The sequence below is a fragment of the Brienomyrus brachyistius genome, chromosome 8 (assembly GCF_023856365.1).
Source record: "Brienomyrus brachyistius isolate T26 chromosome 8, BBRACH_0.4, whole genome shotgun sequence".
Lineage (NCBI taxonomy): Eukaryota > Metazoa > Chordata > Actinopteri > Osteoglossiformes > Mormyridae > Brienomyrus > Brienomyrus brachyistius.
The window spans coordinates 18557377-18844020 of NC_064540.1; the positions used below are offsets into that span (position 1 = coordinate 18557377).

General features: G+C 44.7%; 11 protein-coding genes and 1 long non-coding RNA gene across 21 annotated transcripts in view; 8 read left to right on the forward strand and 4 right to left on the reverse strand.

Annotated features, from left to right (window-relative positions):
• The window catches only part of LOC125748159 (msx2-interacting protein-like), a 31160-nt gene extending 30215 nt beyond the window's left edge, over window positions 1-945 (forward strand). For both annotated transcript variants that reach the window (XM_049024033.1, XM_049024034.1), the window contains exon 15: window positions 1-945. This exon is cut by the window's left edge and continues 708 nt beyond it. The gene's annotated coding sequence lies outside the window, so the exon portion shown is untranslated.
• Window positions 946-28542: 27597 nt separating this feature from the next.
• Window positions 28543-48635, forward strand: LOC125747639 (ephrin type-A receptor 2-like). The gene is made up of 17 exons (XM_049023048.1): window positions 28543-28703; window positions 30498-30565; window positions 32701-33352; window positions 41763-41918; window positions 42032-42367; window positions 42466-42593; window positions 42714-42891; window positions 42974-43073; window positions 43694-43749; window positions 43839-43964; window positions 44248-44433; window positions 44628-44689; window positions 44796-45005; window positions 45121-45270; window positions 45475-45668; window positions 45844-45999; window positions 47416-48635. Exons 1-17 carry the CDS (start codon window positions 28622-28624, stop codon window positions 47522-47524), a joined length of 2949 nt encoding a protein of 982 aa, XP_048879005.1. The 5' UTR covers window positions 28543-28621; the 3' UTR covers window positions 47525-48635.
• A 30192-nt stretch (window positions 48636-78827) lies between these two features.
• Window positions 78828-82271, forward strand: LOC125747716 (heat shock protein beta-7-like). The gene is made up of 3 exons (XM_049023164.1): window positions 78828-79276; window positions 80804-80928; window positions 81703-82271. Exons 1-3 carry the CDS (start codon window positions 79129-79131, stop codon window positions 81880-81882), a joined length of 453 nt encoding a protein of 150 aa, XP_048879121.1. The 5' UTR covers window positions 78828-79128; the 3' UTR covers window positions 81883-82271.
• Window positions 82272-87950: 5679 nt separating this feature from the next.
• On the forward strand, window positions 87951-92974 carry ddost (dolichyl-diphosphooligosaccharide--protein glycosyltransferase subunit (non-catalytic)). The gene is made up of 11 exons (XM_049023163.1): window positions 87951-88209; window positions 88587-88697; window positions 88864-88950; window positions 89049-89152; window positions 89285-89379; window positions 89558-89651; window positions 89962-90110; window positions 91039-91186; window positions 91303-91423; window positions 92068-92174; window positions 92532-92974. Exons 1-11 carry the CDS (start codon window positions 87960-87962, stop codon window positions 92679-92681), a joined length of 1416 nt encoding a protein of 471 aa, XP_048879120.1. The 5' UTR covers window positions 87951-87959; the 3' UTR covers window positions 92682-92974.
• A 1958-nt stretch (window positions 92975-94932) lies between these two features.
• Window positions 94933-103847, forward strand: ddi2 (DNA-damage inducible protein 2). Of its 3 annotated transcripts, none has more exons than XM_049023217.1 (10): window positions 94933-95388; window positions 96079-96205; window positions 96534-96806; window positions 96904-97030; window positions 97527-97654; window positions 98145-98273; window positions 98509-98612; window positions 98684-98864; window positions 100002-100054; window positions 100522-100620. In XM_049023217.1, exons 1-9 carry the CDS (start codon window positions 95251-95253, stop codon window positions 100013-100015), a joined length of 1221 nt encoding a protein of 406 aa, XP_048879174.1. In that variant the 5' UTR covers window positions 94933-95250; the 3' UTR covers window positions 100016-100054; window positions 100522-100620. The 3 variants fall into 3 exon arrangements, with proteins under 3 accessions (XP_048879174.1, XP_048879175.1, XP_048879173.1); XM_049023218.1 differs by having other exon boundaries at window positions 100005-100054; XM_049023216.1 differs by lacking the exon at window positions 100002-100054 and having other exon boundaries at window positions 100522-103847.
• A 1013-nt stretch (window positions 103848-104860) lies between these two features.
• On the forward strand, window positions 104861-127346 carry LOC125747913 (pleckstrin homology domain-containing family M member 2-like). 3 transcript variants are annotated; one of them, XM_049023519.1, is made up of 20 exons: window positions 104861-105248; window positions 105523-105805; window positions 106540-106646; window positions 108261-108370; window positions 108820-108919; window positions 112904-112991; window positions 114476-114641; window positions 117170-117440; window positions 117848-118642; window positions 118725-118794; window positions 119928-120018; window positions 120250-120314; window positions 120474-120562; window positions 120653-120785; window positions 121601-121791; window positions 123690-123755; window positions 125095-125254; window positions 125372-125551; window positions 125726-125842; window positions 125923-127346. In XM_049023519.1, the coding sequence occupies exons 2-20, from the start codon at window positions 105602-105604 to the stop codon at window positions 126058-126060; spliced, it is 3141 nt and encodes a 1046-aa protein (XP_048879476.1). In that variant the 5' UTR covers window positions 104861-105248; window positions 105523-105601; the 3' UTR covers window positions 126061-127346. The 3 variants fall into 3 exon arrangements, with proteins under 3 accessions (XP_048879476.1, XP_048879477.1, XP_048879478.1); XM_049023520.1 differs by lacking the exon at window positions 123690-123755; XM_049023521.1 differs by lacking the exon at window positions 104861-105248 and having other exon boundaries at window positions 105771-105805; window positions 106540-106695.
• Window positions 127347-133883: 6537 nt separating this feature from the next.
• Window positions 133884-216024, forward strand: LOC125747271 (synaptotagmin-2-like). 4 transcript variants are annotated; one of them, XM_049022275.1, is made up of 10 exons: window positions 133884-134160; window positions 180516-180548; window positions 204162-204416; window positions 205178-205338; window positions 207513-207644; window positions 208394-208561; window positions 210308-210475; window positions 210973-211090; window positions 211585-211718; window positions 212719-216024. In XM_049022275.1, the coding sequence occupies exons 3-10, from the start codon at window positions 204215-204217 to the stop codon at window positions 212932-212934; spliced, it is 1299 nt and encodes a 432-aa protein (XP_048878232.1). In that variant the 5' UTR covers window positions 133884-134160; window positions 180516-180548; window positions 204162-204214; the 3' UTR covers window positions 212935-216024. The 4 variants fall into 4 exon arrangements, with proteins under 4 accessions (XP_048878232.1, XP_048878233.1, XP_048878231.1 ...); XM_049022276.1 differs by lacking the exon at window positions 180516-180548; XM_049022274.1 differs by lacking the exons at window positions 133884-134160; window positions 180516-180548 and adding an exon at window positions 189854-190020.
• LOC125747291 (uncharacterized) lies at window positions 195578-196869 on the reverse strand. The gene is made up of 3 exons (XR_007399282.1): window positions 196815-196869; window positions 196548-196711; window positions 195578-195718 (listed from the first exon to the last, which is right to left on the reverse strand). It is a non-coding gene; the product is annotated as an uncharacterized LOC125747291 (long non-coding RNA).
• A 2780-nt stretch (window positions 216025-218804) lies between the features above and the next one.
• On the reverse strand, window positions 218805-234889 carry LOC125747284 (protein phosphatase 1 regulatory subunit 12B-like). 2 transcript variants are annotated; one of them, XM_049022293.1, is made up of 8 exons: window positions 234639-234889; window positions 234222-234485; window positions 227752-227768; window positions 227084-227231; window positions 226201-226305; window positions 225461-225505; window positions 224744-224794; window positions 218805-219544 (listed from the first exon to the last, which is right to left on the reverse strand). In XM_049022293.1, exons 2-8 carry the CDS (start codon window positions 234321-234323, stop codon window positions 219458-219460), a joined length of 555 nt encoding a protein of 184 aa, XP_048878250.1. In that variant the 5' UTR covers window positions 234324-234485; window positions 234639-234889; the 3' UTR covers window positions 218805-219457. The 2 variants fall into 2 exon arrangements, with proteins under 2 accessions (XP_048878250.1, XP_048878249.1); XM_049022292.1 differs by having other exon boundaries at window positions 234222-234889.
• Window positions 234890-250783: 15894 nt separating this feature from the next.
• Window positions 250784-258586, reverse strand: LOC125747276 (pepsin A-like). Its single transcript, XM_049022282.1, has 9 exons — window positions 258528-258586; window positions 258135-258282; window positions 257570-257687; window positions 257063-257181; window positions 252535-252731; window positions 252344-252460; window positions 251528-251672; window positions 251348-251446; window positions 250784-250921 (listed from the first exon to the last, which is right to left on the reverse strand). Exons 1-9 carry the CDS (start codon window positions 258584-258586, stop codon window positions 250784-250786), a joined length of 1140 nt encoding a protein of 379 aa, XP_048878239.1.
• Window positions 258587-264830: 6244 nt separating this feature from the next.
• LOC125747278 (pepsin A-like) lies at window positions 264831-270661 on the reverse strand. The gene is made up of 9 exons (XM_049022284.1): window positions 270603-270661; window positions 270210-270357; window positions 269213-269330; window positions 268699-268817; window positions 266497-266693; window positions 266306-266422; window positions 265579-265723; window positions 265398-265496; window positions 264831-264968 (listed from the first exon to the last, which is right to left on the reverse strand). The coding sequence occupies exons 1-9, from the start codon at window positions 270659-270661 to the stop codon at window positions 264831-264833; spliced, it is 1140 nt and encodes a 379-aa protein (XP_048878241.1).
• A 4154-nt stretch (window positions 270662-274815) lies between these two features.
• LOC125747279 (pepsin A-like) lies at window positions 274816-280544 on the forward strand. Its single transcript, XM_049022286.1, has 9 exons — window positions 274816-274874; window positions 275121-275268; window positions 276155-276272; window positions 276667-276785; window positions 278787-278983; window positions 279058-279174; window positions 279663-279807; window positions 279889-279987; window positions 280407-280544. Exons 1-9 carry the CDS (start codon window positions 274816-274818, stop codon window positions 280542-280544), a joined length of 1140 nt encoding a protein of 379 aa, XP_048878243.1.
• The last annotated feature ends 6100 nt before the right edge of the window (window positions 280545-286644 follow it).

Here is a 286644-nt window from a genome sequence, read left to right on the forward strand (position 1 = left end):
ACTTCTGTTGCTCGACAAGAGAATGTTCAGCACCTGCTGTGTAATTGCAGGTGCTTCTGGTGATCATTTTCCCTGTTTATGCCTGGTGGGTGGGGGTGGTGGCAGGGGGGGGGAGTAAGTGTATGCTCCAATTCCCCACTACACCCCTGCAAGCCCTGAACAGTGAAGTATCATGTGGAATCTTGTAAATACTAAAAAAATGTTTAAAGCAACACATGGAACAGAGGACTTCGCAGGAGAAGCTCCCATCGCCTGTGAGACGACAGCGGTGTTCCTAAAACGGCAGGTGTTTATAAAAAGAAAAGTGCCAAATTTTCTGTGGCGAAAAGGAGAAAAACTAGTTGAACACAACAAGAAGGGTGAACCATTCCCATTCTCTAGTTCGTAAGTGCTTAACTTTGGACTTAACTTGTGGCTCCACTCATTTCTGTACCTTCCTGTGACTTTTAATTCCATCCATCTGGAGCAAACGTACGAGAAGCAAGGCCCTGGAAAGTGGACGTCGTCAGGGGCAGACTTTGAAACGAAGACGGAAACGTTGGGGCTTCGAAAGCTGAAGTGAAATACTGAATGTGCAAATGCTGCAGGTTCGTTTCCTCTCCTCTGATCTCCCTGATCATTTTGTACAATAATTCCTGATTTAAGCCCCGCCCCCCTCACCCAGCTTCTAAGGAGACAGACTAAAGGCAGCCGTATACAAATGGGAGAGTACCTTGGGACATTGTAGATATTTTGTGCATCTGTAGGCTGATACCTCTCATGGTAATATTGACGGCACTTAATTTTGATACACAAACAAAATGCTACAAAAAAATATTAACCCTCCTGCCACCCCTTTAATTTGGAGCGGTCTTTCATCTTGATGTATAATTTTTTTAATGTGTTTGTACTGTGCCTCTATGAGGTATCTTTAAAATGTGTGTAAAATAAATTCATCTTGATGTACATTTTCCTCCATGGACTATTGTATTGTCCTTTGGTTTGTTTAATTTCATGATGTGCAGTTTTTTTTTTGTTTTTTAAACAATGGAAAAGCATTGATCTGACACGTGTTTTTAAGATTAAGCTGGTTGATTGTCTATACCATAATGGTGAGTTTGGAATCTGACCGATAACCACTGTTTCCCCTGTTAGCAGTGAACTTTGTAAGAGGTTGGAGGCTGGTGCAGATTAATGCATTGGCCAGTGTATATCAGCCCAGTCCTCGGGGACACCCCAGCTCTCCATGTTCTTGCTTCCTTTTTGAGCTAGGAGAGAGCAGAAACGTTGACCGTCTGGGAGTCCCTGTGGACCCAGTTGAGAAATGCTATCCTAGACCATAGTCTGGGGCCCCCATACACCTTGGGAAATTAGCAACACTTGAGTGTCCATACTGATGTCAAAAGAGGACCCTCCATATAAATTAGTCTGCCCAGGGTTGTAGGTACAGCACTGGGGGTATACTGGGGGGGCCTAGGCTGTACACGGCACAAGACTGGGACAACACTTGGGTAACTGCCAGATAGGCACACATACTTTACATGGTTTGTAAAGTTTTGGGTCAGGGTGGGGGGGGGGGCTGTGTGAACATTTCTGGATAATTTACAAAATGGTCAGCAGTCGGGAAATGTTACCCCTGTCGTCCTCATTGAATATATGAACGGCTGTGATCAGTGGGCAGAGATGCTGAGATCCGATTCTGTCACCTGCAGTGCAGCTTAAGGGCAAGCGGCCAGGTGCAGGCTTAAGGTCATCACTCCTTCCTGGCACGTCATGTCATGTGCACTGCAGCAGGAGGAACCCAAGTGTATAAACAGTGTTTTGTAGCAGAACTGCAAAATGTACCTTAGGAAAAAAAGGCTAGTTTGTCTTTTTCTGGTCCGTGCAGTGACCTCCTGCATTTTGGGCTTGATTCCTGCCCCCAGCTGTCTCTCTCTCAGCCTTTTCTTGCCGTAATAGTCTCATTTCTCACTGTAGCCCAATACAAAATAAGCAGTAATGAAACATAAATGAATGGAACTTTTAGAGTTATATAATTACACTTTTATGAATCCTCCTTACAAATGTAAGAAAATGACACAAATGTAAATATTTGCTGCTGATATGAATGACACTGACAAAAAAACAAAAACAAACTAATTACGTCTGTTAAGTGCAGGTGCAGTCCCCCCCCCCCCCCCCCCTCCAAAAACACACTGAGGCTTATTGGAGTTACCAGATTGCCCATATTATGCATGTGTGAGTGAATGGTGTGTGAGTGTGCCCTGCGGTGGGTTGGCACCCCATCCTGGGCTGTTCCCTGCCTTGTGCCAATAACTTCCAGGATAGGCTCTGGACCACTTTGTCCATGAATAGGACAAGCAGTTTCAGAGGATGGATGGATGGAAGCGTCCCATGGTAACTCCTGGTCGACCTCACGTCTGAGAAATCGGGGTTTCTAAGTCATGCCCTGTCGCTTTAGTACTGTAACTGTCAAAACTCGTTACGTCTTTTTACTTTCTAGCGTACTATTTAGTGTTTTACCACACACGTTCGCAAGAAATTGTTATTGGTTAAGGACATGGAAATAGCCTTTCGCATCGTTTTTCGTGGGTAATCTTTCTTGAACTGTTTCCGTCTGCAGTTCACAAAGAATCCGACGATGCCAGAGTCTTTCTACTTGACTAATTACTTAACTAAAACAATTAAGGACTGAGGTTGAGTAAGTGGCGCCCACCTTGTGGATGATGAATCGTGACGTGCACCTCATCAAAAGGCGTCTTTCCAGCACTGGCAGCTTTAACACACTGCTTAGGTTAAACACCTACGGGGCTCAGAGACCGTCCCGGGATTTGGGGGCAGCATTTCCCAATCGCGATTAGGGCGGTTCCTCTCTGTGCTGCTTTTTGTTCCGACTGAGCTCTTAATTGTCCTTGACGTGGGAGTTAATGAGATCAAGCCAATCGCTTTAAAACAGGCGTGGCGAACCTGATCCACGGAGAGCCGTTGTGGGTGCGGATTTGTAGAAGAAAGTGGTTCTCAGCTTTAGTCCTGGGGGCCCACAGTACTGGCTGATTGAGAGGTCATCCCAAAAACCCGCATCCACACCCACCCTCCATGCACACATATTGTCCTTGGTTTTTTCCTTCGCAGAAAACGTCAGAAAGTACATTTCATACATTATTTTACATAAAATTTCTAATTACGTAATCATTAAGTAAAAAATGACAAATACAATGAAACGCTTCCTTATGTTTGCATTAACTGCAGGGTTGGCAACTCATACTGGAGTGAGATTTTCAATTCGAGACAAGTCTGCAGGCACATGCATGTAACAGTTTAATCACCTTGTAAATAGTCTGTAGGGTTTGTAAACTACCCAGCGCTTTTGATGTAGCTAATTTTAGGTTCATAATGGAATATTACAGATTTGCCAAAAGATTTCTTGCCAGTACGTGTAAGTTTGAAAACGTGTGTCACGCCAGATGCGTCGGACTTGGCAGCCTTCATACCACTCAATCTTTTATTTGCCAAATTATTCAATATAAGGTCTGTAAAATAACTAAAAACCATGACGAAGAACCAGAACGCGTTCTGTGTGAACTGACCCGGATAATTCCTTGTTCCAGCACAGCGGAATTAAGAGATCAAGTAGAGCGGAAGCTCATGGGTGCAGGGTCATTGTGCTTCTTACGCCCACGTATGCTGGAGCTTGGTTATGCGACTAGTGAAATCTAAGCAAATATTAAAGTATGACGTTCAGTTCATGTTGCAAGACCTTTTGTATGTTTACTTAATTTCCGTTTTGGACGGGTAGGTCTCATTAGATTAAATTAAATACAGGTAACTCATATAGTGTTAATGCTATAGTTGAAATAAGTACCTAAGGGAAATTCCATGTTTTATCCCAAATGTATTGGTTCCTGTGCCGATGTTATACACAACGATACTCAACCCAACCACACGATGGCAGTATGTGCAAACATGACCTTGATGGCAGAGGGATCTGTGAAGTTTGTGCTGTACCAGTTCTTAGTGTTCGGTTCCGGGGACCGATCAACTGCAATGTTTTAGTTAAGATTTTTAGTTTAGAGAGAGTCACGATTTAATATTTTAATTAAATTTTAGATTAAATTATTAATGTTTGATGACTGATGGTTTTCTGTGGTTTTAGCGAAAAATATCCAACTTTTTATATAGTTTGTGTGGGTAGAAGTTTTCTTGATCCTTTAATAGTTTTATTACCCATTATCCATGTATTTCAATATATAAACATGATTGAAATGCACGTCGGAGTGGGTGGGTCTGTGTCATTTTTCATTTGTAGGAGCGACCGATTTAGCTGAATCACATAGGCACCTAGGGTCCATTAGACTTACCCAGAGTTCTTAAAGCGGTTTAACAGGCAAAAACACACGATGATAACTTGTTACTATACTGTAAAATAAATCGGCTTGTGAATTTCTGCACCCTTACGCGCAACCACATTCACTGGACTACTCATCAATCAAAAACGCTCCAATTAAAATGAAATGAAAAGATCTGAGCTTAAGAAGTAATTTTGGTGCGAAAAGTAACTATTCACATCAAATAACTTTAAAGACCAGAACAAACCTCAGCCATTCGCCTTCAGAGTCAATGGGGCTGTCGGAGGGCTGGGGTGGGGGGTAGTGGGGTGGGGTCGGAAATCAAAATATTGCAGCATTGCGATCTGAAGTTTGCTTCCAATGTACTGTGTGAGAAGCTGTTACTAAGAGATGTTACTGTCTGTTCAGGAATTCCCCCCACGCTCCTCGATTACTTTGTATATTTGTAGCCCAATATTTGTTGAGCTTCGTTCATCTTCTCTCTGAATGTTCACTACACAACATACACTTTTAGGCCACTTTATGTGATGCATCTAGCTGGGATACTATTCTGATAAACCAAACAGAACCTCTGATGTACTGAACTACTGTTTCTCCTTCCTGCGGACTTTAACAAGCTCGTGCATCATCCTCTCATCTCGCTAATTAATGAGGTCTTTCACTGGATGCTTCTGGTTCATTGCACCGGCTCTAGATCTGCTGATGTTTCTGAGATGCTGGGACAACCAGGTTCGACACAAACAGTCGCACAACGTTGAAGAGGCGTCTTAGGTGGTCTAATGCCTAACCGAACAGTAACTGAACTTCTCGATTCTGTGTGTTATCTGCCTATTTGGCTGCAGACACACTATTTGCTGTTTGGAAGAGCAGGTTGTTTGCATTAGCAAGCAGGTACATCTAATAGCCTGGCTACTGAGTACATCCAACACTGGATCACCGTCATCCTGAAGCCTACCCAAAGAAAGGTGCATAATATCTGGGACAATATGGAGGGGATGTCAGGCACATTATGGACAATGTGGAACCACCATTTAAGTACGACGGGCGTGTTTGTAGTGCAGAAGGGCACAGACTATTCACAAAGAACTGGGGACATAACCGAAGCATCTTAAATATATTAAATAAGCTTCAGGCACAGGACATAGTGCTTAATGTCGTGTAGTTCGCTCTGTAGTGAAAAACTTTCCAGCCTCACAAGTCTGAGAAGTGTCCTTCAGTGGCAAATCCTGCTCCGTATTCGATGCATCAAAAGGGTTCGCGGATAAGATGAGTTTGCATGAACATGTGACAGATGTTTCTACCCTTAGTCATCGGATGTGACTTCATAAAAATAAAACTAAATTAAAAATGACGTACGTTTTAAAATGAAGTATAATAAAATAGAATTAAAAATGTCATAACATTTAGCAATGTAAACAGGTGGAAACATATAGAGTTGGCACCCAGTGCGGTAGCATAACATAAGCAGCCTTTTTGGAAACTGGCCATTCGGATGGTGCAGCGTGACCAAGGCGGAGAAATGGGGGCACGGGGGAGCGGGAACTGAAGCTGCAGCGGCCGGGAATTGGAGACGGAGGGCAGGCGTCCAGTGGCAAAGCCACCCGGGACCTTGGTCCAAAAGGGCGGATGGAGGGAAGAGAACTGAGGGTTACATCGCTTTCCTTTGGTCACAGCAGGGGGGGGGGAGTTCTCACATGGGAGGGGGGGGGTGCAAGAAGTGAAGATTTATAGTGCCATGAGGAGGCATGAGCTGGAATGTTAATTGATGCTCCACGCCCAGCGAGAGATCAACGTGGCGAGAGGGATGAAGGGAGACAGGCAAGTTGTGTTGCGTGGGTGGGGGGGCATAGAGAACTGTATGGACTCGGCACGCTTTCCCTGACAATCTGCTTTATTTTTCTGCTAAAATTGACCCTTGCCCCTTTAAAAATCCTTTTGATTAAAGGGTAGGTCTAGGAGATGTAGGGCCAAGTAAAGATAGAGATATACAGAGATGGACAGTGACGGCTATCTGCTGTTTACTTTGACCTTTGATGCTGTAATACTTTGAAGTATCAATTTTTGCTGTTTTACACAACTTACTCTATAAATTCAAAAAAGGACATATTACATATAATTCTCGTTAATTTAGGCACAAGGGACTGAATTTGTGTTGCTGCAAAGTTAGGTTGAATGGCTTCAGATGCGAGCGATGATAGTGTTTGAGACCCGTGTTTGTGAATGATCTCTGTGGAACCTCCTTTGTTTGGAAGGGGATTTCAGGCCAGAGGTAGCTTTCAAAGCAAATAAACGGCTGGTGGGCGTGTGATTATTTAAAGTCGTATACCAATCTGACCATTTACAGACATTTGCCCTCAATCACCGAGTGACTATACTGTTAAAAAAAAGTGCAAATTTGTACTTTTGAGGGTACAATTACTTTTAAGTCAGGCTGTACCCTCAAGGGTCTCCCATTTGTAGCCTAGCTGTAGGTAAATCCATCTTTTAATCTAATTTGAGGTACAGAAATTGACTCTGAGGAACATTTTTGTACCAATGGGGGTTTGTTAATGTTGTTTGTACCTTGGGGAACAAAACAGAATCCATCATTAGAAATGAATGAAAATGATTGAAAAGTAACCAACTATCTGTTGACCTGTTCCACTGAAATGGTGTTTTTGATGTGAGGTTCTAAGCAATGTTTGTCTAGCTCTGTTCATCAAATTTGCATTTGTTACTGGTGACTTGTTGCACGCTTAGTCTAACAGCACTTGTGTCAAAGTTGGCTGCTTGACAGCTGTATCCTAGTGATGGTCTATCCTCTTCATTTGTATGCATCTGCCTAATACATAAATGCAAATATGAAATGTGCATGAATATGCAATGGCCAGCACCCTTGCAGAAATGCCCACCTGAAAGGCCACTCACTGCAGAGAAACACTCAACTGATTCTGCAGAAATGTGCCAGAAATATATTGTGGTCAGATGAAACCAAATGAGAGCTTTCAGATGCAAATGTCAAGCAGTGTGACGCGGAGCAAAAATGGTCCATCAGCCAGTCATCGGTGTTTGTGGAGTCAAGCAGGATGGTGATGCCGTTAAGGAATGTTGGACTTTCTCCTAGACAAGGACCGGAAGGCCGGTCAGAGCGGTAGGGAAGCTGGACAGAATGAGAAACCCTCAAACACAGGAGGAAGAACTTCTCCAGTCCCTTGAAGACTTTAGTGAGGAAAGATTCACCTTTCGGGAGGACAGTAAGCCACAGTGAAGTGGAATGAGAACGAGAGGGTCACTGAAACCAAGGATGGCTGGGAAGACAATGTCTGAAAGTTGGGGGTAGACTGATTTCTCTGGGGGGCCCAGGCTAACATGGGTGGGGGGGGGGTAGAGAAACAAGACGGAATTAATAATGATGGAACATCAATAGCAAGCTAATGAAAATGCGGGCTGCTGGTGGTAAAACTCACTAATCAGGGTGGGGTGAGGAGTTAGAATTAAATTTGATGATGGGGGAGGAGGGTATCACACCAGTAGATCTATTGGCTAAATTTCAGAAGTTTAATCGTGCCTTCTTATGCCATGACCCTAAGATAGCTTACGCCTTATTCCACCCTGAGGCTAAGGTTAGTCTTGAGTTTTTTTGCATATGTTCGTTTAATTGTGTTCTCTCCACATCTGTTCACCATTTGTCTACCACTCTAGCAAGATAGTATCAAAGACACAGGATATGTGATATTAATCTCTGCACTGTTTTCATCTTGTTAGGCTATTTTGTGGCATTTGCCTGGCAGTGAAACAACTGGTACCATTAGACTCCAGTGTGAAAAGAAAGCTGGTAGCATTGTCTCAAAGTAGAATAGTCCATTATGGGGGAGGGGGGAACTTTGTCTAGCCTGAAAACTGTCACTAAAAATGCTAATAACAGACACTTCCTATAATTTAAATGGTTATATTATGTTATATACTTAAATGTAACTTCTGGAAATTCTGTCTTCATGGGGCCCCTTGGGGGGCTGACGGCTGCCTACCCTCACCTTATGGAAAGTCCATCCCCAAGCTGAAGGAGCAAATCTGCCCAAAAATCATTCACTTTGGGAAGGTGGGTGAGGTTCATCTAGTTCAAGCAGTCACAAGGCTTTTGTTTAGATGTCTAAATGCATACTTAACAAGGCCGTCTGAAAAGTTATTACAGAAGTCTACAAAAGAAATTTGAGTCTTTCTTGAAAAGAGGCTCGAGTCTCACCGTTCAAAAAACAGATCCATCAAATAGTAAAGAGCGTTGGCAGGTTGTAGGAAAGGGTCTGAATACCGACACATTGCTCTGTACGTATGTGTGCCCAATCAAAGGCAAGATCCTCAAAGTTTACATCACTCACTGGGGGCTCTCTTTGATCATGTGGCACACCCTGAGGGAGGGGTTTTTAGAAGCAGGTCAGGATAAGTGTCTTATGTAGTATAATGACTATTCCACTTCTCCTCTGTAACCCTGCACTGCAGGACGGATGGATGCTTGCTCCTTTTCTGGGATTTGAACTCGTGAACCTTTCCGGTGGCAGTTATTTTCCTCCCAGATGAAATGGCACCTCAGAGTGCTAATGTTTGGAAGGTTAATGGCTTGGGGGGGGGGTACCTTGAACAGGTGCTACCTCCCCTTCTCCTTTCTCCTTTTCTGCCCCCCTCCCTCCCACGAGGCAGCACAGGCTGGGACACAGAGACGGCAGCCTGCATTCTCATTGTCTTTTCAGCTTCTGCCAGGGCACTTATCTGGCCTGGTCACATGACCACATTGTTCTCAGGTGGGGGGGGGGGTGACCCAGACCATCACTGTCACTGCACATATGGAAGCAATGTGGTGGCGCAAAAGCTATATTTTTTACTCCCCCCTCCCTGTTTATTATGTCTGGGCCAGTGGCAAGTGGAGGAATGTCGGTTGTAGACGCTGTCTTCTTCCCCTGCATCCATTCATCCTTCTCTATAATTTTCTCCACACTGTCTGATGGCAACATATTTTTACGGAATGCCGAATTAAGAAAAAACAAAAAAAAAATAGGCTAGAAATGCTTTTTGGTTGCGTGTCGCCGTGCTGCTGCTCGGTCCACCTGCTGGTGTCCGACTGACTGGTTATGGGGTATCAAAGTCCAGGCACAGAGAGACGCCACTGATAAGCTGCAGGGGGGGCAGGGGGTTTGCCGGGGAAGAGAAAACTGTGGGAGATGTAACGACCTGAACGTCATTTGGAGCGTGGGAGGGCTAGCTGAGAGGACGAGTGATCTGTGCATCCGATCAAAGACTGGAAATATTAACTGGGACGGGAGGTGGGCAGGGTCATGGATGGAGGATCGTCTCATGGCGGAGCGTGGGGGCGGAGATTCTGAATGCTGACATGCTCAACCTGCTTCCCGGCTCCTTCAGATCATCCATCAGGGGGTCTTCTGGGTCAGCTAAACGCACCCTTTCATATTTCATCACCGAGATCTAGGCGCCTCTACAGGACATTCTTTTCGGAAGAGTGTCTGGACTGCAAGCGTATGACTAATGTGTTTGCTGTGGAGTTTGCACCTCAGTGGCCAGAGGAGAGTCACGAGTGCCTGAGGTACATCTTTGGGCAGGAGTCTGGTCTGCCTGTGAGCAGCAATTTGTCCCCTTCCTGATGGATTCGGGTTTCCCTCATGGATTCCTCTCCCTCTCCCCGTGTTCCCTCAGGTGGGCCGGTGGCGTGCGTGAGCCGCTGTGCTTATGGTTGCCGCCCCCAGGGACCTTCGTGCGTGTGCCCTGGGGGGTGACGCCATCGCTTCCATGGGACACCGCGAGCAGATGTGCTTGCGATGAGTCAGGAAGGTGCCGGCGTTCCAGGGATGAGCCCCCTCCTTCCCCCACAAAAGGCACGATGAAAGAGGCGACCATCCGTTGTCTAATGGCTTTCCAACAGACACACACATGTTTATATTCATATCTTTGTGGGGACTGTTCATTCCCAAACCCTAATCCCAACAATGACAGCCTTAACCCCCACCCAGCCCTAACCTAAACCAACATAAACACAAGGCTTTTTTAGTTTTTCGATTGCAGTCATAGATTTACATAAAATTGCATTTCTCCTTGTAGGAACCAAAAAATGGTCCCCACAATGTCAAAACAACAGGTTTTTATCACATTTCTGGGGACCAAAACCACAATGTGATAAAAACCTGTCATTTTCTCCTTGTGGGGACATCTTTTCCACACACAGACACACACATACAGACACACAAATGTGAGTCTCCCACTGACACCCACATCACATGACAAAAAAAAACTTGGCACAAAAAATGAAGAAAGTTTAAAGATGGCCAACTTCGAAGCCCCTGCAAAGGCATTTTCCCTAAAAATAGGGGGAAACTGTAAAGAACCCCTCCCTCCTGCACACGCAAAGATTGCAGCCATAAATCATAAGAGCCCTAGATGAATTTAACCTGGATATAAAAACTGGGAATGTGTATGTACCTGAAATTCTTCACAGCTGTGAAAGTGACCTTTGAAACTGGAGATCTTTCCGTGTGTAATTCGTAGGCGCAGCCCTGAGTCCTGGTGGACCGACACGTCACAGACTGTAACTGCTTGTAATCTGACCGCAGCCGTGCTGCTCCTACCAGGTCAGACCCTACTGTACACCGGGTCGTAAATCTCAATTCAAAGTCTGGCTGTTTAACGAGCCAGCAGGTAATCGGGTCGGGAAAGGCCTAGGGCTGAGGATCTCGTCTCTGTGAGAGCAGCTGTCCTTCTTCTTCAGTGCCGTCCCAGGTGCCTGTCGGTCGTTGCACTGTGGTACCTCCACGCCGGACCTCCTCACCAGCGGGGGCGCCGGAGCGTGAGCACAGTGGTGAGCACAGTCGCCTGCAGCCAGGCTGGCATTTTTCCTGCAGGAAGAGCCTTGAGGCGTCTGCATTCTCGGTGAAGTTTCTGGAAGCCACGCAGGTCTTACTCCCCCCCCCCCTCCCCGCTTGTGCCAGCCCTATAATGATAGAGATGCCTGTATCGAGTGGGCAGATTTCCATGTGACCATGTCTGAGGAATGTTTCAGGGAGCGTCCTATCTTGGCTGGTTGTGGTTTGCGGCCGTCGGGCAGGTCCCTGTCTGCGATTTTGGGTAAAGGGGGGGCTTATTCCTGATGCTGGGGGAGTGTTAAGTGTAGGGGAGATGACCTAAGGCTAAACATTCATGTGAAATCCGTGCCCACGTCTATTTCTCTTGTGTGGACTCGGGGGGTGACCCAGACCCTGACGCAGATAGCAGGTGCCTGTTTTCTGGCTTTTGCGGGAAAATGCCCGTTAAGGCGATACCAAAAGAACTGAGAAAGACAAACGTTAATTAAACGAGGAAGTACTGGCACGGAGACGCCCTCGTGGTCCGTATAGTTACATGCGTGAGGTCAGCAGTTAAGGAAGCAGAAAGAATTCGAGGCTGCGTGCATGAGTAATGAAATGAAAGGATTCCTTGGCGGTGAAGTAAGGCGGGTGTTAGGGCAGCGAGGAGGGGGGGTGTAATCCCAACGGGGGGGAGACAGAGCAGCACAAAGAAAAAAGGGGTGGAGGAGAAGGGGGGGCAGTGTAATGGCATGTGCAGCATGTGGTGAACCAACGGCCCCGCCCATAAAGGGCCTACGCCATTGAAACAGGTGTCATGGCAACTAGCCCGGGTTCCCCCCCATTGAGTGGCGGCTGTCAATCACTCCTGCAGGGGAGCTGGTCGTGTTCCAGCCTGAATGCCCCACATGCCAGGCCCAGGTGGACAAAGCACGGCTCCAACCAATGAGAGGCTTGGTATGGCGGGGGGAGGGGGCGTGGTGGAGCCAGAGGGAGTCGGTAGCGGCGGGTGCTTTTTTGCTGCCCCTGGGGGGCGCCTCGCCTGTGGGATTAAGTCCCCAGCAGGACTCAGCTGGCCGTGTGTCACCGCTGCTGCTGGTCTGTCATAGTCACCCGCAGAGTTTTGCAGGGGGGGTGGGCCAGGGATTTGCATCTAAAACATGTTCTGTTGCCTGTTACTGCAACAGGTGCCCCCCCCCACCAATCATGTGTCATGTGGGCCCCTCCCACCCCCAGCAGTTGTATCTGAGCCCTGCAGTGATCAGTCTCTCCATTATGCGCCATGCGGGCATCTGCGCACACACGTGTCACCCTCTGCGTCTCGTTCATGCAGGACTGCGCCCTGCCCCCGCATGCCATCCGGAGGCCCCAGTAAGTTCTGCGGCATATGTAAGGCGTGCCGCGTCTGTCCCCGTGAGATAAAGACAGCCACACACTTCTTAAATGTCACCGATGCCGGCCTGCTTATTTAGAGTGGTGCTGTAACCTCACTCCAGCAGGTTGTGGGTTTGATTCCCACTCCCCCCCACTGTGTGAGTGCGCCCTTATGTTTTTCCTGTTTGTGCCCCAGGACTGGATGCTCCAGTTTCCTCAGCAGTCTAAGAATTGCAGTCCGGTGGATGTACCTGTGTGTATGTCAGTTTTTACCTTACCAAGGCCTCACATCCCATCCAGGTTGGATACTGGCCTTGTACCCTAGACCAAATTCCTTGGATTTTGATACTCGCATTTGTGTGTAATGCTCTGAAAGTCTATTTATTTGTGTTTTCTTGTAGAATAAGCAGTAATATTGTTGTAAGTGAAGAGCTCTTTTGTTAAAAGTGCCCTTTATTACATGCAACCATATCATGTTTACAACCGTTTGCAAAGTACGGATAATGTAATTCTGTCGTCCCGCCCCGTGCCCTGTGCTTTTCTGGGGTTGGCTCCAGGCACCACAACCCTGTGCCAAATACCCAGTCATGGAAGGTTATGGATTGTTATATAGGTGCCGGTCACGCTCGTTTTTATGACATTTTCTAGGCGAGGCACCATGTTTCAGACATGAATGTAAATGTAGTAATCAGTGTGAAGTGGAATCTAATGATTTTATTGTCCTCTTATGCGTGACAGAGCAGCATGGAGTCATACAATAAGCACTCGGCGTGTTTAATGGTAACGTTTCGCAGGATGGCCGTGTCTGGTGGTCACACAGAGCAGGATTGGCGCCGCAGTACGGACTGGGGGGGCCACGCCGCCCCACCCTGCCTCTCTCACTCTCAGAAGCTCCTCATCATGTGAGGCCTCTCCCAAGTACTGCCAGCTGTGTGGAGAGTGAGCTTGGACAATTGGCACCTCCATGTCCCCCCCCCAAAATCACCTAGGGATCCTCAGGACTCTCTTACTAATTTCCTCCTATACCCCTCTCCTAAGTCCCCCCTCCCTGTTTTCGGGGGGCAGTTCTGTTGCCTTTCATCCCTAGCTCCTTTGAAGCCCCCTCCTCCCCCAACACCTGCCCAGTAGAACAGTAGCAAACAGAGCAAACAGCCTTCCCCGGAGGAGGAGTCGAGGGGGGTGGTCTTTATTTCCCGGCTGTGTCCATTTTCACGCCTCTCTTAATGGCCTCCCTTGATGGGATGGCGATGAGGTTGTAAGTACACTTGCTCTGGGGGTGGGGAGGGGAGGCGTCACAGTCACATTTTTGCGTATCCAGCACTAACTTGTCACGCCTGTCATGAGTCTGGCGCTCCTGTTCCTATGGAGAGGGACAAACAGAGGCTAATGAGGTAACCAATCAGGATGTGTATGTGGGGGCGTGGCGGAATGAGAGGCCAATCATAAGTCTCATTCGTGATGACACGCACCAGCTATGGACGTAATATCCATGTGTGTGAAAACCACATGCACGCATGACCGTATGCATCATGGCCTCGTCTCGCAGTCTGCGATTGTCCCTCTGAGCAACCCTGCCGTCCTCCCCCGCTTCTCTGGGTACGCTGTAGATCTAATCCCCAGCTGGATCCATCCTCCAATCACAGGACCCCCTGCTGTTTCCGGGCGACCTTTGTGAGAAAATGTCTTTCCCCCTGTACACACCTGTCACCCCCCCACTCCCTGTGAGTACAGCTGTGAATGTCGTTCCCCTCATACAGTCTACGGGGGGGGGGGGGTCAGCATCGCTCTCATAGGCCGGAGCCCCCACTACAGCTTGCTTCCTGCTCTGCTGTGTTCCGCCCATGCGGCGTCGGTCTGCTGCGTCCTGAGATGACAGGGAACACTGCAGCAGCTGTCGTGCTCGGCCACCTGTGGGGAAGGAAGGAAACCCTTTGAACACCTATGCACCGGTTCCCGACAGAGACGCACGCATGCCATGCTCTCATCTGATGGAACGTGTGACTGACTTTGGTGAATAACAGGCGGGTCACTGGGCCTGAGCAGGCAGCCGGGGGCCAGCCGGACCTGCTCCGGCTTCTGGGGGGGGGGGGCGAGGGGGACAGGAAGGCTGCGAATCAGTCTCAGGTAGCGTCTTCAGTTTTCATCATTTACATTTTTTAATACTTTAATTATTGATTTTATCGAAAGTGACGGCAGAGTCTAACTGATCCTGTAGCAGTTGGAGGTTAAGGGCCTCAATCAGGGACCGAACGGTGACTTCACTCTGCTGGCCCTGGGATTGGAACCGCTGGCCTTCCGGTCAGCGAGCCACACGCTGAACCCCATGATGGATGAATCAAGCCTGATCGCCCAACCTCCTTCCAGTCAGAGGCCAGAATTCCCCTCTGAGGTGCGGCTCTTCCGGCTGGCATTTGGGAAGATGCGATGGAGAGCCTGAGCATCGCGTGACGGCCCCTTTGTCCTGCGGTCTTTTCTGGAAGCTGGTGGGTGCTTTACGTCTCTGATGTGTCAGTCCATTGGAATGCCGAGATAACCACCGAGCGAACAGAGCCGCTGTGTTTCGGACGCAGGTGATGCCTGGGAGGGGGCGGAGTCGCTGAGATAAACACAGGATGTACGGGAGTCACACACACACGCAAGTACAGGTCGCGTACTCACACCTCAGACGTGACACTTACCCCTCTGCCAAAGCCTGTGGGGGCTTAATCTATGAACAAATATAGCGAATGTAACGAATTACGTTACATAACAGCACGGCCATAGGGAGCTGCACTGGAGACAGAGCTGGGCATTGCATGGCAGCCCCAAGTCCCCTGAGTGCTTATCAAGCCCCCAAGATGGAGCCCCTCCCCAGCCATGAGGGACCATGAGGACTGGGGAGAACAGGAGCTGCGAACTGGGCTGCCTATTGGACGCAGAGCCTTTGAGGGGGCCGGGGCCCCATCCGGGGACGCTAACGCTCTGCCTTCTCCCCTGTTTCCTTCTGTCATTAACAACACCTCTCACCTCGCACCCGAGGCCACTGCCCTGTCAGAGCGCCGTCACATGCGGCAACATCGAGACCAAGGCACTACTGAATTTTTCGCATAGCTGTATGTTACTGTATGTACGTCACACACACTAAATATTATTATACTGTTAAGTTGGATATTTGATAGTACACAAGAGATTGCGAGGTAAATGATTGCAGAACAAGCACAATAGTTTCCTTTGTTTTTTTTTTGTTATTTTTGGTTACTGTATTGTAAATTTGTAATAAAATGTGGTTATTATTAGTTATTATTAGGAATTTTTAATTTTCATGTTGATATTTTAGAATTGTTCTTGTCACTTGAGCATGTTGGTTTCCTGAATGCTAGGTGTGAGAGTTTCTACTCTACATAAACAAGGAAAACTAAAGTTGTTTTTTGAGTGCAAGTGTCCTTAGTAATCGGATTATTTATACAAAACAGGAAATGTTCAGAAGGTAAAGGAAATAGATATGCTGCCCCTTTTCTGCCTTTACAAAGATAAATGTGACCCCTTTGAAGTCTGCACATGCCCCCCCCCCCCTGTTCACAAAACATGTCCAATTGTTTGATTTTCCTTAGCCGGGGGGTGGGGGTGTCCTCCGTTCAGTGTGCGGCTGCCCACACATGTAGATGAATTATGGGAATACCTGAGCACAGCCCTGCCCACCCGCCCACGTGACCCCACCCCCTCAGCTGACCCCTCCACGTGAAATACAAACAGTAAACAGGGGGGGGCCTTTCCTGTTTGTGTGGGAGGGCCCTTCGTCGCCCCAGCTGCGGCCCGGTAACTCAAGACGCTGGGCGGGCGGCCCTGCGACGGACACACTGACGCCCATTGTGTCCCTCAAATGCACCCCCCCCGTCCCCTATCCAGTTGCTCCCCAGGGAGCCATTTAACTTCCTTCCTTCCCTTTCACCTCAGGCTGCAGTCAAGCTGTGTTCACAAACACACACACGCACGCACACACACACACACACGCGAACGCACACGCACACACACGCGCACGCACGTGTGTGCGTGAGGCAGGGCCGCCATTTTTTCTTGTCGTCACTGTATTTCCATCTCAATAATGGCCACTAACTGCACGTGCCCCCCCTTGTCCACCAGTGCAGTAAAGGACATCTGGGCTAATTACAGCAGTCAAACTCAATGTCCCCCTCCTCCCACCCAAAGAACAAGGCAGCCTGGCTTTAAGTGTGACTTTATATCTTCCTCCCCCCAGGATCGCCAACTGTTAGCATAGCTTTGCTGCATTATGGCCCATGAACACACTTCCCCGATCAGTACAATCCCTTATGACATTTTGTTAACTCCCTTGCTATTGAAACACTCTCATCTTGTTGTTTTGGATTCTTCTGCTCAAGCCACCTTCCCCCTGCCCCTTTGAGGATCCTGGGTGGCTCGATCGAGATCATTTGCATGCCATGCTTTCTTCTGTCATTGTTCTCGGCCAAAACTGCGTTTACCTCATCAGATGCCCAGCAAGTTTTTTCTTGCATGCGTGTTTTTTTTTGGTGGAAAATAAAACACTACCCCCCCCTCCCCCCCCAGCATATTGTAAAATGAGGTCGCGTTGACAGGGGATAAATATTTTCAAATCACCAGAGTTATAATTCCTTATCTTCACGTTCGTGTTCCTCTGTTCCTGTGTGTTCACATTCATATGCTCAATAAAAGCCCAGATGTTATCACTGAATGCTGCGTGAAAGAATCACTCCTATCTGCCCTGTCATTGGTGGAGCCTGACTCCATCGAAACTGCGTTTATTACGCAATCTGGGTAAAGGTTGGGTTATAGTAGCTGAATCTCATGATCATTTGAGCATATGGCAAGCAGCACATTTTGAAGTGACTTCTATAAAAAAAGTATAAGCAGAAATAGATACATAATTATGCTTCTGATACATTAGCTTACGGCTAGTCGCTAAACTGGTTCCCCAAATCTTGGCTTTGAGCAAAATCAAAGTGCGATAATTATGCAATAAATATGTACCATTAGAAAAGTAAAATATGTTCACTGAAGCTGACTCATTTTCTTTGTCCCTCTGCACGAAACATCATATTAATGAATGTTGATTCATTTTTTGATCTTGCTCATCGCAGGACATGCTTACTGATCCTGGCTCAGTCGACCTCTGATCTCTCATATTGCTTAAGGGTTTTGCTGTAACCTGGGCCAGGTCAGGCTCCAGTTGGGTGATGAAGGATCATGCCCTACGTCTTCCTCCTCATCCATTTGTGAGACCTCCACAGTCACAGCCTTGTGTTCTCCTGCCTCTCTGGAAACATTTCTCCATGAGCAGATTGATGGATGCTTCAGGTCCCGAAAGTACAAATCCAAACCAAGATTTTGTTTCAGCCAACCAGTTGAGGACTCTGTGACTCTTTATATTCAATTGGGTAGTTGAAACAAAATCTTGGCTTGAATTTGTACTTTCTGGACCTGAATTATCCACCATTAGCAGTTTCAGCTTTTCAAGCCATACAGCATGTAAAGAGTATAAACGGCCAGTAAGTCAGACCTCAGAATATTTTACTGGTTGTGGTTTGGTGCAAAATCAAGAACTTTGGACATAAACATTATGTAGATATTATACAATACAGACATTATATAACAAGGTGCAAGAGTAATTGATGGACAGTAATTCAGCAGGCAGCACAGCAGTGCTACGTAATGTAGTGCAGTCAACAGGAAGTACAACACGCCTGTATGATTTGCAAACAAGAAGTACAACACATCATTAAGCACAATCAACAACAATGTGCAAGAAAATTGCCAAATCCACAACAAATTAGATCATTTTCTTTCACCATTAATTACATATTGTACCATCTAACCTCCAACTGAAAAATCAATGCACGGATTTTCTGAATATAAAAATAGCACAAAACTCAAAAATATAGATTGGATATGTGTCAAATGCCGCAGGTAGGCTGTTAGTGGAAAAACCTATTGTTATTTTTTTATTTTGTTCTTAAAATATAATTATTTTTGGCTCGATATCTATTATTAGTACCCATTGTTTCTTATTAAACTGTCGGAAGTCTGTGAATTTTCAAGTGCCTGGCTGATGCATTTCCAACTTCATGCGTTTTTATTTGAACTGAAATCAGGGCCACCATAAAATGTTTATTTTTTTCCCATAAAAGTGAAATTCTCATTCAGTTCTATTTTCTTCCAGTGGGCAGAAGGTTTACTTAAATTATTCTGTCACCATCCAGCTTCCATATCATCCCCTCCAGTGCTGCAGTTCCTGTTGATGGAGGGAAACATCCCAGTGACGACACTGCCACTGCACTGAGCAGTGGCGGAGATGTTCTTGGAGAGATGCATCGAGCTCGGTGTTTGCCAGACAAATCCCCAGAGGGTTCTCATACTTTCAACAGCCCTCAAAACACATTTCCATTTGGCTCTAGAAGGTATAGAATGTTCTTGCATACCTTGAGCTTCACTGGCAAAACGACAGTGCGTTTAAATTGTCCTAACATGCACAAGTTTCACATTTTTTGACAAATGACCCTTCAGCTACTTGGACGCATCCTTTGGAGTCTCTCACAACAATCTCTTCATGTTTCTCCCGCACAGTTTGGTTGGTGACCTGATCTAGGCGAGGTCTTTATGGTGCCACATATTTTTATGTATTATTGATGATCTTGATGATTTTACAGGGGATCTTCTCCACCTACCAATCAATGCTTTCCCATCAATTTATTCCAAATATCCTCAGAAAGTTCCAGGTGGCCGATTGGTGAGTTGTTACTTGGAGATGCACCAAAAGAGAATGCAGAAGTATTCTACTCTATACTGGACAAACTTTGACAGGACAAAATTGGATTATTAGCTTATCACAGTAATCACTTAACTATTGGTCATATTTTATTCCTATTTGATTATTTATCTAAGGTATCTTATTATTCATTTTTAACATTCATTGGCTTTCATATACATGTTACCAATTAGTATGTCAGTTCTATGTGTTCTATTTCTATGTTAGATAGCCATAAAAATTACTAGAATAGTAAGAATAATTTGATGTATTTTTATATCAGTCTTAGCAGATGCAAAAGTTATTCTATTTTAGAGTGTTTATATGTATATCACATACGCATTGACATATTTGTCTGACTAGTTCCAATGTTAATTTACTTAAAAGGTATATGTTTAGCAGACATCTTCATTCAAAGCAAAGTACCCCTGAGACACCATGATCCCACAGTCCCTGGGGAACTGGGGGGGGGAGGGGTTGAGGACTTTGCTCAAGGGCTCAGCAGGTCCTTCAACACCACAGCACAAATGCCAACCAGCTGAGCTATCCTGCTCCTTTGACATGTAGAAACAGAATTAGCTTTATCACTGCATTTTTTCATTAAAAAAAAGTAATAGCTGCCAGGATATAAAATATCAGATCTGGAACCGGATAAAAGGCACCACACTTCTGCTGTCTTCTGGGACTGCGTGTTCGTCCTCCCCAAAGCCACGTTTCCTTTACTCTTATTTATTTAAATGCTTTTGTCCAAAGTGACATATAAGTGAGGCCAATAGCACACCAAAGGCAAACAGCAATACAGGAGCCAATCAGGCATACGAACAACGAGACTGAGCTTCCAGACAGAAGTCTAAGTGGTTAGACAGCAAAGGCTATACAGTGTATTTCAAACCTAGCAAGAGGCTCTTGTGGCTATTTTGTCTATTCAAGGCAAAGTGTGACGGTCAGAGTGTTTCGGGGACACAGCAGACCAGCAAGGAGACGTAGATGGCAAAACTAATCCTGGAACAGATGGGTTTTGAGGTGATTCTTCAAGGCTGAGATGGATTCTGATGATGGATGTGGTGTGAGGGCTTATTCTACCATGGGAAACCACATCACTTATAGAGTCACATCGCTAATACAATCACATCGCTTATACAGTCACATCGTTTATGCAAACTGGGAATAAAGTTTTGTGTGTATCAGGTTTGCTATACTCGTGAGGCCCAAAGGGCCGAAAGCAGCAAATTCAGACATAAAACAGCTTGTGAGAACCAAACCGATCACAATATCTCATATCGGGCTCCCTTTCAGTTTAAATCTCATCAAACTCTAAAATAGTTCTCAGATTGTCTCAGCCTTTGCATCTCATCATCACGCGATACATGTCGGGGAAATTTGAGGACACTTGTTCTGAACTCAAACTATCCTTTCCCAGCCGTTGCCTTTATGAAGTTGGTGCCCATTTGATCAGAAAATAATAAAATTACTTTTATTTGTTTGTGTTCGTTTGTGCATTAAAAATAAACAGTCATACATTACTGTAATATAGATTTTAATTACTCATTTAGCCCCTCTGAGTGCTGTTTCAGCTACTATACCTACTGCTGCATCTGCGTTCAGTAGTAAAGTTTATTCTTTTTTACTTAGTCTATTTTATCTTCAAAATTGAAGACCATGTTTGGCCATAGATGCAGGAGTGCCTGGACCCCGTGCATCGTGCTAAACCATGGGCCCAAATTCAGGCCTCAATGTCTGGAGACCAGTGTCTGAGTCTCTGCCCCAGTTCTATGCGTTTTGGCTCCAGTGCCGCTCATTAATGAGACCGAGTCAAGTTTGGCAAGATTTCTTATTCGTCTCGAACACGATTCCTGTCCTCTGGCTCACCTACTTTATTTCTGCTATTTTACGAGAAACATATCAGACAAAATAGAAACTAAAATGAAGCTTAAATGAGAATCACATTGTTGTCTCCCCAAGCCACAGAAAATCTGTGAGCAGTAACATCGTCCTGTTTGCTGGCTCCCGGTCCCTGTGACAAAATGGCAACTTCATGCCCACAAAGGTTATCAACAAGCAATGGTACATAACTGTGTTCAGATGTTGGTTTTTATCCAGAAACCAATTGCACATTTTTTTTCCCCATTTACACACTTCCACACCTACCTGGTACTGGGATTCACTTTTGAGTCATTTTTCCACAAATGCGTCACAGGCCGATGATTTGTGTGTTAAGCCATTAGAGAAGCGTTTGTTTTTGCACTTGTGAACTTCCCATTAGCTTTAACAAGTTCTGCCATTCTCCTCAATCTCCCTTTTAACGATATATTTTTGCCCATGGAAATGGGCGCTGACAGGATGTGATTTTGTTTATTGCGCCATTGTCTGTAAACCCTGCATGTGTGTGAAAATCCCAGGAGGGCGGCAGTTTCTGACATGTCGAGACCCTCCACCTCTGGCTGCAGCAATCACACCACATTCACAATCGCTTAGATCACGCTTCTCAGCCGTTATAATTCTTAGCCAAACAGTAACTGAATCCCTTGACCCTGACTGCGTTCTCTAAGTATTGAGTTGCAGCCACGTGATTTTCAGTTTGCAGGAGCAGGATGTTTGCATTAACAGGCAGATGTACCTAATATACTGGCCATTGAGTGTACAGTGCGCTATTTTAAATGGACTTTGCAGAATAATTGCCTTGCTGAATAATACTGCAATAGAAAAGGGTCTCAAACCAACAATAGGTGTCTGGTTTTTCACGACACTCACTACAGAGTCCCAGAGACAGCATGGGGCCCGATTTAAACCTGCCGTGTCCTGGTGTTTCAGCAGAAGTGGGCGGTTACCACAGACATAGACAATTTCCTGGTTTTTGAGGCAATTAGTCTGTATTGTGACAAAGACCCACCTGTTAGTATGGTGTTCCTTCTTCCGCACCTGACAGGGAATCAGAAGGACTGTCCTTCTAGTTTGATTTCATAGAAATTGCTTAACTGTGGGAAGTTTCCTGTTATAGAATCATGTTCCAGGTACCTTGAGTTAGGGCTTCGTTTTACCTGATAGCTGCAGTGAAACCACTGCGTTTATGTTCCCTTTTTTTAAAAAAAGCACCTTGCTTGAGAGCCCACAGGTGTGACTATTCTGCTGCAGCCAGACGCAAACCAGTGACCTTCTGATCGTGGGCACGGAGGCTTAGCCTGCTGAGCCAGATGCTGCTCCTGCTCCTGTGTTTGTGATGTTCTACATGGTGAAGTACTTCACAAGCTGCTGGATCACTGCATCTGTCGGTCAACTGGTCAGTTCTGCATGTAGAAAGGGAGGCTCACATTCAATCGTATTACCTCTAATAATTATAAATAATAAGACTGGGTGTGTTTTGTTGAGTGCTGCTGCCTCCTACCTGCAGGGTTGATGGTTCGAATCCCTTCTCTGCATGTAAGTTTTGCTTGTCATCCCTCCAGCAGCCCAAAGGTGTTTTAGAAACTGCTTGTAGCGTGTTTGCTGAGAGCTGGGCAGGACTCTCGTCCAGGGCATGCTGCGATCTTAAACGGTCGCCCTATTTTATTTATTGTTTGTCTGGACAAGCAGGTGCATTGTTGTTAGTGCAGAACGCTTTTGTTAATGTTCGTTCTACTTGCCATGTAGTACAACGATATTCACAATACAGATAAACACAGGAATGCTGGCAATCGCGTTCCTTGCCTTCCCAGTGCATCCTGGGATTGACTCATTGAAGAGCAACAGCAGTTAAGCAGGATGTGTGGTGAGTTTAATGACCTGCATTCCAGACTCTGTGTCAAACACATATGCGATTTCTGTTTACGCTGGTCTTGGGGGTCGAACATATTCACCCCGCTGGCCACAAACCGGGCCCCCTAAACCTGTCAGAATAGTGGTACACCAAGCAGGTGGATCTTCGCTCCACACTGCACTTTGAAACAGACCCTGACTTTGGTCATGTGCCTTCTCTTTCAAACACCCTCACCCCACCCTGCCCAACTAACAATACACAGCCACCTATTATTTGCCTGTGAGAAACTTCTTTGTTTGGAGAGAATTAAAGATTTACAGCTTTATACGCCTGAAATAATTGACTTTTCCTGAGGATGCAGTGAAAGGCCCCCTTTTCTCTCCCTGGGAGGAGAAGTTACTACGTTCCTACATACCGTGCCACCTGTCTGTCCCCCCAGGAGTGCTGGAATATGGTGACTTGTGCATTTAACTCCATCTTAAGAAACAGAACATTGTTATGCCAATTTACCCTTAACGCTAAATTTCTTCAAAGATTCTATGTATTCCATTACGTAATTCAATCTTTGCTATAATACTTTCATCATATGATCCTTTGTCAGATTAACATTGCTTATGTGGCAATATAATAAAATTTAATAAAGATCGCATGTCCTTTCAATGCCTTTTATTTAATTCCAATAAATACTGAAGGGTCGATTTATGTAGTCAGTGACAGATTTTTGAGCGAGAAAGGAAAGATTAGTAGTGTTATTAATATTTGGCAAATATTTAAACTAGAAATACTTAAGAATACTTAACCTAGGTCATTCTCCTGTCACAATAATATCAATGCCAGCGGAGTGTGAGAAGGTGATTTCTCAGCTAACATTTCATCAGACCTTGGCAAACCAGGGTCACTTCTACAGTCCTCACATAACTGCACTGAACACGACACCAGAGATGGTGACTTTTATTATAACTTGATAATAAGAAAACTGAGGTCTGTGCTACAGCTATTAAACCCCTTTCAGGTCCACTATCCATCCATCCATCCATCCACTTCCAAGCCCTGGGCCTATCCCACACAAGGGAGGGGTCAGTCCGTCACAGGGCATTAATACCCACTGACACAAATTCTGTCCATTCATTGGTTGTAGTTAACTCAAGTATCTAACTCATCTGCTTATGGACATCGGGGTAATTCCCATTGTGTGAAGAAAGGCCATGAATCTGAGCGAGTGAGCAATAGTAATTAAGAAAACCTAAAACAAAAATGGCAGAGATCTGGGGGGTGGGGAAGTGTGAGTGGGGCTAGAGGGGAGTGTATTCAGTACCCCCCCCCCCCCCCCACCCCCAGAGGAACTCGGGTGTGAAGCGTTGGGAGGGTAATGCTACAGTGGGAACATAAGGAGCCTGATTAGCATGGCCGCTGTCCTTTCTGAAGCATCACCCCCCCACCCCCCCAGCACCGGCAATGCAGGTGAGGGTCTCCTCAGCCCACACAAATGGACCATTGTGCTGCATCGTTTGGTCCAGCCCAGGTCAGCCGCTGATGGACCCCAGCACCACTGAGAGGCTCAGATTTCTGGTGAGAAGCAGAGCAGAGGGTAACGTATCTACAAGTGCCGCATTCCAAAAGGGACTTAATGGGTTAATTTATTCTCAGAGCCGACAAACACAGAATACTTACTATTTTTACAGGCAAAATGTTATATCCCAAATAATCTATACATCTATTCAGTAGTAACACTGCAGTTTGGAAACTAAGCATCCCCTAGACTTCACGTTTGTTTATGTTGTAAAACAACATCAAATGCACAAATATAAAATGTTTTGGGTGAGATTCTGAATCTTTGCTAATGCACTTGCAGATTGGATTCTTCTAAACAGGACAAACTGCAATAGGACATTTAGAGACACTGGAGAAGGGGGACCGCATGTGCTATGGACCCTGGGAGATCCTGCAGACTTATACCGAGAGATACGCTCTTTACCTCATCCACCATCCAGCAGGTGTGTAGCTTCCGTGCCGCCCAAATGACCGCGAGAAAATATATAAATGATGTGCTGGGATAAAAGAATCTATATTCCTGAATATATGACATATTATTATAGGAGCAACTATTAGGAGCCAGTATTAAAAAGCAATTTAAACGTTTTTGAATGTATGCATATACAGCTAATTTATGCAAAAGATTCCTTTCCTAGAAACACAACTGCAGAATCCAAAGAAGGACTGGGAATATAGGCCTTAAATGTGGGGAAGTTACCATTGGGAATGTCAACTTCGGAAAATGAAGCACTGACACAGACAGGCGCGACGGCGAGATTCACCGTTTCCTAAACGCTGAGCTGGTGGCTTTCAGATCCTCTGTGTTTCTTTCTCGATGTCCCCCTCCCCCACATTTAGCCCCCTCCCAACTCCACAACTGTTTGTTCTCACCAGGATTTAAAGGGAAAAGGGGGAAATTAATCTGATTGGTGAACTTTAGTGCTCGCTTTTTCATTCTGGACTGAATGTGATGAGGTGCTGGGAGTTGAATCAGTGACACGTCGCTTTCTTAGGGGGCCGGACTCTGACCCTCTCTGCACTCTGTAAACAGCCAGGATTCATGGAAAGACTTTTGAGCCGGAGTGCATGTGTGTGTGTGTCTGTGTGTGTGTCTGTGTGTGTGTGTGTCTGTGTGTGTGTGTGTGTGTCTGTGTGTGTGTGTGTCTGTGTGTGTGTGTGTGTGTGTGTGTGTCTGTGTGTGTGTGTGTCTGTGTGTGTGTGTGTGTCTGTGTGTGTCTGTGTGTGTGTGTGTGTGTGTGTGTGTGTGTGTGTGTGTGTGTGTGTGTGTCTGTGTGTGTGTGTGTGTGTGTGTGTCTGTGTGTGTGTGTGTGTGTGTGTGTGTCTGTGTGTCTGTGTGTGTGTGTGTCTGTGTGTGTGTGTGTGTCTGTGTGTGTCTGTGTGTGTGTGTGTGTGTGTGTGTGTCTGTGTGTGTGTGTGTGTGTGTGTGTGTGTGTGTGTCTGTGTGTGTGTGTGTGTGTGTGTCTGTGTGTCTGTGTGTGTGTGTGTGTGTGTGTGTCTGTGTGTGTGTGTGTGTGTGTGTGTGTCTGTGTGTGTGTGACTATAAAATGGCCCCTGAAGCTCCATATTTTAGGCGTCACTTTTCTGGGAAGAAACTTTTCCAAAATAACACCTTTATATCCTGAAAGCATATTAATGTTTAGAAGCATTAAGGTTTATAAAGACATTGAAATAAATTATATGCACTACATGTATAAAAGTTGGTGAATTGCTAAGATAATTGGTACGGTTAGTTAGCCAATCAGATAGCTGATTACTGTGACATGGCCTGATGGTAATTAATTCACTTAGTTAGCCAATCAGACAGCTGATTACTGGGATGTGGCCTTATGGCTCTGTCTTATACACCACAAAGTGTAGGGGTCTCTGTATCGCAGGGCATATATGTTCTTCCTATAGAAGTTAACATAATAAACCACAATGTGACCCGAGGAAACCCCACGGCATCTCTGGAAGAACTCAGCAGTGAGTTCTTGATGTGCTGGGATAAAAAAGCATTTTGCAAACTGTCAGTCAACAGTAGAAAAAAATCAGAGAATTTAAGTATGTGCTGACTCTGGCTGGCATAGAATATAATACTACAAAAATCATACTGGATTTTATAAAGAATATGAGGACTGCATCCTGAGATATACTGGTCTTGCTTGCTGGAGCTGATATCAATATTTGTAACTCAATGACGCAACACAAGGCAAATCGAAAGGAACAACCTTCGGCTTTCAGGGAAGAACCATTCTACTCTTTTTAACATTGCAGAAGACCTCCTGACTTGATAGATGGGCATAAATGTGACTGTTTTGGCCAGTACCACATATACTACTCTGGTGTAGATGTGACTGATAACTTATGCCAGCTGTCAAGCAGGGGGGCGAGAGTTTCATGATTTCTGGCAGTTTTTCTGCCAGTGGATTTAGATGCCTGAGCATCGCTAAGAGAACCATTATTTTAAAATATATTATAAATTTTCCAGGGGAGAATGTCAGAGACCTTGAAGGTATCTCAGCATGGAAACAATCATAACTATTACAGCAAAACTATCCTATAACGGTTTAAGGGGATTTTCTGTGTCAAGGTCTGGGCCTTAAACTAATAGATATGTTAGTAAGAGCTGAAGAGAACAGCTCATGCAGAACAGCTCGACAAATCTGAGTTCGATGAAACAGCTCTGCAGGCAAGAATGGATACAACTTTTACTGAGATAACAAAATACTTCAGGCACATGCTTTTCATAGCAAGTTTTATATTGAAATAAAATCCATTATTTTCTGTGTCTCTTCAGGTTGTAATCATGCAACACTGGGGCTTCAATGGCATTCAAGTGGGATATTACTGAAATGGACATTGTACAAAAATATGGGACAAGTTTGACAAGACAAAAAAAAAAACTCCTGCATTTAAGAATGACTTGGTGTTTGGTCTTTAAATGAAGAGACTCAGAGACTCGAGTGGTGAAACAAAGAGCACTTGACTGTAAAATTCCTCCAGGCTCGAGTTGCTAAGCAATGGGCAGTGCTGTTGTTTGGCTTTATTCCCCATCCATAAATTTATACCCAGACTCTAGCCCCCCCCCCTTTAAACCCCTCTCATTTGTAGTCCCGCATTCATTCCAATGCACCCCCTCCACTTGACCCCCTCCAACTACCCATGGGAATCACTACCGGCTACTTGGCTCGGAACAGACTTTATGAGTTAAGCTTTGATATCTATTTAGCATAATATTATGCAATGGTATGAAAACGACAATCTCTCGGGCTAAATATTGTTCTTAAAAAACAAGTATGCAGATATAATTTCCCTGACCATTTGGATATTTTAATGAGTCGGGGAAATAACATTAACAAATTAAATAAATTTTATAGATTTATAATGACACTACTACTACTAATAATAATAATGAAAATGAAATTTGTATCAATCTGTCTTAATGATGTTGTGATGTATCACAACACACCTGTGTAAAGCACCTTTCGGAGACTCTGTTGTCAAAGGCATAATATATAAATAAACTGAATTAAGTTTTTGTTGTTATTATTATTATTATAGGTTATAAACTAATTTACATTAAAAGATTAATAAAACTAAACAATATTTAAACATTTATAACCTTAGTCGAATAATCATGTTTCAGATGCTCTTTTAAAACAATGTTTTAGCTGTTAATGTGGTTTTTCATAGGCTTGTCTGTGGTGTAAATGAAAGAAACGTGCCGTGGTTATAGTCAAAAGAAAATCGCGCAATTTTTGTCCGTGTTAAAGAAAAAAAAGACTTTTTTTAGAATTCCTAAGGTAACAAATGCTCATGAAATATCAGCATTAGAGGTAAGGGCCAATAGACCCTCAGCTACAGGTAGTTTCAGTGTCATTTACCGCGAGCCGACCCCGCCCTCGTTACATATATGGAATTTCTCCACATTCCAATGGGCGTGGCTAATGACGCATTTATTCCTGAATGAGACTTCGCCTTTAGAAGTTGGGCTCCTGGGTTAGAGCTGGACGGGGAGCACGGTCCAAAAAGACAGTCATTTATAATTGTTTCCATCATGGTTTCCCTCTGGATTAAACGTTGTTTGTTTACATGTGTATTTATTAGTCGCGTATTTATAAGTTTGCAAACCAGGGAAGGTAAGCGCAAATTCTTAATTTTATAATTATTTGAAAGGTAGCTCCATGCCGGAAAACTCATACTGGGTTACCGCATGGAATGGTTTTGATGTTTTAAAGGTTGACTTTTCTTGTGATGTTACAACGACTTTATTTTTCGAAATTTGGTTGTGAATTTAATGTAAAATTCTAACTACAACACAAATATTTATCATTATTGTAACCACTGTAAACTTGTTGAAAATGTTGCATGCAGCTAGTATCGATAGTTTCAAGAACGAGTTCTATATATTTTGGGTAGATTTTTTTTTATTTACATGTTGATCTACAAGAAAAGACGGAATTTCAACGTTAATTTTTTAAAGTTCTGTCAAAGTTCTGACGCGTTAGCTGAAACCGCTGTGGCGAAATCGAAATATCCGTCAGAGTTGAAGAATTTCATTTTTAAAATGAAAATATAACAGATGATACTTTCTGATCGAAGTGCGCAATAATTTTGCACATAAAACTGTACTGCAACTCTTGACTGTAACTATGTTTACTGTGTCGGTCGAATTATATTAAACTTTTTTTCGAGCAGGTGAAATGTTCACTCCGACATGCATTAAATTATCTGTGAGTTAATACTTTTCTAATACTTAGACCGTTTTAGAGAAGTGTGGCTTGATGTTTCGCTTAAAAATAGGAAATAGAAAACGTATTAATTAAAAGTCTAATTGCGCTGGTTGCGCAAAAGGTGCTTTTTTGGTTTATGGCAGGAATAAAATGACGGAGTGAAAAATGGTTCGTGTGAGATTTTGTATCCGAAAATTGCTTCATAATGCAGGAGGCATGGGGGTGAGGCTTATCAGTTCATTAGTCTTTACATTATTTGCTTTGAGAGGGCAGTGGCCACCGGATGTCCATTTTTGCTATCAGTGATTTTAAGGGACGATACGCAGCCTCGGCTTTTGCATGTCACCGAAATAACCGGGACTCCCATAACTACCGTCACTCCTTCGCTGTCTTGCAGTTTAACATATTGGTATGACATTTGCACATTATTTTAAATGTAAAAAATGTGTAACTCGATGTAAAAAGAGTTTTATAAAAATACTCCCCCCAGTTTAATAAACAAATGAATAGGGAGAAATATTGTAACAACTGGGAACCTTGCAAATAGTTTAAATAAATATTCCGTTTTCTGTACATTCCAGTCGCGGGCCTCCGACTCCACGTGTTGCGCAGTAATAATAAATCTCCACAGTCTTCTGTATTTATAAGTTTATTGGATCCTTATCTGCTGCTTCAAAGTCTTTGTGTAAAAGACAACCCTACCCCTTCCCATGACCAAGACGCCACTGCCTGCTGGCCCATGTTAACAGAGTATTCACTTGTTTTTTTTTTAATAATACTCCTTTCCTTGTAACAGCTCTTTATAACGTGTATGCAATGGATTCATCTTTCTGGAGTGAGTTCTAGTCCCAACAATGGGGAACCTTTGTTTACGTTCCAGCTGAACACGGTCTGGTCTTAATAACCACAAACGTAAAGGGCGTTTTTGGCCAGACGCATTTTAAGGACAGGGATCTGGGTACAGGCCTCGTGCGACCATGCTTTGGACAGTGTTGAATGCGAACCCTTTCCCCTTCCTAGCGGTGTGGCACAGGTGATCGGATTTCATGTCGTTATTTCAAGTCACTGATGGACAGGTTAATTATCCGGAAAATGGTGGCATGTGACAAAGAATCTGAGCTGTTGGGAAGGGTTTTTAGCAGCGTCCTTGTTCGTATAGGCATACTTTATTATAACCCTTGCATGGATTTTCTTTTACAGAAGTGCTGCTGGACATGAAGGCTCTCGGGGGAGAGCTGGGATGGCTGACCTCGCCCAGCGAGCAGGGGGTGAGCCCACATCAGTCGCCGTTCATGTTTTTGCTGCTTTTGTGGTGCCCTGTGTGCAGTCACAGGGTGAACAAGGGCTCTGTCCATTACCCTCCAACACCTTCTTCATGCGCTCTTACCCGGTTGGTCATGGTTGCGCTCTTACCCGGTTGGTCATGGTATCGCAGCATGTCCTACTCCTCGGGCTTTTATTATCAGAGGATGTGGAGTGTAGAGTCACGTGTAGCTGGAAGGAAGCACTTTTAATGCTGCTGGTGTAATTTATGTTATAAAATATGCTTACCCACGCCAGTCTGCTGGCCTTATCTAAGCGGGTTAAAGCTTGTTTGTCATTGTAAAAGTTTGGACAAAAGGTCCAGGGAGTCACAGAGGAGCAAGAGGCTGGGAGACGGAGGGAGCTCTGCCGGGGCATGTCTGATGGGGGTGTCTGATACGGGTGTCACAGGGCAGGAGAGCAGGGGCTCATTTCTACTGTGTCTGCGAAGTATGAAGCAGAAAGCTGGTTGGCGTGGACAGGCACAGATATTTTAATCGTTATTTATTATTTTATTATTGCAATTGAAAGTGTAATCCTGTTTAGAAATCCTTAAAAATCGTCTTGCCTTCAAGGACGTAGCTAACAGCACCGCTGGCTTTGCTGTAAATGGTGACTCTTTTGCGTTTTAGCTGAAGCTCTCGGTTAATTGTTCAGGGCCTCGTAGCACGGAGATAAGACCACTTTTGAGTCCAGGCACTGCCTCTTCGTAATCCAGGCGTAATCCTGGTGGACTGTTTCTCTCTGCCACTGCTTGCTGTGGATCAAAGTTTGGGGGGGGGGTGCTTTTGCTACTTGAGACTGAAGGACCCCCCCCCCCCCCCCTTCCCCCCACAGATACACATACACAGTCCCCTGGGGCTGTCAACACCAACTGCCCCTGAGAATGTGTGCTTAAATGTTTAGTAGGAGAGAACACTTTGAGTGTTGCCTCTGTGGTGCTGGGGGGGGGGGGGGGGGCTGGGTATTAGGCGGCAAAAGGGGTAGAGTGGACTCTCTTGTTTTAAAAAAGTGAAGTGTTAGTGTTTCGTGCTCAGCTCTAGGGGGCCCAGTTTCCTTGTGCTTGGGGAATACGTTTATTCTTCAATGAATCTCTCCTTTACTACAGTTCAACGTAGTTAGGATTGTGCCGATTCTTTTCACAATTCTCCTGTGCGAAGTGCTGCAGTCCAGCAGCTGCGGAGTGTTTAACCTTCCTGTGTTATGTTACACGTCTCCTTTGCTGGGGTTCTGCATGCTCCTCTAAGGGGAATCGCTGTGCGGATTTGAAAAAATAAACAGTAGAATGTAAACGATGGAAAAACGGGCCGAAGGGAAGATGAAAGAATGGTGGGTTTCCTTTGCTGTGTGCTGTGGGGTTTTTTGGTTAATGTCACTTGCTTCCAAACATTTGTCCTTCAAATCCGGGCATTCCTGCATCTCCCACGATGAGGTGGCTGCATTATTGTAAATGATCGGACTTGTTGCTGTTTAATTGCGTCTCTTAAACCTGGAAGAAGTTTACTTGTCAGCATGTTTTTATTTATTTTCTCAAAATGCCTGCTCCATTGCGCCCGGTTTTTATTGGTCTTTGCTCTAATGAGCGTATAAAATGCAGTTTAAAAGGCCCAGTGGTTTAATCTTCTCTGTGTTTTATTGTGGCAGTAGCATGCTATGCGTCGAACCCTCCACGCCATCGCGGGGGGGTGGGGGGGGGGGGAGGCTTACAGTCAAACCCCACACGTAGAGCCCGTATTTCTCGAGCCTCCTCATGCGCGTCTAGACCTCCTACCTCTGAGCGAGACACGTGCATCTTCCTTTCTACTCTTTGTGAAGCTTGCCTGTGTCTTTTTATTTCTTCTCCATGTCTTCCGCGCTCTGGGTGGTGTGTAACTGTGTGAGTCAGTGCTGTGCGTCATCGGAAGGTTATTGGTTCGGATCCTGGGTCCGGCATGGTGATGTCTCTTTTGGGTCCCAGAGCAAAACCCTTAAGCCCAATTGCTTTGACTCTGCTCTCTGATCCTGACTTGTACATCACTTTGTACTGTTAAGTAAATAACGTAAATATACCCCCCCCCCCATGTGTCCTGTGAGGTTGACCCTTCTGTTTCTCTCCACTCAGTGGGAGATCGTACAGACGGTAGTGAACAGTTCCCTGTTGTACACCTACTCCGTCTGCAATGTGGAATCCACGGACCAGGACAACTGGCTGCGCACCACCTTCATCCAGCGGCGGGCGGCGGTGGCGGCGCGCGTCCTGGTGGAGCTCCGCTTTGTTGTGCGCGACTGCAGCTCCTTCGGTGGCGCCTCGCTCACCTGCAAGGAGACCTTCAACCTGCATGTGGCCGAGGCCGATGCTGATGTCGGCACCAACTTCCGCAAGAGCCAGTTCCGCAAGGTGGCCACCATCGCGCCCGACGAGATCACGGCCCACGGCGAGCTGCGCGTCAACACGGAGACGCGGGCGCTGGGCCCGCTTTCCCGCAGCGGCTTCTACCTGGCCTTCCAGGACCCGGGCGCCTGCGTGGCCCTGCTCTCCGTCAGGGTCTACTACAAGACATGCACGGCCACCGTGCAGAGCCTGGCCATCTTCCCCGAGACTGTGGCCGGGGGGGACAGCCAGGCCCTGACCGAGGTCACTGGCAAGTGCGTGGACAATGCTGCCAGCCAGGACCCCCCGCGGATCTACTGCACCTCCGAGGGCGGCTGGGTGGTCCCAGTCGGGCAGTGCCAGTGTCTGCCTGGATACGAGGCCGTCGGAGAGTCCTGCCAAGGTAGGAGCCTGAAGGCTCGCAGCAGTTTGTAAATGATGGATTACACGCCACCCTCACCCCCCCCCCCCCACCCTTTGAGGTCACATCTGTTATTTTAGCGACTGGCTCCCCCAGTGGTGGGTCCAGTTTCCATTGTAGGTTGCATCAGGTGGGTTGATGCAAGGTGCTAAAATTACAGACTTTATGAGAAATGTCCAAGATGTGTGTGTTTGTTTGTGTGTTGTGTGTTTATGTGTGTGTTTGTGTGTGTGTCAGTATATGTATGACGTCAGTAGGAATTTTTTAAAATATAATTTTGGTAAGAAATTGAAAAAATAGTCCAGATGAGGTTTTGTAAACTAAAATACCCATGAAATGTATTGAAAGTGAAGAAGACTTGCCACCGTGGTGTTCAGACATTAGTAACGATTATACTAATTATACAGATTATAAATATATTTTGTAACGATCTTGTATAATGAGTGAGAAAAATCAGAGTGCATAGTTTGATGATTAGCAACAGGTAGCTTCACAAGAAGTTTATTGTGCAGAACCTGGTGACATGCATGGGAATTCAGAGGGTGTTGCATTTTCTGAGTTCTCGGATTTCCTTCTCAGATCCAACTCTGCGAGCTTGCGATACTATTCATCTATTTGGCGTCATTGTTGCCACGAAACCATGACAACGGGCACCACATCCTCTGCAGTTGATTGACGCTGAACGAGATAGGAGAGCATTGTTGCGCTATCGTTTGTTTTATCGTAAGGCTGATTCACAGGTGCCTCTTTTCCCTTATGGGTGCGCCTTTAACTTGCCTCTCAATAGCCCCTCCCTCCTTCAGTTACTTTTTGACGGAATCCTGTCTGTCCTCTGAGCCACCAAGCCGGCACCACTCATGGTGTGAAGCGGCACAGTGGTGCACGCGTGTGCGTGTGCGTGTGCGAGGTGCCGGCTTCTCGGGCCATGTTGGGACGTGTTCTCTCCGCGGCCACACCCCTTCTTCACTTCTCGGTGGTCCCTTGGGATGACTTGAGGAACACACCTCAGGTGAGAAGGTGCAGTGTAGCACCGGGCCAGATGATGCCATGGTGCATCAGTTGGGCGGTTGTGGGGGGGAGGGGGGTGTAGTTGAATGGGTACGGAAATGGAGTCAAAAGTGAGCTGGTGAAACTGTGCCAGGCAGGATGGTGTGTCACTCATGCAGGAACATCCCTGATAAGCTCTGAGTTACGAGATATGCGGCACGACATGCCCCGCCCTCCACTGCAAACGTGTCACTGGAGCGGTGAAAGTGTGACAGGATCCTTTCCAAGTGTGAGTGTGGATGGGTGTAGAGTGTCTCATTTTTGCCCACTGGCCACTAGTGGAAGCAGCAGAGGGGTTGGGGGGGGCTGATTCATCGGGGGGGCTGGCGTGCATGTGGTGAGTGGCTCAGACAGTCATTAAGCTGGGTGTGTTAGCCTTCCCCTGCGGTAAGTGCCGCTTTCGTTCTCTGTCATCTCCACCGCCGCTACCACCCGCCCCCTCCGGGTGAGGACAGAGTGGAAGGAGGGAGCCCCCCCCCACCCCCCCACACCCCGTCCTCCATCTCTGTTCCTGGTGCGGGAATGACGACTTTCTAAATGTCTCATCCGATGGCCGCGATGACGGAACTGGGCGTTTAAGGAAAATGGTGAATTTGTGTCTATCAGTCCCAAGTAAGGAAAAACTAACATTGCTCACAATGAGCTTCTTTGGGAGAAAAAATGACCAGGTTAGACAGCTATGCTCCAACTTACGAAATTCCCACTGAGTCATGTGACATTTGTCTTTCGGCCAGTGCTGCACGACTTGGGAGTGATGATTACCATGAACTCCCAGAATTGGGGATTATGGTTGATGACAAATGTTGGCGACTTCCAGAAGCTATTAAGCTGATACGCCATGACCCCCCCCCCCTTCCTTGGTGGTATGGCTTAATGGGAGCATTGTCTTGCAGCGTGGGGGGGTTACTTAGCTGAGGTGAACTCCTCTGCTGGGGGAGGGTGTAGAGCGGATGGTTTAGGGAGGGGTACAGTCAGGAACAGGTCCCAGCACCTTCGTTACTGTCTGTCAGGGCCCTCCCCGGCAGGTGTAATTAATACTACACACGGATTACCTTCACCGTTACTCCGACGGATTAATTAACGTCTGAGAGGATGCATGCTGGGTAAAACAAGATGGCCTCCCTACTCTATTCCAGTGACGATTGTGAGAGAACCGCCCCCCCCCCCCCCCCCCCCCATCCTTGGTCTCAGGGGTGGCCGTCGAATCCTGCCCTCTCTGTAATTAGGAAGTGGCCGTGGGTAAAGCCTGCTGGGATGGGAGGAGAGGGAGAGAGGGAGTGGGTAACCAAGAGCGCTGCCATGCTGGGCGGCTGGGGGCAGCAGAGGCAACCCGAGGGAATGTTGTGGCTCTGAACAGCCGAAAGATGAACCGCCCCCCCTGAGGATTCTCGCCGTGGGTGAGGGTACAGAGGCGAAGGCGTAGATGAGAGCTGGCAGCATGACTGCCTGTCCTCTTAATCTATAACCTTCTTACCTGTAGGCACTTTTTTTAAAGATAACACCCCTCCACACGCAGAGACACACACCTCCATTATTGCTGGGTTTAGGAATGTTGTGGGCGTTTTGGCGGGAGGTATGAGACAAAAAAAGGGAGGGAACAAAGGAGTCAAGCCAGCTAAGGAAAGAGGGAAAAAAAACGAGTAGGATTTTCGGGAAGGCGGCACAAAGGGGACCGAACATAAGTTAAGGATTATTTATGGAGCACTGTCTCACATGGTTTATTATGCAATAGGGAATGTTCATCAGAGTGTGGGGGGGGGATTTGGTAAGTATTAACGATAACCAGGATTACGGTCATGGGGATTTTTACGGGATCGCGGGCCTGGTGACTGGCTGACATCACCTGCCGACACGCTGCCCCGCCTTGTTCGGATTCTTGCCGTGTTACTAACCGGGATTTTTGCGGGTCCCCTCACAGAAGCATGTCTAGCCACAGTCCGCGGGGCTTCCCAGCCGGTCAGCGGCTTTGCTCGGCGACAGAGCGCTAAAGCCTTTGAGTCCCTCTGAGAAGCCGTAGAAATGCAATAAAGTAGAAAATCGCTGCCGTAATTAGTGGCCCAACTGAAATTATACTTATTTGTAAATCATAGTTTCAACTGTATGTCAGGCAGTAATGGGATCTACGACTTGTGCAGAGAAGCAGTTTGTTGTGCCTGGTCTGTAGTAACCGAGGCTGTTTCCCATCTTCTAGAAGATTCCATTCCTCGTTGTGAGAGCTTTGGGTGGCCCTGCGTGGGATCCTGACTGACCCTGGTCTGGGTATATTGGGACTCCCATATTGGTCCGTAGCTTTTTGGGGCTTCTCTGAAATCATGGGCAAGCATCACTTCAGACTCCACACCCCCCCCGAGGTAGCCGCAGGAATGTACCTGTGCGTCAGACTGAGAAGTCGGGATGGAGTAACTGTGCCCGGCTGTGCTGAGGCTCTGTTACTGGACATGTGGTCCGGCTTCGGCATTCTCCCCAGCTTCCGGCAGGATATTCGTTGTCTAATCCCACCCCCCCAATGTTCAGCCAGCCTCTGCTCTGAGACAATAGCACTGGCCTTTCTTGGCATGGATTCACTCTGTTATCTTCTATTTTCATAAATTTGTTTGCCTAGTGGACCCCCCCCCCAGTCCCCGCTGTTCCCTTTGCAGGCATGTGTTTCAGGAACCCTGTGATGATACAGAAGAAAAAGATAAGAGAACCGGAGTTACTTTCCTTCTGTGGGGTTTTCCAGGAACAGCAGAATTATTAGCCAAGCATTTTTACTTTTCATTTTAAAAATCCACTAGAGCTGTGTTTCCCAATCTGGTCCTTGGGCATCCATAGCAGTCCACATTTTTACTCCCTCCCAGCTCACGGTACGGAGCAAAAATGGAGACTTGGGAAACAGTGCACTAGAGAACTGAATTTGGATGTGTGAGATTATCCTCTGAAGCGATTCGCGCTCAGCAGGGTATAATGTTTCTCGATTGATACCCATGGATTACCTGTGGTGTTTGAACTGCAGCTCAAAAGAAGAGGCCCATTATGTGATATCATTTTCGGATATGAGCGGGGACTGTGTAGCATGTGATATGGGATAGAAGACCCCGGTACGTCGGAGAACGAGAGTCTGTACACGTTAACCCGATTAGCTTGTGACCGGGGTGCAGACACATTACTGTAAAGCAGCTGGACTTGTGACATGGTTATGACCTTCCTAACCCCACCACGTCCCCGCTTGTTGTGAATTGTGACAACTCTGTGGCCGGAATATTCTGGAAAGCCGAAGCTGCTTCAGGTGTTTCCCGTGGGTCATGATGACGGAGTCGTGTCGTCGGCATCCAGTGACTGCAGGCAGGGCCTTGTGATTATGGAGCGTCACAATTTGTTGATTTAATGATCTGTCTTATGCCCCCACCCACCATAACTGGCCCGTCTGCCCCTCCGTAGGAGCTGCTGATGAATGCCCCCTCACCCCTTCACTGTTATCTGTCTGTGGGGTAACTGGACTGACCTGAAGATAAAACAGCGAATTGCAAATGGATTACGCGCCTATCGTCCCCCTTTAATCCCCTGTGATTTAACGCTGATGTGGACCTTGTCATTTTCCGCTTTGTTTATTTAGTCTTTCTGTTTCTGGCCGCTCTGGTTAATGTTGACCTCTTGCCCCCCAACTCTGGAGCTGCTGGCGGATGTCCCTACCCCCTCTCTCCCCCGTCTTCTTGACCGTGGGCCCCCAGATCTCCTCGCGCATGGTGGCGGTTTCAGCACCATGAAGTTATGGAACTTCTGTTGAGTGAACCGTCAACCTCCCCCTCTCCTCCCCCCAACTCCCCCCACTGCCCACCCAGGATCCAGTCTTAATTTGGTTGCGCCCAGTTCCTCCCCCTCCGCATACCTCTTAAAAGCTGTCAAATTGGCACCCCAACCCCCAGCGCCCCCTCCCAGTGTGGCCCTCCCGCCCCAGCGGGTCGCAGAAACACAATGGACTCCTCCGGTAAACAGTGTTCAAAACCTGAAGCTCCCAAAGACCTCCTCCCCCTACCCCCACCTGGCCAATGTCTCTGAGAAAGAAAGGATAGGGAGGGGGGGGTGGTGAGGCGTACGAGACCAGGATTTTAAGGTTCTTGCCAAATGTTCTTCAGAATATTTTCTGTTGATTAACAGGTACGAATCATCTATATAACAAGAGATTTTTGTCTATTAGCTGTACAACAAATGGCATGAATTTCAAGTGGGCAGGTTCACATGTTTAGGTGATGTGTTTCTGTTGTTTGTACGCTTTCGCTCGTGATGTGAGTCCTTTTGAAGAACCCACCAGTTGTGTTCCTCCTGCCCTGCTCCCGTGCACCTTCTCCATGAGCTGCAGCGGCATCAGGCGATGACGCAGCTGGCTTTACTTACATGAATGGCGTCCTGGGTCTTTGCAGTTGACCCACCGGTGGAGGTTTAATACCAGATCAAATTGGCCTGGTTGCCTAAACCGCTTAGCCTGTCCCTGACGTGCCTGTGTTGCTGGCAGACTGCCGTGTATTTTTGTTTCTTTGAGCCTTAATTAATTAGCACACGTTATCTGTGAGGCCAGTCTCCCTGGTGCCTCCGTCGCGCGATGCCATGTGGCTCGTGACAGGAAGTGAGGCTCTGCCTGTCCTGGTTGTAGCTTCCTGTTTCCTCGGATGGGCCAAGGACGGGGTGCCACGTGCGAATTCCTCAAATATCTTTTGGTAATAGGACAAGGTTCTATTTTTTTTAATAAGGTTCCGAACGCTCTGGAAACGTCCGGCGCATTCCGCCAGACCACGTGCCACTCGGTGAGGCTGCCAGCTGCTTTCTCCTGTTTCCGGGATGTGTGCCGACGGCCCACTTTTTTTCCGTTTACCCGTGTCGGCTTCAGTTGTCCCGTGTGAGCACAGGTGCCACTGAGTGGGGGTGGGGGGAGGATCGAGGGGGTCGGGGAGGGTGCAGGGGCAGCAGGATACGGGCCAGCAGCTGTTCTTCCGCTCACCCCTCTGGGCTCCTCGATGAATGGGGCAATTCTCTCGCTCCTCTGCCCCGGTCGCCCCCTCCATCCATACTCAGCTCCTCTAAACACATTGTGTTAATGAGCCGCCCCCATTGTAGCCCCCCCCCCTTTAGAAACGCATACTTGCAGGGAAGGGGAACTGAAATAAGGATGCGTTGAAAAGTCTTTGCATATATATAAATATATATATATATATATATTTTTTTTTTGCCTGATGCTTGGTGACAGCCCCTTCGCCCCCCCATCCCACACAGTTTATCCCCCCCTGTGGAGTGAGGGCAGTTTATGTTTCAGAGGAGCCGTCCCAGAGGGTTCTGCGGGCGACTTCCTCTGAGTACGTAGACCCTTGTCTTCCAAGAACGCTGCAGACTGGCAGGATCCTTCCAAAACAAACACAATCGACGGCACGTGTCTCACTTTTACAAGTCTTCCTCTTTGAATTTATGGTATGCTCTGTGCCCCCCCCAGGTTTGCCTCACTGCACTTGGTGTGTCTCTTCCAAGCCTCACCAAGGTGTTCAGACCTGTTTCATTCTTCAGTATCATACCTGACTCGAGGCAAGGGGGGGGGGGGGGGGGGGGGAGAATCTGCTCATGCTTTCGACATGCAGTCTGATGTCAGGAATTCCACACATTTTTAAATTTCATTTACTGCCCCCCCTTCACACACGAACACACACACATTCTCTGCGGTAGCTGCCCTTTTGTCCCACATGCTCTCGATCTTCCGCCTTGTCTCCCGGGCACCGTGATGGACCCCTAAATTGAAACTTTTTTGTGTTTTGTGGGCCTCTCACTGGAGGAGACAGGACCTTCCGGCACCCACCTCCCCTTCCGGCACCAACCCCCCCTTCCGGCACCAACCCCCCCTTCCGGCAGGCCCCACAATGAGCCGTCCCACCCTCGGCCGGCTCCCAATGGCACAGCAGCATTCCTGCCACCGCACTGAGCGGGACGCATCTCTCTGTTTGTTGATTTGTTTGTTTGGATTGTCCCACAGCCTATTGCCTCTTCTTCAGTTTCAAGTGAAACGAAGTAATTGGATGCGGAGAAAGATGAGGCGGGGGTGGGGTGGCTGAGAGAGGAGGGCGGTCCGGTCGGGGGTTGAGGGTGTAAGAGCGGGAGTAGAAAAAGGAGGAATGGGGGGAAGATTGAAGGGGAAGACGGGTCTGTTGTGTCGGGGGTCATGGCGCACAGTGGGACGGAGTGGGGATGGGGTCCGACCCGGCCCGGCAGAGAGGGCTCCACTCAAAGCGCCGCCCAGGGGTTCTTTCAGGCGCCGCGAAGCCGTGTCGTCCCTTCCTCCTTTTCTTCTCGTCGTCTTCTTCTCTCTTTGTGTCATGCTGCATTGTTTACCAAACTCCTAATCCCTGCAGACTTAGACGGGTAATACCAAATCAAATTTACCCCCCCTGCTCCCCAATAAAGGATGTAAGCACTTTCCCACAGTCCCTCTGTCTTCTGGGGTCACCCCGAACCGGCCCCACGGTGATGTTTTATGAGTAGATGTGCCAAGCCGGGGGAATTTAAATTGTAAAACTAACTCTCGTGTTCATAAAAAGAAAGAAAAAAAAATTACGCAGATTTATGCAGCTGGTTTAGTGAGTTTGCGGAGTGCTGTGGGGCTTTGTCTGCTGCCGGAATGTGTTCTCTCTCCAAGATCATAACTGTTGATAAGATTGGGTTTATACATTTTTAACCCCCCTCCCCCTTGGTGGATCTGTGAGTCCTTGGGCTGGCTGACTTGGCGACCCCCCCCCCCCTTTTGATGTGGAAATGGAATCCCTCTCTGTGAGGTGACTTCTCTGGTGTTTTTGTGGAGTGCTGCCTTGTCAGGGGGCTGGGGGTGGGTGGGATACGGCCACATGCTCCCACACTCGCTGGAAACTTTATTAGGTGCACCAATTAGGACAGGTCAGGATGCACTTTGGCCTCCAAGGTAGACGAGTGTGTTCAAAGAAGCCTCTCCACACACCACTGTTGTACTGAGCTGTTATTTTTGCAACTTGCGGCCTTCCTGGTAGCTTTAGCGGGTCTGACCGTTCTCCTCAGACCTCTCGCAGGTATTTTTGGCTGCAGAAATGTCATCGACCGCATGTTTTTGATCATCGGACCAACTCTAGACAACGTAGTGCATGAAAATCCCAGATCGGTGGCTGTTTCTGAGATGTCGAAACCACCGTGTATGAGGCCTACAGTCACAGAGCATTGAAAAGGCATTGTAGCCATTCTAGTGCAGAGCCGGTGACTCGCGTGTTTGGCTACCGCCACTCGGTTTGTGTGAATGAGCAAGTGAACGTGTGGAGGTCGCAGGTCGCATTTAATGCATTGATGTCTGTCTGTACCCCCGCAGCCTGCCAGACCGGCTTCTTCAAGGCATTGCAGTCAGACGACAAGTGTGAGCCTTGCCCCAAGAATACGGCGTCATCTCGGCCAGGCTCCCGCCTTTGCCCCTGCCTGGATGGCTTTTTCCGTGCCCTTCAAGACCTGGATACCCAGCCATGTTCCGGTGAGTTCCACCTCCTGCCTCCTTTGGTCAGGGGGTATTGGGGGGGGGGGGGTCGTTGTCCCAGCCAGCCCATTGACTCACCAACCTCGTGGCGATGCCCTCTTAACCCACAGCCCCCCCCTCGGCACCGCGGCACCTGGAGGCCGTGACCCTGGAGTCAGTGGTGGGAAAGATGGAGCTGTCATGGAGTCCCCCAGCAGAGACAGGTGGCCGAGACGACGTGACCTATACCGTGTCATGCGAGCGCTGCGATGGAGCCGCCTGCCAGCCCTGCGGGGAGCGCGTGCGTTTCGAGCCACCTGCAGCTGCCCTGCGGGATCCCCACGTTACCGTCAGCGAGCTGGAGCCCCACCTCAACTACACCTTCATGGTGGAGGCCCGCAGTGGCGTGTCGCAGTTCAGCCCCCAGAGAGCGACAAGCAGCCTCACCACTGCCCTGCGCTACACAGGTATGTGTCCCTCCCCACCTCACCTCACCCCACCATCTGCATTGCGCGTTGTATGCTGGTCCTCTAACCGAGACCCCCCTTTTTTCTGTTCCTTCCAGACCCCCCCAAGGTGACATCCATGAGGCTGGACGAGCGGGGCAGCACCAGCTTGTCCCTGTCGTGGGCTGTGTCACGGCGAGCCCACCCCCATGCTGCCCACCGCTATGAGCTCATGTTCCGCAAGAAGGTGAGGGGGGGGGCATATCAAGTTAGGCGGGGCATATCGAGATTCGAACAGTAGCATGTTAAAAGCCTCTCGGTGGTTATCCTAGCTGTCAATAAAAATATTTGCCCCCCCCCCAAACAGGAGAACAACAGCGAGAATGATGTTACCACCTACACCGTGCTGGTCCTGGAGAAGAGCTCAGTGCAGATCAGCGACCTGGCCCCAGGCACCGTCTACGTGTTCCGTGTCCAGGCCCTGAGCCCCCTGGGGACCCCGGGCGTCTACAGCATGGAACACGAGTTTGAGACGTTGCCAGAAGGTAGGTGGTGTTGGGGGTGCGGTTCGGTGGATGTGCCTGCAAAGGCCGATATGTGACCCCCGCCTGCCATCATGCCCCGCAGTGAAGGACAAGCCGGATAACAGCGTGACGGCCATCGTGGGAGCCTCGGTGGGAACCACCATTCTCCTCATCACTGTAGCCGTGGTCGTGCTATGTCACCGGTGAGGAACTCCCCCCCCCCCAACCCCCCAGCTCTCATCCTGCCACCATCCTGCCCCTTCTGTACCGTTTCGTCACAATCCCGATTCTTGGGTTAGGGGATTGCACAGATGAAGAGGTAGAGTAGAAAGACCCCCCCCCCTTCTGGCCCAGTTCCCCTGTGCCAGTCCTGCCAAGGCATCCCGTCACACATAGGTGGTGCCGCCAGGTTCACTGCACTGTCCTGTGGCAGCCCTAAGGTTGCTGCTGGTACCCGGCCAAGGCCTACGGGGCTCTGACCCGGGGGAAGCAGAACCTGCCTGCTGCTTGTCCTTTACAATCACCTACAGTGTATTGATAGTTTTCTAGAAAACACTTATCGAAAGCAATAGGCTAGTATATAGTCTTTAAATAGCTGCATAGGGCCTCCCTTTTGAACTGTAGATCCTCTTTTGGGTTTCAGCTGGATCCCAAATGTGTTGCCACTTCTTTGTTCATTATAGTAATTAAAAATTAAGTTGTGCGTGTGCAGTGTCCTGGTCCTTTCCATGTTTGTGTGACTTCCCTTCCTCATTCCAAAGGTCTGCTTTTCAGGCACATTAGCCTCTGTCTGTGTGAACTAATGAACCTTCTCGCTGGATAGGAGGAAGAACCATTCTACCAGACAAGAGCCAGAGGACACATACTTCTCCAGCTCAGGTAGGTCTCCACAGCTGCTTGCACTGTGTCCCCGTTCTGCTTCCTTGTCAGTGATTCCCATCAACAACTCCTCGTCCACCCCTTCTCAGAGCAACTGAAGCCCCTGAAGGCTTACGTGGATCCCCATACCTATGAGGACCCCAACATTGCCATCCACAAATATGCCTGCGAGATCCAAGCGAGCCACATCACCAAGCAGAAGGTCATCGGGGCAGGTGAGAGGCTAGTGCTTGTGGTTACTGTCTTCTGGATGCTGTATTTGCAATCAGATACAAGGCTTGATGGTTAAACGGGAACTCACGAACAAGGACATCATGTATGCCTGACGTGGAAAGTAGGATAAGATGCTTTTGGTTGCACAGTCAACATTTCATATTTGCTACAGGATTGAAACCAAAGCTTTTTGACGATAATGTCATCCGGAGGGGGGGGGAGAAGGAGTGTGGCTCAGTAGTGTTCTGTAATGTAACATCGGTCCATGACCTTCTTGCCCTCTAGGGGAGTTCGGAGAGGTGTACCGTGGGGTGCTGAAGGTGCCGGGCCGCAAGGAGACGCCGGTGGCCATCAAGACCCTGAAGCCGGGCTACACGGAGAAGCAGAGACAGGAGTTCCTGAGCGAGGCCAGCATCATGGGCCAGTTTAGCCATCAGAACATCATCCGCCTGGAGGGAGTCGTCACCAAGTGTACGTGCGCCATTGTGGTCCTCTTACTGAAAAGCCCGTCCCCATGCTGACCTGCAGCCCTCATCACAACCCTCCCTGCAACCCATGTCGCATGTTGCAAACCAGGTTTTGGGTGTGAGGACTTGCTCTTCTGCCTGCTCTCTGCTGCTCAGTCAATTTAACATGCTGAACATCTTCTTCCTTCTTGTTTTTAGTCAAACATGCCATGATCGTGACAGAGTATATGGAAAACGGCGCCCTGGACAGCTACCTGAGGGTAGGCGCTCTTGTGTCTACTTGGTGATGAGTTCGTTTGATACAAAGGAGGGGTTCCTGAGCTCAAGCTCTAACATGAAACTCTTGTGGGCCAATGTTGTTGGCAGGACCATGATGGCGAGATGACGTCTTACCAGTTGGTGGGTATGCTGCGAGGCATTGCGGCTGGCATGAAGTACCTCGCCGAGATGAGCTACGTGCACCGGGACCTGGCCGCCCGCAACATCCTAGTCAACAGCAGCCAGGAATGCAAGGTGTCTGACTTTGGGCTGTCGCGGGTGCTGGAGGACGACGCTGAGGGCACCTACACCACCAGTGTGAGTTGGGGGTTCCAGTGAAGCTGTGTCCAATCTTTGTACTTCATTAGCCTCTTAAAACGGGTTCTGTGTGGCAAATGTGTCTTATAATGGTTCCTATTCCTCGGCACCATAGGGAGGAAAAATCCCCATCCGCTGGACGGCCCCAGAGGCCATTGCCTATAGGAAGTTCACCTCTGCCAGTGACGTCTGGAGCTTTGGAATTGTCATGTGGGAGGTCATGGCCTTCGGAGAACGGCCGTACTGGGATATGAGCAACCAGGAGGTGAGAGGAGCTGCCTGCACTCGCCTGCGAAGGCTTTTGGATGAAGTTGCTTTCTTGGGGGGGGGGGGGGGGGGGGAGTAGAAGCTGTCACGCATTTCTATAATTAACTCCTCCCCACCCATTAACTCCTCTAAAGCGTGTGGTTAGTCTGCAAGGTCAGATCTCCATGCCAGCATTACTACTTCTTCTTCCTTGCCGACTCAGGTAATGAAGGCCATCAACGAGGGATTCCGTCTGCCAGCGCCTATGGACTGCCCCTCGGCCGTCAACCAGCTGATGCTCCAGTGCTGGCTCCAGGACCGCTCCAAGCGGCCACGCTTCGCTGACATCGTCAGCCTGCTGGACAAGTTGCTGAGGTGTCCCGAGTCCCTCAAGACCATCGCTGACTTTGACCCCCGGTAAGACGTCTAACCATAGCATTGATTGACAGGAATTGCAGGGTGGCCAGGGTTGATGTAGGGCAGAAAAAGGTGCTAGCACCTTAACAGGGTGCCATTTCTGTGTAGCAATGCTTGTCTCTTCGGTAAGTAACCAGGAACTTACCATGATTCCCATCTGCTATCCCCCCACCAGTGTATCCATACGGCTACCCAGTACAAGCGGGTGTGATGGCTCCCCCTTCAGGTCGGTGTCGGAGTGGCTGGAGTCTATCAAGATGAGCCAGTACAGTGAAAACTTTACTTGTGCTGGCATCACTACCATGGAGCAGGTCCTGCAGATGAAGAACGAGTGAGTAGACAGAGTCCCTCTGACCAGCCCTACATATATCACATCACAGTCAGGTTCTGCCCACTTAAAAGAAGCCTAAAATTAAACAAGAAGAGCAGAAACACCGAAAACACCAACAAAGGCTTGATAATGGAGCAGATGGAACTTTGTGAAGCCCGTTCCTCCGTAAACTGGCAGTGACAATTTACCTCCGCAGTGTCATTTGCACCAAAAAATGCGACCAAAACGTATTTTTCCCTTATATTCCCAGTTTGTTTTCTGTCACTGAACTCCAGCACAGATAGAGCAGAATTCTATGAAAAGCTACCGTAGGCTGTACCATCCCGTTCCACCGTGCCACGGAATAATCGTTATTTGTCCTTAATATGCGTATTTATTCGCTGGTTGGCTTCCTTGTTTGCTTAAATTCAGGGATTTTATTTTAACGTTTAAAACGCTGCTCGGGTCTCCGTTCAAACATGCAGGCAGAAATAAAATGCAGCGCAGAGGCGGTCAAACGTGCTGGAAACTGCGACCGAGAGCGAGAGTGTCGGCACATTGGGGGCTGTGTGGGGTGGCCTGGCCAGGCTTGCCTGTGGTTAGCCTCCAAGCCCATCCTCTCTCACCCCCCCCCCCAATCCCAGGCCCCCACCACCCCATTGTCTACATAAAAGTGCCTCTTTGGAGTGGGGGAGTGGTGAAGCATGGGGAGTTGTTGCCCTCTGGGTGGAAGAGCCCCAGTGATTTCTTCGGCATAGATTTTCTTTATTTTTTTTATAGTAGTGATGGGAAATTAGGGTGGAGCCGGGAGCCAAGGCCAAAACGAAGGAAAGCAAACAAAAGGGAGGAACATAAAGTCTTTGAAGTGTCATTTTTATAGTTTGTGTGTGTGTGTGAGTGTGTGTGTGTGTGTATATTTTTTTTAATAGATTCCATATTGCCCCCACTGTCATCTGGTAGCACTCTAAGCCCAGAAAGTATTTACAAGCCTTCCTGCCTCTGCTGCTCGCCAGACAACTGAGATTCATTGCTGTACTGGAGCGTGCTCGTTAAGTAATTAAGATCCTAATTAAAGACATAACGAGGGCCTGGCTGGCGTGTGTCGGTACATCTTCATTGGGCCATGTGCTTGCGTGTGGCACAGTTAATGCGCAAATGGGTGGGGGGGGATACTTTTGCCTCCCGCCTTTTATTTGGTAATTACACTCCTCCCACGCTTCCCTCCATTCCCATGTACTGATTTATTTTTTTATCGCCCCTTTATTTCCCCCCTTTTTTGAAACCCCCCCCCCCCCCCGCTCTCGCTCTTGTTCGCCGTTACAAGTCTGTGAGTTAATTCTGCGCTTTGTGGGCGCGAGTTCGATGTGCCACGCCCGGCCCACCATGGCCTGACTCTGCAGGACGAGTGCTGACCACGCGCCCCCCCTCTTTCCACAGGGACATCCGGAACGTCGGGGTGCGGCTCCCCGGTCACCTCAAGAGAATCGCCTACAGTATCTTGGGCCTCAAGGACCAGACCAGCTCCCTTAGCGTCTTCGCGGTGTGACCCTCCTCGGCAAATGGACTGCCCCATCCAACTGGGCTCTGCCAAACTGGGTCCACTGGGTCGACTGACCAAACCGGCCTTGGGCTGGACAGCCCCCACCTCTCAGCCCCCCCCCCCCCCACAAACTGGTGGCTGGGCGGGTGAAACACAAAGTTTGACTGAAGGGCAAACCAGCCACTAAATTCTGTACCCGGGAAGCCAAATTCTAGAAACTTTCCTAGGAATGGAGATTGAGAAATGTGGGAGTGAAAGAAAAGAAGAACAATCTGAACTCCTTTACTGTTTCAGTCGAATTCATTACTGTTCCTACCTTGAATTTCTAAAGCCGATTCCATTATGATTTTTTTATATGTATATACACATATGAGCGAAATGTAGTTACTGAACATTTGCTATGTACGCTTAGCTCTGACTGAGATCCAGAGTCTTATGGTGCCTTGCTCGGCCACCGAGGCGCTGACGGATGACAATCCGCCTGGAGGATTTCACCTCCCCCACTCCCCCCGGGGCATTCTGCGAGGAGCCTCCCGCCTGCCCAAATAAGCTCAGAGCCCTGACCGTGTAGAGACTGAGACGGGCACAGAGAAGATCTGTGGGGAAGACTTAGGGAAAAACCCGGACTCTCCCTGGAGGTCCTCAAAGAGTGCTGTGTGATGCCCTCTGCGTTGCCAAGAGACTGAAGAACTGGACTCTTCCCACAATAACTCTACCCCCCCACCCTTTTTCCCAAGCACTTAAATCCATGGAGATGTTAGCAGTTGGCTACTGGGCTGTTTGGCATGAACTTGTTCTGTTTCTGAGTTATTGTTCAGGTTAATTCTGTTCCCTATTCCACACTGCAATTTCTGCTCATACAAAACTCACAAATTAATGCAAAGCAGCTCTCTGAGGGCCTCTTCATTCCTAACGCTGTTTTCATCATTGAACGTTTCAGAAAACGACTGGGTAGTGTAAGAATTCAGTTTTTCCCTTTCTCCAAATTCTTAAATTGGCTGTTTCTTAAACATTATTTAATATTTATTTTGTTGCTTTTTTAATTTATTTTAAAAATGAGACCTGCTTGTATATGTATGTTTAGTTTCAATAAAATCTTTGTTATAGATACAAATAAGCGGTTGTATAATTTTGGCTTTTGAATGTCATTTATAGGTGTCATTTAGATTTTATGGGATGATTAATTTGAAGAGGGGTAATTTACTGATAATCATTTAACATACGAAATTTGGATATGATGATGCCCTCTTCAGTAAATACAGGAGCCCTAATGATTTAATACTTACTATTCATGTCACAGCTGGTGTTGAGTTTATTCTTAGAGTGTGTGGTGAACCACTTGCCAAACTGAGGATGTACAGGGCACAAGGCAGGGGACACCCTGAATGGGCTGCCAGTCCATCACAGGGCACAAGGCAGGGGACACTCTGGATGGGATGCCAGTCCATCACAGGGCACAAGGCAGGGGACACTCTGGATGGGATGCCAGTCCATCGCAGGGCACAAGGCAGGGGACACTCTGGATGGGATGCCAGTCCATCACAGGGCACAAGGCAGGGGACACTCTGGATGGGGTGCCAGTCCATTGCTGGTTAACCAGGAAGGGCTATATATAGAAATCACTAATTAATTCTCCCTTGTTTCTTTTGAATGTGTGAGAAAACGGGGAGATGGTGCAGACTGGACCTTCACAGAGTGGCCGGTGGGAATAAGGGTCTGTATCCTGGGGATGTAGGACAGCAGAGCTACCCAGAGTCAGCCACCACCGCCTGGAGCGTAAACGTGCTGTAAATGCCATTTGCTGATAGGAATAGCTGACGTGGAAGGAAATGGACTTGGGTAGAAGGCGATGCTGACCCCTGAGCCAGAATCTCACTCTGCTTCAAACTGTCCTGCTATGGGGTAACGCTTTAGTTTAAGGTCAGCTCTATTGACGAACTGTTACTAAACGTTTGATATTATTTTATTAAATAAAATTATTAAATTCAATTTAGAAATGCATTGTAATGATATCTTACCCCTATTTCCCAGAGCGGAGAATCTCAATCTATGGGTTGCGACCCAAGTTTGGGTCGCGGCAAGTTCTAAAAAGGTCGCGAGGCAGAGTTGGAAATTTAAGCATTTTAAAAACAGCAAGCTCCTTTGCTGATACACGATCAGATTTCCCAGCTCCAGTCATAAAAGTAACCTATATAAACAGGTAGTCGGTCCGCAAATGCTTAGTGCACAGAATTATCGATGCTTAATTAAAAATTCACTGGCATATCGAGTCAGATTTGTGCGATAGGTAATGATTGTTGTAGATTGCAGAATGCACTGCGTGCTTGATCACAGTAGCGACTGAGCTGGCGTAGGAAAAATCGGGCCGCGGTGCAAAAAGGTTGAGATCCACTGTCCCAGTGTATTTACTAAAGAGCGTGTAAATGTTCAGTTGTAACTCATTACTCAGTATGTTTACTAACCCATTGTTTTATATGTGCAAGTGATTTACAGGCTGTTTTGTAAATACCAGGTGCAAGATATCACTTTAATATATATGAATTCTGTGAATGATTCTTTCAATCTACTAATATATTATCGAAGTTGCAACCATCACGTGTCCTGCTGAAATCAAATGATTCTATTGGTTTAGGCGCAACTTCTTTGCAGAAGATTGAATTCTACACTTAAAAATATGGTGAGGAACTCGCATGATGGAAATCGTGAATTTCCAATATTATGAGAACAATTTTTTTCTTTGAAAATAGTTGACATGTTCTGATCAATGCTGTCTTCTATGCAAATCTTGTTCCAAAAAATATTTGAATCAGTGGTAGTTAAGGGAGAAAAATCGGTTCCACACCACTCAATTCGCTTTATCCTGCTGTTCTCTGAATCGTCCTTGATCCCTCCGGCCATATACACCGATGCTACGGCGTGTTTCGCGGCCCGAGCGCCCCCGGCCGCGCTGTCCGAGTCTCACATGCCATGCAGCCAGTCCTGTTCGCCCATACCGTCTCCTGTCCGCGCCTTCAAAGGCATGTCCCTTCCTGCCTTCCTCCAAAGGGAAACTTCTGTTGTAAAAGCGGCGGTGGAAAAAATAAATAAATAAACCACTTCTTCCACTGTTTCATTTTTGTTGTTCATATTTTCATATGTGGTATAAAAGCCAGTAACCGTTGGAATTTACATTCAGACTAATTTTAGGCGTGGGTTTCTGACCGAATGCACAACCTCCAATTTCAGGTCTATATTGGTCTCTCTCTTGCTGTACTCCTCCGTCAGACTCCCTTTCTCCAGCTATTTCGAACTCCTTTCTCTAAAATTCTTCTTGTGGGTTTCCACTCCGTGTGTCTAATGATCTCTTAGGAAAAGAAGTTCAAAAAGAGCATCCCTACAGGAGCAAAAACAACCAAATAACTCCCTGGCTGGTTTACAAATCGGCATCGGCATTGTCAAAACCTCTATAAAAATTAACGACTAGACAATTACAGCTAATATCCCAGAGGATCCAGACACCTTAGACACATATATTACTGCCTAATAAACGTAGCACAAATCACTTTCCTAGAGACGTATTTTGGGTTTTTTTATTCATTCACCGATGTATGTATTATTTTCTTTATATCTATCTATCTATCTATCTATCTATCTATCTATCTATCTATCTATCTATCTATCTATCTATCTATCTATCTGTCTGTCTGTCTGTCTGTCTGTCTCCGCTGCAGTCATGCGCATGTGAAAAAAAAGGGGGGGGGGGGTTATATGAGGGACATCAGACATGTACCTTTATTTGCTTATAAATAAATGAATAAATAAATAAAAAACATAAATAATCTAACCGTTTGTTTAAACAGCACTCGGATATAATTAAGGCTTTTATTAATATTTTTCCGATTTGAATTAAATACTTTGTAGGCAATTTTTCGTTATTCTTCATTGCATTCTTATTAAACCCACGTTTATTCCCTAGACGTATTTATACGGTGGAAGATACTGGAGAGCAAATTATTTTACTGCAAGGAAAATTACCAGAGAGAAACGAATTCACCTTCATCCACGGTGAACGTGTTACATACATTTAAACTGCAGTCCATAATGAAAACATCATAAAGGAACCTATACGCCTTTATGTGCCAATTTGTAAATAATAGCTGTGACCGAGAATAAAAGTATGTCAGCGGCGAGTTTCAGATCTTCGGGAGGGGAGTGTCGCTGTGTGGTTATGCGGGTGGGGAAGCGGCTCCCGGAGTGCGTCTGCCTGCGCCGCGGGCATGAACCGCGGAACCGGGCGGGGGGGCACCCAACCCACCCGTGCCCGAGGAAGTGCTGCAGTGTTAACCCTGTTAGCGCGCTTGCGTTTGTCAGGTGTAGCAGCGCGTGAAGAAACGCTTATTCCGAAAGTTTCCTCCATGAAGGAGAAAGCTATTGCTGTCAATTAAAAAAAATGATTTATAAATGTCCGAAACAGCAGCAGACTGCGAGCTAAGGTTCTTGCTGCAATTCATTATGTCAGTCACTTCTGTCGTCTTGAATTTTTTCGACCGAGACCGGATTACTTAATCACCTAGACTGGGGCGCCCAGCAGCAGGGCGTGGGAGGTGTAAATCCTATTAGTGTTGTTCATGTCAGGTTTGTTAGTTTTCCGCGCTGATCTCCTACTTGACATGAACGTGAACTTCGGGTCATGCACTATCGCACCCAAAGCGCCGTCAGTAAGACTGATCTCTGCCAACTGACCCCGGGGGGGGCGCGGTCACCTCCCTTCGGGGGCGCGGTTCCCCAAAACTTCGTATAGTTCGTTATCTAACGCTTGAGCTCAGTCGTTAACTAGCCAGTGTTTCTCCAATCCAGCCTAACTAAAGTACTATTTCGTTCGTAAATTTATGAGCGCCCAGACAAACGCGTTATCTAACTCCTTCTTTATTTGAACTTTTGCCTGACACACAGATCGGTCAAAATAGATTACAAGTCTTTTTTGGACAACGCAATAATGCTGATGATAATAAGGGGACAATATTGCAATATAGAGCTATAATGTCGACTATAAATTAACGCAAAAGGTCACACTTATACGCAATTTAAGTACATGACAGTTTTGCACCATTCATAACTGACTTTAAAATCACCATAAAAATCAAATTCAATTCATGAAATCCGTTGAAAGCACGGTGCAGAATTGCAGTTCAAATTTAAATATACACTTAGCATAAGGTTAGAATCTTTTACTTCATTTAGGCGTAATAGATGCTCTGTCTAAGAGCAGCAACTAGATTGTTTCCCATCGATTTCTCAGGATGTCAAGGAATCTTGATTAATGTCCGCCATAGATTATTTACTGTGTTTCTTTGGCGGTGATGCAACTGCTAATGGTAAAGGTGTAATATACTAATAAAACGAGCCAATTTTTAGTGTTTCACCAGCCTGTTTAGTAGCGCAAGATAAATTCAAATATAACAGAAAATGTCACACGAGGTTTGTACATGTGTCTGTCATTTAATGAATTTATAATGTACTTTTACCTCCATACAAATAAATCATGCATCGATACAGGCTACAGTGTATGCAACTGTTGTATGATGCAGTCATATCGCCATGGGCAAATTAGGGAGGGAGATCATTATACACGTTTGAAATCATCATTTAAAAACATGAACGAATAAAGAAAATTACAAAAGTTACATACAGCTGATCATAATCATCGCAGGCAATATTTCAAGTATGTGTGTGTGTTTGCATAGTATGTGTTAGGTTAATGACTATGTGTATAAGGACAAAAAAAAACTAATTCAAAATGACTAGGTGTGATTTGCGTCAGAGACAGAATAAATAGAGGTAATTATGGTCCAGATAATCACAGGTATATCGTGGCGAAAATAAGGATAAAGCTACAGACGGCAGCTACGTTTTTACGTTAAAAACATTGCTACTATAAGAAGTGAAGTATGGTTTTCTATAGAATAAATACTTAAACGGTTATTTTGTGTACCATGGTGGAAGAGCACTTCATAAAAGTAACGCGGTCACCGTCCTATCCATCTGACAACCCGCCGACACACAAGAAAAGCAACTGCAGACTCCTCACAAATGGTAACACACATAAATAGTTAAATATGCAATGACAATAAATATATCCACCTGGAAAAGGACTTAGAGGGCTGATATAAACCAAAAGCATATTGTTAGAATAGGATCAAAGAATTACACATTTTTTTTATCTTACAATCATGGAAATGCAATGTTCACTCACTAGTGTATATATGGTCAATATATACATCTACCATCTAGGAAGTGAATCTATTATTTAAGTATGTTTTGCTAGATTAAATGACATTCATGTGTTGTATGATTGCATTGCAACCCCTTGGACCATCTCAGTAATGAACAATTCATAGAGACATACAGGCTGGTTCGGGGTTGAAATAATAAGCCTCCCTGGTCTGGTGCAGGATGAACTGGAAAGAGGGACACGCTGGAATTTTGCCCTCAGTGCACGGTACTGCTTCTGACAGCTCTCTGGTTCTACGCCACAGGTGGATTCCGGAGAACCTGCAGATGCACGTGGCCTCAGCAAGGCTCCCGTGTCCTGCAGCTGTGCATTGCTCACATTTTTGTTGCACCGTGCACACGACTACATACAATGTCCAGTAGGAATGGATGCCTTTAATGATGCTATAATTGGTTTTCATGCGAGTACCTGGCATTGCAGGTGCAGCGGACAGAACCCTCAGCCATATTCATATTTGCGGCCCCTTGAATCCCACCTGCACCTGTGGAAACAGGTTCTTGGCACTAGGCCTAAATTTCCAGGTGATATACAGCCATCAAGGACATTTTACAGACATTGCTGCCAAGTGGCCTGGGAGGACACATGATGTGTATATCTGGTCCAGCTTTGGAGTGTCAGATGGTAAAGGATGGTGTGTTTGCTGGTGGCTGGTTACTGGGAGACATCCGGCATCTGCTTAGTGAATACCTGCTGACTGGGAGACCGTGGCTGAGGAGAGCGTGCTTTGGGCTTGTGGAAGATATGATTCTGGTGCCTAAGTTCCTGGGAGCTGTAAGATGTCCCTCTGAACGTTGCTGCCTTGTTCTAATGCCACACAACACTGCAGTAATTATTTTATTAAAATATATTTTGACCACCTCCTCAGAAAGTTGTTTTAAGGCTTCCGTTGAGGTGCTCCGCCTTTTTCCTATTGCTGCTTGCCATTGGTCTTTGATTGCAAGGAACCAACACTACATTTTGAGCCCATTTTTATATGTTCAACAAAAAGGTTCATTTATTTTGGTCTGAATTTTGGTTGCTTTGGTGTGTTTTACTGATTTTCTAGTTAAATGAAATAAGTTTATGATTTTTTTTTTTTACATTTGCGTAAGGTATGAGAAGCACATAACATATTTCACAATTAAAATAGGTGGGATCGATGTTCCTGTTATCGACAGTCCGTGCTTTTCTCACGTGGGGGCTGGGGAGGATCCAACAAAGTACTACTTAAAAGCAAACTTCGTTTCTTAGTTCTGGAATAACAAAGGGTTTTGGGATGGACCGCACTCCTTCTTTACCTACGTCGTAAGTTATTTGCTAGGATCAGTCGCTTTTGGGAAATGCACCCCAGTACAGTCACGGTTTTTTTTAATTTTTATTTCCTCTTGCGTAACTTCTAATTACTTTAGCAATGTAGCCTATTATTTCTATGCTGCCATGACCTCTCCTAAAGTATAGGTAAACTACATTTCTCTTTAAAGGCCAGTTCTTCCAGTCGCAAAACTCTTCTTTTGTTCCGTTGCACAAACCACGTCCTTTAATTATCTGCCCTTAGATACGCAAAGGACGACTGGCTGTTACCCGGCACACACAGCGGTCATATATAACTTTAAATTTAATGGGCCTTACTACGCAATTATCTTACGTAGCCCACGTTTCTTAGCTTGACGGAAAACTGCGGAGAGAAAAATGCTTTCAAGTGAATTTTACAAACGATAGACAGTTCTAATAACTGGGTTCTGTAGGGTTGATACCTCCTTACCCAGTCACTATATATTATAATTAAAAATATTGTAGGAAATGTTAGTTTTTATTGAAGGCAGTCGCAATTGATTCAACGCCCACAACATTTATTTAGTTTAAAATATTTAAGAAAGTGTACAAGTTGATGTTTTGCTTGTACGTTTTATTTATCAACTTTTACTTTGTGATAAATATAATGTTATCTATATTGGGTAATGTAATTTACTTTTTAAGATAAACACTAACGTATACAGATTAATAATAAATAAAAATAAATCTTGCTTTCATTATAATGTCTTGTGCTGGTGCAGGTAATATTGCTTCATTATACACTTGAATGAGTATTACACTGGATAATGATGTGGGTATGTTTGCTTGAATTAAAAAATGGAGCATGTCAGAGCCTTAGTAATGAATCACCGAATCACTGATGCCATGTTGTTTTATGGGGTTGTCTGCAGCCAATGTTTTCACAGAATTTTGGGACTGATTGCATGTATCACACATGTATGTATTATTTGCAGAGAGACGACCTCGTGTTTGGGTTTGGTGGCTATATTTATCCATCTATCCATTTTCCAAACCGCTTATCCTACTGGGTCGCGGGGGGTCCGGAGCCTATCCCGGAAGCAATGGGCACGAGGCAGGGAACAACCCAGGATGGGGGGCCAGCCCATCGCAGGGCACATTCACACACCATTCATGCACACATGCACTCCTATGGGCAATTTAGCAACTCCAGTTAGCCTCTGCATGTTTTTGGACTGTGGAGGGAAACCGGAGTACCCGGAGAAAACCCCACAACGACATGGGGAGAACATGCAAACTGCACACACATGTGACCCAGGCAGAGACTCAAACCCGGGTCCCAGAGGTGTGAGGCCTGGAATCCCCACTGTTCTGTGCCCTGGAATGGGAAAGTGGTTGGAGGGGGGAGAGATCCTTACAGAGATGGCCTTTCAGCTTTCTTCAGAAAACAAGAAGACTGTCACTCCCGTCAGCATTCTGAAAGGAATCTGAAGCTGTCTCAATCTTCAAAATGCCTTCCAGATGTTCCCCATTTCAACTTCAGTTTGAATTTGACTCCAGTCACTCGAACTGGACTAGAGCTGTTTTTCACGATTCATGCTGAACCCTTTGTGACTTTCTACACCTGAGAATCTGAAGAAAGTCCATAAGAAACACCATCCTTGCCTTCAGAAAGGCTGTGAAAACATTTCTACGTGAGATAGAGGTGCATGCAGGGATCCCTCGCCATTGATTTAATAGTGGAGTTGGTTAATTAGATTCAATTTGTTAAAAAGTTAAGAGTGTTTTTATTAATAGTCAGGAGGTATTCCCCCATTTTCCATAGTCACTTATGCAGTACTGGGTCACAGAGTGTCTGGAGTTTATTCCAAGCAGCACATGGCACAGTGCAGGAGATCTTGGAAGGGACACCCTGTATAGGACACCCTGTATGGGACACCCTGTATGGGACACTCTGGATGGGACACCAGTCCATCAGAGGACAGATACTCATACCTTTGAGTGAATTTGAGGCACCAAATGACCTAACTTAATTTTTTTTTTTTTTGCTCTTTGGAAACAAATTCTTAAAAACAGTGAAAGCTTACAGAAGTGCATAATCCCAGTCGCCCCAGGCACTGGCTAACCTTACTTTCTCAACTGCCTCACTTTGGGTAAACTCAACTGCTAAATAAATGAATGTAACGAGTGCTTAATCATCCTGAAATATGTCCAGAATACTGGGAGAGTGAAGCTGCGAACGTGATACTGAATGTTTTGTAATAGTGCTACACAAATAGATAAACAGATGTGCATCTGACAGTTCTGCATACCTGACAGCAGCGTAATGAGATGCAGCATCGTGGTTTATGCTTGTTTGTTGCTGTTTGAGCAGGTCTATGAAATTCTTTACTTTGCTCGTCCTTCACGCAGAAAGCTTCAGCTCTCTGATCTAGGCAGTTTATGACACTGGAATGTTTGCTGTAAGGTTATAGTAACTGTACAGTTAAGGTTAAATGAACCCGAAGTTTATTTGTATTTTAAAACTGGATCCCTTCACTTTGCATGACAGTGTGATCGCCAGCTGTTTGACTGACACTGCGGTTAGCACTTTGGAATTTTTGCTGACAGCCATTCATGTAAATGTGGACAATTATGAATATCTACATACATTCATGCTTTTTGAATTGAATTTTTTTTCCCAGGTTCTGACAATTTATGGATGACTTGTGATCCCTGATTGTCTCCATGGGGGACCAACATAACTTGTCCGGAAAATGCGACAGATATAATTTGAGTTTCAGGCTGCCCAAAAAATGTGCTGTTGGTGTATCTTCAGTTTATTTATTATTATTCTAAGGTTTTTTCTTTGTGTTATCAGTCACTGTCTCACCCAAACTCTGGGCACTAATTTGTTGTCTTTTTTACACGTTGCTATGGTGGGAAATTTCACCTCATCAACTCAATTTAACTCATCTTTCCTTTTCATTCATCCTTCTTCATCCCGTCTTTCCCCTCATCTTTTGGTGTCTTTTACGTCGCCTTGTCTGCCACCTCTCCCGCTCTTCACGCTTCGACTGTCTCCCCTGTTTTGAACTCTTCCAAACCCTTTGGTTACGGCACATATAGCCCAGTGTTCAGTGTTCAGGTGGGTGGCTGAATTGACACCCCCCCCCCCAATCGGCCAGCTATAGAATGGTTCAGCCCTTATTTGAAGGTGAGGTCACAGGTGCTTTGATGTCTATGTCTCTCCTTCACAGCAATGGCTGTACCACGTGTTCTGAGACGAGGGGCGATAAGGCGCGGGGGGGGGCACTGGGATCCTGTCTCCATGCCCTTCCTGCAATAGTCTGCAGGCTCACCGTGACCCTGTGCTGGATAAGTGCTTATGAGAAATGGATGGGGGGGGAGAGTTTCATTAATTTTATTTATTGGACATTTATTGGGCCGCATCCCACGTGCTCTCGCGTTTGAAGCGTCTGTCCGTGTGATACAGCAGATGGATTTATGAGCCACGTAGACGCTGTGTCGGTATCGCTAATGTCGTTAGTGCCGGCAAGTGCTTGCAGAGATACGAGGCCGCGAGTGGCGGCGGCAGACGCAGCCCCGCCCGTCTCGCGCGGGACTCCACGCCGCCAGAATGAGGACGTCAGCCAACTAAGAAAGGAGAAAGACCGTGACAGGCACACCTTTCATTACGTTTAATGCTCCAGGGAAGGAAAGACAGGGGCATTCTGGGAAAAAAAATTTTGATAATCCCCTGATAAAAACAGGCTGTGCAAACAGCTGAGCTCGACCTTGCTGGGTTGCAACCTGGTGGGGACTGACCGATTTGAGGGGGGTGAGGTGCTCTGTGAAGTGTGTGGAGGAACTCCGGAAAGAATTAGAGGAGAAATGGTAATTATAGTCTGTGATGCGGGGGAGGCGTCTCTTGCAGTTACACCTTGTTCCTTCAGATCCTGTTGCATTCTTCCAGGCTGACTCACGGTCTGAAATGAACATGGGTGATATTTCACTGGGTTGGATGTGACATTTTCAATGGGATTCCGCTGTTTTGTTTTCATTATGAGCAGGTGAAGTTTCCACCTGTTAATCATCTGTCCCATTTTTACTAGCATTAAAAATAATGAAACAAAATACATTTGCAAGAAAAGCTTTTGCTTTCTTTTTTCCTTTTATATGTTGGACTTCTTCCCTGTCTCTTTTACACCCCCCACCCCCCACCCCCAACTCTCGGCATGCACATGGATGGCAAATTGAGCAGAGAGGGGGGAAAAAAGGCATTCTTTGTTCCCAATCTTGGCAGCTGAGAGCCAGAGAGGTCGATCGAATCGAGGACTTCCTGAGCCGACGGCTTTGCGCTTCAGTGGTCCTGTGTAACCGGAGCCTGGAGAGGAAAGGGGGGGGGGGGGTGGGTATTTGGGGGGGGGGGAATGTTGGGTTAGGAGTCATGGAGCATTTAATGTGCCCTCAGTAATGACCGGCTAGGGGACTGCTGTATGTGCATCTCCTCCCTCAGGCAGCAGCTGTGTATGGCAGAGTGGGGGGGGCAGGGGGGGGGTTTCTTGTGCACCACTAGAGCTGCTGTGTTTACAGGCAGAAAAACAAACATGCATGTGGGTACTTCAAACACTACTTCGGTCATACTGTCATTTAAATAACGTTGCTCAATTTTTATTTAATTACCACTAAGCATCTGCATTAACTTATAGGGCCAGAACACAGAGGATGATGCTAGAGTCCAAGTTTTTGTTTTAGGTCTTTAAATATTTTTTTTCAAAGAAACCTTCTACCCATCCATCGTCTTAATATTGTCCTCGGCAGATGTTTCCTTCAAACCAAGGAAAAAATGTATACTTTAAATGGGCAACTAATTTTAGTGCCAGTCTTGGGAGACAGATGTGGAATGTTCTGGTAAACGTTTGGGCTCCTTGGCTGGCTACCTATCCCATTCTGAAATTGGGGGTGGGCCTGGAGTGACCGATCAGGACACTCGGGAGAATTCCTGAGTTATTTGACAGGTTTGGAAACTATACAATAATTTTACAACTTTGAAATTCTACAATAACGCTTCAGAATGCTAACCAGTGAATTTTGTCAAGCATGCACACACACACACACACACACACACACACACACACAGACACGCACACATGTAGGATATACATATGCTTATGGGGCCCGCTCATTCACTTCTATGGGAACCTTAACCCCCACTCTGCCCTAACCATAACCATAAGTAACCAAGCAAAATACAAGAGTTTTTGCATTTTTAACTTTTTCATAGCAGTCACTGATTTTTATAAAATAGAGTTTTCCCTTATGGGGACCAGGAAACCCCATAAGGGAAAAAAAACTGATATTTATCACGTTATGGGGACATTGTGTCCCCATAAGGATAGGTATACCCGCTCACACACACACACACACACACACACAGGTGTGTAATTATATCTTTGTGGGGACTCTCCATTTATTTCTTTGGGGAAAACTCTAATGACAACCCTAACCCCAACCCAAACCCCTACTGAGCCCGAACCTTAACCATAAGCTACCAGAAAAAAAAAGAAACGAGACCTTTGGCATTTTTAGCTTTTGATTACATTCACAGATTTTTGTGAAATTGAGGTTATCCAAGGTTTTGTTACACTTTGGGGACATGGAGATGCAAACCCACCCACATGCACACAGACACGTACTAGATCACGACTGCTCTGCACAGAGATACGTGCAAACACACAGCTCACATGTCACTGTGATCGCTCACTATAGCTAATCACTGGAAGTTTGTCAAGCGATGGATGTTAGCCATGGACCAGGCGGGGCCGACAAAGTCAGACTGATTGATCAGTTCAATATGTTGTTTATTAGCTATTTCCTTCTCGAAACGTCAGTAATAACTTTATCGGGATAAAAAAACTTGAACTGGGGCATTATTAAAGTTCCCCCAGAATTAGAACAGAACAGGCTGGTCTTCAGCATACAACTCCTCTGCTGATAATGAGTGCCACTTCGTGTCTGGTCGGTGGCAATGGTTGCTCGGGAAACGGTGTGCTCTTGGCTGGCAGACCGGGTGATGGCAGACAGGGCCTGTGTTGCCCTCTCCATAGCCACCCCAGGCCCTGCCTATGTGACCCAGAGCCCTGGGGAACCGGCTGGAGAGTCTGTCTCTTCCGCACTGGCCAGAAAAGTATGCAGGGCCCTCAGGCTCACTGAAAACCTGCCACGCTTCAGCGCCCAAATCCGCCATACACTGGTATCTCTGGTCCTGGTGCGGAAAGGAAGCCGGTGGTGCCTGAAATTGTGGTAGGATCTGGCTGGGGCTGGTATTCAGCCCTGCGTGTCTGTATCGTTTCCGCTCCCCCAGCGCCAATGACAGCGCAGATCGTTTACTGAGATAACTGCTTCCCTGGCGACGGCTCGCTGGAGCTTAAATGCAACTTTCGCGATCCGTTGTAATTATGGGCTGTAATTATACGGCTTTTAATAGGCCCGGAAGCGAGTATCGGATTTTCCTGATAATTCGATGGAATGATATTTAAATGTAATGGTCGGTAAACAGTGGCCGTGATATTACCTCAAAGTTTTGAGGGGGTGTCGGACAGCTGGAGCTGCATGGGTGAGAATGCTAGCATATCTGCTGTTCAGTGCTTTTAAACTGAGGCCAATGGGGCATTATGGTCCCAGGGCTGGGGGTGGGAGAGGTGTTTGCCCTGTGGAGGGCAGGAGGGGTCGAGCTGGGGTAGCTTGGAAAATGGCAGGCAGGGATCTCCGGTACGAGCTCACAGAAGCAAAGCGTCCTCCTCCGGAGTGAATGACTGTTAGGAGACCTGGTGTAGCCGGTTCCTGTGAGGAGAACAAAGGTCAGCAGAATGAACCAATGAGACGGGAGACCCTGCCCCGCCCGTGACGGGCCCGCCGGGCTTGCGACGTGAAAAACGGCAGTGCGCTCGCGTTACAGGAACCGCTGGGCCGCTCCGCTTCCTCCGCCCGGCGCCTTGGGCGTCATGCCAGGTCAGGACCTGAAGCTCGGTTCTGCTTATTCCCGGTGCCATGTGGGAAACGGGCCGTGCGTTACGCTTCCAGCAGCAGTTCCGGACTGGCTGGTTCTGCTTTACGCTGAGTGACACAGAGGCTGCGTTGTTGGCCTCCCTGCCGGGCTGACGTCTTGCTGCTGGTGGGGGGGGGGGGGGGGAGGCTGGCACTTGAGCTGCAGTGAGCGATGTCAGCGTGTCCCAGCCGAGCCCGCCGAGGGGGTGCGTGGGGGGGGGGGGGGTCTTGTCGGCCGGCCAAGCCTGACTTAGTGGCCCTGAATGTTTCTTTCAGCCGTGAGCCACCGGCTGCAACAGGCTGCTTTAATAAGCAAGCGACTCTCTTGGCACCTCCATCCTATCGCCATTGTTCTCCTTATTTATTTCCTGCGCTGGCAGGTGCTCATAGGGGACTGACAAGGTGGTGAGTGATCCACGGTGGCATTTACTGTTAAAACCAAACTCTTTGCTGGAAAATAACTCCAGGGAAAAGAAGAAAATAATAATAAAGATGAAACAAGATGTGAAAAAGTAAAAGGGAAAAAGACGACAAGAAAAAAAGGCAAGAAAAAAAATTGATAATAGTGACATTCCCTTTAAGTGGGACATGATTAATACTTATTGTTTGGTTTTCCATTACTTTGGATGCTTTTAAAATGTGGTATAACTGTTCTTTTCAGCAGAAGTCAGTACAACATTGTCCTAAAAGGTCATGGTTTAGCTTTAGTGGGTATAAAATAACATTCTAAATGGAATACGGGATTTATTTTCACCAGTAATTTCAAAGAAAATATTTCCATTCATCAGTGTTAGGAGACCTCAGTCAGTGGCCTGTTCTGTCTAGGAGGGGCCCCAGGCCCCTCCGTGACCCTGCTCAGGATCAGCAAGTCAGAAGATGTTTGGATGAATGGATGGGAACAGTTGGAAATGACTTTGTCACTATTTCAGGCGACTAAGATGCGAACTTGTAATTGGTGGAAATTTTTCCTTGAAGTCGTCTCCCGGACCCTTGGCTTTGGTTTTCGTGGTAAAAATGTGGGGGAGGGACACCCGAGATGTAACTGAGGGACAAACATTAGCGGGAGCTGGCTCTCGGAAGAGCGGCCCGGCTCCTTTGACATCTCCCCAGCAATTCTCCATGGCTCAATGGTAGCTGTTGCCGCAGAATTTTTCCCCCACAGCTGCTCTTTGTGTGCTACACCCAAAACCTTTGAATTGTGATGCCTGGATTTTCTACAACAAGCCCGTTCTCAGAACATGGGCCACTTATCCCAGGGACTTAGAAATCACAACTTTAAGTAGCTGATAGTTAACAACGAAAACAGGAGCGACATTATTATTATTGGATGCTTTCACATCATAGGGATGTTTTTCCATGAACCAGAACCTTTTCACAGAACCAGGGACTTTTGTCAGTTCCAGACAGGTCCAGGGGCAGTTCCAGGACCCTTTTTATTACCTACTCCTGATAAGGTACTAGTGGGAAGGCGCTTACAGCAATAGCTTGCTGATTGGTTTACTACAATCACTGGTGCTAACTTGGGAATTATGCAGAAGTGTGGGGAATAGAAATGAAGGTAGTAGAGCAAAAATTGAGCAGATGGAATTATTTTTGTACTTCAGTTACAATCAATGCATTAATGAGTAGGGAACTACAAAAGTCCCTGTTCGAGACAGCCCAGGAACCAGGAAGCAAGTTCCAGAACTTCAGTGTGAAAGCGCCCATTATTATTAAGCGCGTTCACATCAAAGTTCCGGAACCTGGTCCCAGTTTGGAAGTCCCTGGGCTGAGGTGACCCCAAACTCTTGTAGCTTCTGGCCACTTCTGAATGTTGTTTTCACGCCACACAACAAGAACTGGGTCCTTTATGGTATATAAGCACAGAAAATGCAAAAAATTTGCAGCTTAAACTTCACACACAGTTTCAGTTATAGAAACTATATCTCCACTCCAAAACAACAGAAGGTAAGTCGTTTTGTTAGTTATTTGATAGTTATTGGGGAGGGGGGGGGGGGGGGGGTTGACTGAGATCATAACAACACCCAGCCTGTTATATTTTCCTTACGTGACTCACAACATGTTTATAATTCATAATTAATTCTGGCCAGCAGATTGAACTTTTGTTTTCCACAGAACAAAAAATGATGTAACCTTATCTTGCTAATAAGCCCTGGCAAGTTTCACCGCCCGTAACGGTGATATTAGACAAAAGCATTTTAGTTAGCAATTCAATTTTCCAATGCAGGAATATGGAGACACGAGCAAAAAAATTATTGATGCATTAAATGTAATTGGGGTACAAAAATAATTCCATGTGCTAATGTTTGTCCGACGAGACTTCATCTCTTTTTCTACCTGTGGTCAACCAATCAACAAGCCATGGCTGTAAGGCCCTGCTTAGTAAAATAATGCCTCGTGTTTGAAAGAAACATACCTAGTCTGGGATAAGTATTAAAATAGGGTTCTGGAACTGCCTCCAAAGAATTATAATCGGGTCGAGATTCTGTAGTGTGAACACAACAAAAGTCTCTGGTTCTGGAAAAAGGTTCTGGTTCCAGAAAAAAGTTCCGGCAGTGTGAAAGAAAATATGCAGTGGGAAGACACTTATTACACAACAAGCCAATGAAGACACCACAGGTCCTGCAGGAAATGAACTTCAAAACTCAGAAGCAGCTTCTTCCCAAGAGTATTAAGAATGTTAAATATGCTCTGATAGCTCACACTGTAATTCCAGTCACTGAATTATTGTTATCATATGTCATCCTACTCTTATGTTATTGTATATATCGCATGTTGTCACTATTCGGTTGTTCGCTGTTTACTGTTCATCATTATATACGTTAAGTCTGCAGGGAGGTACGTAAGCAAGTATTTGATTGTACTTGTACAAATGACGATAAAGCTTTTGAATAATTTGAATCCCACATTGCCTCGGTGGGCCTGATGACAGGGTCACGGGCCCCTCACTGCTCCCTCTCCCCTCTAAAACCTTCACATCTCCTTGTGACTTTCCCCTCAAAGACACTAGTCCCAAGGTCTCCACCTCTAAACCAAAACTCAGTCTATCAGTCTCTGCTACCCAGGTGTGGAGAAACTGGGCATTCAAGGCCGAGGGAGGCCTGAGGGAATCAGCCAGAGTGTGTTGGAGATATGTGCCCAGCCAGCTCCAGTGTCCTTCAGTACCTGTGCTCTCCCAGAGTCTGAAGAAAGTCCCCCAGTGCTGGAAGGCCATCCTGTGTGGTCCCCCTTCCAAATAAAAGGGGGGTGTCCCAGCTCCCTTAAGGGCCTCAGACCAGTTTCTCTCACTTGATACATCACGAGGCCTTTGAGACGCTGGCACTGACCCCTGATGGCATCCTGCCTGGATCCCCTGCAGTTTGCCTAGTCCTGAATGTCCTGCTCTTTCTGAATCACCAGGATGAAGGCAGCTCCATTGTGATGATGACTTGAGTTCATCCATTTTGTTGGTGCCCATCCTCTTCCTCAGTTATGGTTTCCAGTGCACCTAAGTCCAAAATAAGAACATAAAAAGCTTTACTGGCATTAAGAGGAATTGAGATTAATTGTAATATTAATTGCAATGTCTCCTCAGCACCAATAGAGGTCAGGAGTGACCTCTGGCACTCCTATGTCATTCTGGTGCTGTGATTTGGTATTATTTTACAGATCTGGCGCTGCTGCTCTGAAATCTATATTTTAAATCTCATTTCTGGGATATCATGGGTTTTTCCTTACTGCCGTAGGATAGCAATGGATTCCTCTGGATTCCTCACCTGATGAGCAAAAGAGCGAGGTGGGGGCAGGAGGGGGGATTCCGAAAAAAAATGCGGCAGGGCACTCAACCTGACACTCCTCCCACTCATCCGGAGGAGGATTAGGAAAGAAAAGTGTGGAAAGAGAGCATGGCGTTGCCATGGGAACAGGGTTCCCCCACTGTCGCCGACTCTGATGTGTCCGGGATGATATCCCTGGAATGTATTTTTTTGTCCACCCATTTTTCAGGCCTCAGAGAGGATTAGTTGGTGTTTTTTTTGTGGCAACAATAGTGGCTTTCAGAGACGTATGCGGGCAAAGGCGTCCGTAGCTGCACCCACATCTGTGTAAAAAGCAAAGGGCCGATATTTTGCTATAGACTTTCAAATAGTTGACGTACAAATGAGGGCTAACACATTAAAAAACAGCATTTGTGCAGTTCCAAGCATTTTTATGGCATAGTTTGTTGACTGACAGCAGACATGCCTTTCTGTGGCTTCCCTGTTTGTCACATCGGACACCCTGCATGCAAAGAAGGTTTAAGATGCCCCCCCCCCCCCCCCCCCCGCCCACCATGGACTGTGAAGTGCAGCCCCTCCCGCCATTAGGCTGCCCCTGTCTACAGCCCATCTGTCCTCAGTGCCGCACATGCTGTGTTCTGCGCTACGTGATCTGCAGGCCTGGTGACGACAGCATGGACTTTGCTCTGAGTTACTGTGTGCGACTGAGAGGCTGAGAGTGAAGGCAGCGGCGCCCTGCTCACCCACATGCTCCCTCATTCTCCTTCGCTCTCTTCCTCTTGATCTCCGCCACAATCTCTCCCCATGGGCATCTGCCATTGAGAGCAAAACACAGGTCACTTTCTGTCTGTCCCTCATCACCTGCATCGCTGTCAGAGTATCCTGACTTCACCTCTGCTCTCTGACTCCCGCTTGAAAACACTACATTGGACATGCTGTTTTGTAAACACTCTCCAATGTAATACTAGCTATTTAAACAACAAAAAGTATCACATGTCAGCTTCCTGGTCCATCTCCGGAAGGCACTGAGGTAGAACTACAGCCTACCAAAGGATGGCACATATTAGTTTGAGGTTGGGGGGGGTTGGTGGTGGTGTAGTCTCAGTCAGTAAGAATTAAGCTGGTCTGCATGTGTCAGTGAGGTTTTTACTGTGTTACATAGGATGGAGTATCACGTTGTTTCTACAATGTCAGTATATTTTACTTCACTATGTAAGGATGGAGTATCAATGTATTTGTACAGAGTCAGTATATTCTGCTTCACTATGTATGGATGGAGTATCAGTGTGTTTATATAATGTCAGTATATTCTGCTTCACTATGTAAGGATGGAGTATCAGTGTGTTTATATAATGTCGGTATATTCTGCTTCACTATGTAAGGATGGGGTATCAGTGTGTTTATATAATGTCAGTATATTCTGCTTCACTATGTAAGGATGGAGTATCAGTGTGTTTATATAATGTCGGTATATTCTGCTTCACTATGTAAGGATGGAGTATCAGTGTGTTTATATAATGTCAGTATATTCTGCTTCACTATGTAAGGATGGAGTATCAGTTCAGTGTCGGAGGGTTTGCTTTACACCACTGAGCAAGAATGGGTCAGTCTTGCCTTTGTACTGTGTCAGTGGAGAAGGATGCTGCCATCAACTGTGGAACAATGTCTGCTCCGACATGAGCACGTTGTGAGGGGTGTGGCAGGAAACTGGATCATTATTTGGGGAAACCTGTGCTTTTCAGGGGAAACAAGACTGGGTAGGAGAGGGACAGAGAGAGCGTGGTAAGTAAACATGGTAAGAATACCTGCTTTATTACAGGGGCGGAAAGGAAAGTGCAAAGGCTGGCCAGGCGCAGGAAATGCGTGGGCATGCAGGTGTACGTGGCACAGGTGTGCGGGCCTGCGTCTTTTGTTTCTTCTTTCATGTTACTAGGGGCTGGAGAAAAAAAACACCAATTTATGCAAATTATTGGGATTGAGTAGCAGGAGGAGGTAGCTAACAGCCCAGCCTTGCCCATGTAGCACCCCCCCAGCTCCCCTCACCCAGCTGGGACTCACACCAGGGGTGTGGGGTGAAAGATGATTGCGCAGGGGGTTCTGAAGATGGGGTCGGGATGGTATGCAGGTATCTGCCTGCACCTCAACACGGCTGATGCTGTTTCATATACCCAAAAGTGCTGTATGTCTCCAGGGTTGTGGGTTCGATTCCCGCCTTTAGAGCTCTGTGTGACGAGTTTACATGTTTACATATGTTGTCATGTATGTTTTTCCTCTTCAGTTTCCTTGCATAGTTCAAAGGCATGAATTTAGCCAAACTCTGTCTGTCATTGCCTATGATGCATGATTACGTGCGCATGCGTGTGCATGTGTGTCCTGCGATGGACTGACATCCCATCCAGGGATTTTCTTGCCTCATGCGCCATGCTGCCAGGAACAAACTCCAGGCTCAGTGCAACCCTATACTAAATAAGCAGTTATGGGAGATAGATAGATGGATGGACGGATAATGGATAAAAAGAAGTTGAGGCCTGAGGGAAGAGTAATTATCTGTGTTTACATGTATGCCTTCAGTTGGGTGTGTTATGTGTCTGTGAGTGTGCAGTCACATGATCAGATCCTTGACTGAGAGTGTCTGTGTGTGTCTGGAGTTGTGTGTCTGAAATGAGGCCTGTGCATGTCTGTGGGTGTTCCTATAAGCGTGTGTGAATGTGTGTTTTTTGTGCACCTATATGAGGGCCTTCCTGCTAGCCTCTGCAGGTTACCATGGCAACAGCTTTGGTGAGTCAGATATTTATACCCTGTTAGCTGAGACATGTGATGCTTCCCCTCGTCTTGCCTGAGCATGTTGTGGAAAGAAAGAAAAAAAAAAATATATATAGTGGATGCACTTGTCTTTTCTTCCCCTCTTTGCTGACATTCTGTCACTCTTATTTTCACTATAACCCAGTTAAACTTACATACATTTGTTGCATTTAATGTTATGAATTTATTTTTATAGCAGGCTGATAAAATATTTATTGGCACCAATCTTTCTAAATGTCAATGTCATACATGAAGTGATTATGAGGAACGACGTTGGACGCGGTTCAGCAAAGTAATAAATAGAACTGCGGTTATGAAACATAAAAACAAATAAATCATAATAGGAACATTTTTGGGAGGTGAATTTGCAAATGAGGGTTTCGTGTTAATGGAGTTTCCCTGGGATGGGGCCCTACAAAGGGCAGGGAAGTTAGAATGATTCCAAGTGTCCCTGAGTGACAGGGGCCCTAAAAAATCCACCCATCCATCCATCCATTCATCCATCCATCCATCCATCCAGTTCGGGATTAATACAGTACTGTATACTTCCATGGTGCCCAGGTAGTGCAGTAGCAGCCCTGCTCTGGGACCACAGGGAGTTTCCCTCAGGTTTGCTCGGTGTAATTTCCACTTTGGAAATGCAGCGTAACTGTGAAACTCTCCAAAAACCTAAAGTATTCTGCTGATACCATTAGCCTGTCTCCTGTTCACACAGGGATCTTCTCCCTCACAGATATAACCTTTCTCCTTCCCACACACACCCTTCTTCCTCATTCTCTCGTTCCCCATTTTCTCCTTATGAGTGTCTTATGAGCTGTTTTTTGGCTTTCGACAATAAAATGCAAAAGACTCTCAGTACTGCCCACATTAAGTTAATGAGTGAAAAGCTTCCTTATCTGTGAAGATAAGTTCACATAAAGAGCCCAGAATTACTGACTCTCTCCGGCTACCCCAAAAAGCCACCACTTCACAGACCTGTGCTCTGGCTTTTTGCTGCCTCACTGTGGTCATACCTTGATTTTACACTTGCCCGAAGCTTAATCAACTGGAATTATGAGTATATTCCAATTTTTGACCAATACATAAACGACCCCCCTGTTCAAGAACTGATGACCATGCTCAAGAAGAACCAAACTCCCCCTGGTGGTTAAAGGCGGGAATGAGCACCTCATTGAGTGGAGGAGCAGGGAAGGAGGCCGTGACTGACAGAGAAAACAAATCAATGAGGACCTTCATTCCAGCCAACCAAGGAGGCCAGTTTTCCTACAGGCCATTCACACGGCTTCCTGGAGGGCTCAGCAAGGTCCGTGGGAGGATCCAGGCATGACGAGCCGACCGCCAAGCTCACATTGGTGCAGTGCTATCCAAACACAACCTTAGGAGGAAAAAAAAAACTGTTTTAGGCTGTTTTGAGACATGCGACCCTGTTGCTATGGCTACGCAGTAATGCACAAAGGGAGGGTGATAGATATGACATCCCTGTCATCAGATAAGGAGAATACCAAAAACATTCCAGCCCCTAAAACAATAACCTTGTGTACATATAGCTCAGATAACACTAGAAATACACAGTTATCTTATAAATGCTGTTAGCCATTGAATCATTTGCTTAGATATTAAATGCTGCATTGTTGAAAAATGAAAAATCAGCATAATTAAGAATTTTTACCGTTTCCTTAGCATAATCTACAAAAGTCGTATTCATTGCAATACTAAATATTTAAATGCAGTAATAACACCATTAGTTACTATCATTTACTACTATAATATCATGAACACCGTTGCTTATTTAAATTAGGTTACATGACAATGTCATGATGTACTTGCAGTGTGGCCAATGTGCAAATAAGGTGCAGGCATGCAAACAATTATAAAAATGTTTGTTAATTTCATTCTGTTATATAATATATTTTCAGAAGTAGATCAGCAATTGATTTGGTAAATGCATCTAATAAAGAAAATAGGAAAAGTATGAGCTAGCAGAGATACACAGTCTCCACAAGCCGTTCCTTCATTAGCATATCCCCCAGAATTCTTTTCAGCTATGAGTGAACCCAGCGGATTGAAATTCTTTAGCCAGATCTGGATTTTTTCTATATTCCGACCGAAAAGGACCAAGGCCATGTAGACGTGCTCCCTGATCTACGCAGCCAGGGACAGCAGAGTCAGGGAAACAAGGGCAGGCATGTTCTCGGTAGGTAATCTAGGTCGTCTAGGGTCATGGGGGAGAAGGTGAGTGTGATGCCAGTCCATCACATACCATGAGCATGCAGACACTGACATGCAATATATGGGGGAAAACATAAGAAATTTAGACAAGATAATAAAAATAATAACCTAAATGTCTGCCTCTGGACTGGGGAAAGAAACTGTAGTATAAATAGGAACCTCACACACACACACACACACAGCAGGAGTCAAACCTCCAACCACGGAGGCCTGACGTTTAGGGTTAGGGTTTCTCATTCAGCCAGCGTGTCACCTCTTCGGGAGACCCCAAGTTTCAATCCCCTGGTTTCTATGGTGACAGAGGAATCTCCTTGGGAGTGGGCAGGGTTAATGGCTGCACCTTCTGGTGCTGTTAGTTCTGCTCCTATCTACAGCATTTGCAGAGCTGTACCTTTTCACTTTTACCATTTGAGACACCCTGTCTACAGCGCTGGCTAATCGATGCAAAGCCTGTTTTTAGAGCTGTATTCTGTGCACAATCTTAACTTCTATCTCTGCAATGAGTGAGGCTGCTCCCATAGCATTTCATAAATAAAATGGTCTGTTTTAGCTTGGAACATTTTGTCTATAATTCTGTCTTCCCCCCCCCAGATGTTTTCCCTTTCCTTTTTGTTTTCGTCTCTCTTCCACATTTTCATCTGCTCCATACCATAGGGTATGAGTTATCTCTGCTGGCTTTTACTCACTTTTGGTTCACATGTGATTTTCATAACAGTGGAGCTAATTACTAGGCCTGTGACAGCAGAACTGCTTTTCATGCAGCGTATGCTAGGGAGGACAGCCCTCTATCAAGCCCGGACTAAAACATGTGTTTATGGCTTACGTTTCGATCCAGATCACTTCTGCTAGTGGAACACGTCCCACTGCCTTGTGTAAGCAAATTCAAAAAGGCAATCTTTGGTATCATTTGCAAACTGCGAATGTTGCCAGAGCCCAGCTAGACACATCGACAGCGTCCTCGTTTGTGGGGACTGATCCAAATCGTATGTCTAAGAACAAGGTGCAAGAGCAGACCAAAAACAACAGGGAAGATCCAGGATCTTTCTATATCCTACTAAATCCTCTGTCTATTTGAGTTTGTTTATGTAAGTGTGTCTGTTGACAAGGAGACTTAACTACTTAGCTGCATACTGTTGAAATAAAAAAGACATATAATTTTGAATGATATTTTTATGAGAATTATACAGTCTGTCTAATGAGAATGTATCTGTTCGTTCGGTCTGTATTGACCCGTCTTCCGCAAGGCTTCTGCTTGTAATCTTTCCTCTGGCTGCAGTTTCTCCATATTCATCACACCAAAATTGACATTTAAACCAGAGTATTTTATATCCTCTGCACACAACCACACGAAATGCAATTGCAGTCATCCAACGATTTGTGCACTTTTCTGGAAAGAAATCTTATTTTATAAAGTTGGTTATTTTATCTGTGAGATTGTGATAAAATGTTCAGTGCATGATTCTGACCTGTCTCAGAGTTACATTAACTTGAATTAATGTGGAAAATTCCAAATTGTGTGAAAGACCTTTTAAAGAGTGTTTAACTCTTAAGTGTTTTATTTTTAATAATGTACTGACTTGAAAAAAAGAGAACCACCCTCACTGTAGATACAGGCACAACATCTATCCAGAATGTTCTTAACTATGCTGACTGTGCAAGAAAATTACAGTGGCGACCTCTTTATATAAGAACAGACCGCAGAAACTCCTCTCTGAAGAATGTGCTGGAACAGAGCTCCCTTTATGTAGCTGTTGGGAATGTCGTAGTCTCACACCTGTGGGATTTGAAGTTTATACCACTCTGCTTTGTGCATGAATTAGCATGTTCCTTTTTGTGTATGAGTGCTCTTCAGGCACTGTTTTCTGGCTACTGTACAAAGAAATGTGATTCGGGTGATGTATCAATCTCATTTAGTTTGTAATCTGTCCGTGACTACCCTGCAATGGACTCTACTGGCTAGGGTGTGCCCTGGCTTCCTGAAAAATATTAACAACATTTTGAGATTATTTTTTTAAACCTATTTTAAACCACAGTAAGTTCTTCCCAAGTCTCAGTACACCAAGCCATTTCTGCATCTTTCCTGCAGCATATGTTCTCTTAATTTAAATATATACAGCGCCCCCTGCAGGAACTGAGTAACACCTACCCTGGTGCCTCCTGGTCGCCACACAGTCAACTGGTCACCCTCTGAAGATGCTTTTTTAAATAAACCACCAATAAGTGTTATGCGTTATTTTTCAATAATCCTCTGAATAATTTATCCGGTTGCTCAGTTGATTTATTTCAGTAAAATGTGAAATTTAATTCAGAAAGAAAAAGCTAATAGCACCTTTTTCAGATACAGATCTAGCCAAATATATTTGAAATTACGTGTGGAATTGGATATATTCTTCTGGGGACAGTGGACCCTCTTTTAATTGGTAATATTTTTATATGATTTCAAAGACTACAGGAGTAACCCTGTCCTGTTAGTAAATTAGAATTGTTTTTGTGTTATAAATTAAATATACCGTATAGCCTATTGCTGCTTATATCAAATCAAATTCAAATCAAATTCAAATTTTATTTGTCACATACACAGTCATACACAGTACGATATGCAGTGAAATGCTTACACAATTGACCAAAAGATAAAAGACTGTGAATAGGATAAGAAATAAATATGAAAATTAAAATATAAGGTGCATGGTGTGTGAGTGTGCCCTGCGATGGGCTGGCCCCCCATCCTGGGTTGTTCCCAGCCTCGTGCCCATTGCTTCCAGGATAGGCTCCGGACCTCCCCCGACCCAGTAGGATAAGCGGTTTGGGAAATGGATGGATGGATGAAAATATAAGGTAAATTTAACTAGGAAATAATAAAAATAAAGTATAAAAATTAAAGTTAAAAATATAATAACTACACAATAAAAACACACCATATAGAAAAATATATGAAGAATATATGAAGAAATAGTGCTGTGCAAATATGCTTAAAAAGTGATTTATTAAAGTGACTTTGTGATAGAGTGATTTGATGAAAATCAGTACTGTGTGGTGGTGTGGTATATAATTTCATATAAACAAGAAATACTGTTTTCTTTATTTCTCTGTGAGAGGCTCACACACTGTGACATACACAGACAACACTCTGGCTATACATGCATGTTTAGAGTAAAATGCACACAAAGCATTTTTCTCATAAGCAATTTAACAGTCCCATTTCTCCAAAAGAGAGAGCATGTACGGGAGAAAAACACATAATTCCCAAGCATGAACTCACTCCACACGTACTGTCACACTCCGAATTGCACACACATTGACTCACGCTGAAATATTCACCCACAGATATTATCATACTGGGAAACACACACAAACATAATACATGCTTAATAGGAAGAAGAACACAGTGCAGGCAATAATAAACATAATTATACAGTTTTTACATCCTGTCTAAGATTAATATAATCCTTTTAAACACATTTCGAGAGCCAGGAAAGAGAAACAGTAATATGGAGTTAACAAAGAGGATTGAGTGGTTTCAGGTGTAAACTTTGTTGTGTAAGTCTGGAAGGGAAAAATATGTTGCTACTCCTTTATTTTTTGTATGTATGAAATGAGAATGACCATCTCTCTGCTGAGCACTGTAATACAAGCAAAAAGAGCATCAATTATTGTTTTATTGCAGTAACGTAAGAGAAAGCAGTTTTATTTTAACCGTAAATACCTTCTTCATTGTCAACCCTGATGAAACCCTGATGTTTTTGCATGCTAATCATCATCGAAAACAAAACTCCTTGGCACCACCAACGCCTCATGTTACAAGAAATATATGGTAACAAAAGAGTTACATGGAAGTAGTGAAGACAGCCCTTGGTGTTACACTGAACCGGAAAATTCACATGCAACCATATACCTATTACACGCAATCATGGAACGGAACATTTTTATGATTGGCCAAACAAGAATTTTTCCCTGGGTTTAGCTTTCGATAGACAATCCTGGATACACTTAGACATCTTGAGAAATCAACTTTTTAAACTGTATTTTCAGTGACGAGGTAATTCTTTGAAGAAAATGACAGACCGTGTAGCTATGAGTCAGCACATGGACGTCTTTTGTATTTGCAATCCCTTTTTTCCGCCCCTGTATGTGAGCTTAAGCAATCACGTCTTTCCTTTGAAGTCACATGCAATCTTAGCAACACAAAGGAATGCATCACCAAAAAGCGGCGAGGCACTTGAGGCGTTTTCACCTGTCAGGATGATTTTGTCCTCTTTATGCGAAGACTGGACACCTTAGACACAAGCAGTACACTGTACGTCTATTAAGAAAGACGGGTACAGACTGTGACCATGGGCAATGTTAAGGCTGTTATCCCCTAAGCGAGGAAGAGGAAAAATTATGCAGAATGCTTGCGCTTAAAACCAAGTATGCAGCCTGTAGCCAGAAAAAGAGAAAGTATAATTATAATTATGGTATATAAAAATAATTTGATCTGAATAACATACCATGAGGCACCATGAATGGGGAATGTGTTTAATCGTGTGAGCAGATTCTATCACTTTGCTGGTTTGGGAAGCTTTCTGCATTCATGGTGACTTGCGCCACACAATGAGATGCGTTGAGCTTGCTTTTCACTGAGGCAGCAGCGAGAATGCGGGCCATTATCTAAAGGCCTCGAAGACTGAAGAATGGAAATATAAAGCAGGATGCTGGTGATGAGCTCATCTGCCATCAGGGGGCGCCACAGAGAAGGTCGACGCAGAAAAACCAATGTCCAGCGGCAGTGAGGAAAGGGCAGGGAGCACGTTATATGAAAAAACAGTACCAATTAAAAGACACTCACACAGGCTGCCTTTAACCCATAAAAGTTCTCCTTAAACAGGTGTAACGGCTAACGGCTGCCACATAGTGATTAATCAACAACCCACAACGCAACTACTGTGCTTGTTCTGACAAATTTGACCCTATTAGTCAGCTGCATATTCATGTATTTTATGTGTCTCTGATCACTGGCAGTATCGTAGGGATTTTTGACAATAACCCTGGGGTTAAGAGTGCCGTTGCTGCTGATTGTTACACTATTGGGGGCCTGGATCACGAAGAGAGATCTGTTGGTTAGCTAGATTACTTGTTGGATTTAAGATACTCCAGTTAAATGGACTTTATCTTGGTTCATTCACATTTAGCCAAGACTACTTTAGATCTGACAAATTTTCTTGCCAACCCAAAAATCTTTGTCTCTGGCACCCCATCCACAAAGCTGTCCCTCCCTCACTGTCACTCTTTTCTGATTCTTCTGTCCTTCATCTGATATACTTCTCTGCCTGGGGCTCACTGCCTAAACCTTATCTATCATGGTGGAGTCTTCTCTGTGTACTCACAAGGCTATGCTTCATGTGAGCCTCTCCCCTTGTGTTATATTTATGTTCAGCGGTAAGCCATCCAAAAGGGCAGGAAATGATGGAAAAGTTGTGTAACAAGCAACAGCTGATAGGCCCAGGGAATTATGGGAAGGGCAGATATCTCTGTAAGTGTGGTTACTTTGTAGGGGTATGTTGTTGGGCAGCCAGGACCAGCTGGTACTGCTGTGTCAGTGAAGGATATGCTGGTCACTTTTGCTAAGCAACTCTAATCTAGTCACAGGTTGATCTTTACCATAAAATCATCACTATCTTCAGCACCCACTGCATGCTTTGACTGTGTTGAGCCATAATATCTATCCATTCTTGGTAATCGGGACTCAGGGCTATGGGGTGGTCTGGCATCTATGGGTGCAAGGTAGGGAATAACCCAGGATGGGGTGCCAACCCATCACAGGGCACACATACACACCATTCACACACTTACACACCATTCACACACATACACACCATTCACACACATACACACCATTCATACACATACACACCATTCACACACATACACACCATTCACACACATACACACCATTCACACACATACACACCATTCATACACTCACACACCATTCACACACATACACACCATTCACACACATACACACCATTCACACACATACACACCATTCATACACTTACACACCATTCACACGCATACACACCATTCACACGCATACACACCATTCACACGCATGGCAATTCACACCTTGGCAATTCCAGTCAACCTTAGCATGTATTTGGACTGTGAGGGGAAACTCATTGAGGAAAACAGAGAAGCTTTACTTGCTGCTTTTCTTCAGGATACAGATGCTGTCGCTCCGCCTTTCGTGACGTGACACGTACGTGTTGTTGCATGAATCCTAGCTCGTCCTATTATGGAGTGAATTCTGAACTCTGTAGCCCTTCACCTCTGTAGATGCTGTGAGCCGTGTCGTGACGCCTGTCCACATGGTGAAACACGTACGCCCACACACACAGTCACACAAATAGTGAAACATCGCTGCTCAGACAGTCCATGAGATCGCTAGAAAAGTAAAAACATTTATCTCTCATATTCATTGCTGTTCATGGGAGTTTTACTTACACAATGAATGAAAAATGATTGGTTCCAAGAGATAACCAATCAGATGGTAGAGGAGATGGATCTAAGCAACTAAAGGAGGCGGGACCAACCAATCATATGTATTGGCTTCGCCTGCTGTAGTTGCTTGGACCCACCTCCTCTACAATTTGATTGGTCCTACTACGTCCACTTTCAATCGTCTCTTCATCAGTGTATATACCATGGACTTCGGACATCAATGTGATCTGGCGTAACTCAACGTAAGACTGTATATCAAAATACCATGTTTAAAACAAATGACATAAAACGGGAAAATGAGCCAGCTGTGTGTTTTCTGCTTCATTGGTCACACCCCAAAGGGGTTCACACTCACTCGCATACTCACACCTTTGTTGGTGAGATGCCGTTGAGAATTTAGACTGTGGGGTATTCAGCTATTTAATCTTTACCGTAGGGGAGCTATCTGTGACCGTGTACTGTGACGACATGCCACACTGCATTTGCCATTAAGTGATGCCTCCTACTGCACAGTTATGCAACAGAGTACTAGCTGTTGCTTTGAATAATATTATATAGCCAAAAAACACATATAACATATATCCAAGTGTATATACAGTGTATATAACAATTTGCTCAAAACATTTCAGGAGATAGAACAAAGTATGCTTAAGGTAACAGGGGAAATTGTACACTTCATAAAATCCCATGTGAGGTGAAATTAAAGTGTTCTGTTCCCTGACTGGCTGGTGAGAGACTCAGGGCAGTAATGAGAGACTTTTAAGGGGACTTTTCAAGGCCATGTTTATCGGGGCGGGTCATCTTTCATTGGCCACTTTTATAAGCATGGGCCTTATAAAGGGAGCAAACCACAGACTGAACACACATGGGGGTCCTGAACATGCGTGGGGATTGTGATTTAGAACATGCATGGGGATCATTTTGCTGAACACGCGTGGGCATTGTGATTTAGAACATGTGTGGGGATCGTGGTCCTGAACACGTGTAGGGATTGTGGTTTAGAACATGCGTGGAGATAGTGGTCCTGAATACACATAGGGATCATGGTCCTGAACACACATGGGGATCGTGGTCCTGAACACACATGGGGATCGTGGTCCTGAACACACATGTAAAGAAGTGTTCAGGAAGTAAAGTGTTCAAGAAGTAAAAAGGGAGTAAAGGGAGGGCTGATGGGAGGATGTGTCGTTGTCAGGAGAGAGAGGAATGGGGACAGCGGAGAGAGAGCACACACAGCTAATTCTGGCCTGAGTGAACAGCGCCTGCAATGCCAACTGTTAGTCGCACCCCCCCGTCTGTTTTTCCTCCCCCCACCAGTCTCCATCTCCCTCTTTGTCACAGATCTGCCCTCGACCTTGTGAAGGCTCCCCCCCCCCCCCCACGTCACAAAACTTTTCCATGGACTGATACTGAAGACCCCCCACCCCCCTCCATCCCTCTGGTGACAAATATAGAGCCTGTGGCATCCCATCGTGTCCACCTAAACACACACACACGCACACACACACACACGCACAGTAAAATCCCATTACTCAACCCACAGTATAAAAGCCAGGGGGGCTGGATGTGCACAAAGTTCACCTACAGCCAGAGGGAGAAGACAGGAGGGGCCTGTTGGGATAAGAGAGGATTTTAGAGACCAACTTCAGAAGGAAATAGCAGCCAAATCAGATCGAGAGACAAAGACGGATAGAGGCTGAAGGCAGAGAGACAAAGTGAGGCATAGAGGCCCTGAGCCGAGGCAGCCTACTCCTGATCTCCTTCGACACTCCAGCCTCCCCCTCCCACCATCAATGTCCACCTCGTCCGCCTTTCGCTCGGAGCGCACTTTCCACCAGGCCTCCTCGTCCAGCTACACGGAGAAGAGTCGAGGCGTCTTCGGGGAGGACTTTGGGTCGTTCGTGCACCCCCCGCTGGGGGACGGCTCGGCGACCTTCGAGGGTGAGTTTTCCTGCCAACGCTGTTCCTCTGGTTACCGTGTTTGGAAATGCGATCCGGCGGGATCTCCGGAAGCTGTGGAGCCTCAGATGTCTGGACCTGTGCGGCTGCTTCATACACCTGCTGCCTGTTCTTATGATGGCCGTCCTGATCTCTCAGAGCTCTCTTCATATGTAGCTAAAATCAATCCAACACAACTAGCCAGGGGAGCCGGAGACAGACCGTACTGTTACATTTCAGCCTCTCCAGCAAAGCCCCGGCCATAAGCCCTGGGATGCACGCCGGAGGTTACTGTCAATCTCGGCAGGGCTAGTCAAAACCCCTATGGCGCCCCCTAGGCAATTTAACTTTGTTTCGGATGGTGCGGCCCTGGAGGGGTAGGGGGTGGGTGATGGTTGTGAAACTTGCAAGGTGGGCTCGAGGGGGGTGGGTGGCACAGATGGTTTGCTAAGTTGGTGCCCTCTCAGAAGATGGAGCCCTCAGTGACCACCCACGTCGCCTATAAGAGTGACCTGCCCCGGATCCCTTCGCTGTTTGGTCCTGTCTCTCGCCCATCCTCTCACATCTCGACTCCTCTTTCTCCCGACGTAGCTGGCTGGGCCAGCAAAATCCGACTGAGCAGAAGATACAGTGAGAATAAATGAGTGCATTTGCTCTTGCTCAGCACTAGGGGGAGCACTGAGGAGCACAGGGCACTTTGCAAACATAAACACATGACTTTCCTGTGTTTATGACCAAGGGCGTAAGTTTGGTTCATTAGTAGGGACCCCTAAACACACATGGGCCTCCCCCAATATGTTGGGATCATGTCCCTACTGTCCATACACAAATCTACGCCCTTTATGAGTGAGTGTGTAGGTGTGTGCATGAGTGTATAGACATTTCTCTGAGTAATTTTGTGTGCTTGTATCACTGTCCCTCTGTTTGTTTAAGTGTGCGTATCGGTGCATACGGCCAATCTGTAAGTGTGTGTTTGTAAATGCGAGTGTGACATTAAATATGTGGCTCCCCAGATAGTGTACCCTGGGCCAGCAGTCACTCGAAACAACTGTGCCAGGCCGGGGGTATATTTTAGTCTGTGGGCAAACACACCCTGTGAAGGAGGGGTTGGAGGTTTCGGGGGGGGGGGGGGGGGGGGGGGTCGAAAGTCAGCCAGGGAATGCCTGGTCCAGGGCCAGGACTGTGACTTCACATGCTGGGAATGACGGCATGGTGTCCGAGCTGGCGAGACTGGGCCGAACGTTACGTGGCAGTGAGTATGTCCTTACGCACACGCTGCCTATACAGACATACCAACCTGTGACGTGTGTGTGAGCACATCGACAGCACGGAGCCAGGTGCGGACTTTGAGACATGCTTTGATCTCCTGGTCAAAGGACAGTGGTCATGGACAGGTGACACGAGTAAATAAACCTGCATCATAGGTCGTAGGTCAGAGGTCAGCGTGAGTTGACCTAAATTAGTCTTGTTAAAGCTCTGAAGCCTCTCACCGTTAAGCCTCCTGTATTGCTTCCTTATCGCCCCCACCAGGTCAGTCAGGCAATGTCAGGACGCTGGGAGACACGTACCAGTTCACAGTGGATGTCAGAGGCTTTTCTCCGGAGGACGTGATTGTCACAACCTCAAACAACCAGATCGAGGTTCGGGCAGAGAAGGTGAGCTGTACCAGGGACCTCATGGCTACCTTTGTTACCCCATACAAAAGCCCCGCAAGCAGCCAGTCCTACAGCTCACTTCACTAACCCTCAGCAACCAAGACGGCGTCAGAACATCGCAATGCAAAATCGATTGGCCACTAAAGGCCAAATGATAAAGCAATAAACTCAATGGTGCTGAGTGAACCAAAGCATAGGGAGAGATGAAAGGCATGAAAAAGACACCAAACCACCATGAAACCATAACAGAAAACACTAAACAACTCAAAGCAATAACATACAGAATAAGATGGAAGGACAGGCTGCCAATTGAAAATGGGGAGAACAGCAGGATTAGTATGGGAGCAACACTTTGCTCTTAAATTGTACAAATATAAGGCCTAGAGAGCCAGTGTGCCCCCAGAGCACTGATTTCCTATATATCCCTAAAGAACCTGGGAGTTAGAGGGTAAAAACACGTTTACCTTATTCTTTAATAGCATATTTCTCATTTTGACCATTTTGTAAACTGCTGCTGCACTTTGGAAATAAAAAAAAATATTATGTTATGTCAGTAAAACCAGCTGGACCAGAATTTAAATAGAGAAAAACAGAGCGAAGAGAGAAAACATGAGAGAAACGCACAGAATCGATATATTGTTGCTCAGCTTCTCGATACTTGTACAGTACTTTCTTCTCATGCTTCATGCTTTTATCCTCATAAATACCCCATTCACCTCCAAATTGCCTCCACTGTTCTTGCCCTGTAATTCTTTTTCTCCCTATCTTCGCCAGCTGGCAGCAGATGGCACAGTAACAAACACATTTGCCCACAAGTGCCAGCTGCCAGAAGATGTGGACCCCACCTCAGTGACATCATCTCTCGGGGATGGGGGCACTCTCACCGTAAAGGCACGCAGGCATCCAGCTAAACTGGAGCATGCTCAGACCTTTCGCTCCGAGATAAAGATCTGACACGGTGTGGCTCACTACGGTCCCCCTGCCCCTCCCTACATTCCCTGAATCCTTTGCTGTTTATACTAGATGTCTCTAGTCATTACCCAGAATCCTTTTTTCCATGACATCATGTCATCCCCACATTCCTTTGTCTCTTCCCCCCCCCCCCTGCATGCCATTTTTCCAGCACCTTCTATATAAATGTACTTACGTATATATTGTTCATCTCTGTGACTTTCTGAGCATGTTGATCAGAAAGACATAGATACCCAAATTGTAAACTTTTTGCACAAAGTATTTACTTATATTGGGCACAGTTATAGCGGAATACAAACTCATGCAACATCCTGAAAAGCTGTAATAAATATTTAACACACTGTACTCAATAAAACAACTGAAAAATGAAATGTTTTTTTCAGAATATCTTGATTGCTTTTGAGTGATATTATTAAGGGCTGTGCAACAACAATTTGTCTTATCATAACCCAAACGTCCTGCGAGATTTTTAAAATAATGTAGAAGACGCACATTTCAGAACCTGTGACATACAAAATAGTCATCTTGTTTGCAAATAAGTTATTTTGTTCCACATTTCATGAGTTTATAACACGATAATGTCATGCATTTTGGCAGCTATTAAAAATCTGCACAGTTTGTCATATCTGCACCAGTGATTTAGTAATTAAATTGCACACGAGTGTCTGCAGAAAAAATACAAGAAGGGAAAAGTCATTAATGGCAGAGTTAAACCCTAAATGGAATTAGCATTGACAGACCCAATGACTTGCTGCAGGGTTATTGTCAGAATGTTTTTTCTGTTTTCCTTGGTTGCATAATATTGCCCCTTACTGGAAAATTTGGATACTAAGTTAATTTTACTCTAACCCTACAGAGCGCATCCCGCAGCATTTCCACATCAGACCTGCAGGAAGGTAGCAAAGTAGCTCAAAATTATCTCGCCCCATATTTTAAACAACAAACTTTCCTAAATGGCTGTGAAATTAAGGTACAGGCATCTGAAAGGTTGTGTCTTTAGCAGTAGCCAAGCTGGGTCTCCATAGCAAAACTGAGACAGCAGGTAAACAAGCTTCCAGAATATTCCATGTACTCACGAATAATGTTCCGGACAGGCATGCTGTCATCATCGTCATATTGTTGCTGTGACGGTGGTGGAAATGAACGCCACATGACAACTGTAAGTTATACACAGAACACCAAGCACACTACAACCAATATTAAAAGTCAAAAGAACAGTAAAATAAATAAATCAAAACCATCCAACCGAGCACTATTCTGCAACATGCTTGCTGCAAAGCATGCTGGGATGGATATACTGGAAGTGCACAGCAGCTCTCTGCCAGGGTACATTGCCCCCAAAGGTCCGTGTGTTGAGTTCCCCAGCGCTGACGTCCCTAGGGGTGAGGCCTGGCTGTCACAAAGCGTGTCGTATGCTTGCTTATGATGGGCAAGCAAGCTCATGTACCACCCAGAGCTGCTAACGGAAGTTAATATAGGTACTCCATGCCAACCTCACTCTGCTCCTCAGCCTCTGCTGGGTACCCAAAAAGCGTTCTAGTGAGGCCCACATTTCTTTAGGTCTTTCCTAAGCATGACAGCTGCTGGCATGCCCCTGGAAGACCACACGCAGGTAGCAGACCCTGTCGCACTGGTGTGAACTGATGAGGGTGGCTAGCTGGACAGTCATGATCCAGTGGAAGTACTCAAGGAGGAGAACATTCTGCAATGGAACTAGAGCAGCGGGAGTCTTCCATCAGACCTCACTAAACACCTGCACCTCAAAGTTTCATTTCTGGCCACAGTGCAGCCCCAAAAGTGCACTAGGGAAGACATTTACTATACCATGGTGAGGAATGGGTGCAGGATATTTATGCCTCATGCACTCCATGGAGGCCCACGCCACAGTTTGCTGTATCGAGATCAGAGCGATGGAATGATCCTTTCTGGGCCTTGTAAGCATTGCAACAATGGACATGGAACTCCTAATGGCATCCTGCCTTTTTTAATTATCTTCAGAGATGTTGCAAAATGGCCCACTCCTACCGAGCCATAGCCAGTGCCAGGGGTTGGAGCATGGGGGTGACAGCCAACTATGGAACCCTTGTCTGGTGCCCAACCCAATCTAAACTTAAGGCCTTCCTCTTACATGAATGAGTCCAAGTGTGAGGAATAGGCCCTCCTTTCAGGGTCATTCGCTAACACTATCTTCCACTCTGATGGCCTTCCCATGTGCCACCTCTATACCCTGGCAGAACAAGATAATTTTCCTACCCCTGCTATAGCTGTTAGTTGAGAGTGGGTAGACCGCCATCAGCCGTGGTTCCACCGTGGTAGTCACAAAGCCATACTCTTCTTGCCATTGACGGTACTGGCATTCCACAACTGCAGAAGGGTTTGAGGAGTGCAGGTCGGCGTTACAGGCTGGAAAGTCTGGGGCTGAACATCAAAATTGTAGTCCTGGAGTGCTCCAATCCATCAAGTCAGCTGTTCCATGGGTGCCTTACGAGAAGCCACAGTGGATGCATGATCTGTCTGCAGGAGAAGGCACCTGCCAGACAAGTAGGGACAGAAGTGGTGGATTACTTGGAACAAAGCTACAACCTCTTAGTATGAAACACAGTATTTATGCTCAGGGCAGCTGGAGGCTTTGCTGCTGCAGGTCACCACATGTTCTCCCTCTCTTCCAACCTTGGACTTTACTGATCCCAACTACTGGTTGGGATCATCACAGCTCAGTGATGTCCTGAGGAGCAGGCCAGTCCAGGACAGCCGTCCTCTTTGGTAGCCAGTCACCGCATATACTATGTGGCCCAGTAACGATGCTACATTTCTTGTGGGTGAGGTGGAAGACAGGCCAACAGATGGTTGCAAAGAGTTGCTGCAGGTGGTGTATGGTTCCATCAAAATCTTCTGCGTGCACCAATGTGTCATCAAGGTACCCCACACAGGAGCGTGTCATGGAGGCCGTCATCTTCTCCATAAGGCACATAAATGTTGCAGGGGCTTTGCAGAGTCCAAACAGCATTACCTAAAATTGCCAAAGCCCCTGAACAATGGAAAAGGATGTCCTAGCTAAGGTGACCTGCACTCTGCATCCTGTACTGCACAGATATTGGGGGGGGGGGGAGTAAAATGTTGGTGGTTCCCCTGTCCATTACTGTCACTGACATTGGCTTCCCCAAGGTGGGTTTGTCCCAAATGAGTTGTGGAAGGGGCTGTGCCACAGTAGTGGTCAGCATATTTTGGAAAACATGGTAGGTAGAACACTCTGTCCTCCAATCATGCCAGATGTTCCCTTGCTGGTCTAAATTTCTTCCTCTACCACTCAGTTCTACTCCTGACACCAATGTGGTGAGACATGGTTCCATATTGAGATCATTATTCTACAATCTCATCATCATGCAGTATTGTCACCACAATAGTGGTCTACATAAATACTGTACGAGAACAGCTCAGTGCCCTATGTGTCATGCCACATTGCTCCCGTGATCATCATCAAAATCATCTGCCATTTGTGCCACAGTGGGCCTCCTGTTGGTTCATACCAGATGGGATAGCCTTCATTCACATCCAACATTGATGAGATCCAACACCTTGTCGACGGGTCATGGTTTTTCCATCCTTGGAACCCATACACTACGGCTGACAATGACCACCCCAAAGTCTGGCCGTTTCATAAATGCTCTGACCCAGTTGTCTGGCCGTAATGATTTGGCCTTTATCAAAGTTACTCAGATCTTAACCTCTTGCAAAATTCTTCTGCATACAGCATGTTGACCACAGGAACTGAATGTTAGCTTAACGACTAATATATATCCCAGATGTTCACACATGTAGTTTTTACTAGACAGCCAACAGTACTCACTTTAAGCAGGGGTTGCCAAAATGTTTAGGCTCATCATTGTATACATATGATATCTGTGATATACACATATAGACACATGACTAGATAAGTCTAAGAAATTAATGTTGAATATGACTGCCCTCTGGTGGTATACAGTAATAAGTTCACCCATGCAGTTCTGGACTCCAGTCTGCAGTCCCTCAGTCAATTAGCTACACTGTACTACACTGTACAGATATAGTATATGACACCTAACTGCTCACTCTACAGCTGTACTTCCAAAACAATGCTCTAACAAAACACTAAAAAGTTCAAAATAGCTGTTATGGCGACAGATTCAGTATCGTTACCATTCCACAAAGCATTCGAGTGAGCCAAATGTTCACCAAAGCCAGCCCAGCCTCTACATGTACAGGCACGTATACCTTCTTATTCAGCGGGTAGATATGTTGAGGCGGAATGGCAATTAACAGCTAGTGTCAACTATAAAAGAGATGTGACAATCAGAAATTTGATATGTAGCTTTTTAAAGCCACGTTAGGCAACTTGCAAAATTCAGAAGAAGCCAATAATTGGTGACTGAACTGTAGGTGCATCTCAAAAATCATGACCTTATATGCAGGTATGGACGGACCGCATAGGCAAACAGGTACAGTGGGTACAAAGTTTTGTCCTTGTTGTGCGTGATGGTGGTGAGTTCAAAGCCTGTATTTTATTTCCTTTTTCACTAGAAGTCCCTGTTTTGTATGGAAAATAAACACTGTTTCCAGAAATGGCTGGGAGAGAATTTGATACTGAGGGGGACACAACTTAATCATTTAAATACAAAGATTCATGTATTCGGGTGGGTGGGGGTGAATCTGAATGAAGTATTGTGGGATATATGTCCCCCCCCCACTCCCAAGTTCTTAAGCCACTGAATTCCAGTAGTTTTCAGTTGCCCTCGTTGCTCAGGGCATCCTCCAGGCAGGCAGCTAAATATGATTCTGATGTCTTTTATTCTTGGAAAATACACCCTGCCTAGTTTGGTGAGAGCTGGTGTGTCTGACATTTTTGACAGTTAATTCCGCTGTATTATGAGAACTCATAGCATGTCCCACTCCAGATCTCCTCAGTGTAGCACCGTATTTCACCTATGAATCTGTCATTTTTAGCCTGATGCGTGATTCCTATACTTGAAATCATTTATTTCCAGGTAATGTTACATAACTGCTCTGTGACTGGTTGGCCTCCTCTGCAGAGTGTTCCCTACCCTGTACCATAGGTGCTCTATGCCGTCTTCCAAAGGCTCCAGGTCGCCCTGCAAACCTGATCAGGATAAGCGCTGGATGGATGGAAGGAAAAGAGGAACAAAATCATGCACTGATTCCCATGGTGTCCAGCTCCAGTTTATTCTGCACATTTTGACATTTCAGCACCACCCATTCAGAAAGCGATTCTCTCTTCCCTAATGCATGGATTACCAGACATTAGGAATAGCACTGAATGTAGGTTATGGTAGGAGCGGCCTGAAGGCTCAGACCTCCTGAAGTGTCATTTTCAGAAGTGATTATGGTTACGCATGAATATGCATCATTACCAGGAAGACTGCGGCTTTTATTCCAAGCTCTGTCTATCTGTTGTGGGAGTCATGTGAGTTTCGCTGAGGTACTCAGGACTCGGAAGAGTGGTTACCAGCAAGGCGAACTTCCTAAACATTCTTATCCCAGTAATATAAATTATTACAAACGTAAGTGATATGTGCATAACTTAATAATAGTAAAGTTCCGGTTATTACATCTTTCATATTTGTGATATTCCTAAATCCCTAACCACGCTGCCTTACTAAACGGTATCCACCTACAGGTCTAACAGCTTATATTGCAGTTCCATCGATTTCACTTCACTTGATCTGGGGATTATCGCACGTTGCAGCAAGTCATCCACTTCCGCATGGAGCTGTCGTCATTTGATTGGACGATTTGGAGACGGTCTCAGAGGAGTCATTGCGATAACAAATGTGTGCTTTAAAATGAATTCATATGAGATACTCTACTTATATATAAAGTACTACATGGTATATATTTAACAACTAGTACTGTGCTATGCTTATAGGTATTTTATTGACTGAGCAATTTGGTAACCTTATGTGCGACTTTTATGAGTCGCTTTACGGCTATTTTGGTTGTCTTGGTGACCGCTCCTAGTTTTTGGCGTGTGATTGGAGGAGCGAAACAAGTTGAAAGGTCAACGTATGAGCGCTGACGTCTTTCTCAGTGGAAAGATGGCGGCAGGAACAGTAACTACCAGGAGATGGTCTAGGTTTTTGCCCGCTTTTAGGTGCCGGAATGAATGCAAGACAAGTCTCCAGCTCAGCTTTTTCTTCATTTTCTCTGTGATTTTGGGGACGCTTCATGGAGCGGTGGCTGACGGGAAAACACTAGTTCTTTTGGACAACCTTAACATCAAAGACACTCATTCAATATTCTTCCGCAGTTTAACTGGTATGTGCAAGAATATATGTCGCTTTGAGCGTCTGTGTCATTACACGACAGAAATTACAATATGCTCGTGATTAGGATGTTTCTCAGTTTGTTCGCGTGCACACTCTCAGGTTAGCGAACCTTTACTGTGCCTGTCTGCAGCCTATCAGCTTTGCGATTGCAATGTAATAAGTTCTGGTCACGTCCGAGCATTTATGATTGTTTTGTGCATGCTTAAAAGAGCAAATTTAAATTTCTTTTCAAGCATGTACACATTGCAAGTGTATTTCATTTTAGCTGTGTTTGCGCAAACCTTGTCTTTAACTTAAACTTGATCATAATGTGACCTTAGCTTGTTAAAATATTTTGGCTGCTATTTTTCTATTTTTGACACGCAGATCGCGGATTTGACTTGACTTTTAAGACTGCCGACGACCCTGGCCTCTCTCTTATCAAATATGGCCAGTTCCTTTATGATCATCTCATAATTTTTTCTCCATCTGTGGAAGGTAAGTGTTATAACAGGAGCTCGGTGTCAGGGTTGACTGTAAAAACATCAGGAAACATCTGAATACTGAAGTATCTATATTATTAGGAGATATATAACCCAGCATTGGTATTTTTCTGACAGGATAAGAGTAGTGTGGTGTTCTGATGTTTTGCAAACCTTTGTAGACTTTGGGGGCAACATCAACGTGGAGACCATCACCGCTTTCATCGACGGGGGTGGTAATGTCCTTGTTGCTGCCAGTTCGGACATCGGTAAGGTCTTCTTAAGACTTTTTATTGGCAGGCTGGGACGATAATGGGAAATGAGCAGATTGGCAGTTCTGGATTATTTCATGGAATCGTTGATCTAGGCGACCCCCTGAGAGAGCTGGGCAGTGAGTGTGGGATTGAGTTTGATGAGGAGAAGACCGGCGTCATCGACCACCACAACTATGATGTGTCTGACCCAGGAGAGGTGAGCAAGGCTTACCTGTGACCTCATTAGCTTTTGTTCACATGAGGCTAGGAACCAGTTAAAGAGATTTGAGTGTGGATAGATCCAATGAGACTCCACTCCATTTTCTCCCTGTCCTCCATGTACTTGCAGCACACTCTGATCGTGGCAGATCCGGGGAATCTTCTCAAAGCCCCCACCATCGTTGGCAGGCCCACGGGGAAGCCCATTCTTTTCAAAGGTGTTGGGTAAGTCTCTGTTTTCCTACAAGTCAACAGCCGACTGCAATGAACAACTTATAAAACTTCTAGCACTTAAACTTTTGTTCTATTCACTTAGCAGCGATATTGGTTAATTCGGGGATTGTATCTTTGTGAGCCTATATTTATGGTGGATACTAACTGATCTAACCTCTCTTCCTGCCAGAATGGTGGCTGACCCCGATAACCCACTGGTGCTGGACATCTTGACCGGTTCCTCTACATCCTACTCCTTCTTCCCTGACCGCCCCATCACCCAGGTACCTTCCTCTGTGCCTTGATATCCTACAGAGCTCATGTACAATGGAATAGCTAAATGCACTTCTGTGCTGGTTTAATAGCACAGGCATTTCTTTGGTCATATGTTAAACGTTCTGATATATTGCAGTTCTTTCTCTGAAAAGTTGTTTAAACTTTTTAGCAGCGTTATGTATTTTGATAAGTTACTTTATATATCTTATAACCTTTGCGATCTCAAGCATTTTCATTATGAACATTTCAGCTCTTCTGGAAAAGCACATGCAGCTATGTGAAGATGATGTGTGTTCCTCCTTCCCCCTGTTTCCATAGTACCCCCACGCAGTGGGCAAGAACACCCTGCTGATCGCAGGCCTCCAGGCCAGAAACAACGCTCGGGTAGTCTTCAGCGGGTCTCTGCAGTTCTTCAGCGACGCCTTCTTCAACTCCCCGGTTCAGAAGGCCGTGCCTGGCTCTGAGAGGTAGCTCCGCCCACTTGCCGCCGCCGCTGTTTTCTCAGGCATAACTTACTGTTAAGCCTGTCAATAGAATCTAGGACCTTCTGTATTCAAAAGTCTATACTTTGTGTTTATTTCTAAGAACATTTTAAAAAATACTTTAACGAAAGACTTTTGCACTTCGTGTTGATCTTTTTGCTTTGCTCCTTCACTGTATGTTGGGGCTGTCGCGATCATGTTGCGATATAATCCCATTATATGTCACATGAACATTAATCACCTGGGCTTTAGACGCCGGCTTCTCAGTACTTTGGGGGCATTTACTTATGCACACAATTAGGCGTATCCTTATGTTTAATAAACGTGTTGGACTTGAAATTACCACCACACCACCGACATCTTTGTACTTCACTGCCTTCTACAGCGCCACTCGCACTGTGCTTATCGCTTCCATGATTTACCAAAACGGACGCGTGTGGCGTGCTCCGCTAACCAAACATTCATAAGGATGCCCCAAATTTACGCAGATTACTAACTTGACGCCCATAATGTGCCTCTTGTTAATATTCACACTACTAACCTGCTTACCGAATTGTCGTCCATGTAGTACCAAAAAGCCGGCATCCTGACAGATTTTTCATCTGTCCCTGCTGATTATTGCACATGCCTCGTATAATCATGATTACATCGCAGTGTGATCGTGACAGCCCTGGGCGTATGCAAACGGATTTCCCCCAGGATCAAAAATGATTAATCTTGTTTCTTTTTAGACTTTTTCAATTAACTGTCTGCCTGCTGGCCTGCTTGTGGTTACTTGTATTGGCTATTTCTGTAAGGATGGCCACTGTTCTGCTGCTGAAGTGCCAGTAGTGGAGCTCTTGAGGAATAAGGGTGTTCCGTGTCGGACGGCCGAGGTGCAGTCTGAGACACTAGGCTTTCTTGTCCCTCAAAGGCACGCACAGACGGGGAACATGGAGCTCGCCGTGGCGCTGTCCCGCTGGGTGTTCAAGGAGGAAGGTGTTCTGAGGGTCGGGGCTGTGAGCCACCACCCAGTTGGAGAGAGCAGCCCCCCAGCCGCCTACACCATCACGGACCTCGTGGTGAGCAGCCCGGACATTTTCTTACGCCGTCTGGTTTCTAAGGTTCTCCAACTCCTAATTCCAGTTGTCTGCGAGACTGGGGTCTCATGGTGCCCTGCCCCCTTGCTCTTATTCAGGAGTACAGCATCGTGATCGAAAAGCTGTCCAACGGAAAGTGGGTGCCTTTCGATGGAGACGATATTCAGCTGGAGTTCGTCAGGATCGACCCTTTCGTTAGGACTTACCTGAAGAAGAATGGTGCGTGTTCAGAGTCGTGAAAGGTCTCCCACCCCTTGGGGGAGTGGGCAGCCTTACCCAGAAAGGGCCACTGTGTGTTTTCACTGCAACTACCTAATTAGATTACTAATTAGAGGACTGATTGGCTGAAGAGTCCTCACACCTGGGTTTCAACAGGTGACCTAAAGGTTATCCTAAAAACCTGTGTACACTGGTCCTTTGTGGATAAGACTGCGTGTCCCTGTTGTACAGATGCACAATTTAGATGTTGCTATGTATTTTGTCATTTGTATTGTATTACTTTGGAGTGGTGTGATGACTCGGTGTGTAGGTTTCTTGGGTTCCCTCGCACCTGCAGTGCTGTGTTTGGTCCCCGCTCCAGGCTTTTATGTGTGGGGTTTGCTTACGCTCTAGGAGTTTCTGTTGGTTATTTCCTGGCACCATTTCCCATCACAGTCCAATGTTGCGCTTTGGCTGAATCGTTTGCGCTGAATTTTGCTTCTTTATGTGTGAATGGACCCACCCTGCAATGGACTGGCGTCCCATCGGGGATATATGCTGCCTTGGTCCCTCTGTCTCATGGGGAAAACCCCCACGGTCAGAGTGCCCCTATAATGTATATGTGGCAGACTTCATGGATGAACGACCTTGCTCTGCTCTTGCAGGTGGGAAGTACAGCGTCCAGTTCAAGCTGCCTGATGTGTATGGAGTGTTCCAGTTCAAGGTGGATTACAACCGGCTGGGATACACACACCTGTACTCGTCCACCCAGGTGAGCAGCCCTCTGGATGCAGTCGTGTAATGGTACCTGGGACGCAAAGATTGTACTTGCGGTCTTGTTGACTTGCCCCCCCAAGAACAAACTTGGAGTGCAATGCATCATGGGATTGGTCTCATTTTGGGAAGGATGCAACCCATGTATCCTTGAAATTTCAGACTGGGCAAGAACAACTTCTGGGGATTTTTGCTGTCCTCCGTACTTCTGTTCTTAGTATCGAAACTGGTCTTCGGAAATGGATGATGATGTAAAACGGGGACACAAGACCACAAGTATGGTCAAGTACGCTTATCGAGAAACACCCTAGTGCTAAATGCTGACGTTCCCTCTCCCCCATTGCCTGTTCCCCAGGTGTCAGTGCGCCCTCTCCAGCACACCCAGTACGAGCGCTTCATCCCCTCGGCATACCCTTACTACGCCAGCGTGTTCTCCATGATGGCTGGGCTCTTCATCTTCAGCATTGTCTTCCTCCACATGAAAGAGAAGGAGAAATCTGAGTAGGGGGGGGCAGGGCAAACGGGGGTGCTGGGGAGCCGGGGTGGGTTTACTTAGACGGGCAGTTTTGGGTGTGATCAGAACCTTAATAGGATATTTAATGTATTGTGATTCTTGTCTGGAGGAAGTTTTTAAAAAAAATGCCACTTAAAGAAAATGACAGATTTGTTTTTCAGTCTAAACGGATACAGATTCATTGGAATGGACGTTAACTTTTTTTTGTTGGTTTTATTTTTATGTCAAAGTTCAAATTTTACCAATATCCATTCCCTCAATAAAATGTTGACATCCCACCCTAACATGTCAGTTTGTATTCCGTACTTCTGTCACCCGATATTACCAGTGTTATTACTTACGAAATGCCCCAAAGAGTTATCAATCACTTTGGCCCTATTCACACCTGATATTAACATGCGTCCTGGGTGATCCGATTACAAGTGAGCAGCGACAATTTTGTCTGTTCATTCCTGGTATTAATGAGTGTCTCTGCCTGCATGCATCTCAACCGACCACTTCTGATCGAATCTCACTTTCCCGCAATTTATACAGTTCATAAGCACGTAGCGTAAATCTCTTCCATATGCAGAATCTACCGAACAATCAAAGGCTATTTGCTCACTTCAAGGTAACCAAACGGCCTAAAATGTTTGCATGGAACGTCATAATACTCAACATGAAATCAATAAAAATATAGCGCTCTCCACAATTATTGGCACCCCTTGTAAAGATTTGTAAAAAGGGTTAGAAAAATATCTACCTTTTGGTGAAACAGCTTCATGTCACACTGAAAATTAAGAAAAACCTTCATTCACAAAGTATTTTTTTTCTTGGAATAAACTTCTTGATAAATTCTTTACCAAAAACACATGTGCCACGATTATTGGTAGCCCTAGAAATTATAGTGAACACAATGTAACTGAATGTTTCCCTTGTAAATTGTACAACTGAGTTGAGTGGAGTGAATAGGAACCTTCAAGCTGTAATCCATGACTTCCTGGTTAACAGGGATACAAACATGAGGTGACACAGAGCCCAAATTCCCTTAGTCATCCATCAACATGGGAAAGATAAGAGAACATGCAAACCAAATGAGGGAGAATTGTGTTGACCTTATAAGTCAGGGAATGGGGATTAAAGGGAATTAAAAATAGCAACTCGCCTTAAAATGCCCATTTCTACTGTTATGGAAATAATAAAAACGTGGACAACAACCGGAACTGTTACAAACCTGCCTGGAAGAGGAGCCAAGTTCATTTTCCCCCCACGTATAGTGAGGAAGATGATGAGGGGCAAAAAAAAATCCTCAAGCATGACTGTTGCTGAATTACAAGACCAATTTCAATACATCCTCAGTCCGTGTTGGTTCTGTTGACACCTGTATTAGACGCTCTCCACTTGTGATCAGATCAACCAGGATGCATGGTAATACCAGGTGTGAATAGGTCCTTTGATTATATGCTTGAAAATACTGTAAGTGGATTTAAGAATTATTTAACAAAAGGAAACTGGTACTTTATCAAAGGATCATATTCATGAAATTGGGGTCTAAGTCTTTAGGTACTTCCAGCAGATTTTGCTAGGGGTATCGAACAGGTGTAATGGTGTAATATTTAACATTCTAGTTACACTAGCACACTCATTTATCAATATGAACTGAGTGGCAAGGTGACCTCACACCTCCAGAACTGGGGTGTTGATTCCTTCCTCTGCTCTGTGTATTCTCCCTGTTCTCTCCAGCTACAAACATACAGTAAACTGATGTCTCCAAATTGCCAATTATGCTTGTGTGCACCATTTTTTGAGTGTACCACTACCTAGGAAAGACTCCCTCCGGTGAATCGGAATTAGAAGGTGGATGTGAAAATATATAAGACAAAGTAATGTTCCTGTTGATAACTTCTTGGATAAAAAAATCTATACATAACAAAATATAAATCCATGTTCTTAAATTCAGGTTTGCGTATTGATTACAAAGAATTAAGTTGAATTTGGTATGTCAAATAACATGCTTGCTCAAACAAATATTAATTTACAAAATTGTTTACATGGCCCACAAATAATAAAAAGCAGTGGGCCATCCTTAACTAAAAAAATGCATACACATGCTCCACCACCGCTCTCCTTCTACAAATTTACAATCTGCTAAAGAAAAATAAATAAAATATACAGGTATTACACAATAACCAAATGAACTGGGTCTCTTTAAATTCAATTTGCGGCAGTCACGACATTTACAGCGACAGTCGCCAGTCCTTCTTTACGGCAATGTGGCAACATCACCGAGGAAGTGAGGGAAAGGCAATAAAGAAAGAACTGTTTTCGTTTTCGCTGTTGTCGGCGTGTGAGAGGAATCCCCTCCGTATGCGAAATCGTCTTATCGGCTCGTCTAAGTGCTTCAGCCGAGCCGATTTTACAAGCCACATTTAAACTGGGTTTGGAAATTCCTTTTGACCCCCCCCTCTCCCCCCGGCTTTCTAAGTTAAATTTAAGAAAGCTAGCTAAAAGTAGCCATCAGCCGGGTAAGCGACGCCCGTCCGCCGCGGGTTTTGGTGACAGATTAAAGCCCGACGCTGCGATGCTGGTGACCGTTTTCTGCGCCCCGAGGGACCGCTCGGAGATCACCTTCTCCCTGGACGTGTCTCCCGAGCTGGAACTGCGGGACTTCATAGCTCTGTGCGAGCTGGAGTCGGGGATCCCGGCTGGGGAGATCCAGGTGAAGCGGCGGCGCGGCGCTGCGGGATCGCCCGGTCACTCTGCCCGGCGAATGAGTCTCAGCCGCAGGCTTTTAATGAAGTACTCGCACCCATGTCTGGTAGTACCGGATCGGAGGGGCTGGCCTGCTGGCACTAAGGTTTAATGAGATTATAATCGTGTGTCATTGCTATTAGACGTTTAGTTAATACCTTAAAAACGTCAAATCGAGCTGCTAAGTTAGTGGGGCACTATCTGTTACACGTAAAATGGTGTCCCCAACAAACCACATAATGGATTATAAGAAATCTGCAGAGTTTCATTGTTTAAAAGAAATGTAACAAAAATGCATTAAATGAAGTTTATGGCTGTGCAGTAAATAGGCTGATTAGTTGCTTGCTTGGATTTCCCTTTCATTTTCAGTCATTCACGTTGTGAGGGTAAATTTTAAAGTAACGTCTTGGTTCTTCTGCTAGAGGAACAAACGGACCTACAGTGGTTTTGCTCGGTTTTAAGTGCAACTGGATTGTCAGTAATAATATCGACAAGACATACAGTCACCGTGGAGTCTGTCTATCTAGTCTTTGAACTCAGGCATTTGGGCACTTTCTGTAACCCCTGCTGTACTGTACAAGTAATTGTTTTCTCTCAACTGTGGTGTTGGAGAAAACAGAAACCTTATCAAATGGATCTGCTGTCTGCCCCCCGCCAGATCTCCTACGCGGAGCAGCCCCTCCAGGACCCCACGCGTGCCCTGGGGGCTTATGGCCTGAAGGATGGGGACGTGGTTGTGCTCAGGCAGGCGGAGAGGCGGCCGCCAGCCCAGCCTGCCTTTCCAGGTACCGGCGGGGTGTTCCACACCACAGACCTGTGCTCTCATTATCTGAAGCTGCTGCTGATCTTTAATCTTTCCCCCTTTTCCCGCGGGGGTATTTTCCGGGCCCTCAGCCTCAGTGTGGCATTTTCGTGTGTATAGCTTGCTCTTCTGTTAGCTTTTCCCCTCTTCCCTCCTTCCTTTTAGTGGTCTCTCCATTTCCTGCACTCCTCTGCCTCTTGTCCAGTCTGGGCTCCTCTTTTCTCTTCCCAGATGGCGCCTCCTTCCTTTTGCCTGCCTCCTCACCTCCGTGTTCCTCCTCATGGCTCCCTCTCTCTCCCTTCTTTTCTCAGGGCTCCCCCGCATCGACTTCAGCTCCATCGCCGTGCCGGGCACCTCCTCCGCCCAGCCCCCACCTTCACAGCCGCAGCAGCCAGACCCAAGCCTGCAGCCGCGATCTCCGACCCAGGCCCTAGACCCCACTCTCATGGGTTCCGCCTCCTCGCCACAGGGATTGGACAATCCGTCCCTCCTGCGCGACATGCTATTGGCTAATCCTCATGAACTGTCCCTCCTGAAGGAGAGGAACCCGCCATTGGCCGACGCCCTGCTGAGTGGAGACCTAGGTGGGTGTGGCCTGTTTCGATCGCCTGCTTCTTCCCTGGTGTGACACGCAGGTTGCCCCAAGTCGCCCTGTCCCTCTGGCCTCCCCTTGCTTTGCAGAGCGTTTCTCGAAGGTGCTGGTAGAGCAGCAGCAGGAGCGATCGCGACGCGAGCAAGAGAGGATACGGCTACTCACCTCTGACCCTTTCGACTTGGAGGCACAGGCCAAAATAGAGGAAGATATCAGGTGTGTGAGTATGGATTCTAAAGCCTGGTCTGCAGGACTCTTACATAAACAATACAATGAAGGATTTGAGCCTCCTCAAGCCTCCTTTAGCAGATAGTTACAAAGGAAAATACAAAGTAACATAAAATATGTTCAAACTGACTCTAAGCATTTTAGCACTGCTGTGCTGTGTAATGGCCTGGAATCCTGTCCACCGCACCCCCTGCCTCATACCCTGTGCTTCCTGGGACAGGATCCAGGGGCACCCTGACCTTGCCCTGAATCAGCAGTTATGGAGGATAGATGGTTAGTGTTTCGTTAAAGTTACTGCACAAACTATAGAGCCTCTGACAGCGCCCTGTAGGTCTAGCTGTGCTGGTCTTTAACTGCCACCTTCGCTGTCTGGTTTTTGTGCCTTATGGGGCGTGGTTGGTACTTTCTCTCCTTCCTCCATTTCACAGATTGGGTATGTGCCCTTGTGTAGATGTCTACAAGCTGATGTTTTCTTCCCGTCCAGGCGGCACAACATCGAGGAGAACATGACGATCGCCATGGAGGAAGCTCCCGAGAGCTTTGGCCAGGTGGTCATGCTCTACATCAACTGCAAGGTCAACGGGCACCCGGTCAAAGCCTTTGTGGACTCTGGTGAGAGGCTGCTGACTGAAAAAATGGTCCCCACAACATCAAGATAACAGGTTTTTATCACATTGTGGGGACCTTTGGTAATATATTGTGTGTATATACATAATGCACACGTGCATAGTATCAGTTGAGCGCTTAGGCTTGCAATTTTCCCTCCAAACGCAGCTGCAGATTCTAAATGTTTCCAGGCTCATCTAGCAAGTTCTCCGCAGTGCACAGATTGAGGCTGTAGTACTGAGCAGGATCTCTGGCTTGGAAGCGCGCAGTGGGTGGGATTGCCCCATCCTGTTACTTGCTGCCTGGTTGAACCTGATGGTTAAAACATGGTGGTGTCATCCACCTTTGGAGTGGGTGGTGGGGGGTAAGAGGCTGATTTTCCCTGAGAGTCTCTGATGAAGAGCAGGATGGATTGAGATGAAAGGGCAGTAGAAAGTGAGAGAGGAGGATGATGATGATGATGATGATGATGATGAACCCCCCCCCCTCCCCCCAGGAGCCCAGATGACAATCATGAGCCAGGCCTGCGCTGAGCGCTGTAACATCATGCGGCTGGTGGACCGGCGCTGGGCGGGCATAGCGAAGGGCGTCGGCACGCAGAAGATCATCGGCAGGGTACACCTGGGTACGCCAGTGTCACGTGACCCAAGGGTCACAGGTGTTGGAAAGTATTTTTGCAGGCAGGGCAGCAAAAATAAGTCACGTGGCTTTTAGTGTCCTTTACTGCTAAAAACTGCAGTGTTCCAGCTTTGTTTGAATGTGAGTCCCAGAAGACGGAGTTAGTTCACATTTAATCGGCCAATCAACCGGCTCCTGATGCGCCTCCTGATGGCTCGGGGCGGGGTCTCTGTTGTCCCCAGCCCAGGTGCAGATTGAGGGTGACTTTCTGCCATGTTCCTTCTCCATCCTGGAGGACCAGCCCATGGACATGCTGCTGGGTTTGGACATGCTCAAGAGGCACCAGGTTGGTGTCCCCTCGCGCTTGGGAGGTGGTGTGGGGGGGGCCCCAATGACCATATCCCCCCTCCCTCACAGTGCTCCATTGACCTGAAGAAGAGCGTGCTCCTCATCGGCACCACGGGCTCGGAGACGCGCTTCTTGCCCGAGGCGGAGCTGCCCGAGTGTGCCCGGCTGGCGTATGGCGCCGAGACGCGGCCGGAGGAGATCGCCGACCGCGAGCTGGCGGAGGTGCTGCAGAGATCCGCGCAGGAGAGCGGTGAGGATACCTGGGGAGGAGCAGGAGCAGGAGCAGGAGCTGAAGGGTTACCATGAGTACTGCGAGAGTCGCTCTGCATGTAGCGTGGCGATCAGACAGGCCCGGGGCAAGCGAAAATGGAAGGAGGATGAGAGAAAGCAGGTGTGGGGGCGGGTGCCGGGGGGCACTGCTGCTACCACAGGTCCACCCCCCCAACCCTGCCAACTCCACATGACAGCACTTTGCACAAACGCGTGTGCTATGGGTGACCGGTTCATGGCAGCAGCCTTCGGAGCATTTGGAGACGGGTCTGCAAATGGAACAGGTCACCAGCTACGGCGTCTGTTACCCTTTGGTTCATTTCGATTATTTCTCCGCAAACGCCAAATTCCTCCAGCAGTACGAAGACTGTGTCTGAGTTCAGGGGCTGCAGTCGAAGACCGAATGCGTCACGGCGGCGCAACAAGGCTGTCCTTGAAATGCAAGCCGCAAAGGATCTACCCAGTGGATCTTGCGCAGCCTAACCTATCCCAAAATTCATTGCGAGGACCTTCGAAGCATATCGTCCTTCGAAGGATAAGGCCTCTGAAATCGGGCACAGCCGAAATCCACTGCGTCTGAAAAAATGATTGCAGGCCAGGGGGTCCCCTGACAGTTAAATTAACTGATGGGGGGGGGGGGGGGGGGGATTATACATGGTCTGGATTTAGTTGTATTTCTGTCCAGACACAGACGTGAGCCGGACAGTTGGTGACCAATAGTGTATGTGGTTTCAAGTCGATGCCTACCCCTCTTACTATGCTACAGGGCCTGTTCCAATCTATATGAATGATATCATTAATCATTATTAAACATTAATGATTGTGTTACTACTGTTAATGTTGTAACTAATAATGGGTAGATCATGCATTTTGTTCAGAAGTGGCAGTAAATAGCCAGTTAAAACCGGTTTGTGAGGTCACATGATGCCAGTATGGCTGACCTCCTCTAGATTTGAGCTGTAGGCTCTTTCATTCCCACCTGGAACGTTAGAAGCGTTTGGCTTATGCGGGGATACTGCATGCGTGTGTTTGTGTGTGCTAACTCTCTGCCTTTTGTTGCGTGCTGTTTGTGTGTGCGTGTTTGTGTGTGCGCGTGTGCCCTAACACCCTCCCCCAGCAGAGCGAGACTGATGCATGTGGAGGGACAGCTGGAGAGGGGCCCACCAAGAGGTACATCTGCAGCTCTTTCCAAGCACAGAGATCACCAGGCTTCATGTCTTTCCCAGAGCATTTGCTTCACACCATGTATAAATAATGTAATAAGGGATTGTCACCCACTCCTAATTGCCTTTGGGTGACTCTGTTATGAATGGGCTATTTAAAATTAAATTGAAGTTAATTTGGCAGCTTTAGTACTGCAAATAAAAATCAAGCCTGGTAGTCAGTCAGTAGATTTTCTTTGACTTCAAGTTCTGAAACCGTCAGCTTTTAAATACTCCTGCTTCTTAAATTGAACATCTAATTATTACAAATCAGATGAGCAGAATGGCTCCCTGAAATGTTTCGGCTGATCAGTTAGACGAGAACGTCAGGTTTCTTGCATGTTTTGCCGTTTCCAAGCATGACCACCTGCTTCGCTGTCTGCCATGCGCAGCCAATGCCGTCGTTTGACTGCCGCCATTTCGTACCTTTTGTAGACGTTGAAGATGGACGAACTACCTCACAGCAGTCCTGGCCCTGGTCCTTGCCGAACCAAAATGACGAAATTCCAGTGTCCACCTCTCCCTTGGACCACTCCCGATTCCCTGCCCTGGACCGTTCCAAGTCTGCCCCCGCCCTCCTGCGCCCCCCCCTGTCAGAGGCAGCGCCGATGTCGGTGCCCAGCCCCAGCCTGTCTCAATTTCAGGGTCTCACTGAGCCTGTGCCCACACCTTTGGTGCCAGCACAGGCTACCGTTTCCCCGTGCCACCCCCCTGGCTGCGACTCCCCAGACCCCCCCATGTGTGCCAGTCCTGAGGGCGAGCCCTCGAGTCACTCAAACTCAGGGAATGTCCAGTGTGGAGCACCCACAGCCATGGAGGTCAATGCCACCACCGTTGCTACGGAAGAGGAAGCAGAGTCCATCCCACTCTCCCTTATTGGCTGCCCTAATGTTAGCCCCGCCCCACCGCCAGAACTAGTCCAAGATTGCCTTCCTGATGCTACAAAGACTCAGCCGCTTGTTTCACTGGAATCTCCTCCTGAGCAGGAGGATTCGGAGGCAGTCAGTCCCCAGCATCCACTTCTGCTTTCCCTTGATGCCAAACCGCCTCCTGACACTCCTGCTGGCACCCCCGAGTTGTGTTCCACACCTGGCACCCCAGTGGCGGAAATCGCGGACTTGCACGCGGTTACCGCAAAAGCTTCTCAGCCGGAGAGAGACCAGCCGGAGGGTGAAAGGCAGCCTGGCTCGGACGGCATGCCCTCCCTGGCTGCTGCCTTAATGGAACTGCACGAGCTTCTGGTATCCAACCGCCGTACCCTGTCCCGGGAACATAGTCCTATCCCCTCACCGACCTACAGGGAAGATGCTGATGGGGTAGATGAGGGTAATTTCCCCGGGTCCCTTGAATCGGCCTGGGAACCGACTAATCTCGTCTCTGGTGCTATTGCCATGACCACGATGGAGACCGGTGCAGCCAAATCTGAGAGCCTTCTCAATCCCAACTTATCTTCTCTTACTCCCGTGTCTGTGGACTCTACTGGGCAAGTGGAGAACCTGGGAAAAGAGCTGCCAGAGGAGTGGGAAGGAGAGCAGGAGGTGAGGTGCCTGGACGCGATGGGAGAAAGTGAGGAGGCCTTCAGTGTGGAGGAGGAGATAAGGGAGCCGGAGCCTGGGCCAGGCATGGATCTGCTGCCTCCGCTGAATCTGGAGAGCATGGATGTCCGACAGGCCCCTGAGGGCCTCCAGGGCAGAGGCATTGCAGATGGGAGAGCGGCTGGTCCAGAAGCCTCTGATCTCTCACACTTCGGAATGGAGGTGTCGGCCGTAGACGAGCTCTCTCCTCCCATGTTCTCCCCGTGTCATACCTTCCCTTCCGGCAATGTCTCCGATCCCTCGACCGCAGCTCCTGCTTCTCCTCCTCCTATCTCCCTGGAAGATGCTCCTCCTCAGCCTCCTTTCCCGCTTCCTCTTATTCCTTCCCTATCTCCATCTCCTCCTCCTCTGCTCCTTCCCACCCCCTCAGTTGTTCCCTCTCCCCCACCTCCTGCCATGGAGAGATTCCCAATAGCGCACATCCAAAGGATCCAGGAGGCTGGGTTCTCGGCCGGGGAGGCTGCTGAAGCTCTGGAGCTGGCCCAGGGAATCGTGGAGCTGGCCTTGCTGGTGCTGCTGGCTCGTAAGATCACTGTGCCCACATAGATTCTTGACACCCACCCCCCAAGAAGAACCCTGTGAAACCACACCCCTGCATTAGTCCAGACCTTAAGCCGTGGTTTGGACCAGGCCCAAGCCTTCCCGTCCACTCAACAGTATAAACTAAATACAAGCTCGGAGTTTTTAATGGACAGTGTTATGGATAGAAGAGAAACACGATCTGTGGTTTTTTTATACTATGATGTTTTGAAGATTGCATGTTGAGTTAAATGACGTCATCGAACAGGTAACTTTTTAGGAAGATTTGGTCAGGCGTTTGGATTCTCGTTCTGTCTTTATGCATCTTGCACAGGACAGCTCGCATTTTCCCTTTTCTAATAAAAATTCTGCCCGTTGCAAAGGCGGAGTCGACAATGAGCTGATAGGTCAGCAGATCTTAGAGTGGATGTTTCATAACGCAAAGTGAAAAACCAACATGAAACGATACGGAGGGATTTTTTTAGTAATTCTAACGTTAGCGTATTTAGCGAGATTAAGCGAGGCAGAGCAGTGGTTTACATGTGTCATTCTGCGCTGCGGCACGATGTTTTTTGGTTTTTTTTTGTAATTCCCCCCACTTTGTAAAAGTGCACAGAGAACATTTGCCTGTTCACACGCCGCCCTTCATCCCAACCCTAAGGATCCTCAAAACTACTCAATTCATGTTCCATAAAGAAGTGCATTGTCCTGCTCCACCAAACGCCTTTTCGCTCTCCAGAATGGGCCCTGTATCCCGAGCTGAGAATATGCTAAATCCTCCGAGACGACTGCTGAATACGCCACAGGCTGAAGCGAATGATCACATGCAAACTGGAAATTCGTGTCAAAGCATTCGTCATATTCCAGTCTGTACTGGCATACCCCTCTTCGTGTGTCCCACAGTGGCCGCTGAGAAAGCCCTGTTTGGCAGACATGTCTTTCACTTTTAACGAGTTTAAAAGCTCCCACTCCCTCCCCCGCATGTACCTAATAGGCTCTAATGCATGAGGTGGCGAGAGACACTGAGGAGATGATGGAAGCTGCAGGCTGAGCTGGTGCTGTGGGATCATTTTCCTAATCTTTCCTTCCCTTGCCTATAAATCCTGCGATTATCTGTGATCATTTTGTCGCTCATTATCAGTCAGTCATTCAGGCAGATACTGTCAGTTCTTCACAATCATAGACTGCTTGGGGAATGCTGCAATATTTGATGCAGACAGAATTTTTTTTAAAATCTATTTTGCAAAAAAGAAGAAATGCAGCCTTTCGTTCTAGTTTCTCATTTATACCTTAATTATTACAATTTTACCTTATTTGAATTGAAGTAGGTGTGAGGTATGCAGATAAATTCCTGTTTGTTGGACATTGGACAGTTTTCCTTGGATTGGACTTGTGGGTAGTTAAGCCAATATTTGTTTTTTTTAACCTCGATTTCGGTCTTTTTCAGTTCAGGTTCAATCTCTGTTCACTTTCTTAAGATGCCCAATCCAGCTGTTACTGCATTTTCTCATTCACCATTTTATCCTTAGGATATTCATTTTTTTTTCTTAAATGTATGTACTACAACATTCAGGCTGTATGGGGTTTTTCAGTTTGATCTTGTACACATGATAAAAGAAATTAATAAAATGGGTTCTTTATATTTTACAGGCCTGGTTTTGTTTGTATTGCACAGATATGCTGACTGTGTTAAGCTGCAGGGCTTTGACTCCATGCAGGGCTTTGACTCCATGCAGGGCTTTGACTCCATGCAGGGCTGAATCAGTTCTGCATGATGCTTCCTTTAGGGTTTCTGTGGTATAACATTGTGTGAATGATACTGCTACGCATCGATGGTAATGTTCCCCAATGCAATTCCCCCCCACACACCACGTTCATATGATACTCAGTTTTATGTGTAAAACCCTTCAGCCGTGTGTGGTCATACAGCTGCCTTACATCACAGGTAAGAGATCCAACATTATGCAGGTTGGTGTAGGACAGAGGATAATGAACAGGCATGCAATAGTATTCTCTCTTAGAAGTCACTGGAATAAAAGGTATTCCTCTGAAAATTAACTTACATGCAAGTTAAATGGAATGTTACTTAACTGAAGCCTTTCTATCCCCTAATGGAGTGGGTGCAGAGAGAAAAACGCTGGTATTTTTTTCTACATTTTTGGGTACATGACAGAAAACTGTGTTTTTATATTAAATAGTTTAATAAATCCCAGGGACCATGAATAGGATAAGTGGTTTTGGAAAATGGATGGATGGATGGATATTCAACAAAATATTTATGACCCTAAAATACCTTGAAGATGTTTTTGTTCCTCAGGTCATGGAAAGAACACATTCATTGGTTACAAGCTGAAGATAAAAATGTAATGCAACTTCAGGATACTACAACCAAGCAAATCATTCAGAAATTTGGAAGGAAAGTTCACAGTAATAAAAAATAAATGAATGATCTCTAAGATTTGTTGTTTTACTGTCCGAGTATAATTAACACCCAGGTAGCAAAGACACTGAAGATATATGTAATAGAACTTTATTATATATTACTATTATATACACTATTATTCTATTATATATTTATACACATTTTATACATAATATCAATGTAAGTTTATAGTGGCTCAATAAAGATAGTGGGAAATAAATGTAAATGAGCGCTTCCGGGTATGACATCACTTCCGCCGCAGGTCTATTCTGAAGCGAACCGTGGGAGATGCTGATTCTGAGACCGTGATGCTCGGTCGCGCTATGGCGTAATCTCCGTCGTAGCCCGTGCGGAGCCGAGCGGACTTTGATGACAGCAGTGAGCCGGCGGAGAGGCTGAAAGGCAGTTTACGGTGACTGCGCTCCCGAACAGTCGTGCCCGGCTGCGGCGCTCCGGCATGCGGGGTACCGCTCCACAGCCCGATTCGCTGTTTCTCCGTCCCTCCGTCCGCTCTCTTCCACCCTGAGACGCGGAGACCTGCACCTGTAGCTGGCAAACTGTCCATTTTACCGGCTGCCAAACTGCAAATGTAGAGGGGAGAGCCGAATGGACAATCCCAGGAGCAGGTGCGTGGCACCAGCTGACATTCCCGAAACCTACTTCTTTGTACCATCTAGCATGTTCGATCATAACTGATGTGATCATTGCACCGGTTGTCACTTGTGCACCCAGACGGTGCATTAGGCGCTGAAGCTTCATGCAATATTTTTGTACAATAGTATTTGTATATTTTTGTATTTTTGTGCAATAGTATTTGCACCATTCACTGGACATTCTTGATGTCCCCCCCCCATGTATTTGTATATCATTTCAGAGATGTTTGTTTATGCGTTTAACCAGGTAATTTAAATGCCGGGATCTGCCTTGTAAGAGGGTGATCGAGGCCAGTCGGAGCGGCGCACCTCTTTATCCCGCCCGGATGAAAGCACTCGAAGCACCCTGCACTGGGATTCGCCGGGAAATCGAGCCGACGCCCGGTGGCATTGCGATCGCCACGCCCGTGGAAGAGCTCCGCACCGGCGTGCGGTTGGAGGCCCGGCGGCCTGGGAGAAGCCGGGCGGTGATGGATCCTTTTAAAGTCAAAGACGGCATCCTGGAAAACATTTCTCTCTCCGTGAAGAAGGTCGGTGATACCGCTTCCCAGATGCGGGGACGCTGTTTGGGAGATGGGGGGCATACACACCGCAGGCATCGGTAGGGATGGCGCATGTCTTAATAGTAGCAGAGAAAAAATAGGCGTCTCATGCCGCCTGTATCGTTGTTATGACGCTGCTCTTATTGCACTGATCAATAAAGTAGGATTTTTTTGTAATACGTGGGACGCAGGATTTTGTGCCTGAATTGAGCTGCTCGGACCATGCGAACTAGGTCACAGTGTGCAGTCATGTTGGGGCACTTAAGCTCCCTAAATCCCCCTTTTTCCAGTATGATTTGTTTAGTGCCTCTGCGAGGTTGCTGCCCTCTATGATATGACCCTTGAACCCAGAATTCTGCTGATAAGCTGATTTTTGTTCTTTGTGTACTTGAAGCTCTGGGTGTAGTATCTGTGCAGTTCTAAGGTAGATCCCTGTTGTACTCAGTTTGGATTTTGATCCAAGTTTATTTAAAGCTTCCTTAATATAGGCCTCTACGGGTTAAATCATTGCCTTTTCATGAACGACAGTGACTTGGTTTATGAATTCTGCTTTTCGGCATTCCAGGAAAACAGCATGATTTTCACATTCATTTAAGCATCGTAATGGTCTTGGATTTCATGAAGATTCAGAAATTGCTGTCTTTATCTGGGAGGTTCTCAGAGACTGGTAGCCATGAAGCGACCAGCTGACGGGACAGTATGCCTTTGTGGTCTGTGTCCAGCTGCAGAGCTACTTCGCGGCTTGTGAGGACGAAGCTCCAGCGATCAGGAACCACGACCGCGTGCTGCAGCGCCTTTGCGAGCACCTGGACCACGCCTTGCTTTATGGGTATGAGGCGTGTGCGTGAGTGGGAGAGGAACACACAGGGTGGTGATTGGTCAGTATTTTAATGCACAGTAATGTACATTTATTTATGTAACAGATGCATTCCTCCTAAGCGATGTACAAGTGAGGCAGATGGTACATAACAAGCATAGAGCTGTCAAGAAGTCAGCTAGGTGTAAGATGCAGCTATGCTCACTTTGCAATGACCAGCAATGAGTGCAAGTATTATAATTTCTCAGGTTAACAGAATAGCTACATCCATCGATCCATCCATGCTTGTCCTATTCAGGGTCATTGAGGGTCTTAGCAGCTATGAGAACAAGGCAGGGAACACCCCAGGATGGGATGCCAACCCGCTCACAGGCCAACCCGCTCACAGGCCAACCCGCTCACAGGCCAACCCGCTCACAGGCCAACCCGCTCACAGGCCAACCCGCTCACAGGCCAACCCGCTCACAGGCCAACCCGCTCACAGGCCAACCCGCTCACAGGCCAACCCGCTCACAGGCCAACCCGCTCACAGGCCAACCCGCTCACAGGCCAACCCGCTCACAGGCCATCCGCTCACAGGCCATCCGCTCACAGGCCATCCGCTCACAGGCCATCCGCTCACAGGCCATCCGCTCACAGGCCATTCACACCTATGGGCAGTTTGGTAACTCCACTTAACTTCAGCGTGTTTCTGGACTGTGGGGGGAAACCGGAGTACCTGGAGGAAACCCCAGGATGACACAGGGAGAACATGCAAACTCCACACACATGGAGCCATGGTGGAGACTCACCCTTGTCCCAGAGGTGTGAAGCAGCAGTATTAACCACTGCATTAATGTGCTGCTCCCAGAATAGCTGCATATTACGCTAAAACATTACAATGCAGCTACTGTTAGGTGGTTGACTTGTATTCTGTTAGAACTGATTTATTGGGTATTTAGCTGTTTTACAGGAGATTAATCCCTGAGGAAATTTTGTGGTTACAGTTGCTCCAGGACAGTAAGAAAATAAGAAGTAGAACAAGTTAAAATACAAATATTAAATTATACAATATACAGCAAATTACAAAATATTACAAATAGCTCTGATAGGGTGTAAATAAATGTCAAATTACATGTGAATGGTTTCCCCCATTTGTTTGTGCTGACTGATTTGTCTCAATAGCTATTTCCATAGGTAATATTCAGTATCTCAGGCAAATATTAAACCCCCACTCAAGTGTGTCCTCCATCTTGTTAATATCTTGTTAATCCATTTGTGTTTTCATTCACAGAAGTTACTGATACAGTAACTTCATTCGCAGAAGTTACACAGCAGTAAACCTCTGCAGATATAGGAGAAACATCCACAGCTGGTGGCACTAATTGTACCTAGAACCTTGGAGATGAGGCCACTACTGGGTTCTAGTATTCAAGGCTGATAATCTTCAGTCTAGTACATGCTAACTTTAGCTTAGCGTGCAACATATTGTTGGACCTGGGGCTGGAAATTTAAAATCAGATTTATCAATATGGCCACCGAATCACTACAGTGTTAATTATTTCTTTTGCTCACTTTCCACTGCCCTGTGTATGCTACTCAAAATACTGGCAAAAACTTTCATTTTAACCAACGTAATGTGTCCAGCTTGCAGGACATTTCGCTCGGCTACTGGGTCTTGGTTGTCCATTTCACCCGCAAAGAGGCGGTTCAGCAGATAGAGGAGCTCCAGAACATCGCCACCAACCTCGGACGCAGTGAGTGTCCCTCTTCTGTGACATCTCACTGTGGATAAGCAGAGCTGGGCATAGTGACCTGTACTCATCTCCATCGAGGGGGATGAAGGCTGCTAGGTGATTGTTCATGACGGCGAAGATGGATCTCCACTCTTGGATGCTGTTTTGATATGTTGACATTCACCATTGAAGGCAAATAGTGAAATAAATGGGAAAAGAAGCCAAACTAAATTACACAGCTAAGACCAGATTTGCAGCCTCCTTTGCCAGTCTTGAGATGATTATAAGGCCCGCTTTCTCACTCATGGCATGCTAGATGTTGAAAGCTTTCACTCTTTACATAGCGTGCTTGTGTTTTCATTACTCTGTGTGTGTGTGTGTGTGTGTGTGTGTGTGTGTGTGTGTGTGTGTGTGTGTGTGTGTGTGTGTGTGTGTGTGTGTGTGTTCTGTCCTCATTTGATGCCTTTTAGGTCGTGCCTGGCTGTACCTGGCTCTCAGCGAGAGCTCCCTGGAGAGCTACCTCCGACTCTTCCAGGAGAACCAGGCCCTGCTTCACAAGTACTACTTTAAGTGAGTCCCTCAGAGAAATCCAGTCATATTAACTTTGCATATTCATAAGTGAGTGAGGGGTGAAGGAAAATTTTGCGATTAATTAAGAAATAGCAACCAGATGTACATGCATAAAAATCATATCACATACTGATACAAACCTGAAACCTGGACCTGGATCATTTAGCAATATCCATTATTGCAAAACCCCCCGAATATCATTATTGATAACAAACTTTGTACAGTTAAATGTGTAGCTTCTGTTCCACCTTCTGCCTCATCCTTGAGTTTCTCTGCTACCCAGAAAACCTTTTGTTTAGTAAAAACCAATTGCAGTGGTTTGGTTTGGTTCAGGGTGATTCCAGTATCGAACCTTGGTGTTGTTTAATTTAACTCCATCCATCCATCCATCATCTCCCGCTTGATCCGGGGTCGGGTCGCGGGGGCAGCAGCCTCAGCAGGGAGACCCAGACTTCCCTCTCCCCGGCCACTTCGTCTAGCTCCTCTGGGGGGACCCCGAGGCGTTCCCAGGCCAGCCGAGAGACATAGTCTCTCCAGCGTGTCCTGGGTCTTCCCCGGGGCCTCCTCCCAGTGGGACATGCCCGGAATACCTCCCCAGGGAGGCGTCCCGGAGGCATCCTGATCAGATGCCCGAGCCACCTCATCTGGCTCCTCTCGATGCGGAGGAGCAGCGGCTCTACTCTGAGTCCCTCCCGAATGACTGAGCTCCTCACCCTATCTCTAAGGGAGAGCCCAGCCACCCTGCGGAGGAAACTCATTTCGGCCGCTTGTACCCGCGATCTCGTTCTTTCGGTCACTACCCAAAGCTCATGACCATAGGTGAGGGTAGGAACGTAGATCGACTGGTAAATCGAGAGCTTCGCCTTTTGGCTCAGCTCTCTCTTCACCATGACAGACCGATGCAGCGCCCGCATGACTGCCGACGCCGCACCGATCCGCCTGTCGATCTCCCGCTCCATCGTTCCCCCACTCGTGAACAAGATCCCGAGATACTTAAACTCCTCCACTTGGGGGAGGACCCCATCCCCAACCCGGAGAGAGCACTCTACCCTTTTCCGGCTGAGAACCATGGTCTCGGATTTGGAGGTGCTGATTCTCATCCCAGCCGCTTCGCACTCGGCTGCGAACTGCTCCAGCGAGAGCTGAAGGTCATGGCTCGATGAGGCCAACAGAACCACATCATCTGCAAAAAGCAGAGACCTAATCCTGAGGTCACCAAACCGGACGCCCTCAACGCCCTGGCTGCGCCTAGAAATTCTGTCCATAAAAACTATGAACAGAATCGGTGACAAAGGGCAGCCCTGACGGAGTCCAACCCTCACCGGGAACGAGTCCGACTTATTGCCGCCCATGCGGACCAAACTCTGGCACCGGTCATACAGGGACCGAACCGCCCTTAAAAGGGAGCCCGGTACCCCATACTCCCGGAGCACTCCCCACAGGACCCCACGAGGGACACGGTCGAATGCCTTTTCCAAGTCCACAAAACACATGTAGACTGGTCGGGCAAACTCCCATGAACCCTCCAGAACCCTGCTGAGAGTATAGAGCTGGTCCACTGTTCCACGGCCAGGGCGAAAACCACACTGCTCCTCCTGAATCCGAGGTTCGACAATCCGGCGGACCCTCCTTTCCAGGACCCCCGAATAGACCTTACCAGGGAGGCTGAGGAGTGTGATCCCCCTGTAGTTGGAGCACACCCTCCGGTCCCCCTTCTTAAAGAGGGGGACCACCACCCCGGTCTGCCAGTCCAGAGGTACTGCCCCCGATGTCCACGCGATGCTGCAGATGCGTGTCAACCAGGACAGCCCCGCAGCATCCAGAGCCTTGAGGAACTCTGGGCGAATCTCGTCCACCCCCGGGGCCCGGCCACCGAGGAGCTTTTTGACCACCTCAGCGACCTCCACCCCCGAGATAGGCGAGTCCACCCCCAAGTCCCCACACTCTGCTTCCATATTGGAAGGCGTGTCGGTGGGATTGAGGAGGTCTTCGAAGTACTCCCTCCACCGACCCAAAACGTCCCGAGCTGAGGTCAGCAGCGCACCATCCCCACCATAAATAGTGTTGATGCTGCACCGCTTTCCCGCCCGGAGCCGCCGGATGGTGGACCAGAATCTCCTCGAAGCCGTCCGGAAGTCGTTCTCCATGGCCTCACCAAACTCCTCCCACACCCGAGTTTTTGCCTCAGCGACCGCCAAAGCCGCATTCCGCTTGGCCTGCCGGTAGCCGTCAGCTGCGTCTGGAGTCCCACAGGCCAGAAAGGCCCGATAAGACTCCTTCTTCAGCTTGACGGCATCCCTTACCACCGGTGTCCACCAGCGGGTTCGGGGATTACCGCCGCGACAGGCACCGACCACCTTGCGGCCGCAGCTCCGGTCAGCCGCCTCCACAATGGAGGCACGGAACATGGCCCATTCGGACTCAATGTCCCCCGCCTCCCCCGGGATATGGGAGAAGTTCTGCTGGAGGTAGGAGTTGAAACTCTCCCTGACAGGGGATTCCGCCAGACGTTCCCAGCAGACCCTCACTATACGCTTGGGCCTGCCAGGCCTGGCCGGCTTCCTCCCCCACCAGCGGAGCCAACCCACCACCAGGTAGTGATCGGTTGACAGCTCCGCCCCTCTCTTCACCCGAGTGTCCAAAACATGCGGCCGCAAGTCCGACGACACGACTACAAAGTCGATCATCGAACTGCGGCCTAGGGTGTCCTGGTGCCAAGTGCACATATGGACACCCTTATGCTTGAACATGGTGTTCATTATGGACAGTCCGTGACGAGCACAGAAGTCCAATAACAAAACACCGCTCGGGTTCAGATCGGGGGGGCCGTTCCTCCCAATCACGCCCCTCCAGGTCTCACTGTCGCTGCCCACGTGAGCATTGAAGTCCCCCAGCAGAACAAGGGAGTCCCCAGGAGGAGCGCTCTCAAACACCCCTTCCAAGGACTCCAAAAAGGGTGGGTATTCCGAACTGCTGTTTGGCGCATAAGCGCAAACAACAGTCAGGACCCGTCCCCCCACCCGAAGGCGGAGGGAGGCTACCCTCTCGTCCACCGCGGTAAACCCCAATGTACAGGCGCCCAGCCTGGGGGCAATAAGTATGCCCACGCCCGCTCGGCGCCTCTCCCCGCGGGCAACTCCAGAGTGGAAAAGGGTCCAACCCCCCTCAAGGAGACTGGTTCCAGAGCCCAAGCCGTGCGTCGAGGTGAGTCCGACTATATCTAGCCGGAACTTCACAACCTCGCGCACCAGCTCAGGCTCTTTCCCCATCAGAGAGGTGACATTCCATGTCCCTAGAGCTAGCTTCTGCAGCCGAGGATCGGACCGCCAAGGTCCCCGCCTTTGGCCGCCGCCCAGATCACTTCGCACCCGACCCCTTTGGCCCCTCCCATGGGTGGTGAGCCCATTGGAGGGGGGACCCACGTGCCTTGTTCGGGCTGCGCCCGACCAGGCCTCATGGGTGTAGGCCTGGCCGCCAGGCGCTCGCCATCGAGCCCCACCCCCAGGCCTGGCTCCAGGGGGGGGCCCCGGTGACCCGCGTCCGGGCAAGGGAAACCGTGAATCCAGGATTTTTCTCATCATAAAGGGTTTTTGAGCCGTGCTTCGTCTGGTTCCTCACCCAGGACCTGTTTGCCTTGGGTGACCCTACCAGGGGCATAAAGCCCCAGACAACATAGCTCCTGGGATCATTGTAACACGCAAACCCCTCCACCACGATAAGGTGTCGGCTCCAGGAGGGGGTTTAACTGTCTATGTTATCTTTGAGTTCTGTGCCCGTTTGATCCTTGAACAGCATTGGCCGAAAGTATTAGGAGTTCTTGGAATTGACCGATTTAAAAATAAACTTGCCTTGAGGTCAATTTGTTGTCAGAATTGTGGGATGGCTGACGCTTGGGGGATGACCGTGGCTGTGCCCGCCTGCCAGTGATGTCATCTCCCTGTACCCATGCTCTGTGCTGTGCAAACGGGTCCTCCTGTGTTCCAGGAATGCCTTGGTCTGCAGTCACGACCACCTGACCCTCTTCCTCACACTAGTCTCAGGTCTAGAGTTTATCCGATTTGACCTGGAGCTGGTAAGCATACCTTTATGAAATTAATAAAGCTGGCTGCATTCCGTCAAGATTCATTTGTTCCTATGTTAATTGTTGTGTGTCTGTATGTTATACATTGGGCTGGTACGTTGAGTAGTAGGGGTGTAATGACTATTTCGATAGTCAAATAATCTATTGATTACTTAAACGAATAATTGATTAGTCGATCGAATTGCCCAGTTGCCAAATAACTTTTATTTGGTATCAGCTATCGCCTTTTAAATTTACCTTGGGACTGTTTCATACATTTGTTAACAATCCAGACAATAAAGCTGAAGACTTAATTAAAAATGCAGTCTTTTAATGAACGTTCCTGTTAATACAAAAGAAATTTAAAAAATCCAATATCCAATTGACCCGTTAAAATGTAAAGCCAAGGATAAGCAATGTAGCAGCAATTAAATGTACTAAAACTACATCAGTTTTCCAAAAATCATTCTCTGAATCACCACTTGCACTTTATATTAGCCTATACGGCACACATGACACCAGTATAATAGTTTAATACAAAGCAGATCTCTCTCATTCTGTCACTACGTCTGTCACTTTCCCTCTCTTGCGCATGTGTGCTCGCTCTTAAAAGAAAAAATACTTAATTTCTGGGATATTGTATATCATTTGCGGGAGTCACGGAGCCACTTTGAATATGTGCGAGGTTCCTGGAACTTCCAGGAGAGGTAGGATATCTTGTTGACAATGTCAGTGTCATTACTTGGACGAGCCAAGACTTAAAACTTAGGATAATATTAAACAAGTTTGATTTTATCGGAACATCAAGATGCTAGAAAGATTGACTTGCACATAAAGATGGAGATGATGGGAGCGTGCTAAAACTGCAGCAAAACACTCATTTTTGTCCGACCAATGGAAATTTTTCTGCAACAGTGAAAGTCATTAGTTGTAAGGCCGGCATTATTCAACTCCATTAATTCAACAGAATATGCATTTCAAAACAGAAAATCTTACAGCGTATAACATGAGGTACAATGGCTTTTAATATTGATATTAATATGAATGACATTAACTAGCTGGCTAGCATAACTGACTTACTGAGACGAGTCGTCTTCATCCAATGACCAAACGTCTTTACAAATTGTGCAGCTGACAGTAATTTTTTTGGATTGCTCCCATGATTTTGAGGTTTTTGTTCTTGAAGCTGCCATCGTGCTTTGGTTAACTTCCCTCTAGTGAACGGTAGTATCGAAACATTTCGCGTTAGCGCAGGAAACACACGTGATGATGTGACCAACTATTTGACTATTAAATTAGTCGGCAACTAATTTGGTCATCGGTTTAAATCGACAATTTCGATTAATCGTCGCGCCTCTGTTGAGTAGCACTCAGAGGTATCTACTTGAAATTCATAGCAATGTTTTGCCATTTCTCTTGTGTGTAAATGAAGAGCAGGACGATTCTTCCTGAACGTCTGAGCCCTTTTTCTGTCCTTTCTGGTTCCCTTCGGGCAGGATGCACCCTACCTGGATGTGGCTGCCTACATGCCTGACTACTACAAGCCCCAGAACCTCCTGGACTTTGAGGAGCGCCTGCCCGGCACGGACAGCTTGTCTCTGCACTCCTTCAACTCCACCAATCTGGAATGGGAAGACAGCGCCATTGCCCCTTCTACTGATGGTAGGGAACCGGTGAGATCATCGCAAAATTTTTCAGTGGATGACGGTTGAGAAGGAAGCAGAGAACCAGTTGGAAGAGTGAATAGTGATCATTGCACTGCTTAGCAGTGTCCGGGACTCTGGTTTCTGTTTTGAAAGAACTCCAGGTTAATCAGGCAAACATGGAAATGGGTTACTGACTTAAACAGAGTCATTAAGTGTGGAAATACTTATACTAATTACGTACAGTTTACCTGAAGGACCTAACATGTACACAGAGATTGCAGTCGAATGTTGGTATTGTTAAATTGCTTTTGATCTTTGGGGCTGGTAGGTTAAATTGATCTTTGGGGCTGGTAGGCCGCTTCATCTGTGTCTATGGCTGTTTGAGGGGAGAGAAAAAGACATTATTTCGGTCAGACTACCTTGGGATATTCTGTTCACTTTGAATTGCATGCCTCCCATTATACTGATGTGTCACATTTTTACTGCCCTGTAGTCAGTAATTCCAATGGATTTTGGGAAAGCAGTCGTCATGGCCGTCATGCTCCGCCCCCCTGCATATTGATTGTGGAGTGTGTGGGGGTGGGTGTTTCTGTTGGCATGTGCCATGCGATTGGCTGTGTTAGTGTGTGGGAGTGGCTGTTTCTGTTGGCATGTGCCATGCGATTGGCTGTGTTAGTGTGTGGGAGTGGCTGTTTCTGTTGGCATGTGCCATGCGATTGGCTGTGTTAGTGTGTGGGAGTGGCTGTTTCTGTTGGCATGTGCCATGCGATTGGCTGTGTTAGTGTGTGGGAGTGGCTGTTGCTGTTGGCATGTGCCATGCGATTGGCTATGTTAGCGTGTGGCTGGTGACACGTTTTGCATCACAATGAAATGACATCACTTTGTCTGACTGCTCGTCTGGACTGGCAATGGAGCACAAGTGCAGACGCATCTGTAAAAAAACCAGTGGGGGAATTACTGAACAAATAAGGGAATGCAATAGGCAGGCAGGCAGACGAAAGACAACACCGTTCAAACAACAGGGCAACTCACCGGGAGGGCAAATAAGTCCAAAGCAACCTGTTTAATAAGGGAAATCCAGTGAAATACAAAACGAAAAGTGCACAGTAAAATTCACTCCAGGAGAAATCCACACAGTAATTTATCCACGGAGAATTCAGATATGATGGTGGCGGTGTTTTGTTGGTGCTGACAGGACTGCCTGTTCGATTTCTGTCATACATTTGTGACACACAAAATGTTGTTCAGTAAGTGTTCATCATTTTCTGATGGTAAAAAGTTTAAAATCACAATTAACAATTAGGTTCACTCAGGAGCAAATTTGATATTTAGCTGTTTGATAACTAGTTGACATTTATCGTAATAATGATCAATATTGACTGACATTTTTTCGTTATAACATTTTTGCCATATCGCCCAACCAGATTTAGTTAGCTGTATGAGGTGCTGTTCTCATGCTGTCTCTGTCTCTGAATTGATTTGTCAGTGCGCTTATGAGGTGTATTATTCCTTGATTAAAGTAAGCACACAAGCATGTCAGAAGCCAAATGATCAAAAACATATCATTTTCATTCAGAGTGGGAAGAGGATTTTTTTTTTTCGTCAAATTCGAAGTCCATATGTCTTATATGCACTGCGAGTGTGGCTTTACCGAAGAAGGGCTATGGCTATGGCTGGGTCTGCTGGGTCCAATTTGAATTGGTAGATCTCTGCACACTGGCCCCGCTTCTGCCTGTTGCCACTGATCTCGCTTTGGCTTCCCGCTCCTGCCTGTTGCCGCTGATCTTGCTTTGGCTCCCCGCTCCTGCCTGTTGCCGCTGATCTCGCTTTGGCTTCCCGCTCCTGCCTGTTGCCGCTGATCTCGCTTTGGCTTCCCGCTCCTGCCTGTTGCCGCTGATCTCGCTTTGGCTCCCCGCTCCTGCCTGTTGCCGCTGATCTCGCCTTGGCTCCCCGCTCCTGCCTGTTGCCGCTGATCTCGCCTTGGCTCCCCGCTCCTGCCTGTTGCCACTGATCTCGCCTTGGCTCCCCGCTCCTGCCTGTTGCCGCTGATCTCGCCTTGGCTCCCCGCTCATGCCTGTTGCCGCTGATCTCGCTTTGGCTCCCCGCTCATGCCTGTTGCCGCTGATCTCGCTTTGGCTCCCCGCTCTCGTCTTTTGCCGCTGATCTCGCTTTGGCTCCTCGCTCCTGCCTGTTGCTGCTGATCTCGCTTTGGCTCCCCGCTCCCGTCTTTTGCCGCTGATCTCGCTTTGGCTCCTCGCTCCCGCCTGTTGCCGCTGATCTCGCTTTGGCTCCTCGCTCATGCCTGTTGCCGCTGATCTCGCCTTGGCTCCCCGCTCCCGTCTTTTGCCGCTGATCTCGCCTTGGCTCCCCGCTCATGCCTGTTGCCGCTGATCTCGCTTTGGCTCCCCGCTCATGCCTGTTGCCGCTGATCTTGCTTTGCCTCCTGGTTCCTATGTTCTGATGAAACTTCATCCTGAATGATAATTCTGAGTGACAGAGTGCCAGCTGCTGAAAGCATTCCTCCATGTGCTCTCACCCTGGCAGATGAAGAAGTGGTCGACCCAGTCCTCTGTCCCAGCTCTGTGGCCTCTGACCCCCAGGGCATCGTCGCAGCGGCAGCAGAGTTGAGGGTGGAGGAGCTGAAAGTGCCGGAGGGCCCCACCCCACCCAGCCCTGCGGTTCGGCGCAAACCGCTGGACGAAGACTCAGACGCTAACCCCTCAGCTGATGACAGTCCCATACGCCGAGCGGACCGGCGTGATTCCACCAACGGCGACGACACAGAGAGCACCGGCACAGAGCTGGAGGTTATACGGTCAGCATCCCTGCCTCTTCTGCCATTGGAGCAGACCCACAGGGCCTACTGAGTACGGCCCAGAATTGTGGAAAGCAAGATGGCTGACTGAAATAAAATTATGAAATTAAAGCGTTAAAAGAATCTACCAAGCATCCCTTTGCCCTGAGTGACTTATTTTTTCCTCTATAAAATAACAAATGATAGAGTAAGCGCTTTTGCTTGGTGTTCTCACTGACACTGACTGCGGAAAAAATGATTAAGAAAAATGTTCTCTGAATAAAATAAACTCATCGTTTCAATTGGGCTGTTTCACTTTTTCTCTCAAGTTTTTTTTTTTTTTTTGTTTTTAGAGTGTGCAGCTGCTAACATTAAAACTGCTTGAGTTGACTTTTATCTTTCCACCAATATATGCATATTTTTTAAAGGATGGCCCGACGCAAGAAGCCATGGAAAAGGCGGCGAGGAAAAGGAGCTCCGGAAGCTGGAGACAGGGAGAGCAGCACCTCCCTCCTGGACAGAGTGCCCTCCCCCGCAGTCTCCGAGCCCAGTCCTGAAGGCCATCCTGCTAGAGTAGGGACGGCGTTACCCCCAAGGCCTCGCTGCCCAGAGGCCAAGGCTGTGAGGACGCGGGGGGACGATGAGGAGGAAGAGGGAATGCTCAGGCTCCCGGAGATGACGGACACCTCCATGGATAGTGTTGGCCTGCCTCTGAAGGAGGTCATGGACAAGTTGAATGGCGCTCTGGATGGCCAGGCCTGGGATCCTGATGCTGCGGAGGGGGGCGCTAGGGGCTCCAGCATCGAGCCACAGCCGCCTGAGCAGCAGCCCTTTCGGGGGGACCCAGAAGGCAAGCCCCCTGACCCTGCCGGTCGCTCACCGCTGTCACCCCAGTCCTGTGCTCTGGCCTCGGACACCAACCTCCTACAGACCCCAAGGTCCCCTGCGGACCTCTTCGTCTTTGCCTCACACAGTCCAGACCCTGCTCCCCAGGGTGGTGGCTACCATGACCCTGCAGGGTATGGCCAGCAGAAGGCTTTTTTTGGTGGCCATGAAGGTGAGGGACAAGGAGAGGCGCCGACAGGGCCGGATACCCGCAGCCCCTTAGCGGGGCACGAGGACGTAGGGACGACGGAGGTGCCGACAGTGGACGGCTCCCTGGAAGGCGAGGAGGAAGCGGAAAGGGCCTTTTCTGCAGGAAGCACCCATCCTGCTGAATTCAGGTGCGATGCCGTTGTTGGTCCTCGCTGCCCATTTTCGCCTGGTGTCTGGACCTGACCGCTGACTGGGTGCACGGTGTTTCAGGGTCGACAACAACCACCTGCTGCTGCTCATGATCCACGTCTTCCGGGAGGCCGAGGAGCAGCTCGTGAAGGTCAGCGAGCAATTGCTGCAGACCTGCTGAGCCCTGGAAGTGTGGTCGGTGGGCAGATCATAGGGGCTTTTGCGGTTTCATAGCTCCTCAATGGCCTTTGGCAGTCACTTATCAGCTTAGTGGTAGTTCATCTCTTCCCTTTCTGCATAGTCTTATGAAGAAATCTTTATCTCTCTTGCAAAATAGGTGTATGTGATGAAATATTCATATGAAATATTCTTCAACATACAAAGGCTGTGATATACCCACATGCACATAAGTTATGAAATGTTATTCTGGACTAGGGCAGGGTATTGCTAACTAGCCCGTGATGCAGTACTCGTGATATCAGTGTCACGGTTCAGTGAATTGCGATATTACCAGTGTCCTGGTGGTTGACATTCCAAAATTGAAGCAATGGGACAACAAAGGGGCCAAAATTAATTAACACGTACAACAGCCTTGTACTGCTGCAGGTGAGTCGGTATAATTTTCCTGAAGTTGGTGCACATTTTAACAGTTGCATAAATTATCCATTTTTTTTCATATACATAAAGTGCATGTCTGTGTTTTTAAAACCACAAATGTCATAATGTTCGACTTGCACTTTAACATTTCACTAGTAGACACTTCACTGCAGCTACGCATGCAGCATATTTTAATTGACAAATGTAGAGAAGAATGTAAAAAATAAAACATTTCACTCTTTTCTGCCGGTATTAAGTGGTATTTCAATAAATTAATAAATTGATGCAATAACACGATTTATGATTAATTGTAGTACTGATACAACTGTATCCTGCACAGACAATTACGTAGCATAATTATTAATAAAAAAATAGTATGCAATTATTCTGATGTATATGAAACACTAACACCAATGAATGAGCGTAAATTTCTGTGCAATTGCAGTAGTTGCTATTACACAGTATACTGAACAGCAGTCACTTTTGTAACTATAAACGTTAGAATTTAAACATTCGCCAAAAAATTTATATTTCATGAACACTTCACTTACTGTGGAAGATGCAGATATTGGCCCAGTGTAAGGTGACCCAGCACCAGTGCTGACTCCTGATTGGTCCAGTGGCGTATCCAGTTCTGTGAGCATCAGCCCTTAACCTGTTGCGCATGACCACTGCCTGCCTTTCCAGATGATGAGGATGAGCACTGGCCACATGGAGGGTGACCTGCAGCCACTGTACCTTCTCCTCACTGACTGCTGCATCTACCTCCTCCGCAAAGGTCACTGTTGTTTTTTTGAAGGAATCGTTTCATTTACTGGGTGGCCACTCCTGTTACTAATATTAACATGGCTAATATTATTTGTTATACACAAATGCTAATAGAAATCTTTTTTTTTGACCAACAAACTAACGGTACACATTGTCTGAGCCCCCTGATTCACACACACTGCAGGCTGCAGTTGCGTCTTTGGTACGCTGTTAAGCAGTGTCTCTGTGTGGTTCCTCTCAGGGGCCTCAGAGAAGCCTTACATGGTGGAAGACGCCATATCCTACAGCGAGCTCGACTATATCTCTGTGAGTGATCTTACTGCGGCCTGTTTTGCCTTCATCTTGCGTCTTTACATCTGTGATTGTTTCCTGTCGGCCGTTGAAGTTGACACGTCGAATGTTAGCGTGACCTTACGCGTAGCTCGATCTCTTGGGCTGACAGATTAAGTTGCTTTTGTGCCCCAGGTGGGCGTGGACCAGCAGACGGTCACGCTGGTGTGCATCAACCGCAGGAAGCAGTTCTTGCTGGACACGGCGGACGTGTCCCTGACCACGTGAGTCCAAACCCCGTCCTGCTCCTGGCCTTCGCCATTTTTACCTTCCCCTCCCACCCACTTGTATCAGCGTTGTGCCTCTTCTGCCAGCTGGTTCCTAGATGTGCTGAAGTCTGCCATGGGGAAAGGGCTCCGACAGCCCCCCTACCCCGCCATCCTGACGGATGCCACCAGGGAGAAGCTCTCACTCGCCAAATTTGTGTCCCAGGAGTGTAATTGTGAGGTAAGGGGTACCTGGGGCATGCTGTCTGCTGCTGCCTGGAGGGACAGTTAGGGCATCCCGCAGCCGTTAAGAGTTAGGTCAGTTGATTGTGATAGATACACATGGTGGTGGTTTCGGAAAGACTCAGTGGACACAGTAGTTTAATGCTTAAAGCACACCTTACTGGACGTGTCTGTATCACTTAGGTTTATATTTATTAGTGCATAAATAAATTCCATCTTTTGTACTTTAAACGGACACAGTGCAGTTATTAATGGTAATGAGTTAGGGTTGTGAGATCTCGTAAAAGGCTTCGCAGAAGTCAATCTCATCTTTACGCTGCTTCGTACGTTTTTTTTCTTTCTTTTTTTCTTTTTTCCTTTTTTTCCCTCCACATCCCTTCCGGGGCTCCGTATGATAATCATCGACATCACTGGATATGAAATAAAATTATATACGATAAAGCATTTTGCCGTATCGCTCAGCCCTAGCTATACCGTGGCATTTAGAATTTAGTGATTAATTGTCACTATTGACACCACAGCACACAGTGCACAACAACGAAGTGTGTCCTCTGCATTTAACCCATATGTGACATAGCAGGGGGCAGCTAATTCAGCCCCCAGGGAGCAGTGCTTTGGGGGCGGTGCCTTGCTCAGGGTACCTCAGTGGTGCCTTGCAATCTTTCAGTTACAAGTGTGTGTCTAACCATCTAGCCACTGCTGCCCACTTTAAGGTAGTTTCTGATGTCTGGGTGTGAGGATCAGAGGGTGCTGAAGGTGGTGAGAGATTAGGACTCTGGTGCTGAGGCTGATGTCTCTCGCCCCTTTTCGCAGCCATCCAACGCCTGCATTCTGCTGTACTCCCTGATTCACTGGGAGGACCCGCTGGATGCTAACGCTGAGGTCCACGCAGCCCCGGGTGGGCCCTCCAAGTCCAGCAGCACCAAAGAGGGCCACCTGCTGTACCGGGCCGGGACCACCTACATGGGCAAAGAGCTGTGGAAGAGCTGCTACCTGCTTTTCAGGTATGATTTATACATAGCAAATGTACTGCATATATATGTGTTTACTTTGGGGGGGGGGGTAACCAGGGTCTGTCAGTCCTATAGGTGACACAGGCAGCTGCCCAGGGGGGTGCGGACTTACCAGTCGATTTCACTTTATCTCGGGCAGGTGGGCACTGGCAGTGATGCTGGTCGAGGGTCTCACACATCAGCCAGGACTGGTGCTGGGTTTGGCCGTACGGACAATTCACAGTTCGGTACAGACCTCAGTTTTGGTACAGCAGGGAAGCAGAATTTGTTTTGGAATTATTATTAACACTGCAAAGACGGTAGGGATGGTGGGAGATTTTGTTTGATGTATCTGATTAGCAAAACCTAAGAGACGCTCATTTTCACACTAAAATATGTGGTACCACCTTACAATAAGGCTCCCTTTTGCCACTTGTAAATGGTAGTAACTCATTAATAAAAAGAAAACTGTGTTATAACTTGTTTAAAATTGTCTATTAATAATTTACAAAGTGTTACAACATAATTAACCAGATTATAAACCATTCATAAACTCTTTATATGGGTAGCCTTATTGTAAAGTGGTACCAAATATGTATAATAAAAAATGAAACCATTATTTTTGAGTGTGGTCAAATATCTGCAGCAATGAACACCCCTATAGCCGTAGTCATTTATTGTAATAAAAAAAAAAAAATTATTATCACCATCATTATTATTTTCTCCAGATTGAATTTCCTGGCCAAAGTGTCTTAAATGCCGTGTTCTGCTCATACACACTCGGATGATGTTGTCTGAAATTAGTTAGCATGTAGCATGTGTTTCCAGCAGCATATCAAAGTTTATTGTAACAGAACCAATAAACAGTCTTATCAGCTACTCTCTCTGCAGTGTTGGTGTAATTCATTGGGAAACCGAAATGTTCCCAAACTGCTGATTGGAGTGTCTGAGCTCTCCTGCACCAGACGTAACTGAATCACAGCCATAATTAGTATGATTTTTCGCCTGTTTAACATTCACTTGTGAATTTAGGTTCCACCTGTGTCAATGAACGCATTAGTTAGTTTCATTGTGTTTTCCAAACCGAACGGCACACCATTACAACTGTAGTGTAATTTCAGTGGACAAGCAGCAGGAATACCTCAGCCTGTAAAATAGACTGAGATAAAATCTAGGTGAAAGATGGTGTCACATTTCACCTGTTACACTGACCAAAGTGGGTTGAGATCTGTGGAGTTGCTGTATGGTGTGTGGGTGAGAACTGTGATTGTGATTGTGATCCCGCCTTAACGGCACTTCAGAATGTTGACGATGATTTGAAACATCCAACATTGCAGGTTTAAAAGTGGAGTTCTGTTTTTTGTTTTAAAAAGTCTACTTTTTTCCCACTCTAGTGCAGAAAACGTTTGGTGTCACTATCAAACTCACCATAGTGAACTGCTTGCAAGGGTAGCTGAGCATGGACAGACTAAATGGCTTGGTGGGACTGAAGAAGCGGTTTGTGATGCAGCTGTGCTCATTTAGCCACCCAACTGAAATAGCATCACAGTCGACTGAGCACGTTGTCTATAAGGCTTTGCACTGCATAGTTTGTTGGTCATTGATGGTCACTGTATTCGTGCGTTCTAGATGTACCCCGCTGGGGTTAGGGTTAGAACCAAGCGTTATCATTGTGGTGTCAGCTTGCCACTCGTACATTCCTGGTCAAGGCCACTTGAGATTGGATTGGGTCCAATTTAATATTGGGAAGATGCCACTTTTGTACTTATGTGATGTGTGTGTTGAGATATATTCATTACACACACACCTTTCGTCCTTCATACATGCTTGATATTACACTGGTGCTCACTTAATGGTTTGTCCTGCTGTGGTTTATTAATAGTGTATTTAAATGCTTATTCGTTTTCCAGCAATGGCATCCTGTATCAGTACCCAGACAGGACAGACGTGACCCCAATGTTGTCGGTAGCAGTGGGGTATGTATCGCCCCAATCGCTTTTGCCTGTCGCCTTATGCAGTTTGTGTGCTCATATTTTTTTTTTTTTTTTTGTTTTTGTCATGTAACTGTGGTCATCTATTATTCATTGTTTTTCATAGTGATTCTGGTTTCATAGTGAATATCAGTCCCCTTTTTTTATTATAGCTTATTACATTTGATTCTGTATGGAATGCTGTGCATATGAAGTTGTGTGTAAGGAGGAGCAGCTCAGTGTTGCAGAGGAAACCCGGGACCTGAATCCTTTCCGAAGCCCAGGGAAATGGGCCGCCTTCTGCAGCCCCCTCCCTACGGCCCCATGCCTATTTAACCTACTGCCAGCTGACCACCAACCTGCCTGCATCTTATTTGAATACATATTACTTTCAGTTTATCATTAATAAAATGGGAGAAATTTTACATCAAACATACTACCAATAATAGAGTTGTTTGTGGGTAAACCTTTTTAATTGTTCTTGAGAGATGATAAAGAACATCATGGTAAAGCAGTAAAGTAAAACATGGAGGTTTTAAAGAAGCAGCCTTCCTTTAGGCAGCAGACGAACTCACTGTATCGATGAGGAAGCAGACGAATCGTCTGCTTGCTGGCCGATTTGCTGAGGCCTTGTGTGTTTGTCTGGATCACCTGCGTTGTTTCATGCTAATGACATGGTTTCTTCATTGGGTAAAACAGTTAAAACATTTTCATTTAAATGTTCTTTCAGTGAAATATTATCATCACCGTTAAAACACAGTGGCTGCATCCCAAAACCCTTATTTGCGCCACCCTCCCTCGCCACCTTTCATTCATCCCGGAAGTTTTTTTTTTTCCGAATTCCAGTTGTTGAAGTACTGCCCCAGTACCTTAGGGAACAAGTCATTGAGAGACGATTTTCAATCAAATCACCTCTTCGACCAGGGGCCTGTGGAGGTCTAGTCAGAGTACCTTTGTGGAAGAGAAATTCAGTTTTCATGACGCCCCCACACATGACATGGTATAAAATCTTCGATTTCACTGATGACTTCATACATATAAATGGAGCAATGGTAAGTCATCGAGGACGCAAGTGTGTCCCAATGCCGTTTTTTTTCTGCACTACCTTCCTCGCTCACTTACTCGTTCCTTCCCTCGCCAGCTTCACGAACTTTAAACTTTAGACAGTGAGTCATCATATTCCTCCAGTGTCTTTGGAAGATCCTGGTTTTGGCTTCCAGCTGTAGCACCAATCAGAAGAGCTTTTCCCCCCGTTATACTTGTGTTTTCTAACTGGGAGGCAGAAAGGTAATCAGGCTCCTTTGCCGTGGAGTACAATTTGAACATGACTCTTGTGTGTATGCAGGGGTGCACAGTGCATGGGCTGTCGGCGCTCGAACTCCACCGAGCGTCCACACACCTTCCAAGTGATCCTGACAGAGCGCCCCCCGCTGGAGCTCAGTGCCGACAGCGAGCAGGACATGACAGACTGGATGCGGGTGCTCTGCCAATCGGTGTCCGAAGGGGTGCGTGCCCGACGGTCCCACTGTACACTGAGCGATAATCTTTCATGCAGCTCGTGGTAAAAGTGAACAGATTTGGAGAGTGACTGTCTCTTGTGTGCCTCTTCATCTCCGCCCCAGGTGATCCCTCCAGGAATGACTCCCACGCCCTGTATTCCATGTTGCCTTGTGCTGACTGACAGGAAGTTGCTAACATGTCATCAGGATTGTCAGACTGGCTTCTTCCGGTTGCTTGGAGAAGCCGACCTGGGTGACATCACAAACATTTCTTTGGAGAGGGACAAAGAATACTGCATAATTGTGAGATTCTGAATCCGTAGCATAGTTTGCTGTACAACGCATAAAAACAAATTAATGGCAATTAAGCACCAAATTCCATATACACGTCACACATGATTTGCTAAACTGTGCATTTTTGCCCCCCCAGCCCCATCCTTTAAATTTACATCTCTGTAATTTTCATTGTGTCTCCAGGAGTTTGCTGAGAACTCCACTCAGTTGCAGCCTCCCTGGGTTCTGTACTTCAGCAGCTGCAAAGAGAGGGATCGGCTGCAGGGGGCGCTGGAGAGCACATGGCAGGAACTCTTCCAGGTGAGACTCGCAGGGAGCGGCTTCATCTGAATGACTGGCACCCTATGCCTGCTGAACGCTGCCGTCCCCTTGCTCCCCAGGTGTGTCTGCCACAGAGGTGCGTCGCTGACCCGTCCCTGCAGAAGCGGTGTGGCGAGGCGCTGATGCTGATCAGGAGCACCTGGCAGCGCAGCGACAGTCTGCATAGGGGTCGAGCACAGAGGGAACCTTGGTGCTGAGCTGGAGGCTGTGCTGGAAGATCTAGAGAGTGCTGCGTTTGATCTGGGAGAAGCTCGATTGTGCAGGACTGGACCATGGGCAGGGGGTTCTACGGATCCAGGGGTGACCGACACCGTTTGAAATTTCAGCTGATTTACATCCAGGACGCTATTCAGTGACCTTCCTGCATTCAAATGATGGTGTAAATGAAACAATGAAAGGGTCAAGGCATTAAGATCACATGCATTGAGGAAACTGAGCCCTACACTAACGTACTGTAAGAAAAGCTAACTATAGATGGATACGGAGAGACATTTTTGGTCGGCGTTTACCTGAATAATAATTATGACGCTTTATTGATTTCCGTGGGGAAATTGTCTTTCTGCCTACCCCATCTTGTTCTCTGTGACACACAGACATACCTACAGGTGAGAGCGAGCTTGGCAGCGAAGGGCAGCCACTTGCAGTGGTGCCCATGGAGCTGGGGGTTAAGGACCTTACTCAAGGGCGCAAACCGGCGACCTTCCAGTCATAGGCACAGAGACTTAGCTTACTGGGCAACATGAGGCCCCCAGTGCTCAAGGAACACAGGTAATTTGCATCCGGGATCATCTCAGTTATCTTGAGTTGACTAATGTTTAGTTAAATTCCTCTGAGAAACTTGACTAGTTCTTTTTTTGCACTAACCTCAGAAAATGAGGTATCTCTGGCTAGGATTGCCTTTCTGCTGGGGAATTACTATCCATACTACTAAATAGCGAGCCTCCAATGCCGAACGTGTTTCTTTTGGTCTGATACTAATGTCAAGACGCATTAGTATTAGCGTAAGAGCAAGCGCCCTGCAGCAGATGATTAACAGTCTGTCAGCGCTTCGCCCGTCCTTAAACAGGCCTGGAAGATGTAACCCAGCCTGTAGCATTTTAATTAGTGTAAGACCTTGTTTACATGCAACCTTTCCGAGGTCCGCCGTCAGCTCTGAGTAGACGTGGTGTTTGACAGCAAGGAATCATTTCTTACTGAGGTGTAAAGGGTCTCCGCTGTGAAGGCAGTGCAGTCAAAATCCGAAAGCGTTTCTGTAGACGGGACACTTTCAGGGTCACTGTCTTGGTGAACACGATACACAGTGTTTTCCAGTTTCATTCTGTTTAAATGTTATCTGAATGTCTCTAACTGGATTATTATATTGAGCCTTGGAAACCTCAGTACACATTGGCAAGTGCATGCTGCTCTTATACTGATGTGTGTAAATATGTTCATGCCTGTACTAATCTGGTAATAAAAGACGGCAAATTACCATTCAACATTTTCATCTCTGAATGTGAACTCTTTTTAATAGCAATAGTCTGTTATAGTTAAATTAGGCTTTCCTTGTTTTGCCCTAAAATAAGTGGCATGTTCAAATTTAGATGTAATTTAATTTCTACTTGTTTTAATATCAAGGGTAATCAGCAAATTAAAATTCTTAGGAGAGAATTTTTTCGCAGTGAGCCAAGTCATTGAATTAAGACTTTAGAACCACACTGTAATAAACGAAAAAATCTTCACAAAAGGGAATACAGTGAACCTTTCTGCATCACGATTCCTATCGCAATATATCGCGGGGCTGGCATGAGAAATTAAATGGGAATTTTTTGGGCTTTTTTCAAAAGCCGCAGACTCGCAATAATTTAAGAACTCATAAATGCACAAAATATAGGTACAGTGCTAGTGTGGAGGATACCAAGCATGTTCACACCAGCCTCTCACCACATATCTCATTCTCATCTTTATATCTTGTGTTTCTTGTATCTTTTTGCTTTGCTCGCCAATGCCGCCAAAAAATGTTAAACAGCTTTTCCAGATTGCAGGGGCCTGCGACTCTTAACCTCTGCGATGTGGACGGGTCGACTGTAGACTTGTGGTCCATTAAGGAAGACAATATTTTACAGTTCCTCCAACCGCAAGTGCACCCCCTACTGGAAATTCAGGGGTGTTGCAAACCCTTGAACATGCTATTGCATGATATTGCCGTTTCAATAACATGGAATATTAATATGGTCATTTGTTTGTAACATGTCCAAGATTTGAGATAAAATTGTATTTCACTACATTTATTACATTGCCTATGGCCCTCACATCAATTTAACAGCACCTAATGATTATAACCAATTTTGTTAATGCTTGAAATAAGCACGTAATATAGGTCTATATCCCCATAAAAGTTCAACAGCTAAAACAATGGCAAATAACACTATTAAAGCAAATGTACAAGAGGTGCTTTGGAGACAGAAATTGGAGAAGACTGCCTGATGGAGTCTGGTTGCCTTTAAACTCACCCCCTGAGTGTTTTGTTTGAAGGGTGTAAGGTTTGCAGAACTTTAAGTCGTGTGAACTAGCATTAAATTCTTACAAAATCTGTGGACTTGCACTTGAACAGAATTAGACACAGTGCAATGTAGAGTCCTTGTTATTGTACTTTAGCAAAGTCAGAATGCAGAAGTCTAGTGATAGATGGAGATTAACTTACAGTATTCTAGCTGTGGTGAAGTTGGAATGCAGAGAAACGTTTGTATTGTACTTTGCATATGTCTATATTCAGGATCACCCGTTTTACACCAGCACTTTGAATGGGACTTTACAAGAGTGTAAGCTCCTGTCCATTTTCACTATTCAACACAGACTTTTAAACTGTTACCACTCTTCAGTCACCTTGACCTAAGCGGCTTTATCAAATATTGACATTATTCAAACAATGTACATCTGTTAAATCTCATGCATATTGCAAAACAAAGCAAAATAAACAGTTACAATACAGTGAGGAACATAAGAATTTGAACACCCTGCGATTTTGCAAGTTCTCCCACTTAGAAATCATGGAGGAGTTTGAAATTCACATTGTACAGTAGGTGAGAAACAGCATTTAAAAAAAATTCAGGAAATCACATTGTATGATTTTTAAAGAATTTTTTTTTATTGTACTGCTGCACATATGTATTTGAACACCTGAGAAAATCAGTGTTAATTTTGGCTCTCAAAGTTACTCTGCCTTTAAAAAGTCAACATCTACTCCACTTCTTAATCTAAATTTGTAGCATCTGTCTGAGCTCTTTAAAGACACCTGTCCACCCCACAGTCAGTCAGATTCCAACTACTACCATGGGCAAGACCAAAGAGCTGTCAAAAGACACCAGAGACAAAATTGTGGACCCCCACAAGGCTGTAAAGGATTACGGGGCAATTGCCAAGCAGCTTGGTTAAACAGATCAGCTGTTGGAGCAATTGTTAGAAAATGGAAGAGGCTAAAGACGACTATTTTTATAGTCTCATTCAGGACCCGCACTAAGGGCTCACAGGCGATGCCTCACACTCTGTGCTCATCTTTTCTTTGGGGACCATTCGCCTGTGGTCAGCTTCATTCTCACAGTTTTTTCTCAAAGTCGACAGCAGACACAGCTGCTCGGATGCTCAGCAGATATTGCATGTTCTGCTCCATCGCGTCAGACAGTCATTAATCAGCTTCTCCTTTCACTGTCCCACACGTCGCTGTTTCTCCTGGAGGGGGTAGCTGTCGGTTGTAGATCTGTTGCAGTGTACAGGACTGTGGCTCAGTGGGCTGCGTCTCTGTGCCTGTAATCTGAAGATCACTGCTTTGAACCCTGACCCTGGCAGAGTAGTCGCCGGTCTGTGGGCCCTAAGACTGGACCCTTAACTCCCAGCTCCAGGGTTGCTGCACATTAGATGACCCTGTGCTGTGACCTCCCCAAGCTATGGAGAGCATGATGGAGTTGGTGAGGAGAAGCATTCCGATGTGCCTGTTCTTCTGCAGATGGCAAATTAAAGCATGTTTGTTTGCTGTGGGCCGCGCATGGCATGGTCCGTATTTCCGGATGTTCCTCCACTGCATTGATGTAATTAGTAGCATCAAGTGTTGTAATGGCAGTCACCGGTTCCCTTTTCAGCAAGTGGACATCAATGATCAAATCAGTCACCGACATTCTCCGCAGTGCAGCTTTCCCCGTGGTCTTTTGCTTTGTGTACATAATCATGCGTTTCCCAAACATCTGAAAAGCTCTTTTTCTACCTTTGTGTAATCACTTTGGGGTAAGCCCTCTTCTGTTCCCGCGTGACTGTGTCCCAGCGGACAATGCAAGGCCCATAAAGACATGGTTGGGTGAGTCTGGTGTGGATGAACTTGACTGGCCCACACAGAGCCCTGACCTCTATCCCCTGAAACACTTTTTGGATGAAGTAGTTCAGAGATTGTGAGCCAGGTCTTCATGTCCAACATCAGTGTCCGACCTCACAAATGCTTGTGAACAAAATCTCATGAACAAGAAGTAATGGTTTAGGACCTTTGTTCAGTGTCCTCTTTAGCTGGTGAGCGCTGATGGAGGACTTTCCACCATGACCCTTCTGCTCTGTTCCACAATGGAAAGTTACAGCTAGTGACTCTATCTCACTTAAGTGTACACATGTGGTTATGGAGACATATGGAAGCAAAGCCTAGGTGGACACCTTGTTTTAGGCTTGTGCTTTGAAAAAAAATATCATGAGCACATTAACTGCACATTCATCTGTTTGCGGAATAAATATGCCCGTCACCAGCTAGGGGCCTTGGTGCAGTGCTCTCATCGAAGGAAAAGGGGGCTGTTCGGGAGGAGGTAAAATTTGAGGAGATGTTGAACACTTCTCTTGTAGTATTTTGTACATATTACTTCACTACTTCCGGGTGTTGTGCTTTAAGGTGAATGAAATGGCTAAAATGGCACAAAAAACCTTTGGTTTAGGTTAGGGCTGGGTTAGGGGTAAGATTGTCATTGTTGGCCATATAAATGAATGGATGGTCCCCACAAAGATATGACTACATAAAACCCAAGATTGCCTTAACAATTGCGAAATCCTGACATGTAGCTCACTGACTCAATTATCCACATACCGCGTACGACGAACGGGGCCCACAGCTCAAAGTGGTTTAATATTGTTCAAAAAAGTAAGAATCGCCACCGACACCTAAATCAACTACCAATGCTGACATTTTAATAAGGAAATCACCTTTGCAAATGATACTTTTTTTGAGCTTGTGATTTAGTACAAAATACTGTATCGGGACTTACAGCAACCCTGTGTGGGATAAATCATTAGAAGATGGATGGATGGACAAAAGGAAGGATATGTTAGAACATATTGTGATTACCTGAATAAACAGTAGATGGCAGCACTGTATTGGTATAAAATATATTTTATATATATATATAAATAGATATATCATAATTTATATAATATGAATATATCAAATATACTGCATTCAGTACTCTACTTTTTGCCTTTTTATTAGAAGCACTTTTTAAGCTGAAAATGAGAAGTAGTTTTTACTCTGAATGGAAAGTGAACGCCCTTCCCCCTCTGTCTCGAAATACATAGCGATGTGTGGGACGCAGTATTGCCCAGTTCCGGGTGTCTTGCTGGGTAATAATGCGGATTCTGAATCCGCCCTGGCTCTGTGTGTGCCGAGTAATGCATGTTTCTCCCTGTGTTTTTTGTGGATTTCCTCTCGGTGCTCCAGGTTCCTCCCACACTCCTTTACACTGAACATTTTGCTGTGTGTCCTGTAGAAGATCTCACCTGCCTTGTGCTATTTTCTCCATGTGAGGAGTTTGCATGCCTTCCCTCTGGATGTTTCTTCCCAAAGTCAATAGACAAGCACTTAGGCTAATTGGCGTCTCTAAATTACCCATAGTGCCTCTCTGTTTGTATCTGCCCTGATGGACTTGCATCCCATCCAGGGTGTAGCCCAGCCTTATGTCCCAGAATGCCTGCGAAAGGCTCCGGGCCTCACTGTGAAAATTAAAATTTGGAATCACTGGACATTTGTTTTATTTTAATTTAACCTTTATTTAACCAGGCAAGTCATTAAGAATGATTCCTAATTTGCAATGGCAGCCTGGCAAAGGCAGAGACTGAACAAAAACTTGGGGTTGTGGTTGGGGGCATGGGGGGGGGGAGGGGGGTCCAAAAACAATCGAGGTTAAAGCAATGTAAAACACACGTGTACTCACAAACAAGCAACAGACAATACAACCGCAAGGCAAGAGCAACAAACAATAATCAAATATGAGTCAGTTGGGACACAACTGCATGTATCAGTGATAATATTTGTAACTGCATTCTTGAAATTTGGCATTCAAAGAAATGCATCCAGTTTTAGGGTTTTTAAATTCACCTTTTTAGCCATGAATCTTCCATGAGGGATACATGTGCTCTCTTTAGCTGTATTTCTGTTTGTATCCTGAATCTTACGCATCCCTATAAACCTTGCCGACAAAGGAATAAGCAGATGAATTGCTTACATTGTTAGCAATCATTACCTCATGTAAGATGTTCAGATTCTAATGTTTTCAATGCATCCACTTGGCCTTGAAGGTTATTGATATGAGCGGAGGACGCTATTTTGGGAAAAATTAAGCCAGGTCCTGCTGAATTATTTTTCTTAAAAAAAAATATATGATTTATGTCTTGTCTGAGTGCTCTTTCTCGCTCTCTCTCTCTCTCTCTCTCTCGCTCTCTCTCTCTCTCCCTCTCTCTCTCTCCCTCTCTCTCGCTTTCTGTTGAACTAGCACTCAGCCAGATTTCCTTCAGGATTGCTTGCATCATCAATGTGTACAAGCTTTAGTAAATTAATTGTCTCAGATGACTAATGTAAGTAATGTCTCTAAAAAAAGAGAAAAGTTGTTTTGAGACCCCGTGTGCTTCTCAGTGGTTCATACTAGGCTTTGAGCTTAAGGTAAAAGGACCACTGGGATCAGTAGGACCTGGACAGTTAATGCTAAGGACTTGCCATGTGTTGTGGCTGAACTAGGGCACTAACTAGGGCATGGATACAGAGAAAATACGCGGACACTGCAGCTGACTAAGGCAGGGCAGAGCCAGTCTTAGATATCCCTGAAATCAGTGTTCTGTTTCCTATTATTTGGGACCTGACTGGACCTGATAATCCAGTTAATATTTGATCATATCTCTTAGTAACTAGTTACATCTGGCCTCACATTGTCTGTTTGATTCCCAAACGGGTGTGTAGTTTTCATTTTGTGTTTCTTTTCCTCACCATCCTCTTTTTCCTTCCCGCAGTGCAAAAACACACAGCATTGGTGACTCTTAATTCTCCATAGTGTTTGACCTTCTGTGGGAGCATGTGATCTTTGATTGACGGCCGTCGAATCCCAAGTATCCCCTGCATTCTGCAGATTCACTGTACAGTTACAGAGGATGCATGGATGTCCTTTAACAGCACACTGTATGAGTGTCCTGCACATGCTGCTAAATGGACATTCGCTACCCTGTTCAGCGTGACTGCAGCCACTGCAGAGCTGCAGGCGTTAGCTACCTCGGGGGGGATACAGAAACTGCGCGTACCATCCTGGTGCCCCCCCCCCCACACACACACACACACACAGCACATGAGGCATGACAAGGTACAGCCTGCAGAGTGGAAATGATTCAGCCCCCTCCTTCCCCACTCTGGCCCTCTGTGTCCAGCACAGCGGTATGTGCATTGATTTGCTGCTCCCCTATCTCCATCCATCCCTCCATGCTCTCCTGAAACCTCCCACCCCCTGCTTTCTCTTTGAATCAGTTTTGCCATGTTCAGCATTCCTCACAACAGGCAGGCTCCAGGGGGAAAAAAAGAAAAGGCAAAGGAATATCTAACGGAGAAGAGACCCTGTGCAGAGCCGCTATAACATCTGCGATGCGCCATAAAATAGGGGCCCCTCCCAATTAGAGCTATGGCCTTATTCTATTGGACAGCAGCTCAGCCAATGAGGCAGCAGTGTTGGAAAATGCAGCAGTGAAACGCCGGTGGGCAAACAGTGTGTTAGACTGTATACAGTATGTGTCGCTTTACCGTAGTTTCCACTGACACAGACGATTACGCTAAAGATTTCGCTTTTTTTGCAGTATCTGTGTGAAAATACCAGAAACAACAAAAAGCAAAGGTGCGCCCAGCACTGGAGAAAGCGCATCATTAGGATGGAAGGGAGGAGTTAACAGAACTGTCAAAAAAAAAACCTGAAGCACGTTTTTCTGCCTCCCCCAAAGTAACACTGAAGGCACTGCAGAAGTTTGGGGAAGATCGCCAGTTTGCGGTAAGCTGTCTGCTCCTCTTGTCATTTACTTTCAATGTCTAATTTTTAATTCAATTGGTTCTTGTTTCTTATTCTGAGAGACGAGATGTGGTCTTCTAGTAAGCCAGAATTTTATCTGCATTATTTCAGAAAATAAATGTATTTTCCGTATGTTTTTCTTTAATTAAAAACCCAGCGGAATTTTTTACAGGTAAGGATTGACAGAATGAGTTTGATATGTTTAAGACCAATAACTTTCCCCACTGCGGCATCCCATAACAATACAAAGTGAAAAATATTCATAATTAAAGCTCAAATGAATTCTTTCACTAAATGATACTTTAATGGAACAGTTGATGATGTATTTACGATGCGATCTCATCTGAAAATCTCCTCCGAAGGTGACTGCTGGTTGCTTTTGTCTGCATGTCAGCGCTTATAACCACGTACTGCAGGGGTGCGATTGTCCATGTGGTTAAAAGACAGTTTCAAAGAGGCGGAAAGTTCAAGCCAAATCACCGCAGTGAGCTGCACCCTTTATAAGGCAAAAAAGTCACGTTTTGCAAATATCAACCGTAAACTTTGGCTGCATTGAGATGGGTGAAACAGGCACAGGTGCATGTTTAAGGCAGATATATGTCCATTTGTGTGTTTTAATTTAAAGGAAACGATTTAAAGCATGGGGAAAAGATAAACCAGCCACTTTTGCTGTATTAATGATCAAAACACGGAGCCTCTTGAGAGCAGATTAACGAACAGGACCGCTAATTAAGCCCTTTTGTTATGATGGCTGTGTGCCATACTGTTCTGTTACTACGGATGTTCATTAGTGACTGAGATAAAGTTCACAGGTCAGATATAGCACAGATTGGGAGACAGGGCTAGTTGTTTTACCTTGCTCCAGTTAAACCGAACGATAACGTGAGTCTGTTCTATGTTATGATTTTTAAGATATAAAAATATGTATTTTGGCGGAGGAATGTTTTCCATTGAAAAGTAAATTTCCAAGGCTTCAGTATCATTGTATAAATTTTTTCAAATATGTTTTTATTAACTAATATGTTGACCTTCAAATACTTATCATCATGACGCATTCTGTCCTGTAGTGGGTGCTGTTTCGCCCCAGAAATCCGACGCACTGTGATAAGATGGTGCAGAGTAAACTTGTGTTTTTTTTTTTTTTTTTTTTTTTTCAAATTAATGTATTGTATCTTTCCATTTGCTTTTTACCTGGATTCCATCTAGTGACACATTAATGCCCCCTCATTATGATTTGAGATCAGAAATTGTCTGCATCTAGAGGCGGAAAGTCAGCCGTACAGCCAGATTGGGAAAGGAGAAGATGTGAATGTCATTTATAAAAATGCGGAGATGTACCTCAGTGCCTCACCACTGTCAGTGCAGCAGATAGTGGTGAAAGATCCAGTGATGTGATGAACAGTGACTAGCTAATGTCCCAGGAGAGAACCTGATAGTCTGACCCTTACCTAGAAATTATATAGAATTTATTCAGTGGAAATGTCAGGTTGTATGAATTGACATGTAAAATGGCAGGATGTTCAGCTGCTGTGGGGGAAACAACATCCGTAAATAAATTCTGGAATGATTCTAGGGGTCTCGCTTGGCACAGATATCAGAAACAACCTGACCGACTCTAGCTGCATGGGCAACTGAATCTTTTAATGCATCACAAAATCACTTGTTTAAATGAAAGATCCCCTTCATATTCCTTGTGATTTTCACATCATGAGCACAGTCAAAAGACACAGAGACAGTTACTACACTTACATTCATGCTCATTTATTTATCTATCAGATTCCTTTCTCCAAAGTGACATACGAGTTATGTGGAAACCACATCACACGCTTGTCAGTAACAAGGACTAACTTTGGCATCGGGGCTTCCAGTGGGTGACCAATAGCATGTATGCGCTGGCACTGGTGCAGGAGATCTTCAAAATATCACTGGAACGTACCTTCAGAAAATCAAGACCAATTAAAGCATAAGGACTTTTCCCCTACTAGATAAGTGCAAAAAAAACAAGAAATGACTTGTCTAAAATGACAATGAAACCATCAATGAAATGATGATGAGATTGGTCTTGGAAGAGGGATGCTGCTGATGGCATGTGTTCGGCTAGCTTGACTTGTATTCATGCGGTGGAGAGTTCATCAGGCTTGGCTTGCTGACTCTAGAGGGTGAGACGGAATGTAGGTACCGGTGTGCAAGACAACGTGGGCAGATGCCATTACACTAACAGCTCCGATGACCAGCAACAAGGACTTGCACTCCACGCGAGCACCTGTCAGAGACAAGAGTGACAAGGGGAGGTGTAAACAGCAGCATGTACATTTTGGCTGATTGAATACCAGACATGCTGATGCATTTTGAATCACCTGCAGAAATGTGACAGGACAAGCTGGTAGCCCTGTCAGTAAGGGGGGGGGGGGGGGCAGTAGGCAAGGTGTGAAATGACAAGGGCCTGCACTAGAAGCTGAGCTGCATATATCGATAGATAAGGTCAGACCACCCTGATGTTATACAAAGTAAGATTTCGAGGTACAATGTGCTTTGCAAAGGATGATGGTCATCTCTCATTATCCCGGCAGGTCCTAGCAAACCTTGATGACGTCAACATCGATGATGTAAGCTGAACGGTGATGTCGTGGTGAATAGGGGTTACATAAATGATCACATAGCCCATAAACAGAACTGACATCACAGGAACAAGCATGAAGCAAAACGTCCAGATAATGGTTTCATAAAAATATCACTGGTATTTTCACTTTTGTCTCCATTTGCAACCTCAGTAACAAAGAGTCCTGGTGTGTTTCTCGAATTCCACTGTCTTGGAATTTTATCGATAGGGTTCCATAGCATTCTCACTTGTTAATGTTTTACTTTTTATTTACCCCAATACTGTTCTGTTCACCCCACGACCTTGTATGGGATACACAGCTAATCGATGGATGGATTGTTCTTCTTTGAAATACCTGTTTTCTTGCATACACTACATACTTTATATAAATAAACTTCTAATTTCTGAAACTTCAACACTGAGGTTAGGTAGAACCATATCAAAGATTAGCCTTGTGAGAAGTATTTAGACTTTTTCCTCCTCTAGTAAAGAAATGCTGACTGCCAGTTCTCAGTTTGACTGATAAAGTAAATTTCACTCCTGTACAACCACCTTGTATTTCGTGAGCTTGACAAAACTTATCAGGAAAGAAGCGACTAGCCTCCCCTTCTTACATCACATATGGCTGAAAGCTCTTTGCCAAGTGGAATATTTTTAAGCGTATAATTTCGGCTATAATTCACAATATTAGCATAGCCAGTAAAACACCCAGCATGCATGAACCAACACATACAATCTCAATCACATGCTAAAAAGGCGTCACTACTCTTTATCTGCTGAAACACCTGGTCATTTTCAAATCATTGTATCGTAAGTTATAGCAAATCTATGATTTATATTCAATGAAGGCGATAACATATAGTGAAGTAAATCAATGCCATGCCAGTGTGGCAGACGCGTTTGTCCTCTCTGCTGTTCCCCTTCGCGTGGTCGATAATGCACGTGCGAATGCTGTTCACAGTATTTCATGATTGTGGCAGTGCTATGAAAAGGCAGTATTTTAATAATTCTGCTATGGTCATTGTGGTTTCTGGGGTCTTCTCTAAATGTTTTGTTAAAAGGATTTTTTTAAGCTAGTTTTTATATTTTTCTGGTCGCGATTTTCTTCCAGAAAACAAACTTACCTTAGAATAATTTAGAATTTGGGGATCAGTGATCGTTGTTGACACAGCACACAGTGCACAAAAACGAAATGCGTCCTCTGCATTTAACCCATATGTGACATCATGACATAGCAGGGGGCAGCTAATTCAACGCCCGTCAGCAGTACTTTGCTGGTCAGGGATTCGAACCTGCAGCCTTTCAATTACAAGTGTGCTTCCCTAACCATTAAGACGACTCTGCCCACAATAAATGGCAAATCAAGGATTCACACCCATGTAGCAGCTGCCTCTGTGTGTTAGGATTTAGATCCTTGCTCTAGGGCCTGTGCCGTGACGACTCTGCCAAGTTTGGCCTTGAACCACTTACCTTCTGATAACAGGCACAGAGGCTTAACCTGCTGGGCCACTTACCACCCCTGTGGTAAGTAGTATTGAGATAATCTCTGAGCTATGCTTGGACTCTTCAGCTGTCCCACAAACCCTGAAAGGTGTCCCCCTTTTTAGTCATATTTAAATCAAGCCATTTTCATCATGTCAAAATGTGGCGGCTGAACCGAGTCCCACAAGGGTCCCGAAACCGGACACCTTATGGTCTTAGGATGGAAGCTGACTGTTGTGCTGCCAGGCCTTGCATGCGCTGGTGAAATAATGCATCCCATCTGAGACGTTTGTACTGCTTTCTATTTCTGTGTGCATTTCTTAAGCAGTGAATCTGTTTGAGGGAAGGCGGAGGATATGCGATTCATTAAACCTCCCAATATGAAACAAAAACAATGACTGTTTCAGTGTGAGCTTTGGGAGGAGCCAAAACCCAACGGGAGCCCAAGTATCTGAGGCTTGGGTCAGACCTCAGGGCGTGTAGGTTCTGCTCTCACTCCACCCTATGATGTCTGATCTGCCCAATCTTACAATATTGCTTTTAATCAAAGCATTTATTTTTTCTAGTAAGAACATAATGTAAAATATGGCTTAATTAACTTGCCCTTTTACACATTCCCTAATGCAAAATGGTTGCCCCTCCAGATCTGCAAAGCCAGAGGGCCTAACATTACAATTTTATGCCTAAAAGGAGCCCTTTATAATACTGAACAATGTAAGTGAATTGATGTAAATGTCCTGTAGGATTTAGGACCATAACTGGAAAATCAGATCAGGTTCAGTATATAAACATAGAGGAGACTTTTGGTCCCTTGAAGCTTTTACAGAAATTGGGTGGGATATAATAGAAGGTGCCCATTTAAAAACAGCATATATGGAATCATCTTATTTATATGAATGTGAAAATGCATAAATAGCACTGTTGATTAAAACACCATTGGAATGCATGCAACCCTATAAACGTTTTCACTCTGCAGTCAATAAGATCTTAGTTTCTGTTTAATGACATCTACCTTCACTCCATTCATCCACTTACCAATGCAGGGTTCCGGTCAGCATGAACCTTATCTTAGGAAGTACGGGGCCATCAGCAGAAGCACCAGCTCAGCGGCAGTGTCAGTGGTAAAAGGCGACACAGGTGGCTGTCAGTTCAGCATGCCAACTCCTAGCATTCTGGTTTGATCTAATTAGCCGTAGAAATGTATTAATTTAATTTCACTTTTGTATAAGATAATCTGAGAAAACATTAAATGTCTTTAAGCACCAGGACACGGATTTTCTCTTGTATTTTATCTCATAAGATCTATTTCAATACAATTTTTAGGGAAAAAAATCATGTCCCAACTGTTACAGAGACAGACAAAAAAGATTATATTAGATAGAAAATACGGCAGAACGCTTAATAACCTATTGTAAGTATGACTATGTTTCACTATCTGTTGCATAGGCCCTTCTTAGTACAGGAATTTGAGATTTTTGTCTCAAGGGAGGTGAAATCGCGCGTGAGTATTTTTGTCTAGCAAGGGGACAGACAGGGGGCGTAATGGTGGTGCAGTGGTTAGCACTGTTGCCTCACACCTCTGGGATTCAGGTTCGAGTCTCCGCCTGGGTCACATGTGTGTGGAGTTTGCATGTTCTCCCCATGTCGTCGTGGGGTTTCCTCCGGGTACTCCGGTTTCCCCCCACAGTCCAAAAACATGCTGAGGCTGATTGGATTTGCTAAATTGCATGTGTGAGTGAATGGTGTGTGAGTGTGCCCTGTGATGGGCTGGCCCCCCATCCCTGGGTTGTTCCTTTCCGGGATAGGCTACGGACGCCCCGCGACCCAGTAAGATAAGTGGTTTGGAAAATGAATGAATGGATGGAGACAGACAGGATGGAGGCCTGATCTGAGCATGTATGTATCTTACAGAGAGCTTCTTCCTCACAAGGTTGTAGAGCACAAGGTTGTAGAGCACAAACCACTGATTTCCCTATTTGCTGTGGGGGCCACCTACTTTATGAAAAAAAATGTTAAAAGAAGATTAGGATGTTTTGTAAAACAAATTCTTTGTCTATGTCAAGTAAGTGGGCTGTATTGGCCTTAGCACCACTGATTAACACCTGTGCCTTAATAATATTTATTTATTTATTTTTACTCCTTAATGTTTTTATTTACTTGACTCCTTAGTTGTTAAGGAGAGGACAATCCCCTGGTTTGGATTTACTCCTTTTATAGATGTACAGCCAGGTCCAGTTTAACTTTGCTGAAGAGATGTTGTGAAGAGAGAGAAGAACGAGAGGTACACAGAGGAGTAATAGGTACAGGGAGGAGCAAGTGGTATAGAGAGGAGTAAGAGGTACAGAGAGGTACAGAGAGGAGCAAGAAGTATAGAAAGGAGTAACAGGAACAGAGAGGAGAATTAGTTATGGAGAGGAGCAAGAGGTATGGAGAGGAGTAACAAGTACAAAGAAGAACAAGATGTATAGAGAGGAGTAAGAGTTATAGAGAGAAGTAACAGGTACACAGAGGAGAAAAAGCTATGGAGAGGAGTAACAGGAGCAGAGAGGAGAAAGAGATACAGAGGGATCATAAGGTATGGAGGTGAGTAACAGGGACAGAAAGGAGAAAGCAGTACAGAGAGGAGCAAGAGGCACAGAGAGGAGAGGGAGTTACGGAGAAGATCAAGAGGTATAGAGACGAGTAATAGGAATGCAGAGGAGAAAAACGTACTGAGAGGAGAAAGAGGTACAGAGAAGAACAAGATGTACAGAGAGGAGAAAGAGGTACAGAGAGTAGTTACAGTACAGATAGGAGTAACAAGAACAGAGAGGAGTAACAGGAACAGAGAGGAGCAAGAGGGACAGATAGGAGAAAGAGATACAGAGGGATTAAGAGGTATGGAGGTGAGTAACAGGTACACAGAGGAGAAAGAGGTACAGAGAGGAACAAGAGGTACGGAGAAGAGTGACAGGTCTGGGTTTGGGGCCCAATATGAAATGCTTTGTTATGGCACGAAATCTCAGGAGGATCCCCTGGAGAGGAGAAGAGCTGGAGAGGGTAGAGGAGGAACAGGAAGACACTTGCATCCGCCAGAGTAAGATTAATCTAAGTGGACTGCAGCCACTTTCAAGAACTATAGAAAAGTAACAGCAGAGCTATTCAAGAATATTACAATACAAGTAAACAACTATATAATTATTATTATTATTAGAATTAATCATCAGGTACCCAGGGTCTACTCTGATAGATAAAAACTGAATAGAGACACCGCTGAAGAAACACTGCTGAAGCTTTATGACAAAGCAATATTGTTTGCATTAAATATGTGTATGTGCAATTGCCTCAGTGTGATATGAAATAGGTCCCTGCAGCACCCTAATCTACCCGCCTCCCAGGGACCAACAGAGCGGCGCTGATGTGCAACGCCTGGCCAATCCCTGTGACAAATGCATGCTTAGCCATTGTATGCTGTTACTGCAGTGAGTGGGCTGCTTTTGCTGAGGGAGGTCATTACAATGCTCTAAACAAGCAGGGGAATACACAGAGCTTTCTAGGGGTCATTTGGCTCCCTGCTGGCTGCATACCAATGAGCGGGTTTGGGGGGGGGGCATAGTTGCGGCATGTTATGGATGATCGTCAGCGCTTAGTCCCTTGTAACTCGTGCCTGGACCCGTGGTGCAGGGAGAGCGAGCGTGCAAAGCCGTGCTGCAGTAAGCTGCATAATTAATCCAGGGGAGGGGCTGCGCGGAGGGTCAGACAGGGGGGGTCCAGGCTGTGCGAATCCGCAGAGCCTCCGCCAGCTCTTCTGTCTCGGCTTGGAGAGACTGAACATTTCCTGGGGAGTCACTTATACAGCTTTGTACAAGGCGCTTAACCCAAATCGATAAGAAGGACTCAAACTTTGCTGGGTTGCTTTGAATAAAATGGTGCTTATTTTTCCATTTGTGATGCGGCAGAATGTTGCAGTTTCATTTCTGTGTGCCTTATGTAAGAATCCTTCACAGGAATAAGAGACGTGGTTCGCAACACTGATGTTGCAGCGAACTGCTGATCGTCGGCACTCTCGGGCGGCGGTGGCCTGTAACGTGACCATGCGGCTTTGCGCTGGTACCAAAGAAAGACAAAGGCAGACAGATGTGGTCTTAATCTGCGAGGGAGAGTATGCCTCTGGTGAGGGATGTGCGGGGGATCACCTTTAGTCATTTTACATTTATTAAAACCAGCAAATTTTGACAGCCTGTTACCACTGACTGGACCTCATTTGCAACCTGAAAACGACGGTGCTCCTTTCCTTGAATATAATACATACATTAAACTTAAATAAACCAGCCCTTGAAGGATGTAGGTGACACAGTAGCCCAAAATGTCAAGTTTTTATTGTCGTGCGTTTCCAAGGGACCCGGGGAAATTCTTGTGCCACGGCTGCAGGGGAGGACCGATGCATGGCAGGACAAACAAGAATGCAATAAAGGACAATACAGCAGTGGGATAAAAGAAAAGATACGGCAATAAAGAAATTGAAGTCGCTACAAAAAGAAAGAAAGAGGAAAAGAAAGAGAATGAAAAAGAAAGAGAGAAAGAAGACGAGAGGAACCAAAATGTTCAAGTGGGGTGAAAAAAATAACCTTTAGGAGACCAAGGTCAACTGGCTGCCCGACCCCCCGGGCATGATGACATTGTAGAGAACAGAAAGAACAGACCAGCTTTAAAAAATGCAGGGTGGACACAGAGGTCATGGTCCGTGGAGACCAGAGCTGCCTCCCTTCCAGGGTGGTAAGTTTGAGTTATACCCTGCCTCTGAATGCTTGGGGTTTGCATATTCATCTGCAGGTGCTCCAGCTTCCTCCTTCAGTCCAAATGCAGTAAGTTTAGGTAAATTAATGCCTCTAAAGTGTCCACATTGCAGTCATCTCACCTCTCCCGGAAGTTCCGGGAGTCTCCCGCAAATGAACAGCAGGTCCCAGACACCCACAAATGACATGCAATGTCCCGGAAATCTATCTTTTCGCTATTTAGTGGTGGTAAAATTAGCCAGCAAGAAGTTTTACTGTTGCAGCCTTTTTGCCCACCCCAGTTGCCAATATACACATGTCATTGCCGTAATACCAGCCATACATTGGCCAGCACCCCCGCCCTACCAGATGCCGCTCATCTTTTTTTCAGAGATCAGTATCCCTATGGTGGGATGAGAGGGTGCATACAGTCACTGGGCACTTTATCAGGAATCGCCCTCTTTCCAGTTAGTTTGCACCAGCTGGCCATTGCCCTCTGACCTCCCTCATCACCACGGTGATTCTGCCCACAGACCTGCTGCTCGCTGGACGTTGGATGTTTTGTTTTTCTCACCATTCTGTGTAAAGTCTAGAAACTGTGAAATCCCGAGAGATCAGGAGTTTCCGAAATACTCAAACCAGCCCATCTGGCACCAACAACCAAACGCACATAGATCACATTTTTTTCTCCATTCTGATGCTTGATCTGATCATTAACTGAAGCTCTTAGCCTGTATCTGCGTGATCTAATGCTCTGGCTGATAGATATTACGTGTACCAGTGTCGCTAATGAAGTTGCTGGTGTGTGTATGTGTTCAAGAAAGATTTAAAAATAAAGGAAAGGAGAAATGCAATCTGGTTATGTGTAGATAAGATTCTACGGTCACTGTCTCTGGCCTGGGAGACCAAAGGTTCACCCCGATTTGCCCTTATGAAGCTGCTGTTGTATGATATAGATAAGAAATGTCATCTATATATGTAGCTTGGCTTTTGTTTCGCTACACCATGAGAAATGAGGAGAAGCTTCATGTGTGATTCTTTAGCCTGTAACAAATACATAAATAACAACAAGACATAAATCCTAAACAAAATGTAAATGAAGAAATTATAAAGTGTGCATTTTCCCAAACAGTCAGGGAGCTTGTATAGTCTCTAAATGAATATGTGTCATCAGTAATAGATACAAGTTTATTCAATCAAGCTGCAAATCTGGGCAGTTACATCTGACTTAGTTTAGAATTAATAATGTAAAATTATATTGCTTGCAAAAGAGGTTAACAATAAGGTTCAACTAATTTGGTGTGAAGTTTAATATGTGTAATTTATATTTACGATCAACAATGCTTTGAATATGAGTTATTCATTATGCATTATGCGCACAAAAAATGTAGGGCTACTGCAGAAAGTGAGGGGAGCAATAACAGTGGAAATACGGTGTTTCTTTAAATGTTTATGAGCTAGTGCTTTTGTAGTTGTTTTTTGTGGGTTTTATACTCCTTGCTGTGCATGAAAACAGATGGAAATGTATAAAACATGAACGTTATATTGCTGTGTGGGTGTATTTTCTGATGTGTTTTATAAGTACGGAAAATTTTGGAAAAAAAATGGTTGACCTTGCGCACATGTTTATGAACCACAATTATCCTGTTTGCATAGACTGAAAATGGGATTTTCATGCAGAAGGGAAGTTTCTGACAAAGTCTGAAGTTAGTGAGCACAGCCTAATGGTATCTAAAAGGTGAGACTGAATGGATGACTGCAGAATGTTTGCCATATAACTCATGATTAGTAAACCTTTGTTGCTGATGATTCAATTCAGACCAAAGTTTGTCTTCACATTTTGGGGTTTTATGTTGGGGCTGCATTTATACTGGATAGAAAGCTTTAAAAATGTCTCTTGGTTGACTCTTAATATATTTATACAATGCTAATGATAATAATTAATTGAGTAAGTGGGTTACTTTATAGTTCAATGCCCTTGAATAATTAGTTAAATGACTGATTTATTCTAATTAAGCTGAATGGATATTATTGTGATTATCCAAGGTCCACAAATTAACCAAGACCTGCTAAAACGTTCTGTTTTTATTTATAATATTCCTATATAGGTTAGAAAACAGTCGCAGTGTCTAGGTCATTTTCATTATTTTATTTATTTGGAAGCTGTCGAAACAGTAATCAACACACATTCAACAGTCCCCAAACCATAGAACCACCTTTCTGAACATCAGATTGCTGATAGTTTAGGGGCAGAATCTTTTCTTAAGCTGTAAATTATGTACCCACAAATACATATTAATATTGTGTAAGTAGTATAAATGTAATAGTAAGTGGTTATTCAATTTCACTGAAAATCTTGCCAGGTACCTCTATGGGGGAATTAAACAGGAGATGGGAGAGGGCACCACAAACGGCTTGGCACTATGGGAGAGGGCACCACAAACGGCTTGGCATTATGGGAGAGGGCACCACAGACGGCTTGGCACTATGGGAGAGGGCACCACAGACGGCTTGGCATTATGGGAGAGGGCACCACAGACGGCTTGGCAGTATGGGAGAGGGCACCACAGACGGCTTGGCACTATGGGAGAGGGCACCACAGACGGCTTGGCACTATGGGAGAGGGCACCACAGACGGCTTGGCAGTATGGGAGAGGGCACCACAGACGGCTTGGCACTATGGGAGAGGGCAGGACAGACAGCGTGGCACTATGGGAGAGGGCACCACAGACGGCTTGGCACTATGGGAGAGGGCACCACAGACGGCTTGGCACTATGGGAGAGGGCACCACAGACGGCTTGGCACTATGGGAGAGGGCACCACAGACGGCTTGGCAGTATGGGAGAGGGCACCACAGACGGCTTGGCACTATGGGAGAGGGCACCACAGACGGCTTGGCACTATGGGAGAGGGCAGGACAGACAGCTTGGCACTATGGGAGAGGGCACCACAGACGGCTTGGCACTATGGGAGAGGGCACCACAAACGGCTTGGCACTATGGGAGAGGGCAGGACAGACAGCTTGGCACTATGGGAGAGGGCACCACAGACGGCTTGGCAGTATGGGAGAGGGCACCACAGACGGCTTGGCACTATGGGAGAGGGCACCACAAACGGCTTGGCACTATGGCAGAGGGCAGGACAGACAGCATGGCACTATGGGAGAGGGCACCACAAACGGCTTGGCACTATGGGAGAGGGCAGGACAGACAGCTTGGCACTATGGGAGAGGGCAGGACAGACGGCTTGGCACTATGGGAGAGGGCACCACAGACAGCTTGGCACTATGGGAGAGGGCACCACAGACGGCTTGGCAGTATGGGAGAGGGCACCACAGACGGCTTGGCACTATGGGAGAGGGCAGGACAGACATCGTGGCACTATGGGAGAGGGCACCACAGACGGCTTGGCACTATGGGAGAGGGCACCACAGACGGCTTGGCACTATGGGAGTGGGCACCACAGACGGCTTGGCACTATGGGAGAGGGCACCACAGACGGCTTGGCACTATGGGAGAGGGCAGGACAGACGGCGTGGCACTATGGGAGAGGGCACCACAGACGGCTTGGCACTATGGGAGTGGGCACCACAGACGGCTTGGCACTATGGGAGAGGGCACCACAGACGGCTTGGCACTATGGGAGAGGGCAGGACAGACAGTGTGGCACTATGGGAGAGGGCACCACAGACGGCTTTGCACTATGGGAGAGGGCAGGACAGACAGCGTGGCACTATGGGAGAGGGCACCACAAACGGCTTGGCACTATGGGAGAGGGCACCACAAACGGCTTGGCACTCCTGAGTAACCACATGTTTTTGCTGCCTATCAGGAAGCCCATGCCAGGAAGCGTGAGTTGCCCTTTGGGCATGTTAATCCTTCACTGGCTCAGTCCCACAGTTAGGGGTTCCATGGGTGTTTCCTCAATACGTATAATTGACCATACTTGTATTCTCGCCCATTGCCGAAGACCATCCATACATCCATTTTCCAAACTGCTTACCCTACTGGGTTGCGGGGGGTCCGGAGCCTACCCCGGAAGCAATGGGCACGAGGCAGGGAACAACCCAGGATGGGGGGCCAGCACATCGCAGGGCACACTCACCCACCATTCACACACACATGCACTACTACAGGCAATTTAGCAACTCCAAATAGCCTCAGCATGTCTTTTGACTGTGAGGGGGAAACCGGAGTACCCGGAGATACATGCAACCTCCACACTCATGTGACCCAGGCGGAGATTCGAACCCGGGTTGCAGAGGTGTGATGCAACAGTGCTAACCACTGCACCATGCCAAAGACCAGTTCTAATTCTGAGAACAGTACAGAGGACAGTAAAAATCCCTGGAAGTTGCCCCTCCATAAATGTCAAGGATACATCGGTTGCATCAATCCCATGATTCATTGCACCCCAAGTTTATTCTTGGGAGGCAAGTTAGCAAGACTGCTCTTACCAAGACTCACAAGTACGATCTTTGTGTTTTTCTGGTATTGAGAAACGCCACATGTTCCCTAATCACTCTGAAAGCGGCATAAGACCAGTGGTGTGAGAAACACAACAAAGCTGAACTGAAGCATAGAATGCAGCATTTATCAAGAGCAATGAGTTCAACGAGTGGCCAAGAAAATGACATTGGTGTGAGGCACTGGATTTGCATGGGTTTGCTCTGGCTATTCTGCTTTGCCGCAGATATACAGCTATGTAACCTAGCACATCTAAATTTCCCCAAGTGAACGTGTGAGATTGAGTTTTAAGAAGAACTGGCCTCCCATCCACGGTGTCCACTGCCATGTTCCTTGTGCTGCTTGAGATTAAACTCCAGGATCACACCAGTCCTGTACTTGATAAGTAATTATGGGAGATTGATGGAAAGATGGATGGGTGGATTAAATTCAAAGTACTCATTGTGTACAAGACTAATCAGTGGCTTAGCAGCCTGAAAGGCAGGGGATTCAAGTGTAATGCGGGGTTGCAGCAGGGAAGGCCAAGCCTGCGTTCGTGTTAACCTGCAATCCTTGCGGACGCTATCTGGTTCTGAAGAGTAGTAGCTTATTAGCAACGACAAACCAAAGCTAAAACACTGCACTAACTTCTCTCTCGGTTTCTGGGTCACTGCGACCCGAGTATTACCTAAATATTTTTTATAATTTGCTTCTCATAGGTGTCTGCTATGTGTCTTTGGTGAAAGGCCTGTTTTCAGCTCTCCTGAGTGTACCACATGAAATATGTGAAATGGAGAATGGATAGTGGAGGTTTTTTTTTGTGGGGGTGGGGGGGGGCAGGTAGGCAGAGCTACCAGCTGGCCTTGAATCCTCCTGACCTGTAGGGGGAGTGAGAGCTGCGGTTAACTGAGCGAGAGAGAAGCAGCAGTGACTGCAGCAGAACAAAAGCCAATTCCGTGCTGGAGATAGAAATGGTTGCTTATTTATGAATGCTGTTAAAAAGGCACACATTTCAAATAAAAATGACTGATAGGTCCTCTCTAACTATCCTGAAAGTCTTTATAGTAAATATATAAAGAATCTGCACTGAAGTGATCTGATGGGAACATTTTTTGAATAAATTATGTGTGTGAGTGTGAGCAGAATGACGGTGAACTAATATCCTGCCGGAGGACAGAAGGGTGGATGGGATACTAGTTCATCACAGGGGGACTCACACTACGGGCAATCTAGGGGCATCAGTTCTGTGAAAGCCGGAAGAAAATCAAGAAAGAAACCTCTGAAAACATGGGGAGAACATGATCATCCCACACACAAAGCTGGGGGTAGGATATTAACCCATAATCCTGGCAGTGTGGGGCAACAGCATTGAAACTGAGCCACCCAGTATGGTTAAGTACCTCCCTATAGTATAATTTCAGTTAATTTCCATGTTATGCTAAAATACTATACAACAAAAAAATACTATAAAAATACTATTAAAAAATCTTTGAATACTCTGGCCTGGGAATTTGATAAAGAGATTCTACCACCAGCACATCATAAAAAAAAAATCCTTTCCAGTAGTCCTCAGGTAGCTCTAGACTGAGGGATCACTTCTGTTAAAAGGCAGTGCTGTATGTATCCAGTGAAGGAGTATCCTAGGAAACACTGGACACTAAGCTGTTGAGACCCTATACAGGAAGACACCAGTTCACGTAAACAGCTTGTTGCAGTAAATGCGGTCGCACATGCACACACGGAAAATCTAAGCTCCAACTCTGGAGGTGTTTCAGGCTTTGGGCCGCCCTATTAAAATTAAAAAAAAAGAGTGAGCAGCCAGGACAAAGTTTGCAGTAGGTATTTTCTGCGGCGATTAATCTGTGCCATTGTTACATAGATATTTCAGCCAAGGGCTTTCTTGGTCTCTCAGTACTAAAATGGCCCCTTTCTCCTAAATCTGTCAGGGTAAAAGTATAACTAGTTAAAAGAAAGTTATGATAGGTCATGACAAGATTAAACGATTGTTTTTCTGTATCGATCACTCTAAATCGGATACAGCAATAGTTCCTCCTCTCTGGGAAGGAAGCATTTTAAGATGACTAACCCTCAGCAAATGGCGCCTTGATTGTGATACTGATGAATTTACGGTGCCGATGTTCATGCTTCAGCGTATAATCGAAAACTGACAAAAGCAATTCTGATTTCATACGGCAGAATTGGCTCAAAAGAGCTGTCAGAGCAGGAGCAATATGACCATGGAAAGGATTCAGTTTCAGGACTTCAAAGTGCTCTTTCAGTATTGGTTGTTTGTATTGATTAGAATGGAGTCCGTGGAGGAGATCACCTGTAGTGCATGGAACAGGATCAATACAACACCATTTACTGACTTTAAAATGAATATCATTGTACATTTATTCATATTTATGAATATTTATATATATATATATATTCATAGTCATATACTGTGTATCTTTAATGGAACACATAGTACAGAAATAATACTATATTCCATTTTTTCGAGGCATTGCTTATTTTATGGTTAACATTTTATTTTAATAAAAAGAACAATTTCATTATAGTAGTCTTTTCACAAACAGAAAAAATGGTGGCTTTCTATCGCAAATATATTTCAATATCAAAATAGTCGTGAAAATGTTATGGTAAGACATTGTTTAATATGTTTAATGTTTAAATCTCGTTACATATGTGTAATGTCTTGACATTCATATGACACATATCTTTACCATTTCATGGTTATTCACTGTTTTACTACAAAACAATATCTTACGACACAGACAGGGGTGAGAATTCCCTTCATGTGACAGATATGAATAGTAAGCACTGTCTCCATATGACTGACTGTGAATCTGTCTAATTATATGAAATCTGAGGTGAAAAAGAAGACAGGACTGCTGCAGATTTTGTTAGTCTACATTCCAATAATATCTACAGAGCAGCAACATGTGGTATCAGTTAATAAAGAATATTATACAAAACACACTTAGATGGAGATAACGGCATGGACAGTGAGGGCAACCTAATGTTATGGCTAAATCTAATGTTTGTGGTTGTGTCTAACTGTCTGTGCGGGGATCTGCGGAATCGGCATTTCAGATGTGCAGTTTCTGGTGGTGTAGTGGCACAGTTGTTAGTGCTGTTTCATTGCACCTCTGGGACGTGGGTTCATGTGTGTTGGTGTGGAGTTATAAGATGTATATATGCACGGCCATGTGAAAAAGTAAGTCAATTCAATATTTAATTTCCATTTGAAGGGGCGGCATGGTGGTGCAGTGGTTAGCACTGTCGCCTCACACCTCTGGGACCCGGGTTCGAGTCTCCGCCTGGGTCACATGTGTGTGGAGTTTGCATGTTCTCCCCGTGTCGTCGTGGGGTTTCCTCCGGGTACTCCGGTTTCCCCCCACAGTCCAAAAACATGCTGAGGCTAATTGGAGTTGCTGAATTGCCCGTAGGTGTGCATGTGTGAGTGAATGGTGTGTGAGTGTGCCCTGCGATGGGCTGGCCCCCCATCCTGGGTTGTTCCCTGCCTCGTGCCCATTGATTCCGGGATAGGCTCCGGACCCTCCGCGACCCAATAGGATAAGCGGTTTGGAAAATGGATGGATGGAATTTCCATTTGAAGAGTTTTTGTATGGATGAAGGTTATGGAATTTAACAATAACAATAAAATTTTGACTTTGAAATCATTTATTTGATATAATTCAACAGAACCTTTTTTCTATGGGGAAAGACGAATCCCAGCCTTCTTGCCTTCTTCGGCAGAAGCAGACTCTTGTAGGCGTTTCTTATAACTATATATCAGTTATTTGCATCGACCTGGAGATTTTTGCCCACTCCACCATGCAGAATTCCTCTGTATGATGTTGGAGGGATTTCTTGCATGTTCAGTCCGTTACATGTTACATACAAAGTTTTAATTGGATTTGTTTGCCTTGGTCATTCCATAGCCCTCGATTTCATTATTTTGAGCTGCTCCTTTGCATGTTTGCTTCTGTGTCTTCAACTTTTTGATAGAAGGCCACACATTCTCATCAAGCACTCTCTGGTATGATTTTGAGTTCACTGTAGACACTATGATGGCAAGGACCTAAGGCAGCAAAACAGCCCAATCCAACACACTCTCGCTGTTATGTTTCACAGTTAGTAAGAGGTTCTTTTCCTCACAATTTCACTAAATATGACATCTGAACTTATGCCTAAACGACTCCACCGTTGACTCATCTTCCCAGAATACAGCAGGCCAGAGGTGTTCTCCCTAATGCTGGTGTTTAATGGCAAACCTCAATTTTGAGTTGATGTTGTTTTTTAGGGCAAAGTCTTCTTCCTTGCTAACCTCCCATGAAGGTAAAATTTGTGCTCTCTTTGTTATGGATGATTTTAATTGTATAAAGGATTACTACATATTAATTTGAAGTTTAACTTTTTAAGTTTTCAGTTTGTCTCTCAGCATAGTTGAAATGAAGATCTAATATTTGTCTGTACAAATATATTGAAAACTACATGATTTTTCATGGGGGGTTATGATTATATTGTATGTGCGAGTTTATGTGTTTGCAGAATCTACATGTGATTTACATATAAGTGACTATGTATGCAACAGTGGGACCCTTTGCTACTGTAGATTGGTTATGGTAATTTGATGAGTGTTATTACCTAATACATGTTAAATATGCTTAAATATGCATCATATATACATATGATGTCAAAATGGAACCTAAGTGTAATGATTTTAGGCTGTTATTTGCTGCAAATTTGGATTTAGGAAATTAATATATTAATTACAGTACAATACTTTGACCTGCTAAACATGTATGACATATTTTCCTAATCAGTTGTTTAGTGTATAACAGTCGTTCCAACAACCAATGTGTATTGTTTGATTTTAATACTCGGTGTAGGCTGCCTGGTCTCAGTGCTCGAAAGAATACGCTTTCTTTCGCTTTGATCCAAACAAAGGTATCGTCATATTAATTCGCAGTGAAGCAGCCGGGGGCGGCTCATGCACAGTTGCATAACCGTCTTGTTCATGCTAAATAGACTTTTCTTTCTTTCAGACAACGTTTGTTTGGCCAAAAAGTCATCAAGATTATTTCTATGCCATCACACTGATTAAACTGCAATTGTAGCGCTCATATAATAGTCAGTGTAGTTTTTTGTATTTGTAACTATGGAAAAAAAACATAAAGCATGATGGAAAACAATTTAAAGTATGTGCCAGATATCAGAAATTAATAGCAGTGTCACTGAGTAAGACAATTGACAGCTTTGATGATCTGCTTTTTGAAAATTCACAGATACATCAGTATTTTTACTATTTTACAGATCTGATGTGAAATGAAAGTGAGGATCAGATAGTGTCCTAGGAACAATTGGGCTCGAAGGCCTTACTCCTGCACCTAACAGTGATGTTACACTGCTGGAGATGGGATTTGAACCGGTGACCTTCCGATAATGAGCAAATGAGCCTAACTGACAGAGTGATGCAGCACCCTGTTTGTTGTTTGTGAGGGTTTGGTGTTAAATTTAGAACAGTTGTATGTTTTTTTTCCATGCAGATATTGATTTTACTGGCCTAAAACATGGTGGGTATTTAGTTTGAGTAAAAAGTAAGTAAAATGTAGTCAATTTCCCTGGTGATACTGTGTGGCTCTCTGCGTGGCACTGATTCTCGGCAACCCTGGGTTTGGGGATTTGGATTTTGCTGTGTGTGGGTACTGTCCTGTGCCTCCCCGTGAATTCTGCTTTGTGCGGGTACTGTCCTGTGCCTCCCCATGAATTCTGCTGTTTGCGGTTACTGTCCTGTGCCTCCCCATGAATTCTGCTGTTTGCGGTTACTGTCCTGTGCCTCCCCATGAATTCTGCTGTGTGCGGTTACTGTCCTGTGCCTCCCCATGAATTCTTCTGTGTGCGGGTACTGTCCTGTGCCTCCCCGTGAATTATGCTGTGTGCGGGTACTGTCCTGTGCCTCCCCATGACTTCTGCTGTGTGCGGTTACTGTCCTGTGCCTCCCCATGAATTCTGCTGTGTGCGGTTACTGTTCTGTCCCTCCCCATGAATTCTGCTGTGTGCGGTTACTGTTCTGTCCCTCCCCATGAATTCTGCTGTGTGTGGGTACTGTCCTGTGTCCGGGGTCCTCTTAATCCAACACTATGACTGATTAAAAGCATCCCTGAAAATGGACCAATATACTTATTTTCTTATTCTCTCTTGACCATAAGTACACCTAGCAAACATCATGCTGATTTGTTGGCCTCGCTAATTTTGCTGGGATTTGTTGGGACAGGTATGGTGACTGCTCCTTCCTCTTCAAACCAATTCCTCCCTAGTTTAATTTCTGGCTTAGTTCAAGGATTTCGCTCTTAAGTCAGTCTCGTTCTCCAATATTTGTCGCGTGAGATGTACGTCTTATTCACGGTCAGAATGACTGCATTATTGCACTGTCCAGCTCGAAGAACCTTCTTGACATGCTTGGAACTGGTGAGCTATTTTCAGTAATACAAATGGAGAGATTCACTTAAATCGTTTGTGTCTGTGTGTGCGTGAGAGAGGGGAAGAGCATCTGGGGCATGGTGCTGGGCTGGCCTACTTCGCTCGACCTTCGGCTGGGAGAGAAAGACACTGCAGTAAGGCTCTTTTGCCGAGGGGGCTCAGGGGAGGCCATGTCTTCACAAAGGAGGCTTCTTTGTGCCCACATCACTCCACCATACAGTGTCTTTTAAACATCTTCTCCTTTCTGCCGACCAGAGAAGGCAACTGGTAGGGCAGTTCTTTTGTTATACCTCATCCGGCCTTTGGGTGGTGCTCTTCCTGACATCTGGCATTGTCCGCCTTTTCGAATCAATGAATGCACTATGATGCTGTGATGGGCAGTCAGTGAGTGCAGGCAGGAGAAAGCTGTAAGTTCAGATAATGACGGCCACAGGAGACGGTATAATAGTTGATTGGATAAACAAAGTCAGAATAAGCTCTGTGGGAAAGAAGATTAAATGGAATTTGAAGACCCCCCCCCCCCCCCCCCCAAAAAAAAACTTACCTCCAGCCTCAAATCACAAAAATAATAATAAAAGGTTGTGTGGTAATACCAGGCCCAGTACGCTGCACCTCTCACGATTGCGTTTCAGAGTCTTTCTGACTTACGCCGGTTGTATGACAATGAGGGACGATAAGGTGTCAGTGCTGAACCTCGGCAGTGACACCAGACTGACACCTGCGAGCTGCTGGGCTCCGCCAGACACCCTGTGACCCTCCTGATACAGTGCAATGACAGCGGACCCCATTGACGATGACAGCCATCACAGTGTCCTGGCGGTGCTTTTGACATTTCATTGTATTCTCCACAAGACCTCCGCCCTCCCCCTCAATTCACCCCCCGATGCTTAATTTTAATCACAGAGTTACTGTGTGCGGCACTTGACCTTTTCTGCTGCTCAGCTTCTGTGTACATATAAAGGTAATCTCACAGAATTTGCCGAAGGACCAGCTTGCTCTCCGGAATGGTAAATCTCTGCTGCGCAAAACTATTAGCATTACAAGCTAAACCGAAAATCTGTTGCCGTGTCCAGGCTGAAACTCAAGGGCCTCCATTAAAAATGAGAAGAAATTTAAAATGAAACATCTCATACAGCTCAGGGCCCCCTGACCATGTTAATGTGCTTCTGATCTTATGCAGAATCCAGCTAACCATTTCGTCTTTACACTGAAACAGCTGTTAATATAATAACAATTAAATGTATATTTAGACTCCAGTGACATATATCTAAATACCACTCATGTATCTGATACAAGTGTAACAATGTTTTACTTCAAAACTACTCATACCAATTAATAATTATTGCACGGTGTTATAGTTATTAATTTATGTTATTAATATTCAGCATTTATATTCACAGATGATGTAGTTACAGTACTTGGGTATGGCTGTATAAATGCCTGTATGCATAGATAATGTCATCCATTCTATGATGTACGTAGGTAAATAATCTACAGGAAGTGCAGAGGAAAAACCCACAGCAATCTACATACTGATAACAAATGTGCGGCCGCAGTGTTTTATTTCATCCTTTAGTAGCCTCTGTACCGACACAGATTCAGTCCGTGCCTAATGAAATATCACCCAGCCAAAGTGCAACACTGACAGCCGGTTCATGTCACGAACAAACAGGGCTGCTGTTTCCCCTTCCAGCCGAATCCAATTTTCGGCTTCGGAGTGTCGCGTTCAGCCTCAGCGAAGTGATCCAGCTGGCGTTCGTGCTCTTGGGAGAATAAAAGGCCGTGAAAGCGGAGAATGAGGTGTGCCGTTAAATTCCTACCGCGATGGCTGCTTTGCTACGCCTCTTACTCGAACACCTGTGGTAGCATTTCCCTGAAGCGCGTGCCCAGAGGCTTCTGGAGTAAGGAAAAGTGCAGCTAACGACCATGCAACTGGCCTGCGGCATTGGGAGTGCTTAATTATTAATCTACAAGAGTGCCTCTATGTAGCATTTCAGACGCTATGTGTCAGCATGGATGAGACTGGCATGGAAACGGGTTCATTGATCACGAATCCGTAAACCATTCCAACCCATGGTATGATACCCACCAATCAATAAAGGGCTAGATGTGTGCTGAAAAGGTGTAGCTAAAAAGCACTAAGTGACCTCATGGGTCTGACTACTGCTGGAAAGAAATGATGTCACAAGTATGTCACCTAGTTGACAAGCTGTTGACATATGTTTGCGATATATTTTGTTTCCTCACTCCCTAGAGAAAGATCAATACAAATTGTATCGAAGAAGAAAAAAGAAAATTATGTTCTTCAGCACCAAAGCTTTTATGATTAACAATAATAATGCTTTTATCATATTTTTCCCCTCAAGGAAATGTCTGAGCTTCAATCATGTACCCCATTAAAGTAAAATTCTATAAAAACGATTAACATGCTATCTTTTAGAGTTTACTGCAGCACAAGGGAACCTTATGGTGACATGTAAGGACTTTGTTTTTCCCAAACATATCCAAGGTCACCAATTCATTAAAATTCGCTATCAGGTATCATAATTGTAGAAGGCAAAGGAGATACGGGTAGGGTCCTGAATATTGGTACTCATGCATTTTATTAAAATAATGCACCATTCTTCCTAAAAACTATTGAAATTAAAACTTTTTTTAATACTGTGCAAAGGGCTCTATTATTCCAAGATGTCCTGGACAATATTACTGCAATATTACTGGACAATAAAAAATAAGTGTATTGTAGTATTCTCTATTAATTAGTTGAACAGGTGATATCAATCATACAATCACTCATTCTCATTCATCCAGTTTAAATGGAAAAAATAACTCACTCTGCTTTTCCCTGTCACTGTGTATAACACACTTAAAATGGAAAAGAGATAGAAAAGAGAAGGAGAGACCCATAAATAAACCTCGTCTCAGAACGAAACACAAAACCCGACTGGAGTTTGCCAACAAGGCACAATTTGTGCTTTTTGGCAAATCAAACCAACTCTGTGTTGACAGGAACCAAAACAAAGGTTTGTGAAAGATAGAGGAGGTTCAGTGATGCTTTGGGGCCTGCTTTTCTGCCTCTGGTCCCAGGTGCATAGAATCTGTACAGGACACAAAGGAATCCGAAGACTGTCATAGCCTTTCCAGAGTGAAATGTGCTCACAGATCAGTGGTCTTCCAGTTGGAGACATACCTGAGACATACCTCAGAAAGCATCCAAGGATGAATGAAAAGAAAGCATAGGCCCGTTCTGAAGAGGCCCTACGTCCTGATTTGAATCCCATTGACCATCTGTGGTAAGAGCTCAAGCTCCCAGTTAAGGCCAATATAACGAGTCGTATCCTACCAGTTCCCCAAACACAATAAGACAGTTTAAGAAGTACAGTAACACCTTTACATTCACGGACTTCATTTTCCCCTTTCGGTTATTCGTTCATCATGTACAAATACATGGAAATATTTCTGGAGCTTACTGAAAGATCACAGAAACTTCAACACAATGTGTAAGTCAAAAACAATACTGAATATGGTTCAGATAACATAGAATCATATACTATATAAATATTAGTGATACATAATATGTCAGTGTAAGTGCATACTGTATTTGAATATTAGAAATCTTGTGTACACCACGCATCTTTGTCTCGGTAACCAAGCTCATTCAGGTTAGCTGCCTTTGTGACCGTGCAATCACACATTTCTCACAGTAACTTTTAATCCTTTCAGTGCTGGTAATTTTTCATTTTCAATAATGAGTCCAAAACCTACAGTAGTGCCCCCAGTGCGTACGACAGTAGCTCTGTACATAAATAGGCATAATTTAGATGGTTTGTATATTATATAAAATTTTGACATATGAAATAACAGCAATTTAACATGCAAAGTGTAGAGGACTGTATAGTATTTCGTTAGAAAGCAGCCTGAAGGTCTTCAGCAAGTGTTTCCCAAACCAGTCCTCGGGGTCCCGGCGACAGTCCACGTTTTTCCCGGTGTGGACTGTGTATCAGGGAACTCGTCCTGCAGCCCAAAAACAGCTAGTTAGGTGACCCGGTTCCTTGATGATTATGAGTGTGTGACCCATGATGGAATAGGGTCTCCTTTCTTTTGTTTTGTGCAGTGGGCTCTGGACAGGCAGTTATAGAAGATGGATGGATATTTCCATGAAATTCAAAATGTACATTCATTTTGTTCCTTAGTCCCAAGGAATAAAATACAGCTAACAATCAATAAGATATAGTCCGTCCATCCATCCATCCATCCATCCATCCATCCATCCATCCATCCATCCATCCATCCATCCATCCATCCATCATCCATCATCCATCCATCCATCATGCCTCTTCTTTACAGAACATATTCTTAAATCTCACTCTCTCTCTTTCTCTCTCTATCTCTGTATAGCTAAACGTATATAATATATATATAATATGTATATATACTAACTATATATATATATATATATATATATATATATATATATATATATATATAGTTATTATGGCAGTCGTTTGTCTCTCAGCTTCAGAGAATATCACTTTCACTGACAATTAATGTGCAACTGTCACCCCATCCTGTACTAGGATTCAGTTTGTCCTTTTTCTCTCATTGTTCGTATTGATTGATGCAGCTACAACATTGTCGAGGTGTTTGAGGATTAATATTTATGGACCGTGTCCCGGTGTAACTGTAAGCATCACCTTGGGCGGGTAATATTCCCTGAGTGTGATTTTCAAAAGTTCTAGTCAAGCGTGTGTGTGTGTGTGTGTGTGTGTGTGTGTGTGTGTGTGTGTGTGTGTGACTGTCATTCCGTAGACTTCTGCTGGATAACATCATTGCTCATCACTCAGCACTCAGCCCTGTTATGTCAGACGTCTGTGGCTGGATGTTCACATATTGTATACTTGTACCAGTGGGGTATGCATCTCCTTCCTGTGATCGTGTGGGTTTGGCTGTCCTGCTTTTCACCCACAGACCAAAAATGTGTTTCTGTGAGAGGGTGAGTGTATCCTGTGATCCACGGGGGCCCCCTGCCTGGCATCAGCTCCATGGTGATCCTGCGCCAAGGTAGCATCAGGCCTTATGCAGGGTGGATGGGTGCCTTGATGTTGTCAATAAATGTCTCAAAGGAATCACATTGTCCAGGAAGGAAGGTTCTGAATTTAAATCACAAAAAAGAGGAAAAGCTCAAACACAGAATACAACACAAAGGTCATTTAAATTCAAAAATCTATTTGTATAAAAAATAAAAGTAACATACACACATTTCATGCATGCAGTATGGAAGCAAAAGAAAATTTGTATTTCTAATTTGTAATTTGTAAGGAAATTAACTTACAAAAGGTGCTACCCATTATAAAGAAATCATGTAGAAATTATGTAGTAAATATAGTTATAATTATGTTTTTTTTAATAATTATTTGTAACTGTATTAATTCACATGTTCACACACTTTATGGGTCTTCCCTGTCACTGGGATATTTCTGGGGCTAGTTTGTAATTTATGTTTTAATGACAGAATAATTGAAAATGACTGCCCTTATTTTACAATTGATATTTCAGTTAATTATCACAGAGCTCTAAGGTCAATAAATTTAATCACAGCTACAGACAAGAGCTTAATGAATTGAAGAAAAATAGGCACCGTTTCAAAAACAGTGGCTGCCCCCCTGCCCCCCCAAAAAGAACCTTTAGAAAAAGACAATCCAAAACAGGTTCACTTTTATAATTAAAAATTAAATTTAGCCTTAGCTCAGGCAGAAGATTCTCCTGTTTTCCTTACTTAGTGAAGCTGTCGTTACTCATATTTATTTTTCTAACATATGCACTGTACAGTATTTCGTTTGTGTACTTAGTTTCCTATTAATTCCTCAGTTATTCTTTGACCATTTGTCAGCAAACAAACAAGGTCACCTCCCAGCTACAATACGTTTGCACACAGCTGCCTAAATGGAAGCGTCTCAGCCTGAGCCAAAGCGGCATGTTTGCACTGCCGGAACATACTAACGTCCAGGTAGCTTTCCAAGGCTTTGTCCTTCGCTCTCAATTGTTAGGCCTCAGCGAAATTGGGTCTGGATGAAAGACCACTGACTCAGACTTACTTGCACAGGGATGAGACAGAGTGCCGGATCAATTTTCAGCCATAGTGCTACTGTTTGGACATGAGAGGCCACTCAGAAGACAATGGGCCATCGTTTGCTTTTGCCTGCACTGTCTGCAGTTCCCTCGGAAAAGGAAAATAAACCCGTTTGGTGGAAAAAGACGAGCGTCATATACAGATGAACACGCTCTCTCTCTCTGTCAGATAGTCATATGTTTTATCATAAACTCATTTATTTTGTAGTGTCTGACAGTGGAGGCAAAGAAAATCTTAATGTCGGTTGGAGTTAGAACACACTATTGCTTGAAAATTGAATTCAACGAAGATTGATAACGAATGCATATCCAGTCATTGATGTGCGTTGGTGCTTTGATTGGCTGCAAAACCTCATGCAATTTTTTAAGCATTGCAAAGCAGGCTGCATTTCATGTATCAGAAGTCTTGTATTCGATTGCATTTCTTAAACTGCAATGCTTAAAAAATACAATTTTATTAAAATTAAAGCTTGAGTAATGAAAAATAGATTAAGTATTTCCTGAGAGTAGTAAGAACTGTCACTTAAACATTTTACCCAAATGCAGTATAATTAAATAATTGATTTTGTTAAATATTTTAAAATCTATTCCAATTGTAGCTGAAGCTTGTAGAATGCTCAGATGTTGGGTATAAAAATGTATTCGAAATGGGTTCCTTGGGATCTAAAGTGTGTATGTCTGCAAGCATGGATCTTCTCATTTTAAAAATAAAGATCTTGCTGAAACTTAAAGTAATTATTCTTTTGTCTGGGATAGGTGTTGGACCCCCGTGACCCAGTGCACAGGATAAGTATAGAAAATGGATGAATGGATGGATGGGTGGATGTATAACCTTGTAGTCGTTGATATTATAATTATTGATTATTTTACTTTCATGTTGAATACTTGAATATTAAATTTTATTTAACTTGAGGACTTTAACCTCAGCCTTATACTGGATAAACGGTCATGGAAAATGTGTGGGTGAGTAATTATATAATAGAATTTTATATAATATTATCTGTATGGTTTTGGCAGAAGTCTGTACTGCCAGTTCAGCTTCAATAGCTCACCTCATTCGGGGTCATTGTAGAACTGAGGGATGTTTTCAATCATCTGGGGGTGGGGTAACTGAGACACTAGAGGGTCTGACTTGAAGCCTTCAAACATCTACAATCAGCGATAAGGAGATATAAGCTGCATGGACCAGCTGTGCCTGGATAATTTGCACTTGTGCCTCAATACATTATTCACATCACTGACAATTTAGAAGTATAAAATCTTCTATAAATTGCTCAAAATTTGCCCATTCATGCAGTGATGCCATTGTTTTACACTTACATGTATTATATTACTCATATAACATGGTAGTCAGGGCTGGAAGCAAAAGTCTAATTTTCTTTGCAAACATTTAAGCGAATATCTTTAAGAACCGAGCATGTATTACAATGTCGGTATCAGGAAATGCTATTAACTTTAGTAAATTCCACAGAAGGGAATCAGTATTGAATGTAGCAATGGATTTCAGGACTAGTGAACCTGGAAAGGTGGAATTTTAAGGCTTAATTTGATAGTCATGGTGGTTTTTATCGGTAATATAAGAAATTAAATTCTCAAAAATCATGCAACATAAAATGCATTTCACTGCTTATTAATTCTGGTTTTGCAAAAAAAACAGAAGATACTACAGTCTTAATGCAGTACAGCGCTGATATATGCCTTTCATAGTAGCCTGATTTAATTCAAGTGGTAAACAGTTAAACAGTGACACAAAGCAACATGACCATAAAAAATGAGCCCTGGAGCTGGATCTCGGCGTGCTGGAGCAGCAGGGCCGTCTTCCCCGGGGGGTTTGTCTCGGAGCCTCCGTGCTGTCCTGGGGAGCTCACATTACTAATGTGCTATGTCACACCTAACTCTTATTAAGCGATATGTGTCAGCTCTACCACAGAGGTGCACGTCCCAAAACCTTTCTCTGCCCACCACACAGTTAATACCTCAATCTGCCTATGACATACTGTACCAGGCAAAAGTTTGGACACACTCATTACAAAAAAGTATTCCATGAAACCGTTTAATTTGTTGTGGGGTGGGAGGCAGCTCTGTGGAACTCAGAAGGTTGCTGGTTCAAATCCTACCACTGGGCCCTTGAACAAGAGCTTTAACCCCAGTTGCCCCAGGGACTGTCTGACCCTCCTGTCTCCTCTACACCGGTTCCATGAGGTGGCCTCCTGGGATGCTCTTCCAGCTGTCCTGAAGCAGGTACCACATATGCTGAGCTCTCCTCCAAAACCATCTCTGCTGGGCTTAGCTCAGGTGGCCAGATCATGTGTCACAGCTAGCACTCTGTCGCTCTCCTTTTCAGGTGGCTTGGCATGTCTAAACTTTTGACTGCTACTGTATATCTACAGTATTTCACCCAAGACATATAGCCAGAATGTTCACTAAGTACTAAAACCTTCTCAGATTGGACATGCTTTAAGTGTATGTCCGCAGAATGCCACACAGGAAGATACGCTACCGCTCTGTATCTGTAATTCAGCATTTTTCTCCAACAGTGATTATTTGGCGATTGTGCATTTACTGCACCTACATAATGCCTTTATAATGCATTTGTAGAACATCCAGTGAACCATTACAATGCATTCATTATGCATCCATAGAACATTCATAAGCAGCTTGTAAGTATAGCTTAACATCTTAACACACCTTAACAGCTTTAAAATACATTAATACCTTAACATTATATGAAAATAGCAAACCTTAGAATCTGCTTATGAATGCCCTATGAATGCATTATGAAGGTGCACTGAATGTTCTATGAATGCATAATGAATAGTTTAAGGAGGTGTAGTTAATGTGAAGTGTTACTGATCATGTATTAGGTTAGTTTATAAATCAAGCTTTGTCACATCATTTACCTGCTTAGGAAATTGACAATATAGTTAAAAAAAAAACTAACCTTAAAGCCATGAAGGAATCTTCATGCATTTTCAGAAATGATTTTTTTATTTACAAGAAAGGAGGAAAACATGAATCCTATGATAATTAAGTTGTCTAATAAAGTCAACGAGGCAACCTTCAAAACACCAGGATAAATCTCTATCAGATGATAAAGTTTCTGCAGGAAAGTCAGTCACAAAACTGTAGACCAAGGCTAATTCCAAAGACGAAAGGCTCCAGAGGAGGTACAGCACGAATATTTACACCCTGTAACCCCTTTCATCTGAAACTCGCTTAGGATGAAAAAGGCGGCCAAATGTCACCAAGTAAATTGGAGCTCCTCAGACTGCATGTAGCTTAACGCTCCACAGACAACTGCGAGCTGTCTGACGACAAAGCGCCGAGATTAATTCCCACACACTACAATGCTAACGGAAGACCAAAGAGAAAAACTTCGGCAGGTTTCTCCCAGCAAATTGATTTCCATGTGCAGTTTGCTCTGGCAGTGAATCCTTCTAACGTAGCTTATTGAACAGAAACAGATGAAGCTGTAAACTACATTTTGTATCAAGGAAACAATTTTTAAACCTTTTGGAAGTCTAATAAAGGATCCCAGCATTGTTAGGGGAAAATTACCAAAAATATCTGGGCTGTTTTCAAGAGTCTTTCGATTCATTAAGATTCATTAATCCAGTCCACTGTCCGGTTACTTTCATTTCATCTTCATTGTTATTATTATTATTATTATTATTATTATTATTATTATTATTATTATTATTATTATTATTGTTATTAGAAGCAGACATTCATTTATAAAGTGCCTTTCATAGGGTCACACTGTACTGTACCTAATACAAACACGAGGGGAGTCCCAACATAAGGATATAAGCTTGCTCTCCAGTGGACATTTTATTGTATCTATGCATCATGAGGATGTGGGATTAACGTACCGCTGATGGTCATGAGCGTCTCGCTTCCAGTCGCCTTCCTCCTCAGCACCTCGACATTAAATTCTGTCCGCCTTCTTCCTTTACACTGCCTGACATACATGGCTACCAGCTGCACTGGATAATTATTGATATGTTTAATAAAGGTACTTCTGCAATAAACATAAATAGATAAATGATAAAATCGTAAACCCCGTCTTTATCAAAAATTAAATTTGAGTATATAGATGGATGTTTGATGTAGTTATCAAGTTTTTTTTGAGGGGGATGTAGTTTGAAGTCTTTTCACCTAGACAGTGATGCCCTACAGAACGTTCTGGAAGTCTGATTTGTACGTGTATGATTTGCCTTTTGTCTCATGCTCATTAACCCCTTTGTGTTACTAGCTGAGATGAGATATACATTTACGCACCTAATATCTAAATAATTTTCCTTTCCATTCCTTTCTATATCCAGCCCCTTTTAGCTAGATACTCTAAACGTTAAACATTATTATTATCAATGTCATGATCATCATCCGGAAAAACGGACTCCTTAAACGCATTTCTGGTAACCTTTCCTACGGAGATATGGTCCTTTTTAAAACATGCTGAAGGAATCTGCTTCCCAGAATGAATGGAGAGAGGTGAGGATGTTTTTGTATTTTTAGAAACAAATATATTTAAGTCAACTAATCCAGAGCAAAGCATCTGGACCTTGACACTGGGGGGGATCAGTGTTTAGATTGGGGGGGGGGGGGGGGGGTAAGTGGCAGCGAGGGCACGTCCCCCCAATCGCTTGAGTCGAAATTAATTGGCAAGACCGCAATTGCATATTGTATGCTGGCTCTTTGCCCCTTGCATAAGCGGCTTGTTGGTCCCCTTATGTACATAAGAACATAAGAAATTTACAAATGAGAGGAGGCCATTTGGCCCATCAAGCTCGTAGGCTATAGTAGGTTATGAATGCATGACATACACGTATTAACACATAGGGTATGGAATTTGGTCCCCCCCCAGGCCACCCAAGTGCAAACATCGAATTGCACCAATAGTTTATATGCATTTGTGGATGTGTGTGTGTGTGTGCAGGCATGCGCAGGCGCAGACCGTGCTGTGTCTGTGAGTACAGCTCTAGAATGCATTGGCAGCTTGTACTGCTGCAGTCAGCTTGATGCTCACCGGCTCCAAATCTCAATGCTGTACCCCTGCAATGCAGTCCTGGGTAGCCAGGAGCTAAAAGGATACCAGCCTCTCCTCTCCTTCTGCCCCACAAATGTGAGCGAGTGGGCGGGGAGTGGGAGGGGTGTGGAGAGTGACCTAAATACCCCCCGTACACCGGCCCTCCCCGTCAGGCTCTGCGCTTATCGGAGTGTGTCTGAACGATGCTCGCGTATCAACGCACAGCTAGAAACCATCCTGAGTTCAGTCCCGCTTCCTCCCTCGTGGGCCCCTCACAGATCCGGGGCACCGGCAGTCCGGCGTAACATAACTCACAACCAGGTGACATCGCGGCACGATGACCTTTCTGTCTGCTACTTTCCAACACGGGTTTGTTAAGTAAATTACTTCACATCCACAGCTATTTTAATCATGCATAAAGCTTTTTAAAAGAAGCAACAGTGAGGGTGATAGAGCAGAAATATACCGCTGTCATTGAATGTTTTATTTTTGAACGCGGTGGTTTGAAGGGCAGAAACTCAAGGTCACGCGTGATTAATTTAATTAAATGACAATGAACCAATTGCAAGTTAGCCTGAAGCCAGTTCAATGTATCTCCTTCCATATTATCCTCTCACCTTATGCGGGCTGTGAGGCTTCCGTACCATACAGAAATGTTTCAGCATCTCACATAGGTGTCACCGTACTGCCACACTCACTGAATGTCTGCTTCTGTCAACACTTCTAGTTTGTTGCTTAATGCAGTGATATGTAAGCTGCTTTCGAGAAAGGCTTTCTGCTAATAAATACATTAATATGCAGCTGAGATTAGTGCATTTGACATTTACATAAAAAAAAAAAAACATAAATGATATGCTCTCTGGTGAACAAATGGAGGATGCCCACACACTGTGTTTTTTTGGATAAATTTATTGCAAGCAGTGTTTTCGATCTGTGGTTCTGGGATCTGATAACAGATATACCACAAGATCAAAATACTGTCCTGTTCAATACTTAATCCCATGGAGATACAACAAGAAAAGAAAAGACATTTGCAGTAGCTTTAATTTTTAATCAGAACTAGGGTTGTGGGTAGAAATTCTGAACCTCACTTTACCGGCATATACAATGTTTTTTTGTATTCAGGGGCCCCAATAAAGTGCTGGAACCCCTGACTTTACCAGGGCATCAATGACCCCCCCCCCCCCCCCCCCGAGATGGACCCACAGCATACAAGGCTGCAGAGTGATATACTCATAGACTTTCAAACTGCAGTGTAAAACCTTACGTATGTTTGTCAGTAACATGAGCAGATAAGCAGAACATTACTTACGTAACTGCACTTCAGTGGAGACTCCAAAGACTCCCAGGGAAGCCAAGGCTCCCTGAAACCGGGGTGGAGCGAGGCTGCTGCACGAAGCAGGATTACTTAGTTAGCTGGGTTAGTTTAAGCTAGGCGTCATGATAGTCCAATAAGTGTTTAGGTAAGGAGCATTCCTATTGGATAGTCTTGACTTTTAGCTTAAGCCACTAACTTTGTGGAACGCCCAGCAGGAAACATTTTCTCATTTATCTGACACTTACAGTCGAGGGAAGGGTTACAATTTATATGTGCTTCCTGGAACTTGAACCCATGACCTTTAGAATTGTTAGTACAATGCTGTACTCGTGGGGCTATTGGAGACACCTCCGGTTACTTATCGATAGAATTTAAGTCATTCACTCATACGATACACTTACATAAATATTTTCCATTATGATTTCATTATGAAGTCAGTCCTAGAATGTAATATTTTTCAGTAATTGTGTGTACATGCATGGTGCATTTTAATCTTTTCATATGTATATTTTTTATAAAAGTATAACAGTTCCTCACCTTTGACCATTCTACGCACCTAAATAAAACATATTCTTGCCAGGGGAGGAATTGCTGGTGTCAACTTTTTAGAAAATTTGCATTTTGAGGGGGGAAAAAACACACGCGATGACTGCCTGCCTGCCCCTGATGGCGAAACAGCGGCCAAAGGCTGTGCCATCTGCACAGAGTGTCAGTCACGCCTAAAACAGGCTGAAACAGCCTTTCTTTACCCGACGCAGAAGCAAAGCAGGACCCACATGCAGTGTAAGAATGGGAAAGCGGGAGTGCGAATGCGACAGGCATGCTGAACGCTGCCATGGTCACATCATTCATACAGAAGTCCTTTGGCCATAAGTTCTCTGAAACCAGCTAAGGATCAGCTTTCCAGGCTTTGAGATTAACCTCCATGCATCCAAGAATATCTGCTTGGCCTAATGTCTAAGTACAGTATCTCAAATTTGCTGTTCTTTTAAAGTAATTTCAGGACACAGCAAAACCCTCCATCCATCCATCCATCCATCCATCCATCCATCATGCCTCTTCTTTACAGAACATATTCTTAAATATCCAAAAATGTAGGTGTTAGCTAATGTGAAACTAATCCTACAGTTATGTGTTGTGCCACTGGGGTCTTTGAAAACAGACATGCAACCTTTATATATTCATTAAATATACATATTATATATGAGCACTCAAAAGATGTGTGAATGTATGGATTTTTATATATTAATATAAGTATACTATAAATATTTATCTTTACTGCTAGTTATTCCTGTTGTTTTTTTGGAAAATTATTCATCAATTTCAATCAGAAACAGTGTTGAAACTAGCCAATAGATTTCATAAGCAAGATGTTAAAATTACGTGAAATATTGTATATTGTTGTATTACACCAATTCTATTTGAGATTGTAAAGTGCAGGAATCACCTGGAAGACTCCGGATATCTTCCGTATTGCAGGTCTTTCTCAGGCGGTGTTCCTAAACGCGGCCACAGTGCATGGCAGTGCAGTCTCCGCGCACATCGCTCACCTCTATCCCACTAAACTGTTCTGACACATCTTCCCTTCTAAAATTGCACCGACTGCACAAACTGTCCCACCTCTTCTAAGGCCCAATGAGCTGGTCTGAATCATGCCACCGAGAGTGTCTGTGACCTCTGCTTCAGGCTTTGCTGAGAAATAATTTACAGGTTAAACTGATTAATGCAGAAGCATAAGACTATTAGCCCAAGGGCACAAGGACATAGATAAAATACACAATGACTTCATTCATTCAAGGACAAGAAATTCCTGTTTGTTTAAATATCTTTGGTTTTTTTTTGTTTTAATTGGTGGGTTGTTTTTATGTTGGGGACATAAAATGAGAGACCTTTTCAGATGCAAGTTTTGGATTTTATAGGGCTATGCCAAAGACCTACCCATACATCCGGTTAGCTGTGCCACTGCATGAATCTTAGATGCCTTTCAAGGGTATTCGGTTCGGCAGCTTGATTATGTCTGGCTATTGGCCAGTCTTTGTGGTGCTGTGACATTCAATTCAATTCAATTCAATTCAATTCAATATAGTGCTTTTCACAACAGAGTCGCTCCAAGGTGCTTTACATGGGTGTGTTGTGATACATTATAACATCATTAAGACAGGGAAAAGGGAAGACAGATAAATAAATCAGTCAATTAATCAATAAATGAATCAAGTAACAAATGCAACAACAATCAAAAATAAATGAACTGTTTCTTAGCTAATGCTTTTGCCTGAAGTAAATGGCACAGCTTAAAATGTATGTTTTTTTTGCATTTTGCTCACTTATACAAGTGGGTGTTCTACTTGGATAAACTCAGGTAAAATTTTCAAGGGCATTTTAGTCCTGGTTCATGACACCTGGGAACCGCGTGTCCGCCATATTTAAAGTGGGCGGCATCACAATCTCCTGCGAGGGAAGGAGCAAACAAGGACGTATCACCCATCACGCATGGCATCACACCCTGTTTATCAGTTCCAGAAGATTCTGGAAGACACTGTGCTGGCCAACCAAGTGACAGAGACAGGACCTGAAAACACTTAACAAGGAGGCCTCAATGATTAAACAACAGTGAGAAAGTGAGTACATTAATTAAGTAATTAATAAATTAGTGCTCTTAGTGAAATTACCAGGTCCACTTTACCATAATTAAATATATCTACATGTAAAATGTACTTACCTTGACTCTGTTGTGGATTATCAGTTATGGGAGATTAATGGATGGATGGATGGATGGCAATGTAAATTATACAACTTATTTGCATTGCACTCAGTAACCAAATAACCCAAACATAAATGCTAGTAATTGAAACACTTAGAATTTATCCAGAAACAATGAGCTGTCCTCAGTCTGCACACACATCCTAGGACTTCATTTGAACTGCATTTTGAAATGATATATTTATGGGACCTGTCAGCCAATATTTGTCATTACTTTCAGAATGCATTATGGACCTTCAAGGCCACTGAATTTTAAAAAGAGCTCAATTTACATAATAAAATGTGTTCTATGGGCCGTAGGGTATTAGTTAGTTCAATTTTAATTAGAAAAAAAAATCACATCCGACTGCAAACTTCATAGACTTCCGAAATGCCAGACGTCGAGCGTGATGACATTTCTGTCATAAACGGCTGTTCTGAGTTGGGTTTAATTCAAAATGGCTTCCTTTGGAGACTCCTCACAGAGCAGATATTTTAGATGGGGGGTGAGTTCATTGTCTATATCTGTGACAAAAAAATGAAACACTGCAACAAAGGAAAGGTTAGATATAGTGTGTGTGTGAGCAGAGGTGGACGAACCATAAGGCTCGTGCAGGCAGCCGCCTCGGGCCCCGAAATCCAGGGGCCCCATGAAGACAGAATTTCCAGAAGTTACATTTAACTATATAACATAATAGAATCATTTAAATTATATCAAATATCTGTTATTTGCATTCTTAGCAACAGTTTTCAGGATAGACAGTGTCCCTCGCCCCGGCAGTAATGAACTATTCTACTCGGAACTTCATGCTACCCAGATTTCTTTTACCGCTGGAATCTACAGGTTGTTTCACAAGAAAACTGGTTTAGAGTAGCCTAACAGAAGAAGAAAGCAGCTAAGAAACAAAACTAACATCACATATATCACGTGACTATGTTGCTAGAGTGGCAGACAAATAGTGAACAGATGTGGAGAGAACACAATTAAACGAATATCTGCCAAAATTCAAGACTAACCATATCCTCAGGGGTGAAGTAAGGCAGAAGCTATCCTAGGCTACATTGCAGGGTCATGACAGAAGAAGGAACGATTAAACTTCTGAAATTTGGCCAATCAAACCATTGCCGTGATAAATCCTCACTCCAATTGGTGAATTCTGCTGACAGCACTCCTGGCCCCCACCCTGATTGGTAAGTTTTACTGCTGGCAGCCACTACTTTGATTAGCATGAAATTGATTCTCCATCATTTTTAATTCCCTCTAGTAAGTAACTGAAATGCCCCCCCCCCCCTAGGGGGCCCCTACCCATATCAGTCTGGGGCTGCCTAAGTTAGAGTATGAAAGAGGGAGGAGTATCAATTCAGTCAGGGGACAGATATATAACATGTACGGCGGAATCTCCTCAGTTTCAGTTGGGATTGTGGATCAACTAGTTACTGTTATGCCGTGTTAACTAAATATTAAATGCCCTTTGTTATGGGGTGGTGCAGTGCACGGTTTCCTCACTTTCCTGGGACCAGGGTTCAAATCTCCGCCCTGGCTCCATGTATGTAGAGTTTGCATGTTCTCCCCGTGTCATTGTGGGGTTTCCTTCAGGTACTCCTGCTTCCCCCCCCACATTCCAAAAACATGCTGAGGCTAATAGGTGTTAAGAAATTGCCCATAAGAGTGCATGTGTGAGTGAATGGTGTGTGAGTGTGCCCTGCCATGGGTTGATGGCCCGTCCTGGGTTGTTCTTTGTGCCTGTAGCATCTGGGATAGGCTCCAGACCCCCAACAACCCTGAATAGGACAAGCTGTTACAGATGATAGATGGATGGATGGATGGATAGACACTTTGTCATATTCTTAGTTTAATGAAGTATTTTTGTTAGGACATGTGAGGCAACATTTTGCATGGCGTCCTGCATCCTCTATGACTATACCCAAACAGACAAAGCTGCCTTTTTGAAATGGGGTTTCACAGAGGATTCATGTGGAGGTTGGTGACAGCATCGATAGATCCTGGAAGGCTCGCCAAAGATGAGAAGATAAAGCTGCTCTCCCAGGAAAAGTGTGCGTCATTTTTAAGGCCCAAATTCAGCTGGGCTACCCTTTCCTGGGGCCTTGGTTCACTTCTCAAATGGACACACTGGCATTACTGCAGCGTTGTGACAACAACCACCATTATAATGGCAGAAACTTTCTTAGAGCTAATCTGATTATGTGTATGACAGTGACTGTGTCAAATGAATTAAGATTCTCCATCAGAATTTTATCACCTGGTTATGGCAGGTACAAAATTGCCTCGATTTTGTTTAATTTTGAAGGAAGGAATGTAGAAGGCAGTGAGAGCATTATGTATTCTGTATACTGGAGGCATTTATACAACCGAAATATTAATGTTTGTTTAAAAATGAAAGCAATTTTTTTTGCAAACGGCAAATGATATTTGACGACTGAGTGTAGACTGGTTGCAGTTAAAGATGCCGGAAGCATAACCAAAGTAACACATGGCTAAATGCTATATATTTTTGTTTTTTATTAAATATTTAGCTGCCTTGCAGCTGAACATACTGTAACACAAAGTGTGCTAGCATGCAGATGTTTGGGGCTGAGTGTCAAAGGTACTTTTTCAAAACAAGGTTAGATCTGAAGGTAAATATGTGAAATTCAGAAAGACACTTAGCTCTCCAAACACTTTGTTTTTTATGTTTGTTTTTGTTCAGTTAAGCAGCATCCAGAAAGCTGGATAATCAAGGATATCTGGAAAATTAGGACTGAGTGCCTTGCCGCAGGGCCCAAAGGCAAAGTCAATGCTTTTGTGGCCAAAGGATTTCAGCCCCTACCTTACTGAACATGGGCATAAATGAATATCCCACCCAGGAGATCAATGCATATTATCAAATGATTTCCCTTTCGCTTTGAGTGACAATACTAAAATCACTGTTTCCTGGTCTCTGTCATTTCTAATCATTTGCAACAATGAATAATTTGTTCATAATTGCAGTTAGTCACAAAATGTCGCAATGTTATTTTTTCTTTATTTGGGCAAGAGAAGTCATAAATTGTAGTGATTTATTGTAGCGTGTTAAATGTCGGGGCATTTTGCATCACCAGGTAATGCAAAAGATTAAATCTCAGTTTCATTGCTCACATTCTCTCTCAGGTTTGAACCGTGCTGTTGAACGAGTGTTTCGTAAACTTGAGAATAATACAAATTCCATTTAATTGTCCTTTGTGAAAATCAAACATTGAGCCTCTCAAGGTGTTTTTTCCCTGAGAATCCCTCTGTGGGTGGGTGTGTGTTTGAGGTCAATGCCTCCACCTGCCATGAGGGGTCGTAAGCAAAAATAATGCAGGTACACTCAGCACGACGTTACACTTTTGTTCTATGTCGCCTTGCATTGGTAGATTTCCATTAACTGATATATACTCATATTATGTATGTGTAATAACGATCACTATAGTCTATAAGATCACTGATTGGTGTGATTATCATTTTTTATCATCGTGATTAATGCCTTCAGTCACCATATTTTAAGTTTGGGTAATAATCCAAAGGAACTACTAGCATTAACCTTTTTGTTAAAATTAACTATAGTATCATCAAGTAGCCATTAAACTAAAATGGATGAAAAAAGTATATTAATAGTCCTGTGCTACTACAATGCATTTTATGTAATACAAATGATAAAAGTAAATGAGTTATTCAGAGGACATGGGATCTTCATCTATTCATCCATTCATGTTTTACCTGCTTATTCTGGTCAAGGTTGTGGGGTTAGGAGTCTCATGGTGCATGTACCCCTAGGCCCACTCTACAGTCTGATTGGACATGTCTCTGAACAAATCATTTTTCGCTCTGCCCTCACAACATACAGTACAGGCCAAAAGTTTGGACACACCTTCTCATTCGATGTGTTGTCTTTATTTTCATGACCATTCTAGTTTCTTCAAAATAGCCACCCTTTGCTCTGATTACTGCTTTTCACACTCTTGGCATTCTCCCGATGAGCTTCAAGAGGTAGTCACCTGAAATGGTTTTCCAACAGTCTTGAAGGAGTTCCCAGAGGTGTTTAGCAAGTGTGCAAAGCGGTAATCAGAGCAAAGGGTGGCTATTTTGAAGAAACTAGATTATAAAACATGTTTTCAGTTATGTCACCTTTTCTTGTTAAGTACATAACTCCACATGTGTTCATTCATAGTTTTGATGCCTTCAGTGAGAATCTACCAATGGTCATGAAAATAAAGACAACACATTGAATGAGAATGTGTGTCCAAACTTTTGGCCTGTACTGTATTTGTGTAAGTAAAACTCCCACAAGCTTTCATTAAGCAGAGATTCAAAACCCTGTATTTTATTGTACTTCCCGGGACAGGCTTCAGGTTCGCTAGACCTTATGCTGTATAAGCACTTGTAGAAGATGGATTATACTTATCTCTGGCAGATGATCCTTGTACAGGGTCTGTCTAGCATGTCTAATTTAATGTCTGTTTAGTTTACTATTCAGGTTCTCTTATGAAGCTGATGAGTAGCGCAACAGCAACATTAACAAATTTGCAGTGGTTGCTGTGTGAGTGGCAGTTCATTGCCCTTTTAACACCGTCCAGAAATGTTCACGCATTACCTGCTTTCCATAATCTCCCCAGGGGAAACAATCCATGGTGCTTTTCAAGCCACAAACTAATTAATGTTATTGTTAGTGTAGCTTTATGGCAATAGACGAAGTCGTATAATTGGCAGATGATATCAAACCATGAAGGGAGGAAATTTAATTAGCATGACAACCAGAAACCTATCACCACTTAAGGTAAAAATGGGAAGTAGATGCCCATCCAGGATCTTGACATGAACATGCAGGAGGGGTCTGCATGCCTTAATGGTCTACAGAGATCTGAACATCTGGAGTTTCAGCTCCAGGTAGGGCTTCCCTTAGTATCAGATCTGTGGAGAGAATCCAGATAAGATATAATCCAACAAAAACCCCAATAAAGAATGTCAAGAAGAACCAGCATATCCTGGTTGGAATGCAGTTACCAGAAGCCCCCCCTAGAGTCACTCCAGGGGGCACTGTGTACTGCTAAGCACCTGGATAGCCTTGGGGGCGGTGTGTACTGCTAAGCACCTGGGTGCCTGGGGGCAGTGTGTACTGTTAAGCACCTGGATAGCCTTGGGGGCAGTGTGTACTGCTAAGCACCTGGGTGCCTGGGGGCAGTGTGTACTGCTAAGCACCTGGATAGCCTTGGGGGCAGTGTGTACTGCTAAGCACCTGGATAGCCTTGGGGGCAGTGTGTACTGCTAAGCACCTGGGTGCCTGGGGGCAGTGTGTACTGTTAAGCACCTGGATAGCCTTGGGGGCAGTGTGTACTGCTAAGCACCTGGGTGCCTGGGGGGCAGTGTGTACTGCTAAGCACCTGGGTGCCTGGGGGCAGTGTGTACTGCTAAGCACCTGGATAGCCTTGGGGGCAGTGTGTACTGCTAAGTACCTGGATAGCCTTGGGGGCAGTGTGTACTGCTAAGCACCTGGATAGCCTTGGGGGCAGTGTGTACTGCTAAGCACCTGGATAGCCTTGGGGGCAGTGTGTACTGTTAAGCACCTGGATAGCCTTGGGGGCAGTGTGTACTGCTAAGCACCTGGGTGCCTGGGGGCAGTGTGTACTGTTAAGCACCTGGATAGCCTTGGGGGCAGTGTGTACTGCTAAGCACCTGGGTGCCTGGGGGCAGTGTGTACTGCTAAGCACCTGGATAGCCTTGGGGGCAGTGTGTACTGCTAAGCACCTGGATAGCCTTGGGGGCAGTGTGTACTGCTAAGCACCTGGATAGCCTTGGGGGCAGTGTGTACTGCTAAGCACCTGGGTGCCCGGGGGCAGTGTGTACTGCTAAGCACCTGGGTGCCTGGGGGCAGTGTGTACTGCTAAGCACCTGGATAGCCTTGGGGGCAGTGTGTACTGCTAAGAACCTGGGTGCAGTGTGTACTGCTAAGAACCTGGGTGCCTGGGTGCAGTGTGTACTGCTAAGCACCTGGATAGCCTTGGGGGCAGTGTGTACTGCTAAGCACCTGGATAGCCTTGGAGGTAGTGTGTACTGCTAAGCACCTGGGTGCAGTGTGTACTGCTAAGAACCTGGGTGCCTGGGGGCTGTGTATACTGCTAAGCCCCTGGGGGCGATGTATACGGTTAAGCACCTGGATAGCCTTGGGGGCGGTTTGTACTGTGAGGGACGCTAGCTTTGGGAACGTGGAATGTTACCTGCAGCCAGGAAAGGAGCCGAACTATGAGCTAAATAGAATTGACCTTAGCTACATTCACAGTATGTTCTCCAGGACCAGCCCACTTGATCGGGGGTGGAGATTCTTTTGCTCATTAATTCACAGGGGTGAAAAATTTGAGCCCGGTATGGGAATCCTTTTGGACTGAATGCAGAGAAGAACTTTCTAATTGTGGTTCATGTGTAGGCACTCAGAAGAATACCCAATCTTCTTAGAGAATGTGGGTGAGGTGCCTGAAAAGGGGCCACCTACGGTTTGGGATCCTACTGAGAGACTTCAGTGATGGAGATACCTGCAGGAGTGTGATTGGGAAGAATATAAAGTGGTGAATTGTTATTAGACTGCTGTGGAAGCCATGCATTAATAAACAACATGTTAAAATACCAGAATGTTTATAAGTTTGTAGGTCAATGATGAGTGATGGACTGTATAGTTGTGTCAGTTGACTTGAGGCTGTTTGTTCGAGACACTTGGATAAAGACAGAGACAGAGCTATCAACCAATCATCACTTGGCTTTGGCGAGTTGGGTTTGGCGCTAGGGGTGGAGGCTAAATAGCTGACAATGACCTGGATGAGAAGTTCAAGCTTACTGGAGATATTTAGCTGAAGCTTCTATGTGAGTTGAACTCAAATTACACCTTTGGAAAAAACACTTGTTTAAGGTCGCACAAGCAGCAGCGTGGTAAGAATACAGTTGGTACCTCATGGCGGTAACCCTAGTATCCACTAGTGGATCCCTTGCGGTGAAGGAACCCTTCGAGATGAAGAAGGAGACCTTCAGAGAAATGCTTTCATGGAGGTCTCCTGAGAAAGCAGAGAAGTGCCTACAGGCCAGAAACTTCAGTGAAGGCTCATGGAGTTTGAGGTGGGAGGTGTTTGGAGAGCCCATGCGGAGAGAATACTAACAGGCCCCAGAGATGCTTTGGCAAACCTCAGGATTAGTAGGCAGAACGTTGCTCTGGCTGAGTTCAGAGGTGGGGAGGTGCTGGCTGACTCAAAGGGTTTTGTCGAACACTGGAAAAAAACACTTTGAGGAACTTCTTAGCTTGGTGCATATGCCTACTCATGAGAAGGCAGTATGGAAACATCTGGTGAATTGGACTCAGATGAAGCTGCTTTGGTGGTCAGAAGCCCGTGTAGTGCAAAGGCTGCATGAGTAGGTGAAATCCATGCTGAACTCAGTGGTTGTTATTTTTAAAAAGGGGGATGTGTTTTATCTGCAAGAGGGTGACACTTCGTAGCCTCCCTGGGAAAGACTACGTCAGAGTCCTGGAGAGGACACTCTGTGTGACGGTCAAAACTCGGATTCAGGAGGAACAGTGCATCAGCTCCTCTCCCTCTCACAGCTGTGTGAGAACTGAAATTACATTGACACAGTCTGGTATACTTCTGGCAGCTGGAGAAGGCGTGTGACTGCCCGCCCCAGCATATACCGTGGGCGATGCGGCAGACATATGGGCTTGCAGGGCTGCTCCCTGTGCTATTTGCTCCCTGTACACAGCAAGGCTTGAGTCTGCATACTTGGCACAGAATCAAAGCCAATTTGAGCAGCTTCACCAGGGTGTCAGGGCCCAGCCGTGACTGCAGGGGCGTGCAGTACAGGGGGCTAAAAGTGACATGCTTGCTATTTGCAGGTGATGTCGTACCTTTGGCCTCCTCTGACCATTTGGCCATGTAAGAAGACATCTGCTGTAACCTGCTCTGCCCGCTGCCACCGTGACCCTCACCAGGAGAAGCGGTGGGAAAATGATGATGATGTTTTCGACTGTTTGTCTCCTGGTCCTTCTGGTTCTCACACCATAGCCCGTGACAGAAATACATTTCTGTAATTACCTAAATTATACAAAAACCTGTCACTCAATGAATGAGAAATATAATTTTTTTCTTAGAAAACCTTACTTATTGTTTATTGTTAGAACCAGATTCCGCTGGTTATTTGAGAGTGAGTTTTCCCAGTAATAGTGCCTAATTTTGTTGAATATGAACGAAAGCATATTCTACTGGAAAGCTGAGGCTTTGTGGAGCACACATGTAAAGACATAAAGTGATTAGAATTGGCTGACTACATATATTCTGGGCAAATTAAAAAACAAACGTGATATTCAAACGTGGAGTGTGGTATGGTCATTCAGTGCTTAGCCTCACCCTTGCAGGATTGCCGGTGTTCGCCCTGCAGTTGACTGTCATCCATGGTGTCCGCTTCCCCCAGCCCTGTGCCGTCTGGCATCGGCTCCAGGCTCACAGAACATAAATGGTGACAGTGAGACTCAGGCCATAGTGCTATGACCTTATGTCTCTTGACTCCATTTCCGGGCATTCAGACATATGTAAATCTGCACATGAAAGTACCCAAACAAGCTACCCATATGCAGAGTTAGGGTGGGAAGTGAAAGTACAGCATTGCTGGTACTTGATGACAGAGTTGTTCACCAAGCTGTCACCGTGAGTAGCCAGCCTCAGTACTATTTTATTGCCAATTTCACTACTGCAGTGCCGCTCAAACATTGCCTTTCACAATGTTAATGACTCACGATTTCTTGAGAAATTGCTTTAGGCAAGTGCTGCTCAACCTTGGTCCTGGTATAATGCTGTTTGGCTGGTGACTCCCTCTCCCGCTGAGCTCTTAATTACCTCTGATTACGCCTCTGATTGGCTGCATCGCAAAATTAAAATTGTATTTCAGCAAGTGTGACTTTAAAAAATTTTATGCATTCTGAGTCATGTTCATACCAATTTCAATTTCTTTAAGGGACACTTATAATTAAAGATAAGAAGGTTTTTCTTTTTTTACATCTCTTGTGAAAAGAGACAGCTTTTTTGTTTGTATCTGCTAAGTTGTTTAAAACTATCTTCCCAAAACCATCTATCCATCTTACTGTCACTCACCCTTATCTGCGTCACACATGGCTGGTGTCAGACAACATACCACTGAACATGAATAAAATAAAATAATATAAATATTTTATTTGGTATGAAACACAAGCAGAACCTTCTTGTAAAAATCGCCACTCTGCAGGCTGTGATTTAGAAGGTCAGCCATTGCCTTTATCGGCCCTGTGAAAGGTAGGGCTTTTGCTTCCCATGTGAGACAGACAAGGATAAGATCTGTTATCATGACTGTTCAAAGCTTTTTTTCAGCAAATACGTATTCAGCAGATGGGTCAGATGTTCCTGCAAGCAGCGCAAACATACCTAGTGGAGGTTACTGAGAGCTACACTGTAGCAGGATAAGTGTAGCTTCTATGGTTTTGTCTGTTCAAAATTATCCTTTAACCTACTATATAAGCTAAAGCCAATACACACACACACACACACACACACAAGAATTCCAATAAGTCTTGAACATAAAATGTAGCACACAATGTTCAGCACTTAAATATCAGAAACAGTGAGACTAACTACAGTAGGCGTCTATCATTAATTATTTAGGGATTTGCTGGTTCACACTCAAATGTTCGAATTTCATTCAATGCACACTGAGTTCTATTGTGAAATTCCATTCTAGATACTGCAAATGGAATAATTTCAGGACAAAATCACTCACCATTTATGCATAAAATCACCAATTATGTGTAAAGTGATTGTTTTCTAGTTTGTTCTTCTGTCATTTTTGACATTTTTCTAATCTTGCTTATATGTCTGCAGTTCAAAAAACTTCATAGACCCTGAGTATGGGGAGTGAGCTGAAATACTTATTCACGTCACATTTAACTTCCGGGGAAGTTTTCTAGTGATCAGTTTCTGTTCCTGGTGTCTCAGTACGTCTAACTATATACTGTAAGCTAATGGTTGGCAGCATCTATTGCTGATGATCTGTATAGCATAGTATAGCATAGCATAACACAGTATAGTGTAGTATAGCATAGTATAGTATAGTTTAATATAGTATAGTATAGAATAGTATAGTATAATGCCGTGCATTATAGTGCAGTATAATATAGTACATCCTACATTAGACATATTGACATAATAATGAATGTGCAGAGAGTCATACACATTTACAGTATCAATTCCATCTAACCCATATTAAGTTTAACATACATTGTAATTAATTGTAACATTTTCTGTTGATTAATGATGGATCCCTTCCTGTCATGTACAGTATCCCTGACCAGCGCAGGCAGTTAGAAGATGAAGGGATGGATGCAATTCAATTAGTTACATAAGATGCCTAGATAAATATGTACATGGAACACAAGGCTGAATAGATGGTTATCAAGTAAAAATTACAGTCAGAGACTGAGCAGCAAGTGTACTGCATAAAGGTTATACTGGTTAGAATCTGCTTTTATATTTAGAAGAATGATAATTAGATTCTTTGGATACGTTTGTAACCAGTTGCAGGCTGGGTTATTCTGAATGCAGTTTCATATTAAAAGACCGAAAACTGTAAATTAGGGTTAGTCAGCCAAGTGATTACAAGGCAGGTTTAAAATTTCTTTCAGGACGTTACATCATGCGGTTGCTTCCTGGTCCTGTTCAGTGCCCCTAATAGTCTGTGTTGTAGTTCATGCATGTGAATTCTAGCTAATCAAAGGTTTTTCCTCCCAGCTTATTAATATAAACTATGAGTCACTTTTCTGTGTAGTAATATTATATATTGTTGCTGGTGGGTAGGTAATTTCAGACGTTATTGCGTTAACTACATAAGGGAAAATGGTGGCGCAGCAGGTAGTGCTATCGGCAACCAGAGTTCGGCCCTGGTTCCTCCGGACTCCACTGAAGTGTCCTTGAGCAAGACACTGGACCCCAAATTGCTCCCGGTGAGCAGGTTGGCGCCTTGCATGGCAGCCTCTGCCTCCGGAGTAGGAATCTTGTGTGTGGATGGGTGAATGTGAGGCATAAAGCGCTTTGAGTGCTCGTAAGAGTAGAAAAGCGCTACCTAAATGCAATCCATTTACCATTTATTCCAGTAGTTCTGGATGTTTCCTAATCCCAGGCTAGTATACAAACCTAATTCCAGTACCATTCTTGTTGCATCATAAAATATTATAAATATGCATATTCACAGCTGTTAGTTTATTTTATTACCATTACCATTGTGAAGCCTTGAATGCATTCATCCTTACAGTATGTGTTTATTTCTGTTTTTATTTTCAGCTCGCTTTGGCCTATTCATCTGCAAATCTGACTGTGAGTACTCACGATGAGTATCATTTTGGGGGTGTATTCACAAATGGGCACTATGCAATCACATGTGCACACACACACACACACACACACATAATCAAGAACTCCATGTAGTTTCATCAAACTTGTAAAAATGTAGAAATCAATATTCTAGAAAATGTATTATTTGCTCTAATCACTCATCCTGCACAGGGTCACCTGGTTAGTTTAAGGGGAAACATGCAAACTCCACACACACTTATGCAAATACATTCATTTATTTCCTGTACCTTTTCTAACTGTAATTATATGATCATTTCTGTCACACCGATATGCTTTCATTTATCTGCTATTGTCTGGTGGAAACATCTCTTTCCCAACTGCCTTACTGCCAACTGCCTTACACAAGTACGTCTATATCTCATACTGCAGTGAATAGACTTTTTTGTTAATTATCTGCTATTCCATTGTTGTGTTACACCCGGGTTCGAGTCTCCGCCTGGGTTACAGGTTTGCTTAGTTTGCATGTTCTCCCCATGTCATCGTGGGGTTTCCTCTGGGTACTCCGGTTTCCCCCCCACAGTCAAAAGACATGCTGAGGCTAATTGGTCTTGCTAAATTGCCCGTAGGTGTGCATGTGTGAGTGACTGGTGTGAGTGTGCCCTGTGATGGGCTGGCCCCCCATCCTGGGTTGTTGCCTGTGTCATGCCCATTGCCTCCGGAATAGGCTCTGGACCCCCCGCGACCCAGTAGGATAAGCGGTTTGGAAAATGGATGGTTGGAATATGAGTTACAACCACTCTGGTTAATGAGTGAATGACAGTAGAGGAATAATGGTTTTCTCATAGTCTCTTTTTAGAGAAGAGAGTCATGTGACTCAGGGACAGCATGCAGAGAGTCATGTGACTTAGGTGCAGGGTGCAGAGAATCATGTGACTCAGGGACAGGGCCCAGAGAGTCATGTGACTCAGGGACAGGGTGCAGAGAATCATGTGACTCAGGGACAGGGTGCAGAGAGTCAGGATTACATGAGGCTGTGGCTTTCAGGGCTACTGTGATGGGAAAGTGCAAGAGCAATACTAGGCAACTGGGAAAGGACAAGAAAAAGCCAGTTATACTGGAAGCAATAATGTAAGAGCAGAAAAGGTCATTAATCATGTGTACAGCTGAAAGAGTGTAATTAATATGATTATTATTATTATTATTATTAATAATAATAATAATTAATTATTAATATTATAATATTAATATTATTATTAATAATAATAATAATAATAATAAAATTTATAAATGTTATTTAGGGAACAGAAAAACAAAGTGAAAACAAGGAACAGGTGGAATCAATCAATAGCTGTCTATCATCTGAATACCACCTCCCGGACAACCTTGGGTACCAACCTTGGGTACCATGCATAGTTATATTCTGTCTTCAGTAAAATGTTTTAAAAAAGGATTTCGTCATTCTAAGTTAAAGCAAATATCACGCTTGTAAATGAATGCTTTTCTATTATTCAATGCATATGTATCACATCAACATAGTATCACATCAATGGAATTGTTTTTTTTTACCTATAAATGGAAAAAGCCGATTTTTTCACATTTCATGAGAGAGACAGACAGATAGATAGAGACAGACAGAAAGACGGAGTCAGAGCGAGAGAGAGAGAGATAGACAGACAGATGGACATAGAGAGAGAGATAGACAGAGTCAGAGCGAGAGAGAGAAAGAAAGAAAGGGACAGAGAGAGAGAGTGTTTGGCTGGCACAGCGAAAGGAACCATGTGGACACTAAGCAATAGGGTCACTGACTGGGGCAAGCAGGCCATCCAGGCTGGGACAGGTTAGCATAACAGGAAAACAAACATTAAAAAGTAAAGAAGCCACTTCAGGAGGTGAAGATTTACATATACTAATGATACAAATGATAATTATAATGGGGGGGAGCAGTGGTTAGCCATAGATTTATGACTCCCACCACCCTGCTTAGGATAAGTGGGTGTAGGAGTTGGATGGATGGATGGTGCTAGTGAAGAACTGAAGGCAGCTTCTGTCTGGGTTATGGGGGTCACCCTGCGTCGGGTGCCAGACCATCACAGCTCTTTATAAATAATAACAATAGGTCCTAATACAAAAATAAGGGCCATGTTTTCTCAGATGGTTACAGCCTTTGTCCACCAGCAGCATCATTTCCTGAAATGCTCATGAGCGAAGATTAAGACCAGTGAGGAAGCATGTTTCACTGTACAGGGCTAACGTGCAGTGGGGCGAGTCATTCTGCCCAAGCTGTGCTGCTGGGAAGCCCGTCCTGATGTCACTCATGACGATGGCGGACACCCCGGGCAAAGCGCAAACAGACCCATCTAGATCACCAAGTTCACAACATGTTCGAATCCCAAATGCCAAAGATACATACAGTGCGAGGTTTGACGTTCTCTAGGACTCATACCTATATTTATAACTATGATATATAGATGACAAACCTTGGTTATTTTCCATACGGTTCACAAAAATGTTTGATTGTATTTTAGTGAACTCTGCTGAACTTAATCAATATATTTTGGTTTCTAGTAGGAGCTGGATGCTTGTTTTCGCTGGTTAGCAGGCAAGCGGCCAGCTTCAGATGTAGAAGCTGATCAGTGTAAAGAGGATATTTGTTTTAATAATGTCGACCTGTGTGAAATCATGTATTATTTACTAAATAACCACTTCATATGTAAGTCTTCATTCTAGGATGAATGTTATATTATCTAAAGTAAACCCCAGATCAGCATTTGCCAAGACTTCATCAGTTAGAGAAGACATTTAGTAGGATAATTATTGCTGTAGAATCTGTACCCCTCCCCCCCTCCCCGCCCCCCATCTCTACATGCATCTTCTGTCGGCGGGGAAATAGGCTGTCTGGCTGAGTGAGTTGCACCTAAGAATTTGCTGAATCTTCATTCCGCCAGTCCATCACAAAGCACGCATACTCATGGTATACAGACGCCCGTTTATGTATCTGGATTGGATGTCAGAATTCAATGTCAGAATTGTGGGAGGAAGACAGAGTGCTTGAAGAAAACCTGTACTAGCCAAGTGAGATCATGTGACCTGCAGGGTGGCTGTTTGAATCCCCAAGTCTGTCCCCAAGGGAGAGCATATGACCTGCAGGGCGGCTGTTTGAGTCCCCAAGTCTGTCCACAAGGGAGATAATGTGACCTGCGGGACGGCTGTTTGAATCCCCAAGTCTGTCCACAAGAGAGATCATGTGACCTGCGGCACGGCTGCTTGAGTCCCGAAGTCTGTCCCCAAGGGAGGTCATGTGACATTCAGGGCAGCTCTTTGAGTCCCCAAGTTTGTCCCCAAGGGAGAGCATATGACCTGCAGGGCGGCTGTTTGAGTCCCCAAGTCTGTCCCCAAGGGAGAGCATATGACCTGTAGGGCGGCTATTTGAGTCCCCAAGTCTGTCCCCAATGGAGAGCATATGACCTGCAGGGCGGCTGTTTGAGTCCCCAAGTCTGTCCCCAAGGGAGAGCATATGACCTGCAGGGCGGCTGTTTGAGTCCCCAAGTCTGTCCACAAGGGAGATAATGTGACCTGCGGGACGGCTGTTTGAGTCCCCAAGTCTGTCCCCAAGGGAGAGCATATGACCTGCAGGGCGGCTGTTTGAGACCCCAAGTCTGTCCACAAGGGAGATAATGTGACCTGCGGGACGGCTGTTTGAATCCCCAAGTCTGTCCACAAGAGAGATCATGTGACCTGCGGCACGGCTGCTTGAGTCCCGAAGTCTGTCCCCAAGGGAGGTCATGTGACATTCAGGGCAGCTCTTTGAGTCCCCAAGTCTGTCCCCAAGGGAGAGCATATGACCTGCAGGTCGGCTGTTTGAGTCCCCAAGTCTGTCCCCAAGGGAGAGCATATGACCTGCAGGGCGGCTGTTTGAGTCCCCAAGTCTGTCCCCAAGGGAGAGCATATGACCTGTAGGGCGGCTATTTGAGTCCCCAAGTCTTTCCCCAAGGGAGAGCATATGACCTGTAGGGCGGCTGTTTGAGTCCCCAAGTCATCCCCAAGGGAGAGCATATGACCTGCAGGGCGGCTGTTTGAGTCCCCAAGTCTGTCCCCAAGGGAGAGCATATGACCTGCAAGGCGGCTGTTTGAGTCCCCAAGTCTGTAGAGCATATGACCTGTAGGGCGGCTGTTTGAGTCCCCAAGTCATCCCCAAGGGAGAGCATATGACCTGCAGGGCGGCTGTTTGAGTCCCCAAGTCTGTCCCCAAGGGAGAGCATATGACCTGTAGGGCGGCTGTTTGAGTCCCCAAGTCATCCCCAAGGGAGAGCATATGACCTGCAGGGCGGCTGTTTGAGTCCCCAAGTCTGTCCCCAAGGGAGAGCATATGACCTGCAAGGAGGCTGTTTGAGTCCCCAAGTCTGTCCACAAGGGAGATAATGTGACCTGCGGGACGGCTGCTTGAGTCCCCAAGTCTGTCCCCAAGGGAGGTCATGTGACATTCAGGGCAGCTCTTTGAGTCCCCAAGTCTGTTCCCAAGGGAGAGCATATGACCTGCAGGTCGGCTGTTTGAGTCTCCAAGTCTGTCCCCAATGGAGAGCATATGACCTGCAGGTCGGCTGTTTGAGTCCCCAAGTCTGTCCCCAAGGGAGAGCATATGACCTGCAGGGCGGCTGTTTGAGTCCCCAAGTCTGTACCCAAGGGAGAGCATATGACCTGCAGGGCGGCTGTTTGAATCCCCAAGTCTGTCCCCAAGGGAGAGCATATGACCTGCAGGTCGGCTGTTTGAGTCCCCAAGTCTGTCCCCAAGGGAGAGCATATGACCTGCAGGTCGGCTGTTTGAGTCCCCAAGTCTGTCCCCAAGGGAGAGCATATGACCTGCAGGTCGGCTGTTTGAGTCCCCAAGTCTGTCCCCAAGGGAGAGCATATGACCTGCAGGGCGGCTGTTTGAGTCCCCAAGTCTGCCCCCAAGGGAGAGCATATGACCTGCAGGGCGGCTGTTTGAATCCCCTGACCTGGAGGTGCCACCCTGTATGTCCCTGTTCCAGGTCTGCTCTTGTGCTTTAATCTACAAACCCCATTTCCAGAAAATTTGGGATAATTCCTAAAATGCAATAAAAACAAAAATCTGTTCATTCATACGAACCTTTATTTAACTGACAAAATTACAAAGAAAAGATTAGTATCGTCAATTCCCAAATGATTCAAAAGTATAATTAAAAGCAAAGGTGATGTAACACAATAGTAAACATGTATTACTTTTCTTCATGTGTTGCAGGCATCAAATTCTAAGTTATATTTATAAATTTTACATTCATTATATTTACAAATTTTACATATTTCATTATATTTACAAAATCCAATTGAGTTGGTCAGTAAAAATACTGTCAATCTTTTCTTTGTACTTTTCTCAGTTAAGTAAAAGTTCATTTGAATTAACACATTACAGATTTTTGTTTTTGTTCCATCTTGAAAAATAAATCCCAGTTTTTCTGGGAATGGGGTGTGTATCCCCACATGGCTTTTCTAATTCACTTGGTAAACATGCTAGTTTGTACTGGGAAAAAAAAACATTTTAAATATTTTCAAATGTTTGGTTTTGGTTTAATACATTTTAAATTTGATTGTTTAGGTATTATTCTTTCTTGACTTTTTCTGTATATTTCAAAGGCTTGTGATTTTAGTTTCTCTGTGTTACCTGTGGTGTGTGAGTGTTGCCCTGCTTTTTACAGAAATTCTGGTGTTTTGGGATAAACTGCAGAATTACCGTGACCCTGTGCTGGACTGATCTTAAGGAAGATGTGTCATTTTACTGATGGTCCCTAATTTCATTAAAAGAGGGATTCCACTCTGATTGCCATTCAACGCAGACGCAGAGATGCAGCACTCATCCATTAGCGATGCATTTACATTAAAGTTCATTTACTAAGTCATTTATTGATATAACAACATAAACACTAATTTATTGCTCAAGTGTTAAGACATGCCAGCCAAGCCAAGCCTATGTTAAGAAGTTTGCATTCTTGCCATAAAAGCATATTACACTTAGTTAATATAACACACACATTATTGATGCTGCACAATTAAGCCTAAAATTGATCCCATTGCGTTTTTAAGATTTAAGATCTTTAAGAAGTCTGGGTCTGTTTTCTTGTGTTCTGAACCCTGGGCAGGCAGCAACACATAGAGCTATGTGATTGCGCGTGTGTTGCCCCCTTCCCAGCATGCCGAGCAGCCGATTGTTTGTGTAAAAATGGCCCCACGGTGAGCAGGATTGGGTGGGTGCGAAAAGGGGTGAGAAGCTCAGTGGGTGATTCCGTCAGTGTTAAATAGCGAGATGTCAGACCTACATTGTCTTTAAAGGACGACGAAAATACAACATTTCCGTTATATTATTTACATCCCTCTGCTTGTCTGCGAATACGGAAGGAAGGCAGACATCAAAATAAGTGCCGTTGTGGTTTGGATGAGAGCAGATACGCTGCAGTAGACTGGAAACTGCACCTGTGTAAATTAAACCCAAGTGAATAGGGACAAGCAGAAGAAAGTAACTGCTCTGTATTATGCCAATATATTAATGTTAAGAATGGTAGACTGGATGTTGTTTTCTTGCCTCTGTTCGACATCCAGGCGCGTGGTAGCCATTGACTGTCAGGCCGTTGGGGGCCGGAGGTGAGGCAGAAGCAGCGGCCACCAGCTTCGGCTGCTTTGCGGTTGGGCTCAGCCCCGGCAAAGCAATGCTGATGTTAGGAGGAAATATTCAGCACAGAATTAGCAGCAGACTCAGGATGCCCTGATGAGCCCAGCATATACTTAATGAGAATCATATTTGATTAAGGTCTTATTGACGTCGGACTGGATGAATTCTGTCCTTCCTCAAAGCTGGCATTTGAAAGGAAAAGGAGGGGAAAAGATGTGTGGGCATTCGGCAGGAGCAAAGCTGCTCGAAGGGCGACTGCAGAAGGTGAAATGATCGTGCAGTTTTTCTGTTTCGTTTTTTTTTTTTTTCCGGTGATGTCGGCTATTTTCATTCCGGCTCCTCCGCACCAGAATAGGGTCAAGGTAGCGCAGGGCTTCCAGAAGCTTCTTACCTCTTCATCTCCCCAAACGGCAGGAACGTTGGACTGGACAAGACAGTGTGATGGAGGGAAACTGAGAGGAGAGGAAGAAGGGAGGTGATGAATGGCAGGCAGCTACACTGCCAGAATAGAACAACCCAAAGCATTCTGAAGGATAGACAAGAACTTGGTGCAGGTCCATCTTGCAGGGCCCGTTGGGACTGACTGACACAACAAGATGGAGAAAAGAAACACACTCATGTACATCAATCCGTTTGAACTGCGTATCCTGGTCACATGACACAAACCTAAAGTCATCTGACTGACCTGCAAGGGATGGGCAACGCCCTCCTCCGCACATAGAGTTGCGTCTTCTGTTTTCCTGCACATTCTTACGTTTTGTCGCAGTTTGAGTCTCAGCACACCGCTTTGTTCCTCGTACCATCGCTGACAGCCCAGCATCTGTTACCTATTTCTCGCCGTGGGCTCGTGCCTTCCATTATCTCACGGCATCGCGACCTGTCAACGAAAACGGGCTGGTGATACCAGAAAAGTCCCTGAGAATGCATGAGGATTTATACAACATCTGTGTCACTCTGCTGCTTGCTTGCAGTGAGCCCATGTCATTCCGATCATGCAGAATGTCGTCTACGGTATGGAGAACCATGAATGAACCCGCTGTGGTCACGGGAAATCGTTCCCATCAATGGATGCTAGCTGTTGTGCTTATTTTTGGGTTCTCAGGTCTATTTCAGCCCAGATAAACAGGGGGACTGTTTGGCAGCTCCAGGTGCTGTAAGATTTGAGACTACTGCTGATATTCTCAACATAACAGCCTCACTGTAAAGGGGGTGTTCACCTGCACTGCCAGAAGGGGGCGATCTCTGTGTCACTGGCTATTAGGTTGGCTTAAACATTCTGTATACTCTGCAGGGATGATGTAATCCTCCCTCCGCCCCACACACACACGACCCGCCCCCCCCCCCCCCCCATAACTCAATGACTGAGTGAGGGCAGACGCTGAATGGACATTCTGCGGAAGTGGTACATTTACTGCCTGATGGTTCAGTTTGTAACCTTGTTATGTACATTACACGTCTGAAATGCAGCTATTATTATTAATAAGAATAATAAAAAGAACAAAAAGATATTTGATAAGGAGACAGCTGCACACCTGAATCATGTATGAAGAGTGTTGCTTGAAGACTGGAGATTGTGACTGTTTGCTGTGTCTCTGTTATTGTCAGTGTGGGTGACCTTTACAGGACGGCGTGCTGTTCCAGGCCTGTGGTCCTCCATCCGTCTGCCTCGGCGCAAACGCGCTTGGTCAGCTGCGAGGCAGAGCTGTGAGGCAGAGCTGCGAGGCAGAGCTGCGAGGCAGAGCTTTCTGTCGGCCTTCCTCGCTTCATCTTAGCAGCTTGTCTTAAAGCACCAGTTATTGAAATGAATGGACTGCAGTCCTCCGTTTTAAAACTCGTGCTTTTCTCGGCTTTGATCTCTTTATTTGTATTGTCAAATCAAAAGAATCGTCGTTATTGCGATGCGTTATACAGAATTTTACCCCTCTGGAATCCAGTTCTCTGGGAAAGTGGTTGCTGTCATGCTCAGAGCAGCTAAAAGCTTGATATACACACATTGTTTTTCATAACTCCCTTCCCTCCCCATGGAAGATACTGTTGTTACCAAACCACCTTAGGAAGGTCTACAATCTACCAATGCGCTTTGGACAGGCAGCAGCCTCCAAATGTCCCTTGAGAAGCCGTGTGTCACTAAGCAAAGTCCCATCTGAGTATTACAGAGTCCCCCCCCCCCACACTGCAGTGTGTGCTATAGGGCTGTACCTTGTTGTTATTTTGAATTTTATTATTGTTTGTTATTCTGAGATGAGAATGGACCGTCGCTGAGTGCCCCCCCCCCCATCACTTCCAAATCCAGTGGGGGGGTGGGGGTGGGTATCGTTTTGGAAATTGATTTTGGGAGACTGCCCTTGAATGTCGGCCCACAGACAGAGTGCTACAGTGCGGCAGCATGCGAGTGGAATGGCTAAAGCGAGAGAGCGAGAGAGAGAGAGAGAGAGAGAGAGAAGGAGCGGAATGGGGAGAGTGCAGGTATGAGACAAAGAGGGACAGTGAGAAAGGGGGTGAGAGGTGAGCAAAGGGCCAGAGAGTGCTCACGATCTGCGTAGTAGTGCACAAGTGTGTGTGCGTGTGTGGTGGAGGGGGAGAGAGGGAGGGGGGAAGAGCGAACAGGGAGGGAACTAGGAGCGGGGGGGGCTTCTGATGGAGAGAGAGTGAAGGAGAGAGAGAGTAGGGGCGAGCGAGTACTGCAGCACTGGAGCAGGCTGAAGCGAGACTGCAGTTCTCACGGCTGATAGGAGGGCAGCTGGGGGACGGTGGGCTTCACTGAAACGTCACCTCGAGCTGGATGCGGGGACCAGCGCTGAGGAGCCATTACTGGTAAGTGTGGCCCCAAGCCCTGAGACCGCGGCTTTTAACTATTTATACTCAGCCTATGTGGAGAAACGCGACTGACCCCAGTTATGTGAATTACTGGGTAACATTGACTGACTTGCTGGTTTATTGTTGCATTTTCTCACTGCTGCATTAAGGGCAGGGCCCAACGGTTGATATATCATGCAGTAGATGGAGGCGAAAGTTTATTCCGAAACGAAGTGGTTCGTATCAGCAGGGCTGAGGGATAATTCTCCATGCCTCGGCAGTAAATGTATAAGGAAATGTGTTTGTTTAATATCTGTAGCAGAAAGAGACGGAAACACAGTTTGACTCACTAGATGTCATTTTTCTGGCATCCTAGCATCTATATCGCATTTAATTTCTTTTTGTTTGTTTTTCTTGCTCGAGTGCCTGACCTGGAGATCTTGTAACTTATCTGACTGCAGTGCCTTTGCTGCTGAGTGCATAGCCTGCTCCGCTGCCGGGTAGCGTGCTGCTAGCACTTTGCTAGGATGTCACGCACTGCATTAGTCTACAGCATGGAAAAAGAAAGCTGCTTCTGCACAGAGCCCAACTTTGGGTAGAAAAAGCGAGGAATGATGGACAGTGCAGGCCGCCACACGAGCGTCACCCGCGTGTCTTTTGGGTCGATGCGTAACGGAAAGAGTGTCCCAGGCCGGACTCAGACAGCTGTGAGGTCTGAGCTCCTTCTTAGACACGATGAGCGACTTTAAAGCGTTACAGTGTTTCTTTGTGCAGTTGCGAGTACCTGCCCAAACCACGACGCTTCCTTGCACATCTGCTACTATTGTGCTTTTTTTACTACTGCTGACTTAGGCTTCAGAGGGGAGTTGAAGTCACTCTCTTTCCTCTTCTCACTTTCTCTCTCTCTCTCTCTCTCTCTCTCTCTCATTGTTTCTCCACCTGGAACCGAGGTTGCTTGCACAGCACAGCACAGCACAGTTCAGCTGCAGGACACTGATTGCCAGTGAAGGGTTTTACGTAGCACTGTACTTGAGTGAGGAGCTTTCAGCACTCGTCCAGCTTTGCCCGTTCCTTATTTTGAATGCAGTAATATCAGCCTCACAGACATATCTAGTGGCGCTGTTCAATTCAATACCTACAATGTGTTACAATGCTTTTTCTTATTTGTTCTCTATTACGTGGCCTGTTGATTCTCCTTTTTTAAACCCTCCAGCATAAGGATTTATTAATTTCCCGAATTTATAAACAGTACATACTGTATGCTGGCAAGAAAATCAGCCTTTTTTCAGACTTATCAGTCATCGTTCATATGATTTGTCACACAGACAGTTCTTAAAACTTGACTGTCACCTATCATATAACAAATTAACTTTTTTTCATGTATCGTTTGTCCCTGAAAAGGAGCAGCATCATAGCCAGGGTGTCGCTTACCTTGTGGTCTGTGCTACTTAGGACTGGCTCCAGACTCACCAGCGACTCTGTTGTAGATAAGCGGTTGGCAGATGGATGACTGAATGGATGGATGGATCGCAGCATGTTCAAAACATATGCTATTATATCTGGTATACAGTTTGTGACTGACAGGATTGACGAGCAGCCAAATGCTTCGTGCAAACGAAAAACAGACCTATCGCAGACTGCAAGCTTCTCAGAAGAATTCTCAAATAATACAATGAACTCTACTGGTGGATTAAAAGTATATGAGTTAATGTGGGTCACGCAGCCTCTGTCACAGTTTTATTGGTTGATTTTCTAGCATGCAGTGTGAGCTTATCTCTTTGCTTTTTCTGATTGTAGTGAATTGACACTAATCATAAAAATCTTTCATCCATAACCAGTAGAGGGTCACAGTCAGCCCGGAGTCGGCACGTTGAAGTGTTTCTATCCTTCACCAACAGTCCAGTAACTGGTGTCCGTAAATCCCCTTTAATGGAGGTGAGAGGTTTCGGCCCATAACATTATCTCCTGGGCCTCTGCCAGGGCGCAGGTACGGCCAGGCTTTGGTTCGAGCCGCCATGCTTTATGGTCTGTGCTGGGAAGAGCTCACCGCAGACCACATTCAGCAAACGTCGCACTGTCCAATCTGCAAAATAAACTCCCTCATCAGAACCAGCCTCACTTTGCATCCATCGGGACTAAACATTGATCACATTCATTTGAAACCAAGACAGACATGAGTGAGGAAAATAATAGTTCATGATTATTAGGATTCAATATTGTAGTGTCCATAATTGTGAATATTTGGTTGTGTTACTCAGAATGTCTTTAATTGGGAAAGATATTTTGCCAGTATAATTGACCCTCCACCCCCAGTCATTCTCGGCTTTAATTGAAAGCCAGTGCAAGTTGCTTCTAGGTGAGCTGTGGAATTGAGGCGCTTTTCTCACTTGTTTCTGATAACTCCCTTAAATTGCCTGTCCTCCAGACGGGGATAGATTATGTTTCCCTCTCTACCCACACGGCTCTGACCCACTCCTGCGGGTCTTCACAGTCGGGATGCACAATTTGGAAGCACCATTAATATAAAAGATAAAAGAACATTTAACATCCTCTCACTCTGAAACCAGCTGTTTGTCAAAGCAGCTTCGTTATGCAAAGGAATCAATTCAAAAAGGACTTCATAAAGTAATATAATATTCAGATTATAGCACAAAAAGCTTAACAGTGTCCAGATCCAAATAAATAAAAAGTTTGTAATTATAATTGACCACTGAGATAATGAGGTTCATTAGTTTATCTATATAATTAAAAAATTAAAATAATAATAAAAATGAATATATATATATTAGAGTAATTACGGCCCATATATGAGGTGGATTCCGGTTCTTTCCACTCTGTAGATCACGGCTTGCTGCAAAGCCAGGACAAGAAGGCTGGTAGGAAGCTGTCCTGCTTCATTAAATAGACATACTGGCCTGCTTAGATGCTGTGGTGGAGCCACGAGGCCCTCAGTAATAAATCTCAGGCCAGAGTCTCCCCACCAGGCCAAACGCAGCGGGTGTTTGAAGAAGCGACTTGGCCAAGGCATGTTGTGATGTAGAGCGGTGTTTCCCAATCCGGTCCACAGACAGTCCACATTTCTGCTCCCTCCCAGCTCCCGGTAGGTAGCAAAAATGCAGACTGGCAGGGAGCAAAAATGTGAACCAGCTGTGGGTCCCCGAAGACCGGACTGGGAAACATTGATGCAGAGGATCACCATCAGTGGTGCACGAGGTGCTGTTACCGTGCTATTTTGTCCAAATGTGCGTGTTTTTTTTTTAATATTCGTGCACATTAAAATGGTCTCTAAATTCAGTATTGCTTTCACTGGCTCATGCCTTGGACACCTACCTTTATCCAGGCTGGAGTCCAGGCTTTTACTGGTGCCCAGCTCCTTGACTTACCTTGTACCTGAAGGCCAGCTGGGGAGTCAGAGCATAACAGCCTGTTCACTGTGTAGCTGCTCCACTTTAATCTCCACCGACTTCCACGCAAAGTCAGGGTCCGTCATCCGGGCTGAGGAGCCGCATTTCCTGCTCAGGGCAGGCCCTGCTTCACCTACAGATTCTCTCTCACACACAAGGTTATACACACACTGAAAGGCACCAGTCGCTGCAAATCAGCTCTTAAAATTTCCTTCATTTATTTCATTAATTTAATTCAGGATCGTCACTACGGTCCCCTTCGGTCAAAATGTCTATTCGCATCCTCTGTGGACCATGTGTAGGTGCAGAATGCACATCCTTTGGTGAGTTGCATGCATGCTGCAGGCTCTTTTCTCTGCCGTCTTTTTACCCAAATGTGTGTAGGTGGAGGGGGAGGTGGAGGAGGAGGTGGAGGGGGGGCTCTCTTAGGTTCTCTCTTGTCTACTTCCTGCCTCCTAAAACAAAATGAAATACTATGGCCCACGAGAGGTGGGAGTACACCAACTGCTACTCAGTGCTTAAGGCTTTGAGAATCATCAAGCCTTTCTTGGTCCAGCATAGTGCATCTTGATTGCGCTGGTCTGGTGATAGTTTGTCATCAGACTTTGCACTAACACGGTGACTCGCCATGAAGTGTCAAGGAGCAGATGTCAGCCTGATGAGGGCCCCTCTGACGTGCGATCCCGCGTCGGTCCTGATGCTGGAAACTGTCCCGCAGGTAGAAGGGCTGTGCGCGCTGCCCTCCAGCCAATCAGGGCATTGATTGGACCGCTGTGGAAAACAGGAAACCTGGAGAGTCCTGAAGAGGTGCCGTGAGCTCATGCTGTGGGGAAGTCCTGGTCACATTTAGCGAACGAAACCGAGCTGAATGAACCGCAGCTTGAGTGCTCGGCGTGTGCGGCAGGAGTGAGACTCACGAGACAATCTGCTTTACAGGCCCAAGATATCATATCTGTAATGCCAGAAAAACACATTCTAAAGCTAAGCTAATGCTACAGTGCCATGTTCAGTCTTTAAGGTAGTATATCCGTCCATCCATAAATCTATAAAATGATGAAATTGTTCTTCACAGTCAACAAATTAGCAGTGATATTTGAACTCCCAGGAGTACAATATTTTGGAAAGCAGACATAAATCGATTGGTTATAAGACCAGAAAAGGATAAAAAGACACGAGTGCTATCAATTTTATCAGGAAATAAACAGCTTTAAACATGTGAGGAGAAGTGAATGTGAGTGTAGATAATCGGAATGAATGGAGACCACTGTTGGCACAAGGTAGGGAGACCCAGGAAGCACAAGCAGGCTCAGGCTGCTTCCGGAGGCTGGAAGGAAAGCCGCCCAATCACTGTGGCCCAGAAGGTGCAGAGGGCCCTGAGGGTGGCGGTGGAGAGTGATCTTCTCTGGGCTCATTATGTAGATGGAGGCTGCAGAGCCTGAGAGGGAGCAGAAACAGGAGGAGCTCGCGGTTCTACATCCCTCCTCAGCCCGGAAGATGTGGGGCGTCGGTTATTTGAGTTTGGGAGGGAAGGGTGTAAGAGATCGCCCTGCACTTGCCGGCCATCACTAGGAGCAGGAGTGTATTGTATGCATCCAACCACCATGCGAGGTAGCATGGAGAGCTGTACCACGTGGCATGGGGGACGGGGGAGGTCTTGGCGGGACGAGAACGCGTTAAACAGCCCACAGAAGCAAACAGGAATATGAGTAAGTCATTTTGGCTGATGTGACGATTAACAGAAAGCACCAAAGCTGACAGGCCTTCAGGTAACAGTGTTTTGTTACATACAGAACTCGGTGTACGTCGAGAATGCTATGTTAACACACTGATTTTACCCCTCCCCCCCTTTGGAAATGCGGGACGAGTGGAATCGCCCGGCAGAAAAAGCTTGGCGACTGTTAAGGTTTCGGTGCACCTGCTCAGTCCGGCTGTGTGCCACCTGGACAGAATAAGTGCGGCACATGAAAGCAGCAGCCATATTTATGCTGTCTTATCAATATTAGCACAGAGGTATGGAGCTAAACTCTGGATTTCTGTTTAATTCTATACGCATTTTTTGTTGATCTTTTATCTCAGTAGAGACTTTTATTTAGGTTTTCTTTAGCAAAATATAAAAGAGACATCAGTATACAAAGAATACACACAGTAATAGTGAATTTGGTTTTATTTATAGCTGGGATAATATTATCCACCCATTCATCTTCCAGTTCATGGTAATGGGGGGAGGAGGCGGTGGCGTTATCCATTATTTAATTATGACAGAACAGGTGGATATCACGTAGAAAATCCAGGAAGGTAGAGCGGTAAACTTCCTGTAGGAAAAAAAGGTTTTGTTGAAAAGTGTAGCTTTCTGTTTTAGACCCATCAAAAGCAAATGCTCTTTTGGCACGAACGTAGCTTGGCTTTTTCTTTTATTCTCATCAGCATTAGAGTGATGGTGTAGCAGCAGATCAGTAATAACTTAAGAAGGAGCAGATATGCAGAGATGTGAGGCTGCAGTGAGTCAGCAAGAGGCTCGACTGCCGAAGCTCAGTGGTTTAATTACACGCCGTGATTAAACAGGAAGTGAGAACCCAAACAAACTGCTCCACGGCACCAAGGCATTTACCTTTGTCATAGTCATCCGTGTGAAATCAAATCACGCGTGCCGTTTTCAAAACTATACCATCAACCACTTCGTTTATGCAGTGTTTCTAATTGAACTTTGATATAAACTGGTAGGGTCAGGAAATCTCAGGCTCAGAAACCTCTGGTGTCGAGCTGCGTGGTCATCGCTGACCTCCCAAACATATGCAGTAGTGCAGTATAGTGGCCCCTAGTGAAGGGGGGCGAGCTACACTAATGCGGGGCGTTCTTGGTTGCTGAGCAAGATGCAATCAGTGCTGAATGAAAGCACCGCCCCCTTCCAGTCTCCGCCCCCTAATTGCAGGTGTGATGATTGGCTGGCCTGCCCATGTGATTCTCTGTGATTGGGCGTTGGTTGAATGTACACAGTCAGCCATGCCTCGCAGTGAAAAGCTGCAGTCTGGGAGGGAAATGGACTTGGCAGGCGGCGGCGGTGGGGGGCGGGGGGGGGGGGGGGGGATCCCTTGGCTCAGCGCCCAAATAAAACATACGGACTGCGGCACTTTATTCAGTTACCTCTGCCTGTAGTGGGGGAGAGTACGGCCGTCAGCGGGGGATTGTAGGCCTCGGCGTCAGCGAGCAGGAAGGAGTGGGGATGGTATCGCAACTGTAGGAATCCTGCATTGCAAGGACGTGCCTTTCTTGCTGTTTTATTGTTGTTTTTCACTTTGACGTTATATCTGCAAAAACCAGGAAGCTCATGGAGTACAAGGCAGGAGGCGAACCGGGTCACTGACAGCCTCGGGAATCACTCTCAATGGGCAGTTTAGAGGCAGCACTCACCCTAAAGCAGGTGCCTATAGAACCCCAGGCGGACGTGAGAGGAGCCTCTGTACACACAGCCTGAGAGGCCTGGGCAGACGGGGACACGGTGTGTCCCACCACATCACCCCAGCGCAAAAACACACTTAGATACCCTGCAGGCTTTTAAGACATAACACAACTGTACTTTTTGCCACTTATTTTTAGAAATAAAGTTTAATATATATTCATAAATTACAACGGCCATAAAACTTGAAATTTCCACCTCTCAGCCCTTCTCAGCCCTTGAATGTGTACAGTTAGTGTAAAATCCACAGTAATCTGATTAAAAATAAATCGGGTTTCCATTTAATTAGCGACTTATTGCTTTATAAGGAAACTCCGTTGGTTGAAGTTATACAATTAGCTGATGCAGCAGGATCCCATATTGTTAAAAATTAGCAGACTGGCTCTTCAGATTCTGAAGCCTGATCATCCAACATTATTTTCCTTGGGTCACAAAGTTGTTCATACATTCTTGGACTCTTGCGGCGCTTTTGGCAGTTAATAGCTCAGCTTGCCGAAGGTCCCACATCTTAAGCTTGGGTATGTCAACATGAGTTGGGAAAAGGAACTGATGGGAGGACCAAGACTCTGGAAGAGTGCGGTGGGCAGGATTAGCACATGCTGCCAGAGGCTCCCTGCTTTAGTCCAGTGGGATCTAGTGAAGTAATTAATGACAGACATACAAGTTAACTCTGTCAGTGACAGGCAGCACATGATGATCCCCTCCAAAGTGGGTTTGAAGGTTCATTTCTCTCATTATGATAAATTTTTTACATTTAAATTCTTTATTTCACTGGGAAAATCACTATAAGATTAATTAATTTGCAAAGCAGTCCAACTTTGCATGCAAAATGTATGCTTACAAATTGCACACAGTTAGCTAGCTTCAGGTTTCTAAAACGTTTTTTCGAGATTACTCTTGTTTCTAAGGTAGTAATACCATTATGTCGGTAATAAATCTTCCATGCCTTTTTCAAAAACTGCTTATCCAGTTAGGGTTGCAGTGATCCAGTGCCAGTTGCGGAAAATATACCCCATAAAGCAATGCATGCCCTTAGAAAGACAGAATGAGAGGGAGGGATACAGAGAGAGAGGGAATGAGAGAGTGGTGGATGGAGAGCAGGCAGCAAAGCTGGAGAGGGAAGGATAAGAGAGGTTGAGAGAGAAAAAGTAAGAGAGAGAGTATATTGACACAGTCAAACAACGTAGCTTTGATACAAAGTTAACAGTGAAGCACATGGCTCTGTGCTTGCAGTGCTATGCACTGAGTCACTCTGTAAAAACAATAAATAAATAATTTGCTGTGTGTATAGTACCTATAGCATGAAGACAGGACAGCACATCAATAACGCTTCCTTCTTTGACTCGGAGTTCTCAGCTTGTTTCTTGAGAAGTCCTCTTCCGCAGGGCTGCTGAGGCACGGTGCAGTAGTGACACCCCGACACGGTGTTATGTAAGCACAGCGGCGCAGTGACCCACGCAGCTGACGGCAAACAGCTGCAGTGCGCTTGCCTCAAATGAGCGTCCACGTGCAGTATGGAGGCGGCGATAGCGGCAAGCAGGGATAGGTGGCGAGTGCCGCGAATATGGACCTACGTGGGCAAGGTGGCGAAGCAGTGATGGAGGTCAAAATGCAGGTAGGCAAGGTGCTAGCAGCCAGGTAGAAGCCACACCCCTTAAGAGAAGACGTGAGCGCGCACTCTTGAGGATTCCCCAGAGCTAATTTCCGGAATTTCTGCCACTGGTGGCAGTGGCTTATGAGCGAAAGTGAAAATGGGCTTTTCATATGCTGGTTAAATTCTTTGTTTCCCTTTGATTCAAATCAGTAGCTGACAGTCTCTTCTTCAGTAAGAGTGAGAGTCATTCTGGGGTACATCCTGGATGGGACGTTAGCCTACTCACAAACACGCATGCATGTAGTTATATGCTATGGACAGTTTTAGAGACACAGATAGACTTACTGCCTGTCTTTGGACTGTGGGAGGAAACCAGCGTAACACAGGATGAACATAGAAAGATTACATGCAGAGTGCGGAGGTGAGATTCAAACCCACAACACTGCGGGAGCGAAGGGACCATGCTGACCACTGCAGCACTGTGCTGTCTTCTAATTAAAGGCATTCTGCCAAAGGTAAATAAGCAAAAAAGCCGTGGCAACTAAATCAAGTGTCAAATTAACGGACAGGGCAGGACGTACACGAAGGCCGAGCAGAACAGCTCACTTATACAGGTTCCATGGGTCTAGGCTTCCGAGCTTCAAAAAACTCTGAGATATTATATAAGTGGAAACAAGGAGCAGGAGGGAGGAAAATTGCACAAACCTCTGCAGTCATCTAACTCTTGACAGCTTTCCAATGACAGCTACTACAAAAAAAGCTGTAAGTCAAATCCTGTAGACCTACAATAAACAGCCAGATAGCTATAAATATCTAACGAGTGAGTAAGCACCTAGGGGAGCTTTCAGAAAGGCTGGGTGAGGCCCCCCAAATTAACGTGACACTCATTCTGGTTAACGTACAGCTAATGTAACTCGAGACATGTTTTAAAATGTACCAGGTGGGGAGCTAATGTACTAGAGGAGCTGAAGGAGGCCTTGCTCTGTCTGCCCTGCAGACGTTTTTTTCTCAATGTCAAATCGGCATCAAAGGATAATTGATCTTTGCTTTTCCACTCAGCCAAATTCAGTTCATTTGTCAGAGCATCAGTATCTGAAAGAGCTAGAGTTCAGTTTTGTTAAACTTTTGTTCTTTAACATATTAATAAAGTAACAGTATTTTGAGTTCTTTATGTACCGTTGCACATTTCACTTGTTCTTTTGGCGGTTTCATTGATTAGACTGTGGGTAAAACCTTCAGGAACTCAATCTGCACCTTGTCCTGAAGTCAGGCACATTGTTTTCTTATTTAATGGCTGCTAAAACACGATATACTTTGGTCATTGGCTCCCCTAGTGATGTGATGGAGGCCGTGAATAACATACCTAAGAGTGAATCAGTATTCTGCCCATTCTTGCCTCTTATATGACAAACAGAGAACATGCAGCTTAATCATTAATGAAATAAGTTCCCGGTGGACTCCTAATGGAACTGCTTGTGTTTTCCTGACTTGTTTCTCAGATGTCTTGACCCAGCGTTGTGTGCGGCTGCCCGCCTGCCATTACCCGATGATGTCTTTCCCTTCCTTGCCAGTGTCGCATCAGCCATCATTGTCATTATTGAAGCTCCTGCCAAAGGTGGCCCTTCTTTCACCCTCATCCAAGAACGGCTCGTCCAGTTCCAAAGCATGTAGGGTGCTGAGTGCTTAATTACTTCAGAAGCAGCTGCTGTGTGGAGGAACCAGCTGTCAATACATCTATCTATCTATCTATCTATCTATCTATCTATCTATCTATCTATCTATCTATCTATCTATCTATCTATCTATCTATCTATCTATCTATCTATCTATCTATCTGTCTGTCTATCTGTCTGTCTGTCTGTCTGTCTGTCTGTCTGTCTGTCTGTCTGTCTGTCTGTCACCAAGAGCCTGTCCCAAAAGCTATGGGTGCAGGGCAGGGAATAACCCAGGACAGGGTGCCATTCCATCACAGGACACAGACACCCTTCTCCAATTTACCTCAGCATGTATTTGGACTGTGGGGGGGGGGGGAGTGGAGGAAATCCTATGTCGACACAGGGAGAACAAGCAAACTCCACACACACAGATGTGGGACAGAGAATGAAACCCTGGCCTCCCGAGGTGTGAGACAGCACCGCTAACCGCTAACCACCACGCCACCATGCTGCCACCACAGGATATACGTTCACGTTGTTTCTGTTACTCATTTACTGAGCTGTTTCCTTTATTGCGGCCTTTACCCGTATCTGAGAACCGCACCCCACGCCGATTTTTGTACAGCCTGCAGAGTCTGTGCTCAGCTGTGATGATTGGCTGATTTCCAGCCAAAGTCATATCTACATCCATCAGACTTAGTAAGGAATTTCTCTTAATTATGCTCAGCTGGCCCTGCTTGGACTAAAAATGCCCCGCGACTCCTCTGAGCACGAGGAAGAAGGAACATCATACTGCAGGGACGATCCTTTGAGCTACCCAGTGGGTTTTTTTAATCAGGCTTCATAAAAAGCTGTTTTTCAGTAGGATTTTAACATGTCTCCATTACCGAATGAATATTCAGCATTTTTTTTCATTATTTCATAATCTGCAGATGCATAACTAATAATGTAATTCGGGGCTAAAACGATCTCTGAAAGATAATCTGCTGCATTTGATGCACACCTGGATAAGACATTATGACCTTATTTTTTATCACAGCTACAAAGCATTAATAAATTAATAAATTAAAGAGGATTAGAGGATTATTATCTGTTTCAGACTATGGAAAATGCATGATCAAGGTACAAAATGCATGATCAAGGTACAAAATGCATGATCAAGGTACAGAATGCATGATCAAGGTACAAAATGCATGATCAAGGTAAATGAATAAATTATTGAAACTAAATAAAAAATGCAAATCTGAAATTTTCTCCTCCATTTTGTCCCTTTTGCCTCGCCCCATTCTTTATTCATAGTCCCCTTCTACAGCTAATTTTATTTTGTCGCTATATAATAATTCCAAAAAGGCGAAGCACTCATAGCTGGACACTGAAAATGATTGTTATCAAGCTCTATGGCCTAACAGTTTCCCTGTAGAGTTATATGGAGCCACTTCGCCGATGTCCTTCATCAGCGGCTCATCAAAAACATTATTGATTGTCAAAAGCTAAAGTGAGACGCTAAGCTGTGCGTTTTCATGTCACTCAGATATTCAGGTTTATCAAGATTGGTTTATTGTCAATACGACAATATACACAGTATACAGTGTATTGAAATGTCGTTTTACACAGGTCCCTCATGGTGGATTATAAAGATAAAAATATATACCAAAAAATATAAAACAGAAATTTCACATAAATAATAAATCTAACTAAATTCGTCCATCTTATCGAATGGTCCATAAGTATCCATCCATCCATTTTCCAAACCGCTTATCCTACTTGGTCGGGGTGGGGGTCCGGAGCCTATCCCGGAGGCAATGGGCACGAGGCTCGTCCATAAATATTTCACATGATATTTCGATGAAGGTGTTATTATTTGTTATAGTATAAACTTTAAATCTGATGTATGTGTTTTTATGAGGGTGGTAATTACTTAAAAATCCAGTGACCCTGAGCAGGATAAGCAGTGGGAGGAAGGATGGATGGGTGGCTGGCATGAATCATCCATCCATCCATCCATTTTCCAAACCATTTATCCTACTGGGTCGTGGGGGGTCCGGAGCCTATCCTGGAAGCAATGGGCATGAAGCAGGGAACAACCCAGGATGGGGGGCCAGCCCATCGCAGGGCACACTCACTCACCAGTCTGGCATGAATCACTTCCTATTTATTTAATTTATATCAGAAGACATTTACATGCTTTGTGTTGTAACATACTAATACTTGCATAATTTTTTACACAGAAAAAGAAATTTTTAATAGCAAGAAATACAGCATGAGGGACAGTGAAATGAAAAATTTCACATGCATTGCAGGGCACAAGGCAGGGGGCACCCTGGATGGGGTGCCAGTCCATTGCAGGGCACAAGGCAGAGGGCACCCTTTATAGGGTGCCAGTCAATCACAGGGCACAACGCAGGGGACACCCTGGATGGGGTGCCAGTCCATCGCAGGGCACAACGCAGGGGACACCCTGAATGGGATGCCAGTCCATCGCAGGGCACAAGACAATGGGCACCCTGGATGGGATGCCAGTCCATTGCAGGGCACAAGGCAGAGGGCACCCTTTATAGGGTGCCAGTCCATCGCAGGGCACAAGACAATGGGCACCCTGGATGGGATGCCAGTCCATTGCAGGGCACAAGGCAGAGGGCACCCTTTATAGGGTGCCAGTCCATCGCAGGGCACAAGACAATGGGCACCCTGGATGGGATGCCAGTCCATTGCAGGGCACAAGGCAGAGGGCACCCTTTATAGGGTGCCAGTCCATCGCAGGGCACAAGACAATGGGCACCCTGGATGGGATGCCAGTCCATCGCAGGGCACAAGGCAGGGGACACCCTTGCAATTTTTTTCGTTTTTCTTCACAGAAAACATTAATCATTTATTTACAAAAAAACAACGTGTATCAGATTAGAAACAACCAGAGGTAAAACATTAATTTCAAGTACCAATAAATCGAAACCCAAATTATAGTTCTGTTTGCTGTTCTGAGTTAAAAAGTTCATTGACAAGCATCATTGGGTGCTTTTTAATTAGTGACAGTTTTGCAAAAACATAAAACAGCAGACATCTGTGTTTAGTGTCCCTTTGGGAGTCAATGACTATAACTGCAATTAACAGCAAAACGGAAAAAAGAGAACTGAAGGAGTCAGTCAAAAAAATATGACACTTAATAAAAAGAAAATATCTGTGCAGGTGAGATGTGCAGATACGTTAAACATTGCTTGACATTGGACTTTTCTTATTAAACCAATAAATTTGCAACATTATTACAGAATTAGTCGCGTCCCAAGACTTACTGTGAGTGCTGTTTATAGCACGTAACATAGAAATAACCTCAGCTGAGCTGTTCTTACTATTTTTAAATTGCTGACTGATCAGACCTTTACTGATACTACAGAGAGTTTGATGCCCAGACTCTTCTGGTACCCAGCAGCAGCTCATTAAAGTTGTGTTACCATGCTCTCTCTCTGTGTCATGCACTTTCCAAATAAAGAAGTGGGACACAGTGCGCCCCCTGGAGTTCATGTGGGAGTACGCGGCTGAGAAAGCACAGGGGTGGATGAGAGCATCCTTTGGGATGATTCATTTCCTTGACACGAATGATAAAGGATAAGAGATCTATACCCTATTTGTGGTCAAATCCGGCATATCAGTACTATTAAACTCTGTCCTTATTTTACCTTTATGTTCCGGCTTCATTGCGAGCATAGATGTTAAAGTGGAGCACGAGTGTAGCCTTATACCTCACCCTGAGCCTGCTCACACTGCGCATCACTGCACCACAGCGTCTTGCTTCACACACAGACTGACACTGCTTTGCCTACCTCTGGCCACTTTACTGACAATACCCTTATATCCTAAATCCTTATGTAAAGGTCACCTCTTCCCATTATTTTATAATGCATTACTATAAATAATGAATGCCTTATGTAATATTTTGAGCTCGATTCCTCTGCTTATGTAACGCTTCTTTGTTCCTAGGTGTACCACTGCATTAAAGGTCAAAGTGCAGACTTCAGGTATACGAAACATGTTGATTTGTCCCCCCCCTTTCATTTCAGTTGTTTGGTACGTTCCTGTGCTTCCACCACCGCGCTCCTGCTAGCCGCCCGGGATGAAGTGGAACCCCTTCAAGTCCAAATCGGCGCCCATGGTGGGCACAGAACCCACCGGCACCGTGACCACGGCCGCTCCGCCTCCTCCAGTGGCGTCCACGGCGGCCGATAATTCCACCGAGACCGGGGGGCACCCAAACAAAAACGATGCCTTTGAGGAGATTAAGAGCAAGTTCCTGAATGAGATTAATAAAATCCCACGTGAGTTTCCTTTCCAGGTCGAAGGGCAGTGGTTGTATCCTTGGGTGAATCTCAATACCAAGAAAGCAAAGACTGTACTTATGGGGCTTGGCAAGACCCATCTTGTTAACTTGCCTTCCAAGAGTGAATTTGGGGTGCAATGAATCTTGGGATTGGTCTCGTTTGGTGAAAATGCAGCCGATGTACCTTTCATATTTAGGGGGGGGGCGGGGGGGGGGGGGGGGGGGGAGCAAGAACAACATCTGGGGATTTCTACTGTCCTCCAGTACTTCTCTTCTTAGTATTGTCTTTGACGATGGAAGATGACGTAAAATGGATACAGTAGAACGCAAGTATGGTCAAGTATGCATATTGAGATTCACCCCATGATAAGATTCTAAGCTACTTAGTCACTTACCTGCGACACTTGACAGAAGGCTTAATTAGTACAATCAATATAGTTTTTAACTGTATTACCAAGACATTAATGCAATTTATGTAATGTGTGTATTTTCTAGCACTGTGGAATTGCATCTTTTGCCTAAATTGTATTGTTTCATAATTGCCTTGGTAGGATTTTCCAAGCGAAAATGTGTGGCGTTGTTCCGTCGGTAATTTGTGTGCCTGTGAGATGCAGCTATCCTGATTCTGGTTTTCAGTTAGAAAAATCAATATCAGGACTGAACTCCAAACATGTAGATTTATGTCAGCTAGAGCCGTGTGGTTGTGGGGGGGGGGGGGGGTTGCGCCTGGGATTAAACACTCCGGCCCCCTGTGTGCAGTGCCGCCCTGGGCCCTCATCGCCATCGCCGTGGTCGCCTGCCTCCTGGTGCTCACCTGCTGCTTCTGCATCATCAAGAAGTGCTGCTGCAAGAAGAAGAAGAAGAAGGGCAAGAAGGACAAAGGCGGCTTCAACATGAAGAACATCGGCAAAGGCGATGAGGTAGGGCGTTCGAGTCGGATCGCATGAGGAGCAAGACCCGCAGTGGCCATCACCTCCTCAGCTCTCCACACGTCTTATCCCTTTCCGATCTGTGTACACAAGTAGCACCTGATGAAACTCTATTTAAAAATACAGTAAAGGATCTGCATATTACCACAGCGTTGATGAATTATTAAAACAGAATGACAACAAATTCACATTCGCAGTCAGAATGTGGGTGTGGTTATTCTCATTGAACATCAAAACACATCGACCTCAGTGAGGGCTTTGGTAAATATTTCTCCCTGTCTGATTAGATGACTTCAAGCAGGGCAAATCTCATTTCTGTTTCTCAGCATAACCTCTGTTACCTTCTGCATTTACGATTAAACGTGACAGCTGTATGTATGCTTTTGCATGCTAGTGCACTGGGATTATTTTCCCAGTTACTCTAAGGTCTGTCTGCTTTAGTGAGACAATCGTTACGCTAAGCGACAGTGAAGATTTTTGGTCAATTGGACAATATAAAGATCTCCCTCAGGAAAATGTAGGTAAGTCATTTAGTAGCTGAGTGCAAAGAGGCTGCCCTGGGAAAGAGTACTGTTTGCAGTCTGGCATAATTAATAGCACCTCGCATATGGCATGCACACTTGACAATGTAAGGAGTGAATGACTTTCAGGAGTAAATATACTGCGTTTGTGTCATTTTTAAGCCTTGGTCACATTGTGTTGTACTCGTTTTGTGTCTGTGACTTCAATCTCTCCCTTCTTTTCTTTTGCTCTCCTTTTTCTTCCTGCATTGTGTCTTGTGTGTGCACCATATAAACTTGACTGTCGTGGACCTCTCTGCGCTACGGTAGGTTGAAGGCTCACAGCGCCACCCTGTGGCTGCCTGCAGTAACGATTACGCTGTATGGAACGGTGGGGGTGGGGGGGTAGTGGGCAAGGTGGTGGGCAATGGATGAAGTGGCTGTTTTCTTAAGCCTAGTCGCTGCTTTCTTTGGGAGCATGAAAGGTGACATTATTCTTTGTTTTCCATAAAATGCTTGTTTTAGACTTCGGTGTATTTTTCCATACTAATCAAATTTTTGTGTGAAGCCAAGAGTGAAACTCAAATGAAATTTGAATGTAAATTCTGAATCCAGTAATCTGCTAGACTTTAACACATAGTTTAAATAAACAGCTTGCATGCATTAAAAAAAAGGCTTAGTTGTTTATTTACGAATGAAAATGACGAAATCCTAAACGGTCATTTTATATTTTGATGTTAGTCTTCAGCACAAGCCAATGTGCTTCTTTCATAAACTATGCCTGGTATTGTGTTATGTTTAAACTTTTATTCTGTATCAAAAGTTTAGTCAGGTTTACTGCCTCTTCTCACCGGTAAATATTAGCTGTCCTCAGCTTGAGTTTTGTTGCATGTTGAGTTATAAATGGCTTCACCGTACAATATCAGTGCACATTGGTGTTCGCTCACAACTCGACGGGCTCTTTAAGCAGCTATGGATGAATGATCCAAACTTGACCTTGACAGTGATTTCCAAGGTGACATATTAGAAGGAAAAACATTGGTATCTAATAACAAAAATAAAAACAATGTTAAAAATGGATGCAATGATAAGGCCTGACCTTCAGCCAGTCATCATAACACACTGTACTGTACACTGTAAAATTTATAAAATAAACATCAAAATGGAAATATATCTATAGCCCTGCGGTAGACTAGCATCCTATCCAGGCTGCCCCTGCATTGTACCCATAACCCCAACCACAAAAAAGAGACATTGAGGATTTATACATTTATGGATTTATGGATGTGTACAGTGTACATGAAAGCATACAACTATTTAATATACTAAATATTTGTTTTTATTCCATTCATTTTCCAACACTCAATATGGAACAGATTCCCCAATATGCTTAATAATGGTATTATTATTATTATTATTATTATTATTATTATTATCACAAAAACTCTGCCACCTAAGGAACCTGTAAATCAAGTCAAGTTTAAATCATTCTTTTCGAGTGATTGCACCCCTTGTCATATGAGATCATATGAGTGCTTGGCTCTTATGGGGGGGCAGGTGACCAGCTCTAGTCTCCAAAGTCACACGGCTGCAGCCCCCCAGCACATTTTTTTGGTCGAAGCTGACCTTTGACCTCTATGCCTCCCTTTTCATGTTCAACTGCAGAAACTTCAGGACGACGACGATGACGATGCAGAGACTGGGCTCACCGAGGAGGAGAAGGAACCGGAGGTGAAGGAGGAGGAGAAGCTGGGCAAGCTGCAGTACTCCATCGACTTCGACTTCCAGGACAACAAGGTTGGCAAGAGCGATGGCGCAGCTGAGAATGAGATGGCAAATTGTGAATGAAATTACTGTGCTGGCACAGTATTAGCATTAGTTTATGTATTAAAGGGGATATGATTCACATTTAAACTGTTTCATTGACACTTTCATCCACATTTTACTTGTTGATGCAGCTGGATATTTTACAGAAACCATTAAGTGTTTTACGGCAGGGCACTTTCTGGGGCTGTTAGTAAAAGCCATTTTATTTAAAGTTGTTATCTTGAACAATTACCACACCTTCTGCTTCAACGAGAACTTAAAAGTGATCGTTTTAAACTAGAGCACTTTAGGTTTACACATCTTTAAGTTTCTGAATTGATCTTGTAAATCCCTTGTCTCAAATGTCCTTATCCCAACTGAGAATTTTATTTTGAGCCCTTGGTGTCTTACAATCACCCAAAACAACAATCAATTAAAGTCTCATCTGCCCGGGTGTTAATTTAAAAGCTTCTTCAAACAGTCCTGGGAACTGCATGACCGTGCAGAGGTTCCAAGTGCCAGAGATTTTGCTCTGTCAACTCAACACAACCCAGACCCATTCTGCAGGATCATCATTTAATCAGCCCTGCACCCATAACTTCTGAGACAGGTCCCAGAGCCATGCAACCCTACATAGATAATGATTAGATGGATAATGAATTCGGACACTCTCCATGAGAGGGCCCCCTGGTGGTGGGGGGACTAAATCACCCATGCCGTGATGTTTTTTTTTTCTCCAGCTGACCGTCGGCATCCTGCAGTGTGCAGACCTCATATCAATGGACACAGGAGGCACATCTGACCCCTACGTCAAAGTCTTCTTCTTACCCGACAAAAAGAAGAAGTTTGATACCAAGGTGCACAAGAAGACACTAAATCCAGTCTTCAACGAGAGCTTCGTTTTCAAGGTGAGCTCATCAAGTCGAATATATGGGTACGTGTGCATAGGTATTGCGATCAGCTCTAAAAGCCGAGGCTCCTGAAGCTTGCTAAAGTAAATATGCATCTTATTAAGTGATTAATGTCGCGCTATTGAGTTGTGTTTTTCTTCATCAGAATTCCAGTACACCAGTTCAAAAACTGCACTTACCAGCTTATAGAACAAGCAGCAATTGCTGCTTGCTGTCAAGCTGAGACCCAGACAGGCTGCTTATGAGAACTGCTTAGCGAGCTGCTTCTGGTTCTGGCATTTGAAAAGCAAATCGTGCCAAAGAACCCAAGCGGAACCGTTAGAGGCCGACTCAGCGGGTAAAGCTAGGTGACAAATGGCGCCCCTCCCCCCGTGCTGATTCAGTGATCTGTCAGGGAGATCGAGTGGGCTGCGGCTCCGCAACAGGGCCTTCTCCTGGGCCGCCGTCTATTGATAAAGTCGACATGATGAAGTAAAGGGAATTCTGGGGAAAAAATGGCTGCATACGTGTTGTGTCCTCATCGGCAATCTTGGAGGGTTTATTTTTGGGGAGCACGGGTCTGGAGACGTGCAGAACTTCAAGAAAGTGCAGACATGACAAGATTTAATACTTAATTCTAGCTGTGCTTTGATTTCAGTTTTGAGCTTTTGTCCTTTTCTCTATGCAGCTGTATTTGGGATATGATTTGTATCAGCTTGCCTCACTCTGGCAGGCTTTTGGGTTCAGGTGTAGCTCCTGCTCTGTCTATAAGAGGTGTACATGGCCTTGCTCTTGTTGTATGGATTTACTGTCCAGTCAGAATGAACTGATTTTACCTTAGTGTGTGAGTGATCTGTATTGGGCTGGAATCCTAGCCGGCTCAACCAATCAGTGGACCACTGCATATGCTATGGATCAATGGATGGACTGAGTATTCAGATGTTTATAGAATATACTTTAATATACTTATATGTCAATACATATTTACAGTATACAAAAGACAACACCTGACTTCTCTCTCTTGATCTAAAGTTGATATTCTTCTTGTGGTTATGCACGAGGTTTGAGAAACTGCCAAATTAAGGCATTTTCAATCTGAAATCACCATTAATATCGCTGATGTGGAGGTTATGATACATACCGATATGCATTTCAGTGAGGCACAAATGTAACTGAAACATGTGACTTCCATCCGGGGAGGAAAGATGAGGAAAGAGTCTAGACAATATACTACTGCGGCCAGACAAAATAAAGTGTACGAAAGCACAGCTCGCAAACAGTTAATTCTTCATGTTTCTCAGACTGTGAAAAACCGATGCAGTGTTTTCCAATTACACTGGCAAGTGTCACCATTAACAAAGAGCACAGTGAAAAGGCATTAATATTCTGCAGGATAATATGTGACATCAATCATGTACTGGCAGGGGCTGCATGGTAACCTGCCTGTTTTATTGCAACAAGAAACGGAGGAAATGTACAAGGCGGCTCCTTTGCCTCTGAAATAAAACTATTGACAGAATAATGTAATTTTTTTGTCATTTAAATTGAATCCAAGCCTTTATTAATTAGTCCTGCCATGAGACTCGCTTCTTCCTCTGCAATGCCATCCTGCCTTTCTCTAAGGATCTGAAGCTGTCATACATAGAGAGTCGCATTTGATTAATAATTAAATGAGCAGTGCATTCAGATACAGCTGCTCTTGTTGTGCTCTTGGTTTTTGACCTCTTCTCGCTTTCCATGCCACTCGCGCCCCCCCCTCTGCAGATCCCCTACCAGGAGCTGGGGGGAAAGACGCTGGTGATGTCAGTCTATGACTTCGACCGCTTCTCCAAGCATGACATCATCGGCGAAGTGAAACTGCCCATGAACACGGTTGACCTGGGTCAGCCCATAGAGGAGTGGCGGGATCTTGAGAGCGTGGAAAAGGAGGAGGTGCGGCCCCCACACACACCCGCTTCTCATTGGCCACAAAGAGATCCACATACTAATCGTGGGTTTTAGTTCTCGGAAGTGAAAGTATGTAGGATATCAGGTCATCAATATGCAGACAGTCATTTCTAACCTGAAAAATACATTTAAAATTCTCAGCTAGTCAGTACCGTGAATTTCATCCATCAGATGATTAAAATATTTAAAATATGTAAACAGAAATAAATTATGCAGTTTCACAATTCTGTGATTTTTAAATGATGGCCTGCGGAAATGGGTGTGATTTGAATGGAGAAACGTGACCCTTACAGTTGAACCCTGAATTATGAAATATAACAGCAGGCAGTAATGTAAGATATTTTTCATTATTAGGGCCCATTAATTACAATAAAAAACAAGTCACTTGGGATTTCCCGCAAATGTAGCTATAAATGTGTGACACATATGTGGGTCTGCTATAATGATGTTTGTCATATTTTCCTCCATCTTCTCCTACACAGCCTGAGAAGTTAGGCGACATCTGCATTTCTCTGCGCTACGTCCCCACTGCTGGCAAGCTTACTATCTGCATTCTGGAGGCCAAAAATTTGAAGAAAATGGATGTGGGTGGACTTTCAGGTTGGGGCCCAATTCAGTCCTGCTGTATTGTATCACACATGCAAATGTTCCCCAGTGCATGACCATATGGCAATGAGGGAAGCTTGCAAAAGACAGTTAGCAGATTTGTAATACACATTTTAAAAGAGGTGCACAGAAGGAGTTGCTTAATGGACATGTAATGTCTGTCACGCTGCTCTCCACAAGCTTGTCAAGGGTGACACCTAGTGGCACCTCAGTGTAACAGGCTCTATGCAAGTTACTGTAGATGTCTTTGCAAAAAATTATATTACGCTAGATTATATTAATTATATTGGAACTATACATGGAAATCAATGTCAGTTTCACATAACTGATCGATTTCTGGGAGAAAACATAAAAAGCGGTTCATCCATCCATCCATCCATCCATCCATCCATCCATCCAACCATCCATCCAACTTGAAGATTCAGTGAATAATTTTTCCACATCTCCATTATGTATAATTGGACTTTGTGTTCACAATCCTGTGGCAGATCCCTACGTGAAAATCCACCTCCTTCAGAATGGTAAGCGTCTTAAGAAGAAGAAGACCACGGTGAAGAAGAATACGCTCAACCCATACTATAACGAGTCCTTCAGCTTCGAGATCCCGCTGGAGCAGATGCAGGTGCAGTGCTGGCCTGGGCTCGGGGTGTGCTTCTAACATGGACAGTACACACCTGGCTTAGGATTTTGATTTTAACCATCACTGTCTGTCAAGCATCAGTCTGCAAAACGGGTAGCAAAAGAGAATAAGCAGCTCTACTTAAATGCAAATTTTAAAAGGGATGCACAGAGGAAGTTTATGTATATTTCACATCCTATCTTGCTGTTCTGTAGTGTAACGAGTCTTTAAAATATGCCATTGAAGGTGGTGTTCGGTGTCTTTATTTTGAATTTTGTAATCACAATTCTGTGGTATCTGGGTGTAAAATCATACCAGGGTGGTCATATCATTCTGCAAGGCTGACTTGTGCCCCGTCCATCCTCTTAATTGTATTTTAATGTGGAAATGATCTACCCACAGAGGGCTGGGATGCACATCTGCGTCAGGACATAATTACAGCTTGATGGAAGTTACAGGCCAGGTGGCACATTCTGTTAACAAGCCGGTGCAGAGCACGAGCTGAGCAGATACCGAACTGTGGAGATGTGGGAAGGAGGACAGAAAGGAGTGAGATTCCACTATCTAGATAATGCATAGATAATAAGCTGCGGGGCTGTATTTGTTATTAATCAATAGTATTAGTGTATACTTTTGATTCGATGGATAAGAGTGAAACTGTGCTGACCTTTATTATCCAAGACTGCTTTGTCCTCTCAGAGAGGAGGCAGTGTGTGGCTCAGGGTGGGGGGGGGGGGGGGGGGGGTAATCCCCTTTGCCTGTAATAGGAAGGTTGCTGGTTCAAGTCTGGCCTCAGCAGAATGATCATTCCTCTAGGCCCTTGAGCAAAGCCCTTAACACCCAGCTCCATGGATACCACTGCAGGTAGCTGCCCTTCACTGCCAAACTCGCTCTCACCTACATGTGTGTGATAGGGAACAGGATCAGTGTTATCCAGTAAATGAAGGCAGACAAGTGTAGTTGTAGACGGCTCACCTGATTTCCTTTGCTCCATCTCTTCTAGAAAATCGTGGCGGTGGTTACCGTGCTGGATTATGACAAGATTGGGAAGAACGACGCCATCGGCAAGGTGTTTGTGGGCAGCAAGGCGAGCGGCACGGAGCTTCGGCATTGGTCCGACATGCTGGCCAATCCACGGCGGCCCATTGCCCAGTGGCACTCCCTCAAACCCGAGGAAGAGGTGGATGCCATATTAGCCTCTCTGTCGGGCAAGAAGTAACCCCCCCCCCATACAACCAGTTACCCAACTAACTCAAAACCCCAACGCTGCATGACATTCAAGGATTAACAACCATGACATGGTCAAACCCATAAAATCATCTAAAATACAGAAAATTTAAAGTAAGAATGTTCTATTCTTACATTTTTTTCATGTATTTCAACAATATTCATCAATAAAAAAAAAATAACGAATACGTGGACAGTACAGGAAACATACAGAGGATTGGAAGAGGTTGTTTATACAGGTTCATCTACTTTTAAGCTTTTTAATTTGGAGTAAAATACTTTTAAATGTATTTATTTTTAGTTTACATGGAGGGGCGGCATGGTGGTGCAGTGGTCAGCACTGCTGCCTCACACCACTGGGACTATGTGTTCAAGTTTCCACCATGGCTCCATGTGTGTGGAGTTTGCATGTTCTCCTCATCTCATTGTGGGGCTTCATCAAGGTACTCTGGTTTACCCCCACAGTCCAAAAACCTGCTGATGTTTATTGGAATTGCCATATTGTCCATCCCACTTTGTTCCCTGCCTTGCACCCATTGCCTCTGGGATTGTCTCCGGACCCCGATGACCCTGAATCGGACCGGCGGTTTCGGAAAATATGCGGTTGGATAGTTTACATGATGTCGGCTACTAAATTATGAAATCAGTGGAGGATAGCTGGTGATGACATTGAAGCATTCATTTTCTGAATCAACTTGCCCAAATTTTGGCAGAAGGGGAGCTGATTGGGTCTGGTAGATATGGAATTTCAATCCACCTGCCCTGTTACCTAGAGTGAAATACACTGTGTGTTTGTAGGTCAGTTCTTGGTTTGGGGGTTGGGAAAACAGAACAGTAAAATATGAATAATGCATATGCACGTTCCATCAGGGAGTTATTTATCTATTTATCTGTTTACTTGTTTGTTTGTTCACCAATTTAGAATTTGTTTATTTATGAATCCATGGATGGATTTTCCGACGTGACTACATGCTTCATAGCTGTATTTGGAGACGGTTAAATGAGTGAATGTCACCCTTTCTACTCAAGTTTTACTCACGTAAGGAAGTTACAAATAGAATTTCACCTACACGACGGTCAGCTTTTCTGTGCCTTTAGCATGAAAAAGTTCATAAAAATGCAAATATGTTTTGATTTTCTTTCTTTAATGAAAGGGATGTCTGTGATGTAGATGTATAGTGCACTTCGGTTCATGTATTTATTATTTGTGTGTTACTGAGGAACAATGTCTTCCAAATCAATGGTTGATTGGACCTCTGTCTTAAGGACTGAACTCTAAGGACCCCACAAATGAGATGTTTGTGAGGCGTCTTCTCTACTGCCTGCAATCTACCACCTTCCATATAAATGCTTCCAGCTCATCACTTCATTCATCAGCCATGTAGTTTTTATATCTGTTTTGAAAACATGTAAATGCTATTCCTGGCTTACCTACTAAGCAATCTGCAGTAAGAAAATGGAACGGTACGAATTCTGAGGAATAGCTATATAAATGTACTAATCGGTGCATTACTGTCTTTTTCATGCAAACCAATGTAAGCATCTTACATTAGCGATAAACTGAAATCCATAGCTTCATAAATATATATTTAAAATACATACTTTTTCATTGAAGAGGTTCTAAAGTAAATTTAACATTTAATGCTCCTATAATGTTGAATTAGAATGGTTAAAAACATGGAGAGAGAGAGAGAGAGAGAGAGAGAGAGAGAGAGAGAGAGAGAGAGAGAGAGCAGTTTTAAAAATCTGAACGTATATAGTCAATGACTTTGAATCACAGAATTTTACATATGCTTATTTTATGTATATCAGGGCATTAATAGTCTACTTAAAATGGTGCACTTTATTTTACATTGTATTTTACAATACCTTCTTATTTCATACGTGTCCCGTTCAACAATGTACATTGACAGCTGAAGAGACCAGTGTGAAGTTTCTGCTCTTCCCTTCCCATCAGTTGCCTGTTGTTCTAACAAGTTGTTGTTGGTTCAGCACCATCACCGGTACCAATAGGATTCCAGATACAAGTGAAATCCCTGCAGTGGAAACTAGAGGGCGGTGGAGAGCAGCCCACAGCGTAAATGTAACAGAGCCAAATATCTGAATCCCAGTACGCCACTGTGGAGGTCCCATGAAATTAATCAATTTGAACCATCTGTAATTTTCTACCTGACTGCGCAAATGAATCAAACACATTCTCAAAACATCAAAAACTTTGCAGTCTACAATCAAAACTCAGAGTAAAAAAAACAGTTAATCACAAATTTATCTCACTAAAGAAACATTCCATGATTCACTGTCATTTAGAAGCATTCAACAGCATGATCCCTGTCATCCCACAAATGTTTGATTTTAAATATGCCTTTAGAAATATTTAGTAAATTACTGTTATCTATGTATTGTTTTCTTTTTATCAGCATTTTTAAAAATACATTTGCAAAGAAGACTTCCTCAAATAGTGTTGATAAGGTAGCAGAAGCTTGTGTGAACCTACAATGAATTTTTTCAGAATCCGATTTTCTAGTCATGCTCATTTTTAAGCGCAAACATACAATATTAATAGCCATGTTTCCAGACGTTCAGCTGTGGTTAAAAGTAATAATAATAATAATAATAATAATAATAATAATACAGGCAGCAGGCCCCCGTGATCCTGACCAGGTTAACAGGTTAGAAGGTGGATGGACGGACGGACAATAATGAATGATAATGAATATAACAGAACAGTCGCTTTACACAGGACCATAGGAAGTGCAGTAAACACTCAGAGATTTGAATATCTGCAACCAAAAAGCCATCCTTTCAGCATCAGCGTGTCTCTTAAGTACAAGTACTAAAATAAACAAAATAAAGATAATAAAGCACTAAACAGCAAATGGGAACATTCATCAAACTCTCCATCGGTGTGTAGTTTTGCCTCATTTTTCTCTCTATATATAAATATATACATAGATAAAATTTGTTAATATTGCATGCTTCTATACAATACTGTATATAGCAGCATGTTTTAAAGGCAAAGCAAAAAATATATTGTGTATGTGTATGTCATTTCCCATTTTAATAATAAAATTTGGAAAACGTATTTTTTTCTGTATCTTTCATTAGCGTGTGGGACGTGGCCATAAATACCGGATGCCGAAGCTGCTCTCTGTTCTGTGTCTCTTTTCAGTGCTAAACTACAAGATTCCCATGATGCAAAGCTATTTACAAAAACAATTTAACTGCATGCTTGCTTTTCGTGAGAATACTGTAATTAGGGGTTAGTTTACTGAAGAAATGGGAACGATGGTGAGCTTTTGAACTGTAGTGCTGAAGATTTGGATTGCTTTACATGGCAGAGGGTTTGCTAAAAAAGGAGAAGAAAACGCAAGATCCATAGATTAAAAAAATTATGATTAAAAAAGTTCTCTAATCGTTCCCTGGTTCCCATGGTGATTAATTGCCCACTTAAGGAATACAGTCATTTCATTTCATTTCCTTTGTAGTCCCTTTGCAGATATTTTCCAACTGTTGTCAATTATGAAGTGACTGGAATGTAATGTTATCTCATTTTCGCCACATCTGTCACGCTTACCTCTGACCCAAAGAGAAAGGACAGCCAGTAAAAATACCAGGGTGTCAATATGATTAAGGGAAATTTCTGAGATGTCCTTAGCGGGGAGTGAAGTAAGACCTGTGAATGCTGCCAGGTACTCAGAGTGCAGGAAAGTGACTCTGCAAGCCAGCTGCTGTCTTCCAAAGCAGTGATGACTAACCCCTGCTCCCATCACTTTGCTCCATATGCCCACGCATTTGTTTGAATCCAAACCCGAGGTGCACTGCAGAAGGAATCATTGCCACTGGCAGTTAACTACAGTGTTCTTATGGATCTCCCTGGGCCAGCGCCTCAGACCACAGCGACATATTAAGGCCTGTTCGCAAATCCCTCTCCAATAATAGCTTGATTCAATATCAGTGTCCTTCCTTACATTGGAAAAGCAAAAAAAAATAATAAAAAATTTGCTTTGTAGTGAATTTAAAACTGTGTTCCCACACTCCCTCCCTCCAGATAACGAATCAGAAGATTTGATTGGTTGGTTGTTTGAATCATATGTATATTATAAACAAACTAGCAAAGAGACACAAATAATTAAATAAAGCCATATGACTTGAGTATTGTATAAATTTTTGATTTTAATTTCATTAGATGTGTAAACATATGACTTCTGTGTGTCTGCTCGTCGCAGTCCTAGGGTGTTGTTTAAATGATTTGTATGTACTTAGTATTTATCTATAATTATATTTATTTTGCCATTTGTAAATGTTTTTTTTTATTTTGTTGAACAAGATGTATAGAATCACATATAATAATAAAGATACAGCCAGATTGTATATATTTTGTGTGGTGAGTGTATAAATTAAATATGCTGTATTGTGAATTATTTTATATACATGTGTTCATTCTTAAAGAGTTCCACATTGTTTGAGCAGGTCACTGCGGTGCTGAAGGTATGATATTAGCATAGTGATGCGATACTCAGCAACAACTTTATTAGGTATATACAGCAGTACTGCCACCACACGTGCCTCAATGGTAGGCCAGTTGTGCATTCAAAGAAGTCTCTTTGCGCACTACTGTTGTTTTTGCACTTGTGGCAATCCATTGAGTTTTAACGAGTCTGCCCATTCTCCTCAGACCTCACTCAGTAACACAGCATTTTTCTCCAACAGAAGTGCGGCCAACTGGATGTTTTTTTGCTTATTGCACCGATCCCCCTAAACTCCAGACACAGTAGTATGTGAAAATCCCAGGAGGGCAGACTGTAAAACCTGCACGTCTGAAAGGAGCAATAACAGCACATTCAGCATCACATAAATCAGCCACCTTAACCATTCCAAAAGCTTAGCCGAACAATAACATGACCTTTTCCCCTTTTTTCTGTGGCGGAGCTGGCTGTTTACATTAACAAGAAGGTGTACCTAATAAACAGGCCAGTGACTCTAGTGATAAGGAAAAGTATATTTTGGGGGAAAAAGTTATTTTTTACTGTTTGAGGCAGGCTCCTTGTAGAGGTCAGTCTCCTTGTGCTATGAAAAAGAATCAATACACAAACTGTCCCAAGATTAAATGAGAAGCATGGCTGTAGCATATGGGTCAGACCATAGAGATCTAACCAGGTTTGATCTTTATGCGTAATATTAGCAAAATGACAAAGTCTCAGGAGGGACAGAGCATCTCATCTTTGGAATCTAGGACCTCACACTGGAATGAGAGTGGTAGGTAGCCCTCCTTTCTCCAAAGCTCCAATCATAGCACTCTACTTTATTTCCTTCATTGCCCTGCTGAACTGCAGTGATTCGGCATCTTCTGGTAAAGTGTGTCACTTTCATGTTGTGTCACGAATCTGTCCTTGTCTACTCCTGAACCTTTTGCGCAATCTTCTGACCACGACAAATTTTGCCAAAGTTGCAATAGTTGAAGGGCCAGTTCTATAAAAACTTTCATGTATATGTCCCATTTGCTGTAGTCTCACACCTCTGGGGTTTTAGACTGCTGTTCTTGACATGTTCTCCTTGTGAGCTGGGTGACTGACCATAGCGTGTGACTGTGTGTGTGGCCTGTGATGGAAGAGCACAGCCTATCCTGCGTCTCCCCTGCCCTGTACTTCCTGGAATAAGTTCCAGCCGGTCAGAGACCCTGTAATGGACAGGCAGTATGGATGTGAAGATTACAATGTTTTATAAATATTTATAAATAAAGAGGAACAGCCTAACAAAAAGAATCGGGAAATATCAAGTAAGAAACAGGCGAGGGAGCCTTAAATATGCACAGATTAAATTAAAAAATGTAGGGTATTCAAAATTCTTCTTTGAACAACCAAATATTTTTTTACCAGAATGGCCTTTCTGGCATATTTTATTGTATAGATTTTTTTTAACAAGACATCAGCTTTTGTGGTCATGTTCCTACAGGAAAAAAAAAACAATTAATTAAACGATCTTGGATTATCCTGTAAAAATGTCTCATCTGACTCACCAATTACACATTTGCATTCCTCATTAGGTGAAAGCAATTTTAAATAAAAAGAAATACGTTGTTACTTTAGCAGAAGATAAATATTGGAGAAAATAGTGCAAGAATCCCTTTGGTTGGTGAGCAGATCTGTCTGCTGGGAGATAGGAGCTTATTGGGGGACAGTGATGTCCTTACAGTGAGTTTTATTCGTGCCCGTTAAAAATGAAGCTTTGGTATTATGAAAAGTCAGTCAAATTTGTGAGCCTGTGTGGAAACTCTGAAAAGCACAGAGGTCATTTTCTCAGCAACAGTTTACAAATCACCACAGGGAGGCACCTTATCCTTGACTTTTAGTGACATGAACAGAAAAAAATCAGGATTCAAGCAAAGTGAACATAGTGTTGAAGAGCAAAGTGGGGAAATCCCATGCAAAGCAGACTGTTGGTCTTGCACCTCTGTTCCCAGCATTCCCAATAGTCCTGTGCAGCCGGGACGAGGAGCTGTGACATGGGGATCCCCTTCATTTGGACAGCTTACTGATGACGCGAATCAGAGCTCCGTTCTCGTCCTTCAGCTTCTGGTTTTCGGATTTCAGGTTCGTCAGCACCTGTAGTAAACGGTAGGGATGATTGTAGCAGCATGTTCAGCTAGCCCTCTCCATGGCATCCCTGTGCAAAGGCTGCTGCACTACATCTACTTAAATAATATGGGATATTTCCATCAAGACCCCGTAAATTGAAAACAAACTCCCAACGTCAGGTCCAGAAGGGGCAGCAAAAGAAACATAAAAACACCATCATCTAGAGAATATACTTCTGAAGGAACAATTTTACGATCAGCAGCTGAATTTATCAAAAGAACAGCTGAGTCAGATTATTTATGTTGTGTTTTTACTGGTCTAGCACTGGGACTGAACATCCACAAATAGTTACAATTCAGTACATATGGCTATTTACAGTAAGGCTGTTTGGCTCTATCAGATTCTCCCGTGTTTCCGGACAGTAACATTCGAATAAGACTGAAGCGACTGCTGCTACTGTCTGTTTTTTGTTTATAATTAAAGTTTACATATAAAATAATTTTTAACATATCTATTCAGGCGGGAATATTAGATGTTCTCGTTAGAGTGATCTTTGCCCATTTTGCCATTTCCTCCAATAGACGCCAACTCCTGTGAGGTCATGTGATTCTGTCACTCAGTGCTGGGAAGTAGCTCAGAATCACGTTCCTCAAACCTGGGAGGTTTTGGTGTTCAGGGCTGCCTTGCTTGAACGTGAGTTATAACTCTCCTCTGTGACCTATGGATGTCTTATAAAACATCCATGCAGTTTTATGCAGTCTTTGGCATTATCCGGCCTTCTCTCCAGTCCCTCCATTCCATCCTTGGACGTTAACTTCCATTGACGTCATACAAAAGACCCCATGAAACACCCAGAAGATAAGCCTGAAAGCCTGGAATGGGGTTTTCTGCTCTTTCTTTCAACGGCGCCGGGGGTCACGTACAGTAGAGGTAGTTATGGGCCCATTACAACTGAGCCATTTAAACTTATATCATTAACATGTTTAACACCCCCCATCGTTCATGACAGCTTATTCGGTACAGGGTCCCACACAGTCTGTAATCCCATCCTCCGCATAGCACACACGCTTACACACTACGGGAAATTTATGTGTCTGACTCACACCCTAACCCCCGGAGAGGTTCATTTAATGGAAACTATATATTTCCAGAAACAATTTAAAAAGCTGACTCGCCATTCACCAAACGCCATTTACTCTTCTCCATATCTTTCTTTTATAAAATGTGCCAAAGTTAATGCCTTACTTTATGCATTATTATTCAGCATTATTAGCAAATCAGTACCTGAAATTAGAGGTCTTTACAACTGGATCAGAATTATGACTCAGAACCACAGACAATATGTTAAAATTACAAGGATGGTAGACATTATTTCTTTATTATGAAATAACGACTCATTCTATTTTCTTGCCATTTAAATTTATATTCAATTTGCATACAGGCATATTTATATTACTGTATTTTTTTACTTTTTTTCCAATTTCAATTTTTTTTTCTAAAAAGTCTTTACATTCATTAATATCTGTGCTTGGTACATGACTCACTGGCTCTGAGGCATGAAATACAGAAGGCAGAATCCAGCTTTACAGGAGATTTTGCGTAAAGTTTAATCAAAAACTCTACGTTTGAATTGGAAAGAGGGCCTCCTCACAATCTGCCGTATGACGGCTGCAAACCAACTTGCACTCGGCACCAAGCACCATCAGCACAGACCATTGTAACTGCAGCGTGGTTTTGGCAGAGACTCTGTGGGGAGCCGCAAAGCTGGTGGTTATGAGCTAATTCCATACTGTGCACTGATAACAAGTCACACGGGAACTGAACTGCCCCTGTCTTGTCTTCTGGCTGCTAGTCATGATTTGAGGCTAACAGACCACCTTCCTGGAAAAATTATGTGTTCATACCATCTACACCTCTTAGAAACCACGTCCGCATACTCCAGTGTTTCAATGCATGCCACCATTAAATGATTTTCTACTGTAAAGCACAATGCGAAGAATCATAACATGAGATTGCCATTTTCATTTTGATTGTTCTTTAGGAGCCCTGATGAACTGATGTCCCATCCATCATATCCCTTACCTTGTGACCTGTGTTACCTTGGAAATGGATCCAGGCTCACTGATGACTATATAGTGGATAAGTGTGTGGCAGATAGGTTGATGGATGGACTGTTTCAGCCCTTGATTCTTGTATTTCCATTTGCTAATTAAATTTGTGTGGAACCAATTCACTATTTGTTGCCAATGGTTAGGATAGCATAGTCTCTCCAAATGGCTTTTAATCTATCCATGCAACCATTTAAGTGACAATTAAACCCAGTTCCTATGCAAGAGCAGCTCAGGATTGAGGATTAAAGTCAGATTGATGCATGCAGCTCCTGTAGACCATACAATGTCTTTTCCTTGCAGAAATACCTGAAAATATCCATTTGAATTGTGATAATTTGCAGTCTATGAGTTCAGGTGACACCAAAAAAACAAGATTGTTTTCCATTTCAGGTACCGTGGTTTTATCTGTTTACTTCTCCAAGGCTGTGGGTTGTTTTACATTTACATTAAAATAAAAAATTATTTTCTTTCATTTAACACATGCTTGTCATGGCCGGTACCCATCCGACCCTGCCCTATGTGTCCTGCCCCCTTTTGGCCAATAGGTGTCACTGTTCATCCTGCTTCCCCCCCCGTCTTCTACCCCTTCAGCCCCTAATGTGTTTCCTTGCTCCCCAAGCTTCTGCAGAGCTTGATGGGTTGCAGGAGTGGCTCAGTGGCTAAACCCTTCTGGTAATAAGTTCAAGTCTGACCAGAGGCCAGTCTCATCTACACTGAACAAAAATATAAACGCAACACTTTTGTTTTTGCTCCCATTTTTCATGAGATGGACTTAAAGATCTACAATTCATTCCAGATACACAATATTACCATTTCTCTCAAACATTTCTCACAAATCAGTCTAAATGTGTGATAGTGAGCACTTCTGCTTTGCTGAGATAATCCATCCCACCTCACAGGTGTGCCACATCAAGATGCTGATCTGACATCATGGGTAGTGCACAGGTGTACCTTATACTGCCCACAATAAAAGGCCACCCTGGAATGTGCAGTTTTGTCTCACAGCAAAATGCCACAGATGCCACAAGCATTGAGGGAGCATGCAATTGGCATGCGGACAGCAGGAATGTCAACCAGATCTGTTGCTCGTGCATTGAATGTTCATTTCTCAACCATAAGCCGTCTCCAAAGGCGTTTCAGAGAATATGGCAGTACATCCAACCGGCCTCACAACCGCAGACCACGTGTAACCACACCAGCCCAGGACTTCCACATCCAGCAGGTTCACCTCCAAGATCGTCTGAGACCAGCCACTCAGACAGATAATGCACGGCCCCATGTTGCAAGGATCTGTACACAGTTCTTGGAAGCTGAAAATGTCCCAGTTCTTGCATGGCCAGCATACTCACCGCACATGTCACCCGTTGAGCATGTTTGGGATGTGCTTGACCGGCGTATACGACAGCGTGTACCAGTTCCCACTAATATCCAACAACTTCGCACAGCCATTGAAGAGGAGTGGACCAACATTCCACAGGCCACAATTGACAATCTGATAAACTCTATGCGAAGAAGATGTGTTGCATTGCATGAGGCAAATGGTGGTCACACCAGATACTGACCGGTTCTGAGTCCCCAGACCCCCAATAAAGCAAAAAACTGCACATTCCAGGGTGGCCTTTTATTGTGGGCAGTATAAGGTACACCTGTGCACTACCCATGATGTCAGATCAGCATCTTGATGTGGCACACCTGTGAGGTGGGATGGATTATCTCAGCAAAGCAGAAGTGCTCACTATCACACATTTAGACTGATTTGTGAGAAATGTTTGAGAGAAATGGTAATATTGTGTATCTGGAATGAATTGTAGATCTTTAAGTCCATGAAAAATGGGAGCAGAAACAAGAGTGTTGCGTTTATATTTTTGTTCAGTATATTTTTTAATATTTATTGGTGAATTATTTTTTTTCTGCATACATGTATTATTATTATTGTTATTAACCCTTAGTGTTGATGTTGCTTGCTGTCCTGTGCTGTTGCTGATTGGTTGCTTTTGGTTATGTTCCACACCTGCCCCTTGTTAGCTGTATTATATATGTAGATTTAAGTGCCTGCATCATGTTGTGTTACTTTGTAGTTACTTTTAGTTAATTCTTCTCTGTTTTGTTCTTGACTCCTCGTGATCCTTTTATTTTCTTCTTTCCCCCTTTTGAGTTCAGTTCTGGTTTTTAATAAACCCCGTTCTTGTTGAGCCTTTTTCTGCCTGCAGCATGCCCCACCATAACAGGTGCTTTTATCTAAAGCAGCCAACATTTCTGACAGCAGGGTCAGCCGGTTTCTGGAGCAAATGGGGCTCAGGGTCTTGTTCATGGGCTCAAAAGAAAAATCACTCTGCCGCCTAAGGGATTTGAAACGACATTCTTCTGATCACACAGATGTCCTAGTCCTTGAGTCCTAGTCTGCTAAGGCACACACTGCCAAAATAATTACTGTTGTGAAACTATTCAAATGCGTAGTGGTATCAAAACACAAGGTATTAAGCTTTATGGGAGTGACCAGCATTTCAAACCTATTTCAGGGAATGGGGGTTTTATCAGAACTAGGGCAGGTTTACTTCCTGTTCCTCGGATCACTGCTCAGATCTGACCTGAATTCTCCACCTGCATGTGGTGGCCTTGCCTTGAGCAGCGATAGCAGAATCTGGTCTGAAAAGCACAAGCTATGTTTTTGGCAGTATTTACCAGCTCCACAGCTTTTTCTCAGGCTGTGGAGAACATAGATAACTCACTTGTGACTGTACGCTTCCTCAAGATCAAGTTCAAGAAAGGGGGTGTATCACTGCAGGATCAATAACTTCACACACACAGCTCTGGTAAAACCCACCCTTACAGTTACGCAATATTGTAAAGCAAAAATGTATTCGTAGGAGTAAAGCTGTAAGTAAGAGGCTATTTAAATAAGTGTCCTACAAAGATCTGACACACTATTTTATCGAAATTCCTGGTTAGTGTTGTAATGAACATGGTCCTGTGTTGTACTGTGTTGTACTGTGTTGTACTGTGTCCTCCATCTGTGCCTTTTCTGATCTTTGCCTTTTGAGGAAACCCCAGCAGAAGGAATGCAAAGAGAGGATTCACTGGGATGATCCTCAGCTGCTTGCTGGATGAACCTCACCTTGAACTTTTCCTCCATCTCTGAAACCTGTTTCTCCAGCACCCGTTTTTCCTTGAGAGAGGGGCGACAGGACACAGTTAGCAAGGATTTTCGGGTTACGCTGGTTTTTAAATTCTTGGCATTCATCCTGGGTCTGTAGGTGCGTAAGCTGAGATAGTGTGGAATTTAAATAGTTCTGTATGTGATCAGTGGTGTGTGAGTAAGTACTGGGAGAAGGGTGATGTGTCGGGACAGTCTGGGGTGTAGATGTCCCTGCTAATATTGTAGGAGTGTGTTTAGAAGGCCCGAGGTTTTATGGCTGATTTGGTCCCTACCAGTGTCAAGACCAAACCAACGGCTTTAGGTCGTGTTGATAGGACGGGCAGACTAAGATTAATGCAACTGGAGCTTATGGTAAAACACCAGTCAGTCATTTCAAAATGCGTAAAGACTTTGTTCTCAGACATCTGGTGGGGAAAACTTCAGTTTAGCTAAATGAATGTTTGTGGATTATAGATGGAAACCTAGGAAAATGCAGGAAGGATGTGCAAACTCCCCACACACAGAGCTGGAATTCTACCGCACAGCCCTGGAGATGTGCTGCCCATTGTGTGGCCGTACATAATTATTATGAGTGCAAGACAAGGTGTACGGACAACATGTGAGTATTATGGCTGTAGCTGTGGCAGTACAAGTATGTTAGCTAACATTAATAATTCTCATCTGAATAAGAAGTACCTTCTTCTCTGTCTCTAGCACCATTTCAGATATCCTGTCATGTTTCTGAAACAAAAAAGAAAGATATAAACTGTTTTAAATGTGTAAGCCATAAAGTTACAAACAAGATGAGGCTATTCGACCCATCGAGCTCACTTGGTGGGCATTAAACTAATCATTTGAAGTTGGCAGGATCTTCTCAAGTTCAGATTTGAAGGAATCTAGGATTTTAGCTTTATCTACCCCTTTGGCCAAACTGTTCCATACTCCAATTACACGCCGTAAGAAGGTCTTTCTCAGACTCAAAATAATTTCTGACTACGGCCACAGGTTCTGGAATTAGAACTTACTTTGAAGTAACTGTTTAGATGGACAGCACCTTAACCTGTTAGAATCTTGTATACCTGGATTACGTCACCCCTTAGTCTCCTTTGCTCAAGGCTAAACAAATTCAGTGCTGCCAACCTCTGTTCATAAGACATCCCCCAAAGGCCTGGAAATATTCTTGTAGCCTTGTGTTGGTCTGCTTCTAAAGCACCCATGTCCCTGCTCTCTTTAAAATTCTTGCGGCGTCTCTATTTGGATTATGCTAACATAACACCTCCTTCTCTGTTTCTCCAACGATTCCTAATTAATAGACTGTGGAATGAGTGTTTAAGTTTCCTGTATCCTCTTCATATACACGCCTGCTGCTGGACTGTGGTATGAAGCAGCAGAGGTAACTGCGGGGATTCCTGTATGGCTTCACTCAGCTCCAGCACCTGGGTGATTTTGTCCAGTTGTGTCTGGATCTTGGTCAGTTCCTGCTTGTTGACTTCCATCCTGGACTTCAGCTTCTTGTTCTCGGCCAGGGCGCCCTCGTACATCTGCAAGGCCCATAACGGTGATGTCAGAGCCCCACAAGGCCACGTTTGTTCCTGCCACAGTAAAGTGAACAGCAGGGCCAGGTGGGAGACTATCGATATTCCTGTCAGGCAGAAGTGAGTTCTAGTATCAAGAAGTGTTTTGTAGACTGAGGATATGCCTGAAATCACATACTTTACAGTATGCTTGGAAATTTGTTAGAAGCCTACTACTCAACCGTTAATGTAGTACCCACTGTATGCATGAATGAGAACACTGTGCATGCACTCGGGCATATTTTCACCACCATATTGCATTTTTCCCAACCCAGATGTTTACCAATAACGTAGTTTGACCCCTCCGAATGTTACAAACTGTTACAAGCTACCAGTGAGAAAACATATATTCAAGTCAACTCATATAACTGGGTATTGATTTATACAGTACTAATAGGTGTACAGAGATGGCACTTTCTCTGCCATCGTGACACAAATTTCTGAGCGAGTGACATTGTTTATATCTGGGTGCAGCTCCAGTAGCTTTGTGGGACAGTGTAGTGTGCATCGGTTACACCGTTTTGCAGAATGTAGTTACCCTGGTACCATTTATATACTGTCTTATCCATACTGAAGATGCAGACATACTACTCACTTTGCATACTATGCTGTATTTTGCCTACATAGCAAACAAGTATGCGACCTTAAACGGCACACCCTAAATGTAGAAACAGCCGAGCCAATCAGTGGGAGGCATGGGATGCTAATCCATGGCAGGATTAGGGGCTTGTGCGTCTCTTGATACCTTCTTATAGTTTTGCAGATCAGCCTTGTCCTGCACTCTGCTCAGGTTCACCACTGGGGTCTCCCTCGGGATGGTGTAGGAGGCGGAACGGACAAGCCCTCTGTCCGTGGCACCATCCTGGGAAGTGGAGCCCAGTCCAGCTGCCACCCTGAGGAAAGGCAGTGCAACTACTACTGACGGTATAGCAGCGCATATCTGATGCGTATTACAGTCTGTCCCGCTAACTGAAAAAAACATGCCATGGAATTCCTCCATCCAGTTTATACTTGAATAAGCACTGTGCATATGGTGACTGTGTGTAAGTGTGCATAATCTCATTGCCTGGAATCCTGTCTGGGGTGTCCCCTGCTTTGGGCCCAGTGCTTGACATAAGTGGGGTAGGCTCCAGGTTCAGTCTAAACCGATACTAAATGAGTAATCATGGATGCCGGATGGATGGATTACTGCTTATCCAAGTAAATCTGTGAGGATCTTCAGTATGTATCAGAGGGCAGAATCTCTTTAGCAAATTACATCCCAAAAGGTGTCCAGCAAAGGTCACTTACATACAAACGCACACAAACACACACTGAGGTCAGAATAAACTGGGACTGAAAAAAGAGAACAGAGATTAACAAAGAATGCAAGAAATTAGGGAGTTTTAGAAGAAAAATATGAAAGTCACTCACCTGGATGTCCTTTCCTGCTGTAAAAAGGAGAGAAATGAAATGTCACAAAAGTAACATTGACGGCACTTCAGTAAATTGGAGACTTATATAAATAAGCAAAAAGTGTTTATGGTGCGTTTGGTGAAAATGATTTTCCACAGAGGAAATGGTTTCATGTGACAGGCCGAATCGCATCCAGATGTCACATGTCCTTTCGAAGGGGATTGTATACATCATTGAGACTGTGATATACTTCTCCCTGGCCTGATCCTGACAGTGCTCATGCTGGCTCGAGCTTTTCAATGAGCCCTGTTAATATTTCATAGACTGTTTATTACTTAGAAGCTTGCTGTGAGGAGAAGCAGCCGATGACATCATGTCGCCGAAAGGCCCCGCTTTCGTTAGAGTCTGACGTTCCAGCACTCATCTGCTGCTTGACAAGCTCCAACTGACGACCTCAGAGCATGCATGGCAGATAGCTAAACTGGTCTGGGAACAGAGTGAGCAGATCCTGACCTGATTTCTTCTCCCACATGCCTTTTCTGGAGCTTGTCGAGATGCGAATGCATTCACTGTAGTTCTGAAGTCCCCCCTCATTTCACCGCCCTCCATTGTGCCCCCCCCCCCCAGCTTCAGTCCGGGCTTGATGACTCATTCTGCTAACTGCCACAACAATAAAGACATTTGGACAAGGGTTTTTTTGTTTTTTTGGGAAGCACGTGAACCCTGTTCTTAGGCGTGTAGGCAACACAGGCTTCTCTACCTCTGTGACTGAGAGGGAGGGTGAGAGAGAGAGAGAGAAAGAGAGAGAGAGAGAGAGAAAGAAAGAGAGAGAGCTCCACATTCACTCATCTCAGTCACACCACTGCTAAGACAACACACAGACACCATTCAGACTAATGCATATTCAAACTGTCTGCCATTACCAAAAACAAATTGATTCTTACTTCACAACTTCTATACTAACTGTACAACCGCATATACTTTGATTACATGTCGCATCTATTCTGCTTCTTGTGTATTTTGTTTCTAATAGTAATGGATAAGAAATGAGTCCTAGGCTATTGTGACTTCCCTTCATATTTCACTCACTGAATCATAAGTGTGACCTATGGCATACAAGAATGCAGGTAACGTAGACGTATTTCCCCATTTCAGCTTCTCGAAGCTGACCTCGGCTCAGAGCCAGGATGTTGAATAATACATGCTAATCTCCAGTTGCAACAGAACCCTAGATTACTGTAGTTTTTTTTTTACTTGGAAACTCTTTGACACAAATGCCAGGCACACAAGTATGCGTTCTGTTCCAGCTCTTGGTCTGAGACATTCTTAAAGCTGCCTATCTGCACCCAGACAAAGTCCACAAAAAATCATTGACTTGGGACTGCAGATCTAACACTCGTGTCCAAGCCATGAGTTTCTTTGCATTCCAGGAGATTGGGATCTGATCCCCACCTCAGCGTGGGAGAATGTAATAAACATTCCCGTTGTGGAGAACATGGCATGGGGCTGCATTCTGAGGCGAAACCTAAACCTATTCCAGTCAAATAGAACAACTTCAGCAGAGCCCCCAAAGGAAGCTGAAAGCGGCCACACAGAAGAGAGTGCAGACCTTGGCCAGAGGCTGGAATGTAGCTCACTCTCACCTGTAGGTGTTCTGCATCTCAGAAGTGTACCGTATGCAACATGGAAATTTATAGTGAAATGTACAGAATGGAAATTTATTTACTGAGATTTTAGCCAAATTGATTAGGGCCATCCATCCATCCATCCATCCATCCATCATCTACCGCTTTTCCGGGTCGTGTCACGGGGGCAGCAGTCTAAGCAGGGAAACCCAGACTTCCCTCTCCCCGGCCACATTGTCCAGCTCTTCCAGGGGAATCCCGAGGCGTCCACAGGCCAGCCGGGAGATATAGTCCCTCCAGTGTGAAAAGTGCAAAGTGAAGGTCTTTTTCTAAGTTTAAGACAACAAACGAAAATAAAATGTATTGCACTTCCTGGGAATCCATGCTATGATAATCTTCCATTTGTCAGCTTAGTTACTGGGCACTTCTATATGACATAGATTGTTCATTAAGCCACTTGAAGAAAAAAAATTGGTTGCATCATGGGTAATTATGAGCAGTTCGGTAATATCAAGTGAGATTTCAAGAGTTTGCTGCCTAGGATGTAGTTCGTAGAGTCTGCTCATTGATGGAGATCTTACTGCACCCCTTATTGACTTTGCACACTGTCGTGGAGCACTGATCTGCTCCTGTCACTAGGCCTAAAGGATGACTGTGTCAGATATGGTGCAGGCTGCAGGCTCGCAGGGACGCACCAGTATCTCATTTAGCAGGAATCCCAAAGTCTGCCTTTGCCCAGCTCAGGCATGTCTATGAGTTAAGCTCTGGATGGACTTTGTGAATAGCAACAGCAGCCTGCCAGAGACATGGATTGCCTGCTGGCAGCACACTTGATCTCCTGAACTGAGACCAGCCCACTGGGCAGCAGGAGAGCTCTAGGCAGTGAAATGCCACAGTGACGTCCAGCTGTGCACCAGAGAGGATTCACATGGTTCCAGAAGGTTCAGATGGGCCACACCTGTAGACCTGCCTCGGCTCCAGTCCTATGTTAATATTTACACGCTGACATCATGCATGATTGTTCCAGGCTTTTTTTCTCCCTACCACTCCAGAATACTGGAGTGCTGGAGGCAAACAGCAGGAGTTTCTCGCTCAAGTTCCACAGGTGGACCTGCTGCTAATTATATCCATGATTTCCACAGTAACTCACACCCGCATCAATCATATGTGGGTGGCCAGTCCATCTTATAGGAATAAACACATTAAGTTCTTCTTGTGAAGCCTTGGGTTACAGCATTACATATCCTGTCTCTCTATCTGCCATCTCCCCCCGTTACTCATTCACCTCCTTGTCTTCCACAGCCCACTTGTCTTTCTTCCACGTCTTGTTCTCCGTTCATGCCTCCAGCTTTTATTCACCCACCTCTTTCCTTTCCTTTATTTTCTCTTCTCCTGCTCTCGGCCCTTCAGTTTGCTTTGCGGAGGCGGCTGTGCCGAATTACTTCTTGTGGGACCGAAGGCTTAAGGCTTTGTGAAACAAGGGGCTCCTTTAACCAGAACCCCTGCACACAGGATCACTGGCCACCTGCAATCTTACATCCAGACACTTTTCTCCAGGGACAATGAGAGGGGGGGCTTCTATTCAAGCCATCAAACAAGCAGAGGGTCCCCTGTAGCAGCAGCAGTCTGACGTCTTAGGTCAGAGTGGGTACTTAATCTAAACTGCTTTTATATCCTGCTATCTCCTGTTGTCTGCTGCAGACCTCAGGTTTGCAGCAATACGATTCTATTCTAGAATATATGTATTCTGACAGAAACTAGTAAAACTGAAAACTAACTCTGTAGCATAACTCTCCAATAGCTACAGCCAAGAGCGTCGTCTTGACGTGATAATATCTTCTCGTGTTTACTTATTTGTGTCATTTTGTCATGCCTTAACCATTGTAGTGGAACAAAATGCAGAAGGAAAGAGGAAGAATAAATCTTGGATGTGGTTCTAGTGTTACCCTAGAGACTAGAGCACACAATGTAACTTGTCCCTTAAGGCCTTGCGTCAGTTAATACCCATGTGCTCCTCATCCTGCTTTTTATGCTTGGCAAAGGTATCACAAGGGCTGCAGAGTGAAAATGTATCATTGCGACCGATGACACGGCAGGACCAGGTCACTGTAAAAGCGGACAGAAGGACACGCCCGGGCTTATGTCAATATCGCAGCCTGATCTGGTCTGGAGACAGAAGCTGCGGCTCACATGCAATCTTAAACATTCAGCGCCTTCGCGTGACATCGTGGGGGGGGGGGGGTCTCGTGAACACTCCCCAGCACATCCCCTGTCAGGCGTTAAGTCCCAAAGCTCCCCTTGCCCCGCTCTGACTGTACGATGATAAAATGCAAGACTTCACACTAAAGTTCACACTCTGAAATGGGTCCATGACTCCTCGTCATTTTTGCCAGCTCTGGCCGATGGAAAATATGAGCCCCCCCTGGTATGGCCAAGAATAAACATCAGCGCTAAGGCAGATTTCCCATGCACCAACAGTAGGAGTTTCTCCTCAGTCCTTCTCCTCTTGACGGGACGGTCCAGCACTGCAGTTTGAGTAAACAGCTCAGATTAGTTTCCTGTTATCTATTTTCAGCTTCCTAGGGAAATAATCTTGTGTTCCCAGGACAAGACGAAACAGCACCAGTCACTAACTGGCTGTTTAGAAAGTCACACCAGCCCCTGAAGGTAAACGGATGTTTTCTGGTGCATTGCTGTGCTTGGTGTGTCACTGTAAATGCTTGTTTTTCTTTTTTCCCCTTTTGACTGAGGCACTATCAACCAGGCTAATATATGGAAGGACATAAATGCTTCTGTTGCATGCTAAAGGTTAAACAAAAAAGTAAGTAAAATCTCAAGAAGGCCATTGTGAAAAGCTTGGTGTTTTTGTCCAGGTGACAATGTGTTGTATAAATATAATACTCTTATGATCACTCTATAAACATGTAGAATTTTTTTCTAGGTTTGTTTTATAATAGTATATATAATAAAAATATATCCTTCAATTTTCCCAAAGAAAAGGTGAAAAACACTTATTAAGACAAGTGCTGTTGTTTTTCTTTTGATTGTATGAATTATCAGTGCTAATTCTCAGTGTTTTTCTGCATATATGTGGTCCTTCATTGCTGGATGTTTTTTATTTCCAGTGATTTCCCATAATTCAAAGTCCTTCCATGTTCATTTTACAGGGGAGATTGTTGAATTCATGCCAAATGCCACCCTCTCACAGCAGAATACAATGCCAAGAACAAACATGACCAGCACACTTGCATAATAATAATCCATCTGTCTTCCATAACTGCTTATCCTTCACAGGATCCTATAGGGTCTGCAGGCTCTTTTTGGAAACACAAAGCACAAACCAGGTCTTGCACCTAGACAGGATTACGGTTGATCATGAATATACAAGCAGATGTACAGTATAAGAAATTAATATCAGGTTGCTTAACACGCAAGCAAAATGTTTGCTGAAACTCCCAGCTTTCTGTCATTAACAAATGGAATGGGATCACAGAATTTCTAGTGCTTTCTGCAGCGATATTCAAGGAACCATCATGCAAAAGAATGCATCTCAGGCCAACCTGGACATTTCCATCAAATGGGTAAATTCCTCTCTGGTGTATCAACCACTTTGCTTATAAGCAGCACACATCATGACGTGCTTCAAGATGAACTTGTCCTAGCTCTGTCCTTCTGACATAAAATCACACTGAAGATGCGTGCAAGGCTTCCCAAGGTTTTCGTCTGCGGGCATCCCAATGAGCCTGATGACCCAAAAATGGCTGACACATTGAAAATCCCCCCCCTTCCCCTTTTAAGGTGGCTGCTGCTGTCTCATTGATTGTTGTGGCCAGTGAAAAATGACTTTCAGCCCAGGCCTTTCAGATTATCACTAAGGCCAAGCCACTGTACTGGGAATTTAAACAAGCAAACAGCTGTTCAGAGATAAGGCGCAATGTAAACATTTGGCCTCACTGTTGCCAGGTGATCACACCCCACAGAGGATATGCTCGAGCATTTCCCCCTCCAACCTTATGATGTTACTCTCATGACACCATATGATAAGCCAAGGAAATGGGCATGATGCCCTGGGCAAATTTGATTTTTAAATCGGGGATGGGGGGGGGGGGGGGGGGGGGAATCCGCTGTTGGTGTTGCACTATGTCCTCCTTCCCACCATCACATCAACTTTTTCACTCAGCTTGCAGGCTGAGAACATTTTTGACCACGTTTGGTCCATATATATTAGCGATAATACATCCATCCATTTCATCCATCTTCCAAAACTGCCTATCCAGTACATGGTCACGATGACACATAAAAGACACAAATGTGAGGACAAGATTGTAAATTCTATATTCTAAACTGAGACTCTAAGACCTAAGCTCTACACTTAGACTGTAAGACCTAGACTCTTCAACTTTAAACTGAGACCATTAGACCTACACTCTAGATGAAGCCTTGCAACTGTACATCTTAGGAAGCTGCTCTTTCATGAATATACAGTAACAGTGCATACATGGATATAGATTGTACAAAAAAAGTTAGTCAATTGCTAACTTTTAGGCATAGAGTTTCAAACAACTGAATTCTGATAAACTGAAGTACGACTGCAGTGTTCTGTGTAATGTAAACTTTAACCACTTATATGACGAGTTACAAAGTCATGTGTGATGTTATCTAACCTGAAAAATCACATTTTACACTTCAACATTGAACACTGTCAGGTAATTAAGGCATATGTGGTATGATGATTGGCATCCGTTCCCACATAAAATCCATCTCCATGTTACACAACAACTCAAAGTTTACGAGCATAGAGCGGCAGACTCGTCCTGAGTCCTTTCATCTGGGTAACCGCACAGGCGAGAGGGCATCTCTTACTCTGAGGCTCCGGGTTGTCAGCGAGCAGCTGGACAGCGGCAGGTCCGACGGCGACCTTCTGGTGTAGGACAGGTCCTTGCTGCGGGTGTACAGGGACGACATGGCGCAGAGCAGCGGGCTCAGCCGGCGGCCCCCGGCAGCACAGGGAGGAGGTTTGCTGGACACGGGCGGCAGCTAAACGCACAGCTTATGTCACACGCCGTGCCATCCTTCATGTGCTCATCCCTGCCGTTCTCCAAGGTCCAATGGGTGGCTGCCACACTGCTACCAAGGGCAGCAGGGGTTGCAGAAAAGGAAAGGGGGGCAGCTGAAGTTAAGACAGACTCCTCAACCTGGAAGAGGGATCCCGGACCAACCTCCCTCACAAAAACACTGCTATATTCTGCTCCTAAAACTAAAATATTAAAACAATCAAACCTGCTCTTTTCCTGTGCCTCTCCCTCTCTCAGTTTTGTGATTCTTTCCTGCACACACAGTCAAGCACCTCCCACATGAACAATCAAGCCTCCCTCTCTCTCTCTCTCTCTCTCTCTTTCTGTCTGTCTCCCTCTTTGAGGCTGCCTAGGAGGCAAAACCACCAGGCGGTTATGACAGACTGCCTGCCACTTGCCCTCTACCCCACATAATGCCTCACCCTGCCTGCCCAGTGTACTCAGACTGCACTGAGAAGTACACACTTCCTCTTCGGTACTGGGTTCTTCGAACGCTGTTTTAAGTGCCTCCCAGAGTCGCTGAGACTCTTCCAGCGCTCGGGTTTCAAATCCCACCTTTTTCTCCACATGTGGGTGGCTGTGTGCGACTGTGGCCTGTGAGGCTGTGCCTGTGATCAGGAGGTTAGTGGTTCAAATCCCCAGGTTGGCAGAGTGATTTCACTGTTGGGCTCTTGAGCACAGACCCTATCCCCTCTAGGGACTATCTGACTCTGTTTTCTCAGTTGTATGCCGCTTTTGGGTAAAAGTAACTGCTAAATAAAGAAAATGTTACAACTTCTGTGTGGGTTTATTCTGGTTTCCTCCCACTATCCAAAAAGGTGAATTGGTGTCTCTAATTTGTCCATAATGTGTACATGTAAGACCTGTGATTGGCTAACATGCAATCTTGGGTCTCCAAAATGTGTAGGTGTGAGCCCTGTGATTGGCTAACATGCAATCTTGGGTCTGCAAAATGTGTAGGTGTGAGCCCTGTGATTGGTTAACATGCTATCTTGGGTCTCTATAATGTGTAAGTGTGAGCCCTGTGATTGGCTACCATGCTATCTTGGGTATCCATAATGTGTAAGTATGGGCCCTGTGATTGGCTACCATGCTATCTTGGGTGTCCATAATGTGTAAGCATGAGCCCTGTGATTGGCTACCATGCTATCTTGGGTATCCATAATGTGTAAGTATGGGCCCTGTGATTGGCTAACATGCTATCTTTGGTTTCCCTTACTTTTGAATCATAGAACAGACTCCAGAGGTGATTGGGTAAGATGGATTGATAAATGTTTATTTACTATACATCTTGGTCAAACTTGAGTCTCAAGAAACCTTTTGGGAATACAGAAGAATGTGTGAAAGCAACAATTGCTAATGTTCTGTACACGTTCATTAGTTATCAAGCAGGAATGCAGTATGGGTCGCTTTAAGTGGATTTCTCCTCTAGGAAGCCTCACAGCATCTACTGAGACAATGCTGACTTTGTTGTTTCCTGGGAAGATTTATGTTAGGATTTATGTGGGATCCGTTTTTAAGTGTGGAGCCAGAAAACCACCCACCCTGAATTCCTTCACCCCACAGGTGAAAGGTCAGATACTGGCCACTTCGGCAACCTGCCAGTTGTCTGATTCTGGTTGATAATAAAATTCTCTTACCTGGAAAAGGTACTTTGCAGTGTTAGTGCAACTATTCATAACAATCAATAAACAAAGTCCTTTATGTATATGGTTGGGTTGTATATTCCATTTCATATGTTATTAATGATTAATTTAATTTTGTGTTGTGTTTAAGATCATCTTAAATTTTGTAATGCCTCCTCTAAAATCCTTTTGCCTTGGTTACATGTTGCTAAGTTAATCATGTAAAAGTCCCCCAGAACCCCTATAAACTGATCGCAGTGGCTCACTTGCACTCCTTCTCCTCTCAGAAGCCCATTGGCTGGCTGCTTGCTGCCCTCGACCTATCACGGTGTCTATCCTGATGCAACAACTGGTTTTCACACAACAAACTGGCACCTTGGTTTTCTAGTGAGGAGTGTATATACAGGCAGACATACAGTGCACTGGGCAAAAAATACTATTACCACTATTTTTTATTTATCAAAAAACTTAGCAGATATCTGTCATGTGATGTTTCTTCATAGAGTTTGGGAATTATAATCAAGATGAAGTGACTATGACAAGGAATGTGATAACATGGTTTGAGCATTTTAATTATGTATTCAAAACCTGAATATTCCACCACAAAATAAAACTGCAAATCTACCGTATAAGCTTTGTGTCTGTCTGAGCTTGTGCTGACTAGCTGCTTTAAAACTGCAGAGTGAGTTGCCTCTCACCAGCTCGCCTCTGGCATAGTTGCAGGCGATTTGTGTGGGTGATGTTGGTCTAAACGGCTAAGCATATTTGATGTGTTACAGCTCGTGTGAAACACACGTGTCAAGCAGTACTTGCATATTTTTCAAGTTCTGTCAACAGCTTTTGTCCTTTCGCGACTGTAGGTTATTTTAAATCCACACGCTGTCCACAAATTGTCAAACGTTAAGTCTGGCTAATCTGAAGCATACTGACAGTTGACTTTGACAGCTGATTGGATGGCTCGTGTCGGCCTGCTGGAAATCAGTGTGGGTGACACAGGTTATTCTCCAAACACTTTGTGCGTTGAACTGAGCTGAATTGTGAACTGCTGGTTCGGTTTTTTTACAGTAATTGTTACATCTCTAGAATATAGAAAGGAAAAAAAAATCTGTCTTTGGATGTGCTAAAAGTGATACTCAGTTGTTAATATTTACACATCAAGTTTTATCCACAAACAAAGGCTTGTAACAGGATTTAACATTTAAAGCTGTTGTTGGATCCAAAACCCTAACAAAATACTTTTATTTTGGGTCATTATTGTAATATTTGGGTTCATCTGTGCCTAAATATGCAAAGTCTTCACTTCACCCCTTCACTAAATGGAAATATCCATTTATCCATCATTCATAGGCACTTATCCAAGAGTAATCGCAGTGAGCGTATGATTAGCAGCACTAAGGAAGACACCCTGGGCCAGACAGCAATCGCTCACATGGCAAACAGACACACTCTGAGCAAGGTAGAGAGCAGTTCACAGACCTCCATGTTTTTGCCTGTGGGATAAAAGGCACACAAATAGAGGAAATTAATTTCATAAAATTCCACCATACAATAAACTATGAAGTTTCAATTATATACAGTGATATATATCTACTTATAGACAGTACATATAAATAGCTATTGGCTAACCTAGTAAAGTGATCAGAATATTAATTGATAATGTGAACCAGCAAACACTACCATTTTAAGAAACCAATCCCTTCTAAAAAATGTAATGAATCATTTACAAGATGCCCCACGACCCAGAAGGATAAGCAGTTTGGAAAATGGATGGATGGATTTACAAGATGTTGTTCCGCCATCTAGTGGTACAAAAATGAATCATAAATAATAACCTAAACACTGACAGAGAGAATGCCTATTATTGTCATTGTATGGGTCGAATAAAATTCCATCTCGACAATTTCCATCTTGCTCACTTACGAGAGACATGGGGGGAGAAGCTTGGGGTCGGACTGATGGGACATCGATGCTGATATGCAGAAGTAATTTACAAATTAACCACCCAGAATTCTACAAAAAGAAAATAAACAAATAATAATAGAGCACAGCTGTTTTACACCTGCCTTTAAAAAATGTATTTTAAATGCATTCATTTTTTTTTCTGAATACATTACTTCTTATGCACTGTATATATATGCCAATGTATTCAGTATTAGTCATAAATACTTTTTTCAAAGTATTGTGCTGCAAAACAAAATCTACGGCATCAGTCAGTGTGGTCGCATCAGTCAGTGTGGTTCCATCAGTCAGTGTGGTCGCATCAGTCAGTGTGGTCGCATCAGTCAGTGTTGTCGCATCAGTCAGTGTGGTTCCATCAGTCAGTGTGGTTCCATCAGTCAGTGTGGTCGCATCAGTCAGTGTGGTCGCTTGTCAAATCTGGCAGTTTTCTCAAAAAAGACAGAACTTTTGGGAGTGACAGAGTGGTACGGTGGTTTGCGGACTCATGCCTCAGAAACCGGGATTTGAGTCTTTTACCTACCTGTCACGTCTGAAAGGGGCTCAAGACCCAGATGTAGCTTTAGGCTGAACTGGAAGGGATGTCTGTGGGATGATACATGGAGAATCCGAAAACAAAGGACCATGAGGGGTCTAAATGGAAGGCAGGAAGGAGGAAAAGCAAACTGGCACATGAGGAGCACTGCAGGAATGGGAGATGCAAGGAGCGGGAACACACTAAATCTCTGTAACAGCAGCAATGACTGAGCTGGGGAAGATAGTGAGGGCAGGCACATGTACAGAGAGATAACGAGGGACTAACAAAAGGCAGGTGTGATGGTGATTATCAGACAGTAAAAAAGGTATTTTGTACGTCGGGCACCACACTTGTATAAACATTTATTTCCTTGCACACACACAAGCTGAGACAAACCAATTTTATCTCATTAATTATCTTATTAATTGGAGTTTTCGCTTTAGAAAGGTGTGTAGAAATCTAAATTTCAGTTTGCTTTAACATGCATTTACTTCAGCAGCCCGACCAATGGGATCTGGGTTATGCTCATTCAGTAGCCAATCGGTTAAGGTCATCATGGTGGGATTAGAGCAAGTGTCAGCAACCTTTTTACAGTTTTTCTCAAATGCTGAAACACAAAAGCCAATCCTCTAAACCAAATGACCAGTTGTCTAAACACAATTACTAAATCTAGCCATCATTTTCCAATATCATAAACACATTTCACATGAAGACACAATTCACAAAACACAATCCTCCGTTCTCATAAATCTAAACACATTTTTCCTTGCTAAAACACAAGTTGCAAAAGAACTCTGCTCATATTCTCAAATGAAAGCTCATGTGATGCAAAATGCTTGCCACAGTCAGCAATATTTGAACACAATGAACACACCTGCCGTCATTCATTACACACAACGACTCAAAATTGAAGACACTTGTTGCTAATGCTGTGACCACATGTATAAAAGCAAGTTCAGAGTGCACAGTTTGCTGAAGATTCCAAACAAACACAATGGATGAAGGCAGAGTCAGGGGAAGAGGAATTTGAGTCAGAGGAGGGAAAAGAGCTGGCCATGGAAGAAGAGGAGCAGGTCAACGAGGAAGAGGAGTTCAAATCAGAGGAGGAAGAGGAGCAGGCCAACGAGGAAGAGGAGGAGGCCAACAAGGGAGAGGAGAAGGTCCAGGAGGGAGAGCAAGACAACCTCGCACCATCATTACAGACGAGATGCGAGCAACAGTCATTGACTATGTCATTGTCCACGGCATCACAATGGCTGAAGCAGGACTAAGAGTCCGTCCAAACCTGAGTAGGTTCACCGTGGCCACCATTATCAGGGCATTCAGTCAACACAACAGGTATTGTACTCTATTGTTTTCTTTGTCACGAAACAGTTTTACAAGCCTGTGAAAGTAGTCTATTGGTTTCAAATCAGTTGTTACAGTATTTCTGAATTGCTAAAACACTAAAATCCATTTGCAAAACCAAAGTTGCAGGTGTACAAACCACTTTATTGATTGAATCACACAGTTTGCAGAACTTTAAACAGTTCTCATGTGGTTAGACACAACTAGCAAATCGGAATCAGTCTTTGCGCAAAACTGTAAACACATTGTCATTGACAAGGCACATGTAGCATTGTGTTGCACTTCAACTCAGAATGGCACAACACAGCCCCAAAAGCGAAACACAAGCAACACACTGTTGTCATCGGTAACACACAAGCACTCAAAATTTAACACACCTGTTTCAAATCAGTAATGTGTTGCACCTAATCAATAATCAGGATATAAAGCCATGTGAAAGCCAAATGGCATGTGTGATTTTCACAACGGAGGGCAGGAGAGAAGGAGGAAGTGGAAGTGGATGAGGACGAGGAGGAGGAAGAGACAAAAGAGGAGGAGGAGACAGAGGAGGAGGAAGAAGAAGAGCCATCATTTCCAATGAAATTAGAGCAACAATCATACACCATGTTCTGGTTCATGGAATGAACCACCAAGAGGAGAAGGAGAGGCCGCAACATTATTGGTCAACGTGCCATTGTAGAGTTGCCAGGGCAGCGTGGTGGCAACGTGACCATATGTGCTGCCATCAGCAGCTACAGGGTTATTCACCGCCATGTGACTGTAGGGCCTTACAACACTGCCCATCTTATAACGTTTCTGTATGCTCTACAGGAAGCATTACTGAGACGTGAAGAGAGAGGTGATGAGCAGGCAGAGCATCCCATGTATGTGGTAATCTGGGACAATGTGAACTTTCACCGTGGTCTTAGAATCTGTGAGTGGTTTGAAAATAACCCATGTTTTATAAATGTGTGCCTCCCACCATACTCGCCCTTCCTTAATCCCATTGAAGAATTTTGTTCTGCATGGAGGTGGAAGGTCTATGACAGAAATCCTTATGCACAGGAAAATCTCTTCAGTCAATGGATGCAGCATGTGACGACATTGGAGTGGAAGCGATTCAAGGTTGGATTCGGCATGCTAAAGGATTCTTTCCCCGTTGTTTAGCAAGGGACAGGATTGCCTGTGACGTTGATGAGGTCCTGTGGCCTGACCATGCCCAGAGGCATGATGCTGAGGCAGAATGATTCCAAGACATTGCTTGCTATCGATCTGCTGCATTTTTTGTTTGTGACTACATTTATATGTGTGCAGGATTGTGCAAATACTTCATAATAAATACATTTTTTTCCCCTGCTCTGCCCTGAGTGCAGTGTTTTGCATTTATCTGTGTAGTGTGTAATGACTGCTGTGTAGTGTTTATGCATTAGCTGGATGTGTGTGTTATCTGAAAACAGTGTTTGGTTTTGGGTAAAGATAACATAGTTCTGAATCAATTGTTTGATATAGCAAGACAAGTCAAAGGTTTTGACAGTGTAGCTTAAGTTTGGTGATTTATGTTTAAGGTTTTGAGAAAGTGAGAGAAACATTCAAAAAACATTCAATTCAGAAATACTGTAGTGGGCATACTGTGTTGCTCAGTGGCCTACATTACTCCTGGACAATACTGTGCTACCTGATTGACTGTTCTGAACACCTGTGCACTTTCACATTCTCACAGAGGATATTACAGTTGGACGTGATGGCCAGACCTCATGAGTACCTCTTACTGGATGAGGCTGGCTTCAACCTGCAGAAACGAAGGCAAAGAGGCCGTAACATCATTGGCTAAAGAGCCATCACTGAGGTTCCTGGCCAACGGGGGGGTAATATTACTCTTTGTGCGGCCATGGGTTCGGAGGGGCTTGTCCACCGGCATGCTGTCCTTGGGTCTTACAACACCCAACGTCTCCTCACCTTCCTATAGGAGCTAAAAGACATCCTCCTGGACCGCCAACAACACCATCCTGGGCCCGCACATCATATTTATGAGATCATTTGGGACAATGTCCACTTCCACAGAACAAACCAAATCAGAGAGTGGTTCACCACCAAAAGTAACCACTTTTTAAACGTCTGTCTGCCACCCTACTCCCCTTTCCTGAACCCTATAGAGGAGTTCTTCTCATCATGGAGATGGAAGGTTTATGACAGACAACCATACACTAGAGAGAACCTCCTAAGGGCAATGGAGCTGGCCTGTGTTGACATCCCAGTGGAGGCCTTCCAAGGATGGATTCGCCATTCCAGGGCGTTTTTCCTGTGGTGCCTGGCAAGAGACAATATAGCCTGCGATGTGGATGAGGTGATGTGGCCCGATGCAGCTCAGCGACATGATGCCGCACGGTGATTGTGGTGTGGTGTGAATAAAGTACATAAAAAAACTTCACACCCTGATCATGTTTTCAAGAGTACTGTTGTGTGCAATAGATTCTGTTTTTACATTGAGTTGTGTTACAGTAGTGTACATGCAGAATTTTCTATAGATTTATACTCTTCATATGAAACTCACAAATCTAAATGCCTAATCCTCTGCAGAGATCTATGAAATTCCGTTACTGTAAAGTTTCTAAAAATATGCATTGGCAGTTATGAAACAAAGAACCTTCTCACAAATTGAGCATTGTGTTTTCAATTGTTTTGCTGTAGTGTGTAATGATGTGTATAGTGTTTACATTTTTGAAAGCTTCGAGCTGCTCTTTTGGTGTGAAAGTTTGAGTTTTGAAGTGAGAAGGTGTGGTTGTGTTTATGTAGCTTTACAAAAGGGTGTTGTGTTTCGACATTGGGGAACATGGAGGAAATGTTTGTGAAATGTGTTTTAGCATTTGAGAAAAACTGTAAAGCAAAGAGCCATTTTATCCTAAAGATTTGACACAAGATTCACAGACAGATGCAATGAACAGGATTTGAGATACAATTTTAAATGAGCTATGGATATTTATGTATTTAACACAAAAACAGTACTTCACGTATTTACAGAAAATAGGACTGCCCCCCCCCCGATCCCCCCCTAGCTCCGCTGGTGTAAAATATTGTCAATCTGACAGTGCTTAGCGTGATTTTATCAGAGCTCTGTCATTCATTGCCCGGGAACCTGACAATGCTCACTATTGGATCTGGGTGCTATTGCTTCCTGCATGTTTTGAAGGGCGGACTTTTTCCAAAAAACAGAGAGGCGTGAACTACAGCATAAATACTTGTTCATAGCATGTGCAGTACACACTCAATTTTAAAGATCTAAATATGTGAGTTGTGATATTGTCCCTTTTCTCTGTTACAAAATTATAAAGTTGACTATCCATGCAAAAAAGTGAATGAATATAAAACTGCCTTGTAAGGTAATTTTCAAAACTCGGTCCCTAGTATATTAAACTGATCCCAGGGACACTGTGTAGCTCTATGGGTTGAGTGAGTGGCGCAGAAACTAATACCCCTCTAGTCCTGGGTTTGAAGCAGACCTGACACTGAAGTTTTATTTTGTCTTTAGTGTTTGATATTGTTTATCTCTCTCTTTGCATTTTCTCTGTGTTTTTGGTTTACCCTGCCTGTGCCTGGTTTAATTCTGTTCCATTTGTACTAATGTTGCAGGTATTTCTTAGCGTTAGCCCTCGGTGTTTGTCAGTGTGTCCTAGTTTCTTGTGTGTGTTAATTGTAACTTATTCCACCTGTTTCTTTCTTTCTCCTGTCCTGATTGGTTGAATTGGTTATTGTCCACACCTGCCTCTAGATAGTCTTATTGTCTGTATGCATTTACAGTAAGTGCCTGCCCTCAACCTGTTCTTTGGTTAGTCATTCTGTTTAGTTGTTTGAGCTGTGTTAATGTTAGTTTGTGTTTGTAGCTTTGGTTGATCCCTAGTTCTACTCTCAGTTTTTGATCCGGTCCCTCCTATGTTTATTTTTGTGGCTCTTTTTCATTCTTATTTCTTCCATTTAACTCTTGACCTGCTATGGTCCCTAAATTTTGTGCTTTATCTCTTGGTGGTCAGTTCTTGTCAATAAACTCCTTTTTCTTCCAACCCATTCCATGGATCGTCACAGTTTTTCTGCCTGCACCATGGCCGGCAATAACAGAAATATCTCTCAAACCTCTCCTCTGATGCAATCTGACACACAGCTATCAAATTTACAAAACTGCTCTTTCACGTCGGGTTGCTGTTAAGAGAAACGTCCATGTTTTGTTGGTCCACTTTAGTTGGTAAAAGTGAAGTTTGGATTGAAACCCGTATACTTTGTTGTCAGCAGATTTTTATTCTCTCCCTATATTTTAACGTTTAGCTCATACATATGACCAGTTATTATAGACTGAGCAATTTAGACAGACTAAACTATTTTGCATGTAACTGGATTGTTGGGGCAAACCAGAGGGAAGCGCACAGACTCCAAATGCATCACTAGAAGTTGGAATTCAAAGCCACATCGCAGGAGATATAAGGGCACTATAGCTTGTATAATAAGTGATATAGAAGCGGTAATGGTTTATAGTGATATACTTTGAAATAATCCTTTAAGCAGGCACTCATCACATAGAACATGTAGTATGTAAATGGAATTTTCATACCTATATAGTATAACCAGAAATTTTAGTTGACAGTAATGAATAGTGCATTCAATCACTGCTGTTATGCTTGTTGCTTTGTGTAGCAGGAGGAGAAAACGAGGTGTGTTTCCTATTAAGTTCTGGGGGTGAGTAGCCAATAGGAGAGGGCGCTCATACTATAAGGGTTACCCCAACACAGATGCTCTATGCTCTTTCTCAACGGTCATTTCAATTGTTGGACTCCCTGTTTGTCCGCGGATTAGTAGTCGGGACATCTTACACCAGTGTGTTTAGCCCCTGGGCAGTGTAAATGTTACAAGCTGCGATATGATGCCTGATGCTGGGACTTATACGGCTGGGTTTCTCCCGTGTTGCTGTGGGATCAATTCATTGAACACGTGCTAGATGGTGCTTTGCGCCGTGAATTGAAACAATTGGAGCGCTGGCAGCCTATGGCTACTCTGTTGGATGTCCGAGGGGAGGCTATTAGGTGGAAGCGTGAGGATCTCTCCCGCGGTGCACACGGACAGAGTAGTTCTGTGCCTGCTGTGTTTGGTATTCAGTATGAGGTTCACGGTGGTCCTCAGGGTGCTGGTAATTCATCCCAGTCGGCTGCGATGGAGGAAGTGAGAGAGGCGTTGAAGCGTCAGCAGAAGTAGTTGACTCAGCTCACACAAGGTGTTGCTCTTTTGCAGAACTCCAATCTCCGTGATCGTGCATCTCGGAAGGACCCTGTAATATGTCAGCAGCCCAGGAACTTCGCCAGGGAGTGTGATGGTTTGCATGTTCCTCCTAGTAATTTGCCCCAGCAACAGGTATCCTCACAGTCTAATAGTCAGCCCCATCCAGTGTAGCCATCGGAAAACTAGCACCCACTGAACTGGGGGGCCAAAGTTTCTGGCTCAAGTAAGTTAGGTAATTTGGGGAATGCCTCCTGGCTAGTGTCATCTTGCTCCCATTTGGAGGTGGACATGAGTGTGGTAAGGGTGCCCTGTTTGGTTGACACTGGATCTATGGTGTCCACTATCGCTCAGAGCTTATTTCTGCAGTATTTTGTGCCTTTGGGTCATGAGCGACTTCAGGATTGCCACTGGTTAGAGCTTCGAGCTGCCAATGGACTAGTTATTTCCTGTATTGGCTATCTTGAGCTAGATGTCAACCTGTGTGGAAAGTGGATGAAGGGGTGTGGGGTACTGGTGGTCAGGGAGCCCCTGGTGGGTTACCATCCCAAGTTCCAGGTATATTGGGTATGAACATGCTTAAGAGGTGTTATTGAGAGTTGTTTTCCCATGGCTTGTCGTTATTTAAACAACCTGGCTTGTTTCAGGCCCCTGAACCAGTTGTGCAGGCATTATGTCAGTGACATGATCAGGAGTCAGCTCCTCCGGTTGTCTCTGGTAGGGCCAAGGTTCATGGTAGGAGGGCCTATCGCGTTCCAGGTGGGATGATGAAGCTGATGGCCGCAACATGCTCAGAGCAGCTTTCTGGTGGCACCGTAATGTTTGAACCTCCAGAGGCTGGTCTGCCTGCTGGGCTTTTTGCTTCCCCAGCGTTGGACAGGGTGGTGCGGAGCATATATTACATCTCTGTCACCAATGTGGGGGCCACTGATGTGCTTCTCTACCCCATACCTTTTTAGGTACACTGGGTGAGGTCAGCGTGGTGACCCTCCCTACTGGAGTTACTGAGGTGTCTCCTGGTGTATCCACTACAACATTTCAGTCTGCGACCATGGCCGCCTTGGATCTGATGGAGGTTCTGGACATTTCCTCGCTTTCGCTGGAGGCACAGACTAAGTAAAAACCCTCCTAAGAAAATTTGCATCAGTGTTTTAATGATGGGGATTTGAGTTGTACAGATTTGATTACGCATGAGATTCCATTAATGGACAAGGTCCCAGTTAGACAGCACTATAGGCTTCAGAATATGAGCTAGTGAAAGAGCATATTAATCAGCTATTGGAGGCACAGGTGATTAAGGAATGCAGTAGCCTGTATGCTTCTCCTATTGTTCTGGTCCGGAAAAAGATGGCAGTTTGTGCTTGTGCGTAGACTATAGGCAGTCGAATAGTAAGGCCAGAAAGGATGTTTTTTCCCCTTCCTCGTATTGAGGAGTCTCTTGATGCCCTTACCAGGGCCCACTGGTTTTCTACCTTATACCTGGCTAGTAATTATAGTACTGTAATCAAGTAATGATGGCAGAGCAGGATTGTCCAAAGACGGCATTTTGTACGCCTTTTGGGCTGTTTGAATTCAATCGCATGCCATTTGGTTTATGCAATGCTCTGAGCACATTTCAGCGGTTGATGCAGAGGATTTTTGGTGACCAACAGGGCCAGTCCTTATTGCTATATCTGGCCGAAATCCTGGTGTTCTCCTCCAACGTAGAGCAGCATCTGGAGAGGTTGGAGGTAGTGTTGAACCGGCTCCAGCAGGAAGGTCTTAAGGTTAAACTGAGCAAATGTGCTTTCTTTCAGTATGAGGTACGCTACCTTGGCCATGTGATCTCTAAGGAGGGGGTCTCTACGGACCCAGCTAAGGTAGAAGCGGTGGCTAATTGGCTACTTCCTGTCACTGTATCAGGGTTGTGCTCTTTCTTGGGTTTTGCTAGCTACTATAGGCATTTTGTAGAGGGTTTTACCAAGCTGACTGCCCCCCTACACAGGTTGATTGTAGAGCTTAGTGGCTCAAGGACCAAGGGGAAGGGAGGGCAAGGTTTGATTGAGAGCTGGACTGTGGAATGTCGTGATAGCTTTCAAGCTCTCAAGACTAAGGTCACTACTGCACCGGTGCTTGCCTATGCGGATTTTTCACAGCCATTTATTTTGGAGGTTGACACCAGTTATGGTGGCCTGGGAGCAGTACTTTCACAGAAGCAGGACAGTAGGGTCAGGCTAATAGCTTTCGCCAGTCGAGGTTTGAGGCCAACTAAGCGTAACATGTAAAATTACAGTTCTATGAAACTGGAGTTTCTGGCACTGAAGTGGGCTATGACCGAAAAATTTCGGGAGTATCTGTTGGGGCATAAGGGTATTGTGTACACAGATAACAACCCAGTTGTCATCTGTCCACCGCGAAGCTTGGAGCGACTGAGCAACGGTGGGCTGTTGATTTTGAGATCAAGTATCGGTCAGGGAAGAGTAACAAAATTACAGATGCTTTGTCTCATCAGCATCCAAGTGCACAGGGGATGGAAGGTATGGTCCCTGGCACTTTACTCCCTGGGCCCGTATGGCAAGCTTTGCAGTCCCATCAAGTTGAAGGGACTCAAGCAATTACAGTCTTGCCAAAGCATTCCCCGGTTGACATCCGTGCTCTTCAGCAAGCTGATTTTGAAGGAGGTTTTGGAGGCGGAAGCAGTGCCCCAATTTTGAGGAGCAGAAACGGCTTTCCCAGCCTGTGTTGGTGGTGTTGCGACAATGGGGTCGGTTGGTGGAGAGGGAAGGAATTTTATATCGGCAGGTTTTTCACCCTGATGGGGGAGAGGTTGAACTTCAGATGATGCTACCAGCTGCGTTGAAGAAGGAGGTCTTGACACAGCTCTACCAGGAGCATGGCCACCAGCGGGTGGAGAGGACCTTGGGGCTCTTGCGCTCATGGTGTTATTGGCCTGGTATGTCTTCAGAGGTGGCTGCTTAGTGCCAGATGTGTGAGAGATGTCAAGTTGCAAAGGACAATCAGCCAGTAGCTCATAGCTATATGGGGCATCTTTTGGCATCAAAGCCTAATGAAATCTTGGCAATAGATTATACAGTGTTGGAGCGTGCTTGCAATGGCTTAGAGAACATTTTAGTTATGACAGACATATTTAGTAAGTACACTCTGGCCATCCCTACTCGAGACCATACTACCCGGCTGGAAATGGGCAGTGCGAACGGTTCAACAGGACGCTTCATAATCTTCTTCGTGCGCTGCCTGTGTCTCGCAAGCGGGATTGGCATTCCTGTTTGCCGCAGTTAGTCTATTGCTATAACACTACTCCCCAGACCACTGGTGAGTCCCCCTTTTTCTTGATGTTTAGCCAGGAGCCTCGGCTCCTGGTGGATTTTCTGCTTGGTAGAGTTCAGGATCCTGGTAGGGGATCTGTTCATGAGTGGGTCAAAGAACATCAAGCCCGACTATAGGTTGTGGTTGACGGTGCTAGAGAACGGTTAAGGGTTGCTGCAGCCCGTTGGAAAAGGAACTATGATCAGCATGTTTGGGATGTCCCTCTGGCTGAGGGTCAGTGCGTGCTGTTGCAGGAGACCAATGTGAAAGGTCGGCATAAAATTCAGGATTTGTGGGGTTCGGTAGTGTTTAGAGTTTTACAGGCATCTGATTTTGGTGGCTTTGTGTACACAGCAGTACCCCTGAATTATCAGGCTATGGTAAGGCGAGTCCACTGCAATCTATTGAAGGCGGTGGTTGGAAGTGACCCTCCTACAATTATGGCAGTTAGTTTTCCACCACCAGTAGACCCGCCACCGTCAGAGGATGAGGATTCAGTGGCTGGTGATTTGTTGTGTTTAGGGCCAGAATATCACGTTTCAACTGTGACCTCGTCAGCTCCAGCTTTGGTGTCGGCAGCTACTCCACAGGTGTCTCAGATACCGGGTGAGATGGAACCTGTTCAGTCTCCTTCAGTGGACCCGGCCCTAACCAGTCAACCATCAGCTTCCTCGATGGCCCAATTTTCTAGTAATGTAGACATTAGTGGGGTGACCCTTCGGCAGACTGTACGATCTACCGCTGGCCGGCACTCCAATATCTATCACTTGCCTAGGTTTTTGGGTGGGGTACACGGGGCCGTGCGCTCTCTATATCCTGTGTCTAATGCCGTGATTGCTTTGTTTAGGCTATGGGTGTAGTGGTTTATTTCTTGGGCTTGTGTCATCGTTGGGGTGATGATAAAAAGAAATGGGGGTAGACTGTAGCAGGAGGAGAAAGCAAGGTGCGTGCCCTATTAAGTTCTGGGGGTGAGTAGCCAATAGGAGAGGGCGCTCAGACTATAACGGTTACCCCGGCACAGATGTTCTATGCTCCTTCTCAGCGGTCATTTCAATTGTTGGACTCCCTGTTTGTTCACGGATTAGTGGTCGGGACATCTTACACTGGTGTGTTTAGCCCCTGGGTGGTGTAAATGTTACAAGCTGCGATAGGACGCCTGACGGTAGGAATAATACGGCTGGGTCTCTCCCGAGGTGTGAGTTAAATGTTTTGCCTGGTATGTATGTGGGCAGACAGCGTTACATTATAATTAATCAGCCCTTGCCTTACTGTTCTATTATCACAGGCTCCCATGTGTTGTGGTGCGGCGGTGACTACTGCTTCATCTTATGTGAAACCACTGCTTCTCTGCCTACGGCGGCTCTGCTCTGCCTACGGCGGCTCTGCTCTGCCTTACTGCTGCTGTTTAGTGACGCTCGCATGATTTTGCGCATTTTCGGGTTGTCTTGTACTCCGTCCAGCCTGTAGTCGGCCGATTCATCAGCGAGTCCTTAGCTGAGGAACTGTTTGGCTGGGGGCGTGTGTGAGTCCACATGCATGAGATGAGGTGTTAGAGGGGCTGATTGGTCCCCCGCTTTTCAAAGGTTTGTGTTTCTTTTGTTTTAATGGGTAAAATGGATTAACGGGTTTATTGTGTCATCAATGTAAATCCTTTTGTTGAAGCTCTTGTTATGTATTTTATTGGTTTGGTTGATTTTCTTTGTTTAGACTGCAGTGCTTTTTCTTTTTGGGTTTTGTGTGATTAGTTGTGGTCTGTAGTTATATCTTATTTTACCTGTCTGATTGCATGAATCATTTGAATTCTTCTATGCTGTCTTACGTTTCAGTGCCCAGTCTTAGACCGACAAGAAGTGGCTGCTGGTATCCGGGCTGTACTTCAGGCCTATGGTGTTCTGATCAACGGACTAATCTTTTTATGGTTTTAGTTTTAATAAAATTTGTGTGTTTGGAACAATGTCTCTCCACTCTTACGGTAAACGGACCAGTGTGCCTTGGCCCGGGGGTAGGGCAATCGAACATTTTCTGCGTGTAACACCTGGGGTGGCATAGTCGGGCTGACTTGTGACCATTAATACCATTGTTTGGTACCAACCGGCAGTATTGCATCACCATTCGCTACATCTGCAATGACTGGTATGAGACTTTCATAATTCCCCTACTAATGAAAAAGTGACTGGCTTATATTTGTCTTGTACTGTATGCTGAAACCCAGCCAGGCGGTAGTGTTGTAAACAAAATGCAAAGTATCCAATCAATTTGAGGTCCAATCAAAAGCATTAAAATGAATCATTTATTGAATAAAATTGTAAGCATTGTAGACAATCTATACATTTCTTATGCTGTTTCCACACTTCTCCATGTGCATCACACAGCTGTAGCAAGACCCACTCGATTGTTGCCCCTATCAAAGATGCTGTAGAACTCTCTGATGAAGACGTCACCCAGGATCCAGAGCTGGCCAAAACCACCAGTACTAATGCGAAGCATGCATCCACTCCTGGTCTATAATGGAAAAGTAAAACAAATATTAGTAATTCAAAGGATGGTTGACTAAGTTAATAATTATGGCTTGTAGTCATGAGTATTCTGAGAGGGAGAGAAAAGGCAGCAATGAAGTTATTCTCTAGTGGTAACATGTAATTGGTGGAATGATATAACAGAAAGAAAGATAATCAAAAGAAAGGTAGCAGGAAATAGATGAAGAGTAAATGTTTGCTATGTATAATTTTCTGATGTTTTATATATTTATTCTTGAAGAGTTAAGTTGAATCTCAGAGATTTCTTTCTGCAACCCTGTCAGTAAAAGTCTGGCCTTGTTCTCAGTAAACTTTATATAGATAGAGGAAATGGGTATTGTGAAGTTAAAGCAATTGAATCTTCTTTTGGGTCTAATAGAGTGAAGCTTAATTCTGGTTGTGCAAATCATACCTGAGATACATAAGCAGAGGGAGGGATACTGAAGGCATATCCACCAAGGGTAAAGGTCAGGTCAGGCATAGATCTCACGCTGTTGCAGTTCACGAATGCCTATGGGACACAGACCTTAATTATATTTTTTGTTCCTGCAGCATTACAGCAGGTCAAAGTAGAATAGGCTGAGCCTCTTACGTCTCCATTTTGGTTCACAGAAGCCCTCAAAGAGCTCAGAAGCTTTTGAAAGTCACTGCTTGGTCCAACGATGTAGGAGGTACCAGTATCCACAATAGCTTGGCAGCCACCATTGCAAGCAATAGCTTTTTTGTTGATAGTCACACTGCAATGGACCAAAGATCAGCTGACCACTGATGAACAGATTGGAGCCAAATTTTCTCCCTTACACTCCAATAGACATTGCTTCTCAGGAAAATTACCGGCATTTCATTTTTAATTCATTCTCAGTTAAAGCAAATCAATACTTCATTTCCTGGGGGAAAATGATAAATTATAGGAAGTTACTTGGGTATAACTTGCATGAAAACCGTGCTCTACCAATTCCATTTCATTGGACTGAATTTTGAATTGCGAGATTTTTCTGTGACCTGAAATGTTTTTAATTTTAAAGCTCCCCCACACTTAACAAATAGTTTTACATATGTGAAATGTTTGAATGGCTTGCAGACAAGAGGTGCTGATAGAGGATGACTGCGTAACAGCATAGAGCAGTATATAAATTTGCCATAAGAGTAATTTTAGTTGGATGTGTGAATGATCCAGGATGTAGCATCGGAAATTCATCGCAGAGTCTCAAATCACTTATGTAAGTCGCTCTGGCTAAGGGCGTCTGCTAAATCCTGTAAATGTAAATGTAGCAAATACAGGCACATTTGTTCCCTTCACTTTTGCCAAATTACTAATATATTTGATATGCTGTAAGCGCTAGTAATTTTTTAATGATATTTGAAGATCTGAGAGCTGGATATCAAAAGAGGTTGACCAGACACTTACCTATTCATGGTGATCTGCCAGTAGGATTGAGAAGACAGTGGGATCCAGTTAATGGAACCTGTGTAATATGAAGAGTCGATCCCACCAAAGATCACCACACTGCCATCTTTACTATCACTGAAAAAGAAACACTATGTTAGGAGACATGGCTGTATAATTTCCTGCTTATGTGACCAATGGTCTGGCCCCACCTGGTCAGGTAGACGGAAAACAGGTCCTGAGAAAGCAGCCTCTGGCTCATCATATTATCGAAGACTGGGGTGGCACCAGAAGAAGAAAGCGAAGGGAAGGCAAGTCCCAGGATCCCATCAGGTTTCATGTAATACATGAATTGAGCCTCCGTCTGACTCAGACCAAAGGTCTGGTTGCGAACGATGATCCCAGCAACCTTAGACAGTAAAGAACAGATTATTAACAATTATTAACAAAGAACAGGTTTGCAATGTAATGTCAATAAGGAGATCAGTGAAGCTCCATGCATGTGCTGTTATGAAAGGCCAGTTTGAATTTGATCCTTAGGCACCATAATCAAGTTGCAGGTGATTGGCTTGTTTTAATTAGTGTCCAAAATGTTAAACTTAACTGAAGTGCTAACAAGAAACAGATGCATTTGTCAAAGGTGCCACAGAAGGATAATCTGACTGGATACCTTGGCATAGGTGAAAAAGGAGAGTTCAGTACATGGAAATGACATACTGTGAATCTCAAAGATTGTTGTTCCCTTTTTAAAATATGACTTCTGAATATGTGACAGATGGAAATTAAATGGGCTGTTTCGAAATTTCAAGACTGTATGTAATTGTGACGCCCGGCCCCTCCGCTCCTCGTGTGTGCCACGCCCCCTAATTACCCACGTGTTCTTTCCCGATCGTACCCAGCTGTGTCTGATTATTTTCAATCAGTCCTGTGTATTTCAGTCCGTGTCTTACCTGAGTGCGTTGTCTGTCATTGATGTTACCTAGTGTACGTATTCGTGAGATGTTTCCCAGTCCTCGTCTGACTAGTAAATCCCCGTTCACACTGCTCTTGCCTGCTCGACTGCCTCTCTGCCCGTCGCCCCATCCGTGCGCCTAACCCGCAACCCATGAGCATGACAGAATGACAGACCACAAGAAAAAAAAGGCAGAATACATCACCGAGGAGGAGTACATCCGCCTCGGGGACCAGGTGATGTACTGGCTGTCCCGACCCGGCATTCGAGAGGATCTCCCCTCATGGAACCTCGTCCGCCGGAGCAGAGAGACTCTCGACGAGCTAGCCCTCGACTTGGACGCGCGCTTAGCTGAGGAGCTGCGCGAGAGTCTCCGTGGGATAGCCCAGCACCGGAACAAGTGCTATGTCGCTCCCCGCGAGCCGGGGATGATCCTCTCGCCGTCCGTCTTTGCGGACGTCGCGCCGCCTCCCGCCACCGCCGTGCGCCAGAGGAGGAGGAGGAAGAGACCGACGATCGCCCTGGGGGCGAGCACCCTCGTCCCTGCGTCTCTCCCTGAAAGTGATCGGGAGCGCTTCCCGATCACCATGAGGGTCCCCAACGCTGCTAAGCTGCCTCCCTGGGCAGCTTCCCCGGTCCGGAGAACTCGCCAGGCCACTGCGCAGCCTGAGCAGCCGCCTCCGCTGCTCACTGCAATCGCCTGGTCGGAGGAGCTCCCTCCGCTACTGACTGCGGACCCGGCTCCCAAGCGGCCGCCGCCGCCCACGGACCCCACTCCCGAGCAGCCACCGCTGCCCGCAGCTCCAGCTCCTGTACAGCCGCCTCTGCCTGCGGCTCCAGAGCCCGAGCTGCTGCCTCCGCTGCCTGCTGTCCAAGCGCAGCAGGAGGTGCTCCCTCTGCTTGCGGCTCCAGCGCCCGTGCAGCCGCCGCTGCCATCAGCGCAGCTGCCTGTGCAGCCGCCCCCGCTGCCTGCGCAGCTGCTTCCTCTGCCTGCTGCAGCTCCCGAGCAGGCGCTCTTTCTGCCTACGGCTACTGCTTCCGCGCCCACGCCCGAGGCGCCCCCTCTGCCTGCAGCTACCGCGCCCACGCCCGAGGCGCCCCCTCTGTCTGCAGCTACCGCGCCCATGCCCGAGGCGCTCCCCCTGCCTGCAGCTCCTGCACCCACGCTTGGGGCGCCCCCTGTCACTCCCCTTGTAACTCTGATCCCTGGCCCCGTTCCTGATCCCACTCCCTTTGTGACTCTAGCTCCTGACCCCTCTCCAATCCCTTTGGCCCCAGTTCCCGAGGTGGTCCCTGAAGACTCCATCGATGCTCCTCCCTCTTCGGAGGTGGAGGAGCTAGAGTGGGACCCCTCGGGGACCTTGTTTATGACTCCTCTGTCCTCGCCCCGGCGAGCCCGACCCCAACCACGGGTCCTTAAGTCTGTGTCCCTTAAAGGGAGAGGACACAGATGCCAGGCTAGGGTCCCTCCCGCCCGGCCCCCTGGCTCGCCCTCCCTCGCCTGCGCTGTGGCTGGCTTGGCGCCTGCGGGTGCTTGCCCACCGGGTCGGCGGTCACCGGCGCGTCCTCCTTCAAAGCCTCGTCCCCCTGCCTCTCTCCCTCCTCCGGTGTCTCGTCAGGCTCCTGCGGGCTCCCCGACGGCGGCTCCTCGCTCGCCTGCGGGGCCCCTACCTCCCGCTCGTCTGAGGACGTCGCCGCCTGAGGCAGCTCCCCCCCGCTCCTTGCCTGCACCGGGGTCCCCTCCTGCTTCCTCGTCCCCTTCCCCGGTGGCCCCTCCTGCTCCCTCCTCGGCCCCTTCCTCGGTCCCTCACCCGGTTTCCTCGGCCCCTCCGGGGTCCCCTTTGGCTCCGGCCTCCCGGCCGGCTGCGGCCCCCACGGCCGCCTCCCGTCGCCCGCTGGGGCTCCCTCGGGCTTCCCCCTATTCCCCTGCCTCTGTCCCTCCTTCCTTGGCTCCCCCTTTCTCGGTTCCTGGTCCTTTTGTTCTGCCCCGTTCCGCTCCTGGTTTCCCAGTGTTCCCTCCCGTCACTCCCGCTCCTTTTGTTCCGCCTGTTCCCTCTGTGTCCCCTTTCCTGGTTTGTGTCTCTGCCTTCCCTGTTCTTCATCAGCTCTTGTCTTATGTCCTGTCTATGGCTTTGTTCTGTGTCTCCGTCTTGTTCCCGGTCCCTCGTTGGTGTTTTTTGGTTCTTGTTTTTCAGGTCCTGGTTCCCCTGTCTCGTCCCGTCCATCGCCTCCTCCCGGGCGCGCCCGGTGAAGCGCGCCTTTGGGGGGGGGGGGGTTCTGTGACGCCCGGCCCGTCCGCTCCTTGTGTGTGCCACGCCCCCTAATTACCCACGTATTCTTTCCCGATCGTACCCAGCTGTGTCTGCTTATTTTCAATCAGTCCTGTGTATTTCAGTCCATGTCTTACCTGAGTACGTTGTCTGTCATTGATGTTACCTAGTGTACGTATTCGTGAGATGTTTCCCAGTCCTCGTCTGACTAATAAATCCCCGTTCACCCTGCTCTTGCCTGCTCGACTGCCTCTCTGCCCGTCGCCCCGTCCGTGCGCCTCACCCGCAACCCACGAGCATGACAGTAATTGTCTTAATAATGCCCCCAAACATAATATACAATATAATATACATAATATACTTCTGCTGTAACGAGGGATGAAATAACTGTGTTTTGGGACACAGTTCGTTTGATTCAGTTCAACTAAAGGTTTCATTATGATTCATTCACTAATTCGTTCAGTGGCACTTTCTGTTTGCATAAAAAATATCTCAAACATCTGTGTTCCGATATGTCAAAAATAGCCTATTATTTAGGTTATTTGGTACTGAGGAGTAAACTAAATGCCACCAATAGTCCATCCATCTATCCATCCATTTTCTGTAAACACTTGTCCTATTCAGATTTGCGGAGAGTTCAGAGCCTATATCACTATATCACTTATATCATTGTCCTAAATCGTGAAAACACGATTTTTCAACCAACCAACCTGGACATTTTTCCACCAATCTAAGTTCATATGTATACACCGGAGAACAATTTGAGAAAAAACATTCTATGTTACAGCACCTTTAAGATGGTGAAAAACACAAGACATTGTTCTGCGAAACTCGGGCAAAAACATGGCAAAGGAAAATGGAAAGATCAATGAATTTGTTTACCATGTGTAGCCAGCACAATGCTGTGTCTCTTAGCACATCGGTTTAAGGACAACAGTGAAAATGGCTGGCTGTACGCATACGTTTCCCAAAACCTCCCGTTTGCAACTTACATAGCTGGAACTGTTCTACCTACTTAAGTTGCTAATGTTGCTAGAAGCCTGTTCCATTCTAGAGCCAAATTGTATGGTTCTAACTGGGCCAGTAAAACCACTTTTGGGCACTTTTCAACCAATCCCAGTTCATATACTGTCCATGTAAACACCGGAGAACAAATAGAGGGAAAAGCATTCTGTGGCACCTTTAAAGTGGTGAAAAACACAAGATACTGATCTGTGAATCTCAGGCAAGAATATGGAAAAGGAAAATGGAATGATCAACGGCACAAATTGTACAAAATTTGCAGATGATGCCTCATGTAGATGTAGTAGTAGTACTGTACCCCACAACGACATGGGGAGAACATGCAAACTCCACACACATGTGACCCAGGTTGAGACTCAAACCCGGGTCTCAGAGGTGTGAGGCAACAGTGCTAACCACTGCACCACCATGCCGCCCGTAAAGTAATATCTGCATGTAAATTTGTTTATCATGCTTAGCCAGCACAATGCTGTGAATTTTAGTACATCGGTTTACCTCAACGGTGTCGTATCCCAGCACTCCAGTCATGCTCCCAGTCCCATACTCTATGGCTACCGACTGAGATGAAGAGTTGAAAGTTTTGGACCCTTTTGGGTTGAATTTGGCATGGTTGCCTGGAAAAGTAAAAAATAAAAGTGTGATTGAAGGATTTATTTTACTTTTAATGTTTAATCTAAATTGATGAACAGAGAAAATCGTGATTTGGGATTTGAACCTTTGAAAAAAGACACAGGACCAATATTATTGAATCTTTGGGGTGGTGCTTGAAATACTGGTTTGTGAGGTCACTACTGTATGTACATGAATCCTACTCTTGCATAAATTTCAGGAGCTTCCAGAAATATTAACCAATGTAACTTCTACGTCATGGATTACGTTCTTGCTTCCTCTGCGACTCTGCTACCTCACTGGGATTGAAAAAGTATCATCAGAGCCTTCAGAGTTTAAACATAAACCCAATACAGGACAGTAACCAAGGCAACAATGACAGCCCAAACTCACTGCAAGCAACGCTGGAGCAGTTGATGGATGGTACCCATAGGTTGGAGGATCCAGTGTCAAAGATAACGGTGAAGGACTGTGGTGGATTTCCAATGGAGATGACACCATAGTATGACAGCTGTACAGGAAGAAAGATATCGGAAGTTTATCACAAGTATCAGTTGTATAGATCAAACAATAACAACCCATCTCTGCCTTACATAACATTTACAATAGAGGTGTTATTTTTAAAATCAAATTTGTTATAACTGCTGTATTAAGCATTACTCTATTATTATTTTTTTTTTCTGTATTATATTATAGCCAAAGTAGACTTTCTTATCATATCCTAGTGTCTCATATATGTATATATTACCTGTATTGTACAATCCTAACTCCTGAATAAGCTGCTTTTTATTGATCATTTAAGTTCTGAATATCTGCCTATTTTGTAATTGTGTCCATGTGTTTTTGTGCCTCTTCAGCTGCACAATTTTATGTTTTCTGTAAATGTAGCTCCCTGTTTAAACAGACCTGAAAGCTGTTAATTCAGTCTCAGATTGTATAATTAGTGGAGGTCACTTACGTCAGCATCATTGGTCAACCGGTTAGTCTTGGCGAAGTTGCTGGCAAACTTGACCATAGGTTTGTAGGGGTGTCTACTCCTAAACTCCTCCCACAGTCCCTGCTCCTGCAGGACCTCCCTCGCCGTCTTTCCCTTTTTCAGGGGAATCCTGCAAGTACATCACAATCATATTAGCCTGGCTCTGCTCCAACACATTATGATGAACCACGTGAAGAATTTCAGGTCTAATCTTACCCTGATTTTTTCATTAAGAAACTGAAAATCGTTAAATTCACCCTGCTGAACCTTAACACTTCATTAGGTGAAGCTGGAGATAATGGAAAACTTGATTATGAACTCACCCAACTACAGTTTCTGCAAAAATAATTCATAGAGGTAGAATGAAGGTCTTACTTGTACAGGCACTCAGAGAGGGCCACCAGGGCGAACAGCAGAAAGGCGAGCTTCATCATGACTGTGTCCACTAGTCTCCACTGGGCAACTGGGGACTCTGGGTTTGCTCTGGCTTTTATATACTGGGTCACTGTTTACTCACTTCTTTATCTGGGCGGTAAGAAAAACAGCGCAAGCTTTAAGTAAGAAGCAAACATTTTGGGGCAGTAATGACAGCAGGAATCCTCACTGCGCTCGAACAAAGATCAATAGAACATTCTGATACTGATAGTGTATAATAATGTATTGTTAATGTATTATGGGATATGCAGTGCGTCCCTGTGAGCCTGAGGAAATGAATCTCCAAGGGAAATATCCATTTAAACAATACAGTGAAAACTGCTACGTTTGATCATTGGGAAAATAGGACCTTTGGAAAACACAGTAGTAGTTGATGGCACACGCCAAGGTACATGCTTACTTAGTCTTGCCGATTTTTCTGATAGTGAGTGTCAGAAATTGACAGCATCAGAAGTCCACAAAGCATCAGCACTTTGTGGGATCGGCCGCACGCTTGCTGTGCCCCTGCATCAGTCGATTTGTTGAATAACTGGATAATTTGAATTGTTGAACAACTATAGACCAACATGGGTGGAAGAACAGGAATTTTGTATCTTTATAACAGTATTCTTGCTCCTGTTCTGTGATAAATCTGAGATTTAGCATTAATCATTCACATTCATTATCAGGATGAGGATGAGAAGGTGGTTGCAAAACCTCTGTATTGCCATAAAATAAATCCATCCATCCATCCATCCATCCATCCATCCATCCATCCATTTTCCAGACTGCTTACCCTACTGTGTCGGGGGGGGGGGGGGGGGGGGAGGGGTCCGGAGCCTATCCCGGAAGCAATGGGCACGAGGCAGGGAACAATCCAGGATGGCAGGCCAGCCCATTGCAGGGCACACTCACACACCAGTCACTCACACATGCACACCTACGGGCCATTTAGTAGCTCCAATTAGCCTCAGCATTGTGGGGGGAAACCGGAGTACCCGAATGAAACTCCATGATGACATGGGGAGAACATGCAAAGTCCGCACACATGTGACCCTGGCGGAGACTCAAACCCGGGTCCTAGAGGTGTGAGGCAACAGTGCTAACCACTGCACCACCATGCTGCCCCCATATATATGTATTTATTTAATAAAATATTAAAACAATTAACATTGGGAGTCTGGAGCACACTACCGTTTTCTTTGATGTCATGCTTTGCTGGACAGGGATTGGATCTGAGCTGAGAAATATCAGCTTCCTTACCCTGTGTCATGACATGCAGGACGAATGACTCAAGGGCTGGTGTTTGGTGAAACAATAGGGGTTTTATTTAACTGAAACAAACAGGAACCAGGGATCAAAATGTGAGGTCTAGTATGGGGACAGACACGGGCTGACAGGAGGAGCGACATTAATGACCGGACTAGTGATGACGAGGCAAACAGGTACTTAAATAGACTAACAAGGAGCAAAAGACACCAGGTGTGGTCCATTAGGGACAGGCAGAGGAGGTGGGCGGGACCTGACACCTGGAAAAGAAACAATAATATTTAACTAGCACGTTGCCCTCAGCTCCTACTGCTGCTAATCTTCTACTGGAAGGCACTAATGAAAGCTTCCAGCTCTTTGCAAAGGCATGATTAGTGGCGAACACAGAGATTACAGTGAATACGCCGACTTTGCAGGTAACCGGACCTGTAGTATCTAATAGGGTTCTTGAGGGACAGGGACTCAAACATGCTGCAGGAGAGCATCATTATGCATGTTTTTATCGTTTATTATTTCTCATTTATTGATTTGGAGGATAAATTAAGTGTTTTATCATGCTTCTTGATGGTTACCACATACAGTACGTGACAGTGGATAACAGTGTTCTTGGGTAATGTAATGGAATTCACCAGTATTTTACAGATTTACAGTGTTCCAACCTCCATTCACTTATGATGAGGAAATTCCACAAATGAAATGTTTGGTAGCAAGTGAACGGTCAGTTCTAGACGTTGATGTGTTGGCAGCAGGAAAAATTGGCAAGCATGAAGATCCGAGTGTTTTTGACATGGGTCAAAAATTTACAAAAATTTACATGCTGAAATTTACATGTCCATCATTAAGGTTCAATGTGTCTCCTTCAGGATGCCTGTAGAGTAACAGATAGCCAGACAGCAAGATTTGGTGACCTCTCATAATTCCGACAAACAGAAATACCTGCAGCAACTTAAAATATATTTATTGAGTGGTTCATGCAAAATGGAGCCTTAGAGTCAGAACATAAGCAGGCACAAGTTTCAAGTTACAATGACTTCAGTTTGGTGTTAAGATTAGTGGCAAAATAATCCTGGCTAAATATACAGAACCAAACCCATTTTAAGCTTATGCCACAAGAGGTTTTGGGATTAAACTGTTTTTTTCCCACCTTCATTCAACTCTTTGAAAATGTGAAGACATAAGACCAAATGTCCTCTTAAAACCATTTATATAAAAATTTTGGTTCAAATATTATACTAATGGTATATTATACCCTTTTATCCATCCATTCATTTTACGCTGCTTATCTGGGGCCGGGTCGTGGGGGCAGCAGTCTAAGGAGAGATGTCCATACCTCCCTCTCACCATCCACCTCCTCCAGCTCCACCAGGGGAACACCAAGGCATTCCTAGGCTAGCCAAAAGATATAATTTCTCCAACGTGTCCTGGGTCTGCCCTGGGACCTCCTCCTATTTGGAAATTTCTAAAATACCTCCCTATGATACCATTGCGGCAGAATCCTAGACAGGTGCCCAAACTACCTCAACTGGCTTGTTTCGATGAGGAGGAGCAGTGGCTCTACTTTGAGCACCTCCTGAATATCTGAGCCACATACTCCTGGAGCTCCTCCCACAGGACGCTCCAAAAGACATGGTTGTAGGTCCTTTCCAAGTCCACAAAACTCATGTTAACTGGTTGGGTGAACTTCCAAGAACCCTCCAGTATCCTTCTGAGGATGTGTTCTGCAACCAGGACGGAACCTGGATTGTTCCTCATGAATCCGGGGTTCAAGCAAAGGACGGACCCTCCTTTCTAATCCCCTGGAATGATCCCCCACATCTCCCGGTCGCCTTTCTTAAAGATTGAGAGCACCAGTCTGCCAATTCAAAGGCACTGTTCCCAAACGTCCATGCAAGTTTGAAGAGGTCTGTCAGTCAAGACAGCCCATCAACATCAAGAGATTTCAAGAACCTTCAGAGCCCAACCACTAATCCCATCCTTAATATATTGCGGTCAACTTACTCCACAAAGAGCAAGTTGAGGGAGGCGTAAAGATAATTTCCCTACAGGGGATCAATAAAGTATCAATTATTATTAAATTATTATATTGGCTTTAATATGGAGTAGGCCCACCCTTTGCAGCTATAACAATTTCGACTCTTCTGCGAAGGCTGTCCAAAAGGTTTACGAGGTGTGTTAATTGGAAATTTTGACCATTCTTCCAAGGGAGCACTTGTTAGGTCAGGCATTGGCTCGCAGTCTCCACTCTACTTCATCCCAAGATGTTCTATGGGATTGAGGTCAGGGCTCTGTGCAGACCAGTCAAGTTCCTTCACACCAGAATCACTCATCCATATCTTTATGGACCTTGCAATGTGCTCTGGTACACAGTCATGTTGGAACAAGAAAGGGCCATGCCTAAACTGTTCACTGAAAGATGGGAGCATGAAATATCCAAAAATGGCTCTGAATGCCGCAACATTAAGAATTCCTTTCCCTTGAACTAAGGGGCCAAGCCCAAACCCTGAAAAACAACCAAACTTTACACTTACCAAAATGCCGTCAGGCAAGTACTATTCTCTTTTCAACCACCAAACTCAGACTCATCCATCAGACTGCCAGACTGAGAAGTGTGTTTGGTCACTCCAGAGAACATGTCTTCACTACTCTAGAGTCCAGTGGTGGGGTTCTTTCCACTACTGCATCCAATGCTTTGAATTGTACTTGGTGATGGCTTGGATGCAGCTGATCTGCCATGGAAATAAATTCCATAACGTTCTCTATGCACCATTCTTGAGCTAATCGAAAGGCCACACGAAGCTTGGAGGTCTGTAGCTTTTGACTCTGCAGAAAGTTGGCGACTTCTGCACTCTGTGCACCTCAGCATGTGTTGTCCCTGCTCTGTGATTTTATGTGGCCTGCTACTTCGTGGCTAAGTTACTGTTGTTCCCAGTTGCTTCCACTTTATTACAATACCACTAAGAGCTGACCATGGAAAAATTAGTATTATGGAAATTTCACAAATGGACTTATTGCACAGGTGGCATCTTATCACGGTACCACGCTTGAATACACTGATCTCCTGAGAGTGACCCATTCTTTCGCAAATGTTTGTAGAAGCCGTCTCTCAATGCTGCAGCATTTGAAGCCACCTTGGAACACCTGAATTCAGTGATTTTGAGGGGCGTCCCAATATCTTTGGCAATATAGTGTCCTAGAACAGTATATATCCAAGAAACACATTGGTCAAATTAACAAGGTACATGCATCTGTCTCTATGAGCAACCTGTTCCTGTGGGTGTGATTGTGAACGGTGCAACATGGAGCTCTTACCAAAGACCAAAGTGCACTAGCCTAAGGAGGTGGCAGAGAATGGTACACGTACCTTAAGGGCACTACTGTATGTAGAAAAACCAAAAGCTATCCATTGGCAGTTAACGGTGTTTTAATATACTGTCATTTGGTCTATTTGAAACTCCACAGGGTTTGTGTCACTGGCCATCCTGTTCTCTCTGTAACATATCCCATAGTTCCTAGTGTGTTTCCTTGCTCACTGGAATACTGCGCATTTCTGTGCGTTGAGTGAGTGGCTCAGAAGCTGACATCACTCCAGTCATGTGTTTCAGAGGCATTTTGTTTAGTTTATTGGGTTTTACTTTATCCTTAGTGTTTGGTATTGTTTATCTCAGTCTTTGCTTTGTGCCCATGTTTTGGATTCATCCTGCCCATGTCTCGTTTAATTCTGTTCTGTTTGTACTTATGTTCCAGGTATTTCTTAGCGTTAGCCCTCAGTGTTTGTCAGTGTGTCCTAGTTTCTTGTGCGTGTTAATTGTAACTTATTCCACCTCCTTCTTGTTGGCCTGATCCTGTCCTGATTGGTTGAATTGGTAATTGTCCACACATGCTCCTAGATAGCTTTATTGTCTGTATGCATTTAAATACTTGCCCTCAACCTGTTCTTTGGTTAGTCATTTTGTTTAGATGTTTGAGCTGTGTTGATGTTATTTTGTGTTTGTGGCTTTTGTTGAACCCTAGTCCTGCTGTCAGTTTTTACTCTGTTCCCTGCTTTGTTTATATTTGTGGCTATCTTTTTAGTTCTTTTTTCTTCCATATAACTATTGAGTTGTTATGGTCCCTATATTTTGTGGTTTATCTGTTAGTGTTCAGTTCTTGTCAATAAACCCCTTTTTCTTCTGAGCCACTCCATGGATCCTCACACTTTTTACACTTCTGTAACAGAAATGTGACTTGAACCTATTCTGTGTAAAAAATCCAATTGAATTTTAAAAAGCTGCTCTTTCATGTTGGCTTGTTGGCCAAGAGAAACAAGGCCAAGTTTTGTTGGTCCACTTCACTTGGTAAAAGTGGAGTTTGGATTGAAACCTATTCACGTTGTTTGTTGCTTACTGCAGATTTTTATTCTTTCATTGTAATTCAACATTTAGCCCATTTGTATAACGAATTACTATAAATTGTGCAATTTGGAGACACTTTTTCAGCTATTCCACATGTATTTAGATTGTGAGAAGCAACCAGAGGGAAGCATACAGACTCTAAATGCATGGCTAGAAGCAGGAATTCAAAGCCACATCCCAGCAGGTACTGTATAAGGTACTGCAGTTGCCATAATAATAGTGATATATGAGCAATCATGGTTTACAATGTTAGACTTTGGAATTATTCTTTAAGAACGCATGCATTTAATTAAAATATGGAATTTGAATGCCATTTTCATACCTGTAATATAAACAATTGTTTGTGCACAGTAATGAATATCTCATAACTGCTGTTACTCATGCTTGTGCTAATTGGCCTCATTGGCTTATTTTTGTCTTATACTGTATGCTGAAACCCAGCCAGTTGCAACCCTGCAGTGTTGTAAACAAAACACAAAGTGTTCAATCAATCTGAGGTCCAATCGAAAACATTAAAATGAATCATTTGCATTTATTGAATAATTTGTTATGCATTGTAGACAATCTATATTTATTATGCTGTTTCCACACGTCTCCATGTGCATCACGCAGCTGTAGCAAGACCCACTCGATTGTTGCCCCTATCAAAGATGGTGTAGAACTCTCTGATGAAGACGTCACCAAGGATCCAGAGCTGGCCAAAGCCACCGGTACCAATGCGAAGCATGCAACCACTGCTGGTCTATAATGGAAAAGTAAAACAAATATTAATAATTCAAAGGATGGTTGACTAAGTTAATGATTATGGCTTGTAGTCATGAGTAATCTGAGAGGGAGAGAAAAGGCAGCAATGAAGTTATTCTCTAGTGGTGACATGTAATTGGTGGAATGATATAACAGAAAGAAAGATAATCAAAAGAAAGGTAGCAGGAAACAGAGGAAGAGTAAATGTTTGCTATGTACACCTTTTATATATTCTTGAAGAGTTAAGAGTTTAATCTGATGATTCAATCTCAGTTCACAGATTTCTATCTGCAACCTTGTGAATTATGTAATCAGGCCCTGTTCTTATTAGAGTTATTAATACAGAGGGTAATATAAAACTACAGCCATTTAATCTTCCATTGGGGTCTAATAGAGTGAAGCTTAAGTCTGGTTGTGCAAATCATACCTGAGATACATAAGCAGAGGGAGGGATACTGAAGGCATATCCACCAAGGGTAAAGGTCAGGTCAGGCATAGATCCCACGCTGTAGCAGTTCACGAATGCCTACGGGACACAGACCTTCATTTTATTTTTTGATCCTGCAGCATTATTTGAAGGTCAAAGTAGAGCAGACTGAGCCTCTTACGTCTCCATTTTGGTCCACAGAAGCCCTCAAAGAGCTCAGGAGGTTCTGAACGTCACTGCTTGGTCCAACAATGTAGGAGCTACCGGTATCCACAATAGCTTGGCAACCACCATTGCAAGCAACAGCTTTTTTGTTGATAGTCACACTGCAATGGACCAAAGATTAGTTGACCACTGATGAACAGATAGCAGCTAAATCTGTCCCTTACACTCCTATGGACATTGTTTCCCAGGAAATTACATGATTGTCTTTCAGAGGAACAGGGTCATGAGCTTTTTCTGTTATTGGCATTTCGTTTTTAATTTACTCTCAGTCAAAGCACAACAATAGTTAAATTCCTGGAAAAAAAAACTAATAAATTCTATGAAGGTACTTGGGTACAACTTGCATGAAAACTGTGCTCTACCAATTACATTTGGTTGGACTGAATTTTGATTTTAAAGATTTTTCTGAGCTGAAAAGTTTACAATTTTAAAGCTCTGCCACACTTAACGTATTGTTCTACATATCATTTCAAATGTTTGAAAGGCTTGTTAACTAGAAGGGCTGATAGATGATGACTGGATAACAGCATAGATCAGTATATCAATTTGTAAAAAGGGTAATTTTAGCTGGGAATGTGAATGTTCCAGAATGTAGCAAAGACAGGTTACAATAGTTCCCTTTGCCATATTACCAATATATTTGTTATGCTGCATGATGCTAGTCATTTTTTTCAGACTCTGACCTATTCATGGTGATCTGCCAGTAGGATTGAGAAGACAGTGGGATCCAGTAAATGGAACCTGTGTAATATGAAGAGTCGATCCCACCAAAGATCACCACACTGCCATCTTTACTATTGCTGAAAAAGAAACACTACGTTAGGTGACATGGCTGTATAATTTCCTGCTTATGTGACCAATGGTCTGGCCCCACCTGCTCAGGTAGACGGAAAACAGGTCCTGAGAAAGCAGCCTCTGGCTCATCATATTATCAAAGACTGGGGTGGCACCAGAAGAAGAAAGTGAAGGGAAGGCAAGTCCCAGGATCCCATCAGGTTTCATGTAATACATGAATTGAGCCTCCGTCTGACTCAGACCAAAGATCTGGTTGCGAACGATGATCCCAGCAACCTTAGACAGTAAAGAACAGATTATTAAGACTGTGGATAAATAGGTTTCCCATGTAACGTCAGTATGGAGATCAGTGAAGCTCCATGCATGTGCTGTTATGAAAGGCCAGTTTGAATTTGATCCTTAGGGACCACAGTCAAGTTGCAGATGATTGGTTTGTTTTAATTAGTGTCCAAAATGTAAAACTTAGCTGAAGTGCCAATAGGAAACAGATGCATTTGTCAAAGGTGCCACAGAAGGATAATCTGACTTTACCTTGGCATAGTTGAAAAAGGAGAGTTCAGTACATGGAAATGACATAACGTGAATCTCAAAGATTGCTGTTCCCTCTTTTAAATAAGACTCCTCAATATGTGACAGATGGAAATTAAATGGGCTGTTTCGAAAGTTCAAGACTGTATGTAATAATCTTAATAATGGCCCCAAAAGTAACATAGTTCGCCTGTAATGAGGGATGAAATAATTCTCTTTTGGGGCACAGTTCGTTTGATTCAGTTCAACTAAAGGATTCATTATGATTCATTCACTAATTCATTCAGTGCCAATTCCTGTTTGCATGAAAAAGATCTCAAATATGTAAAAAAAATAGCCTATTATTTAGGTTAATTGGTACTAAGGAGTAAACTAAATACCACCAATAGTTCATCAATTATCTACAAACGCTTGTCCTAGTGAGGGTTTGAGGAGGGTTCAGAGCCTGTATCAATAATAGTCATTGTCCTAAATCGTGAATATGTTGCATCTCTAAAATCTCTAAAATTCATTTCACATGTATGCTGTACGCTGCACCAGTAGATGATGTACTTTAGTCACAAGTGCTGTACAACTCTTCTGTTAATTAGTCTGAGTCTCTTGTGCACTGACTCAGCAACTTTTTGACTCCTTTGAGTCTCTCATTGAGAATGAGACTGAGAGACCTGAAGGAGTGGAGAGACTCTCATGCATCGACTTGACCACCAACTCATTCACTCCTTTGGGTCTCTTCCTCTCGTACTACAGAAGAGAGCGAGAAACCCAAAAGAGTGGAGAGACTCCCTTGTTCATTGACTCACTCACCAACCATTCACTCTTCGGGTCTATCATTCAAAACTAAACTAGACTCCCTGTTGTTTCTTCACTGTAGGCACATATATTCAATTCCAGCTTTAATTTTCAGCCAGTCATATGCTCGCTTACAGCACAGCCTTACATGCCTCACTGCCTCTCACTGGCTACAGTCGATGAGGGAAGCAGCATTCATGACATATTTCTGAAAAAAACTAGAAGATAGAAGAGAACGACTCATTGCAGGGAAGTGACCGTGAAATGGAAGGGACTCATTCGCAATAAACAAATCGTTTGTGAATTTTACACCATTATTCTTCAGGTATTGTGAATAACGAAGCAGAGGACAACAGTGAAAATGGCCGGCTGTATGCATACGTTTCCGAAAACCTCCCGTTTGCAACTTACATAGCTGGAACTGTTCTACCTACTTAAGTTGCTAACGTTGCTAGCAGCCTGTTCCATTCTAGAGCCAAATTATATGGTTCTAACTGGGCCAGTAAAACCACTTTTGGGCACTTTTCAACCAATCCCAGTTCATATACTGTCCATGTAAACACCGGAGAACAAATTGAGGGAAAAGCATTCTGTGGCACCTTTAAAGTGGTGAAAAACACAAGAAACTGATCTGTGAATCTCAGGCAAGAATATGGAAAAGGAAAATGGAATGATCAACGGCACAGATCGTACAAAATTTGCAGATGATGCCTCATGTAGATGTAGTATGTAGATGTAGTACTGTATGTAGATGTAGTAAGCCTGTGCCAACATAAAGTCAGTTACCAGGGAGTTTGATGGCTCAGGATATAGAGGATAACAGAATTTACATTTCATGCATTCCATACAAATATTTGACATTGAGCAAAGATACTAATTGCATACAGTAAAGTAATATCTGTATGTAAATTTGTTTACTATGTGTAGCCAGCACAATGCTGTGAATCTTATCACATCGGTTTACCTCAACGGTGTCATATCCCAGCACTCCAGTCATGCTCCCAGTCCCATACTGGATGGATACAGAATTAGATGTCGACTTGAAAGTTTTGGACCCTTTTGGATTGAATTTAGCATGGTTGCCTGGAAAAGAAAAAAAAGATTTATGATTGAAGGATTTTTTTACTTTTCATTTTTAATCTAAATTGATGGACAGATAAAATTGTGATTGGGGTTTTGAATGTTTGAAAAAAGACCCAGGAGCAATGTTATTGTACCTTTGGGGTGATACTTGAAATACTGGTTTGCGAGATCACTAAGTACACAGATCCTACTCTTGCTGCTCTCATATTGCATAAATTTCAACAGCTGCCAGAACTATTAACTAATATAATTGCTACATTATGGATTACGTTCTTGTTTCCTCTGTGACTCTGCTACCTCACTGGGATGGAACAAGTATCTTCAAAGCCTTCAGAGTTTAAATATAAACCCAATACAGGACAGTAACCAAGGCAATAATGACAGTCCTCACTCACTGCAAGCAACGCTGGAGCAGTAGACAGATGGTATCCATAGGTTGGAGGAGCCAGTGTCGAAGATTACAGTGAAGGACTGTGGTGGATTTCCAATGGAGATGACACCATAGTATGCAAGCTGCCCAGGAAGAAAGATACCAAAAGTTCAGCACATGTATAAGTTATATAGTTCAAACAATACCCTGTTATCTCCCTATTACATAAAATCGAATTTGTTATGAAATGATGACAGCTGTTTTAAGCAGACATTTCTCTTAGAAACGCACTGATATAGTTAATTTCATGTTCAAGCTGTGAATTGAAAAACAAAAGGAACAATCATTTCAGTTACTTAAGACCCAGTCATGTTCTGATTGTGATCTTAACTTTAACTTAACTTTCATATATATGCTGAAGTTATATTTCTAACTATAGAAAATGTTTCACTTGTAATTATCAGTCATTTATAATGACCAACATATGGAGTGAACAGTTCCTGGGTTAACATCATCTGACTTATGTACAACTTGTACAACAGACTGTCATAACGAATGTCATGTAAAAAAGTTGGGTTAAATACAATGGTTGGTAATAAGTAACATACTGTACGTACTACTTTGTGATGCTCATGACTGCTAGGCTTCAGCGGTTTCTCGACTCGAGTTAGAATGCAGTCCTGCGTGTATTACTATTTTTATTACTCTATTATTATTATTATTATTATTATTATTATTCTGTATTATATTTCAGCAAAATTAGACTTTCATATTGTATCCTGGGCTCCCTGTGTCTCATATATAGTACCTGTTGTATAGAATCTACAGTAAACTCCTAAATAAACTGCTTATTATTCATTATTTACCTTCTGAGTATCTGCCTATTCTGTAATTGTGTCCATGTGTTTTTGTGCCTCTTCAGCTGCACATTATGTGTTTTCTGTAAATGTAGCTCCCTGTTTAAACAGACCTGAACGCTGTTCATTCAGTCTGAGATTGTATAATTAGTGGAGGTCACTTACGTCAGCATCGTTGGTCATCTTTTCAGTGTTGGCGAAGTTGCTGGCAAACTTGACCATAGGTTTGTAGGGGTGTCTACTCCTAAACTCCTCCCACAGTCCCTGCTCCTGCAGGACCTCCCTCGCCGTCCTTCCCTTTTTCAGGGGAACCCTGCAAGTACATCACAATCATATTAGCCTGGCTCTGCTCCAACACATTATAATGAACCACGTGAAGAATTTCAGGTCTAATCTTACCCTGATCTTTTCATTAAGAAACTGAAAATCATTAAATTCACCCTGCTGAACCTTAACACTTCATTAGGTGAAGCTGGAGATAATGGAAAACTTGATTATGAACTCACCCAACTACAGTTTCTGCAAACATAATTCATAGAGGTAGAATGAAGGTCTTACTTGTACAGGCACTCGGAGAGGGCCACCAGGGCGAACAGCAGAAAGGCGAGCTTCATCATGACTGTGTCCACTAGTCTCTACTGGGCAACTGGGGACTCTGGGTTTGCTCTGGCTTTTATATACTGGGTCACTGTTTACTCACTTCTTTATCTGGGCGGTAAGAAAAACAGCGCAAGCTTTAAGTGAGAAGCAAACATTTTGGGGCAGTAATGACAGCAGGAATCCTCATTGCGCTCGAACAAAGATCAATAGAACATTCTGATACTGATAGTGCATAATAATGTATTGTTAATGTATTATGCGATATGCAGTGCATCCCTGTGAGCCTGAGGAAATGAATCTCCAAGGGAAATATCCATTTAAACAATACAGTGAAAACTGCTATGTTTGTTCATTGGGAAAATGGGACCTTTGGAAAACACAGTAGTAGCTGATGGTTCACGCCAAGGTACATGCTTACTTAGTCTTGCCGAATTTCCTGGAAGTGAGTTTCAGAAATTGACAGCATCAGCAGTCCCCGTATTCAGCACTTTGTGGGATCGGCCGCACGCTTGCTGTGACCCTGCATCAGATGATTAGTGCATGATTTAATTTTTGGATAATTATGGACTAGAATGGATGGAAGAACAGGAACTATGTAGCTTTACACCTATGGGGGGTGGGGGGTCATGGACCTGTTCTGTGACAAATCTGAGATTTAGCATTAATCAGTCACAATCATTAACAGGACAGGGATGACAAGGTGGTTGCAAAACCTCTGTATTGCCATAAAATAAATCTATCAATCCATCTCCTAGTTGTTTATCCTGGTTGGGTAGGGAGTGTAACATATCCCAGCTACGTACATACAGACAGTCACAAAGACAGTCATACACTCTAGGCAATCTAGAGACACCAGTTGACCTAAGTGTGTCACTTTGGATAGTGTGACAAAACAACACATGGGGAACCCGAAAACTCTAGGTGGAACCGACTGAGCTAAGTCATCCTGTATAATATGTATATATATATATATATATATATATATATATATATCCATCCATCCATTTTCCAAACCGCTTATCCTATTGGGTCGCGGGGGGGTCCGGAGCCTATCCCGGAATCAATGGGCACGAGGCAGGGAACAACCCAGGATGGGGGGCCAGCCCATCGCAGGGCACACTCACACACCATTCACTCACACATGCACACCTATGGGCAATTCAGCAACTCCAATTAGCCTCAGCATGTTTTTGGACTGTGGGGGGAAACCGGAGTACCCGGAGGAAACCCCACGACGACACGGGGAGAACATGCAAACTCCGCACACATGTGACCCAGGCGGAGACTCGAACCCGGGTCCCAGAGGTGTGAGGCGACAGTGCTAACCACTGCACCACCATGCCGCCCCTATATATATATATATATATTTTTTTTTTTTTTTTTCCAAATAAAATATTAAAACGATTAACATTGGGAGTCTAGAGCACACTTCCGTTTTCTTTGATTTCATGATGTCATGGACAGGGATTGGATCTGAGCTGAGAAATATTAGCTTCCTTACCCTGTGTCATGACATGCAGGACGAATGACTCAAGGGCTGGTGTTTGGTGAAACAAAAGGAGTTTTATTTAACTGAAAAAAACAGGAACCAGGGATCAAAATGTGAGGTCTAGTATGGGGACAGACACGGGATGACAGGAGGAGCGACATTAATGACCGGACTAGTGATGACGAGGCGAACAGATACTTCAATAGAATAACAAGGAGCAAAAAACACCCGGTGTGGTCCATTAGTGATACATGCGTGAGGAGACAGGAGGGCCAGGTAGAGGAGGTGAGAGGGACCTGACACCTGGAAAATAAGTTATGTTGGTAACGCTTTGCGTTTATTTCACGTTGTGTTTTTATATTGAATTCATAAAACGTTCGGTGCACCTCATAATGTATTCATTTAGTATTCATAAAACATTCACAAACATCATGTATGTAGGAAAGTTCATTAAATTAGTGTTTACAATCTCCAAGACTAAATTTCTCATCTGTAAATTTGAACTGTCAGATTCAACCTGCATAATCGGAATATCAACGGTGAGGCGGCAAGCATTTGTACTCTGATATTAATGTGTGTCACACTCTCACATACATACAGTATACTGCCACTTTCTCATACATATAAAAGTGACACTCACATACAGTACATGTTCTGTCTGATCTTCATTGCTATACATTACTTTCACCGACACAGGAAGTTCCCCCTTATGGAGGAAGTCACTCTCAAACCAGGAAATACACGTGTCATAAAACGGGCTGAAAATTGACAAAATATTACATGCTAGCCCCTGTTCACTGCCAAAAGCACTTACGCACCTCACAACTTACAGCACTTTAAGGATCTGCCTTACCCAGTGCAGCTTACCAATAGTTAATATCATTGAGGTTCAATGTGTCTCCTCCGGTATGCTTCTACAGTAAAATTTAGCCAGACAGCAAGATTTGGTGACCTCTCATAATTCCAACACAAACAGAAATACCTGCGGCAACTTAAAATATATTTATTGAGTGGTTTATGCAAAATGGAGCCTTAGAGTCAGAACATGAGCAGGCACAAGTTTCAAGTTACAATGACTTCAGTTTGGTGTTAAGATTAGTGGCAATATAATCCTGGCTAAATATACAGAACCAAACCCATTTTAAACTTATGCCACAAGAGGTTTTGGGATTAAAGTGTTTTTCCCTGCCTTCAGTCAACTTTATGAAAGTGTGAACTGTACTTACGAAGATGTCAGCATCTTATTCTCTTAGAAAGGATGCAAAAATGGCATTTTTCAAGAAATTTCTATGTATTTTCCATACTAAACCCATGTGACAAGAACTGCTTTGGGACTGAATGCTGATTCACATTTATGTATATGAGTGCAAGCTTAACCCTTAACTACCTGACTCGTCATCACTAGTCCGGTCATTAATGTCGCTCCTCCTGTCAGCCCGTGTCTGTCCCCATACTAGACCTCACATTTTGATCCCTGGTTCCTGTTTGTTTCAGTTAAATAAAACCCCTTTTGTTTCACCAAACACCAGCCCTTGAGTCATTCGTCCTGCATGTCATGACACAGAGTAAGGAACCTGATATTTCTCAGCTCAGATCCAATCCCTGTCCAGCAAAGCATGACATCAAAGAAAACGGTAGTGTGCTCCAGACTCCCAATGTTAATCGTTTTAATATTTTATTAAATAAATACATATATATGGGGGCAGCATGGTGGTGCAGTGGTTAGCACTATATTTATATTTATATTATATAGGATGACTTAGCTCAGTCGGTTCCACCTAGAGTTTTCGGGTTCCCCATGTGTTGTTTTGTCACACTATCCAAAGTAACACACTTAGGTCAACTGGTGTCTCTAGATTGCCTAGAGTGTATGACTGTCTTTGTGACTGTCTGTATGTACGTAGCTGGGATACGTTACACTCCCTACCCAACCAGGATAAACAACTAGGAGATGGATTGATAGATTTATTTTATGGCAATACAGAGGTTTTGCAACCACCTTGTCATCCCTGTCCTGTTAATGATTGTGACTGATTAATGCTAAATCTCAGATTTGTCACAGAACAGGTCCATGACCCCCCACCCCCCATAGGTGTAAAGCTACATAGTTCCTGTTCTTCCATCCATTCTAGTCCATAATTATCCAAAAATTAAATCATGCACTAATCATCTGATGCAGGGTCACAGCAAGCGTGCGGCCGATCCCAGAAAGTGCTGAATACGGGGACTGCTGATGCTGTCAATTTCTGACATTCACTTCCAGGAAATTCGGCAAGACTAAGTAAGCATGTACCTTGGCGTGTGCCATCAACTACTACTGTGTTTTCCAAAGGTCCCATTTTACCAATGAACAAACATAGCAGTTTTCACTGTATTGTTTAAATGGATATTTCCCTTGGAGATTCATTTCCTCAGGTTCACAGGGATGCACTGCATATCGCATAATACATTAACAATACATTATTATGCACTATCAGTATCAGAATGTTCTATTGATCTTTGTTCGAGTGCAATGAGAATACCTGCTGTCATTACTGCCCCAAAATGTTTGCTTCTCACTTAAAGCTTGCGCTGTTTTTCTTACCGCCCAGATAAAGAAGTGAGTAAACAGTGATCCAGTATATAAAAGCCAGAGCAAACCCAGAGTCCACAGTTGCCCAGTAGAGACTAGTGGACACAGTCATGATGAAGCTCGCCTTTCTGCTGTTCGCCCTGGTAGCCCTCTCCGAGTGCCTGTACAAGTAAGACCTTCATTCTACCTCTATGAATTATTTTTGCAGAAACTGTAGTTGGGTGAGTTCATAATCAAGTTTTCCATTATCTCCAACTTCACCTAGTGAAGTGTTAAGGTTCAGCAGGGTGAATTTAACGATTTTAAGGTTTCTTAATGAAAAGATCAGGGTAAGATTAGACCTGAAATTCTTCACGTGGTTCATTATAATGTGTTGGAGCAGAGCCAGGCTAATATGATTATGATGTACTTGCAGGGTTCCCCTGAAAAAGGGAAAGACGGCGAGGGAGGTCCTGCAGGAGCAGGGACTGTGGGAGGAGTTTAGGAGTAGACACCCCTACAAACCTATGGTCAAGTTTGCCAGCAACTTCGCCAACAATGAAAAGATGACCAACGATGCTGACGTAAGTGACCTCCACCAATTCTACAATCTCAGACTGAATGAACAGCTTTCAGGTCTGTTTAAACAGGGAGCTACATTTACAGAAAACACAAAATGTGCAGCTGAAGAGGCACAAAAACACATGGACACAATTACAGAATAGACAGATATTTAGAAGGTAAATGAGGAATACAGTACTAAGCAGTTTATTTAGGAGTCCAGATTCTATACAACAGGTACTATATATGAGACACAGGGAGCCCAGGATACAATATGAAAGTCTAATTTTGCTGAAATATAATACAGAATAATAATAATGACAATACTTATTATTATTATTATTATTATTATTATTATTATTATAGACTGTATTATAACTCGAGCTGAGAAACCGCTGAAGCCTAGCAGTGTTTTCATGAGCATCACAAAGTAGTATGTACAGTATCTTCCTTATTACGAACCATTGTATTTAACCTGAATGTTTGTATAACATTCGTTATGACAGTCTGTTGTACGAGTTGTACATAAGTCAGATGGGACTGTCTGGGGCTGTTCACTTCATACAGTATGTTGGTCATTATAAATGACTGATAATTACAACTGAAACATTTTCTATAGTTAGAAATATAACTTCAGCATATATATGAAAGTTAAGTTAAAGTTAAGATCACAATCAGAACATGACTGGGTCTTAAGTAACTGAAATGATTGTTCCTTTTGTTTTTCAATTCACAGCTTGAACATGAAATTAACTATATCAGTGCGTTTCTAAGAGAAATGTCTGCTTAAAACAGCTGTGATCATTTCATAACAAATTTGATTTTATGTAATAGAGAGATAACAGGGTATTGTTTGAACTATATAACTCATACATGTGCTGAACATTTGGTATCTTTCTTCTTGTACAGCTTCAATACTATGGTGTCATCTCCATTGGAAATCCACCACAGTCCTTCACTGTTATGTTTGACACTGGCTCCTCCAACCTATGGATACCATCTGTCTACTGCTCCAGCGTTGCTTGCAGTGAGTGAGGACTGTCATTATTGCCTTGGTTACTGTCTTGTATTGGGTTTATATTTAAACTCTGAAGGCTTTGAAGATACTTGTTCCATCCCAGTGAGGTAGCAGAGTCACAGAGGAAACAAGAACATAATCCATAATGTAGCAGTTATATTAGTTAATAGTTCTGGCAGCTGTTGAAATTTATGCAATTTGAGAGCAGCAAGAGTAGGATCTGTGTACTTATTGACCTTGCAAACCAGTATTTGAAGTATCATCCCAATGGTACAATTACATTGCTCATGGGTCTTTTTTCAAACATTCAAATCCCAATCACAATTTTATCTGTCCATCAATTTAGATTAAAAATGTAAACTAAAAAAATCCTTAAATCATTGACTTTTTTTTATTTTTCCAGGTAACCATGCTAAATTCAACCCAAAAGGCTCCAAAACTTTCAAGTCGACATCTAATTCTGTATCCATCCAGTATGGGACTGGGAGCATGACTGGAGTGCTGGGATACGACACCGTTGAGGTAAACCGATGTGCTAAGATTCACAGCATTGTGCTGGCTACACATAGTGAACAAATTTACATGCAGATATTACTTTACTGTATGCAATTAGTATCTTTGCTCAATGTGAAATATTTCTATGGAATGCATGAAATGTAAATTCTGTTATCCTCTATATCCTGAGCCATCAAACTCCCTGGTAACTGACTTTATGTTGGCACAGGCTTACTACATCTACATACAGTACTACATCTACATACTACATCTACATGAGGCATCATCTGCAAATTTTGTACCATTTGTGCCGTTTTTCATTCCATTTTCCTTTTCCATATTCTTGCCTGAGATTCATAGATCAGTGTCTTGTGTTTTTCACCACTTTAAATGTGCCACAGAATGCTTTTCCCTCAATTTGTTCTCCGGTGTTTACATGGACAGTATATGAACTGGGATTGGTTGAAAAGTGCCCAAAAGTGGTTTTACTGGCCCAGTTAGAACCATATAATTTGGCTCTAGAATGGAACAGGCTGCTAGCAACGTTAGCAACTTAAGTAGGTAGAACAGTTCCAGCTATGTAAGTTGCAAACGGGAGGTTTTCGGAAACGTATGCATACAGCCGGCCATTTTCACTGTTGTCCTCTGCTTCGAGATTCACAATACCTGAAGAATAATGGTGTAAAATTCACAAACGATTTGTTTATTGGGAATGAGTTCCTTCCATTTCACGGTCACTTCCCTGCAATGAGTCGTTCTCTTTTATCTTCTATTTTTTTTCAGAAATATGTCATGAATGCTGCTTCCCTCCTCGACTGTAGCCAGTGACAGGCAGTGAGGCATGTAAGGCTGTGCTGTAAGCGAGCATATGACTGGCTGAAAATTAAAGCTGGAATTGAATATATGCACCTACAGTGAACAAACAACAGGGAGTCTAGTTTAGTTTTGAATGATCCCGAAGAGTGAATGGTTGGTGAGTGAGTCAATGAACAAGGGAGTCTCTCCACTCTTTTGGGTTTCTCGCTCTCTTCTGTAGTTTGAGAGGAAGAGACCCAAAGGAGTGAATGAGTTGGTGATCAAGTCGATGCATGAGAGTCTCTCCACTCCTTCAGGTCTCTCAGTCTCATTCTCAATGAGAAACTCAAAGGAATCAACAAGTTGCTGAGTCAGTGCACAAGAGACTCAGACTAATTAACAGAAGAGTTGTATTCTTCTCTTGACTAAAGTACATCATCTACTGGTGCAGTGTACAGCCTACATGTGAAAAGAATTTTAGAGATTTTAGAGATGCAAGATATTCACGATTTAGGACAATGACTATTATTGATACAGGCTCTGAACCCTCCGCAAACCCTCACTAGGACAAGCGTTTGTAGATAATTGATGAACTATTGGTGGTATTTAGTTTACTCCTTAGTACCAATTAGCCTAAATAATAGGCTATTTTTTTACATATTTGAGATCTTTTTCATGCAAACAGGAATTGGCATTGAATGAATTAGTGAATGAATCATAATGAATCCTTTAGTTGAACTGAATCAAACGAACTGTGCCCCAAAAGAGAATTATTTCATCCCTCATTACAGGCGAACTATGTTACTTTTGGGGCCATTATTAAGATTATTACATACAGTCTTGAACTTTCGAAACAGCCCATTTAATTTCCATCTGTCACATATTGAGGAGTCTTATTTAAAAGAGGGAACAGCAATCTTTGAGATTCACGTTATGTCATTTCCATGTACTGAACTCTCCTTTTTCAACTATGCCAAGGTAAAGTCAGATTATCCTTCTGTGGCACCTTTGACAAATGCATCTGTTTCCTATTGGCACTTCAGCTAAGTTTTACATTTTGGACACTAATTAAAACAAACCAATCATCTGCAACTTGACTGTGGTCCCTAAGGATCAAATTCAAACTGGCCTTTCATAACAGCACATGCATGGAGCTTCACTGATCTCCATACTGACGTTACATGGGAAACCTATTTATCCACAGTCTTAATAATCTGTTCTTTACTGTCTAAGGTTGCTGGGATCATCGTTCGCAACCAGATCTTTGGTCTGAGTCAGACGGAGGCTCAATTCATGTATTACATGAAACCTGATGGGATCCTGGGACTTGCCTTCCCTTCACTTTCTTCTTCTGGTGCCACCCCAGTCTTTGATAATATGATGAGCCAGAGGCTGCTTTCTCAGGACCTGTTTTCCGTCTACCTGAGCAGGTGGGGCCAGACCATTGGTCACATAAGCAGGAAATTATACAGCCATGTCACCTAACGTAGTGTTTCTTTTTCAGCGATAGTAAAGATGGCAGTGTGGTGATCTTTGGTGGGATCGACTCTTCATATTACACAGGTTCCATTTACTGGATCCCACTGTCTTCTCAATCCTACTGGCAGATCACCATGAATAGGTCAGTGTCTGAAAAAAATGACTAGCATCATGCAGCATAACAAATATATTGGTAATATGGCAAAGGTGAAGGGAACTATTGTAACCTGTCGTTGATACATGCTGGAACATTCACATTCCCAGCTAAAATTACTCTTTTTACAAATTGTTATACTGATATATGCTGTTAGGCAGTCAACATCTATCAGCATCTCATCTCGCAAAAAATTCAGTCCAACCAAATGTAATTGGCAGAGCACATTTTTCATGCAAGTTGTATCCAAGTAACTTTCTATACTTTAACAATTTTTTTCCCAAGAATTGAAGTATTTATGGGCTTTGACTGAGAGTAATTTACAAGCAAAATGGCAGTAAGAGAAAAAGCTCATGACCCTGTTCCTCTGAAAGACATTCGTAATTTTCCTGAGAAACAATGTCTATAGGAGTGTAAGGGACAAATTTAGCTGCTATCTGTTCATTAGTGGTCAACTGATCTTTGGTCCATTGCAGTGTGACTATCAACAAAAAAGCTGTTGCTTGCCCTGGTGGCTGCCAAGCTATTGTGGATACCGGCACCTCCTACATCGTTGGACCAAGCAGTGACGTGCAAAACCTCCTGAGCTCTTTGAGGGCTTCTGTGGACCAAAATGGAGATGTAAGAGGCTCAGCCTATTCTACTTTGACCTGCTGTAATGCTGCAGGAACAAAAAATAAAATGAAGGACTGTGTCCCATAGGCATTCGTGAACTGCAACAGCGTGGGATCTATGCCTGACCTGACCTTTACCCTTGGTGGATATGCCTTCAGTATCCCTCCCTCTGCTTATGTTTCTCAGGTATGATTTGCACAACCAGAATTAAGCTTCACTCTATTAGACCCAAAAGATGATTCAATGGCTACTGTTTTACAAAAACCCCTGAACTCTAATGAGAGCTCTGACAGATTACATGATTGACAGGGTTGCATGAGATTCAGATCTTAAGTCTTTTGTCAGCTTGAAGAATAAATAAATGAAACTGAGATCAGAAAATTATACATAGCAAACATTTACTCTTCATCTATTTCCAGCTGCCCTTCTGATTATCTTTCTTTCTGTTATTTCGTTACAGCAATTACATGTTACTTACCACTAGAGAATAACTTCATTGGTGCCTTGTCTCTCCCTCTCAGATTACTCATGACTATAAGCCATAATCATTAACTTAGTCAACCATCCTTTGAGTTATTAATATTTGTTTTACTTTTCCATTATAGACCAGCAGTGGATGCATGCTTCGCATTAGTACCGGTGGCTTTGGCCAGCTCTGGATCCTGGGTGACGTCTTCATCAGAGAGTTCTACAGCATCTTTGATAGGGGCAACAATCGAGTGGGTCTTGCTAAAGCTGTGTGATGCACATGGAGACGTGTGGAAACAGCATAAGAAATGTATTGATTGTCTACAATGCATAAGATGTTATTCAATAAATAATAATGATTAATCAAATAATGATTAATTTTAATGTTTTCAATTGGACCTCAAATTCATTGAATACTTTCTGTTTTGTTTACAACACTGCAGCCTGGCTGGGTTTCAGCATTCAGTATGAGATAAAATTAAGCCGACCAATTAGCACAAGCATAAGTAACAACAACTATGAGATATTCATCACTGTCCACAAACAATTCTGTTTATATTACTGTATCCGGATTGTGAACATAAGCAGCTAAACTGCATCTGGGAATGCTGAGGAATAGGTGTTTACGCCTTTAAGTAAGATGATGACATCATCGCCTAATGGAGAGCGCAAAAAGTAACCGTCTCGAAACCGTCTCGTACTTTTGAGCTGTATGAGCTGGGCTGCGGACAGGTTTCTGAGAGTTGTGCGAGAGTTTCCCAAAGTACCAGAGAGCGGTGTTTCAGAGCGGTTTACTGCCCAACCCTTGAAGTTTAGCTGTGTGCCACTGCCGTATTATTTCCAGTGTAAAACTGCTATTTTCCCTTTTATTGCTGCATACTCGCTTATATGAGATTAGCCTCAAGTGTCTTTGTGTATTTTATTTTGCGTTTACACTACCAGTCCCACCTGAGTGTGGAGTTTTATTTTCCCCGTTTGAGAATCACCTGTAAGGGAGGATTGTAAAGTGAAATAAACTGTTTTATGTAAATCTTCCTATTTTCCAACAAAAACATCTATTCAATTAGATATATGGAATAAATTAGACCCAAAAAGAGTGTTTGTGTTCCTGAGTGTTATTTCTCGGGCCACAAATCTTGGTACCAGGAGTGGGGTCTATTCCAATCATTTAAGAGGATTTACATTGTTGAGTATGCAGTATAAGAGAAACGGAAAATAATACGGTGGTGGTGAAGAAACAGGTCTGTGGTTCCTGCTGATTGAAGGGACACTGGACCAGTGGAGCAATTTGAGTAACTGGGGGCGGCGCGAGGATCGCCCAAGCGGCTGAGCTGGACGGGGCCTGTGACGTTTCCAGAAGAGCTCACCCGGTGGAGTGCTCATCCCTCGCCGGAACCTTCAGAGTACTGTTTATCTTTTCCAAAATTGTGGTGTAGAGTATTTTACGATGTCTGGTTCAGAAGATGAGCAGTCTGGGACTGTTTTGAGGGGGCAGATTAAAGAACTGCAGAGTAGATATGAGGACGCCATGGCGACGATAGCTGCCCTAACTAAGCGGTCTTATGTTTATGTTCCCAGAGAGAGACATATCTCTCCATTTGGTGGTGACTTTGAGAATGATGGCCAATCGGTGGATGATTTTGTCGCAGCGCTGGGCTCAGAGTTCAGGGGAACCACCCCTTAAGACACCGACTACGCCACCCTGGGAATTGCACCCAGGGAAATAGTTCCTAAGCTAAATGAAACTCCAAGAGAAAGGTACTCAGGTCCGTTATACACGGCAGCAAGAGACGTGACTCCACTTACAATCTTTTATTACAAATAAATTAATAAAACACCATCCACACGACAAAATAAAACCTCGGGGCTGGTCCACACAGGGTAGGAGGTTACAGTCAAACAGCAGATGGCATCCTGAAACAAAACACTACAACTCCCATGCATACACACAATACAACATGCCACCACAAAGTTCCCTTCCTCCCTAATGGCATCCCAACCCCAAAGAATCTTAAAACACACCAAATAAAATCCCTCACTCTAAACAGTTAATCCTCGCAGTTAAACAAGGAATGACAAGCTACCAATCCCCACATTCATAATACAAAAAAAGGAGAGAAAAGAAGAAGAGCAGAGGCAAAGAGGCAAAGCAGCAGCAACTGCAGGACAGGCAATCCAGACCGCAGCTGTAAAAGCAGGCAGAGCAGCAATGCTTAATGGCGTAGTGATCTCCAACCAGCCGGATAAACTCCCTCCACGTTTCCCGCTGCCACCTACCAAACAGCCACTTCCAGTAAATCCGTCGTATGCAGATCTTTACCACAAAGTCAGGTAACCGGAAGAACTTTGCCAGCGTTCGACCCCCAGCCAACCACTGCCATTTTTATAGGGCGCTACCATGAATTACGATACAAATCGGCCCGCACATTTAAAGGCACAGGTACTTAAAATAGTCATACTGCCACAATTTCATTGACGAAGTTGAATGTGTGCTTCGTGAAAGAAATCAATCCGATCAGGACCAGTATGATTTTGTATTGTCACTTCTTAGGGGAGCAGCTTTAGAGGAAGCACATATGCGCAGTAATGCTGATTGTGACAATCCCAATGACTTATTCACCTACCTGAGAGCAGCTTTCAGGGACGAGCGCAGTGCTCATCAACTGCTGCATAGTTTCTATAGTTGTAGGCAGCAGGAGGGGGAGGACATTCGAGAATTTTCCCATGCCCTATCGCAAGCTCTTAATTCTGTATTGAGGTGTTCTCCGGAAGCAGTCACTAATGAGAGAAAGACGCTAAGGGATCAGTTCATAGAGGGGGTTAGAGACCCTGCTCTTAGAAGGGAGCTTCGAAAATATGTGCTAGGCAACCCAGAGTCATCCATAATTGAGGTTCAGGAGGAGGCTCAGCTGTGGTGTCTGGAAGAGTTTCCCAGAAACACGAAGACCACCAAATTGAGGTGCAGCAGCAATCATGCACACTGTTCCACCTTACAAGCGTTGGAAGAAAATTCTGCCACCTTAGAGGATGTCCTTAAGGTGATAGCCCAGGGGAAGGCCATTAGTGAATTGACCAGGGCAGTGAAAGATCTTGCTGTACAGAAGGGTGGATTTAGTAATGATGCCAGGCCTAAACGACAGCCCAAGTATACCGAAGATGGGCGGCCCATCTGTTTTAAGTGTGGAGGTGCGGGCCATATGGCAAAGGATTGCTCGCAGAGGCAAAATGCTGGAGGAGTAGTTTCCCCCGCAGCTCAGGGAAACGACCCTTCCCCAGTTGTTGTGAGTCGAGAAATTCAGGGGAGTACCCTAGACTCAAATCTTACACCGTCATCCCAGAGTCAGTTGCTGCAGTGAGCTGTAGGGACATGTCCGATTGTTGAGCTTAAAATTGGGGACATTAAGACACCCTGCCTATTAGATACTGGTAGCCAGGTGAGCACCATTACTGAGAAATTCTTTCGAAAATACTTGCATGGAGAGGATGAGGATATGCTTCCTACCTCTGGCTGGCTTAGATTAACAGCCGCCAACAGACTAGACATACCTTATCTGGGTTATCTGGAGTTAGAGGTAATAAAATTCACCTAACAGATGATGATCCTGTTACCCAGCCTTACTGGCGAATACTGCCCACCCAGTATGGTGAAGTTAAGGAGCACATTTCTAAACTCTTAAGCAAAGGTGTTATTCAGGAAAGCAGTAGCGCCAATGCATCACCAATAGTGTTAGTAAGGAAGGCAGACGGCAGCCTACGGCTGTGCGTGGATTATAGGCCGTTAACTCAGAAGACCAATAAGGATGCCTTCCCCTTGCTGCGAATTGATGAAAGTTTTGATGCCCTTCGGGGGGCCCAGTACTTCTCTATCATTGATCTGGCGAGCAGTTATCATCAGGTGGCGGTTGAGGAGCACAATAGGCATAAGACTGCTTTCTCTACTCCTTTCGGATTATATGAATATCTCAGATTACCATTTGGTGTTTGCAATGGGCCTGCGACATTTCAAAGGCTCATGCAGGCCACCATGAATGATCTTGTCTTCAAAATCATGATAGTATACCTTGACGATATATTAGTGTATTCTCAGACATTCCCAGAACACTTAGAGAGGCTTGACAGGGTGCTTAGGCATCTCAAAGAGACAGGCCTTAAAGTGAAGTTACAGAAGTGCCATTTCCTCCAGACCAAGGTAAAGTTCTTGAGACACCAAGTGTCTGCTGATGGTATAGGTACTGATCCAGGAAAGGTTTCAGCTGTGAAGCAATGGCCAGTACCATCTACGGTTAGGGGTTTGAGATCATTCTTGGGCTTTTGTAGCTACTACAGACGGTTTATCCATGGGTTCGCAAAGATTGCTGGCCCACTGCATGATGTGGTGAATTTGTGTTCAAATGCAGGTAGTCCTGGCAAGGCCAACCAGTTGTTAACTCAAGCGTGGACCGAAGAATGTCAGGCGGCCTTTGATTCACTGAAGGACAGGCTGACCAGTGCCCCCATCCTTGGCTTCGCTGATTTTACTCAGCCTTTTATACTAGAAACTGATCCGAGTAACTACGGCCTTGGAGCCATTTTGTATCAGCAACAGGGTAGTGTCAAACGAGTCATAGATTATGCCAGTAGGCGACTGAGGAATGCCGAAAAAAATGATCGGTACTACAGTAGTATGAAACTAGAGCTCTTAGCCCTTAAATGGGCAATAGAAAAGAAGTTTTGTGGCTATTTACTGGGTTAAAAATTTACGGTCATTACTGACAACAACCCTCTATGCTATTTAAAAACAGCAAAGCTTGGTGCTATAGAGCAGAGGTGGGTTGCTCAGTTGTCGTGTTTGATTTTGATGTACAATATAGACAGGGCGGAATAACATAGTGGCCGACACATTGTCTAGGCAGCCGTTCGCAGGGGTGCTGGAGCAGGTTTCAGAAGATGCTGAGTTTGACGGTTGTGTAGCGATTTGCAGTCTGATGAATCGCGACACAACACTTGATTCAGAGCTGGTTACGGCAGCCCTTAAGAACTGCAAGGTTAAACAGATTTGAATTGCAGAACCCAGGCAGAAAAAGTCTGTTGAATTAGCTCAGGGCAACACACTAACACTCCCAGGTTATTCAATTGAGGAACTGCAGTCTTTCCAGCAACAGAATCCTGTGCTGCGGATATTTAGGGGCCTGTGGGATCGGAATAAGTTACCTACAGGGAAGGAGCGTCAAGTTTTGCCCAGACCTATTCGTTTATTGCTTAAACATTGGGATTGTGTGAAGATAGTAAATGGCTTGTTGTATCGGGTGGTTTCGGATGAGAAGCATGGGGAGTACTTTCAGTTGTTGTTGCCTAGCAGTCTGAGGAAGCAGGTGTTGGAAGGGGCTCATGACTCTATGGGTCATCAGGGCGTTGAACGTACATTGCAATTGCTGAGACGAAGATGCTGCGCTGTGCAGTGGGTCAAGGAATGTCAGCGATGTGTGCTTACCAAGATGCCGCAGCCTAAGATTCGCCCTGCCATGAAGTCTTTTCTTGCCTCAAGACCATTGGAGGTGATTGCTGTGGATTTCACAGTGCTGGAGCCTGCCATTGATGGTCGTGAGAATGTGTTGGTGGTCACAGACATTTTCACAAAATTCACGCAGGCCTTCCCAGCTCGGGACCAAAAGGCAGATACCACAGCAAAGATCTTTTTACGGGAATGGTTTATGAAGTATGGAGTCTCGGAGAGGCTTCACTCAGATCAGGATAAGCAGTTTGGAAAATAGATGGATGGATGGACGTGCGTTCTTAAAGGATTATTTCAAAGTATAACACTGTAAACCATGATTGCTCCTAAATCACTATTATTATGGAAACTACAGTGTCCTTATACCTGCTGTGATGTGAGTTTGAATTCCTGCTTCTAGCCTTAAATTTAGAGTCTGTATGCTTCCCTCTGGCTTCTTCCCACAATCTAAATAGCTCTCAAAGTCTCATCAAATTGCCCAATTTACAGGACGTTGTCATACAAATTAGCTAAATATTGAAATACATGGAAAGAATAAAAATCTGCTGGAAGCAGCAAACAACTTAAATGTGTTTTGATCCATGTATTTCGAGCGATGTCGAGCGTTTCCTAGTTTCTTGTGTGTGTTAATTGCAACTTATTCCACCTGTTTCTTGTTGGCCCAGGCCTGTCCTGATTGGTTGATTTGGTTATAGTCCACACATGCTCCTAGATAGTCTTATTGTCTGCATGTATTTAAGTGCCTTCATCCTGTTCTTCAGCAGGTCATTTTGTTAGATGTTTGAGCTGTGTTGATGTTACTTAGTGTTTGTAGCTTTGGTTGAACCCTAGTCCTACTCTCACTTTTTGCTATTTCCAGGCATGTTTATTTTTGTGGCTCTTTT

Bases quoted from the DNA above. Each gene is read 5' to 3' on its own strand.
- LOC125747639 (XM_049023048.1), top strand. From the start codon at position 28,622: ATGGTTTCCCTCTGGATTAAACGTTGTTTGTTTACATGTGTATTTATT. The intron at 41,919-42,031 runs GTGAGTTCCACC...CTTAACCCACAG, and splicing joins GGATACCCAGCCATGTTCCG to CCCCCCCCTCGGCACCGCGG. The intron at 43,750-43,838 runs GTAGGTCTCCAC...ACCCCTTCTCAG, and splicing joins CACATACTTCTCCAGCTCAG to AGCAACTGAAGCCCCTGAAG.
- LOC125747716 (XM_049023164.1), top strand. From the start codon at position 79,129: ATGTCCACCTCGTCCGCCTTTCGCTCGGAGCGCACTTTCCACCAGGCC. The intron at 79,277-80,803 runs GTGAGTTTTCCT...CGCCCCCACCAG, and splicing joins CGGCTCGGCGACCTTCGAGG to GTCAGTCAGGCAATGTCAGG. The intron at 80,929-81,702 runs GTGAGCTGTACC...TATCTTCGCCAG, and splicing joins TCGAGGTTCGGGCAGAGAAG to CTGGCAGCAGATGGCACAGT.
- ddost (XM_049023163.1), top strand. From the start codon at position 87,960: ATGAGCGCTGACGTCTTTCTCAGTGGAAAGATGGCGGCAGGAACAGTA. The intron at 88,210-88,586 runs GTATGTGCAAGA...TTTGACACGCAG, and splicing joins ATTCTTCCGCAGTTTAACTG to ATCGCGGATTTGACTTGACT. The intron at 88,951-89,048 runs GTAAGGTCTTCT...TCGTTGATCTAG, and splicing joins TGCTGCCAGTTCGGACATCG to GCGACCCCCTGAGAGAGCTG.
- ddi2 (XM_049023216.1), top strand. From the start codon at position 95,251: ATGCTGGTGACCGTTTTCTGCGCCCCGAGGGACCGCTCGGAGATCACC. The intron at 95,389-96,078 runs GTGAAGCGGCGG...GCCCCCCGCCAG, and splicing joins TCCCGGCTGGGGAGATCCAG to ATCTCCTACGCGGAGCAGCC. The intron at 96,807-96,903 runs GTGGGTGTGGCC...CTTGCTTTGCAG, and splicing joins CCTGCTGAGTGGAGACCTAG to AGCGTTTCTCGAAGGTGCTG.
- LOC125747913 (XM_049023519.1), top strand. From the start codon at position 105,602: ATGAAAGCACTCGAAGCACCCTGCACTGGGATTCGCCGGGAAATCGAG. The intron at 118,643-118,724 runs GTGCGATGCCGT...ACGGTGTTTCAG, and splicing joins ACCCATCCTGCTGAATTCAG to GGTCGACAACAACCACCTGC. The intron at 120,315-120,473 runs GTGAGTGATCTT...TTTGTGCCCCAG, and splicing joins GCGAGCTCGACTATATCTCT to GTGGGCGTGGACCAGCAGAC.
- LOC125747271 (XM_049022275.1), top strand. From the start codon at position 204,215: ATGAAGTGGAACCCCTTCAAGTCCAAATCGGCGCCCATGGTGGGCACA. The intron at 207,645-208,393 runs GTTGGCAAGAGC...TTTTTTCTCCAG, and splicing joins TCGACTTCCAGGACAACAAG to CTGACCGTCGGCATCCTGCA. The intron at 211,719-212,718 runs GTGCAGTGCTGG...CATCTCTTCTAG, and splicing joins TCCCGCTGGAGCAGATGCAG to AAAATCGTGGCGGTGGTTAC.
- LOC125747284 (XM_049022293.1), bottom strand. From the start codon at position 234,323: ATGTCGTCCCTGTACACCCGCAGCAAGGACCTGTCCTACACCAGAAGG. The intron at 226,306-227,083 runs GTATCAAGAGAC...TGGGCCTTGCAG, and splicing joins ATCTGCAAAACTATAAGAAG to ATGTACGAGGGCGCCCTGGC. The intron at 219,545-224,743 runs GTGAGGTTCATC...CGTTTACTACAG, and splicing joins AGATGGAGGAAAAGTTCAAG to GTGCTGACGAACCTGAAATC.
- LOC125747276 (XM_049022282.1), bottom strand. From the start codon at position 258,586: ATGATGAAGCTCGCCTTTCTGCTGTTCGCCCTGGTGGCCCTCTCTGAG. The intron at 251,673-252,343 runs GTAAGTGTCTGG...GGTCCATTGCAG, and splicing joins TGGCAGATCACCATGAATAG to TGTGACTATCAACAAAAAAG. The intron at 251,447-251,527 runs GTAAGAGGCTCA...TGTGTCCCATAG, and splicing joins CTGTGAACCAAAATGGAGAC to GCATTCGTGAACTGCAACAG.
- LOC125747278 (XM_049022284.1), bottom strand. From the start codon at position 270,661: ATGATGAAGCTCGCCTTTCTGCTGTTCGCCCTGGTGGCCCTCTCCGAG. The intron at 268,818-269,212 runs GTGAGTGAGGAC...TTTCTTTTCCAG, and splicing joins CTGCTCCAGCGTTGCTTGCA to GCAACCATGCTAAATTCAAT. The intron at 264,969-265,397 runs GTATGATTTGCA...TTTCCATTATAG, and splicing joins CCTCTGCTTATGTATCTCAG to ACCAGCAGTGGTTGCATGCT.
- LOC125747279 (XM_049022286.1), top strand. From the start codon at position 274,816: ATGATGAAGCTCGCCTTTCTGCTGTTCGCCCTGGTAGCCCTCTCCGAG. The intron at 276,786-278,786 runs GTAAACCGATGT...TTACTGTCTAAG, and splicing joins TGGGATACGACACCGTTGAG to GTTGCTGGGATCATCGTTCG. The intron at 279,808-279,888 runs GTAAGAGGCTCA...TGTGTCCCATAG, and splicing joins CTGTGGACCAAAATGGAGAT to GCATTCGTGAACTGCAACAG.